Raw genomic sequence first — 288358 nt, 5'->3', positions numbered from 1 at the left:
AGAGCCATACACTCAGCAGCCAGTTCACGAGGTGAGTTTCCCTTCAGTAGGAACGGGTCTACGGCCACAATGCCGGCCCGTGTAATTATCAGTAGTTCTGGTCTTTAGTCTGATGCAGTAGATAGAGTGCTTGATGTCTTTGTGATTCAAGCATATTCGTGTATGTGTTCCGGACTTCGGTCCGATGCAGTATGCAGTATGTGTGATTATAATAGTTGTTATGTGTTATGCTATGTCATGATCAGTCAGTTCCGGACTTCGGTCCGATGCAGTTAGTTCCGGATTTCGGTCCGATGCAGTTAGTTCCGGACTTCGGTCCGATGCAGTTAGTTTCGGACTCTGGTCCGATGCAGGGGACAAGGTCCCAGTCAGTTCCGGACTTCGGTCTGATGCAGCTAGTTCCAGACCTCGATCTGATGCAGTGGGCAAGGCCCAGTATGTGCTTTATATGTATTGTATGGTATGTGGTAGTTTGGGGGAGCTCACTAAGCTTCGTGCTTACAGTTTCAGTTTTGGTTTCAGGTACTTCCGCATGTAGAGGGAAGAGCTCGGGATGATAGCATCACACACACCACAGCTTCAACTTTTATCCTGGGAGTTGATTTGGTTCTTGATTTTTATATGACATGGATATGATACAGTTTTCCGCACAATGTTTTATTATTATTTTGAGATACATCATGTATGGTTTATGATATGACACTCAGATTATGGTTTTTGGTTATGTTGAAAAACGAAATTTTTGGGTCGTATTTTTGGGTCGTTTCAAAGATGCGTCAAAACGCTTAGGTCAAAGAGGTAGCGGGCTTTTCTAATTTTTTCGGTTTTTCTTTTCCCGCTTGTAACTAAAGAACATGCGTTCATAAAAATTATAAAGCGACACCTCCAGAGGGCGCACATTTATGATACAGCGCCCTCCGCGTTTTTAATTTTTTTTCTTATGACAATAATTTAAGGTCGCGCAATAATGCGTGACCTAAATCGTTAAATTTTCTGAATAGATGACACGTTTTTAATGTCACTCTCGGTTCCGTAACATAAATTAATGAGTGTCATGGTTTGCGCGTCGTAAAAGACTATTTTTCTAGTAGTGCTTTTTGATGATTGGATCCATTTAGAAAACATGTTATATTTTATAAGAAACACGTAATGCATTATAAATTATTTTGTTTAACCTTTTTAAAGGTTTAAAAGAACTTTGACATACTATAAGTTTTGTTTTTCTAAAATTAACCAAAGACAATTTTAATATGTGAGTCACATTCGTAATCAAAAAATGTGGGTAATGTTGATCGTGCATACATTTAGGACCTCAACTGTAAAATGAAATATGAGAAATTCTACAAACGCTAACATTTGTGGTTGGATAAAATTAAGCAGTTTACATATTTTTCAGAAAACTTATTTGGTTATATTAGTTTATATCAAAAATAATTAACACATATGTAAGGGAAAAAAACACTTATGAGCGTTATACGTGCTTGGCTATTTTACTCACAAAAATCTTAGAAAGAATTTTTTTTTAAGTCAAAAAATATATAATGCTTATTGTTTTCTGGTATGTACCAAACAATGTTAAAAGTTATCTCCTTCTATTTTGGAAATAATACTTTTGAAATGCTTAATATCATCAATTTTTAACAAATATATTGTAGTTTTTATGGTATATATTTCTAAATTTGTTACGGTCGTTAAACTTTTTCGTAGTTTAAATAAAAATGCACATCATTTTCTTATAGTTTAAAACATCTAATCTGAATTTTCAATACATGGAGTTAGGGGTGACAAATCGTGTTATTGTTTCGTGTTTCTGTCTGACACGATATGACACAACAAAGTTTTATGTAACACGAACACGACACGACACGATGTCATGTTTTTTTTCAATTAACACGAAAACGAACGAATTAAAAAACGACACACACGACACGACACAAAAAATATAATATATACTAAAAACAAGTTTATTTAATGAATACTTTATCAAATACAACATGACAAACACGAAAAACATGATAACGAACTGCTAAATTGTGTTGAATTTTGAACACAAACACGACACGACATCGTGTTTTTTACAGTTAACACGAACACGAATTTCAGTTTCATCCCAATTTCGTTTCATGTCATGTATTTTTGTTATGTCGTATCATAAATTGTCAACCCTACCTAGAGTTTGTATTAGAAATTCAAACTTTGAATTTGAAACGTATTGTTTTATGTCATAAATATATTTTTAATATGGAAACCATGATTGAAAGTTTGTTTTCATTTTCAATAAAAAGCTGACAGCCACCCCTCTCAAGTGTAGGGCGTAGGTAATCAACTCATATTTATAATTTCACTTTAGTCTTTTATTTTTATTTTTGTCTTTCAAACTTTTCAAGTTTATATCACTACTGTTGTTACAACTTCAATAGTGACAATTTTAACTCCGTTTCTATGTTCTATACGTCAATAGTGACAATTGTTTTGGAATGTTTTGAGACTACCCCTATTGGGGCTTTTTTTCGAACGGGTTCGTAGGAAAAAAAAATATTAAAAAAAAAAAGTGGACAATCTTCGGTGATCCAGTTTGTTACTACGCCCTCAGCTCACTCTATATATAAAGAGTTTCAACTTTGTTAAAAGGAATCCTTTAGTTTTTATATAAAAAAACTAACTTTTGTTAATAAGTATACTTTATCTCTAATAAAAAATGAAATAAAATATATTAAAATACTTGATTTATTTTTCTCAACAAAATAAGACCAATATTAATATAGTTTTCTAAATATAAAATTTTAATATAAAATAGGTTGGGTTGGATTGATAATGGGGTAAATAATTATATTGGATTTGGTTGTATAGGCGAAGATAGATAAATTAATTATTTATAAAAAAATTAGGTTGTGTTTGATTGCTAATAGGGCTAGTCTTATGAATTATCTTATCTTTATTTGTGGCATAATTAAAAAATAATAATTAAATATAAAAAATAGTTATTGTACGCATTTATAACTTTATTTATATATATTTTTGGAAACGGCAAATAAATATATAATAATAATAATAATAATAATAATAATAATAATAATAAGCTACCACGATTAGCAAGTAGCAAATTCGTGGGGCAAAGGAGTACAAAGGTTAATTAAAACAAAAGATGATTAAAAGGAGAAATACACCAATCTACCCAACTACCACAACCAATGAGGTTTTTATATTTGTACCAAACATATGCCTCTGATATGATATTATCCACAACCAACAGATGAGTATGACATTGAGATGGATGTGATTAAGGAGCATAGATCAGATAGGTTGCGTAAGTCATCAGAACTTCTAATCTGTGCTTTCCATTGCCACAAGAAAGAATGATTAATTACTCTTTCATTGAAGAAGCAGCTTTAGATTTTTTCTAAATCATATAGTCTCGGGAACCTTTCCTGAAGGGTATAGTTGCCACACCATTTATCCTTCCAGAACAAAAAGTTAACATCAGAATTGGTACTTAATGAGAACAATGCATTTTGATCGATATTGAATTCTGAAAGACTCAAAATAGCCTTTTGAATATTGCACCATACACCCGAAATGGATTTTTTTTTGCAATGTATGTTATTGGTTTCCTTTTCAGATTGTGAATATTGTTAATACATTCTTTCCATAGATTACCTTTGTCTATCTTCAGTCGCCACCACCATTTAGTGAGAAGGTAAAGGTTTTGTGCCCTTAAGGACCGAACTCCAAGTCCACCTTTCTTTCTTGATGCGACTATTCTATCCCAGGAGACCCAGTGGATTTTGTGCTTTGTGTCGTCTCCACCCCATATAAATTTGCGCCTCATTTTTTCCAATTCATCAATGACACCACTAGGAGTTTTGAAAAGAGAAAAATAATACGTAGGGAGACTATTTAGAACCGATTTTATTAGTTTTAGTCGACCCCCAAAAGATAGGGCCTTTGCTTTCCATGTCGACAGTCTTGATTGGAATTTCTCAATAATTGGTTTCCAATGTCTTTTTAGTAGCATATTAGCACCAACTGGAACTCCGAGGTAGGAGAATGGGAATGAACCTTCTAAACCACCCAATACATGTGCTTGACTTTGAAGTTTAGAGGCGGATGTGCCAACACCGAACAATCTGGATTTGTGGAAATTAACCTTCAATCCAGAACTGATATGAAAGCATTTAAGTATTCGAGCCAAATTTTTTATGTCATTTTTATCCCACTCGCCAACAAAAATTGCATCATCTGCATAAAAAAGGTGAGAAATAGTAGGACCACTGTTGGGTAACTTGATCCCGTGGACCAATGATTTGTCTCTGGTGCTTTTAACAGCAACATTCAAGCCTTCCATGGCGATAATAAATAGGAAGGGAGATAACGGGTCGCCTTGTCTAACACCTTTTGTAATATCGAATTCGTCTGTGGGAGAACCGTTGACAAGAACTGAGGCTCTAGATGAAGATAAGAAACCATGAATCCATGTCCTCCATTAGTGACTGAATCCCATTTGTTCCATCACCGAGTCTAAAAACCGCAAATTAATAGAATCAAATGCTTTATCAAAATCCACCTTGAACAAGAACATTTTTTTCTTAACTTTTTTCACCCATGAGTGTATTTCATTGACTATTAACGGACCGTCAAGTATGTTCCTGCCTTCAATGTAGGTTGTTTGCACTTCATCCACCACACTTCCAACAACTGTTTCGAGCCGATAAGCCAGAATTTTGGAAATAATTTGTGACAACCCCATTTTCATGGCCAGAAAACACCGATTTTGTTTATGCTTTATAAAAATCAGAGTACCTCTTTTTATTAAAAATGTGCAGAATTTGTTCCCAATGAAACATGATAAATACGTTATCAGGGCCTTTCCGAAGAAAAGTATTTTTATTCATTTTAAAACATTTGGGATGTCATCGTCAATACAGAAACAAAAGCATAAACATAACTTACATTCATTATCACTAGCGATTTATATCTCCTTAATCTCTCAGTGTAATGTGACTTCCTAACAACATCTGTGATATAAATAAACTGAGTGGCTCAGGTTGGGAAACCTGGTGAGTACATAGGGTTTTCAACCCACAATAATATAATTATTATGGTTAATCATTAAACAGTTAACCCAATTACTCATCCTCATTATCTTCTTCACTCTTAAGGATCTACCCTAAGAATCAGCTATTTCTCATTCATTCATTCATTCCTAAGGATTATCCTAGGGAATAGGTATGAAGTCCATCGTTGTCAATGACACAGCTGTCAAGCACAGCTGCTAGTTCTATCACTTAGGCGCAACTGCCATAATTGTGACATTCTCTATGAGGCGCAGGTGTCAGTATTGTCCTTCGAGCATAACTGCTAGGGTTATTTCGTTTATTGACAGTATCGTTTTCGAGAGTCCACTCGCAATACATGTCAATAGGTTTCTAGATTACACCGGTGAACACATCGTTCACAACACCTATAGGTTGCGATCCTGCTAGTGTTCCAATGGACTGTCTAGAATAGTCCGTGGTTGTCATCCATACTCTGCTAGATGACGCGGCCAACATTTGGAAACAAGGCTTCTCACATCGTCCACCTCTCACCTTTAGCTCATGGTCTATATCATCTCTCAACTCATCATCCAACTCATATTTCATCTACCCATGTTTTACCCAACATATTATGTAGATATAAAAATACATATACAGTTTAAATCATATAAAACTTGCATAAAATCGTTCATCCAGCATAAATAGCAAGTATACAGATAATATGCACACATAACACGTAATTTATATAAAACACTTCATATCTATGTGTAACATGAAAGGGACCATACACTCACTTGAAAAGGTGGTGATTCCGAACTTAGACAGCGCTTCGCTTCTTAAAAATAATTTCATTCGACGAAACCTAGTATTATTACAACTAGAATTGAGTCTATTATTCGCCGAGACTAATTAATAGTCTAGCTATTATTACTATTATATAAGCGTTAAACAATACTTATATAACCCATAATAATAGCCCAAATACTTATTATAATTTCCTAATAACGTTACTATAATTAAATAAAATCTATATTAAAAATAGGATAGACGTAGCTCACTTACAACGGGTTTTATAGAAAGCTGGGTTTTGCTTGGAGCAGCATTCCCGTGCCGAAAATCTCTTCTTCTCGGAGCCGTCGAGCACTCCGGGGCTTCCGCTTCGTGCTAGGGAGGTTCCCTAGGCATTTCGGAGGGTTTCGGGGCTAGAGTGAGGTTCTAGAGAGAGAGTAAAGAGAAGAAAGAATGGGAAAGGTGTGAAGAAAATGATGGTGGGAGAGGTTCTATTTATAGGATGAAATATGGCTGAACTTGGTGCCACATGTCACCATCTGGTGGCAAAACTTGGGGAGAAAGCAATGACCAAGATTGTGCCACGTTACCCATTTTCGCACATCACACTTCCGACTTCTAAAATCCGTACATTTCACATAAAAGCTCCGTTTTTTACGCTCTTTATATCCACGCGTAGGTAAAAATAAGATCTACAACTTTTATTTTGACTTCGTCAGCTAATTCTCGACCGATCTTAAATTTAACAGTAGAAGGAAATTATACTGTTAAATGTCCGCGTAAAATTCATAACTTCTACATAAGGACTCCGTTTTTGTCTGTCTTTTTATCGTTGAATTCCTATTAATGAGATTTTAAACTCTCATTTAAGTCGCGTAGGCCAAAACCGCTCGAACTAAAATTCGAGTTTCGAGCCGTGCGATGCTAGGCCAAATCTTAGACAATTCATAACTTGCTCATACGAAGTGAGATTTGGACGTTCTTTTTTTGTATGTTCTCTGTTTAACGTATAATAAAATTTTTGTTTAGAAGACTAAGGCTAAAAATTCCTCTATCGTAAATTCACTATTTACGTCTCCCGGTGCTGTGCCGGTTTTGCCATAAAACTTCGACGGGCCATAACTTCTTCGTTATAACTCGGATTTCGGCGTTCTATATATGTACGGAACTCTTGATACGTATTCTACAACTTGGTTATACTAAATAATCTTTCATAAAAAACTCATTTTTTATGCTCATTGACTCTAAATCGACTAGCGCGGATATGCGGGCGTTACAATTATCTCCCCCTTAGGATGATTACGTCCCGGAATCATCAACGAAACAGGGCTTGTATAATGATTCCATACATTATCTCTTCATCCTAAGTAATAATCGTAACTTTGATGTTTCTTCGAACGAGTATCTAAATCTAAGACTTCATGACTGCAGGCCGTGCTCAATCTTGCACTTGTTCCCTATCTCACGTTAGACTCCAAATTATGACCTTCAAGTCACAATCTCGATCCTTACTGGAGACTACTTCTTCTTTTTAACAAACATATGATAAGTTATTTTATTACTACAATGGACCGACGTGTAATATTCTAATGACCTATCATCGTATGTTCCCACGCTTAGACTTAGGTCTCTTAGAGTCTTCCAGAACAGACTATACATTTCTTCATGCTCTAATCACATCTTAAAAGGTAGCATTTCTAGCTACAAAGCAATCGTCACGATACCTCTACAGATCACTTTGATTAATTCTTCCGGCTTAAGTCAGGTGCAACATCGAACTTGGTTCTCGGGACCACGTAACATACTCATCACAGTTAGACTCAATTTGGTATGACCACTAGAGTCAGAATAACAATCATCTTCTTAGTCATTACCGAAATGATGGTAACGACATATTTGAATAAAACGGTATCAATTACTAGCTTCTTGGTAACCTTGTGACTTTCCCTGATCCAAGCGTGAGTCATGTGCTTCCGGTAGTATAGGCCTCTACTACCATTCACACCTACTCATACTCGTCCCAAGTATTGTCTCGCAGCTTTCCAAGTTACTATCACAAAAACAATTTTAATACATAAAAATGTGTCCAATCAATCATAAAATTTTCCCTAGACTCTACTAGGATTTCTTCCATGTGTATTGTAACGACCGAAAAATACAACCAATTTTAAATTTTTCAAAAACATCTCGATTCCATTAAATCTTTACAAAAAGGTTTTCAATACAAAACATTTAACGTGTTCCCAGAATCACAATACTACAAAATCATGAGGAGCGGTACGATCACGCCTTCGCCTTGCCACGATCCCCAGAAGAACCTGAAAAAAACATAAAACCACAACTGTAAGCCCGAAAGCTTAGTGAGATATCCCCAAAATACCAACCACAAATACCATACACGCATAACATGCCATAACATATCCGATCACAGAACATTCATGCACTCCGGGTCTACTGTGTGACTGGTCCGCCGCACCGGCCTACAGTCCACCTGGTCCACCCTCTGAGTCTATCCACATACATCGAGTCTGCAGTGTGATTGGTCCACCCGCACTGGGCCTTCAATCCACCTGGTCCACTCTCTGAGTCTACAGTATGACTGGTCCGCCCGCACCGGGCCTTCAGTCTATCTGGTCCATTCTCCGAGCCTTCGGCACGTCTGGTCCGCCCTTTCGGGGCCTACAGCCTATCCGGACTGCTCGCTGGGCCTTCAGAACAACCGGTCCGCCCTGGGTATCTTGGCCTACAGCACATAGCAAGACCCGCCTCAACCCAACTCCAGTCCAAACAACCATGTGCACATATACATACAATCATACAACAATTCACAGTCAACAAGCAGATCAAACAAATCACATAACATATCATCATCCTAACCAGGATACCGACCTAATAGGTCACTAGCATAGCATCTCCCTAACTCTCAGGATACCGATCTCAATCAGGTCTCTAACATATACCATTCTAGCTCTTAGGATGCAAACATATCATAGCAACAACATAACAACAACTACCCGGATCTCAATCCGATAAGGGCCGGCCTTGGTGCCTTAGACCCTGTTGATATAGTGAGGATAACTCACCTCGAAACTACCGACTGAACAGATAACCCAAGCTGCTCCGATCACTGATACGATCTCCACCACTGGACAACCACCAATGCACTGAACTCAAAACAATAATCAATAATTACCAAAATTCCCCTGGAAACCACTGGTCAACCCTTGGTCAAAGACAAGGTCAAAGTCAACCCCTGACTGACTCTACTCGCCGAGTCAACCCGATGACTCGCCGAGTCCCCATACTCAGAACTTCCCTCAATCCGCGACCTAACTCGCCGAGTCACCCCGAGACTCGCCGAGTCCAACAACTCTGAGTCCACTCGCCCACAACTCACGGAGTCATCCCTTGACTCACCGATTCTCGACTCAACCAGAAAATATTAGAACTCTTCGACAAGACTCGCCGAGTCCAAGAACAGACTCGCCGAATCTAAGGCTATCTTCAACCTACTCGCCGAGTTGTTCATACAACTCGCCAAGTTCCAGGTCATCTTCATCTAACTCGCCGAGTTGTTCTTCCAACTCGTCGAGTTCCAGTTCATCTTCAAGCAACTTGTCGAGTACACCCATGTGACTCGCCGAGTACCACCGGTCTGAATCCATTCAGAAGCATTCCAGGCCATGCAATTGCTCCAAAACATAGATCTAGCCTCCTACAACTCATCCATCACGTAAAGTGGCAAACTTTACGTGAATCCAAAGAGATCTATGCATTTTGCACATTAGGGCTAAGGTTTGGGACATGATAGCTTCATCCAACACTCAACACAGGGACTTTCGTGCATTCCAACTCTTCTCCATTCCAGATCTGAGGTAGCAACCTCATATCTAAACTCTAAACTCCAACACATCCAAAAATATAATCTCTAATACCCCCAAAATGATGCATCAAGGAAATAGCAGCTCAAAGACGAGATATTACCTCAAAAGAACGCCCCAACTGCAATGAAACTTGAATCCAAGCAAAGCCCCTTGCTCCAAGCCTCTCCTTCTCTAAGATCTCTTCAACAACCACCTCTCCAATCTCCAATTTGCTCAACAATGGGGTTTCTCCACGATTTTAGGGTTTCAGGGACTCAAGGGGTGATAAAGAGGCTGGGAAGGAAACATAATGTTCTTTATATAGGGCTCAACCCCGAGAATTAGGGTTTTCTCCACTCAGCGCCTAGTCGCCGAGACCACCTCATTGACTCGCCGAGTCGGCTACTTAACACGCGACCAAATCACGACTCTACTCGCCGAGTCCATCCATGGACTCGCCGAGTCACTCTTTCCCAATTTACTCTTTTAGCCCTTCAACTCTACTCTTGATATTTCGGGATGTTACAATTCTCCCCCACTTAAATTAGGCTTCGTCCTCGAAGCCTACAACAATTCAATCCCAAAGATTCTCCCACGACGCGCCACCTGGCCTTAACCGGGCCAAGTCCCTCAAGGCATACCCATCGAAACTCAAACACACTTTCTCTTTCCTTACGGTGTCCTGACCACCGTCTCGAGCCGGGCACCGACTGTACCCTCTGATAATCACACTCAAAAACTGAGAATTACCCATGAAGCATCACTGCCCCAAATCCCAACAATCACTCGACCCATAAGGGCTAGAAAGCCATGAACCATCAGATCCCCGATCCGAATCCCACTCTATCCATTCCGTGACGACGGAAAGACCCATTCTCTATCTTAGAGCAACTCCCACGAGTTCTCCTCTTGCAATCACTTACACATGCTGAACTTTCTCCAGCACCCTCAGGTTGGGAAAACCTGTTACACTGATGATATCCTCCAACATCCCCCAGGATGAACCACTAATACATATCCAATACCCTGATCAGAATCACACTGAGAGTCCAAGACTCTCTCCCTGCATCCCTTCCGAGTCTCTTGGCTCTACATATGCGGAATTCCTCCGCAACCTCAGCAGACATCCCAAACCGGATGAGCTTCTATTCCACTGCCGCAAACACACTGCTCAAAAACCATACTCGAATTACTCTAATCATAACTCTGCTCTTCCGTTTTCACTTCCGTGAACTTGCACTCCCTCTCGGAGTTACACACCTCTCTCACTTACTTTTCCAAGGAATCCACTTGGCCATATTGTCACTCCAACAAGTGCCACGGTGCTCGCCCAACGCTACACCACCCTTTTTAGCATATCTGCTATCCATCCAACACACATACTCTGAATCTCATCGCAGGGACTCCCAAGCCCATGCACTATCTCCACTAATCAAGATCACTACCCGGGGCCAGACCTTCTAATGCAATCACACTGCAACATACACAATCCATATCCTCAAACTGATCCAACAATACCTGCAGAGTCTTCAGCATGACTGGACCGCCTCACCAGGCCTTTAGCCCATCTGGACCACTCTCAGAACCTTCAGCCAATCTGGACCGCTCTCAGTGCCTTCAGTTTGGCTGGACCGTTCTCCGAGCCTTCTGCCTGACTGGTACGCATATCGGCCTTCAGTCTATCCAGACCGCTCAACTAGCATTTAACATTCCGAGCTATCCCCCCGGAAGTCCTCCCATGCATACCGTTCTAGCCCTCAAGGGGTTCCGAACTCTAACTCCATCATACATACTCGATCCCGGCCTGCTCCCAGGCCCTCCACAATCAAATGCCCTAGGTCTGTATCCTGCCCCGCATGCCCGACACTTATTCCTATCAGCCTATACTCTGGGCTGACAAAACACTTGCTGAATCCCAGCAGCTAAGCACCCTCAAATACTCATCGATCTCCCGGAGAATTCTCCAATTCTCCCCCACTTGTAGCACTGAGTAACAACCATCGGTCGCCATCACCGACCTCTCAGAACAACTATGCACAAAGAAAACACTTACACGCGGACTGCTTCCCACAAGCATAAACAACCTTAACAAGATCTTGTTGGGTTTTGAGCAATCTAACATCTCCTAAGTGTGCATGCAACCCTAATAAACCTTGGATCCATGTTTGTCTAAATACATGCAAAATAATAATTTTCCAAGGTTTATAACCTATCTAACATGGCATGGGGAACAATTCAACATAAAAGAGTTAGAAGAGATTACATACCTTTTTGATGAGTTTGGTTCTAAGGAGTTTGAGGGCCAAGCACCAATAGTGTGAATGCCTCAAATGGAATCACAAAACATCACAAACTCTTGGAAAACTTTGAGAGAGTATACACACTTGTATAATTTTGGCCACACACAAGCTCACACACACTAGTTCACTAGTTGCCATTTCATGCTCCATAAGCATGCTTATATAGTGTACATGGTTAGGGTGAAACCCTAATAACCCATGTCTTTTCCTTTCCAAGGATCCATGGGTTAAAAGCTCCATGGATCATCCATGGACTTCCATATAAGCCTAGCCCATTAACAAATGAGTGTTAGCCCACACCATATAAACCCAATAGCCCATTATCTAATTAGTCTTCCTTTTCATCTCTAAATTAATTCATAATTAATTTAAGACTAAGACTAATTAAATAACATAACTTCATATTAATATATTATAACTTATAATATATTAATAAACATATGTGTATAACTCTCATAAAATTATCCATAAAAAGTTTGGATGAGATGCAACCCAAATGGACCATGCCGGTCGGGTCAAGTATATACCAAATAAGTTATGGACTTAGACACCTTATCCAACAGACTCCCACTTGGATAAGTCTAGTAACTCTATTTGCCTATATAACTTCAGGAACCAACCAGCAATCGTAGCTCTCGAAAACTCCGTCGAACTATGAAGCGCCATTTTAAGACAAGTGATCATATAATCCTCTGCTCTCATGATATCAGCCGGACAAAAACATGGAACTATGTCTTGCTTATTGTCTGGTAGTTGTTTCTCGATTTCCGATTTGTTTGACAAAGAACTTCGCTGAACACATCAGTTTAGTTCTGACCTGGCCCGGTACATGGGTCAACACAAAATCATCGAGGGGCCCATATATCGCTTCTATTTCTAGAAGGAACAAATAAACTTCGACTCATATGCTTGTTCTACTACTTGTTGAATTGTACACAAAGGCACGTTTTATAACATCAAGTTACTGATGCGTTTATGTGCAATCAATGCACAACCAACTCATAGGAAACAACTCATATCTCTAGGTTTGAAGATTTATATGATATTATCGTCTCACGATCACTCGAGATAAATTCCATGAAGTGATACAAGTGAGCGTGGGTTTATGCCAATACTCATAACTTATGAGTACTCATGAATGTTGCAGCAACCATTGCCATGTCTAAACACCTTTAGCCATCTACAAACCCAATTCATGACAATCTTGATTCATACCTACTTCCGACGTATGATCGATTGTGGAGGTTTGAATAAATTAATTATTCTGGAAGTCAAAACATGCAAAACTGAAACAATAGTAAATAATTGACAATGATAGTAACACTTTACTCATAAATAAATCACAAATTTTATTCATCATCAAACGTCGATTACATTTTACAAGTTTCAGGAAAAACTATCTAATCTGCAAAACTAATATCGTCCCTCAGCCCGATGCGCCTCGCATGCTGAAAATGCTTAACCCTCGTCAGTCCCTTCGTAAGGGGATCTGCAGGATTCTCATCCGACGATATCCTCATTGCCACGAGGAGTCCTTCTTCAATCTTGTGTCTTATGAAGTGATATTTTTTGTCAATGTGTCGGGATCTGCCATGATCTCTTGGTTCCTTGGCTAAGGCAACTGCACTATTGTTGTCACAGAAAATCTCCATAGGTTCCTTGATAGCTGGTACAACTCCAAGGTCTCCGATGAAGTTCTTTAGCCATATCGCCTCCTTCGCTGCTTCACTCGCTGCTATATACTCTGATTCACAAGTCGAATCAGCCACCGTCTCCTGCTTGGAACTCTTCCAAGAAATTGCCCCTCCATTTAAGGTAAAGATCCAGCCCGACTGAGAGCGGAAATTATCCCTATCAGTCTGAAAACTAGCATCACTATACCCTAATACTCTCAAGTCATCACTCCCACCAAGGGTAAGGATCCAATCCTTAGTCCTCCGCAGGTACTTGAGAATGTTCTTTACCGCGGTCCAATGAGCCTTGCCAGGGTTCCCCTGAAACCTGCTGACCATGCTCAAAGCAAATGCCACATCAGGGCGGGTACAAGTCATAGCATACATGATCGAGCCAACAGCGGAAGCATACGGTAGTTGGCTCATCTCAGCTATCTCTGCCTCTGTACTCGGACTTTGAGTCTTACTCAGTTTGGTATTGCTTTGGATCGGTAAATCTCCTTTCTTGGAATTCTCCATGTTAAACCTTTTCAACACCTTATCCAAGTAGATACTCTTACTAAGTCCAATTAGTCTTTTACTCCTTTCTCTTAATATCCTTATCCCTAGGATATAGGCAGCCTCCCCTAGGTCCTTCATAGCAAAGCACTTCCCAAGCCAGGACTTAACCTCCTGCAAGGTTGGGATGTCATTTCCTATAAGTAGTATGTCATCCACATACAGTACCAAGAAGCTAACTATACTCCCACTAGCTCTGACATACACGCAAGACTCATCTTCGCTTCTCGAGAAGCCAAACTCTTTTACCTTCTCATCAAAACAAAGATTCCAGCTACGAGATGCTTGTTTTAATCCATAAATGGATTTCTCAAGCTTGCATACTCTATTGGGGTACTCTGCACTGACAAAACCCTCTGGCTGATTCATGTACACATCCTCAACCAACTTTCCATTAAGGAAAGCAGTTTTGACATCCGTTTTCCATATTTCATAATCATGAAATGCTGCAATGGCTAGCATAACCCTAATAGACTTAATCTTTGCTACCGGCGAGAAGGTTTCATCATAATCAATACCTTGAGTTTGAGTAAAACCCTTCGCAACCAGTCGAGCCTTATAAGTATGCACTTTTCCTTCCATGTCGGTCTTCTTCTTGAAGATCCATTTGCACCTGACTGTTTTACGGCCTGGTACATTGTCAACCGAGTTCCAAACTTGATTGTCATACATGGACTGTATCTCGCTGTCCATAGCCTCCTTCCATTTAGCAGACTCCGGGCCTGCCATGGCTTCTTTAACACTGCTAGGTTCATCCAAATTTACCAGTGTACTATCACTGATAAACGTATCACCTTCCGTAGTAATATGAAAGCCATAATAAAACGAAGGTGTGTTCCTAACCCGTGTGGAACGCCTCGGAGGTACAGACATGTCAGCTTGCTCAACAGGAGTTTCCTCCTCAGGTTGATTGCTAGTGTCTGAGGTTCTTTCACCAATTGCTTCTTGAATTTCTTCAAGATCAATTTGCCTCCCACTGTCTCCTTGGCTTCTAAATTCTCTCTCACGAATGACCCCTCTTCTTGCAACAAAGACCACATTCTCACTTGGTCTGTAGAAGAGGTAACCGATGGATTTCTGTGGGTAGCCGATGAAAATACACCTTTCACTTCGGGGTTCGAGCTTATCATGAGTCTCACGTCTCATGAAAGCCTCGCAACCCCAAATCTTGATGTGGTCTAAATTGGGAACCTTCCCAGTCCACATCTCATGAGGTGTTTTGGTAACCTTCTTTGTAGGGACTAAATTAAGGATATGGGCGGCAGTCTCTAAGGCATACCCCCAAAAAGAAATTGGTAGCGAAACTCGACTCATCATAGAGCGAACCATGTCCAACAAGGTTCGATTACATCTCTCAGCTACACCATTCAGCTGTGGTGTCCTGGGAGGAGTCAATTGTGAGACAATCCCACACTCCTTAAGATAGTCAAGGAACTCGGTACTAAGATACTCACCACCTCGATCGGATCGAAGCATCTTAATGTTCCTGCCCAATTGATTTTCTACTTCCTGTTTGAATTCCTTAAAACTTTCAAAGGTTTCTGACTTATGTTTGATTAAGTAGACATACCCATATCTACTAAAATCATCAATAAAAGTCACATAATACCGATTAGCATCCCTTGTGGCGGTTTTGAATGGCCCACATACATCAGTATGTATCAGGTCCAACAAACCCTCACCCCTCTCACAAGTTCCAGTGAAGGGTGATTTTGTCATCTTTCCAAGTAGACAAGATTCACAACTATCATCCGATTTAAGGTCGAATGATTCCAAGACTCCACTCTTTTGGAGTTGGCCTATGCGTTTCTTGTTTACATGTCCAAGACGACAATGCCACAATGATGCTTTATCTAGGCTAGTAGAAGAATCAATATACAACACATTATTTCCTAAGTTGTCTACAATCGACACAGTTTCATACACACCATCACAAGGTAACGCTTTAAAATAAAACACATTATTATAGAAAGCATTACTACCACCACATTCATTATCAAACGAAAAGGTAAAACCTTGTTTGTACAAAGCATGAAAAGAAATAATATTCCTCGCCATTTCAGACGAGTACACACATTTATTCAAATCTAATTTTAACCCATTATTAAGCAACAAAGTATAAACTCCAATCTTGGAAACAGGTGAAGCCTTCCTATTCCCCATGATCAAGTTTATCTTCCCTTGCTCCACATCCTCACTTCTTCTTACGCCCTGCAAATCAGAACATATGTGAATACCACATCCTATATCAAGCACCCAAGAGTTAGAATATGTTGAGTAATTAGACAATATAGTGTAAATACATGCATGGGTGGGTTTCACTTTCCCATCCTTTAGATCCTGCAAGTACTTAGGGCAGTTTCGCTTCCAGTGTGCCTTTTCATGGCAATAAAAGCATTCAGCATCCTTGGGAATGGTAGAAGGAGTGACAGAACCGCTCTTGGTCTTCGATGAGGAGCCTTCAAGAGACTTTCCCTTGGTACCCTTCGAAGGGTGCTTCCTCTTTTTCCCTTTGCCTTGCCTGATAGCCAAAACAGGGGTAGATGTTGGAGTAGGAGTAGTAGAGGTAACAACCGCCTTGCCCTTAAGACCGGATTCAGCAGTCTTCAAGAGTCCTTGAAGCTTGCTGAGGGTAACTTCCTCCTTGTTCATATGATATTTCATACGAAAATGGTCATAACAAGAAGGTAAGGAGTGCAAAATGATGTCAATTGCCAACTCCTCAGGAATGTTCACATTCAGCTTCAGCAAATGGTCCACGTACCTTTGCATCTTTTGCATGTGAGCCGTGACGGAATCACCGTCCTTCATGCGGGTAGTTATTATGGAGGAGATTATTTCATACCGCTCCTGACGAGCACTCTGATGGTACCTTTCCATCAGGTCTTGGTGCATCTCAAAAGGGTAGTAATCTTCATATGACTTTTGGAGCTCGGCTGTCATCGTGGCCATCATGATACATACCACCTTAGTAGCATCTCTCTCATGTGTCCTGAATTCAGCGATCTCCTCAGGAGTAGCAGTAGACTCATCAAGTTCTTTTAACTCCTTATCGAGGACATATTCCTTGTCCTCATAACGAGTAACCGTCCTGATGTTCCTAATCCAATCCATGAAGTTGGAACCATCAAAGATGACCCTCCCACAAAGATTCATGAGAGAGAAAGAACCAGTTGGGTTAGAGCCTGAAGCATTAGTGTTGGAAGACATCTGAAAGAAGAAAGCAAGTTTAGATTAGATATATAGAATCCTTAATAAGACACCCAAATGTAATATTAAGGCTAGGACCCAATCACAATATATTATACTTAGAAGAGGGATGTCGTAATCTAAGTAATAATATATTTGAAAGGTAGTGAATGACGATTCACCAATTTCCACCATGAAAAACAAAATGTATTATTAGGTTTTAATTGGATTTGAAATTCCTAGATTCTTTTGAGATTCATTGAACTTTTCAATGGCATGCTTCAATCTCGATTGTGCCCTTCAAGTTTTGTGACTGGGATGCCGAGGATCACAAAACAAGATGTGAATAACCATGCTAATTCACTTGGTACCCTTAATATTATCACCTAATCAATGTGCCGGTTAACCACACACGCTCCATTGATCTATGACAAACATTAAGTCACCCTTCGTGATCCTTACTAGTCCAAGTTAGTGTGTCGGTTAACCACACACGCTCCACCAACGACTTGGTAAGGTACAAAGTGTGAATTCCATGGACTAGCACCATGTTCACATTTTTCCTAAAATAACTAAGATTGGGAATTAAAGAGGTTTAGTTACTTTATAATAATCATTATACTTTTAATGAGGATTTAAAGTCATTGTCCTACCCGTTCGGCTAACGACCCTCCACCAGTCAAGCAAGCGGTGGGTGAGAATGGACACCCATTAAGTCACCATTTTATAGGCAACAACCTTATACCCACCTTATAGACCAGCTTTGTGAATGAGGCCTACTAACGGTAGAACGACTTATTCTTATACATATATATATATATATACACATATATATATATATATATATATATATATATATATATATATATATATAATAATAATAATAATTAACCATTAATGTTATAAATAGTATAAGGGTTGAATTTTAACTATTAAAACTCTAAGGGTTGGAATTAAAGTTTATTAAAGTGTGTGAAACTTTACAAATTCCAAAACTTGAGGACAAGTTTTGTAACTATCCAAAACTTTTCATTTCATAACTTATGAATTAAAGGTTCATAAAAATGAAGACTCTTCACTTTCATGTAACTTATGTGTTTAAATGTGTGTGTTAAAGAAAGTGACCTTTGGATATCCATAACTTAAGGACAAATTATGGATTCCATTAAAACACATAAATGATCAAGAATTAATTCTAAACAATTCAGCAAATAATTCCTATCATCTTCTAAATTCATAAGAACATGAACATGATCATCAAAATTTCAAGAATTATATGAACACATAAAATCATGGAATTTTGATATATGCTATTGTAAATGGATTAGAGCAACCATTACACCAACTAAAATAAGTTTTAAAACACCAAAACAATTTAGGGTAATGTTTCTAGTCCATTTCCAGCAGCAAAAGTCGAAAATATGCACTCTGTCGATCCTACTCGTCGAGTGCATGAACCTACTCGGCGAGTAGGTTGAAGATACACATGGACTCGGCGAGTCCCCCCATGGACTCGGCGAGTTCATCAGGCAGACAACAAGTTTTTCGACTTTTTCAACTATTTTGCATCAAGTATCAAACAAGCAAGCCTAGTCTCTGATACCACTGTTGGGTTTTGAGCAATCTAACACTTCCTAAGTGTGCATGCAACCCTAATAAACCTTGGATCTATGTTTGTCTAAATACATGCAAAATAATAATTTTCCAAGGTTTATAACCTATCTAACATGGCATGGGGAACAATTCAATATAAAAGAGTTAGAAGAGATTACATACCTTTTTGATGAGTTTGGTTCTAAGGAGTTTGAGGGCCAAGCACCAATAGTGTGAATGCCTCAAATGGAATCACAAAACACCACAAACTCTTGGAAAACTTTGAGAGAGTATACACACTTGTATAATTTCGGCCACACACAAGCTCACACACGCTAGTTCACTAGTTGCCATTTCATGCTCCATAAGCATGCTTATATAGTGTGCATGGTTAGGGTGAAACCCTAATAACCCATGACCTTTCCTTTCCAAGGATCCATGGGTTAAAAGCTCCATGGATCATCCATGGACTTCCATCCAAGCCTAGCCCATTAATAAATGAGTGTTAGCCCACACCATATAAAATCAATAGCCCATAATCTAATTAGTCTTCTTCTTAATCTCTATATTAATTCATAATTAATTTAAGACTAAGACTAATTAAATAACATAACTTCATACTAATATATTATAACTTATAATATATTAATAAACATATGTGTATAACTCTCACAAAATTATCCATAAATAGTTTGGATGAGATGCAACCCAAATGGACCATGCCGGTCGGGTCAAGTATATACCAAATAAGTTTTGGACCTAGACACCTTATCCAACAGATCTCACATCAACACCGATCAACCTACTCAAAAGAAACTCAATCTGCATCTAACCACTCCTCAGAAAGCAGATGCTACCCGACCTGCAACCCAATGCCGGGTTTCCACTAATAACTCTCATGGATGATAGCCAACGAAATTCCCAAAACAATAACCCATAACCAAAACCACAACCTGCAAAATGAAGAATACCACATCGAAAACCACACAAAGATACCAGCACAAAACAATACACCACAATAATCACAAGATAACAAGACATCAAGAAAGAAACATACCTGCAGCTGCATCCGGCACTGTCCTGACCTCCTCTGCTACAAGCTGAAAAGCACAACCCTGAGCCCTTGGGGGCTCTGCTCCACCCTGACCTCCACCTGTGATCCTCAAAGTGGCCAGTGCTGGAGCCTGCACCGGTCCAGCAGCAAGCTGAGGACAGTTGACCCTCAAATGCCCAACCTGATGACAATGATAGCAAATCCTCAAATCCCGAACTGGCGCTGACTGCCGACAATCCCTCGCATAGTGCCCCTCCTTTCCGCACTTGCGGCATGCACCACCGGACCTACAAACCCCGGTGTGACCCCTCCCACACTTCCCACAAGTGTGGCTGCTCAGATCTCCCACTCTAACATTAACGGTCTTGGACCGTTTCGGCGCCGGCTGCGACTGCACCGGAGCCTGCCTCAGCTCACGCAACTGCAACTCAATCTCTAAGTCACGCCGCCTAGCGGCCTCCTGCAACTCCAACAATGTCCCGCACCTCTGCGTAGACACAAACTGCCTGATGTCCTCTTGAGCATGCTCAGATATCAAGACATCTGAGCCTGCTCTGAAGCGAACTCTGGGCAAAACATCGCCCTCTCAGTGAACATTCTGGTGATCTCAGTCACCGACTCCGAATCTTGCTTCAGCTCAAGGAACTCCTTAGCCAATCTCTATTGGGTTTTGAGCATTCTAACACTCCTAAGTGTACATGCAACCCTAAATACCTTGGATCTATGTTTTCTCTATTATACATGCAAATAAGAACTTCCAAGGTATTATCCTAATCTAGCATACAAAAACAATGAGTGTAACAAGATAGAATACATACCTCTTTGATGTAGAAAGTCTTCATGAAGCTTGAGTGCCTAGCCCCAATAGTGTGGAAGCCTCAAATGGAATCACAATTCACCAAAACACTTAGAATAACTTGAGAAAATTCTACACTTCATGAAATCGGCTAGCCCTTTTACTTCACACACTAGTGGCCGATTTTGGTCAAGAATAAGATGCTTATATAGTTAGGGTTACACCATGTAAACCCTAATTGACATGGCCTTTCATTTCCATGATCCATGGGTACAAATACACCATGGAGCATCCATGGACCATCCTATGGGTTTTAGCCCAACTTGATTATCCATGGAGCATTAGCCCACTATACAAGTATGGATGATTTACACAATCAACCCATATATTTAATTAGTCTTCTTTTGATCACTTAATTAATCCTAGATTAATTCTTGATGAATACTAATTAAATAATCTTATTATTCTTATTATTAATATACTAGAACTTATAATATATTAATAACCATAAGTGTCTTATTTCTCTCATTATAGTCTATCCAAGTGCATGATGCCATGCAACCCAAATGGACCATGCCGGGTCGGGTCAAGTCTTACCAATTATAGTTATGGAATTAGACATTAATCCAATAGTCTCCCACTTGGATAAGTCTAAAACTATTATTGCGTATGACTTCAGGAACCAACTGGCAATCGTAGCTCTCAAAAGCTTCTGTCGAACTCTGACCTTGTAGATGAACTCTGACCTTTGTCAATGACTTGTCCATTAGATAAGGGATCATATATTCCTCCATTCTAGATATCATATGGACTGAGACATGGATTATAATCATTCTCTCTGTCCATTTGTTGTTTCCCGATTTTCGATTTATGACGACTGACTAATTGAACAAATCAAATCAGTCCTGGCCCGGCCGAGCACTTCCATTTGTCATCATCAAATCGTCGAGGGGCCCACAGATATCGCTTTTATCCCGAAGGTAAAAGGAATGGATAAACTTCGACTCATATGGCTTGTTCTACTATTTGTTGAATCATACACAAAGGCACGTTTTATAGCACCGAGTTACCAAATGCGTTTTCATGCAATCAATGTACAACCAACTCATAGTAACAACTCATATCTCTAGGTTTGAAGAATATAAGATATTATCGTCTCATGATCACTCGTGATAAAATCCATGAAGTGATTCCAATGAGCGCGGGTTGAATCCAATACTCAGAACTTATGAGCATTCATGAGTGTTGTAGCCCTTTGTCCAACACCTTAAACCTCTACAAGCCAACCCATGACAGTCTTAATTCATATCTACTTCCAACATATGACCGACTGTGGATGGTTTGAATAACTTAGTCATTCCGGAAGAATAACCTAGTTTATTCGGGAAGTCAAAACATGTAAATTGAAACACAATAATAATTGAATCCAATATGGTATCAAAACCTATGAACATAAATAAAACACCTTTTATTTATCACCATATGATTACACATTATTCATTGTATACTGTTTCAACTATCAACTTTATTCTTGAATTTAAAACAACGGTTGTCCCATTCTCCAAGCATGTACACTATGTATTTTTTTATTTTATTAAAAGACTAGTCATGCCACACACCAAGTATGCATACTATGTTTGTCTATGATCTTTACTTTGTGAACTAGATCAATTGAACATAACTTCAATGATTCTCTTTTCACACTCCCAAATCCTTACTGCAAATGCAAGAATTCCAAATTCATGCCATTTACTGAAATTTGTTAGATTCTAAACTTATATGCATTGATCTTCTTGTAATGATTATGTAAAAAGTCATAAAGACATTGACAACAACTATTACAGAGTATTCCAAAGGAGATCAGCTCCTTGGAAACATCCTTCTTGCATTAAGTTACCTTAATCTTACACAAATTGAAAAATTTCTAACTTTGAAACATTTCCAGATTCCATTTTGACTATCACTTCTGACCAAGAGTTGCCTCCTTACAGACTATGTCAATATGGTCCTTCCAGAATTATCACTATACTTCCAACTGTCCTTGAGCAACCAATCTTTGGTAAACCTTATATTGTCCTCGACAATTTGTTTAATCCTTTTAGTCATATCCAGTTCTAAACCTTTTATCCTTCTGCCTAATTTGATTCTTCTTATTCGCCCTGCCATACATTGGAACCTTTTCCAATGTCTCAGAGTTACACTTAAGCTTGTAAGTATAATCATATTTACTGAGCTTTAGTAAACTATAGCGAATAGTCTTATCAATCTTTTGTGGTGGACTTGACCAGTGCATAAGAATGTGTACTCGATCCCTTAGTCCTTTACTTGACTCACACATCCATGTGAACAAGTAATTAGTCTTAATGTTTTTAATACTTGAAAGTTCTCATTCATCATGCTATACAACTTGCATGATTCCAAGTTCCGGTCCAATTGAAACTTGGGTGATGAGAATCTTTCCTTATTTGGTAAATCTTGACATTACCACAACTGAAAGAATCAAATTCATATTTCCACTCTTGCTCTTAATGGAATCATATAAGCAACAAAAATTTCCACAGATGCCATTGTAAGGATATTTTAAAATAAATAAAATCAAAATTTTTTTCTTTTATTTTAAAATTTTGCGGAAAAACTTATCCTCACAATCCATATGAAAACTTGTTGTTATCTATTCCTAAGCAATATCTCATAACTCCTAAGAAGTAGCTCAAGAATCTGATCTTCAAACTACGTGATAGAAATCCATCTACGCGATCAGATTCAGCATATTCTTTCTTTAAGTTTCTTCACTTTTCTTTGATTCTTAAAACATCACCATGTGACCCAGTCACATCATGTATCAAGAATCTCAGAATAGAAACTTAACAGAGTTAGATAGTTGACTTTACCTGAAGTAGAGTCAAACTTATTGACTTTAACATCCTTAGGTAAATTTGGCAGCTTCGCAACCAATGCCCCTTCCTTTGGCAATATAAACATATGGACCCTTTCATGATGGTACACAGGACTATCACAGACTTAGTTTTTCTCTTTACCATTTGGTCAACCGAGTTGACTATGGCCGATCCCTTTCCATTGGGAAGAGAATGCTTTTCTGGATTTCCTGTGTCACTATTGTCAATGTCCATAAAGTTTTAGGAAGTTGATCTTAGCAAATAGATAAGATCATTAAGGGTCTTGTCATAGTCTGTTTCATAGGCGTCCCAAAGGAACTCACTATGTGACTTAGAAAGTGATTGAACCACCAACTTTCTCAGGACTTTGACACCCAACTCTCCCGGCTTGTCAATATGTGACTACATCTCCAAGATGTGATCACACCTAGACCTTGCCTTGCCAATAGGGCTTGAGTGACCTTGAACTTGTGGGTTAGGGAGAATAATTGAAGGAGGTGAAAGAAGTATGATTTCCAAGGGACATCATCTTCATTTAGGAAAGCTTGTTTCAAGAGATTTGGGAAGATCATAAATGTCTAAACCAGACATTTTTTGGGAGATATTCAAGATAGTTGATTTTAAAGTCCTTAATATGACACCCAATATGAAATATTAAGGCTAGGACCCAACAAACTATTTTATAACTTAGAAGAGGGATGCCGTAATCCACGCTATAAAATATTTGAAGGTAGGTGAATGATGATTCACCAATTTCCACCAAGATAAACGAAATGTATTATTAGGTTTTAATTGGATTTGAAACTCCTAGATCTTTGAGATTCATTGAACTGTTCAAAGGCATGTTTCAATCTCGAGTGTGCCCTTCAGGTTTTGTGACTGGGATGCTGAGGATCACAAAACAAGGTGTGAAGTAACCATGCAAATTACTTGGTACCCTTAAGTGTTTACCCCTTAATCGATGTGCCGGTTAACCACACACGCTCCATCGATACTATGATAAACATTAAGTTACCCTTTGCCTACCTTGTTAAATACGCGTTAGTGTGCCGGTTAACCACACACACTCCACTAACCGACTTAAACAGAGTGCAAAGTGTAATTTCATGGATTAGCACCTTATTCAAATTTTTCCTAAGTAACTAAGATTGGGTATTATTAAGAGTTTAGTTACTTAGTATTTATCATTAATACTTTTAATGAAGGGAGAATTATAGTCCTGTCAAACCCGTTCGGCTAACGACCCTCCACCGGTCAAGCAAGCGGTGGGTGAGAGTGGGCACCCATTAAGTTGCCATTTTATAGGCAACAACCTTATACCCACCTTATAGACCGGCTTCGTGAATGAGGCGTACTAGCGGTAAGACTGACTTTACTCTTATACATATATATATTATTAACTTATAATATTATAAAGTATAAGGGTTGAATTTTAACTCTTTAAAATTCTAAGGGCTAACTTGGAATTAAAGTATTCATAAGTGAAAACTTTACAAATTCCAAAACTTGAGGGCAAGTTTTGAAACTATTCAAAACTAATTAATTCCATAACTTATGTGTTTAAAGTAGTTTTAATCCAAAACTCTTCAAGTTCCATAACTTGAGGACAAGTTATGGAAGACTTTAAACTAATAAAAGAATTAACAAGTTTATAAGTCCAAAACATCTTTGGGTAATGTTCCTAGTCCAATTCCAGCCAAAAAAGTCGAGTTTATGCTGTCTGGGGTTCCAACTCGTCGAGTGGATGAACCAACTCGGCGAGTTGGATGGAATTCATCACTTTTTAGGCATGGACTCGCCGAGTCTCCTGATGGACTCGCCGAGTCTAATGATCAGACAGCAAGAAATTCGATTTTTTAAGCAGTTTTGCAAGTATAACAAGAAAACAAGCCTAGGCTCTGATACCACTGTTGGGTTTTGAGCATTCTAACACTCCTAAGTGTACATGCAACCCTAAATACCTTGGATCTATGTTTTCTCTATTATACATGCAAATAACAACTTCCAAGGTATTATCCTAATCTAGCATACAAAAACAATGAGTGTATCAAGATAGAATACATACCTCTTTGATGTAGAAAGTCTTCATGAAGCTTGAGTGCCTAGCCCCAATAGTGTGGAAGCCTTAAATGGAATCACAATTCACCAAAACACTTAGAATAAATTGAGAGAATTATACACTTCATGAAATCGGCTAGCCCTTTTACTTCACACACTAGTGGCCGATTTTGGTCAAGAATAAGATGCTTATATAGGTAGGGTTACACCATGTAAACCCTAATTGACATGGCCTTTCATTTCCATGATCCATGGGTACAAATACACCATGGAGCATCCATGGACCATCCTATGGGTTTTAGCCCAACTTGATTATCCATGGAGCATTAGCCTACTATACAAGTATGGATGATTTACACAATCAACCCATATATTTAATTAGTCTTCTTTTGATCACTTAATTAATCCTAGATTAATTCTTGATCAATACTGATTAAATAATCTTATTATTCTTATTATTAATATACTAGAACTTATAATATATTAATAACCATAAGTGTCTTATTTCTCTCATTATAGTCTATCCAAGTGCATGATGCCATGCAACCCAAATGGACCATGTTGGGTCGGGTCAAGTCTTACCAATTATAGTTATGGACTTAGACATTAATCCAACAATCTCTCCCTCTCAACATGCGGAACATAAAGAGTGATGAACATCTCTCGGAACTGATCCCATGATACCGCAGCCCTCTGCGCATCTGAATATGACCCCGTGGTCAATCTCCACCAATCCTTCGCCTTGAGCCTCAACAGGTTCAGAGCACACCTCACCCTCTGATCGGCAGGGCATAAACACGTGAAGAAACACCCCTCCACGTCTGATAACCATCTCATAGTGACGATCGGGTCCTAAACTCCATCGAAAGTGGGAGGCTTCGTATTAGCGAAGTCCCGATACTGAAAACCCCGACATGCTCCTCCCCTACTGCCGCTACAGCCGCTGTAGCCGCTGTGGCAACCATCTCCGCGAGAGCTGCATAACGCTCATCAAAATACTCAACCATGGCGGTCTTGATCGACCCAAACAACTCCGACAACTCAGCCCGGAACAACTCAGCAATCTCATCACGCAGGATCTCACGAATCCTCGCATCCAACTCGCTCGTGCTCATCTGACCGATAACCTCGGGCGGCACCGATCTGCCCGGAACTCTCTCTCCAGCTCTCGATCCTGATCCAGATCCACTCTCATCATGCCTCGGAATCTCCATACTGAAAAAAAACACCACACAAAATCTCAGACTCTTTCCACCATCCTGGGATCCAACTCTCTCAACCTAACCCTAGAGATCATGGTTTCCCTGATATGTGTATGGGTCCTATGCTTTCAGTAGTACGGGCCCATACTACCTTCCACACCTACCCATATTTGTATGAAATACTACCACAACGCCCTAGAGAAACATGCATAACAACGCTCAACCCTCACCACTAGAGGAACACTGAAATTATCCCATAAGGAACCCTAGGCTATAGGCATCACAAATCAGGCAACATATCATGAAATCCTGAAGATCCCTAGCCTATCACTAGCATGCTATTCTATCAAAGCTCAAAAACAAATAACATGCATGGTATTTTGGGGTTACTTACTGGCTCTGACTGATCGTACCTCCGCGTCCTCCCTTACTCATTTTGAAAACCATTTTAAATACTCTTTTGAAAACTCTCCTCGATTTGAGACTGGAGTCACACGAATGTTCCTCCAATTCACTCAAACCAAGGCTTTGATACCAACTTGTAACGACCGAAAAATACAACCAATTTTATATTTTTCAAAAACATCTCGATTCCATTAAATCTTTACAAAAAGGTTTTCAATACAAAACATTTAACGTGTTCCCAAAATCACAATACTACAAAATCATGAGGAGCGGTACGATCACGCCTTCGCCTTGCCACGATCCCCTGAAGAACGTGAAAAAAACATAAAACCACAACTGTAAGCCCGAAAGCTTAGTGAGATATCCCCAAAATCCCAACCACAAATACCATACACGCATAACATGCCATAATATATCCGATCACAGCACAGCCATGCACTCCGGGTCTACTGTGTGACTGGTCCGCCGCACCGGCCTACAGTCCACCTGCTCCACCCTCTGAGTCTATCCACATACATCGAGTCTGCAGTGTGATTGGTCCGCCCGTACTGGGCCTTTAATCCACCTGGTCCACTCTCTGAGTCTACAGTATGACTGGTCCGCCCGCACCGGGCCTTCAGTCTATCTGGTCCACTCTTCGAGCCTTCGGCACGTCTGGTCCGCCCTTTCGGGGCCTACAGCCTATCCGGACCGCTCGCTGGGCCTTCGGAACAACCGGTCCGCCCTGTGTATCTTGGCCTACAGCACACAGCAGGACCTGCCTCAACCCAACTCCAGTCCAAACAACCATGTGCACATATACATACAATCATACAGCAATTCACAGTCAACAAGCAGATCAAACAGATCACATAACATATCATCATCCTAACCAGGATACCGACCTAACAGGTCACTAGCATAGCATCTCCCTAGCTCTCAGGATACCGATCTCAATCAGGTCTCTAACATATACCATCCTAGCTCTTAGGATGCAAACATATCATAGCAACAACATACCAACAACTACCCGGATCTCAATCCAATAAGGGCCGGCCTTGGTGCCTTAGACCCTGTTGATATAGTGAGGATAACTCACCTCGAAACTGCCGACTGAACAGATAACCCAAGCTGCTCCGATCACTGATACGATCTCCACCACTGGACAACCACCAATGCACTGAACTCAAAACAATAACCAACAATTACCAAAATGCCCCTGGAAACCACTGGTCAACCCTTGGTCAAAGACAAGGTCAAAGTCAACCCCTGACTGACTCTACTCGCCGAGTCAAGCTGATGACTCGCCGAGTCCGCATACTCAGAACTTCCCTCAATCCGCGACCTAACTCGCCGAGTCACCCCGAGACTCGCCGAGTCCAACAACTCTGAGTCCCCTCGCCCACAACTCACCGAGTCATCCCTTGACTCGCCGATTCTCGACCCAACCAGAAAATATTAGAACTCTTCGACAAGACTCGCCGAGTCCAAGAACAGACTCGCCGAGTCTAAGGCTATCTTCAACCTACTTGCCGAGTTGTTCATACAACTCGCCGAGTTCCAGGTCATCTTCATCCAACTCGTCGAGTTCCAGTTCATCTTTAAGCAACTCGTCGAGTATACCCATGTGACTCGCCGAGTACCACCGGTCTGAATCCATTCAGAAGCATTCCAGGCCATGCAATTGCTCCAAAACATAGATCTAGTCTCCTACAACTCATCCACCATGTAAAGTGGCAAACTTTACGTGAATCCAAAGAGATCTATGTATTTTGCACATTAGGGCTAAGGTTTGGGACAGGATAGCTTCATCCAACACTCAACACAGGGACTTTCATGCATTCCAACTCTTCTCCATTCCAGATCTGAGGTAGCAACCTCATATCTAACCTCTAAACTCCAACACATCCAAAAATATAATCTCTAATACCCCCAAAATGATGCATCAAGGAAATAGCAGCTCAAAGACGAGATATTACCTCAAAAGAACGCCCCAACTGCAATGAAACTTGAATCCAAGCAAAGCCCCTTGCTCCAAGCCTCTCCTTCTCTAAGATCTCTTCAACAACCACCTCTCCAAGCTCCAATTTGCTCAACAATGGGGTTTCTCCACGATTTTAGGGTTTCTGGGACTCAAGGGGTGATAAAGAGGCTGGGAAGGAAACATAATGTTCTTTATATAGGGCTCAACCCCGAGAATTAGGGTTTTCTCCACTCAGCGCCTACTCGCCGAGTCCACCTCATTGACTCGCCGAGTCGGCTACTTAACACGCCGCCTTGACCCATATATGTGTATAAAAATGAATAATAGTAGAAAATACATATAAAAATATGAATTATATACAAAATTTCCGCCTTAAGTCACGCCTTACAAACGACGTGACTCGCCAAGGCTCGGAAAAGCTTGAGGCTTGACATTGCCGCCAAGTCACGCCTTACGTTATTTAGAACCTTGGTTGATCATCAAACATTTAACCCACTTACCCATACCCGTTATCTTCTTTACTCTTAAGGATCTACCCTAAGAATCAGTTATTTCTCATTCATTCATTCCTAAGGATTATCCTAAGGAATAGGTATGAAGTCCATCGTTGTCAATGACATAGCTGTCAAGCACAGCTGCTAGTTCTATCACTTAGGCGCAGCTGGCATAATTGTGACATTCTCTATGAGGCGCAACTGCCAGTATTGTCCTTCGAGCACAGCTGCTAGGGTTATTTCCTTTATTGACAGTATCATTTTCGAGAGTACACTCGCAATACATGTTAATGGGTTTCTAGAGTACACCAGTGAACACATCGTTCACAACACCTACAGGTTGCGATCCTGCTAGTGTTCTAGTGGACTGTCTAGAATAGTTCGTGGTTGTCATCCATACTCTACTAGATGACGGGGCCAACATTTGGAAACAAGGCTTCTCACCTCGTCCACCTCTCACCTTTACCTCATGGTCTATATCATCTCTCAACTCATCATCCAACTCATATTTCATCTACCCATGTTTTACCCAACATATTATGTAGATATAAAAATACATAAACAGTTTAAATCATATAAAACTTGCATTAAAACGTTCATCCAGCATGAATAACAAGTATACAGATAATATGCACACATAACACGTAATTTATATAAAACACTTCATATCTATGTGTAACATGAAAGGGACCATGAACTCACTTGAAAATGTGGTGATTCCGAACTTAGACAGCGCTTTGCTTCTTAAAAATAATTTTTTTCGACGAAACCTAGTATTATTACAACTAGAGTTTAGTCTATTATTCGTTGAGACTAATTAATAGTCTTGTTATTATTACTATAATAGAAGCGTTAAATAATACTTATATAACCCATCATAATAGCCCAAATACTTATTATAAGTTTCTAATAACGTTACTATAATTAAATAAAAGCTATATTTAAAATAGCATAGACGTAGCTCACTTACAACGGGTTTTATAGAAAACTGGGCTTTACTTGGAGTAGTGTTCCCGAGCCAAAAATCTCTTCTTCTCGAAGCCGTCGAGCACTCCGAGGCTTCTGCCTCGTGCTACGGAGGTTCCCTAGGCATTTCAGAGGGTTTCAGGGTTAGAGAGAGGTTATAGAAAGAGAGTAAAGAGAAGAAAGAATGAGAAAGGTGTGAAGAAAATGATGGTGGGAAAGGTTCTATTTATAGGGTGAAATATGGCTGAACTTGGTGCCACATGTCACCATCTGGTGGCAAAACTTGGGGAGAAAGCAATGGCCAAGATTGTGCCACGTCACCCATTTTCGCACAACACACTTCCGAATTCTAAAATCCGTAACTTTCACATACAAGCTCCGTTTTTGACACTCTTTATATCCACGTGTAGGTAAAAATAAGATCTACAACTTTCATTATGACTCTGTCGGCTAATTCTTGACCGATCCTAAATTTAACAGTAAAAGGAGATTATACTGCTAAATGTCCGCATAAAATTCATAACTTCTACATACGGACTCCGTTTTCGTATGTCTTTTTATCGTTGAGTTCCTATTAATGAGATATTAAACTCTCATTTAGATCGTGTAGGCCAAAAACCGCTCGAACTAAAATTCGAGTTTCGAGCCGTGCACTGCTATGCCAAATATTAGAAAATTCACAACTTCCTCATACGAAGTCAGATTTGGGCGTTCTTTTTTTTGTATGTTCTCGGTTTAATGTATAATACAAATTTTGTTTAGATCACTAAGGCTAAAAATTCCTCTATCGTAAATTCACTATTTACGTCTCCCGATGTCGTGTCGGTTTTGCAGTAAAACTTCGACAGGCCATAACTTCTTTGTTATAACTCGGATTTCGGCGTTCTATATATGTACAAAACCCTTGAGACGTATTCTACAACTTGGTTAAGATTATTTATTCTAAATAATCGTTCATAAAAACTCATTTTTTACGCTCATTGACTATATATTGACTAGCCCAGATCTGCGGGCGTTACATAATTTTATATATACATCCAATGCGACTAATGGGCAGATAGTGTCCAAGATGTAATGGATCTTTGATCTTTGGAATGGGCCGATAGTCTCCATAATTTTATAAACGAGGAGTTGCATCCCCGGGCAATTCGGCCTTGAACTTCAAAATATCTCACAAATTGAATGATATACGTCTTGATGATGTCCCAATTATGTTTGATAGCCTTAAGTGTAAAACCATCGGGGCCAGGAGCTTTATCTCCTCCACAACTCCAAATTGCAGCTCTAATTTCTTCTTCTAAGATAAAAGAATCCAAAGCGTGGCATTGATTCGATGATATAGTTGTAAACAGATTGCTTATCAGTTTCGGCCTTACAGGCCATTTCTCGTGAAATTTAGCAGCAAAAAAACTATGGACCTCCTTTTTAATGGTTATCAGATCAGAAGACTAGGGGCCATTAATATTCAGACCATGTATCCTATTTTTTCTGTTTTTTCTTTTGATCGTACCATGAAAAAAGCGGGTATTCTCATCTCCATCCTGTACCCACCTAATCTTGGCCTTCTGTTGTAGATCTAATTTTGCAAATCTCTCCAGTTCACATATTTTTTGTTTGCAACCTCTTCTGATTAGGAGTTCCGATTCGGATAATGTTCTTGACTCATCCAACTGCTCTAGTTCCTCCATTCTTGCTTTTGCATTAGCCAATTCTTTCGATTCCTGTAAGGATTCTGTGAGTCTCCATTTACGGATTGCTTTTTTGACATAGTTTAGTCTGGATTTAAGAAACATGTTAGGAGTACCAAATCCCAAGGGTGGAGCCACCATAGGGCCAGCGTAGGCCTAGGCCCACCCTCAAAATTTTAATTTTTTATTTTTATTTTTTATTTTTTTTGCATTCAGAATTAAAATATTATTTGGTTGAAAGTTATTTAAAATATATTTGTAGTTCAATTGGTAAGACATTGTATCTCATTCCTAAACACTCAAGTTCAATTCTGTTCTATTACATTTTGGTTTTTTTAAAGTAACATTTTGACCCTTCATATTTAGAATTCAATTCTTTTAGTAAGTTAGTTTTCAAATTTTATATATTTCTCACTTCAAGTTTTATAAACTTGCGTAACTTCATTTTTAGATAATTTTATTTAGTTTTTAGTTTTTTTAGATTTAATTTTCTTATACATAAAAAAATTGTATTTTGAGGGCTATATTCACTTTTAATATAAAACCTTCAAAATCAATGGGCTCTTTCTCTCTCTCTCTCTCTCTCTCTCTCTCTCTCTTTCTCTCCTTCTCTCTCTCTCTCTCTCTCTCTCTATATATATATATATATATATATATATATATATATATATAGAGAGAGAGAGAGAGAGAGAAGGAGAGAAAGAGATATATATATATATATATATATATATATATATATATATATAAATTATTTTGTAAGGACCACCCTAATTTTTTTTGCCTCCGCCCCTGCCAAAGCCCACAAAGTTATACCATGCGTTTGAATATATATATATATATATATATATATATATATATATATATATATATATATATATATATATAGAGGTGTGTTCAATTGAGAAAATAAAAAAAAGTTGAGAATGGGGGAATCATTCTCAGCCACTCATTTATCTAAGAATAAAAAGACACGGTGGCAAACTTGTAAATATGTTAATAACCTTCAATGTCAAATATGTAACTATAGAGAATTCGATAACAGTTCGTTCATCCTCAAAATTTCTCCTCCAACCTTCAACAATCATCCAAATTTCTTCAACTAAACCATCATCAGTGTCATCTAATGTTAATCAATCATCAATATTCGTAGCTGGGAGGTTCGTCATTCAAGATACATTCGAAACCCAAATTCATCAATTTCATCAATTTGCTAATGTTTGGAACTGGAATTTCCTAGATTCGCAAACGAAATCAAATGGAATCGGAATTTCTTCGTTGTTCATGAAATTGGAATCGAAGTTCTGGACTCGCAGTCACGGTCGACATTGAAGGACTCAGAATCGGTACTCACAGGTTCCCAATCGGATTTTTGGAAATCAAAATCAAAATGAGAAATCGATCAGACATAGGTGTCGCATCTGAAGTCGAAATTGGAAGTATATGTTGATTTGGAATTGATAATTTGATGTTTTTAACATTTTTAAAATAGTTATCTTGTATGCACTCCAACTGTTTGATGAAATGCATAAACTAAATTACCACGTTATATTCATATATGAATATGTTTTCTCACTTGAATCTGTATATGATTATTAAAACAAAAAAACGAATATGCAAGTCTGCATGTTATTCATATGTGAATAACATATACTGTGTAATATTCATAAGTGAATATATAATCTAAAATTCACAAGTGAATATACTATGTATTATTCACATGTGATATACCATGTAATACTATGTAATATTCATATATGAAAATATTATCTAATATTCATAAGTGAATATACTATGTAATATTCACAAGTGAATATACTATGTAATATTCACAAGTGAATGAATCGTCAAATATTTAAACACAAATAGAACAGATCTAAACTTAAACACAAATAATTACAAATTATAAATTTTATTATAAACACTCACAAACATTTTCGAATTCAAAAAAAAATGTAAAAGCATATCAAATTTTGGGAATAAACACACCCACACTCATGAACACGAACATACATGTCTTATTTCACACTCAAATACCCAACGTATTCAAAAACTTTTAAGAAAAAACTCACACATATACACATTTAATCATATGAAAGAGAAATTAAGATTCAAAAGCTACTTTTGTACATCAAAAACATAAACACATATACAACTTTATAAGAAAAACATCAGATCAAGAAGATTTGGTCGGCATAGTTCATTTTCGGTGGCGACGTCTTAGGGTTTCAAAACAACACCACATTGAGGTGTGCGGAATGGAGAAGAAGAAAGCATGTCGGCGGTTAGTGGAAGTCAATGTTGGAGTCAAACAGAGACTGTGATGTTTTGAGTAAGTATTTTAGCTATGATGCTGCTTAGAAACGAAGACACGGAGTATGGCTCTAGGGTTTTGTAGTGTTCATTAGCGCTGTCGACCCTCGTGACCAAGCGTGGTGGTGGTGGACGTTGTGTAGATCCAGGCTTTAGGGTTTCTAGGAGCTGTCAACGATCGGTGGTGTTCAACGACATAGATATGGGGTTTGATGGTGTCAAAGAGAGTTGGTGGTGTTTAGTAACTGCGTCAGCGGCGGGTGGTTGTGGTGAAGGTTTTTCGCTTATGGTGTGTTGGCCGTGTCTTGCAGGAGGTGCACTTGGTGGCTCGCTGGTGGCGGTACTGGCTGAAGATGGTGGTGACGATAGAGGGAACCTCTTAGAGGTTGTAGAAAGTGTGGTGAAAGTCTTGTAGGGAGATAGACAGTAGGACATCAGACATTTTAGAGGTGGAGGATTAGTATGGGGTTGTGGGGCAGCTAATTGGGGTAGAATAAGTGTAGGATAAATTCACAGAGTGAAAGTTTAAGAGTGAAAGTTTATGTCTGACGATTATTTGGGTTTAAAAGATAGGTGGTACATTGTATATTTTACATATAGTATTGTATATATATATATATATATATATATATATATATATATATATATATATATATATATATATATTTGGGATAATGACTTAAAATGGTAATATATTTTTCGCTTTGTACACATTTGGTCACTGAGTTTTTTTTCATCCACATTTACCCCTTCAACTTGTTAAACTGTACACATTCATACCTTATGACCAGTTACTCTAGGTTTGTCTGGAAAAATGACTTAATAGGGTAATATATTTCTCATTTTGTACAAATTTAGTCCTTAATATTTTTGTACACGTTTAGTCCTTAATATTTTTTTGTTTCAAAATAAGTCATTTTTGTCTTTTTACTCATTCAGTACTTATGAATGATTTCATTATGTTTTTCTCATGACATCTTACGTGGGACAATCATTGATGAAGTGTGTGCGCCTGTTGATGTTTATGTGTAACGTCTCATTTTCACAACCAAAAAATTTCATTTTTAAATAAGACAAAAGTCCCTAATTATAAATCCATTATTAAGAAAAAATGTTTATTCCAAAATACATTTATCAAAAATTAGAGTAATATAAGAAACATGAAATCCTCAATACTGTTGATGAGTGTGTACAATCATGCCTTTGCCTTTCCACGATCAACGATAGAACCTGAAAACATAAACAACTGGGTAATCACAAAGTTTAGTGAATTTTCCCCAAAATACTCGATACAACAAACGTATTATCATGCATAACGAGCCCACACTCATCTGATTGGAATACAATGTCCCAATTAGTTATCAGACCGGAATGCCAACATGCAACAGGTCCAATCAGTTATCAGAATGGAATACCCAGGATTTGTCAGCATGCCGCTTAACCCAACCGCTCTTCTCGAGCCTCCGTGCCTACACCTTATAGCCGGCCCACACCATGTGTCTTGGCCTACAACATATAACAGGACCACCTCAACCTATCCCACCACCATATGGCTATGCCAAGTAAGATGTCGTCAGAAAAACCTTAAAATATTATTCATAACTACCAAAAACAAAAATGACTTATTTTGTAACTAAACAAATATTAAGGACTAAATGTGTATAAAAATATTAAGGACTAAATGTGCACAAAGTGAGATATATATTACCCTATTAAGTCATTTTTACCGGCTAACCAGGAGTAGCCGATCATAAGGACTAAATGTGTACATTTTAACAAGTTGAAGGGGGTAAATGTGAACAAAAATAAACGTCAGTGACTAAATATGTACAAATCAAAAAATACATTACCCTTTTAAGTCATTATCCCTATATTTTTTGATTGATCAATTTTATTTCACAAGGATCACCATTATTTTTTAATCACAACCATTTAAATAAAATCCAATGGATCAAAATCAAGCTCCTTGTTTTTAAGACTTTGGTCTTAAAAACTTTTGGACTTCTAATATATATACGTTATAAAGTAGTAATATATATATATATATATATATATATATATATATATATATATATATATATATAAGGGGGTGATTACAGAAGGAGAGATAAAGAAGAAGGAAGTGACAACATACCCTTAGAAATAACAAAAATCACATGCATTTTTCCACGCAAACACTAGGAAGTAATGATGCCCGCCCTAACCATAATGTACTCCGTAAAATCGTCAGCAACAACCTCAAAACCCCTCAACATCCTAACAACATTCTCTCTCTCCAAAAATAAGACTATCACAATATCAGATGAAGACTTGCAAGGACAAAACATACGACCAAACATTCTCACCATTAACCCAAAAAAGTGGTTCTGCCAATTCTGAGGGGAACCGTTTCGATCAATCACGTGAATCTGACTATACTTACTCACATAAAAGGTGTAGTTATCACCAGTAAATGAATCCGAAAGATGAAAAAAGTGACGATATCCAACATCAAAGTGCTTCAGATAAATTCCAAATTTACTAATAAAGGGGACGAGTAATAATAGAACATTCCACCAGAATCAGGATCCCATCATCAAGCTTAAACCTGTAATACTTCTCATAACATTACGACTGAGAAGGAGTAGGCAAGATACTAGCAGGAGACTCCATGACAATCTTTTGAAGAAAAAATTAATGGAAGAATAAAATGAGAAGAATGAGGAAAAAAGAGTAAAATGATGAAGATCTGAAGAAATGGGCAGGAAAACCCTAACAATGGGTGACTACAACCGATGTCACCCGAAAATTGCTCATGTTGTTCATGTTGTCAGTCAGTTTCTTACTACTCCTACCTCTGTTCATTATGGAGTTGTACTCCGTATTCTGAGATATATTTGTGGCACTTAGTTTCGGACCCTCTTGTCTCCCTCGATGTTTTTTCTTGAGTTGTGTGCCTATAGTGATGTTGATTGGAATGATGATCGTCATGATCATAAATACACCACTAGATTTTGTGTATTTCTTTGAGAGTCTCTCATTTTACGGAAGAACAAGAAACTAGACGTTGTCTCTAGATCTTCCACGGAGGCTAAGTATTGTGTTATGGTTGTGACTTCATGTGAGATTATCTAGTTACGGTGGCTTCTTGCAAGTATGGGGGTTCACATTTTTTCACCTACACCCGTTCAATATGAAAACAAAATTATAATACAAATTTCAAAGAATTATGTTTTCCATGAGCGGACGAAGCAAATTGAGATTGATTGTCACTTAACCAGTTATCACTTACAGCTTGGAACCATATCGCTTTCGTTTTTTAATCAACCTTGCAGCTTGCGAATATTTTTATGAAGGCTCTATCGGCATCTCAGTTTTATTTATTGTGTGACAAACTCTCAATGTTTATTGTTGTGGCATTGTCAGTTGAGGGGGTATGTTAGCATATATGTTGTTAGCCCACATGTTTATGGACTATTTAGGCTTTAGCCAATTAGGGTTTGGTCTTAGCTAGTATTTATTCTTCCATTTCTTCTTTGTAACCTTAACACTTTTCATTGAGAACCTTTTAATTTCTCTCTTTCAATAATCATATGGCAATTTTATCAGACATATATTCAGAGAGTTTCAGATCAACATGAAATTATTTTCATGATTGACCACCTGAAAGACGAAGGAGAAGCTGCAAAATAGACTCTTGTCAGATATTACAACAAGCCAGATTCCAAAAATCTGATACCTCATTCCCCTCAAATATATGTTCCTACCGATGAAGAAGAATTCCCTCTATCTCCCTAATCTTTTCCTTAACATCTTTAATGGAGTTGGAGCTTTCCACCTCCAGCATGCTAGTCTTCCATGTCATAATCTTAACATAAATCTACATATGATCACCTCCCAACCTCAAAAACAGATCCAATGTAGATTCTTTTTGGATTTTATAATAATTCAAAGTTTGATGTTCATCTTCGAGGTTTTTTCAGTAATGAACAAACGATGGTGATGCACTTGAATCCCCTATGTGTCTTGAATCATTGCCTTTAAATTATCAACATGTCGATGAGCTAAAACAGGGCATGATGGTCTTTCCTATTAAAGTTGTAACAAAAATTAGCATACAACCTCCTTGCAACCACCAAATCAGATCCAATGTAGATTCGTTTTGGATGTTATAATATCTTAAAGTTTTAGCATCTTGGATTCCCCATTGGGAAAAGATCATACTTTGCTCATGTCGCGAAATCCTGTTTGTATAATAAATCATTGACTTCACATTATAAATGGTGTAAGAGCTCTCTACCACTAAAACAATGGTCTTCCCAGTCTGAATAGTCTTAAAAGAAAATTTGCATATCACCTCCTCTCGAACTTCAAAAATGTGCAATGTTTATTATTCTTTTATGTTATGATCCTTCAAAGTTATGACATTTTTGATTTTTTTTCCCGGAAATAAACAAATGTTTTTGATGCCATGGAATCCCCTCTATGTCCTGAATTTTTTCCTTCACATTATCAATGAATTCTATGCTCTCCACCTCTAGCGTAATGATCTTCCATACCAAATTCTTCACAAAAATCCACATATCATCTCCAAAACTCAGACTCAGGTGGAACGTTAATTTAGAGTCTACTTGAATGTTATAATCTTCCATTGTTCTAGGATCCTCGAGATTCTCCCCAACAATGATCCAATGCTCATAACAAAAAACCTTACCTTTATCGATAAAAAAAACACCGCAATTGATGCCTAAAGTCGTCGCGAATACTTTTAGCGATGACATGTCGTCACTATTACCTGGTAGGTAATACTCAATTGCCGTCAAAATTAATGTCATATCTGATAGGTCTCATCGCTAAAAGCCTTAGGTGTCACTATTATCGTCGTCTATATTTATATTCCGGGCATCGGTTGAAGTTTTTTCCAGCAAGGCTTCATGAAGGCAAGTGTCGTCGCAATTGGTTCATGTCGTCGCTAAAAGTGTTGCCGCTAATGCTTTTTTTTATTTATTTATTAAAAAAGAACATTTTATATATGATATTAGTTTATATATTATAAAATGCAGATTTCATAAAAATATAGAAATAAATACATACCACATTACATAAAATATCAAATATACCACATTAAATAATTTATCTAATAAATCCAAAATAAACATCAAATATACCATCCATAAACTATATAATAAATCCAAAATAACATCATCCATAATATAAAACAAGAAATACTAAGTGTCTTTATCTGTTGGTTTTTGGAGAAAAATGTTAACATCCACATCCTACAAATTAAGTACATAAGTTAAAATATCAAACTAAAAAAACAAATTATTATTACTTAACAATTAAGTCGCAAACACATTAAGTCAATAACAATTTAACAACTTATCAAACCACTAAATGAATTAAGTCCTTAACTATTTAGCAAACTATAAAACCACCAAATCAATTAAGTCTTTAACAATTTAACAAACTACCAAACTACCAAATTCATAACAAATAAATTAATCACTTAACAAATAAGCAATGTATAAATGCATTAAGTTCTTAAAAATATTGCAAACCTACCAAATTATTTAATAGTTTAATAAGTACATGTGCTGGTTGTGGTGCTTGTGACTGTGACTGCCACTGCCACTAGGATGGAGCACTTGTACTAACTGCAGAAGGAGGTTTAGGCCCAATAACTCTCACATTCCCCTTTGAGCACCTTACACCTTCTCAAATATTGTGATTCAATCAATGGAGTCTGGATCACCACCAGAGTTGGTTATGTGTTGAGTTCGTAAAGCAACCTTACTAACTAAAATATTATGTATTTCATGAAGATTGTCAATATAATTTAAAGCTAACACAAAAAGACAATAATCTACTTCATTTTTATGTAATAAAAACTTATATATTGGTCTTTAACTAACGGATCAACAAATTCCCCTTGTTTATTCACATGCCCATGATGAAATACTTCAAGTCTATCCAAATTCTACTTAACATTACAATATATGTTATACTTGAATAAACATTAAAATATATGTTATAACTGAATAAACACTTTTGTAACTTATGTTCTTAAAACAAGCACTACCATAGTTGCACGTCCCTCCATGATTCATAACTACTTGCTTCTTTCAGCATTCTTTATTTTTACTAGATCGTTTTTAGCTTCTGTCAAAAAGTGGTCAGTAGCATCACTCCAATGCTACATATCCATACCATCAGGGGCTCGAGCCCTTGCTGCCTCCACATCCTCTTGAAAATCAATAAAACGAGTTGGTGCATGATGTTTGCGGCCTCTATAGCACGCACATATCGGATTATTTAGTGACGCACAATAAACTGAAGCCATGAGTCCTTTTGAAATCGCTCCACAATCAAACCATGTCTAAAAAATAGAGAAGTTAAAAATAAATTAAAATTAAACATATTAAATGTAACTTTATAAATAATTTACCTAAAGATACTGGAACATGCCATCCATTTCGGCTTCAGAAACTTCTTTCCATTCGTTCTTATCAAAAGTCATTTTGTGCCACATATACTTCCTAACCTCTCGAATGAAGCGTTTCTATACTTCCCAATTAGCAAGTAAGTATTTTTGTCAAATACTATATTAAAAGGCCGTTTGTCATTAGCTTCAAAAAACTTATACATTTTTTTACTGACATGCCTCTTCGTTTGGGAGTTCCATTATATAAAAAAGATATTAGTCAAGATAATTTTATGTATACATACAATATGCAATACAATGAATTAAAATAAATCTTGATTACCATCGATCTGTTGATCACCAAAACCTCCACAGAACGGATGTGCTGGCTTGTCACGACCGTTACCTCCATGGACCATCACAACATCCATGAGATGGAGCAATGCAAACAAAAAAATGACATCTTAAAAAATTATAACACAATATGGATATATATATATATATATATATATATATATATATATATATATATATATATGTATATATATATACATACATATAATATGATATGATTACAAAAAATACAAACCTTATTTTACTAAGTAAATCTTAATATTTTTTAATCATTCTCCCCCTCAGACACTTCAATGTCTGCTGACACATCACTATCATAATCAGAATCCTCCTCATCATAACCGGTCTCACAGTTAGACACATTATTGATGATACCCGTTGGTGGACCAACTTCAAAATTATCTTCAACTGATTGGGAATTTTGAAAGTACCGAAAAAATGTTGATTGAAAGAGTGAAACTAGAAGAAGCAATACTAAGAACGACATATGTTGAATCATTTTCAAAATTTTCAATGGGATCATGGTCGACATCATTAATTGGTAGATACCAAATTCTTCTATGATTAACGTTTTAAACAATCCACCATTGGTTGTTATTTTCGTTACTTCGAGAAGGTTCTCAGATGTAAAACATTGCTTGGCATGCATAGCAATTTTGAGTTGATCTTCGCTGCTCAATTTGCATTGTGGATCGATATTGGTGAAATTCTTATTAGATTTAACTCCTTTAGTATCGAACCATTTACAACGAAAAAGTATAGTGGCATAATTCCGATGAAACATCTAATAATACGGTCCAAAAATTTTGTTTTGAAACTTATTATAAAACCATAAATCATCCATAATCATAGAGAAAACCATGTATCATATATCTCAAAACATCATATCAAATACTGTGACAAAACCATATGATAAAAATATCAGAGTCTAAGCATCCCAGGCTGAAACTGTGGTGTGTGCCATGTGATCATCCCACGCCCTTCCCTTTGCTGGTGGAAGTACCTGAAACCAAAACTGAAAACTATAAGCACGAAGCTTAGCGAGTCTCCCCAAACCACAATATACAATACACATATAACATACAACTAAGAGATATACGGGCCCCGCCCACACTCCGCTTGCTGGGAGATATGGGCCCCGCCCACACTCCGCTGACCCTAAGAAACGGGCCCCACCCACACTCAGCTACTTAGAGATATGGGCCCCGCCCACAATCGACTACTATGAGATACGGGCCCCACCCAAACTTAACTGCTATGAGATACGGGCCTCGCCTACACTCAGTTACTAAACAAACATACAAGTATCACACAGACATCAAGTATAACTAAATCTATCAATCAGACATATATCATAATCAAACTAAGCTGTGAGATACGCGCCCCGCCCACACTCAGATACTATGAGATACGAGCCTCACCCACACCCAACTACTAACATATCATGCTACAGGCCGGCCTTGGTGCCTTAGACCCGTTCCTACCGAAGGAAACTCACCTCACAACACTTACTACTGAAAACTCGGGTGAAGAATCCTTGTCTGTTGCTCCAGTGACTCTCCGACTATAAATTTCATAATAACACTTAATCAAAATCTTATAACCCTTCATAGGGTAAAATAACCAGTTTACCCCTGGTTGTCACACCCCCGAACCAGACGGCGGAAACGTTCGGGAGCTGTCGTGACTCAATTGAATACCATGATATTGAATATATATGAAACGTAACAACATTCGTCACCATGCATTAATATAGTACAACCAATAAAGTTTACATGAAGTACATTGTTTAAACATTACATTCCCAAAAATAAATTGTTCGATTCGTTAATAAATAAACTACAAGCCATCACTGAGTACGATTTCCTTTGATTCACTGGTTCCCTGAGAATACAAGTATTTTGAAAAACGTCAACATGTGAAATGTTGGTGAGTTCATAAGCGGTATTTGAAAAACAATGTTTCGTATCGTTTGAAAACCACCAGAAAATCCGATATTTTCTGAAAAGAAAAGCTTTTGAAAACGTTTGTGAAGATCCATAGGTATGCTTGTTTGTTTCTATACTTGTAAAAATTGTTCATTAAACTTGTATACATTTCGAATCCGTATGTATTGAAAAACCCTAGGAAAACCCGATGTTTTCCTAATTCTTTGAATTCCATGAAGTTACATTGAAAACCATTGCAACGCGTGTAGTTGTCAATCCCAGGCGACGTTGGATTATTTTTGAGCATGATTAATTGCTACAAACACGTGTTACACAAACGACCAGTTTATAGCTTTACTAACGATCTCGTAGGCGTCGTTCGTACTAATCACGTTATCCAACCGCCCTGACTACGTGTAGTCCCACATCCGAAGAGAAAGAGGACACGAAGGCCTCGATGACTCCATTAACCGGTTGGGGATAAAAAAAAGTACGAGGGGTCCCAGACCCGCCTCGCATGAAATGTCGACTTTACTAGCAATACCAAAGGACCCTTGGGGACCAATAGTATACAAGCCATTGAAAGTCCTTTTACGTTGTGTTAGATCGGTAAAACCTAACACTTCGTAAGATAGAGGTCTTCGGGCCTTAAGATCAGGTCATTGGGCTAGCTAGGCCTAACAAACAAGATTTTACACTTTTGGGGCCCAAAGATGGTCCGTAGACATCTGTGCACACTCGCATGTATATTGAATTCCCAAACGTTACTTGTATGAATCGTAGTATCGTCGTGTTAGTAGTTTCGGATTTTTATTAGTTCGAGACCGAACCAATTCGTTTAACAACGACTTTTGGTATTGTTGTGTATTGTATTTCGTCGATAGTCGCGGTGCCATTATTTGATCAATTTGCGTGTATTGAATTAGCCTTGAAAGTTTTCTGTTTTCAGCCCCTCATTGTTTGTAAAATTTACTTTTTCATCCCTTTAATTTAATAACTTTCCGGTTTGGTCCTTAAATCATTTTTCTTGACATTTTAACACCAAAAATTATTGAAATTAATATTTTTCAGCATATTTTTCATTGAAAACAGTTTAAGTCCCTGAAAATGCAGTTTTCCCGGTTATAACCCTTCTTTTTCGCAACTTTGACAATTTTGGCCCAAATTGGAAATTTTTTGCAACTTTGGTCCTTTCTAAATTTAAAAAGCATTTTAAACCTTTGAAAAGGACTTGGAACACTAATAGTCCACTGTTTTACAGAAAAACACAGTTTTGGCCCTCCAAAACAGAAAATTTCGCATAATGGGCCTTATTGGGCCGAAAATGTCATTTTTAGCCCATTAAGCTTGAAATTTTTGTTTTTAATCCTCCAACAAGTATATTTTCAGAAAATACATTATGGAAACTGTTTTGACTTATCTCCCTCATCAGATTTCGAAATATTTCAATTTGGGCCCTTTAACTTTATATTTTTAGCATTTTATGTCCAAAAATTGAGTTTTTAGCCCAAAGAAAATGTTACTAAGCCATTTAGCTATTTTTCTTGGAACACTTTGTATGTAGAAATATACTTGATGCTAATATCATTTAACACAAGGTATATCTCGGTTTTGAGGGGTTTTATGGCTAGATCCAACATTATAACACACAAAAATACACATATAAGCATGGAAATCATACAAGGCATACAAAACACATATAGATCTACACTTTCACTTGTATTCCCCCCCCCCCCCCCCCACAAAACTCATAAAAATAGAAAATAGGGGGTATGAAGCTCACCTTGTTTGAAGCTTTCGGTTTTGGAGAGAAGATGGAAGAAAAATGAAGTGATTTTCGGCCTTAGCACCCCTTGATGAAGATCTCGGCCTTGAGGTGTTTCTAAGACACAAGTTCATGATTTCTCATGAGTTAAGAAGAGGATTTTGAATACAAGAAGAAGTCTAAAGTATGGATCCAAGCATTAACTTACCTAGCTAATGATTTTAGTGAAGGATTCTCCTTGGGAAGCTCTTGAATCTTCGAAATTTAGTGAAGAGAGTGGAGGGGTTTTTGGAGAGTGTTGCTAGATGAAAGTGATGAAAATGTGTATGTGTGTGTGTTGCTCACGGCCGAAACAAGGAGAGAGAGAGAGAGAGAGAGAGAGAGAGAGAGATAGACATGAAGTGATACATGCATGGAAATATGGGACATGTTGCATGGAGAACCCAAAGATAAAAATGAGGTGGCATGGGAAAGTCAAACCTTCCTCTTGGGCTTGTTTTGGGCTGAAAACATGGAAGGAAAAAGGAAAATTTTGGCTTTTTGCTCCTAAGCCCAATATTAGAGTTAGTTTGGGTGAGTTTTAACATAAAAGAATATAGTATGATTTTTCCATTTTTGTTGGACTAGTTTAGGTTATTCATGGATCAAAGCTTTTAATTCATTTCATTTTAGGCCCAACATGGCCCAAAATGTTGAAATAAATTAGTGTGGGTCCAATTAGAGCCCAATTAGGGTTCTAAGCCCATGATTGTCAAATTGAAAGCTTATTGGTCCATTTGGATCCAATAAGGAAGTTCTAGTCCAAGGTGGACCTAAATAAGAACTTCTAGAGTTTCCAATTGTTTGATGACTATTTGTAGTATTTGTATGATGTATTTGATTGAAGTATTTGATGTCATAATCATAGGTGTCACACATGTTCTTAAGTTTTTGATTCACATTAACTTGAGTGTATAGATTACATGACACAAAATTTCCAGTTGTGACATCATCCCCCCGTTAGAGGGAATTTCGTCCCGAAATTCTGTTTGAAAGCTAGATTTGAGAATGCTAGAATAGGTGAGGGTACTTTTGCTTCATTTGATCTTCGCATTCCCACGTGAATTCTGGCCCACGCTTTGCGTTCCACCGTACTTTCACGATCGGGATGCGACTCTGCTTAGTACGCTTCATCTCCCTGTCCATGATTTCGATTGGTTCTTCGACGAACAGGAGATTCTCATTGATTTCGATTTCGTCAAGAGGAATGACAAGGGTTTCATCTGATAGGCACTTCTTCAGGTTAGAGACATGAAACACGGGGTGTACACCGTTTAGCTCCGCGGGTAGTTGTAGTTTGTAGGCTACCGGACCTATTCGGGCGACGATTTCGAAAGGTCCAACGTATCGCGGGTTCAGCTTTCCCCGTTTTCCGAAGCATATAACCCCTTTCCAGGGTGAGACTTTCAACAGTACTCGATCACTGACCTGGAATTCTAAGGGCTTTCGCCGTTTGTCGGCGTAGCTCTTTTGTCGGTCACGCGATGCTTGTAATCGAGCTCTGATCTGGATGATCTTTTCTGTGGTTTCGCGAATGATCTCCGGTCCCGTTAGTGCCTTGTCCGACGTATGTGTTCTTGCCAGCTGGGTGTCACCTACTTCAGCCCAACATAACGGTGATCTACATTTACGCCCATACAGTGCTTCGAAAGGAGCCACCTTGATGCTTGAATGGTAACTGTTGTTATATGAGAACTCGATCAACGGTAGGTGGGTATCCCAAGACTTCCCAAAGTCTATCACACATGCACGAAGCATGTCTTCAAGCGTTTGAATGGTTCGTTCACTTTGACCGTCCGTTTGTGGGTGATACGCGGTGCTCATGTCGAGATGAGTTCCCATTGCCTTGTGGAGTGATTACCAAAAGCGCGATGTGAACCTATTGTCCCCATCCGAGATGATAGATTTTGGCACTCCATGGAGCCTCACGATTTCTCGTAGGTACAAACGCGTCAGTCTCTCCATCTTGTAGGATTCTTTGATTGGCAGGAAATGGGCAGATTTCGTCAGTCGGTCGATTATCACCCATATGGTGTCCAGTTCATCCGACGTCTTGGGTAGCTTGGTCACGAAATCCATAGAAATCCCCTCCCATTTCCACTCAGGGATTGGCAGTTGCTGTAACAATCCTGAAGGTTTCTGGTACTCCACCTTTACCTTGGCGCACATAAGGCACTTACTAACATAGGTCGCGATTTCCGCCTTCATGTTAGGCCACCAATAGTGTTGTTTAATGTCCAAATACATCTTGTCCGAACCGGGATGAATGGAGTATCGTGTCTTGTGGGCTTCCTTCATAACGGCCTCCCTAAATCCTCCGATTTTTGGGACCCAAATACGGTTCATGAAGTAGTATACCCCATTCTACCTTGCTTCTAGGTTCTTCTCCATCCCGCGCAATGCCTCGCTAGCTCTATTTTCCGTTTTCATAGCCTCCGACTGGACTGATGCAATTTGAGTGGCCAGATGAGATTGAATGGTTATCGAGAGAGTTTTCGTATGGCGATTAGAGTACTACTTCCGACTTAATGCATCAGCTACCACGTTGGCCTTGCCTGGGTGGTACTTGATCTCACATTCGTATTCGTTTAGTAATTCCACCCATCTTCGTTGTCTCATGTTCAGCTCCTTCTGATTCAAGATGTGCTGGAGGCTCTTGTGGTCCGTGAAGATGGTGCACTTTGAACCGTACAGGTAGTGCCTCCAAATTTTCAGAGCGAAGACCACGGCTCCCAGTTCTAGGTCATGGGTCGTGTAATTTACTTCGTGCGTCTTTAGTTGGCGGGACGCATATGCTATCACTCTTCCACGTTGCATGAGAACGCAACCTAAGCCCTGATTCGACGCGTCACAGTAGACCACAAAATCTTCCGTTCCTTCAGGTAGAGATAGTACATGAGCGCTACAGAGAGCTTGCTTCAAGGTTCGAAACGCAATCTCTTGTCTGTCTGTCCATTTGAATGGTACGCCCTTTTGTGTAAGTGAGGTAAGCGGCTTGGCGATCTTAGAGAAGTTTTGAATGAATCTCCTATAGTAGCCTGCTAGGCCTAAGAACTGACGAATTTCTGTGGGCGTGGTCGGAGTTGCCCATCCTTCCACAGCTTTGACCTTAGAGGGATCCACATGAATTCCGTCTTGGCTAACTACGTGGCCTAGGAAATTCACAATCCGGAGCCAGAACTCACACTTGGAGAGTTTGGCGTACAGTTTTTCCAATCGCAGAGTTTCTAGGACTTGTCAGAGATGTTGGCCATGCTCCTCTTTGCTTCGAGAATAGACGAGGATGTCATCGATAAACACAATGACGAAGTTGTCAAGGAACGGTCGACAGATTCGATTCATTAGGTCCATAAATGCGGCAGGTGCATTTGTTAGACCGAAGGGCATTACGACGAATTCATAATGTCCGTAGCGGGTTCGGAAAGCGGTTTTAGGAATATCCTCTTCCCGGACTTTGAGTTGGTGGTATCCGGACCGTAGATCTATTTTAGAAAAATAACTAGCTCCTTGGAGCTGGTCGAATAGATCATCGATTCGTGGAAGTGGGTAGCGGTTTTTAACAGTGAGTTTATTTAACTCTCTGTAATCGATGCACATTCTGAAAGATCCGTCCTTCTTTTTGACAAAGAGCACCGAAGCTCCCCATGGCGAGTAGCTAGGTCGGATAAATCCCTTGTCCAGAAGCTCACTGAGTTGGCTGGACAATTCCTGCATTTCAGCAGGAGCCAACTGATATGGTGATTTAGCGAGAGGAGTTGCTCCTGGAACGAGGTCGATTCGGAACTCAACCTGTCTCTCTGGGGGTACTCCTGGAAGATCTTCAGGAAACACGTCTGGAAAATCACACGCTACCGGAATATGTTGTATGTTAGTTTCTTCTTTGGTCTTGTCCACTATGTGAGCCAAGAACGCCAAGTTGTTCTTTCGCAGATGTTTTTGTGCCTTGATGCACGAGACGAGATGAAGATTCGTGTTGGGTTTGTCTCCATAAATTACTAGGGTTTCGTGATTTGGAAGACGAAGGCGAACGGCCTTCTCGTGGCACATAATCTCAGCATGGTGGGGGCTTAACCAATCCATGCCGATAATCACATCGAAACTCCTAATTGATACTGGCATTAGGTCTATTCGAAAGACGTGTTGGTTAAGGGTTAGGGTACATCCGATGTAGATCTCCCCAGTGGATTCGGTTTTCCCGTTGGCCATTTCCACCGTATAGGTTTCATTTAGCTTCTGGGGTTGTTGTTTTAATAAATGTTTAAACTTCTCGCTTACAAAACTTCGCTCCGCTCCGGTGTCAAATAAGATGCATGCATAAGTGTGGTTTAGGAGAAACGTACCGGTCACAACTGCGGGGTCCTGAACTGCATCACTCTGATCCATAGTCAGCATCCTTCCTGCTCCTCTGTTTCCTGAATTGTTGTTGTTAGGGCAATCTCGGCGGAAATGCCCCGTCCTTCCACACCCGAAGCAGGTGTGGCTAGGCCCTGCATTGTTGCCGCCGGCATTGGTGTTGTGGTTATTGCGGTGGTTGTTGTTGTGGTTGTTTCCCTGACTTTGGTTCTGAGGACGGTAAGCCCTGCAGAACCTTGCAGTGTGTCCCCTTCGGTTGCAACTGGTGCAATGGAATTCCCTGCATTCGCCGAGATGGTGGAAACCGCACTTATTGCATTTGGGAAGATTACCGGAATAGGGTCTTGAAGCATTTGAAGCAGCTGAGGCTGGAGCATGTGGTGTGGTTGGAACCGGTACAGTGACAGCGTTAACTGCCACTGTCTGCTGCTTTTTAGAGGTCTCGGGGCCCTGACGCCCCTGTCTCTTGTTGTTCCTCCCTTTCTTGCCATCACCCTCCTTTTTCTTCTCAGCCTCCACTGGCTTCTCGCCCTTCTTGTTGTTATGATCATACAACCTCTTCGCCAATCTCTTCGCACTGTCAAACGTTTCAGGGTTCGCAGCTATCACATTACCTTGAATGGGAGGTGTCAGTCCCCAGATGAATCGCTCAATCTTCTTTCCTTCTGATGTGATCATACCCGGGCACAGCAGAGATAGTTCGCTAAATCTCGATATGTAGGCATCGATGTTCGCATTCTGCATAGAGAGATTCCATAGCTCTTGCTCCATCTTCTGTATTTCGCCTCGGGGGCAGTACTCAGCCATTAACATTTCTTTCATTTCTGCCCATGGCATAGAGTTGGCTACAGGGAGCGTCATAGCTTCTATGTGTCCGTTCCACCAAGTGAGCGCTTGATCGACGATAGTGCAGGCTGCGAACTTCACCTTCATCTGCTCCGGGCATTCGCATATCTCGAATATCGACTCTACCTTCTCGATCCATCGCTTCAGAGTGATCATCCCTCCAGTGCCGTTGAAAGTTCGTGGTTTAGCGTTTGTGAAGTCCTTGTAGGTGCACGTTTTAGTGGGTCCTTGATTGGTCCCGTTGTTCGAACTTCCGGACCCTTGCCCGTTGCCTCCTCCGTTGTTCCCTCGGTGAAGTTGTGCCATAGCTGCCGTGACCGCAGCAGACACGGCTGCCTGGAAAGCAGTGGTGTCAACTTCGGGCGGGGTGGGTTCGGGATTTCCGCGAGTAGCTCGGCGAGGCATCTTTCTGTCATGAAACGGAAAGATGTTGAGTGTATGTGGTTTCTGTGAGGTTGTGATCCTACTAACTAGGTGTATGGTACGAACTTAGACATTGCTACCATCGGACATACAATCATAACGTCTCAACACATAACAACTTGTAATATCATAGCAAAACACACAAAAGTTCATTAATATTATCCGCATTTAATACAAGAAAATTTGCTCGTAAGAGCAGACATAAGTGATGCTATTTCGACAGCATAACGGCTCTATGAGTAGTGTAGTCACTTAAACATAGAGTCGGAGTACATAACATAGTTCCTAATGACCTACTATGATAAGTCTATCCCTAACCGCGATGAGCTGCGTCTGGAGGTGGTACCGAGGTCATATGCCGAAATGTTGCGCCATTAACTGCGCCATCTCTGCCATGTCTCCAATAACCTCATCCCTCTCATGCTCTGCTCGCACTACCCGAGCTTCCATAGCATACAGCTGTTGTCGCAGTGCGGCGATCTCAGCTTCGAGGGAACGGTTCTCTCTTGGGGGGTTCACTGGTGGAGCGGGGTGATCTGGTTGTGCCTCGTTCTCGCATGGCGGGACGGGGTCCTGGTCCCCGACCTGACCTTCTTCTTCGTCGTCGTCAATCTCTCCAAATTCGTAGTCAGTGTCTACGTATTCGTCGGGTCCGACGTCGTGTGCTTCCCCTGGATTCTCTCCAGGTTCATCCTCAAGCATCCCGTGAGCTACTAGGACCTGATGAAACTGGATACCCTGCTGCTCTTCCTCAGGCTCCTCCTCCTCTAGCCACCCGTTGTTTCCCTGATTAGGGAAATAGGGGTCTCCAGGGTGATGAAAACCAGCCATGCTGTCTGCGCAAGTATGTAATTATGCTAACATTATTCCTAGGGTGCTATGACTATTGTACAGACTAAGCAAACGTTCTCTTTTTGGTGATAAAGGTATAGTTTTTAGGTTCCCTAGCTATCCCGATCTCATCAAGACGTGTGTTAGTTTTACTTTGGAGAGAATGTAGTTGATCAGGCTACATTCACTCCTTGGTATCACTAAGAACAGTCCCGAATTAACCGAGATACCAGCATTATTGTGTTTGATTCGACGTTATGTTCTAATTCCTAATGCAAGCAAGCGTGTTTTATTTACTTGTTTTGTTCAGAGTTATGTTAGTCCCTCTTTTTGGTTTATAGTTGCATATCAATGTGTGGCTCGACATGCTAGTTCACTATAAACAAAGCTCTGATACCAACCTGTCACACCCCCGAACCAGACGGCAGAAACGTTCGGGAGCTGTCGTGACTCAATTGAATACCATGACATTGAATATATATGAAACGTAACAACATTCGTCACCATGCATTAATATAGTACAACCAGTAAAGTTTACATGAAGTACATTGTTTAAACATTACATTCCCAAAAATAAATTGTTCGATTCGTTAATAAATAAATTGCAAGCCATCACTGAGTACGATTTCCTTTGATTCACTGGTTCCCTGAGAATACAAGTATTTTGAAAAACGTCAACATGTGAAATGTTGGTGAGTTCATAAGCGGTATTAGAAAAACAATGCTTCGTATCGTTTGAAAACCACCAGAAAATCCGATATTTTCTGAAAAGAAAAGCTTTGAAAACGTTTGTGAAGATCCATAGGTATGTTTGTTTGTTTCTATACTTGTAAAAATTGTTCATTAAACTTGTATACATTTCGAATCTGTATGTATTGAAAAACCCTAGGAAAACCCGATGTTTTCCTAATTCTTTGAATTCCATGAAGTTACATTGAAAACCATTGCAACGCGTGTAGTTGTCAATCCCAGGCGACGTTGGATTATTTTTTAGCATGATTAATTGCTACAAACACGCGTTACACAAACGACCAATTTATAGCTTTACTGACGATCCCGTTGGCGTCGTTCGTACTAATCACGTTATCCAACCGCCCTTACTACGTGTAGTCCCACATCCGAAGAGAAAGAGGACACGAAGTCCTCGATGACTCCATTAACCGGTTGGGGATAAAAAAAAAGTACGTGGGGTCCCAGACCCGCCTCGCATGAAATGTCGACTTTACTAGCAATACCAAAGGACCCTTGGGGACCAATAGTATACAAGCCATTGAAAGTCCTTTTACGTTGTGTTAGATCAGTAACACCCAACACTTCGTAAGATAGAGGTCTTCGGGCCTTAAGATCAGGTCATTAGGCTAGCTAGGCCCAACAAACAAGATTTTACACTTTTGGGGCCCAAAGATGGTGCGTAGACGTCTGTGCACACTCGCATGTATATTGAATTCCCAAACGTTACTTGTATGAATCGTAGTATCGTCGTGTTAGTAGTTTCAGATTTTTATTGGTTCGAGACCGAACCAATTCGTTTAACAATGACTTTTGGTATTGTTGTGTATTGTATTTCGTCGATAGTCGCGGTGCCATTATTTGATCAATTTGCGTGTATAGAATTAGCCTTGAAAGTTTTCTGTTTTCAGCCCCTCATTGTTTGTAAAATTTACTTTTTCAACCCTTTAATTTAATAACTTTCCGGTTTGGTCCTTAAATCATTTTTCTTGACATTTTAACACCAAAAATTATTGAAATTAATATTTTTCAGCATATTTTTCATTGAAAACAGTTTAAGTCCCTGAAAATGCAGTTTTCTCGGTTATAACCCTTCTTTTTCGCAACTTTGACAATTTTGGCCCAAATTGGAAAATTTTTGCAACTTTGGTCCTTTTTAAATTTAAAAAGCATTTTAAACCTTTGAAAAGGACTTGGAACGCTAATAGTCCACTGTTTTACAGAAAAACACAGTTTTGGCCCTCCAAAACAGAAAATTTCGCATAATGGGCCTTATTGGGCCGAAAATGTCATTTTTAGCCCATTAAGCTTGAAATTTATGTTTTTAATCCTCCAACAAGTATATTTTCAGAAAATACATTATGGAAACTGTTTTGACTCATCTCCCCCATCAGATTTCGAAATATTTCAATTTGGGCCCTTTAACTTTATATTTTTAGCATTTAATGTCCAAAAATTGAGTTTTTAGCCCAAAGAAAATGTTACTAAGCCATTTAGCTACTTTTCTTGGAACACTTTGTATGTAGAAATATACTTGATGCTAATATCATTTAACACAAGGTATATCTCGGTTTTGAGGGGTTTTATGGCTAGATCCAACATTATAACACACAAAAACACACATATAAGCATGGAAATCATACAAGGCATACAAAACACATATAGATCTACACTTTCACTTGTATTCCCCCCCCCCCCCACAAAACTCATAAAAACAGAAAATAGGGGGTATGAAGCTCTCCTTGTTTGAAGCTTTCGGTTTTGGAGAGAAGATGGAAGAAAAATGAAGTGATTTTCGGCCTTAGCACCCCTTGATGAAGATCTCGGCCTTGAGGTGTTTCTAAGACACAAGTTCATGATTTCTCATGAGTTAAGAAGAGGATTTTGAATACAAGAAGAAGTCTAAAGTATGGATCCAAGCATTAACTTACCTAGCTAATGATTTTAGTGAAGGATTCTCCTTGGGAAGCTCTTGAATCTTCGAAATTTAGTGAAGAGAGTGGAGGGGTTTTTGGAGAGTGTTGCTAGATGAAAGTGATGAAAATGTGTATGTGTGTGTGTTGCTCACGGCCGAAAAAAGGAGAGAGAGAGATATAGACATGAAGTGATACATGCATGGAAATATGGGACATGTTGCATGGAGAACCCAAAGATAAAAATGAGGTGGCATGGGAAAGTCAAACCTTCCTCTTGGGCTTGTTTTGGGCTGAAAACATGGAAGGAAAAAGGAAAATTTGGGCTTTTTGCTCCTAAGCCCAATATTAGAGTTAGTTTGGGTGAGTTTTAACATAAAAGAATATAGTATGATTTTTCCATTTTTGTTGGACTAGTTTAGGTTATTCATGGATCAAAGCTTTTAATTCATTTCATTTTAGGCCCAACATGGCCCAAAATGTTGAAATAAATTAGTGTGGGTCCAATTAGAGCCCAATTAGGGTTCTAAGCCCATGATAGTCAAGTTGAAAGCTTATTGGTCCATTTGGATCCAATAAGGAAGTTCTAGTCCAAGGTGGACCTAAATAAGAACTTCTAGAGTTTCCAATTGTTTGATGACTATTTGTAGTATTTGTATGATGTATTTGATTGAAGTATTTGATGTCATAATCATAGGTGTCACACATGTTCTTAAGTTTTTGATTCACATTAACTTGAGTGTATAGATTACATGACACAAAATTTCTAGTTATGACACTGGTCAAAGGCAACATGTTGGTCAAAGTCAACCTTTTGGGTTGACCAACTCGCCGAGTCACCCTTTCAACTTGTCATGTTCTATAACTCAGAAATCCTAGAATCGCGACTTAACTTGCAGAGTCGCTCCACCGAATTGTCGAGTCCTATCGAGCTGCTAAGTCGCGACTTGGCTAATCCACTCGTCGAGTCCCTCTATAGACTCGTCGAGTACTACTGTAATCTGGAATCAGGACAAGACGAATCGTCTCGTTGAGTTCCCTTATGGACTCGACGAGTCCTTCTGTCTGTTTGGCCATCTTAATAGATTAAGTCCCTATCTTCTAGATCCAAGGTCCTTAGTTCGTTTGCCCATTGGAAAGGCCTTTTTAAGGGTAAAGTTTGCAACTTTACCTGTTTATGACTCTTCTTAAAGGGTTAAGACAAAACTCTAATTCCTTTAGGAGATGGATCTTGTCCAAAAAGCCTTAGAATCTCAAATCCACACATGCAAACCTAGATCTAGGGTTTTAACATTTGTTGGACACATAATGTCTCGAGCTTTCCTTCCATGCATAGTCTTTTAGGGCTAAAAAGGCCATGAACTTGCTTATAAGCTTGTATGCGGCTTCCATGGTCATAACGTTTGCACCTTTATGCCATGGAACCTTTCCTAGATCCTAGATTTGAGACATAAGTCACTTGGGACGTCCCAACCCCAATGACCAAGGTTCTTGAACCAAAACCTTCATAAAATGGAAACAAATAGATCTAAGAGAAGAATGATCAAGTTGAAAACTTGATTACCAGAAAATGTAGCAAATGGAGTGTAGTTCCTGGATATACTCCTTCCTCTTGAGTCTTGTATCTTCTACTTCTTCCATAAGCTTCAAAAGGCACAAATAACACTCAAAATGGAAAGAAATAACTCAAGATCACTTAAGGCGGATTAGGGTTTGGAGGTGACAGAGGCTGGGATGGAGGCCATATATGATGCTTAAATAGGGTGCAAACCCTAAAGATTAGGGTTTCATCCAGCCTGTCCTACTCGTCAAGTCAGGGATGAGACTCGTCGAGTAGCTCACTTAAAACTCGTGCGTATACTATCTTCTACTCGACGAGTCAAGCTACCAACTCGTCGAGTCCTTCTTTCAAAATAAATAATTAATTAAATGTGTACTAGGGAACCGGGCGTTACATATGAGGATAATGCAGTTCGATAATCTCTTCTAGCTAACCATAATGTTTCTGGTTATTCTCTCCCTGAGTTAAAACCCTCAATTTTTATGTTGATTGTTGGGCGTCACACATAAGTACCATAAACCTAACATTGTTCACTATGCAAGCGGTGTAAGTACAGGCATTCAAAGTGATATGTTCTTATTTATACACATTTTTGGGCAATATTTTAATACATTTTAAGTAATATTTTGGTTATTTGCAAACATATATGGTACTTATTGAATTAAATTGTATTATATTGCCAAAAGGAACACTCTTGAAGAATAGGGAGTGAAATTGACAAGAATTGGAACTTTGGATTATGGTAACTTAAAAGAAGAAATTTCTAGCGAAAAACCCAAGTCACAATGTGGCCATCAACATCACAACTTCGAGTGTGAATTCTAGAAGATAAGTGCGTGGGAAGTCAAAATCCTTGCCCGATAAGGATTTGTATCAAAATCACGACGTGAAACCCTTGTTCACGTCGTGAAGCAAAAACTTTCCAAAACTACAAATTATCATTCACTCTTATGATTTTGGGAGGATTTTGGAGAGTTTTCCAGAGGAGAATTATTCAGAGAAACCGATTTTAGAGTCCAGAAAGTGCACAAAACATCCTTTTGAAAGAGAATTACCTAGAGATAGAGAGATTGAAGAACACATCATCACATTGGTTTGGTATACTTTAATTACGTTAATTTTTATTGAGATTGTGTTTATGTTTCTAGCCAAGAGTAGCTGAATTTAGTTGCTTTCGTTTAGCTAGATGAAGCTTTAATTCTATGGTTTAGTTATCTAATTTATGGATTTTAATAGTTGGTTCTGTGCTTGTGTTTGATTATCATTACCTAGCATGTTAATATTTGTGACTTTGATTGCTTAAATTTAGGTTTTGTGTATCTTAGTGACCATTAAATTACATGATATTATTACCTAGTAGCTTAGTGTCTATTAAATTGCTAGAGCTCGGATCGATCAAATCTTAGATAAGTGATAAAAGTAACTAATTTAGTTATGTCGGAGAACATAAATTATGACAATGATTGTGTTTGTTTAGATAAATCTTACATAGCCCGTCTATAATTAATAACTAATTTTGTGTTTTGCTTATGTATGACCATATAAGTGTTGGATTAGTGTCTAAGGCTGTAACTATATTTGGTAAGTACTTGACCCGATTGTGCGTGGTCCTTTTGGGTTGCCTTCACCATAGCAACTTGATAGGGTGATTTAGAGAGAAGAGATATGATTATTAATGTATTATAAGAATAATATGTTAGAGAAATAATAATATTATTTGATTAATATAAGTCATAAATTAATTGGGAATTAATTTGGTGACTTAAAGAGATTAATTGAATAAATAGGTGTAAACTGTCAAATGTGTGAAAGTTGTATTTTGAGCTGATAACCCTTATGGATATGGGTTGGACGATTTTAGGGATGTGGATCACCTAGAAATCGTCCAAGGCCTTATCTAGGAGAGGATTTGGATTGCTTTGAGGATAAGTTATCCAATTAGGGTTTAAGGGTGAAACCTTAGGAGCTCACAGTATAAATAGACCCATAGGGTTGAGGAAATCGGCCATCATTGTGATTGGAGTAACCCTAGAGCCGATTTCCCTCTTCCTCATCTCTATCAAGTCATCTTCTTGCTAGTTGGTGTTTGTAAGCCATTAGAGGAGAGATATTTGTGACTCTAAGCTCCAAGAAGAAGAAAGGTTTCAAGCAAGTAACTCAAGGTATCATTCTAGATCTGTTTTGATTGTTAGTTTACATTAGATCTAGCCATGAAAGTCTTGGATATGTTGCATCTTCAATTAGTGAAACCTAGATCCAAGCTATAGGGTTGTATGTGCACATAGGGAAAGTTCTTATGTCCAAAACCCATCAACAAGGTAGTTCATGAATTGGTGAAAATATTAGTAAGTTTGGACTTGAACTGCTGATTACATAATAAATGGTGACCAAACTTAATAATCCATAATTAGTAGCTAACCATAGAGAAGAAGTGGATTCGAACTAAAGGGAAGTGTTTTTAGAATACTTATTAAAACTATTAGTTAATTCTTTAAGTTTGTCTGAACTTGTAAAATCATATAGAAAACCATTTTTAACTTTTTCTTATTTTAGGTTAATTTTTAATAATTATATTAGTTAATTAAATTTGTTCCATGCGTTCGACCCCAACTTACTTTACTATACTATAAACACTGACTAGTTACACTGCCTATAGGTGCAATAGTAGATAAGTAGTTAGGATATGAATTTAAAGTAGATAGGTATAGTCTGCACCACATCACACATGTGCACCAGTTGAAAGAGCCAATAACTCCTTGTTAAACTCTGAAGATTTTTGTTTTTTCATATCATGGACTTTGTGAAGGAACCATTTAGGGAATTTGATTTTTTCATCACTTTCAGGATGTAATGATTTGAATTCACTACATTGATGAAAAGATATATAGATTTAGTAAAAAAATGATGAATTAAGAACAGACAATGAATTAAAAGATAAGAACACTTGCACAATACTCTTATTGACTTCGACACAACTATCAAGTACAAACCATTGTAGATATTTTTCTCCTTTAGAATGAGCTTTTTCATTTTTCTTGCGCTAGCCGGTCGACATTTAAACTGAAACACCCATAATTTTGTTTCTTTTATGACAAAGTTCCCATTTATTTTGAGGCGATTGAATCGAGTCTCGACATCTTCAAGCTACATCTAACAAATTGATAATGCCTCTTCAATGACATAACCTTCAGCTATAGGAACTTCTAGCCTCGCCTCGTTTCTGACATAGTTTTTATAGTTTTTTCTTATACGTTTCGAAGGGATACATACATCTCATACATAGTGGGTTTCCACAAATAGTTTCATTAGGTAAATGCAAAACTAAATAAACCATAATTTCAAAAAACACAAAAGGCTACATCACTTCTAATTTGCGCAACATTTTAATAATGGCTGCTTTCACTTCTTTCATATCCTTTACCGATAGTGTTCTTGAGCAAAGTTTCTTAAAAAATATACAACGCTCTACTATTGATGTATAAGTACCTTTGACCAAATTCCCTATAGCTCCAATGGATATCAAACGTTACATAAGAATGTGATAACCATGAGTTTTCAGCCTAATAATGTTAGTATTGTTTTTATTCACTTTCTTACTAATGTTAGATCCAAATTCAGCTGACAGTTTCACATCTATTGTAAACTTATAAAAATGAATGCGGTTAGCTTTCGTGAACGAGTAAGATGGGTGGGGTTGAAGGAACTTCTTTCCACTCTTTGTTAACCATTGACTTTTTTGAATGTTCAGTTTGTCAAGTTCGCCCGAGCATTTGACGTGTCTTAAGACTTATCATTCATAAGAGAAGTACCCATAAGACTCTCACCCACATTTTTTTTGAATATGCAGAAGATCGAAGTTGTGCTTCAGCCCCAAAGAAGACCAATACTCAAGTTCAGAGAATATGTACTTTTTAGACCAATTCAACTTGAAAATCCTCATGATCTCTCTTAATACCAGCTTGTTGAGAAGCTACTTTACCTAGTAGACGAAACAATTGATGATCATGTTGTGCTTCTATTTCTTCCTCACTAAATTGTCTTGGATGGTCTCTTGTATTTTGTTGGCTGTTATAGTCCAAACTTTTTCTCCATTGATGGTCAGCATCTGAGAATGAGGATGACCAACATATACGAATTTATTTGATACACGGTATGAAGGGGTGTCTTCATTGCAAGTTAGACGAGCTTTATACCCTTATCCGGTCCAACCATATAAACTACTACGAGTTGGAAAGTCGTTTATTGTCCAAAACAACATCAATTTCATATTGAAGAATGTGCTAGTTGTTGCGTCTTTAGTACGTCAACCAAAACTCGACAACGCTTGAACTCATCTAATAACAACCTAAGGAACACATCCAAATCCTTCTTGTGTGCTTTGGGGTTGGGAATCAACAAGGTAAACATGAAGGAGGACTCTTTCATGCATAGCCATGATGGAAGATTGTAAGTGGTGAGTATGATGAGCAACGTGCTATGTGGATTACACATGTTACCAAACAAATTAAAACCATCAACAGCAAGCCCTAAGCGTACGTTTCGGGGTTCCCTTGAGACGTTAGGATACTTCATATCTAATTTTTGCCATGAAGTGCCATCAACGGGGTGAAGCATCATACCATCTTTGGATCGTACGATACTTTTCTAAATCTTATCTTTAGTTGTGTGTCTAGAACAATACAAATGTTTTCGTTTGTGGGTCACAAGAAAGTATTGTAACATATTATGAGCTACCTTCTTACATTTTGTATATTCATCAACCCGCCGAATCTCATTATAATCTGGAGACTTTTACAACAACATGTGTTCTTTCTAGAAAAGAAAGCAGTCATTTTTACATACATGTATCGACTCACAGCCCATGCGATCTTTTTAAGTGGCTTTTTTGCTTCATAATGTGACGGGGTAACCCTGTTTACTTGAGGCAATGCAATTTGAAACAACTCAAGTAGTTAATCAAATGAACTATAAGTCCATTTGTTGATCACCTTGATATGCATCAGCTTTGCTAAAAAGTAAAGGGATGAAAAACAACATCCATAATATAATTTTAATTGGACTTCCTCTAACAACTTTTGAAGTCCATCATCGACACCTCTACCCTCTACATATGGGTTCCATTTGTTGTAGTTGGTATTGTTTTCAAGCATACCATATAATAACAGCAATAACATCAACCATCTCATTACTACGTGGTATGTCTTCTACAACCGGATGAAGTGTACTTTCGCCGTGATACTTCTATATAATATAGTGTGGACTAAAACCATGTTGAAGTATATGGAATTTCATTATGGATAGTAGTATAAATTTATTGACATTATATTTGTTACATGGGTTTTTGATTTGACCTTTGTTATCGACGTGTGGTTTGTCCCTCTCGAGAAAAGATTCGAGTCCTTGTTGGAACACAGTAGAGTTATAGTTTTCAATAGTAGTTCACGTTTTATCAATAGATATGTTACAACTAAAACTTAAGTTAGGTTTTAGTGTTTACTTTATAAGAACTAAAATTAGGATTGAATATTTATAAGAATAGAGTAACCGCTCAATCGGATAGAGTAGTCACAAGGTTAGGCTTCTAAACCCACTTTCTGAATACTTTACCTCATATGTGAATGTGTATTACATGATTGACCGTTTAAGAAAAGTTTGATAGCATTTCCCTTTAGCTCCCAAGTATATATAGAAATATATACTCGAGGAGAAAAGAGAAAATGACAACCAAATCTTTATAAAACAATCAATCATGTAATATACATTAACATCCAAAATGAGATAAAGTATTTGAAAAGCAGTCCCAAAATGGGGACAATCCGAATTTAATTTCTAAATCAATTTCGGGTGTATATTTCTAAGCTCTTGATGATTTAAATGGAAGATAAATGAATACTTAAAATAAAAACCTACTTATTTTTATTATAACATTGTATTTTAAATAATTAAGTTATTAGATTATAACTTAGTAGATTTACCGTCTTTTGTTTTTCGTTTTTGTTTTGTATTGTAACATTGTACTTTAAATAATTGTATGACATATTTGTTATTTATATCATCTTCTTTTTTTTCCGATATTTTTATCATTTATATCAACTAATTTGTTTTTACGTTTCTATTACTACATTGTACCTTTTAATATTTATTTTTATTTATTGCATCTTAGTTAGTTTATTTTTTATTATAAAATTGTACTTTAAAAGTCATTGGAAATTATAACAACCAACTTTTTTTTTTCAATTATAACATTCTCCTTTGTAATTTTAAAGAATTGTAAATTTTAACATCCTATTTTTCAATTATAATTTAATTAAGTTATTAAATTATAAAATTGTAAATTATAGCATCTACCTCATAACAATGATAACATGCATTATACACACATATAAATAAATATACGCACACATACTCTACATTTCACATAGATTTTTTCACATATAGCATCCTACTTTTGCACATAAATTTTTTCACATTAGACATTTGCGAAATGAAATGTTACCTATTTTCATATAAATAAGTCGATGTATATTATCTTTTATATCCAATAATAAAACTAAGTATTTTATTATAATTAGTTTGTAAATCACTAAACATCAAAATCAAATTTGTAATTTCTAATTATCACATACATAATTACCACAAGAATATGAGTGGGTGGATGTACATACATTTTTACATACACATTCAACAATACATATTTTTTTACAAACACATTCAACAGTTTCATATATAAATTTAAAAATACATAAATTCTACATATATATTCAACAATAAATACAATGATTATCATGTCTATATGCATACAATACATATTCAGAAATGAAAAAGAAAACCAACTTTATGTTGGTTAGAAAAGAAGAGAAAAAGAAAAGGGAGGAGAAAACGAGAATGGCCGGTGGTAGCAGGACATAACCGGAGCTAGCAGTCGGCAAGGGAGGTTAATCAACGGTGGTTGTGATATGAGTGGGGGTGGAGAGCCGTGGCAGCGGCGAAAGTTATGGTGATCTTGCAAATCGCCACAAGAGAAAATAGGAGAGTTTTCGCAATGGGTATACGACAAAGGTTGAACAAAATGGTTAACCCTTTAGTGGCGTCACCTTTAGCCGTGACACCAGGACAATAGCGGAGACCACTTGTAGGGAAATAAACACACCTTTTCCGTCACTCTAAACCGTTGGATCCAAAAAATGTAGGGCTGAGATTGCATCCGGCGAGGGTCCAACGGATCGACCTCAATAACGACGATGACGACAGGGCGTTGCAATTGTCGTTGTCCTAGCCTATTGCTTCTTTTGTGGTTAAACCCTGACCGATGGATCATTCTACAATCATGCGGTCACGATACAGTTTTCTTGAGGGACACTCAGATTGTCGGTGGGAAAACATTATCGACGATACCTCCTACAACGTCAGTGACCTTTAGCGATGACAAAAGGCACATTTGCTCGATGTCATCACTAAAAGTGTCTGGTGTGGCTAAAAGTGTCGTCCCTATTGGCATTATTTCTTATTGTAGCTGTTCATGGCGTGGAATCTGCTCTATATCCTGAATCTTGGCCTTCACTTCACCAACGGTAAGGAAGTTTATAACTTCCAAAGGGTTGGTCTTGCCCATTGGCATTCTCACAAATATCTGCATCCCTCCACGGAGTCAATGGACGAGAGGGAGGGTGTATAAGTGTATTCCTTCTGGATATTGTACTCCGCCAACGATCTTCCATCTTCCAACTGCTTGCCGGCAAAAATGAGCCTCTGTTGATCTGGAGAGATGACTTCCTTGTCATGTATCTTAGTCTTCACATTGCCAATGGAACCGGAACTTTCAACATCCAAGGTAAATGTCTTGCCGGTGAGGGTTTTTACAAATATCTGCATGCAGCGGCGAAGTTTGTGGCGGAATAACGAGGGTTTTGACTTTTGATTGATGTCCCAGGGTTTGAGTCGAAGTAATGAAAATTGAGGAGATAAAAGGCTGTGATGGATTTAGAGGCGGGAGGGGCAGTTACTCCAGACTTTGCATATCTTAAAACAAAACTACAAGTTGGAGGACTGAAACCAAAACTACAAAACAAACAAATAATTTGGGCTGAAACCGAAACAACAAAAAAAAAACAATTAATTTTGACTATGTTTGAAAGAACGCATGTTTGATAATGTTGTTGAATGGTAACCTCTAAATAATGATAAAATACAAAATCAAATCGTATAAGTTCCATAGAGTATCGTCTTATTTAGGGGTAGTTTGATAACATATATATGAATGATTTTTATCATTAAATGATTCAGAGTCTCCCAATAAAAATATGATATTAGGTAAGATTGTTGAGCTAAAATATCAATTTAGCTTTCTGAACGATTTTATGCTGAATGAATTATTTGTGCCGAATGCATTATTTATGTTTGATAAAACATTTGAATGAATTTGCAGAATAGTTAATAAAAAAATCACAAAAGCAAACTGTCATAATAAAAACTAGAATTACATTATGAAAATCCATATCTTAGATGTGAAATATAAAAAGAAAGCTACATCAACAACATAACAATTAAATTCGACTATATCTGAAAGAACGTTACATCAACAACATAAAATCCATAACAAAAATTCGTTACATAAATTTCATAACATAAAATCAATATCATAAAATCCCATAAAATCCATAACAAAAATTCATAAGACTTGTACCGATTCTCACAACAATCCATACTTACGTAGAGCGTTCCTAATCATTGTCTGACAACACTTTGGATTATGACGAAACCACGCTTTCCTAATGTCCATGCTTTCCTTAAAAAGAAAATTAACGGTGTTATATCTTGGGTCTTTTGTGTCCGTTGAACTTTCTCCAAATAGTTCCATACTAGCATCCACATCATCAACAATAATATTATTCTCTAACAACCTTGAAACCTTAAAATTTTTTTCCACAATTTCTATGATCTTTGATTGGCAATTGGCATTGGATTAGCATTGAGTGTATCATCACCCTTTCGTTTTGTTGTCCATTTTTGAATGAGTAGACGACTTTTTACATGCAGTTGGGTTATGTCTTGTAGATTAAGAATCTCTTAGATATTGTGGTTTCTCTATTTCAAGGAAATTAATATCATCGTCTTAATTAAAAATTAAGCACAGACAATTCCAAATAATGATGGATCTTGCATCTCTTGGTCTTGGATTTGGTCCTTGTTTAGTTGGATTGGCTGTGTGTTACGGGTGTTAATGCTAGGATATTGATTGTTGGTGTGGCCTCGATTGGAAGTGAAGGCTATACATAGAAAAACAAAGAGCTTCGAGTCTTCTTAATTTCTTACTTCTTAGAGTCTTCTTAATTGCTTAAGCTAATGGTCCAAAGAACTATTAATCACAAAAAAATGTTAGGGTCAATCGTAATCTAGGGTGTGTCTTGGGAATACACTGTGAAATCGACGATATGGTGTATACTTAAGAAAGTCCACCAGAGCGATAAAGATAATTTAATGGTGTGTTGTTACGTAACAATACCTCTTGTAAGGAATGTATTTATAGTTTTATAGGGGAGATAATGTTTGTTTAATCGTATAATTAGCTTTATGATATTGTCATGATTTGGTTTTATAGGTAATCATGGGTGGCGTACGATCCTATATGGGGATTAGATGGGAAACCGTTAGCACTTCGGCTCTATCATAGCCCAACATAATCCTCATGCTTGTTTTGGGGAGCTGTTATTCGGTCTGGCTTTTTTGATAGTTTGATCGGGGTCGGTACTTCCCATCTTATGGCTCTGATAGGGTGACAAACTATTAGAAACCTATACATATATAATTACACACACACACACACACACACACATATATATATATATATATATATATATATATATATATATATATATATATATATATGAGCTTAGTGAATATGTGGCTGTTATGTACCTAACTTTATATATAGAACCCTCCAAACTATATAGTTTTGATCTATATATATCCAAACTAATCATGATATCTCGTTTACAATTCTTCATTAATCATGTGACTTACTAAACCGATCGAATTTAAGTTTTTTTTTTCTTTATTGTTTCTAAGAACTTAAAGCATTAAAAGTCATGACCTTCTAATCAACCTTACTAAATTTTAAATGAAAGCTAATAGAATAAAAGTTACAAGAAGAATATGCACTGACTTTATCAAGGTTTTCACAAATCATTTGATATAATTTTTCAATTGAAGGACAAAATGTTTGAGTTATATTTGTTAAAAGCGTTGATTTTTTACTTTTCCTATAATCTTCAATGATATTTTGCAATAAAAAGATATATCCGGGAGTATGGATTGGGTACAATTATTGATCCGGGAGTAGGAATCAGATCAGGAGGTTAGTTTTAGATCCGTGAGTATGGATCAAGTAGTTTTAGATCCGTGAGTATGGATCGATGAAGAGGATAGTTTTAGATCCATGAGTAGGGATCAGGTAAAGAGGAAAATTTTAGATACGAGAGTTTAGATCGTGTCATTGTGAGGATCGATGGGGTGGGTTAAGAGTTGCCTTTATATGGTGAAATTGTGCAAGTTTGAATGTTCTATATTTATAAATATATGATATAACATTGTGGGATGAAAACCCTATATGCTCACCAGGCTCTTAAGCCTGACCCACTCAGTTTTCTTTGTATCACATGTATTAATACGAAGACATATTTCACAGAGAGATTTAAAGGAGATATAAATCAATTGTGTAATTAAATGTAAGTTCTGTTTATGCTTATATGTCTGTATCGGAACATGACATCCCGAGGTTTTATTATTAAATGAAAAATACATTCCCTTTGAGAAATGTTTTGATAAGTTATTATCATGTCTTGTTTTGGGAACAAATTCCGCAACCGTTATCTTTAAAAGATTACTCTGATTTTATAAAACAAAGCATAAACAAAAATCGGTCTTTTCTGGCCGTGAAAATGGGGATGTCACAGTTGGTATCAGAGCATTAGTTTAAACGAACTAGGAATTTGTAGGACATTTCTAGTAGAAATTTCCTAGTATGAGTAGGTGTGAAAGGTAGTAGATGCATATACTACCGGAAGCACAGGACTCGCACTTGGATCAGGGAAAGTCACAAGGTTACCAAGAAGCTAGTAATTGATTTCGTTTTGTTCAAGTGTGTCATTACCCTTGTTTCGGTAGTGACTAGTAAGATGGTTGTTATTCCGACCCTAGTGGTCATATCCAAATTGAGTCCGACTACGAGGAGTTTGTTACGTGGTTCATGGAACCAAGTTAGATGTAACATCTGAATTAAGTCAGAAGGTTGAAGTTAATGCGATTGATAGTGTCGCGCTCGTTGTTAAAAGAAGTTTGTAGGTAGAAATGCTACATGCTGAAATGTGATTATATCACATTAGAATATGAAGGAAGGTATATTCCATTCTGGAATTTAACTTTATTAAAGACCGAGTCTAAGCGTCGCATCGTGCGATGAGAGGTCGATAGAGCACGACCCATCGGTTTGTTACAATAGATAAAGGAAAGTATTTATCTTGAGAAGAAGAAGGAGTCCACAATGAGGACTTATTTGGTAACTCGAGGGTTACGATTGAAAGTACAACATAGTACGATAGGCAGATGCAAGATTTGGCATCTTCTGCGGTCCAGAAAGCCATAGAGTTAAATGCTCTTTCGAGGAAACATAGAAGTTACGGTTATTACCTAGGATGAATAAATAACGTGTGGAATCATTATACAAGTTCTATTTTCGTTGATGATTCCGGGACGTAATCATCCTAAGGGGGAGATAATTGTAACGCCCGTAGATCAGGGCTAGTCAATTTAGAGACAATAGGCGTCAAAAATGAATTTTTGATGAAAGATTATTTAGAATGAATAATCTTAACTAAGTTATAGTATATGTTACAAGGTTTTCGTGCATATAAAGAACGCCGAAATCCGAGTTATAACGAAGAAGTTATGACCTGTCGAAGTTTCGCGACAGAACTGGCACGACACAGCGCGACGTAAAAAGTGAATTTACGTTAGAGCAATATTTAGCCTTAGCAATCTAAATGAAAGTCGTAGAATACGTTAAACCATGAGTGTGCATAAAAAGAACGTCCAAATCTGACTTTGTATGAGGAAGTTATGATTTTTCGAAGTTTCGACTTAGCGGTATGCAGCCCGAATACTCGATTTGAGACCGAGCGGTTTTTAGCCAAAACAATCTAAATGAGAATTGAAGATCTCATTAATTGTAGTAAAACGATAAAAAGATAGGCGAAAACGGACGTCGGATGAAGTTATGATTTTATAACGGAGTTTTCCTGTCCCGACCTACTAAAAATAAATAATAAAAATAAATTCAAAATTAGCCGATGGAGTCTAAACGAAAGTTGTAGATCGTAGTCTCACCTACGCGTGGATATAAAGAACGTCGAAAACGGAGTTCGTATGAGGAATATATGAATTTTTGAAGTTTATTAAATATTTTCGAAATTAAATTTAAATATAAATTTTCGATATTATCCAAGGGGGGAGTCACCGGGCTTATCCAGGTTATGCCCCGCGTAACTTAAGAGTACGTCCCGCATAAATCGTAGATCTAGACCCTATAAAATGGAGTCGAGTGCAGCCGATTCAATTGCTCATTTCTCTTCTTTCTCTCGCGTTTTTGCATTGTTTTTCGTGCAAGAATTATCTCGAAGCCCCGGTATCATTCCCGAGCCCCGAAGCAAGTCTCGAGGCCCCGAAGATCCCGAGAAGTGAAATTCCCGAGCCGAAGCTCTGTCCGCGAGAAGTTCAATTTTTGTGGAGATCTACCGAAGAATACTACATCTGCAAGTTGTAGTGCTGTCCAATCATTGTCTGATCAAGTGAGTGTATACTACCTTTCATAAACACGATAATAATACAAGTATGGTTCGAGTGTATTAAGTATATTGTTGTTTATATGTGTGAATGTGTGGTTACTTTCTTCTAACGCATAATTATGAAGTATTTTATACGAAATACGTGTTATGTGTATAATTTTTGTTGTTATGTGTGTGAATGTATATTCACTTTCTTCTATCTCATAGATCTGATTTATTCTCTATGAAATACGTGTTATGTGAGTGTGCCTCATCTGTTATATGGAATAGGTATTGAATGAGAATGTTATACAAGTTTTAAACTATGTATCAAAATATATATTTTTATCTAGTAATATGTTGGGTGGAACATGGGTAGATAGTTGATATGTGAGAAACAGATGAGAGGCCCCGATGTTGTTGTTGATCTAGTTATTCAGCGATTATGAATTAGAACAAGAGGTAAATTTTAGATCCGGGAGTATGGATCAGGTAAAGAGATAAAACTTGTTAGTAGTCCGGGAGTATGGATTAAGACTAAGTTAATTGTCCCTAGTCCGGGAGTATGGATTGGGCACAGTTATTGATCCGGGAGTATGGATCAGATCAGGGTTAGGGTATAGTTAATTGTACTTATTCCGGGAGTATGGATTGGGTACAATTATTGATCCGGGAGTATGGATCAGATCAGGAGGTTAGTTTTAGATCCGTGAGTATGGATCAAGTAGTTTTAGATCCGTGAGTATGGATCGGTGAAGAGGATAGTTTTAGATCCATGAGTAGGGATCAGGTAAAGAGGAAAATTTTAGATACGAGAGTTTAGATCGTGTCATTGTGAGGATCGATGGGGTGGGTTAAGAGTTGCCTTTATATGGTGAAATTGTGCAAGTTTGAATGTTCTATATTTATAAATATATGATATAACATTATGGGATGAAAACCCTATATGCTCACCAGGCTCCCAAGCCTGACCCACTCAGTTTTCTTTGTATCATAGGTATTAATACGAAGACATATTTCACAGAGAGATTTAAAGGAGATATAAATCAATTGTGTAATTAAATGTAAGTTCTATTTATGCTTATATGTCTGTATCGGAACATGACATCCCGAGATTTTATTATTAAATGAAAAATACATTCCCTTTGAGAAATGTTTTGATAAGTTATTATCATGTCTTGTTTTGGGAACAAATTCCGCAGCCGTTATCTTTAAAAGATTACTCTGATTTTATAAAACAAAGCATAAACAAAAATCGGTCTTTTCTGGCCGTGAAAATGGGGATGTCACAAATGGTCCCTATGGTTTACTTAAAATTGCCACTTTGGTCCAAAAAAGTTTGGACTAACACCAGAGGTCCAAAGTATTCATTTTGTTGCTTGTTTGGTCCAACCTGTTCTGATTTTTTTCAAAATGACGGATTTGCCAATGTTAATATGATTTTCTCTTTTTTCTTAATTGTTTTTTATTTTCAAATTTAAAAATAAAAAATAAAAAATAAAATTAAATCTCTCTCTCTCTCTCCATCTAAATGTTTCACCCTATGATACCATTTGAAGAACCCATACCTCCTCTAAACATGGGATCTGATTTTCTTCCCACTCCACCATCCTCTATCTATTATATCTCAAATCATCATTCCTACACCAACGTAATTGATTTTCTTTACACATCACCATCTCTAATTTGTTTCAAATGCCACTTTTATGAAACCCTAACACCGCCATCCTTCTCACCTGTCTCTGTCTCTTTTCAGGACATCAATATCATTGGAAACCCTAGCATTCTTTCGATTCATAGAAAGAGGAGAAGAGAAGAAATTATTTGCTTCTAATTCGAGTTTATTGATAGTTAACGAGGAACTGCTTCTGATTCGAGTTTGTTATTGTTGGGTTTGCAGGGCTTGATGAAGAAGTGTTCGAGTGGAGGTTTGGAAATGGCCACCATTATTAAAGCTTGAAAAAGAAGATTTGAAAAACACGAGGTATGTCGTTCAAAAGGTTGTTTTGAAGAACACGAGGGATGTCGATCATACCGGAGAAGACGAACTAAGAAAGGGGGTGATGACTCCGGTGGTCATTTTTCGACAGAACGAGTCGGATCGATTTCAACATTAATTTCTACATCTGGATCGATTTTTACATTTTGGTTCGGTTTTTGAATCAGCATCTAGATCGATTTCATGGATTTTTATCCATCTAGATCGATTCAAGAATCAAAATAAAATATATGCATTATAATCTTTCGATAATTCGGATTTTTAGGGTATTTTCTATTGAAGTGTTCTTGGGTAATTTTCCAGATTTCAGTTGATTTCATGTTTGGATGATATTATGTTAAAAAATCTTTTGACTGAATCAATGTGTTGAATGAATTTTATTTTTGATTTAAGATAAGTTTTAATAAAGAATGTTAATTGTGAAAGGTTGAACGGTTTTTTTAATGGCAATCAATGTTTTTAATTTGATTTTCAATGTTGTTTCTTTGAAGAAGATGCCTTGAGATTTTGAAATTGTACTGATTTCGATGATGGTGTAAAACATTAAAGAAAATATTTAGCCTAATTTTAAAATAAAATAAAATGTGTTCATAACTTGAGTTGCTGCAGGTGAAGGATGGGAAGAAGATGATGGAGTAGGTGGTTTTTTGTCTTATGTTTGTATGTGTGTGTGTGAGATAGAGAGAGAGAGATTTAATTTTATTTTTTATTCTTTTTAAAATCTGAAAATAAAAAAAAACAATTAAGAAAAAAGAGAAAATCAAATTAACAGGGGCAAAACCGTTATTTAGAAGAAAATCAGAACCGATTGGACCAAACAAGCAACAAAATGAAAACTTTGGACCTCTGGTGCTAGTCCAAACTTTTTTAGACCAAAGTGGCAATTTTGAGCAAACCACATGGATTATTTGTGCAGTTTTGTCATATATATATATATATATATATATATATATATATATATATATATATATATATACTAGGTTATAACCCGTGGGCAGCACGGGTTAGAAATTAAAACATATTTTTTAATTAAATTATAAGTTATTTATTTGAAATTTATATTGATAATAGATAATAAAATCTTTAATAATTAAAGTGTATATGTTTTGCAGTAATATAATAATGACATAACTATTAGTTGAAATTACGAGCCTTTTGTTATTTAAAATGCAGGTATTTTGTATTTGTGTATATGCAAAAAATTTATAAATTTATAAAATGAGATATAATAATAACTAAACCAAATATAGAAATTCATATAAAAATAAATTTGTAGAAAGTTTTTTACAGATCCTCTTTTTGGGAACACGATGTAAAAGAGAAAACTGAGAAGGGAACATAGCTGCGACAACGATGGAGGCCCTTGTGCAGAATCAAATAGGAAATCTTGGAAAGAGGATCAAGTTGCTGCTGTTACAGAACGAAAGCCGGTAAGTTTGGTCTAATATTGAACCGGTGATAGGCTTCTCAATACGCGTATTGAACAGGTAAAAATTAGGGCTTTTTTTTATGAAGATGAAATCTGCTCGAAGACAATAGGATAAATTTTTGCTTATTTAATCCTGAGGTAATAAGATCTCTTGATGTATGTGAAAAAATTTAAGATTCCGAATATATCTCTGAAAAATTTAAGATCCCGCTAATGTAATTCGAATTTCGTATTTCATAAAGAGGAAGATATGTTATATATTTTTGATTAATTTAGGTCAAGTTACTTAAGTTAGTTTCCTTATTCTTCTACCACCATCGATATTGTTGGTTTACAATTTTTGTTATCTTAAATACAGTTCACTATTGAGTTTTATTGTGAAAAAAATAGTTTGTAACCTAATTATGTCATTAACTGTTGAAATATTTACCCGATTTCACTTATTTCTACGAATTTGCACAAAAATCGACACTCTAATGCATACTATTCTTAGTAGTGAACGAATGTTTCATTGTTTGAAATTGATTGCGTCTTCTATCTATGCATTGCTAAATTATAATTTTAATTTTTATATGTTGTGCGAGTTGTAAAAGATATATAATTGTTTTTAACCATAAGAGCATCTTACTTTCATTTCTAACCTATTAATTTAGCATTTTATTGTGATTACAAGTTATCAACCCATATTCCACTTTATGGGCATAATTATCATTTAATCGTCCTCTTATTAGTCCAGGAGCATATAAGTACTTTAAATATAATCATATTTTAACATATCAGGGGCATAAAGGTAAACTTGCTAAAATTGCATAATGTTTATTTTATTAAATGTGTTTCCACATATGATTATATTTAAAGATGTTTCCATAATGACTGTAAATATAATCATATGTTAACACAACTGTGCTTTCCATTTTATTATTAAATGTATTTCCACATATGATTATATTTAAACATGTGTATCAGAATGACTATAAATATAGTTTTATGTTAACATATTTGTGCTTCCCTTTTATTATTAAATGTTTATTTTATGAAATGTATTTTCCACAGGGGCAAATCCCTCTATTATGTATATGTATTTTGTCATATACACCATTCTTTGAAAGATGTGTACCAGAATGATTGTTTTGCCCCTGCACGGGAAATTTACGTATATTGATATATTGTTTTTATTTTATCCTATTTTTCCTATTATTTAAGATCAACGAACATTAGCCAAACTTTTAAACTATATAGACACCAAAAAAGGGTGAAATTTGTCAAAATGACAAACATGAAAAAAATATATTTTTTGTTTTAATTGTTTCCTATTAGTGTATTGCTATTTTTATGTTTAAGTTGACAAATTAAGAAGAAAAAAAAAGTAAAACTGACCAAATTGGACAAAAAGGTCTTTTGGGTCAAAATTCAACTTAACGGTTTAGTAGGTATAATGCTAAAATGGGACTTATTTAAGAAAATCAAACTTTATGCTTGTGACCTTATTTTGTGATTATGGGTGATCGAAAGTAGAATACTGAATAACTTAATTTTATATAATTGTCTAAAAGGAAACCATTCTATTTAAAAAATGTTGTTCTTGGTAGTGATCTCATCCGGTCCAAATGGTGTCATTTTTTTTAACACAGGATTAATGAGGATTTATTATACAACATGTATTTTTTATAATGTCATTACTAATTTTTAGTAATTTGGGTTCAATTACATACTTACTCAATAAAGTCTTTGCTTATACGTAAAAGTTTTACTTTAATAATTTCTTGATGTTCAAAATTTCATAATAATTTCTGTTTTTTATTATTATTATATTTGCAGATCGTTTCATTCAAAGATATCAACTTTGTTGGTTACACATAGAAGAATTTTGGGATTGTTAATGACTAAAAAGTCCATGGAATGGGTATCTCTCTCTCTTTCATTCATGCGAAGTATTGTCTTGATAAAATAATATTCATAATACATCTTATAATTCATGTTATTAAAATGGACTCATATTTATTATTGCAGTTGAATTAAAAAAGAAAAGCAACAAACCAAAGAGACCAAAATCGATACACTCTGTAACAACAGTTTGTTGGACGAATGTGAGTTTATGATCTTGATGAGTTAACCTAAAAGCATCTATCTTCAGTGCTGCAAAGTCTGGACCTTTGATGTAAAATGCCATGCCTTCCTTTAATATATATTTGAATCGATATATGTTTCTTTTTGAAACTGTTGCTTGGATTTTGTTTCCCTAAAAATATTTAATACAACAATAAAAACTTTAGAAGTAATAAAAAATAACAAAATATGTGTAAGAAATATATCAAATTAAGTTTTGGAAGGTACTTTTTCATCCAATAAGATCATTTCAATTGACCAAATTTCAGTTTTTTTTGTAGAAACACATTTGATGCCAAAGGTTTATGACACGAAGCTTGAAGGTCAAGTCATCCCTGGTTACATCCAAATCAGGTATGAAGGTAAGATTTGCTGCTGCCATTGAACTGCAAAAAATAAAACTGTTAGAGAAAAAAAGTTTTGTTATAAAACTGTTAGAAAAGAATAATATGATGATAGAATATGATAATAACAAAATAACACAATAAATAATATTACATTGCTATTCGAACATGAAGTATGATGTAGACATGGTACACATGCATGAAAATAAATTGGACAATAGATATGGGGTTCACAGAAAATTCAAACAGGGATAGTTGGTAAGGATATCAATCAATGAAAAGAATCGGATTGAAGAAGAAGTTTTGATTAAAAGTTTTGATTGATTCTCTGTTTAGCAATACAACTTGTTTGCTTACATTTAAGAATCAGATTGAAGAAGAAGTAGAAGAATAAGGATATCAATCAATGAAAAGAACAATTATTATGATGCAGATATTTGGGACTATCCTTCTTGGCAGATTACTTAAAAGTTTTGATTGATTCTCTGTTTAGCAATACAGGTTGTTTGCTTACATGTAAGAATCGGATTGAAGAAGTAGAAGAAGAAAGATTTCAAATTAAAAAATCAAAAGAATGAACACTGATAATTGATGATGATATGCTAACCTGATGATTTTGGTTTTCTGTGACAGAAACTTCTGTGAATGAAAGTGCAGTTCTGTCGAATTCTGTGTAAAGGGTTAATATTAAGATGATGATATTACCGATAGTTGATGTATAAAATTTAGCCTATAAATCAGGAATCAGTATCAAATATTTTGAATTGATTCAAATTGATTCAAATTCCGGTAATTAAGGATGTTTAAGATATTTAGGATATATATTTTAGGATATAAATCAAATCAAATAAAATAACGAACTTTGCATTTTTAATTTTTGCATATTATGTTCCTATTTTTATGCATATAAACTCCAGCGATTTTTTTTTTTTAATTATGTTGATTTATGATGATGCTGATAATTATGCTGATATGTAGGGTTTTGAATGTGAACGAAATCTGTTGGGATTATATGGGCGGGAAATGAAGATGTAGAATTCTAGAGTAATGACACGTGGCAACCTGTTGTGCTAATAGTTGGACAAGTGGCATTTAGTATAGTGTTTTATTAAGTAGAGAGATATATATATATATCACTACTAGAAAACATACTTTTAATGACACGCGAACTATGATATGCATTAGATTTATTACACAAAAAGTCGGTGTCGTAAAAAAAGTCATTTCTTATGAAATTCAAAGGATTTACGATAGCGCTCCCTAAAATTTGATGCCATTATATATATATATATATATATATATATATATATATATATATATATATATATATATATATACTTCTTATTACATAGAAGGAAAAGGAAAATCCCTAGTTTTTTTAAAACCCCACCATCTTCTCCTACATTCTTTTCCATCTATTCTCTATATCCCTTCTTTCGTCTCTGCCCCTCACCCAGCTCCACCTTCTCTAACCCTTACAACCTCTTCTAGCCTCACACGATAGCGATGCATATGCACTATCGACTAACGCTTCATCTACCATCATTGCTCCAATTATGAGAGCCCTAGGAATTAACAAAGACAAGGAAGACTATAGATTAATCAGTTTACACCCATCATAAGTTTAAGGGTCTAAGAAATCAAACGACGTACATAAAACACTATTTGCTAATAGGTTGACATCGTTACTCATTTTGAGACTTAATCACTAGGATGTTATAGCACGTCTCACTCTGCTAAAATTAATAAAGTTTGGATTCGAAATTCAGAAATTTCTTAGTGTTTTCTAATAATAAGTTGTTTGTTCATTCGACATTAATTTTTTTGTGACAAGCTATATATGAATACTGTCAAAGTATAAATCAACTGATTGTACAAAATGACTTGCATCACAACTACAAAACTTAATTAAAGAATGAAGAGATATGTAAAGTTCTGGTAAACCAAATGGCAACCTCACTTTATTGCAACCAATGTACCCTCAAGGTAATTTACCATCCATTTATTGTAATCAAGTTCATTAAATAATTTTTCTCATTATCTTCCAAGATATTAATCCTTGTTAAGGTGGACGGTTTGGGTACCATGCTTATGGAAGGCCAGGTATCGGTTGTTTATTTATTTATTTATTTATTTATTTATTTATTTATTTCTCTTCATCTATTTTATTAGTATAATTTGATTTTTATGCATTTTTTTAGGAAATGCAATATAATTGTGTCCATTGAATATCCTTTTGACCAAGATAACTTGGAACACTATGCCAACATGAAAGCAAAATACGGTGAAGAAGCACAAATTATGGGAGATAATCATTTTATCAACAATCCAACTGTTAGATAAAAGATAGTTTTAGTGCCAAATTTAACTAATTTTCTTTCATCAATTGTCAAGAGGTAATTTCGTAAATTGTAAACGTTTATATTCTTTTTCTATTATATACTTTTGAGGTCTAGCTTACATAGATTCTGTTTATATATGATTTTTTTATAGTGAAAAACTTATTCTATGAAATTGATGGTTTTGTCACACAAACAAACACACACACACACACACACACATATATATATATATATATATATATATATATATATATATATATATAGATAGATAGATAGGGTTAAGATTAAATGTGAATGATATATATTGTGTGAGTGTATGACAAGTTTTGGACCATTAGATTTAGATGTGTATATGGCTAAGATTATACGGTATACCATAATTACAATGGAACACAACACACATAAATATTTCTTTTTAATAAGAAATTAAAAAAAATTATTATAAAGACATAATTTATATTTTGATTAATTCTCAATAAGGAATATATTAAATGAATTTTTGTAACCGATTGCAACCACATTTAATTTATGTGAAAAAAAAAAGTTTAATATTTTCCGTGCGTTCTTTAAAAACATGACATAATATATTCTGCATATTTAAATTCTTTAAGAATAACTTCATCATTTAGCATGATTAAATTTTTTAATACCATCAATTGGAGTATATTCTTTTAGAATGAGTGCTACCTTCGTTCTTGTATTTCAATTTTGTTTATTATTGTTTGTGTATTCTTTAAGAATATGGTATATTACAACATATATTATCAAAAATAATAGTTTGAATAAAAAAGTCTGTAACATGATTAATTTGTTATAATTGAAGAATTCTTTGAGAATTTCAATAATTCTTAAAGAGTACAAGGCCTAAAATTCTTTCTGTTTCAACTTTTTTGGATCGATATCCATTAACAGTGCCCACAACTAATATTCTTTAAGAATACTATTAACATTCTAGAAAAAAAAAACTGCAAATGGTTTGAAGAATAATTTAACATAGTCTATACAATCAAAAACAGTAGTTAATATATAACAAAAAAAAGTAATTAGTATTCTTGCATGCTTGTAACCGAAACCATGATTTAAGGAAAATATACGACTTCATTTTTTGGTTAGTCAATAATTATATTTAAACTTCCAAAATTACCTTTTACTTGTTTAATTAATTATTTATTGTTTTTCTAAATTCTCATTGGTTCACACATTCACACAATAATTAAGGTTTATATATGAACCTAACTCTCTCTCTCTCTCTCTCTCTCTCTATATATATATATATATATATATATATATATATATATATATATAATGAAATATTAATTATCATTTTATTTGAAAATTAGTAAATCTATAAAAGATATTTTTCTAAAACCCTTCAAATTATAACACGCAAATTGTATGTAAAAAGGAGCATTTTTTAGAAGTGTAATATATATATATATATATATATATATATATATATATATATATATATATATATATATATATATATATATATATATATATATATATATATATATATATATATATATGAAATACTAATTATCATTAAATTAGTAAATCTATAAAAGATATTTTTTCTAAAACCCTTCACATTATGACACGCAAATTGTATGTAAAAAAAGCATTTTCTAGTAGTGTAATATATATATATATATATATATATATATATATATATATATATATATATATCTTGTCAATATCTTTTGAGAAGATAATAAAAATAACGACAAAATGAAATGTTAAAAAATCTCAATGTGAATGTACTAAGTGGTAGATATCGTAACAAGGTTTTCAAAAATATAAAGAACAAATAAATTCGAGTTATAACGAAGAAATTATGACCAATCGAAGATCCGCAACAAAACCTGTAAAACACTGTTAAGCATAAAACCCGAAATTTCAATAAAATACTTTTTAGCCTTAGGTATCTAAATGAAAGTCGTAGATATCATTAAACCGTAAACGTACATAAAAAGCACGTCAAAATCTGACTTCGTGTGAGAAAGTTATGATTTTTCTAATTTCGGATACAACGGTAGACAACTAAAAACTCGAAATAGAGATCGAACGACTTTTAGCCGACACAACCTAAACGAGAATCGAAAATCTCGGCAATAGTAGTACAACGGTAAAAAGACAGACAAAAACGGACGTCAGATGAAGAAATTATGAATTTTTAACGGACTTTTCCTATCCCGGCCTGTTAAAAATGTAATATTAAAAATAAAAGTCAAAATTAGCCGACAAAATCTAAACGAGAGTTGTAGAGTATATTCTCACCTACGCGTAGATATAAAGAACGTCAAAATTGGAACTTGTATGCGAGAGATATGAATTTCCAAAGTTCCGGACACGAAACCCCACACTGTCAGAAACTCACGACGTGAGCCAGAAGCTCACGACGTGAGCTAGTGACTGATGGGTGCCAGAGTCAGGCTATCATACGTTAAGTCTACGTAAGGGGGTAAGATCAAACTCACAACATGCGCCACTCCATGCTCACGATGTGAGTTCCAAAAACGCACCCTATATAAAGGATACGAGGGCTCCAGGTTTTGGTTGCTAGTTCAATACTTTCTCTCCCAAATTTCATACTTCTACAATCTCGGGAGTACCTCGACGCCCCGGTTTCATATCCAAGCTCTGACGGAAGTTCCCCGAGATTTACGAGAAATTGACTTCTTTCCGGTCGAAGTGTTGCCCGAGCAAAGTATCGTTTTCATCAAATCATCACTTCTACTTCATACCCCTATTACTATACTTTCAAATACTTTTAAATGCTTTTAAACACTTTTAGGGGGGGGGGGGGGGACAAGTAAACACACGGTTAAACTCGTCTGAAAAACATCAATCTTTTGCTATACTTTTCATACTATTGTGATAACTATCATATGAAGTTGTTAACATGCAAAACATCACACATTACAACTTTACCCTCATGGGATGCAATATGTTTTATAAATAGAAATATGTTTTATTTATATGTCTTCATACTACGTCATACCAAGGGTAACCATTTCAACTATAACATTATGTTTATACAAGAAAATACAACTAATTGTTATGCCTTTGTCAACACTGTAGAAAGGGTAATCATTCATATACATTTTTAGAATACGTGACTTAGTTGAGAATATGTGAGCTATTCATCTTCATCGTACCTATCAAGGTATACAAGAAAGCCCTGTTTTATAATCAGAGTCTCCGTTCGGAGAACGTGATAAGTGTGTATAGATCTATACGAGACTGATGATTCCGCACCCTGATTGTTAGCTACAGTCCGCGGGGTGACAAATATCATAACATTTCGACGCCTGAAGAACGTCGCTACAGCCAAATCCATCATAGTACGGTTATGAAAACTCACAGGATAGACAATTATTACGGTATTATGTTTTTACAGGAAAAGTAATATTACAATTATTTTTATGTGAGAATACAAACTTCTTATAGTTTTGTTACTAATAAAACTATACATCATTATTTTAAGTATGGCATATTTACTTACAAGTTACAGTCTTGGGAATTTAAGACTGCTCCTCACTTTTAAGAAAATATAGTTTTTTCCTAGTTAGATACATTCCTTTCATACAAACAATGATTCATAACTCCTTTTTATAAGAAAATATCGGATTTTCTGGAAAACAAACGTAAACTTTCGAATGACATACATTTACACAAATATCTACTTATGAACTCACTAACTTAACTAGTTGACACTTTTTCTTTGAAATAACTTGTTTTCTCAGGGAATTGGTAAACACCAAATTAGAAATTACTTTTGGGGACTAATGCTCTGGCGTTAGTAACATCTTTTGGAGCATTATATTGTATTCGACTTTTGAAACATGTAATACAACAATCATGTAAAATTTTCAAATATATATTATGGTGGTGTGTACTTTCTTTACTATTCAACTGTTGTGATACTATACATGACGTTCTCCACCCGCGAATGTTTCCTCCGTTCAGGTTTAGGGGTGTGACAGATTGGTATCAGAGCATTCTTTATAATGAACTAAGTATATCAAAACCATTTTTGATATACAACTATAAACAGAACTGGGCAAAAACACTCTGATTAAGAGATATACTTTTAAAAATATAGTTTTATTAAAAGTATACATGCATACATTACATAACAGTACCAATATCACAAGGGAAACAATATAGAAGTATTATAGATGAGTTGTGCACTACAGGTATGCCTTGGAATATGTAATCGGGATTGGGATGAATATAGCCTGATCAACTATATTTTTATGAGAGTCGACTAACATATGTTAGGGAATAGTTGCAGTGGAAGACAAGTCTAAAACTTACCAAACATATAAACTTTAGAATCAAACATAACATTTAGAATACTATAGGAGTATTTGTAAATGCAATAGTTGGTAAGGATATCAATCAATGAAAAGAATCGGATTGAAGAAGAAGTTTTGATTAAAAGTTTTGATTGATTCTCTGTTTAGCAATACAACTTGTTTGCTTACATTTAAGAATCAGATTGAAGAAGAAGTAGAAGAATAAGGATATCAATCAATGAAAAGAACAATTATTATGATGCAGATATTTGGGACTATCCTTCTTGGCAGATTACTTAAAAGTTTTGATTGATTCTCTGTTTAGCAATACAGGTTGTTTGCTTACATGTAAGAATCGGATTGAAGAAGTAGAAGAAGAAAGATTTCAAATTAAAAAATCAAAAGAATGAACACTGATAATTGATGATGATATGCTAACCTGATGATTTTGGTTTTCTGTGACAGAAACTTCTGTGAATGAAAGTGCAGTTCTGTCGAATTCTGTGTAAAGGGTTAATATTAAGATGATGATATTACCGATAGTTGATGTATAAAATTTAGCCTATAAATCAGGAATCAGTATCAAATATTTTGAATTGATTCAAATTGATTCAAATTCCGGTAATTAAGGATGTTTAAGATATTTAGGATATATATTTTAGGATATAAATCAAATCAAATAAAATAACGAACTTTGCATTTTTAATTTTTGCATATTATGTTCCTATTTTTATGCATATAAACTCCAGCGATTTTTTTTTTAATTATGTTGATTTATGATGATGCTGATAATTATGCTGATATGTAGGGTTTTGAATGTGAACGAAATCTGTTGGGATTATATGGGCGGGAAATGAAGATGTAGAATTCTAGAGTAATGACACGTGGCAACCTGTTGTGCTAATAGTTGGACAAGTGGCATTTAGTATAGTGTTTTATTAAGTAGAGATATATATATATATATATATATCACTACTAGAAAACATACTTTTAATGACACGCGAACTATGATATGCATTAGATTTATTACACAAAAAGTCGGTGTCGTAAAAAAAGTCATTTCTTATGAAATTCAAAGGATTTACGATAGCGCTCCCTAAAATTTGATGCCATTATATATATATATATATATATATATATATATATATATATATATATATATATATATATATATATATATATATATATATACTTCTTATTACATAGAAGGAAAAGGAAAATCCCTAGTTTTTTTAAAACCCCACCATCTTCTCCTACATTCTTTTCCATCTATTCTCTATATCCCTTCTTTCGTCTCTGCCCCTCACCCAGCTCCACCTTCTCTAACCCTTACAACCTCTTCTAGCCTCACACGATAGCGATGCATATGCACTATCGACTAACGCTTCATCTACCATCATTGCTCCAATTATGAGAGCCCTAGGAATTAACAAAGACAAGGAAGACTATAGATTAATCAGTTTACACCCATCATAAGTTTAAGGGTCTAAGAAATCAAACGACGTACATAAAACACTATTTGCTAATAGGTTGACATCGTTACTCATTTTGAGACTTAATCACTAGGATGTTATAGCACGTCTCACTCTGCTAAAATTAATAAAGTTTGGATTCGAAATTCAGAAATTTCTTAGTGTTTTCTAATAATAAGTTGTTTGTTCATTCGACATTAATTTTTTTGTGACAAGCTATATATGAATACTGTCAAAGTATAAATCAACTGATTGTACAAAATGACTTGCATCACAACTACAAAACTTAATTAAAGAATGAAGAGATATGTAAAGTTCTGGTAAACCAAATGGCAACCTCACTTTATTGCAACCAATGTACCCTTAAGGTAATTTACCATCCATTTATTGTAATCAAGTTCATTAAATAATTTTTCTCATTATCTTCCAAGATATTAATCCTTGTTAAGGTGGACGGTTTGGGTACCATGCTTATGGAAGGCCAGGTATCGGTTGTTTATTTATTTATTTATTTATTTATTTATTTATTTCTCTTCATCTATTTTATTAGTATAATTTGATTTTTATGCATTTTTTTAGGAAATGCAATATAATTGTGTCCATTGAATATCCTTTTGACCAAGATAACTTGGAACACTATGCCAACATGAAAGCAAAATACGGTGAAGAAGCACAAATTATGGGAGATAATCATTTTATCAACAATCCAACTGTTAGATAAAAGATAGTTTTAGTGCCAAATTTAACTAATTTTCTTTCATCAATTGTCAAGAGGTAATTTCGTAAATTGTAAACGTTTATATTCTTTTTCTATTATATACTTTTGAGGTCTAGCTTACATAGATTCTGTTTATATATGATTTTTTTATAGTGAAAAACTTATTCTATGAAATTGATGGTTTTGTCACACAAACAAACACACACACACACACACACTATATATATATATATATATATATATATATATATATATATATATATATATAGATAGATAGGGTTAGGATTAAATGTGAATGATATATATTGTGTGAGTGTATGACAAGTTTTGGACCATTAGATTTAGATGTGTATATGGCTAAGATTATACGGTATACCATAATTACAATGGAACACAACACACATAAATATTTCTTTTTAATAAGAAATTAAAAAAAATTATTATAAAGACATAATTTATATTTTGATTAATTCTCAATAAGGAATATATTAAATGAATTTTTGTAACCGATTGCAACCACATTTAATTTATGTGAAAAAAAAAAGTTTAATATTTTCCGTGCGTTCTTTAAAAACATGACATAATATATTCTGCATATTTAAATTCTTTAAGAATAACTTCATCATTTAGCATGATTAAATTTTTTAATACCATCAATTGGAGTATATTCTTTTAGAATGAGTGCTACCTTCGTTCTTGTATTTCAATTTTGTTTATTATTGTTTGTGTATTCTTTAAGAATATGGTATATTACAACATATATTATCAAAAATAATAGTTTGAATAAAAAAGTCTGTAACATGATTAATTTGTTATAATTGAAGAATTCTTTGAGAATTTCAATAATTCTTAAAGAGTACAAGGCCTAAAATTCTTTCTGTTTCAACTTTTTTGGATCGATATCCATTAACAGTGCCCACAACTAATATTCTTTAAGAATACTATTAACATTCTAGAAAAAAAAAACTGCAAATGGTTTGAAGAATAATTTAACATAGTCTATACAATCAAAAACAATAGTTAATATATAACAAAAAAAAGTAATTAGTATTCTTGCATGCTTGTAACCGAAACCATGATTTAAGGAAAATATACGACTTCATTTTTTGGTTAGTCAATAATTATATTTAAACTTCCAAAATTACCTTTTACTTGTTTAATTAATTATTTATTGTTTTTCTAAATTCTCATTGGTTCACACATTCACACAATAATTAAGGTTTATATATGAACCTAACTCTCTCTCTCTCTCTCTCTCTCTATATATATATATATATATATATATATATATAATGAAATATTAATTATCATTTTATTTGAAAATTAGTAAATCTATAAAAGATATTTTTCTAAAACCCTTCAAATTATAACACGCAAATTGTATGTAAAAAGGAGCATTTTTTAGAAGTGTAATATATATATATATATATATATATATATATATATATATATATATATATATATATATATATATGAAATACTAATTATCATTAAATTAGTAAATCTATAAAAGATATTTTTTCTAAAACCCTTCACATTATGACACGCAAATTGTATGTAAAAAAAGCATTTTCTAGTAGTGTAATATATATATATATATATATATATATATATATATATATATATATATATATATATATATATATATATATCTTGTCAATATCTTTTGAGAAGATAATAAAAATAACGACAAAATGAAATGTTAAAAAATCTCAATGTGAATGTACTAAGTGGTAGATATCGTAACAAGGTTTTCAAAAATATAAAGAACAAATAAATTCGAGTTATAACGAAGAAATTATGACCAATCGAAGATCCGCAACAAAACCTGTAAAACACTGTTAAGCATAAAACCCGAAATTTCAATAAAATACTTTTTAGCATTAGGTATCTAAATGAAAGTCGTAGATATCATTAAACCGTAAACGTACATAAAAAGCACGTCAAAATCTGACTTCGTGTGAGAAAGTTATGATTTTTCTAATTTCGGATACAACGGTAGACAACTAAAAACTCGAAATAGAGATCGAACGACTTTTAGCCGACACAACCTAAACGAGAATCGAAAATCTCGGCAATAGTAGTACAACGGTAAAAAGACAGACAAAAACGGACGTCAGATGAAGAAATTATGAATTTTTAACGGACTTTTCCTATCCCGGCCTGTTAAAAATGTAATATTAAAAATAAAAGTCAAAATTAGCCGACAAAATCTAAACGAGAGTTGTAGAGTATATTCTCACCTACGCGTAGATATAAAGAACGTCAAAATTGGAACTTGTATGCGAGAGATATGAATTTCCAAAGTTCCGGACACGAAACCCCACACTGTCAGAAACTCACGACGTGAGCCAGAAGCTCACGACGTGAGCTAGTGACTGATGGGTGCCAGAGTCAGGCTATCATACGTTAAGTCTACGTAAGGGGGTAAGATCAAACTCACAACATGCGCCACTCCATGCTCACGATGTGAGTTCCAAAAACGCACCCTATATAAAGGATACGAGGGCTCCAGGTTTTGGTTGCTAGTTCAATACTTTCTCTCCCAAATTTCATACTTCTACAATCTCGGGAGTACCTCGACGCCCCGGTTTCATATCCAAGCTCTGACGGAAGTTCCCCGAGATTTACGAGAAATTGACTTCTTTCCGGTCGAAGTGTTGCCCGAGCAAAGTATCGTTTTCATCAAATCATCACTTCTACTTCATACCCCTATTACTATACTTTCAAATACTTTTAAATGCTTTTAAACACTTTTAGGGGGGGGGGGACAAGTAAACACACGGTTAAACTCGTCTGAAAAACATCAATCTTTTGCTATACTTTTCATACTATTGTGATAACTATCATATGAAGTTGTTAACATGCAAAACATCACACATTACAACTTTACCCTCATGGGATGCAATATGTTTTATAAATAGAAATATGTTTTATTTATATGTCTTCATACTACGTCATACCAAGGGTAACCATTTCAACTATAACATTATGTTTATACAAGAAAATACAACTAATTGTTATGCCTTTGTCAACACTGTAGAAAGGGTAATCATTCATATACATTTTTAGAATACGTGACTTAGTTGAGAATATGTGAGCTATTCATCTTCATCGTACCTATCAAGGTATACAAGAAAGCCCTGTTTTATAATCAGAGTCTCCGTTCGGAGAACGTGATAAGTGTGTATAGATCTATACGAGACTGATGATTCCGCACCCTGATTGTTAGCTACAGTCCGCGGGGTGACAAATATCATAACATTTCGACGCCTGAAGAACGTCGCTACAGCCAAATCCATCATAGTACGGTTATGAAAACTCACAGGATAGACAATTATTACGGTATTATGTTTTTACAGGAAAAGTAATATTACAATTATTTTTATGTGAGAATACAAACTTCTTATAGTTTTGTTACTAATAAAACTATACATCATTATTTTAAGTATGGCATATTTACTTACAAGTTACAGTCTTGGGAATTTAAGACTGCTCCTCACTTTTAAGAAAATATAGTTTTTTCCTAGTTAGATACATTCCTTTCATACAAACAATGATTCATAACTCCTTTTTATAAGAAAATATCGGATTTTCTGGAAAACAAACGTAAACTTTCGAATGACATACATTTACACAAATATCTACTTATGAACTCACTAACTTAACTAGTTGACACTTTTTCTTTGAAATAACTTGTTTTCTCAGGGAATTGGTAAACACCAAGTTAGAAATTACTTTTGGGGACTAATGCTCTGGCGTTAGTAACATCTTTTGGAGCATCATATTGTATTCGACTTTTGAAACATGTAATACAACAATCATGTAAAATTTTCAAATATATATTATGGTGGTGTGTACTTTCTTTACTATTCAACTGTTGTGATACTATACATGACGTTCTCCACCCGCGAATGTTTCCTCCGTTCAGGTTTAGGGGTGTGACAGATTGGTATCAGAGCATTCTTTATAATGAACTAAGTATATCAAAACCATTTTTGATATACAACTATAAACAGAACTGGGCAAAAACACTCTGATTAAGAGATATACTTTTAAAAATATAGTTTTATTAAAAGTATACATGCATACATTACATAACAGTACCAATATCACAAGGGAAACAATATAGAAGTATTATAGATGAGTTGTGCACTACAGGTATGCCTTGGAATATGTAATCGGGATTGGGATGAATATAGCCTGATCAACTATATTTTTATGAGAGTCGACTAACATATGTTAGGGAATAGTTGCAGTGGAAGACAAGTCTAAAACTTACCAAACATATAAACTTTAGAATCAAACATAACATTTAGAATACTATAGGAGTATTTGTAAATGCAATAGTTTAACCTTGATGTTCAAATCTATATGCTTTAGTTTTTAGACAATTCTCATATCCCTATTCTCGCACAGACGCTATGGCCAGATTCCATCTACCAGGGGACCCCTACTACCCGAACCAAGGCAATGGAGGATGGATTGAGGATGATCCGGAAGAGAATCTAGAAGAAATTATGGACGAAGAAGAAGAGGAACCAATCGAGGAAGAAGAAGATTCAGAAGGGACTGATACAGAACTTGAAGTGTACAATCCCCCACTTGTCGTCCGACCTCCTGCAATCAGGAGAGGTTTTCAAGGACCGACACCAATGTGAGGAAATCTCATACATCATTGCAGCCAACAACAAGGAGTGCGCCCTCCATATGGAATGTGTAGAGACTTTTACAATGTTAGTATCGGAGGTTCGGCCGACAGAACACTCCCGGTCATCATGGATAAGATAGCTCGCCAAACCGAACAAGCGAGAATTTCAATATACCGGATCTGGGAAGTCAATGTAACATCACAAGTCAACATGGCAGACATTCTTCACCTGGATGGATTATATGATGAAACCCAAACCTACACCGGGGCACTCCAGGGCCAAATGGATGCAGCCCTTGCCTAAATAAGAGAAATGAGGGAGCTTCAAGCCATCCTTGAAAGGCGACTAATGGGGGCCAAACACTCGGAAGCAGAGTCTAGCTCTAAGCATTGTATGTGTCGCAAGTAGTACTTGTACTACTACCAAATTTTGATCTAGACTAGGACCACGACTAAATGTCTTACTTTTATTAACTTTCTGTACTGTAGACCTGTAGATGAGGTCAAATTTTCCCAACATTTCGATGTATCCACGATATATATATATATATATATATATATATATATATATATATATATATATATATATATATATATATAAGTATTTGCATTGCGTGTTAATTTCCTTGGATACCACTCAAATTCATAGGTTTATCTGTTATTATATAAACTACTATTATGAATCAAACACAAGTTCATTTTTAAGTCGAATCTTAACATATGAAGAATTCTAAATAACCAAATTTTTATCACTCGACTTTCAAATCATCAGATACTTATTATCTTTCATTGTTAATTATTTGGCAACAAGATGCCTCCTCGCAGATGTACATGCCGCGCCAACAATGCAACACCTACGCCACCGCCACCACCTCTACAATATGATCCCGTCATGGTACATATTGCTATCACTGCAGCAGTAGCTGCTGCTCTTACATAAATAAACACTAACGGCGCTGGCGGAACTGGAAGCAGTACTAACCACTTGAATCATGGCACTGACCATGGTCATATCAGGGAATGCACATACAAAGAATTTTCAAATGTGAAGCCAAAGACTTTCAACGGAGTAGGAGGAGTCATTACACTTATGAAATGGTTCGAGAAGACCGAAACGGTCTTCGAGATCTGCACATGCCCGGAAACAAGCAAAGTTAAGTTCGCTGCTTGCACTTTCTCTGATCGAGCTCTCACCTGGTGGAAAGGCCATGTGAAAGCCGTATCTCTCCCAGTTGATAATTCCATGAGCTGGGAAGATCTCAAAATCTTGATGCTGGAAGAATACTGCCCGAGGGGCGAAATCCAAAAGTTAGAGCAGGAGTTATGGAACCTAAGGATGACTGGATTAGAACTAGCCACTTACACGACCAGGTTCAGTGATTGTCAGCCTTGTGCCTGTGTATGGTAAACCCGTAACCAAAGAAGGTGTAGAGGTACATTTGGGGATTGTCACCCTAGATCCAAGGGCATGTCCTGACTTTTAACCCAATCACGTTTGACAGCGCGAAGCGCTTGGCTCAACGATTGATTGATCATGGTGTTAAACAGGGTACTATTACCGCTGCTTCTGAGCCACCGAAGGAGGTAGAGGACCGAAGGAAACCCTGAAACAAGAGAAAGGGGCAGGCCATGCAAGAGAAACCCAAGAGGCAACAGTTAGTGACAGCTCACACTATAAATGTCCCTACCACCCCCACACCAACAAAGTCGTACATCGGCAAGCTGCCGAAGTGCAATAAGTGCAACTTTCATCACCATGCACCCTGCCGTCAAATGCATTGCACTAAGTGCAACAGGAAGGGACACACTGTCTGCTTCTACAAGGAACCAACCCAACCGGCCGCTCCAGCTGCAAATGTCGGAGTAGGCCGTACTTGTTATGAGTGTGGAGCAACGGGGCACTTCCTAAGGGACTGTCCGAAAGCAAACAATGGGAATGCTCGTGGAAGAGGCCGAGTATTCGCAATGGGCCAAGAGGAAGCTGTTGCCGATCCCACGGTGGTTACGGGTACGTTTCTCCTTGATAACTCGTATGCATGCATCCTATTTGATAGTGGAGCGGAGAGGAGTTTCGTGAGCCATAATTTTAAAAAGCTACTCAAACAAACACCCCAATCATTAAGCGAAACATTCATAGTAGAAATGGCTAACGGAAATACAAAAGGCGCTAAAGAATTATACTTAAACTATGCCCTCGCACTAAACAATAATTCTTTTCCAATCAACCTCATGCTGATTTCAATAAAAAGTTTCAACGTCATCATAGGCATGGATTGGCTGAGTTCTCATCGTACGGACATTTTATCTTACGAAAAGGTCGTTCGCCTTAATATGCCAAATGGCGAAACCCTCGTTATTTATGGTGATAAACCCAGTAAAAATCTTCATATCATCTCTTGTGTCAAAGCTCAAAAATATTTACGCAAGGAATGCCATGCATTCTTGGCACACGTCGTGGATGTAAAGCGAAGAGTAGAAGACATCAGAAGCGTGCCTGACGTCTGTGATTTTCCCGATGTCATTCCCGAATATCTTCTAGGAGTACCTCTTGCAAGACAAGTTGAATTCAGAATCGACTTAGTTCCTAGAGCCACCCTTGTAGCCAAAGCACCATATTGTTTAGCCCTAGCAGAGATGCAAAAATTATCCAGTCAACTTAACGAACTGCCCAACAAAGGATTCATCAAATCAAGCTTCTTACCTTGGGGAGCCCCAGTGCTGTTCGTGAAGATGAAATACGAATCGTTCAGAATGTGCATCGACTACCGAGAGCTAAACAAAATCACCATTAAGAACCGATATCCCTTGCCACGAATAGACGATATGGTCGATCAACTCCAAGGGGAAAATTACATTTCAAAGATCGATCTAAGATCGGGATATCACCTACTGCGAGTCCTGAAAAGTGATATTCCTAAGAAGGCTTATATGACAACCCGGAATTTCTATCTTGTTACAAACCATTCACTTCAATCAAAGTCAGACTCGTTTCTGCTAACTTTTAGCACTGTTTAGAGTCTGTTTGAGCATTCTGAGCTTAGTACATCAAAGGAATGAGTATTTGGAAGTGTCAGTTTAAGCTCTAAACTATCTAGCAACCATAAACCTCCTCAAAAAGGAGTTTACGGTCGAGACCTTGAGTTTACGGTCATGGTGACCGTAAACTCCATGCTATATATATGACCCTTAGTCATTTTTTAATCACTTTTACCATTTCAAGCTAAAGAACTCATTGTCTCTCAAGTACCATCTGACTTTTCTCTTAGATCTTCAAGATAGTAGGTGTTTATTCCTTTGATTTGTTGATATCCTTCTATGTCTAGTGATTGTACATCATTTCATCCATGGAATCTCTTCATTTGGATAGATCTTCAAGTGTTCTTCATTTCTTCAAGAACACCAAGAACACTTAGTTGTTTTGGGTCGAAAACACCCTCCTTTTTCCTTCAAATTGTAAGTTCCTACCTCCTATACTTGTTATCTAGTTAGGATTCTTGATTTAGGCCTTGAAATCATCATTTATCCAAGAACAAAAGGTGTTTATGGTCTAGTGCATCTTCTTAGACTGTAAACCCCATGACCGCGAACCCATAGGACCATGAACTCAATGGACCGTAATCTCATTGAACCGTGAACACATAGGACCGTGAACCACTTTGACCGTAAACTCACTTAGTCATGCCATTTGGACCGTAAACTCTTTTGGATGGCCATACCCCTAAGTGTGCAATCATATGTGATTGTATCCATTCAATCTAAGAGTTTCCTAGTCTATTAGGGTGTTATCCCTTATAATCAGTTGTTTATACACTAATCAAATACACATACATGTCATTATATGTTGATTAGGATCTTTGTGTGCTCAAGGTTTCACCTGACATTCTACATCCTTTTTCCAAACAAAATTCCGTACCACTCACTACAGGTGAGTTCATACCCCTTAATCTATCTTTTAAATGATTTTAAATGATTTTATGGGGGGATACAAGTTGAAACATTATAGTTATTATATCAATCACATGTGATTAATAACTATCAAACAAATGGATTTGCTATACTTTTAGCTGTTTTATCAAACAATCTACTTCAAAATGTTTATCAAACTCTTTTACATGTTAAAATCTTTATCAAACTTGTTCTTACATGCCAAACCTTTTCTTTAAACTCTTTTAAACTTATATATTGTCAAAACCATGTCTAATGCATGTATAGTTATATAAGTAAGGTTGGAAGGACTTAAGACTGATAACACACTTTATTTCCTGTTCCTTGTTTGGTTGTGGGCTTAGAGTACCCTGTTGTTTGTCCGAGTGTCGTTTGATCCCTAGTTATATATTGTGTATATATGTATAGACATAAAATCTTTTATCTCAGTTAAATACACTCAGTTATACAAAAAAATCTACTAGTAAACTATAATAGGTATAGTTTAGGAAGACACTACTCAATACTTCTAGCACAATGAAACATACAAAGAGTCAGTTCATACATGAGTCAATACATACTATTATGAGAAACTAAGAGAACATACTATTATGAGAAACTAAGAGAACATACTATTATGAGAAACTAAAAGAACATACTATTATGAGAAACTAAGAGAACATACTATAATGAGAAACAATACATACTATACACTATACAAGAGAACATACTATGATGAGAAACAAAGAGAACACACTACATACTAGACAGAGAGAACATACATTACACTAGTACATACAATACATATACAAGAATACTATAACATAAATGTGAACCATTATTTCGAGGCATGGCATCACTGCCATGGCTCGTTTTGTATCCAGAGTCTCCTAGAGGGAGAGCATGAATTTGTGTATAGATCTATACTAGATTGACTATCCTACACCTTGTTGTTCGCTACAGTGGGACTTGCCAATCTACGGGTGCCAAATGTCATTTCTTCCAACGTCTTTCATCGTCGTGTTATTAGGCGATAGTTTGGTGCAATCATATCACATTATACCTTAAATAACAATTGGTTTAAGGTAGTTGGTACAACAATAGTTACTATAATACAACACTAAAAATACTTTATTATTTCCCCATTGCATTCACATTGTGATCTTCTCACATAAACGGTAATGTAAAACTATATTTTTGGTTAATGATAGTCACACTTGGGAAAATACACACTCTTACAAGAAACAAACATACAGAACATTTGATTCCTTGGTAGAAGGCTACATTTAGTAGAAAATATAGGATTCTCTAGGAGATACAAAATTTTACTACAAGCACCTACAAACTTATACATCAAACAGTTACAAACATCTTCATACAAACAATGACACTAAAATGCTTATGAACTCACCAGCTTTAAAGCTGATAAACTCTTTCAAAATAACTTATATTATCAGCTCATCAGTAGACAGGTACCTATGCCAGGTTTTTGAGAAGATGGAGCTCGTTCAAGACTCATCTCTTATTTTGATTTACATTTTTGGTGTCTTATAAACTTCACAGAATACACTTGTATTAAATTATATTATTAATGCTATGGATGATGTCGTTGCTTATTTACTATTATGCCTTGTTGTGATACTGTACATGACGTCCTCCGCCCCCGACGTTTCCGCCGTTCCGGTTTTGGGGTGTGTCTTATAAACTTCACAGAATACACTTGTATTAAATTATATTATTAATGCTTATTTACTATTATCGGGTATGTCGTTTGTTCCTGGACAAATTTGTGATCATATTCATAGATGACATACTCATTTATTCAAGGAGTAAAGAAGAACAAGGTTAGCACCTGAGACATGTCTTGGAGATACTACGAGTAGAGAAACTTTACGCAACGTTCTCGAAGTGCGAGTTTTGGATTAGGAAAGTGGAGTTCCTAGGTCACGTGGTCAGTGCAAAGGGAATCCACGTTGACCCTTCCAAAATCAAGGCAATAAAAAATTGGTCAGCACCGAAGTTCTTGACCGAAATTCGCCAATTTCTAGGCCTTGCAGGCTATTACCGCAAATTCATACAAAACTTCTCCAGCATTGCAAAAGGGTGTAGCCTTCGACTGGGGAGAAAAGCAAGATGATGGATTTCAAACTCTGAAGCAACCCCTATGCAACACACCTATTTTTTCTCTTCCGGAGGGGACAACAGACTTAGTAGTATATTGCGATCCATCCAGCACAGTCTGGGTTGTGTGCTAATGCAACGAGGAAACGTTATTACATACGCCTCGCGATAGCTAAAAACACACGAAGTCAACTACACCATGGATGATCCAGAGCTTGGAGCAGCAATAATCGCTCTGAAGAATTGGAGGCACTACTTATATGGTACAGAGTGCACCATCTTCACAGATCACAAGAGCCTTTAACACATATTCGACCCGAAGGAGCTAGATATGAGGCAACGACGTTGGTTCGAACTACTCAGTGACTACGAATGTGAAGTTTGTTATCATCCGAGAAATGCCAATGTAGTGGCGGATGCCCTAAGTCGAAAGGAGTACTCTGGTCGAAGAGCGAAAGCGCTAACCATGACAATCCATTCACACCTGTCAACGCAAATCAAGGAAGCCCAATTGGAATCCTTGAAACCCGAAACGTAACAGGTGATGCACTTAGAGGGATGGACAAAAACTTTGAAATCAAAAGTGACGGAGCGAAAGCGATAACCAATGCACCCGCCGTGTTCATGGACTTAATGAATCAGGTATGTCGTTCCTTCTTGGACAAATTTGTGATAGTATTCATAGATGACATACTCATTTATTCAACGAGTAAAGGACAACATGGTCAGCACCTGAGACAAGTCTTAGAGACACTACGAGCAAAGAAAGTTTACGCAACGTTCGCAAAGTGCGAGTTTTGGATTAGGAAAGTGGACTTCCTTGGTCACGTGGTCAGCGTAGAGGGAATCCACATCGACCTTTCCAAAATAAAGGAAATCAAAAATTGGTCTGCACCAAAGTTCTTGACCGAAATTCGCCAATTTCTAGGCGTTGCTGGCTATTACCGCAGATTCATACCGAACTTCTCTAGCATTGCAAAACCCCTTACCACACTGACTCAAAGGAACTAGGGAGAAAAGCAAGATGCTGCATTTCAAACTCTGAAGCAAGCCCTATGCAAAACACACCAATTTTGTCTCTTCCAGAGGGGACAACAGACTTTGTAGTATACTGCGATGCATCCAAGCACGGTCTGGGTTGTGTGCTTATACAACGAGGAAAGGTTATTACTTACGCCTCGTGACAACTAAAAACACACGAAGTCAAATACACCATGCAAGATCTAGAGCTTGGAGCAGTAGTATTTGCTCTGAAGATTTGGAGGCACTACCTATACGGTAGAAAGTGCACCATCTTCATAGACCATAAGAGCCTTCAACACATATTGGACCTGAAGGAGCTAGATATGAGGCAACGACGTTGGGTTGAATTACTCAATGACTACGAATGTGAAGTTGATTATCATCCAGGAAAAGCCAATGTAGTAGCGGATGCCCTAAGTCGAAAGGAGTACTCTAGTCGAAGACCGAAAGTGCTAACCATGACAATGTTGGATTAGTGTCTAAGTCCATAACTATTTTGGTATGTACTTGACCCGATGGTGCATGGTCCTTTTGGGTTGCCTTCACCAAAGCAACTTGATTGGAGAAATAAATAGAGAGAAAGGTTAGTATGATTTATTAATATGTTATAAGAATAATATATTAAAGGAGAAATCATATTTGTTTAATTAATATTGGTCAATAATTAATTAAGAATTAATTTTGTGATCAAATGTAATTAATTAAACTAGAGGGGCTGAATTGTAATTATGTGATAGTTGTAAAATAGGGCATTGGTTATCCTTGTTAAAGGATGGACGAATTCAAGGATAAGGATATCCTTAAAATCGTCCAAGGTCCAAGAGATAGGGATTTTCAAGGCTTATCTTATGGTTGCTTGATGGGCAAGTAACTAGATAAGGATAAGGACTGAAACCCTAATCCCAACCCTATATAAAGACCCCTAAGGCCTTAAGATTTCGTGCACTTGATCCCTAGATCATCTAAGGACGAATTTCTACCTCTCTCCTCTCTCTTTATACCTTCTCCACTTGCTTATGGTGTTTGTGAGCCATTAGAGGAGTGACACTTGTGACTCTAAGCCTTCCAAAGTCAATTCAAGGAGGAATTGGGATTGTTATTGCTACATAACAATCAAGGTAATATCATAGACCTAATTATATGTTAATATCGATTTCCTTATGCTAGAATTAGGGTTTATAGTCTTGGATTCAAAGCATGTACAATAGAGAAACCTAGATCCAAGCATTAGGGTTTGTATGAGCACATAGGATGTCTTATGACCAAAACCCATCAGTGGTATCAGAGCCTTGATTGGTTTCTATTGTATTGATGCTTGATGTAACTGAAAAAAACATGTTTTGGCCTCATTGTTCGACCTGACTCGGCGAGTCAGCCCTACTCTGCGAGTTCCAGAGGGTGACTCGGCGAGTCGGTGCGTCAGACAGAGGTATATCTGGGATTTCTTGTTGTTTTTGCTTTGGGATAGTTACCTTATCATATTAGATCAATATAAATCCGATTTTATGATATATTTGACTATATTCTTGATCTAATTGAAGATATTTATCAATTAATAAGATAATTGTTTCCTTATGTGATAATTGATTAATTATTTTGACTTAATTGGTAAATTGTTTTGCAAGAAATCATTAAATAAATCAAATATGGATAATTATGTAATTAAATGTTAATTTAGATTATTTGTTATTTGATCCTTGTGCTTTGATAAGTTTCATACTTTCCCCTTTAGGTTTTATAGTTTAAATTTGAACCCAAAGGTTTTGTTGTTTTGAAATTTAAATAGTTGAAACCCTAATGTTTTGAAAAAGGTTTCAAAACTTGCCCTGAAGTTTTGGAATTTAAATTTTGATTAAATGGTTTAATTTTGATGTATATTTAAATTCTAAACCCTAATGTGTTGAAATGTTTCAAAACATGCCCTCGAGTCTTGGAATTTAAAAGTTGATTAAAAGTTTAATTAGGAATGTTAAATTCTAAATCTCTAGTATAGTTTTGAAAAAGTTCAAATCACACCCTTATGGTTTTATTAATTAATTAAGGTGTATAATTAAAAGAGGTTTAATAAATCCATAAAGTTTTTGGTTTAAAATTTAATTGAATTAAAAGTATAATTGTTAAATTTGACTACCTAATATTTTAAAAGTGTAAAATACACCCTATACTATATATATAACATTAAAAGTCTAACATTATATATGTATGTGTAAAAGTCAGTCTTACCGTTAGTAGGCCTCATTCACGAAGCTGGTCTATAAGGGGTGTTTAAGGAAATTGCCTATAAAATGGCGATTGAATGGGTATCCACTCTTACCCACCGCACTCTTGACTAGTGGAGGGTCGTTAGCCGAACGGGTAGGATAGGACGAAACCTTCCATTATAAGTATAATTATTAAAGTAACTAAACGTTTTCATAAAATTCCCAATCTTAGTTACTTAGGCAAAAGTGAATTGATGCAATTCCATGAAATTACACTTTGTGCCCTTGCGAAGACGTTAGTGGAGCGTGTGTGGTTTACCGGCACATCGAATAGGTGACTGTAACATGTGAGGGCACCATGTAAGTTTGCATGGTTATTCACAACCGCTTTGTGATCCTCGGCATCCCAGTCACAAACAAGAGGGGCATATCGAGATTTAAACATGCCATTGAAAGTTCAATGAATCTCAAAGGATCTAGGAGTTTTCATAGATTTAAAACTTAAATTTCTTTTTCGTTTTTCGTGGTGGAAATTAGTGAATCGTCATTCACTTACCTTCAAATATTGTGCAATTAGGGTTACGACATCCCTCTCCCAAGTTGTAGAATATTGTGTTAGGTCCTAGCCTTAGTATCTCATTTGGGTGATTTACTAAGGACTCAATCAATCAACTAACTTGAATTTGTTTTTCTCCCGTTTTGTAGATGTCAAAGTTCGACAACTATGGTCTACCCAAATCCCGTGGAATAAGCTTTCCACATGAAGATGGTATTCCACGATTCAATCGAGGAACAAGAAATCATGCTTCACTTCCTCCTCCTCCTCTTATTGTTCTCCCCAACCCACAAGATCGAAGAATTGAAAGGTTCAATATCACTAAAGCCCTATTGGAAATGAAACATGAAGATGGTAAACCCGTGTGTGCCCACGTTCTAGGAATGAAATCACACATTGATAGGTTGATAATGTTGGGTGTGTCATTCCCATATGAGTTGGCTGTGAATTGCGTTTTGCAGTCACTTCCTGAATCATATAATGAGTTATGATGAATCATGACGACAACCTCATTGACCTAACTTACATGCTCATTGCTGCTGAATCAGAAATGATTTGGCGAAGCAATGGAGCGTATTTGTTGGAAAAGTCAACTGACCATGCTTCCGAGGATGTTCTAGGAGAACCGGTCTGCGTTTGCTGCCAAAAGAAAGGGCGTTGGATACAAGTCTGCCCAAAGAGCCTGAAGAGTCTAGAAGATGGGAGAGTCAAAGAGTATGGCTGCACTTCAGGTAAAATCCACTATCTAACTCCATTAAGTTCCTATTCATTAATTCTTAATGCATAATGTAATAAGATTGCATTTGAATGTTTTATAGGATCGGTGAAAAGAAAGGAAGCTTGGTGAAAGAGCAAGATGAATCTAATCACAAGGAATGGATCTTGATCGCATTGACTTGAAGATTAGATTTTGAGCTTAGATAGTTATGATAGAGTTGTTAGAAAATTTTCTTTTGAAATACATAGTTTTCAATGGATTTTGCATTGTAAGGACAAATGTTTTCCGCTGCTTTTATAAATAAAATAAATTTTCGTTTGACTTATTTATTTATTTGTTTATTTCCTTGCAATGAAATCGTTATGAAAATTGGTGTTTGCATATTTCTACAACAAATGGATATGATTCTTATTTATGGTGTTTATGGAAAAGTCGAAAATTTACCAAATAGGGAGAGTTTCTCATCGCCCAAGTTCCAATTGGACAGAAATTTGGAATCATGCAATTTGGTTGCGCGATGAATGAGAAATTTCATATTTGGAAATTAGACTAATTCATTGACAAAGTGTCAAGTGAAGGACTTGGAGATCGTATACACAAAGTTGCGTGTTGATCAAGTCCACTATAAGAGTAACAGAGATATTCGTCATGATTTACTAAAGGTTTAGTAAATATGATTATACTTACAAGATTAAGTGTAATTCTGAATTGATTAAAGGGTTTAGATCAATAGCAGAACGAATAAGAAGAATCAAGTAGGCAGAAAGATACAAGTTTCTGCATTCTAAGAAGATGGGAGAGTACCTTTTATGCTTTATGATAGGTCTTAATGATTAAGAACCATATCTCAATTGATCCTCTAAGTGAGTCTTAGTACAATTGTATGTTTAAGAAGAGGAATCAAGGATTGAAGAAATGGTTAAATCAATAAGTCAATCATACTTCGTTCCAATAACAAGTCTTAAAGTTAAGATTGTGACATCGAGTGAAAAAGTAAGGTTTATAACATTCATCAAATGTGGAAAGTTGTGATGTCTTGGATAAGACAAAGACAAATTATGACCAATTTATGAAGTATTTTGATATGAGCTACACGAACTCTTGGATATTTGTTTGTCAAGAAATGGTTATTGACAAGAGAATCTTATATGTCAAGGAGTAAGTGGGAGTCTTAATGGTCTTGAAAGGTTTCAAGAACAAATCAAATAAACCTTATCGATCATCACTAGCACACGAGTTGAGGTTTACAACCTATCGTGTTGACATTATTTTGTTTCTGTGCCAATCCAATCGAGTTAATTATGCATGTGAGTTCTATGAGTTCTCATTTTGAACGCATAAAAGGCAAAGCACCTTAATGAATGAAAGGTACATTGATAGGAAATGGTGAGCTGCTTAACTACTTGGAAGACATGGTGGGCAGCTGTGCTACCATAAGGCAATAAATCAAGATTAAGAAAGTTCGGTCCATATGAGTTTGAATTTGTCGTAAAATTTAGTTTTAACAAATTCACATGGATAGGAACACATACACTGTTTAAATCTAAGTGTCATAAGATTTCCTCCTTCATGAAAATGATTGTGAGGAAATGCTTTCACTAAGAGAGATTTTAAGAAGATAGTGATTGTAAAATTGCATTCTCGAATTCGATTATGGTTACGGTATCCCTTTCCATAATTTGAATTGTGAGGTTTGACAATTAGTCTTAAGTGTTTAGACACACATATGAACTATCGAAGGCAAAGGTGTATAAGTTCAAGAAGCCTTGATAAAAGATTATCGAAGCACTAAGTATGAGAAACATGAACTTAAGAAATTCAATAAGCATTGTTTTTCTGGAAGTTAAGATGTTTATGAATACATGTCGAAGCTAGTGGGAGCATAAGTGTTATGTTTTATAATAATCATCATGATAGTGGGAGCATAAATGTTATGATTGTATGATTATTAAGGCACGTATTGCAAGTTGGCAATATTAATTATAGAAAACAAGAGTTATACCTTGCAAAGTAGTAAGGGTTATAAAGTTGTTTTGCTATAATTAAGGGAGAGAATATTATGCTTCATTTCAAATCTAAAGGCTTAGGTTGAGAAATGTTAATAAATTTATTCAAAGGTACATAGTGTGTTCTTAAATTTTCGATTATGATTACGGCATTCCTCTTCACAATTCGAATTTTGAGAGCATAGCAAATAAAACATTATGCGTCGTGTCCCATACGCTTCGAGTATAGGATCGATTGCAAATGCTTTAATATTTGACCATTCTAAAATTTTCCAAATGTCGAGCGCATTTAGAGGGAAAAGGGACTAGAATTGGTTTTGACTAAAATAATTAAACAACTATCAAAGGACAATCCAAAGTTCGACGAGGATTGGTCGCTTGTGAGTAGTTGGAAGCATGGTATTGGATGGACCATATCGACATTATTACGAATAGATAAGATTCTATTAAGAATAAGTTGTCATATGGAAAATATGGAAGCGTATCCATATTGGGAATTGAATATTGAAAAAATCTATGTCTATATTAGAAACTTTTATGCAAAAGGATGTTCAAAGGAAAGTTCTTTGAGTGAGAGACATCATATCTAAGGAATTTTATTGCAACAACCTCCGATAGAGGACTTTGTAATTTCATTGGCAATAGTCTTTGTGACTTTAGTGCAGTGATATTACAAATGGATCATTGCATAAAATGTTAGAATCTAGCATACTCTATAAGTGGCAAGAATTTGATATTCTTACACTTATGAAAAGGATTTAGAGTTGTGAGATGAGAATGATTGGAAGTGTGTTCAATTTGATCTATTTCACAAAGTAAGAACCATAGGTAAACATTATGTGCATGCTAGGAGCATGGGACAAGTGTTGTAATTCAAGTAAGAAGTTGATTAACCGAAACGACAAATAATGAGTAATCAATATGGTGATAAATAAAAGGTGTTTTATTTGTGCTCAAAGGGTTAAGGCCGTATGGGATTAGTATTATTCTTGTGTTTCACATTTGCATGTTTTGACTTCCAGAATAATTGAGTTTATTAAGAGTAATTGAATTATTTAAACGGGCCACAGTCGTTCATATGTTGGAAGTAGATATGAATGAAGACTATCATGAATTGGTGTGTGGATTGTCTAAAAGAGTATTAGACATAAGCAAATGTTTGCTGCAACGTTCATGAGTGCTTATGAATATGAATTTGAGCATTGGATTAAACCCACACTCACTTGGATCACTCCATGAATTGCATCACGAGTGATTGGTGAGACGATAACATCTTATATTCTTGAAACCGAGATGTGTGAGTTGTATCTTGCAAATTGGTTGCACATTGATAATATGTAAACGCACTAGTAACTTGGTGTTATAAAACATATTATTGTGTGTGATTCTGTTAGTAAGTGCAAGCAAGCATTGTATCAAAGTTTATCCGTTCCTTTTATCCAAAGAAGGATAAAAGCGATATCTTTGGGCCCCTCGATGGTTTAGTGATGACAAACGTAAATGCTCGGCCGGGCTAGGGCTAATTTGATTTGTTCAATTAGTCAGTCGTCATAAATCGGAATCGAGATATAGTACAAAGAGAATGATTTGAAATCATATCTCATATGATATCTAGAATGGAGGAATATATGATCCCTTATCTGAGGACACACATATCTGATATGATCAGAGTTGACAGCGGCTTTGGAAAGCTACGATTGCAGATTAGGATCTGAAGTCATATGCAGAATAGTTATTAGACTTATCCAAGTGGGAGACTGTTGGATTAGTGTCTAAGTCCATAACTATTTTAGTAAGTGCAAGCAAGCATTGTATCAAAGTTTATCCGTTCCTTTTATCCAAAGAAGGATAAAAGCGATATCTTTGGGCCCCTCAATGGTTTAGTGATGACAAACGTAAATGCTCGGCCGGGCTAGGGCTAATTTGATTTGTTCAATTAGTCAGTCGTCATAAATCGGAATCGAGATATAGTACAAAGAGAATGATTTGAAATCATATCTCATATGATATCTAGAATGGAGGAATATATGATCCCTTATCTGAGGACACACATATCTGATATGATCAGAGTTGACAGCGGCTTTGGAAAGCTACGATTGCAGATTAGGATCTGAAGTCATATGCAGAAAAGTTATTAGACTTATCCAAGTGGGAGACTGTTGGATTAGTGTCTAAGTCCATAACTATTTTGGTATGTACTTGACCCGATGGTGCATGGTCCTTTTGGGTTGCCTTCACCAAAGCAACTTGATTGGAGAAATAAATAGAGAGAGAGAGGTTAGTATGATTTATTAATATGTTATAAGAATAATATATTAAAGGAGAAATCATATTTGTTTAATTAATACTGGTCAATAATTAATTAAGAATTAATTTTGTGATCAAATGTAATTGATTAAACTAGAGGGGCTGAATTGTAATTATGTGATAGTTGCAAAATAGGGCAATGATTATCCTTGTTAAAGGATGGACGAATTCAAGGATAAGGATATCCTTAAAATCGTCCAAGGTCCAAGAGATAGGGATTTTCAAGGCTTATCTTATGGTTGCTTGATGGGCAAGTAACTAGATAAGGATAAGGACTGAAACCCTAATCCCAACCCTATATAAAGACCCCTAAGGCCTTAGGATTTTGTGCACTTGATCCCTAGAGCATCTAAGGACGAATTTTCTACCTCTCTCCACTCTCTTTATACCTTCTCCACTTGCTTATGGTGTTTGTGAGCCATTAGAGGAGTGACACTTGTGACTCTAAGCATTCCAAAGTCAATTCAAGGAGGAATTGGGATTGTTATTGCTACATAACAATCAAGGTAATATCATAAACCTAATTATATGTTAATATCGATTTCCTTATGCTAGAATTAGGGTTTATAGTCTTGGATTCAAAGCATGTACAATAGAGAAACCTAAATCCAAGCATTAGGGTTTGTATGAGCACATAGGATGTCTTATGACCAAAACCCATCAGACAATCCATTCACACCTATCAATGCAAATCAAGGAAGCCCAGCTGGAAGCCTTGAAACCCGAAAACGTAACTGGTGAAGCCCTTAGAGGGATGGACAAAATTTTGAAATCAAAAGTGACGGAGTGAAAGCGCTAACCAATGCACCCTCCGTGTTCATGGACTTAATGAATCGGGTATGTCGTTCGTTCTTGGACAAATTTGTGATCGTATTCATAGACGACATACTAATTTATTCAAGGAGTGAAGAAGAACATGGTCAGCACCTGAGGCAAGTCTTGGAGACACTACGAGCAGAGAAAATTTATGCAACGTTCTCGAAGTGTGAGTTTTGGATTAGGAAAGTGGACTTCCTAGGTCACGTGGTCAGTGTAGAGGGAATCGACGTTGACCTTTCCAAAATCAAGGCAATCAAAAATTGGTCAGCACCGAAGTTCTAGACCGAAATTCGCCAATTTCTAGGCCTTGCTGGCTATTACCGCAGATTCATACAGAACTTCTCCAACATTGCAAAACCCCTTACCACCCTGACTCAAAAGGGTGTAACCTTCAACTGGGGAGAAAAGCAAGATGCTGCATTTCAAACTCTAAAGCAAGCCGTATGCAACACACCTATTTTGTCACTTCCAGAGGGGACAACAGACTTCATAGTATATTGTGATGCATCCAGCATGGTCTGGGTTGTGTGGTAATACAACGAGGAAAGGATATTACAATGCAAGGAGGAAAGGATATTACTTACACCTCGTGTCAGTTAAAAACACATGAAGTCAACTACACCATGCATGATCTAGAGCTTGGAGCAACAGTATTCGCTCTGAAGATATGGAGGCACTACCTATACGATACAAAGTGCACCATCTTCACAGAAAACAAGAGCCTTCAACACATATTTGACCCGAAGGAGCTAGATATGAGGCAACGACGTTGGGTCGAACTACTCAATCACTATGAATGTGAAGTTCGTTATCATCCCGGAAAAGGGAATGTAGTGGTGGATGCCCTAAGTCGAAATGAGTACTATGGTCGAAGAGCGAAAGCTCTAACCATGAAAATCCATTCACACATGTCAACGCAAATCAAGGAAGCCCAACTGGAATCCTTGAAACCCGAAAACGTAGCAGGTGAAGCAGTTAGAGGGATGGACAAAAACTTTGAAATCAAAACTGACGGAGCGAAAGCGCTAACCAATGTACCCGCCGTGTTCATGGACTTAATGAATCAGGTATGTCGTTCGTTCTTGGACAAATTTGTGATCGTATTCGTAGATGACATACTCATTTATTTAAGGAGTAAAGAAGAACATGTGGTCAGCGCAGAGGGAATCCACATTGACCCTTCCAAAATCAAGGCAATCAAAAATTGGTCGGCACCGAAGTTCTTGACCGAAATTCGCCAATTTCTAGGCCTTGCTGGCTATTACCGCAGATTCATAAAAACTTCTCCAGCATTGCAAAACCCCTTACCACCCTGACTCAAAAGGGTGTAGCCTTCGACTGGGGAGAAAAGCAAGATGCTGCATTTCAAACTCTGAAGCAAGCCCTATGCAACACACATATTTTGTCTCTTCCAGAGGGGACAACAAACTTAGTAGTATATTGTGATGCATCCAGCACGGTCTGGGTTGTGTGCTAATGCAACGAGGAAAGGTTGTTACTTACGCCTCGCGACAGCTAAAAACACACGAAGTCAACTACACCATGCATGCTTGGAGCATCAATAATCGCTCTGAAGAATTGGAGGCACTACTTATACGGTACAAAGTGCACCATCTTCACAGACCACAAGATCCTTTAACACATATTCGACCCGAAGGAGCTAGAGATGAGGCAATGACGTTGGGTCAAAATACTCAATGACTACGAATGTGAAGTTCGTTATCATCTGGGAAAAGCCAATGTAGTGGCGGATGCCCTAAGTCGAAAGGAGTACTCTGGTCGAAGAGCGAAAGCTCTAACCATGAAAATCCATTCACACATATCAATGCAAATCAAGGAAGCCCAACTGGAATCCTTGAAACCCAAAAACGTAACATGTGAAGCACTTAGAGGGATGAACATAAACTTTGAAATCAAAAGTGACGGATCGAAAGCGCTAACCAATGCACCCGTCGTGTTCATGGACTTAATGAATCGGGTATGTCGTTTGTTCTTGGACAAATTTGTGATCGTATTCATAGATGACATACTAATTTATTCAAGGAGTCAAGAAGAACATGGTCAGCACCTGAGACAAGTCTTGGAGACACTACGAGCAGAGAAACTTTACGCAATGTTCTCAAAGTGCGAGTTTTGGATTAGGAAAGTGGACTTCCTTGGTGACGTGGTCTGCATAGAGGGAATCCACGTTGACCTTTCCAAAATAAATGCGTTCAAAAATTAGTCAGCACCAAAGTTCTTGACCGAAATTCGCCAATTTCTAGGCGTTGCTGGCTATTACCGTAGATTCATACCGAACTTCTCCAGCATTGCAAAACCCCTTACCGACTCAAAAGAACTGGGGAGAAAAGCAAGATGCTGCATTTCACACTCTGAAGCAAGCCCTATGCAAAACACACCAATGTTGTCTCTTCCAAAGGGGACAATAGACTTCGTAGTATATTGTGATGCATCGAAGCACGGTCTGGGTTGTGTGCTCATGCAACAAGGAAAGGTTATTACTTACGCCTCGCGATAACTAAAAACACAAGAAATCAACTACACAATGCATGATCTAGAGCTTGGAGAAGTAGTATTCGCTTTGAAGATTTGGAGGCACTACCTATATGGTACAAAGTGCACCATTTTCACAGACCATAAGAGCCTTCAACACATATTCGACCTGAAGGAGCTAGATATGAGGCAACGACGTTTTGTCGAACTACTAAATGATTATGAATGTGAAGTTCATTATCATCCGGGAAAAGCCAATGTAGTAGCGAATGCCCTAAGTCGAAAGGAGTACTCTGGTTGAAGAGCGAAAGAGCTAATCATGACAATCCATTCACACCTGTCAACACAAATCAAGGAAGCCCAACTGGAAGCCTTGAAACCCGAAAACATAACAGGTGAAGCACTTAGTGGGATGGAAAAAAACTTTGAAATCAAAAGTGACGGAGCGAAAGCGCTAACTAATGGACCCGCCGTGTTCATGGACTTAATGAATCGGGTATGTCGTTCGTTCTTGGACAAATTTGTGATCGTATTCATAGACGACATACTAGTTTATTCAAGGAGTGAAGAAGAACATGGTCAGCACCTGAGACAAGTTTTGGAGACACTACGAGTAGAGAAACTTTACGCAACATTATCAAAGTGTGAGTTTTGGATTAGGAAAGTGGACTTCCTAGGACACGTGGTCAGCGCAGAGGGAATCCACGTTGACCCTTCCAAAATAAAGGCAATCAAAAATTGGTCAGCACCGAAGTTCTTGACCGAAATTCGCCAATTTCTAGGCCTTGTTGGCTATTACCGCAGATTCATACCAAACTTCTCCAACATTGCGAAACCCCTTACCACCCTAACTCAAAAGGGTGTAGCCTTCAACTGGGGAGAAAAGCAAGATGCTACATTTCAAACTCTGAAGCAAGCCCAATGCAACACACCTATTTTATCTCTTCCAGAGGGGACAACAGACTTCGTAGTATATTGTGATGCATCCAAGCACGGTCTAGATTGTGTGCTAATACAACGAGGAAAGGTTATTACTTACGCCTTGTGACAGCTAAAAACACACAAAGTCAACAACACCATGCATGATCTAGAGCTTGGAGCAGTAGTATTCGCTCTGAAGATTTGGAGGCACTACCTATACTGTAAGGTCCAAAAACGGATCTTACCATAGATCAAAAGCAAACACAATCACAGAAGGCAAATAGAAAACAAAGGGAAATAACAAACCAAGCTTGCATACGTTTTATAGCTATAAACGTTTGATACAACTCGGTGGGATGAGGTATGTTTGATCTTGAGTATACTTATTTCTCTTTTAGGAAATAACAAACCAAGCTTGCATACGTTTTATATCTATAAGCTTGCAAATTTTAAAATTCATAATATATAAGTATAACCCCAAATACATAGAGGTACACGAAATACTTTTACAATTTGGAATTCAAGTTTATTGTACGATAGGAGACGGTTTACGTACATCTAATATGCAGATGACTACACCATGTCTTTTAGACCAAAAGAGAGCCTTCCATGACTGTGATGGCTTTACCTCGAATAAGTACTCTTTGATTCTTCTTATCTAGATGTATATCTAAAATGCCACTTCTAGGTGAAGCCTGATGAGTAGAAAATAAACAGACAAACAAGTGTAAGAGAATAGAATAGGTAGTCAATAGTCATGAAAAATAACAATTTATGGTCACATATCATTGAAGAGAGAGAAAGAGAGATACTTGATATGCAAGAAAATCAAATTTCCCCAACTTGTCGCTCCAATAGGCTGCTAGGGCACAATGTGCACTTCCGCAAATAGGATCCTAAAAGAAAAATAAGTATACTCAAGATCAAACAATTATGCTACTACTAACAACATAAACATGATGAAAGAAAAGAAATTCAATATAATTACCTCATCAATTCCATATTTAGGGCAGAAAAAGCGAGTATAAAAGTATACTCAAGATCAAACATACCTCATCAATTCCATCTTCAAAGATATCTTCAGCAACCAGTATTTGAAAATTGTTGAGATGATGAATATCCCATTTCCGAAATTGCAACAGGTCTCTTCGATCATAGAGTCTAATGCACCCATTTTTAAGCTTAACGACTGCACCAGAGGTGATCTCGTCAAAGACCCAACACTCCAACGAACCAAGAGATCTGTCCTGATAAACTTGAAGCACCGGAAATTGTTTAACCTGCTTGGTCGCATGCCACATCACCACTTGCAATGGTTTATCGGTTGTGCGATCAATAACATCTGGATGTTCGAAAATCACAGATTCAGCAGTTGGCATAGAAGGAAACCCTCTTTTGACTTGTTCCTCAAGAAGATGCTTGAATTGATTTACTTGCGGATTGTCTGTTAGATTGGTAAAGGGAGGTCGAGAAAACTCCGTCAAATCAATCCTTGTAAATGAACTAAACTCATGGCTATCTCTGTATAACTCAGAGTTACCACTCTTTCGCACCACAATCCACATTTTGAGAGGATCATGAAATCCCCATGAGGCAATTCCTGATTGATTCCCAAAAGTATCTCGGAAACGAACCACTTCAAGATCTGTCACTGTGATTAGGGTTTCTCTTGAACAGTAGTTGCCCTTTCTTCACTGCTTCCTCCTGAGCATGACGTATGGTTTCTTTTACATTGGGAGCCTGAGGAGGCTCATCATCAGCATGACTAGCAACACTAGATGATTGACCAATAGGCAAATCAACTGGAAAGGCTTGCACATGAAGATTAATCTTGTGTTCTTCAGCGGATGTTTGGTATTTGTCCCCAAAATCTTCCTCAAGCTTCTTTTTAAGTGAAAAATAGCTTGAAGTCAGCAAATTGAAATGATCTTGTAGATCAGAGATCTGCTTGGACTTCACCTTTTTATCCTTTGTAAGTTTGGCCACTTGCACCCCAAGACTAGATTTATCAGACTGTAGCTCAAAGAATTGAATACTGAGCTTTGAATTTTCAGCACGAAGTTCCAACACTTGAATGTCTAGCTCAATATTCTTTTGGCTCAGGACTGATATTTCTCTTTGAAGACCAGAAAGAGTTAGTTTATTGCCTCTAGAACCACCTTCTCCAAAAGAAACACCCTTGCCTCGAGGATTTGGTGTCAAAAATTGTTCTTCAGCCATGTGCAAAGCCAACCTCTCGGATGCATCATCACGATTATACCTTGGAGTTGAAAAACCAGGTGGAGTAGAGGGACCACCAACATAAAACACAGGGCTTGAACTTGTAACAAACATCTTAGTTGTCATAAGGATGGTAGTAGCAGCAGTAACAGGTGGTGTTGGGAGGCCACTAACTAGACTCGCTACCAGCTCAGATTGCCTCAAATCTCTTCTCTGCCTTTTTGACGGGGGTTGGTCAGACTGTGTAGTAAAAACACTCACAAGAGGCTCGGTGGTAGGAGAAATAGATACAGGAGGGGAACATCCTATAACCATCTCCATAGGAATTGACACATTAGCCATTTGCCCTGAAGTTGGAGTTTCAGTCTCAAAAGTTTCATTTGTCTTCCTTGTCTCAGTTGTCGCAGGAACAACATCATCGACATTGTTGAAAATGGTGTCAAGATTCTCGAGTGACACCACGTTAGCACTGCTAGCCAAAGAAGCAGTAATATCATCATGATCAAAACCTGTGAGGTCAAGATCACTAAAGGAATCATTCTTGTCTTCCCCAACATTCTCTCCCAAATCTTCATTCGTTCCCGCATCATCTTGAGTATGAATTAACACTTTATCATGATCTGAAGCTACTTGAGCATCAGGAGTTGGTGTATCTTCTTTCTCAGTGTCCTCATCCTCAGAGACATCAATAACAAGATTGTCAGGAGACGACTTTTCAGCAGACGTCGACTCAGAAGAAGTTTGCTTAGATGAACCATATGATTCTGTAGGCTCATCTAACTTCGTGAACTTCCCGAATTTCTCAAGAGGATATAATCCCTGAAAGACAACTTTACCTCTTCGATTCTGCTTGATGAGTCCCACCGTATGAGGACCCAAAGACTTCATGTCTAGTGTTTCTCCCTCCTTTCTCACCTCTGGAAATTGAGTATTGATAAACAACTATACAAAACGAGGATACAACAAGAACGTATCTCGTGTCGAGGCTCTAATGTTGATAACAAACTCCTCCAGGATGAATTTCGAGAAATTGTATCTCACACCTGCAACAAGAGAGACGAGAGCACCAGTTGTTCGTTGTGAAATTTTATCCGCTCCTGATCTTCTACCCGAGATATAACTAACGAACACATGAGCCAGAAACCTCCAATACGGATGCAGAAGCTTTTTTAGAGTCAGGGGCGAAGTTCCTTCATAGCTCATTCTTCTAAGAATTCGCTGAGTATCGTCAATCCCAATTTCCGTAGGGAAATTAGGTTGATCATCGATAAGCAGCGCATTTCGGATGAAACCTTCGTTGATCGCAATCTCACGTCCTTGAACTTTGGCTTTCACTCTGAAGTGACCATCATCATCCATGTTTGTTCTAGCGGCCGCCCAAAATTCTCTAATCAGGTTCTGATACATGACCGGGTTTACTGTGATGCCTGATGCCAAACAAAATTCCCGCAATCGGCGAATCATCGAGCATAAGTCTGAGTGACTAGCCGGAGGATGGGCAAGTGTGACAACCCGAAATTTCCATTTTGTACGAACATTATCTATTCAATAGAAGCTAGTCCAGTTTCAATAAATTTCAGACTTTTCCGAATAAGTTTGTGTACATTAGGGTTTATGTTTAAGGAGATATCAGGAGAGTGGATGCTCATGGGTTTGTGAAACTTGAGCATTTCAACACTTCATAATGTTAGAGTCCAATTCCGGAATAAAAATATTTTCTGCCAAAATATTTCAGGACTATAAATAGATTCCTGAACTAAATTCATTCATTATTCACATTTCCAACTAGAGAAAAGCCATTTTCTCTCTCACGGATCTTCGGGTTTTCATCCCAAATCGTGAGTACACTTCTCTAGTTGTGTTATAATGATTTTTTTTATGCTTATTAACATAGATTCTATGTCAAATATATATGATTCGGGCGTTTACCGCCCAAGAACATTCTTGGGGAGTAAACTCCAAAATGAAGCTTAAAGGCCATCTAGTCCCATTTCCTTGTTAGGTAACTAGTTTAGGAGAATATGTATGATCATTTAAGACTAGAAAACAACCAAAAACACCAAGCTTTAGGTGTTTACGGCCCAAGAGTTTGTTGGACCGTGAACACCAAATTGAAGGGCTTAAATGTGCCCTAATCACTCCTAAAGGCTTTAGACTTTAACCCTCAACTACTTCTAGATAATATGGGGACATTAACACATCAAAAACACCCCTTAAAGGGAGTTTACGGCCAAGAGAATATTCATAGGCCGTAAACACCAAATAAGGGCACCAAAGTGTGCCTAGGGTCCTCCATAGCCTTAAACAAATGCCTAGAAATTATCCTACTTGTGTTTGGGACTTGAAAGAATTAAAACACCCATCCCATGAGAGTTTACGGCCGTAAACTCTAAGGGATATGGTCTTGTGGCCGTAAACTCCTCAAAGGAGTATTATCTATGCCCTAAACTACCCAAAGGATTAAACCACCAAGCTAGGCTTATTCTAGAAATCATTTAGCACTTTAAAACACCTATTACCACTAAGATTGGAGTTCACGACCGTAAACTCAAGGGTTTACGACCGTAAACTCCTTGTGTGGGGTTTATTGGGTAGTAAACTCTTATATAAGACACTTTGATACATTAAACCCCTTTAGCCTTGTCCCATAGCAACGTAGATGCAACCATTAGGACCTATACCCCTTATACAAAGTGTTTACATTTTCCTGAGTGTCCCAACTTATTTCATTAAGTTATTATTTGGCTAATTAGTTATATAGATGCTCATTATATGATAACTAGGCTCGTGCGTGTGAACAAGTCTCCATTTGCCACCTAGCACGGTATCCGACACTACAATCCAATCCACTCACCACAAGTGAGTTCATACCCCTTTAATTAACCTTTGAAATACTTTTAAATGTTTTAAATACTTTTATGGGGGGGGGGGAATACAAGTTAAATACTTATAGTTATTGTATCAATCACATGTGATTGCATCAATCACATGTGATTAATAACTAGAAAACCAATGGTTTTATCACTGTTCAAACTGTTTTACATCAAAATGTTTTACAAACTCTTTTACTTATCAAATGCTTTTATTAAACTTCGTTTTACTTCTTATAAATTGCATGCCCATATATGTATAGATATATAAGTAATGTTTAAAGGGCTTAGGAAGTTCATCCGCCCTATTTCTTTTTTCTCGATTTGGATGTGGTCTGGTGGGATTTCGGGTAACCATCCGAAGGTCGTTTCAATATTAATTATATATCAAATGTACATATATAGACATAAAAGTACTCCTTCATTCATACTTATCAGTACATCATCAGTAAGTTACCATCGGGGTAACACAGGATCATACTACTACAATTTCTAGATCAATGAGTCAGTTCATTCATGAGTCAATACTTATTACTACGAGTACATATACAACTATACTAGACAGAGAATATATACAACTATACTAGAGGAAGAACATATACAACTATACTAGAACAGTTCATTACATTACATATACAAGAATACGTTAACAATTGTGATCCACTGTATCGGAGCATGCCTTAAATGTCATGGCCCGAGTTGTAGCCAAAATTCTCTTGGAGGGAGAGCGTGAGTTTGCGTATAGATCTATACTGGATTGACTATCCTACACCTTGCTGCTAGCTACAGCCGGACCTGCAGGTCTGCGGGTGCCAAACATCATTCCGTTATTACGACCATTCGTATGTCGTTGTTACCAGTCGATAGTATGGTGCAATTTATCACATAATACCTTAATATAAATCCGGTTTAAGGTAGTTAGTACAGCAGTAGTTCCTATAATACAATACTACAGTACTACAATGATTTACCCATTACATATTTTTAGTGATTATTTCACTTAAACATTAATGTACAAACTATATTTTGTTAAATGATAGTTACACTTGGGAAATTACACACTTTTACAACAAATGAGCATACAAAACAGTTAAGCCTTGGTAGAAGGCTACTTTAATAGAAAATATAGGTTTTTCTGAGAGATTCAAACTTTTACAAACACTTACAAACATTTACTTACCTTTTACAAACTTACACTTGAGACATGTTCAAACGTTTTTGGTAGCACACATCGACACTAAATTACTTATGAACTCACCAGCTTAATGCTGATAAACTCTTTCAAAATAACTTGTATTCTCAGGTCATCAGTAGACAGGTACTGATGCCAACTTTTGAGAAGATGGAGCGCATCCAAGACTCATCTTATTATTTTGATTTACATTATTTTTGGTGTCTATAACTGTACAGAACACGCTTGTATTAAAATTATATATTTAATGCAATGGATGATGTTGTTTGCTTATTTACATTTACTGTGTTGTGATACTTTACATGACGTCCTCCGCCTTAGAACGTTTCTGCCGTTCTTGGTTTTGGGGTGTGACAGCAAGCACAATAGCGAGATTGTGCATATCTGCAAACTTCAAATTTGCCATTTTCTGCACTCAAGCACAAACTGTAAGAAAAATGATGTACAAAATAAACATTAAAAATTAAACTTTTATTTTGACCCAAAAAATATTTTATTTAAAAATGATCAAAACAAAATTTACTTGAAAAACTGGGTTTACGGTCGAGATTAAGCCAAAAACCACACGATTTAATTTATTTGTCCAACGACAGTAAACCGATTGTTCTTGGGCCGTAAACTCGAAGTTCACAGCCTAAGAACCAGAGTTTACGGCCGGCGAACACTATACCGAAAAACATTACAAAACCACGCAAACATAGCTAATTGATAAACGATAATTCAACAAATGCATATGAATGTGTGATTATTAAATAAATTACACCGATTTATGGCCTAGACGGAGTTTACGGCCCAAGCTTACGACCGTAAGCTCCGTCGGAACTGTTTCTTCGATTTTCGATCAAATCACACGGTGAAAGATGCAATAAAATACATATTCGTGATCTAGAACTTATTACCTATGTGATTGTTGAAGCGGTTTTGAAAAACTCGACCGAAATTTTTTTGAAGGTTGAGAGAGTTTGAGAATGGATTTGCGGCCGGAATCTCGTGAATGAGGAGATTCCGGCAGTAAACTCTTTATTTACCACATTTACCTTTTTACCTGATAACTACCCAGTATTTGCCAAATTCCAACACAATTAAATTTAAAAAAAAAAAAAAACTTTTGAGGATTATTTTAAAAAATTTCGTACAAAATAAAAAATAATAAAAATAAAAATTTTTAAAACCTAGAAAAATTTAATTGTGGAAAATTAAAATGAAAAGAAAAAGGAACTAAAACAATAAAAATAATAAAATTAAAAATAAAAATAAAATAGAATAAAATTAAATTAAATTAAATTAAAAATAAAAATCAAATTAAAATAATTTGACAAAAAAACTTTAACCACTATAACTCATTTTGTGATACTGGGATCAAAGTTGTTGGACAGTCTTATTCCACTTGTCGGTACCTTTATCTTCACATCTTCGTCTGATCGATCGCCAGTATTGTGCTCCACTTAAACACGAAAAATTTGTGATAATTTTGGACAATTTACCAATGACATGATACATGCATATATCTAACTGTAACTTTATTATCATGATTGACCCTAATTCTTAAATAAATTTTTCTTAAGACCATTTAACTGATTATAACCAGGGATATTGGTGTGCACCTAAATCGAGAAGCGTGATCTACAAACAATCTGTATTTATTCAATTTTAAGTGTACTAGAACGTGTTTCCCGCTTCCTGATATGCCCCAGCCATCAAGAACTTCCAGAGTACTCCTTACATCGGGTGAGTAGACAATAATTCAGAGAGAGGATAGATTCAGAATTCTATTGCTTATTGTTTCAGAGGGGTTGAGAAGTAGAAGGTTGCATATGTTGTGTACCAGGTCGGATTAGAAGTCACGCAAAGGAGACAACATATGGCTAACAGATAAGAGGAATTTCATATATATAACATGTAGAGAAATAGAGTTGCATATGTTGTGTACTAGATCGGATTTAAAGTCACGCAAAGGGACAACATATGACTAACAGACAGAAAGAAAGAAAACGATATTCTACAGAACTAATTTATCGGAATTTACCAGTCGCCCCATCCAACCGGAATTAAGGACATAATCCGCACATCGAGGAAAAGTGAATCCACAGTTCTAGATATGGGTTATTTAATGTGACCGATAGATTCTCATGTATATCTCCCTGCTCAACCTATCCGAGCGTCGTGACATCAGGTTAAACGGATCTAGCTAGGTCAAAGTTTGTCAAGTCCTTAAATTCATTAGATTCAACTTTCCCTAGTCAAGTCCATTTAAAAATTTTCGTGCCTAACAGCGCATTGAGCACAGAGCGTAGACAATTCAACTTAGGTACGTTACGCCGATTTATGTGACAACCCAAAAATTTCCACTTTATCAGAAGCCAAGTCTGTTTCTGCTAACTTTCAAATTTTTGGGACAGGTTTGAGCAACTCAGGATTTAGACTTAAGGAGATATCGGGAGAGAGGTTGCACTTGGGTTTTGTGCAACTCTGTTATTCCAAAACTCTATGATATTAGAGTTCTTTCCGGGAATAAAATATTTTCTGCCAAAAATCCCAGGACTATATATAGAATTTTGAACCAAATTATTCATTAGTTACAATTCCAACTAGAGAAAAGCCAAATTCTCTCTCAAGGATCTTCAGACTTTTGTTCCGGAAAGTGAGTACTTCTATCTATTGTTGTTTTAAAGCTTTATATCTGCTTAATACACTAGAAATCATAGGAAAACACCAAGATCTGTGAGTTTACCGCCCAAGAACACCTTGGGGAGTAAACTCCATTTTAAGGGCCAAAGTGTGCCCAATGACCCCTAGACCTTGGAAACCAAACATGGGACAAAACTTGACATGTTTAGGCATCAAAATCAATTAAAATCAAGGACCAAAAGTGAGTTCACGGCCAAGGAAGTTCTTGGGACGTGAACTCCATTTTAGGGTGCCAAGATGCCCTAAATGCCTTCCATAACCCAAGAGACAAGCATAGAACTTTACCTACATGTGTTTAGGACTCAAAAAAATCATAATATCATCTCCCACAAGTGTTTACGGCCGCAAACACATGACCAAATGGTCCATGGGCCGTAAACTCAAAATAGAGGTGTTTTGCTGCCACAAACACTTCCAAGGGCTTATGCATGAATTTAGAATGCTTCTTTATGACCTTTAGGACCCTCATAAACATATTTGTCCATGAGTTGATGGTAGTAAACTCATTTGGGCCGTGAACACCTCAAAAACTCCAAAGAAGGTGGCATTTCTCGCCCTAAGCTAGAGCTAATGTCCCTAAATAATTCCCTAGACTTCAAACTAGCAATAACCCATGAGTAACCATGAGTTTACGGATGTAAACTCCCTTAGGCCGTGAACTCATGGTAGTAAACTCATATAAGTGCCTTTATACCCTCCTAGGTTGAATCACATGTGATTCCAACACTTGGTTAAGGTGTTTCCTAGTCCCGGAAGGTGTTTCCAAGTCCCGGAAGGTGTTTCCTTTCATATAGTTGTTTATAAACACTATATTCATGTCATTATGTGTCCTTAAATATCATTTAGGACTTATTGTGTCTCGGAACTTCATTCGTGGAACTTCTCATTCGTACGCGCATACCCATTTGAATCACCCACATCAGGTGTGTTCATACCCCGTAATGAATCTTTTAACTATTTTAATTATTTTAAGGGGGGCAATACAAGTTGAACACAATGATAATTGTGTAATTATTTGTTGTTAAACATTCTTTCAAAATGTTACTTATGTTATTTATAAGTTGTTAAAACATTTCAAAACTCTTCTAAAGGTTATGTTACTTTATAGTTATACAAAACTCCGTTTTAAAGTATAAGCATAACTTTGTAGATAAATGAGTCTTTTCAGTAACAGTCCAGTTAGAGCATCAGTAAACTATTATAGGTATAGTTTAGGAGAATACTATTCATTACTTCTAGTACAATGAAGCACACAAAGAGTCAATATCAGAACAGAACAGAATAGAATAGAACAGAATAGTACAGAACATAACATAACATAACTAAAAAGTTAATTTGCTATAACATGACAACACGCAGACAGGATCTAACTTTAATGTGAATTACACAGCTTGCATGGATTTGCTCGGGCCGCGTTTGGTTCCCTCAATCTCCATATATGAGAGCGGGTTAGTAGGGGTTCTAGCTTTCACATTATGTCCGTAATAAAACACACATATGTTTTTAGGTTGATAGTACCTCCGTATGTCATTATAAACGACATCAGGGTACTCATTTCTCCCATTACTTTCATAAAGTGTCAGTAACACTTGAAGGTTAATCTATTCTCTATTCAAGATAGGTTATAAAATAGGGAGAATGTACTTTTCAGTTGACAAAGGAACAGTAGAGTCTTGGTAGAAGACTGCTTTCATAACAGTAGAGTCTTGGTAGAAGACTGCTTTCAAAACAGTCGAGTCTTGGTAGAAGACTACTTTTAAAAAGTTAGGACCATGATGCTAACTTTATGATTCCTTAATGTATCCACTATAGGATACATATATGCTAAGTAGATTCCGACAGCTAATAGAATGTGTGTTCTTCGTTGTACGTCCTGTTCCCGTTGGATGTGGGTTTACACCGAGGTCACCCAATCTATTATCTACCTGAATCTATATATATTTATGCTTAGTATACATTAAGTCATCATAAGGGTACCAGGTATGGATCAGGTTATAGGACACATAGTCAATGCACAGTTTTTCTAGTACAAAACTTTCGTTTCAAAGTCAGTACTTTTGGATATACAAAACTAGTGATTTCCCAGTTAAGGGGTTAATCCATTTTATTAAGCCAGTACAATTTTGAAGACTTTAAGTGAGTTAACTCTATAATACCTTAGTTTATACACCATGTTTATATACAAGACTAATATCCGACATCTAATAGGATGTGTGTTCTTCGCTGTACGTCCTGTTCCCGTTGGATGTGGGTTTACACCAAGGTCACCCAATCTACTATCTACCCGATACCAAATTATTTATAGCAGTATAAACAAAGCTATTATAAAAGTAATCACCATAGTCAATATTTTATTATAAGAAATATATGTTTTCTTAAAAGTAACTCTCCATTAGACATAAAGGAACCATTACAAATAACTCCATGAGTAACAAGTGAATGCCCCAAGGTTATATACGATAACGATCTAATAATCAATGGAATATGTGCTATCCGCTTTACTTACTGTACCCCATCGGGTTGTAGGTTGAGGGCAGATGCGCATAATCGATTGTTGGATTACTCCAAGTATATATAACATGTACCCACTTATTACGCATAGAAAGGCTTGTAGTGTCATTTTACTCAACTCCCATTTTAAGTAGGAAATATATGATTTTCTAGAGGAACAGGCAAACTTTACAAAACAACACCTTACAACTTACAGTACTTTACATATACATTTTCAACCACATTTTTACAGCTTACTCACATCACTAAAATCTTATGAACTCACCAGCTTAATTGCTGATCAACTCTTTCAAATAACTTTTATTTTCAGGAGACTATTAGAAAGGTGCTCGTGCTGGGGATTTAGAAGATGAAGCATTTCAGCTTCAAGTCTTATTTTGTTATTTGTGTATGAATTCTATGTTTTGTGAACACACTTTGTAAACACTTTCTTTCTAAATGAAATGGTTGTTCATTACTTGCTTACCATATACATATCTTGTGATACTTGACATGACGTCCTCCACCCCGAACGTTTTCGCCGTTCCGGTTTTGGGGTGTGACAGATTGGTATCAGAGCATTGTTTATAGTGAACTAAGTATATCAACCGATAAAAGATATACATCTATAAATACGATGGGGCTTAAGTGCTCTGGATAATGATATATTTTAGATTATAACTTCATGTTATAAAAGTATACCTACTTGCTCATACATGTACATAATAGAACTAGGATCACGAGGAGAACAGAACTAAAAGTATTAAAGGTTGGGCACTGTCGTCAACCCGAACAGTTATGTAATCATAGCTAGGATCAATATAGCCTGATCAACTATATTCATTCGAGATGTGACCAACATGTGTTTGGGAATGATGTGGTGTTGCAACAGGGTTAAAACTTACCAGAACACCAGTCAAGAGAACGCCAGAACAAGTACAGTTAGAGTTAGAGTACTATGGGAGTATTCTATGATACGATAAGACGATAACGATTTTAGATTATACCAAGTACATTACGTTAGGATACTATAGGAGTATTTTAGTCCAGATACATAACTTATGTGATAACTTAAAAGACCCTTGCAGATAAGCCTATAATCTTACAGAGTATATTCATAAAGTTTTATATATAATCAAGATCTTATAGACATAGAATCTGTGATCGACGCTTCGCTATCCATTCCTTTTAAGGAAGTAGTGTTGAGGTGGGATCAATTGTTTGAAGGTCTATTTGATCTTCAATTATATACAATACCAACTGGTATACCTAGTATAATTATAGGAAGATTCCGTATGGATCACACCATAAAGTTACCTTAAAGCTCATAGGTTCTTTATTGACTTTCATTCTCGCACGACAAGCCCAGATAAACGTAACCACTTCCTCATAGTAGACAACAGAAGAGTTCAGGAGGAACAAGGACAAGTCCATGAGAAGTTTTCAAGGAAAGATCAGCCGAAGTAACCAAAACGTCTTATGCGTCACACTAATAAATATTAATTAGGTTAATTTATCGAGTGAGTGGAAACACTGCTCACTTTCCATGTGTTAGAATTATTTTCATACATGCAACTGGTAACAGTTATTCAGGAAACAGATATTCATTTGAGGATAGTTATTTCAAATTGATAGAGTTTATTAGGTATAGACTCATTTATGAATTGTTCCTAGAACCCTGTGGAAGTCAGGACCCGATACATCCAGAACTAGGATAACCTTGTCTTTTCAGCTTTCGGCTTGTGTCCGTTGCTATAGACTTATTCCGCCGTTCTGGTTTTGGGGTGTGACAATTTAGATTGCCCGTTATCACCTTCTAATTTCATTTCCCATCACAACATCTACAAATGAAACTTTTAGCAATATTATTTATATATATATTTTTTTATTTTCTGGGTTTTTTATTGTTTTTGGATATTTTGATTATTTCTCCCCCTAAATTTGTGCATGGGTAAGAATAAAAACAAAAAAAATAAAAAAATCTAATAAAACACAATCCGCAAATTTAATCTATCCTAAGAAACAGGAAACCAAGCAGAAATAAAAATAAAATAGAATAAAATAAAAATAAAATAAAAAAAATTGAGTTGAAGAAAAAAATAAAAAATAAAAAACTTAATCCTCAAAGCGTATCATTTTCAGAAAACCTACAAGCACATCAAATCGAGCTTTGTTAAAAGGCTTTGTGAATAAGTCAGCCACATTATTATCAGTGTGGACCTGCTTCAGCCGGATTAGTGATCGTTCATAACAGTCTCTGATAAATGAATTTTAATGTCGATGTGCTTGGTTTTAGAGTGTTGGACTGGGTTTTTGGCAATTTGAATGGCAACTTCGTTATCACAATAGATGGGGGTTTCAAAATAATTCAAACCATAATCCAGCAATTGATGTTGGATCCAGATAACCTGAGAGCAGATAGCTGACGCAGCAACGTATTCCGCCTCTGTTGTGGAAGTCGAGACAATGGGTTGCTTCTTGCATTGCCACGAAACTAGCCTGTCACCAAGGTACTGACATCCTCCTGAGGTTGATTTCCTATCAAGCTCACAGGCTCCATAATTACTGTCAGTAAAAGCATAAAGATCAAATTCAGAATTCTTCAGATACCAAAGACCCAATTTAGGGCTTCCTTTGATATACCGAAAAATTCTTTTGACAGCAATAAGATGTGAAACTTTCGGATTAGCCTGATAGCATGCGCATTGACACACTGCAAACATGATATCCGGTCAGCTTGCAGTAAGATACATCAACGATCCGATCATCGATCGATAGAGAGTCTGGTCTACGGATTCGCCTTCAGGATCTGGAGTCAGAAGAGGTCGTTCAGCCATTGGTGTTGCGGCAGACTTAGCATCGCGAAACTTGAACTTCTCAATAATATCCTCCACATACTTGGCTTGATGTAGCAGGATTCCGGTTGAATTATGTTTAACCTTAAGCCCAAAAAACATAGTCATTTCTCCCAGCGAACTCATTTCGAACCATTTCTTCATTACACCTTCAAATTCTTTGCAGAGTTGTGGACTGGTTGATCCGAAGATGATATCGTCGACGTAGATTTGCACAAGAATTTGATCATCTCCAACATGCTTGATAAACAAAGTCTGATCAATGGTACCACGTGAATAACCATGCTCGAGCAAGTGCTTCATAAGAGTCACATACCACGCTCTAGGAGCTTGATGTAACCCATACAACGCCTTATCCAGCTTGTAGACATGATTAGGAAATTTCGAATCAACAAACCCAGGGGGTTGATCAACATAAATTTCTTCCTTTACCTTGCCATACAAGAAGGCGGTCTTAACGTCCATTTGATAAACAGTAAAGTTCATGTAGGAGGCATATGCCAGGAAGATACGAATAGCCTCCAGATGAGCTACTGGAGCATAGACTACTGTGTAATCAAGACCCTCAACTTGTCGAAACCCACGAACCACTAATCGAGCTTTATTTCTCACAATAACCCCTGAATCATCCTGCTTATTGCAAGAAACCCATCGTGTGTCAAGAGACTTCTTGCCCTTTGGCAGCTCCACTAACTTCCAAACACTGATTTTTTCAAATTGGTGCAATTCCTCATGCATTGCATCCACCCAGCTAGGTTCATTTAGAGCCATTTCAACATTCTTGGGCTCTATTTGAGAAATAAAGCAAGAGTAAAGACAAGCATTAACGTCTCCACTCTGACTTCTGGTTTTAACACCATCACCTAGCTGACCAATGACGTTGTCGATCGGATGATCGCGTTGAATCCTTGAAGGTATTTCTTGGTTGATGTCATTGAGAGAGACATGAAGAGTGTGAATATTGATACCACCTTCATTTGCTGATTGAGCCGCTCCAGATGGCTCTGCTACAAACTCATTTGAGATAAGCTCAGGAAAGAGTAGTTCCATAAAAGTTGAAGAGACAGCGAAAGCATCATCAGGGAATAACTCTTTCTCTATTGAAATATGAGGTGTAGTTTCATTGGACTTTCATGTTGCATAGACGACTCCCCTTGAGGCATAGAAGTGGACTCCCCCTCAGGTGTAGCAGAAGACTCCCCGTCAGATGAAGCAAAAGGCTCCCCCTCAGGTGTAGCAGAAAACTCCCCTTCAGATGAAACCAGAAGGCTCCCCCCTCAGATGAAGCAATAGGCTCCCCCTCAGGTGTAACATAATAGGCAGTGTTTATCGCCTCGGCCCAAAAGAAATTTGGTAGTTTTGAATCACACAGCATGGTTCTTGCGGCGTCTTTTAACGTTATGTTCCTTCTTTCAGCAACACCATTTTGTTGGGGTGTATGAGCAGAACTAAATTGATGCAGTATACCCTTTTCTGCGCAAAAATGATCGAGAACATAATTCTTAAACTCCGTTCCGTTGTCAGTACGAAGCGCCTTCACCCGATTGTTAGTTTGGTTTTCAATTAATACAATGAACTTCTTCATCAAATCAACAACTCCAGATTTGTTGGGTAGAATGAAAACCCACATAAACGGAGGGATGTCATCAATCACAACCAGACAATAAGAATTTCTGTTGATGCTGAGGACATTTACTGGACCAAACAAATCCATATGTAGCAATTGAAGCACCTGGCTAATTGAGTTGACTTGTTTTGGCAGGTGCGGCTTTCTATGGTGCTTTCCTTGAGCACATGACACACATTTTTCAAACGTAATGAAGTCCTTGATAGGCAATCCATGGACCATCTCATTCTTCGCAATACGATTCAAGTTCTTTGCGTTAGCATGGCCTAATCTTTTGTGCCACATCATTGCAGATTGTTCGGAGATCTTGGAGAATAGACACGTAACTTGTTCTGGAAGATTGCTATTCATATCAATGATATAGGCATTCCCATCCCTTTTAGATTTTACAAGAATCCACTCGTCTAGGATGAAAAATCCTGGCTTGAGAATCATGCATTCCTTGTCAGTGAAATGCGTAGAATAGCCCTTGTCACATATCTGAGAAACGCTTAACAGACTATGCTTCAACTCGGGAGCAAAATTAACGTTTTCGAAACATAAAAATCCATTTGGGAAAGTTCCTCTTTAAGTGATTTTACCACCTTCTCCACCCACAAAAGAGATATAGCCCCCATTAAATGATTGAATGTTGTGCAGTTGGGCGATTTCTCCCGTAATATGCCGGGAGCAGCCGTTGTCGACGAACCAGGTTCTGACGACATTTCCCCACGACTGTCCCTGCAAAATGTGTGGGTTTAATTAGATTTGGGTACCCAGGTCATGACCTTCCTGGGTGATCCCGATGCCTTTTCAGATTTATCACATTTAGATTTTTCAGAGGACACAAATGATGTATTGGGAGCAGGTTTGAGCAACCATTTATAATTAGGTTTTCTAAATGTCCCGGTTGATTTAGAAATGGAATGTTTATCAGTCTGCTTAAAACCTGTGAGACTTCAACTAGTGTTGGTTGAAGACCCACTGTGGCTTCTTGATGAGTCTGACCTTGGCTTGGTTGTGCTCGTTTTTGGCAAACTGCCTGGGACTAGGTGATGAAAAACCTTTTTATGACTTTGAAAGACAGCCCGTTTTCTATTCCGTTCAGCTGCCCAATCATCATTTCGAGAACGACTTCTAGAGGACTTTCTATTTAAACACCTTCCTCTGAATTCGTTCTCTCCTCTTGGAAGATTAAAATTCACAAACATACGATTTTGACAATTTCTAGCGATATGACCACCAGTACCATAATTAAAACAAATCTGCTTGTTATTGTTATAACTTGTACTACATTGATCATATTTGCTTTCCCTATGAACACCCTTTCTTCTCTTACAAGAACAAGAAACATTATTAGGTTGTAAGGCAAGTGGCGGTGTGTTAGATGGGGAGGGTTGTGAGACTAGTGGTGTTTCAACATTTTTATCACCAACATTAAAATTGCAAACCACATTGTTCAAAACTGTATCAGTCATTCGAAAATCATTCAAAACAGTATTTGAAAAAACAAGGTATCAGGAGAAATAAAAACAGTAAAAGGAGAATCAAAAAATCACAAAAACCATTGTCACTTAAAATATTTGAAAAAACATTGTCTTTATTTAAAACTAAAGCTTCAGGTTTAGACTCGATTTTATTTTTAGAAACATATCATTCAACTACGTGCTTTGACTGATTCAAGGATTGATCTACAGGAGAAGTAGAAATGTTAGTACTTTCAACATTAATAAATCCTCCCGAAATAAAACCAGATGGCTTGCCATAAACCATAAATGATTCATTGGCAATCTCTTCTTTGGACAAAGGCTTGGACACATATGAATGATTGAAGGGAGGGGGCACATGGTTATACCCTAGAACTTTTGATTGATTCTTTCTAAACTACATTCTTTGGCCTATCATATTTGCAACCACCTCATTTGAAAAATCATATTTTCTAACATCAAGTTTGGCGGTTTCAAATTTTCCTTTCAAAGATTCAACTTCAGCCACTAGCTTAGCGTTTTGTTTGACTACATAATCATAGTTTTCACATTTATTACTGTAGTCTTCCTGAAGTCTCCTAAATTCCTTAATTTTTTATTCCAATTGAGCTTTGAGAGGTTTTTGTCCTTTTTTAAGTTGGTACCCTTCATATCCAAGGTCTTCTACGTCCCTTATTAATTTTTCATTAAGTTCACGAAGAATCCTCAGATTCTCTACTTCACTGTCTAATGTCTCAATTTTGTCATGCAGAGTTTTAACATAGTCCATACAGGCTTGAGAGCATGATGGAAGACTTACCTTGGCTGAATTAGGTTCATGAGAAGAGGATACCATCAATGCAAACTGCAGCTCCTTCATCTCATTTTCGGCTAGCACAATCTCTGCTGGGGCATCATCACTAACTTGTGCCAGGTGGGCAGCTTCACGTCCAGATAAGTTCAGGGCTTGCATCTAATCCTCCCAATCAAATGACTGAGCGACCATAGCCTTCTCGTTGTTTATTTGATTTCCATTACGATTGTTTCCAACTGTAACCACTGTCCTATCATTATTGAGTCTTTTGTCTTGCTGTGGACAATCACGAGCAAAATGCCCTGGCTCGTGGCAGTTGAAGCATCATAGATTTCCTTTGCTGAACCCAACCTTTTTGTCAGCATTCATCCCCCAGTTATTCTTTCCAGTTTTCTTGGTAAATTTCTTTGCCCTAAAAACTGCCATGGCAATTTGCCAAGTAATGTCCATCTCCTCAACGTCTTCAGGGTGAATCTGATCAAGATCGGCAAATGACAGTTGAGGTGGAAGATCCCCGGACACAAGCACATTGTAGCAATTGACTAGTCCAGAAGCAAGAGCAAAGTTCTCATCTCCCTCCTTTCCTCTTGAAGAAGATGCTCCAGTTGAGGATGAAACTGCTTGAGCAGCCACATATGATTTTTTCTGCGAGAGGGGCATGGCTGAAGCAGAGAAAGACAATGGAGTTTGAGTCTGAGCTTGCGAAGGAGGCATATTAAAAGATGAACCTGCAAAGGGATGAGAAACAGAAAAGGATGAAAGAGCATTGTTAGAAGAAATGCCAAGATTCGCAGCTGAATACGAGTTCACATGGTTAATTTCCCTGTGCTTGTCATCAATATCACATGACTTGATGACAGCCATCACTTCAGCGAGAGAGAGGCGGCTCTGAGATCCTTATTTTTCTTAATGACCGCTACATTCATGTCGCAAGATTTTGGGAGAGCATTCAGTAGCTTCTTGTTCACTTCAGACTTTGTGTAGAAAACTCCAGCCACAGTCATTTCTGTATTAAGAGTTGTGAACTGCTGTAGCTGTGATTCAAGGGTCTCTCCGGGAACATAATTAAACATATTAAAACGTTGTCGCATCATATCCTGGCGACTCTCTCGCATATCTTCATTCCCTTCATACACCTCAATCAGGGCCTCCACAAGGCTTTAGTCGAGGTATACTCTCTGAACCCCTGAGCAATATCTGGTGACAAGGCCATAGTCAAAATAGCCAACGCCTTTTCCTGCTCCTCCACACTTTCAAAGTCTTCATCAGTATAATTCTCTATTTTCTTATCAACCACTTGCCCCGCAACTGAAGTGGTTACTCTGACTGGAGTCTTGATGACACATTTCAGCAACTTGAAATATTTCATTTTTATGTACTTCTCTATTCTATACTTCCACTCAGGAAACCCATCAGCAGACATGAGCCTAGGAATTCGCGTGGTGGTACCCATGACAGGATGAAGCTCTTGAAAATGGTTTTGATTTTGAGATTCCATTTTGAGTTAATTAAAATTAATTAAGATTCAAAAAGTAGAATAAAATAGAATTTACTTCTGAAAACACGATTTACTGCAAAAAATAATTTACTGCCGTAAGGAGTTTACGGCCGTAAACTAGGAGTTTGCGGAATAGAATTTACTGCTGAAAAAGGAGGTTTACTACCGGAAGGAGTTTGCGGCCGTAAACTACGAGTTTGCGGTCGTAAGCTTCCTTTTTTTCGGTTAATATTTTTCAGTTCAATTGTTAACAAAAATTCTCGAAATTAATTTAATTCACTGTCCAGGGTTCTTTGCGATTTACGAATGTGGTCTTCAAAATTAACAAACTTGCACCAAAAATCGGTTCACTGCCAAAGAACTACGATTCACGGTTAAAGAACTTGATTGGTTTGCGGCCGTGTATCGGAGTCTACGGCCGTAAGCTTGGACCAGAAACACCAAATACTTCGGATTCCTGATGACACAATAAACCCTTTTGCAGAGAAATACGAACTAGCACCAATAAATGACTGTAGAATTCCTTTGACGCCGGTTTAGCTCTGATACCACTTGTATGGTCCAAAAACGAATCTTACCAGAGATCAAAAGCAAACACAATCACACAAAGCAAAAAAGAAAACGCAGGGAAATAACAAACCAAGCTTGCATTCGTTTTATAGTTATAAACGTCTGATACAACTCGGTGGGAACTGTGAACACAAAAGGCATCAACAACCAAAATTGTCTGACAAACCCACTATATATACACCTCAAGACCGTGAACAGTTTACGGCCGTAAACTCTTTTACAACCATAAACTGTAGTTAAGGCTAATTACCAACACGTCCCTATCATTAAACTGCAAAACCTAGACAAAGCCACAAAACTAAGCCCTTCATATACGGTACAAAGTGCACCATCTTCACAGACCACAAGAGGCTTCAACACATATTCGACCTGAAGGAGCTAGATATGAGGCAACGACGTTGGGTCGAACTACTCAATGACTACGAATGTGAAGTTCATTATCATCCATGAAAAGCCAATGTAGTAGCGGATTCCCTAAGTCGAAAGGAGTACTCTGGTCAAAGAGCGAAAGCGCTAACCATGACAATCCATTCACACCTGTCAACGCAAATCAAGGAAGCCCAACTGGAAGCCTTGAAACCTGAAAACGTAATAAGTGAATCACTTAGAGGGATGGAAAAAAACTTTGAAATCAAAACTGACGGAGCGAGAGCGCTAACCAATGCAACCGCCGTGTTCATGGACTTAATGAATCGGGTATGTCGTTCGTTCTTCGACAAATTTGTGATCATATTCATAGACGACATACTCATTTATTCAAGGAGTAAAGAAGAACATGGTCAGCACCTGAGACAAGTCTTGGAGACACTACGAGCAGAGAAACTTTATGCAACGTTCTCGAAGTGCGAGTTTTGGATTAGGAAAGTGGACTTCCTAGGTCACATTGTTAGCGCAGAGGGAATCCATGTTGACCCTTCCAAAATAAAGGCAATGAAAAATTGCTCAGCGCCGAAGTTCTTGACCGAAATTCGCCAATTTCTAGGCCTTGCTGGCTATTACCTCAGATTCATACATAACTTCTCCAGCATTGCAAAACCCCTTACCACCCCGACTCAAAAGGGTGTAGCCTTTAACTGGGGAGAAAAGCAAGATGCTACATTTCAAACTCTGAAGCAAGCCCTACGCAACACACCTATTTTGTCTCTTCCAGAGGGGACAACAGACTTCTTTGTATATTGTGATGCATCCAAGCATGGTCTGGGTTGTGTGCTAATGCAACGAGGAAAGGTTATTACTTACGCCTCGCGACAACTAAAAACACACAAAGTCAACTACACCATGCATGATCTAGAGCTTGGAGCAATAGTATTCGCTCTAAAGATTTGAAGGCACTACCTGTACGGTACAAAGTGCACCATCTTCACAGACCACAAGAGCCTTCAACATATATTTGACTTGAAGGAGCTAAATATGAGGCAACGACGTTGGGTCGAACTACTCAATGACTACGAATGTGAAGTTCGTTATCATCCGGGATAAGCCAATGTAGTGGCGGATGCCCTAAGTCGAAAGGAGTACTCTGGTCGAAGAGCGAAAGTGCTAACCATGATAATCCATTCACACCTGTCAACACAAATAAAGGAAGCCCATCTGGAAGCCTTGAAACCCGAAAACGTAACAGGTGAAGCACTTACAGGGATGGACAAAAACTTTGAAATCAAAAGTGACGGAGTTCGTTATCTCATGAATCGAATCTGGACACCAAAGTTGGGTGGACTTAGAGAAGCGGTTATGAACGAAGCTCACAAGACTCGATACTCCATACACCCAGCTTCAGATAATATGTATCTGGATCTCAAACAACTCTATTGGTAGCCAAATATTAAAGCAGAGATTGTTGCCTACGTTGGCAAGTGCTTAACTTGTGCCAAGATCAAGGTAGAACATCAAAAACCCTCAGGTCTACTCCAGCAGCCTGAAATACCTGAGTGGAAGTGGGAGCAAATTTCCATGGATTTCATAACCAAAGTACCTAAGATGCAAGGTGGTCACGATACCATTTAGGTGATCATCGATAGGTTAACCAAGTCTGCCCACTTCTTGCCAATCAAGGAGACCGATAAGATGGAAAGACTAACAAGAACTTACATCCGAGAAATCATGCGACTTCATAGAGTGCCAACATCTATTATCTTGGATAGAGACAACCGATTCACTTCACAATTCTGGCAATCACTACAGAAAGCCTTGGGAACTAGGCTAGATATGAGTACAACGTATCACCCACAAACTGACGGACAGAGTGAGAGAACTATCTAAACCGTTGAAGACATGTTACGGACTTGTGTAATATACTTTGATAAAGCATGGGACATCCACTTACCATTAGTCGAGTTCTTTTATAATAACGGTTATCACACTAGCATCAAGATTGGTCCATTTGAATCCCTCTACAGCCGCAAGTGCATATCACATATATGATGGGCGGAAGTGGGTGACACACAGTTGGCGAGAGGCCTAGTCCCTGATAACACTTTCACTAGTCTGGAAATCATTAGAGAGACGACTAAGAAGATCGTTCAAATCCATAAACGACTAAAATCCTCACGAGACAGGAAAAAGAGCTACATCGACAAGAGACGAAAACCGTTAGAATTTTAGGTTGGTGAGCGTGTCCTACTAAAGGTCTCACCCTGGAAGGACATGATACGCTTTAGGAAGCGTGGAAAACTAAACCCAAGGTACATTGGACCTTTCGAAGTTACTGCAAGGATTGGTCCAGTAGCTTATAAACTCCATCTACCACTCGAACTTAACAACGTACATCATGTGTTTCACTCGTCTAATATGAAAAACTGTCTATCTGATGAAACTCTCGTAATTCAACTCGAGGAGATCGAATTGAATGAAAATTATAACTTTGTGGAAGAACCCGTTGAGGTCATGGATAGGGAAATTGATAATTTAAAAACTAACTTGAAGATCGATTAGATCTATAAAACAGGTAAAGAAATAAACAAGTAAACAGCAAGAACACAATAATGGATCAAACAATGTCGAATGATTAATAAAACAATCCTCAAAAGAGCTCGATAAAGAACTACAACTGTAGAGGATTAGGGTTTACAAGAACGATAAAGAAATCTGTAAAGCTATCGATCGATCTCTCAAAACCTTAACCTAACATGCATGCAAGCACATTATTATATAGTAAACCCTACAAGCTCACGGTTGGACAGGCCCAAACCGGAGTGCAAAACTTGGACTATAAACCGAGCCCAATGATGCAATACAAAATAAAGCTACGCTACCCAACAATCTCCCCCTTTGCGTCAGTTGGAGCGAGATCATTACTTCTTGCTTTTTCCAGCAACAGTAGGAACCTTCTTCTTTACAGTTTGAAACAGCCGAGAAATAAGGGCAAGTATCGTTTGTCTGAATCGGATGTACCACTGAATCATATCGTTGAAGTATTTGATATCATCCGCTGTATTCTCTTTACACCGATGGATGATCCCCAGCACATGCTCAAGACAAGCAGTGGTATAAAGATGTTTATCCGCTAAGGCAAAGAGACATTTTTGTCCTTCAGCCCTAGTGAACATGACCGAATTTCGCCTTGGGTCAATCTTTCCCATCTTCATCTGGTTCAAATTACTGGCCGATCCAACAGGAGAGATCTTGGGATTCTTCTTGAAGACATTGGCAATCTCCTGATCTATCAGGGCTACCTCCATGATATAGCACACCAACATCCTTTTGAGATGGTCTATGATCGGACCATATTCAGCTTCATTCGTCAAGAGGATGTTGTGCAGAACGATCCAGTCATGGGGGTTGAGGTTCGGTAGATCTACTAAAGATATGAGATGTTCGGTTTTTGCAGACCCTCTAATCACCCTAAACCGAACATTGATGAATCTCCCTTCAGTGTAAGGCTTCAGAACCCGAATGTTGACGATCTTCTGTGCGCTCCAGGTTTGATACTGTGGTTGAGCGGCCTTCAGATAGAACACGATCAATTCCCGATCAACCTCCAGATGAGGATGTGGGACTTTGGCAACGTTGGTGAAGGCGTGGAAGATAAACGCCTTTCGGGTTAAGGGCATGTCGAACTGTGAGTCGACAGAGTTGTACCAGTCAAAGGAGATCACCGGTTCGAGCCATAGGATGCTCGGAGTATCGATTGCCTCCTTAATCATTCTCTCTCGATTCCAAGCAGGGAAAAGAGTCTTCCTGCTCTCGAGGAGATTGCGGGCTTCTTTTTGTTTGCGTTCAGCTTCTTCAGCTTCTCACGCCACACGAACATTGTCATTATCAACATTGCGACTATTTTTGCGTTTCAGCAAGTCGGCAATGGTTTCTTGATCATCTTCCTCTTCTTCCTCAGCTATCTTCTTTCCTTTATCCTTCACACCCGAACCCGAAGTTTGACCAATATGAGGAGGTTCGGTTGTGTGAGCAGCTTTTGAGGAAGGAGCTGGTTTCGATCCGGACTTCACTTCTCCCCCTTGTTTCGGAGTGGACACGAAACTAGGTAGCCCTTCTATTTTACTGAGCAGGTCCAGGGCAGGAGCAAGTTTTTCTGCAAGGGTTCGCCTCACAGAGTGGTTCAGGATCGGATCATGTGCTTCCAGGATGTTGGATATTGCAGAGTGTACATCCGAAACACACGTCTTGATGACCTCCCGTTCGGATCGAAGAGCATCAATTTGTTGCTGAGAGTTGGAAAGCTGAGCGCTCTTGACCTTGAGGGCGGTGGTTTTGCTTGCAAGAACGTCCATCAACGAGTTTTCTGCGGCGAGATCCTCTTGGAGTTTAGAGAGGCGCTCGTCGATGGAGGCACGAAGAGCCGAGTTGTCGTCATTGATTGATTGGCGAAGGGTAGCAAACAACTTCAACTCCATGGAGACGAACGTGGCCAACTGTTGAACAATTGGTTCCAACGTTGTCTTTGTGGCATCAGCACTCTCCTGTAAGGACTTTAACAGGGAAGAGGCGTCAGAGAATAGTTTATCGACTTTTTCGGTCGCTGCCTCACATGCTTTCGTCGAGGCATTTATGGCGGCAATGGCAGAAGCGACTGAATCTTGCTGACCCCTGGAGAAGGCATCAACAATCTTCTGAAGAGCAGCTTTAGAAAGAGATGATTGAGAATTGGAGGAGGAAGCAATGAGCAAGTCAACCTTCTCATGCAACTCCTTGAGGTGCTTCTTTGTAACTGGAGCATCCTCATCATCGTCGCTTTGCACCTGAAACGGACTAAAATACACCGAATCAAACTGCATGTTCTCCCCGCCAAGGAATGGATTATCTCCGTCAGAGGCATGACCGGGAGATGGGGTGGGGGTGAAGCTGGTGGTGTTGTGGTATGAGTGGGTTCAGGTTGAGTTTGATGTGAGGTAGGTTCGGGTTGTTTTTTAGTGTGGGTAGGTTCGAGTTGTTTTTGAGTGTGGGTAGGTTCGGGTGGTTGTTGGGTTTCGGTTGTGTTTCTGGGTTCGGTTACTGGTGGTGGTTCGGTTGCATCGGTATGAACCCCCGTATCAGATACGTTGGTTGTAACCTTTGCAGTGGATGTTGTAGTTGTATCAGGGAAAATGGGTGGTGGTATACTGAAAGAGGTTTTAGGAATGTTGGTAGTGGGGTTTATGGTGGGAATGGAAGTGGGAATTGTTTGAATGGGAGAGGGAATGGGTGAGTTATGGATTTCCATGTCAGGGGTAGGTGATCTGGGTGGGGTATTACCTCTTGGAGGGGTGTCGCCTCTTTGAGAGCCGTCCGAATCCGAACTCTCACCCTCCGACTCACTGGAAGAGGAAGCAATTATCAGCTTTCACTTCGGTTGAGTTTTGCGCCTCTTCTGCTGCGGGGACTGAGCAACTTTAGGAGCCTTCCTCTTTTTGGGAGAAGGGCCTTTAGCCCCTTTCGCCACTTGCTTCCCTTTTTCTGCCTTTTTGCCTCTTGAAACAGGCTTATCAACATCGTGAATGGACTTGAGCATCTCCTACGTGAGATTCCTCGGACCAGACTGCTTGAATTCCTTGTAAGTCCGGATGATCCTGCTGTCACCTGGAACATCACCGTACATGGTCTCCGGGATGGAACCAATGAAAGAGAATTTCGATGCATCTGAGACGATGATCTTCGTGGTATGGAATGTACCAATCGAAGACATCGATGCACCAGCAACGGTGGGGACATCGTGCTTATCCATCGCCCACTTAGTAATGATTGTCCAAAACCGGACATACGACACCTCAGAATGTCGTGAAGAGGAGGATAAACTCTGGATGAGTTGTTGCCAGAGAACCAACCCATAGTCGACGTTGACGCCGTTGTAAACTCCGTACATGATGGAGAGGAAGAGTCGACTGGAGCCGTCTGAACCTGAGCTCCTTTCTAAGAGACCCTTGAAGAGTACAGTGAACATGCCGTTCCACTGTGGTGGCAAACACGACTTTTTAAACTTTGCGATGGAGGTGAGCGCCTCCGTGTACCCCATGTTATAGAACATCTTGAAGAGATGGCCCAACGGAATTGTCTCCGGATTAACCCTAGAAGGGTCAACAGCAAACCCTAGCAATGAGCCAAATCGTTGCCTGGAAATCGAGGCTTTGTGATCAGAAACCTCGAAGAAGATTCTATCGACTGCTTTATCATAATGTGCAGTCGCATAGATTTGCGATAAAAGTTCCATGGGCACTGATTCCACCCGTGAAAGTGCAGGTGCGATTGGGGAATACTTCAGGCACTCGATGATCGGGAACATGTAGGCGTCGTACGCCTGAGGGGTTAAATCGATCACCAAACACTGTTGAGGGCGAATGGGAAGGATGTGGGAAGTAGCGTGAACAGACGATGATTCTGCCATTGTTGAAGTTGGGAAGAAGATGATGAACAGTAAGGGATTCAGGGAATTTTTGCTCTCTTGGAAATTTGGACGCAGTAAAGAGGTAAATGGGAGAGGAGTTCGCCTTTTATAGTGGTTTGCAGGAGAGAGAAAAATCTGTTCAAATCTTCTATCGAAATATGAAAGGTTTTCCCCAGAATTTGACTGATGCGTGATAGTTAAGGTAAGCGATGATCACGCATGAGAGAGAGTGTCAGATTCCTTGGAACGCGCCGCTCAACAAGCGCCGTTTCTGAAGAAACCGTTTCAAATTCACACGCGCCTGTCTGTGCCAAAGAGGAACCGTTTCAAAATTGCACACGCGTCCACGATGTCAGTTAAGGAGTGGACGTTTCAAAATCACATGCGTTCCCTTTTTACCGTCGTTTGAAATTCAATCCATTAGACTCCCGCCTGAGTCAGCAACCCTTCATCTTATCCTTGTAACGGCATCTTTTGAATAATACGCCCACGTGGATGAATTTCGACCACGTCTTTATTATTAATCACCGATCCAATGAAAAAGCCTGTAATTATTAGAACCAGAATTTTGGAAAATCAAAGATTTTCGTGCTAAGGGTGTAAAAAGAAAAGAAATAAAGAAAATCTTTTTAGGAATAAATGTGATGTCAATAATGACACGAAACAAATGATCCCGGGCACGAATCTCTTCCTTCAAAGTCAAGAGAGACCTTAAAGTGTTAGTGTGGTTTCCCGTTGAATAACGATCAAACACTTATTAAGAAGTGTTGAAAGGCTTCTTTTAATTAGGCTTTGTAGGGTGGTTTTAGCTTTGATTCAACAATCCTAATCTTGAAATAAGATAGAAAGTGAACAAAGTACTTGTGAGACTGGTGTAGTCTATTGAACAAGTAGGCATGAAATAATTTTAAAGTAACTGGTAAATATAAAATCTCAACAAAAAATTAAAACTGGATCCCAAGGGAAGAAATGTTATGGTGTTTAACAATTTCATAGGAATCACACAAAAGAAAAACTTGAGATTTCATGAGGATACGTCCGTCAATTCATTAGTGAAAACTTGATCAAATTAATTGTTCACCGTCAATTCAGATTTGGTATTGAATTTTGAGTTTCACTCAACTCGTAGTGGCACGAAACTAAGATCATAAACATAGTTTTTAAGTAACCATAAACCTCAGTGGTAATTTCTAAGAGTCTCAAGGGTTACATTGATGAAACGAATGTAATGGAGATGGTGTAAGAAAGAAAAGTACCTCTGCTATAAAAGTAGGACCAAGCAGAAAACTCTTATCTCATGTGAGAAGAGAGTTAGGTAGCTCTTGATTAGAATAAATGTGATAGCCTAATCGGGAAGACAAGGTTTGTTTATACCAAGTCATTAAGGTTGTTATTCAGAATCTGATGAGACTTTGGGCACATACAGCAGCATGCTTCTAGGGACACTTAACGAATCCATCCAAAATTCCCCATAAACGAACGAACACACAAATAAAATGAAAGACCAAAAAGAAAATAAAGAACATAATATTTTTGGAGTTTTTGATATATATATAAAAAGATAAAAATAAGATAGTAAAAAAAATAAGACTCAGAAAGAAATTAAAAGGAGTTAAAAAACTTTGGAAAAATTTGGAACCGAACCCGAGCGTTCGGTTGGTTTCGGTTTTGAAAAATTTTGGAAAACCGAACACGAGCGTTCGGTTGGTTTCGGTTTTGAAAAATTTTGGAAAATCGAACCCGAACCTTCGGTAGGTTTCGGTTTTGAAAAATTTTGGAAAACCGAACCCGAACCTTCGGTAGGTTTCGATTTTGAAAAATTTTTAGAAACCAAGGAATTTAGACTTTCAAATAGGAAATACTTTAGACGAATAGATAAACAATTTTATACATGAAATTTACAACCAAGAAAACTACCTTTGAAATGATGAGCGAGTGTAGATGATTCAACCGAACCCGAACGTTCGGTCAATTTCGCTTCTTACGTTTGAGATCGAGAGGTAGTTTGTGGTACTGATTCTGATTCCATCATACCTAGCCCTTGTAAAATTCTATTGAATGATGCTTTAGGAAGAGCTTTGGTAAACACATCAGCCAGTTGATCAGTGGTTCTAACAAAGTGTACTTCAACGTTTCCATCTGCCACATGATCTTTGATGAAGTGATACCTCAGTGCTATGTGTTTGGTTTTGGAGTGTTGCATTGGGTTATGACAGATCCTAATTGCACTTTCAGAGTCGCAATATAGTGGGATCTTTTTCATATTGAGTCCATAGTCTCTGAGTTGACTCTGGATCCAAATCACTTGAGAGGTACAGGATGCAGTTGCAATATATTCTGCTTCAGCTGTAGACAAAGACACACACGTTTGTTTCTTCGATTGCCAGCTAACCAACTTCCCGTCAAGGAATTGGCAGCCTCCAGTGGTGCTTTTCCTGTCTAATCCACATCCTCCAAGGTCTTCATCTGAGTAGGCTTGAACGAAGAAGCCTGAATTGGATGGATACCATATCGTAGAACTGTAGAGGATTAGGGTTTACAAGAACGATAAAGAAATCTGTAAAGCTATCGATCGATCTCTCAAAACCTTAACCTAACATGCATGCAAGCACATTATTATATAGTAAACCCTACAAGCTCACGGTTGGATAGGCCTAAACCGGAGTGCAAAACTTGGACTATAAACCGAGCCCAATGACGCAATACAAAATAAAGCTACGCTACCCAACAGAAATCAAACGAACAAAGCAGAGTCGCATACCATTAGTGAAGGTTCGTTGGAATGCTAAGCGGGGACCTAAATTCACTTGGGAGCGAGAAGATCAGATGCAACAGAAGTACCGACATCTTTTCCCTAGTCCATAGACACTTACTTTGTGAATAATTTCGAGACAAAATTCCGTCTACCGGGGGGACGATGTAACAACCCGATATTTCAAGTCAATGTAATGACCTAAAGTCAAGTATTGTAACCTATTTTGAGATGATAATAAAGATAGCAACAAAATGAAATGTTCAAAAATCTCAATGTGAATGTACTAAGTGGTAGATATCGTAACAAGGTTTTCAAAAATATAAAGAACACTAAAATCCGAGTTATAACGAAAAAGTAATGACCAATCGAAGATCCCCAACAAAACCTATAGAACACTGTTAAGCATAAAACACAAAATTTCAATAAATTACTTTTTAGCCTTAGGTATCTAAATGAAAGTCGTAGATATCATTAAACCGTAAACGTACATAAAAAGCACGTCCAAAACTGACTTCGTATGAGGAAGTTATGATATTTCTAAGTTTCGGATACAGCGCTAGACAACTAAAAACTCGAAATAGAGATCGAGCGACTTTTAGCCGACACAACCTAAAAGAGAATTGAAGATCTCGGCAATAGTATTACAATAGTAAAATGACAGACAAAAACGGACGTCGGATGAAGAAGTTATCAATTTTCAAAGGACTTTTCCTGTCCCGGCCTGTTCAAAATGTAATATTAAAAATTAAAGTCAAAATTAGCCGACGAAGTCTAAACGAGAGTTGTAGAGTATATTATCACCTATGCGTATATATAAAGAATGTCAAAATCGGAACTTGTATGTGAGAGATATGAATTTCCGAAGTTCGGGACTCACGACGTGAGCCAGAATCTAACGACGTGAGCTAGTGACTGATGGGTGCCAGAGTCGCGTTATCATATGTCAAGTCTACGTAAGGGGATAAGATCGAACTCACGACATGAGCCACTCCATGCTCACGACGTGAGCTCCAAAAATGCACCGTATATAAAGGATGCGAGGGCTTCGGGTTTTGGTTGGTAGTTCACTACTTTCTCTCCAAAGTTTCGTACTTCTACCCTCTTGGGACTACCCCGACGCCCCGATTTCATCTGCAGGCTCTGACGGAAGTTCGAAGCCCCGAGATTTCTGAGAAATCGACTTCTTTCTGGTCGAAGTGCTACCTGAGCAAAGTATCATTTTCATCAAATCGTCACTTCTAGCATGTGAGTTCATACCCCTATTACTACACTTTTAAATACTTTTAAATGATTTTAAACACATTTAAGGGGGAGGGGGGATTACAAGTAAACACATGGTTAAACTCGTGTGAAAAACATCAATCTTTTGCGATACTTTTCATACTATTGTTATAACTATCATATGAAGTTGTTAACATTCAAAACATCACACATCACAACTTTACCCTCATGGGATACAATATGTTATAAATAGAAATATGTTTTATTTATATGTCTGCATACTACATCATACCAAGGGTAACCATTTCAACTATAACATTATGTTTATACAAGAAAATACAACTCATTATTATGCCTTTGTCAACACTATAGAAAGGATAATCATTTCAGAGATCATTCATATACATTTTTAGAATACGTGACTTAATTGAGAATATGCGAGTCATTCTTCTTCATCGTACCTATCAAGGTATAAAAGAAAGCCCTATTTTATAACCAGAGTCTCCGTCCGGAGAACGTGATAAGTGTGTATAGATCTATACGGGACTGATGATTCCGCACCCTGACTATTAGCTACAGTCCACAGGGTGACAAATATCATAACATTTCAACGCCTGATGAACGTCGGTACATGCAAATTCATCATAGTATGGTTATGAAAACTCACTGGATAGACATTTATTATGGTATTATGTTTTTTCAGGAAAAGTAATATTACAGTTATTTTTACGTGAAAATACAAAGTTCTTATAGTTTTGTTTACTAATAAAACTATACATCAGTATTTTAAGTATGACATATTTACTTACAAGTTACAGTCTTGGGCATTTAAGACTACTCCTAATTTTTAGGAAAATATAGGTTTTTCCTGGTTCGATACATTCCTTTCATAAAAATAATGATTTATAACTCCTTTTATAAGAAAATATCGGATTTTCTGGAAAACAAACGTAAACTTTCGAATGGCATACATTTATACAAATATCTACTTATGAACTCACAAACTTAATTGTTGATACTTTTTCTTTGAAATAACCTATATTCTCAGGGAATCGCTAAACACCAGGTTAGCAACTACTTTTGGGGACTAATGCTCTAGCGTTAGTAACATCTTTTGGAGCATCATATTGTATTCGACTTTTGAAACATGTAATACAACAATCATGTAAACTTTTAAAATATACATTATGGTGGTGGGTACTTTCTTTACTACTTAGTTGTTGTGATACTTTACATGACATCCTCCGCTCCCGAACGTTTCCGTAGTTCAGGTTTGGGGGTGTGACATCTTTTGAAAACCCAAAATTTTGTGAGAATTCAAGAAACTTTTTTGTTGTAGATTCTTTAAAAAAAGATTATTTACTCTAAAAGAGGTATATATAAAAACTTATGTTTAAACAATTTTCAAAAAAGAAATGTGTATACATGAAATGTGCATGTATCCACATTTCATATATATATATATATATATATATATATATATATATATATATATATATATGCATGTTTTAGAGGTGAGTAAACACTTATTTTTTCGAAAAAAATTAACAACAAAAGGGTTCTCGGGTTTTTAGGATTATATGTGTTCTCAAAAGATCTTAAACATATACGCGTGTGTCAACAAAAAATATTTTAAAATGAAAAATTAATGGAAAATTTTGATTTATTATAAATATTATTTTCATCATTTTTTATCTAAATAAAATCTAAATCTAAATAAAATCATCATGAAAAAATTCTGGTTGTAATATATGCCCATGACGCTAAATTAACGAAACTCAATAAAACAATCAAAATAAAATAAAATTATCGAACCAATTTCATACCCATAACCACAGTACCGGGAAATGTCTCCAACAAATCACCTAATGCATATCAATTTCCATCTTTATTCAATTGTTCATTTTGTTATTCTGCTACGTTAATATTAGATGCTAGTATCCAGTCTGTTTATCATGTCAAATATCCAATATGATCATTTATCAATCATAGTTTTCAATCATATTGCTAATGGTTAAACCCTATAGTCTATTACTCCATAGCCTATTAAACTCAACTGTTTATTACTCTTTTATTAATTAGCTAATCGTAACTATTTCGTACACCAAGTTCCTTAGTAACTCTAGTGACTAGTTGTAACAAAAATACAATTCATGGATACCATACAACATCTATAGGTTTTGTCCATGGAACTTGCAATATACAGATTTTTCCAAGTATTACATGCATATACATCCACAGGTGTTTCTGCAATACTTGCATATATTCACAAGTTTCAATGTAGAAATTGCATACGCCATAAGTCTTTGAATATTATCTTCATAGATATAACATCCGGATTTCTCAGGTATCATTCTTTAAAATTCTTTTATGCATAAGTTGATCGAATTTCGGAATTTATGCCCAACGCTTTCTGTCGGATTGTCACACCCCCGAACCTGGACGACGGAAACGTCCGGGGCAGATGATTTCGTGTATAGTATCATAACAATTGAATATGAATGAAACATAGCAACCAAACATCATACATTGAAGATACACGCTTACATAGTTTACATATTGAATTTGTTCATCAGTTACACAAAAGTAAGAAAGTAAAATTTCTTGATGTTGCACAACTTGACCTCATAGTCGAGCTTATTACCTGCTACTGGAATTACTGAGAATACAAGTCGTTTTGAAAAGTGTCAACTAAAAAGTTTGTGAGTTCGTAAGCAGTTTTGAATAAAAATGCTTTTTGTACTTGTTTAGAATACTTTTCATAGTGGTTTCAGAAATCTGATATTTTCTAAAAAGAAACGGTTTGAAATATTTGTGTCTGATCTTATATTAATGCATGTGTGTTAATGTTTGCGAAAATAGAAAGAGAATGATTCCAGACAACCCGATGTTGTCTGCGATAGATAATGCTGGAACTCAACCCCCATGGTTGAGTATTGGTGCGTATAGATTGTCGTTTTATCAAAAAGAAGGTTTCCCTTTTTATCCAAAAAGAAAATAGAATGGTTTCCCGTAAATCTTACAACGTTAATTCCTCTAAGTGATTCGTTATAACCATACATGATAGTGACTAATTCGCCTGTCATGGCATTTTCCAAACGTCAGTTTTGATCAAGATTTTGTCACCCTAAACTGGCCTAGTCCAACTGTAGCGAGCAGCTCAGGTGTGGCGGAGTCACCGCCGTATAGATCTATACAAAAGCTCTCACTCTCCCTCCAGGAGACTCTGATTATAACTAAAGGCTACTTCCATACACTGAGTGGTGTCAACCGACAAGTCTCAGTAAATCCTTAATCGAAATTTACATGGAAAAGAAAGAAGAACACATATAAAACTCATTCCCAGGCCCAATGAACCATGTAAGTCAACCACTAAGGCATCGCTAAGCATTTAAGTCATTTGAAGGCCCGGTATGAATGACATTATATAACAAGGGCCCAAAATATATGTAAAAGGACCACTAAGGCTCATTTCACATGTAAGGTATTTACAGGCCGAAATAGCACGCAAATAGAATCCATGGTCTGTCGCACATGTTACTGGGCCAATGAGGCCCAATAAACATTTAAATAGTATTCAGGACCTATCAAATATATTAATGAGTTACTAAGGCCCAATAAATATGAAAATAACCTAATTAGCATGTTTGTTATTATATTGCTAGTTTTAGCTTGATTACTTACTAAATTGATATAAAAGCCCACTTTTTGTAAAAATGACGTTCTTGGCCCAATAAGTCACAAATTTTCAATTAAGGCCTAAATTTAGTAAAAGCAACACTTTAGTCCCCTGTTTGTTCAAAACTTGTATTTATGGCTAGTTTTTGGTAAAGATAGCATTTTAACCCATTTTTATCAAAAATATCATTTTTGGCTTGATTTTTGTGAAAATACACATTTTTCTGGTTTTTGAGTTTTTTGACCCGGTTGTTGGAAAATTTGTGGAAAAATCATTGTAAGTCGAAATTTGGATTCGTAAATTCTGGAAGTTTGGAAATTTTGTCTACTTTGTTCACAATTTTTATCAAAAATTTTAATGGCCTCAAACAAGTGTGAAATTGTTCACCTTTGCAGGTTGGTCCGAAATTATTTAAAATATGATAAGGCAGTTTTGTAAAATTCACCAAAAATTGTAGAAAAATCGTATGAAAACTGTGAGAGTAGTCATTTTAAAGATATAAACCTGAAATTTTTGCATGTAAAACAATTTTGAAAAATATTATCATTAAGTTGATCAAAACAATCCGAGATTAAACCAAAACTTTTCAGTCAATGGTTGATTTATGAGTTTAGTTTATAGATCTTTGAATACAACACTCATTTTTGCTATTTTAAGTGTATAAATCCCAGATCTACAAGTTTAGATGTAATATATGTGATAACACATACGTTTCTCAAGGTTCTCATGTAGATCCAAGTGATAAACTTAATATTCTTAACATATTTTTAGATTTAGGATGTGAATAATACATAATCAGCAAATAAGTCATGAGAAACACACATATTCATGCATATACACATAGATCTACACATTTTACTTGTATTCTCCCCAAAAAATCATGTAAAAACCAAAAACAAAGGGGCTATGAACTCACCTTGGGGGTTTTTGAGATGTAGATGAAAACGAAGAAGAATCTTTGAACCTAGCTTGAGTTCTTTAAGAGAATCTCGAAATGGTGGTGGATCTAAGAGTTTTACACACAAAAAAGTGTGTAAATGGAATGTTTTAGCATAAACATGAAGTATAACTCTTGAGTTAGACAAGAACTTACCAAGTTATGGATCTTGAAGAAGACTTCTTAAAGAACATAAACACACACCAACGAATTTAAAGAAAGAAGATGGGAGAATTTTCTTGAGTTCTTGAGAGGGAAATTGATAAAATGTACTTGGATATGAGCTATTGATCTTTGCTTGTTTCTACAAGTAGGTCTAGTAAATCCTTGATTTGGGATATGAGCTATTGATCCTTGAGGATGGGTTCATTTGATCCTTAGTAGTCATTGGTCCTTTGGACACTTATCCTTTCCTATTTATGAGTTGGATAGGTGTTCTATGAGGTTCAAGTCTTGGTTTGATAACTTCATACTTAGTAGGTTGTTCCATCGATCGGATACCTTCGGTGTTTATGTTGGTGCTAAGTGGTCTTGGCGGTCTGGCTACGAGGATAGTTCCATGAGTTGAGTGAATCTCCGAACTCAACGTGGCATGTAGGTGATATTTAGGACATTGGAGACATCTTAGGGGGGTTATAAATCTCTAAGTTACCCTCGGTGTCCTTTTCTCCTTGTTTCTTATCCCTACTATGGGCTTGGAGAGAGCGTGGTATTTCTTGCACGGGTACCTAAGGGTCTAGATGCCCGAGATAATTTGAGTATTGTCATTTCAAGTTGTAGGGGTCTCATTAATCGATTGGTTAAGGTGAAGAGTCTCGTTGGTACATAAACTTCATATGGTGAGGATCAAGTTAGCCCATGTCAATTGACACCATTGGGCTTTTTATTGTAATAGGTGCTAGAGTGATCTGAAAGGGATAATTGTTTGAAATGATAGTGTGTTCTATGTACATATTTGTAATGTTATCCATTTCGTTCTTGGTATTACTACAGTGGTTGTCTCGGTCTAAATTTTTAGGTGCCCTAGCAATACGAGTGCCTTGGTATAAACGATGTGATTTCATAGTCAGATTCTATTAGACCTCTCTATGATGGTTTGATATAGCTTAGTCATACGTAATTCAATATTCAAAAGGTTGTAGACTGAGTAGTTATGCCCTAAATCTACAGTCAGCCATGGAATAAGAATTAAGGCGAGTCCACACACTCTAATTTTGTAGAATCTTAATTACACACGACCTTACATTTACACTAAGTTATCGTAACTTTCGCAAGGATCTTTAGTTTTCCTACGAAGGGTATGATTAGTTCGGATGAGGGAGTACTTTATGATTATGAATTTTAATTGGCAAAAATTTTGTGAAAATGCGATGCTTAATTTTTGTTGTTTTGGAACGTACCAGTAATTCCAGTAGGGTTCCTTGTTGCTTCATCATGCCCTGTTGTTAAACTCCTCCTGGTCCTTCGTCAATCTTCTATGTTGGACAATTCTTCTTGAAGTGTCCCATCTCACCGCATGCGTGGAAAACTAGACTTACTTCTGGGTTGAGGGTTGGAGTGACGCACGGGGTCGGGGCCATACAGTAGCAGGAGGTATGCCCCTTCTTATTGCACCTACTGCAATGCAATTCCTGGCAGACTCCATGATGATGGTAGCGACACTTGCTGCATAGTCGGAGGTTTCCATGATATGGTTTTCTTGGTGCTGGGGTAGAGGGGCTAGTGGGGTTAGGGGCTGCTACAACTTGTTGCCTTTTGGTAGGCCCTTGAGTCGATCTACTTCCTTTCTTGTTCCCCTGCTTTCGCTTCATGACCTTAGGTTTGGAGTTTGGGTGTCTGGGTAAGTTGTCCCTTGTTGGTTTCCTTGGTTGATACTACGGTTGGAGTTATCGGCACCATTTCCATTTTCATTTGGATTGTTGGCGTTGAGTTGTGCCACGACAACTGTCACGGCAACTGTTACAGCGACTTGGAAGGTTGCGGGGTCCATCTGCAGAATTGGTGTTTCACTGGCTAGCTGCTTGTTTCCATGGGAATACATGATTCTGTTGCGTGATGAGAAACTGGTTTGTGAGTAACTATGGTTATATCTAGTCGTATCACATCTATGATTATAGATATGAACTTATGCATGTACACATATGAATCATATGTTTTGTTGTACGATTCTCGTCTTTTCGACCTACATCCCTATGATGTATTAATGGTAGTATGTAAAAATAAGTATTGTACAAATGTTAAGATACCCTAATAGATTATAGATATCAGATCCTTAAGTTGGCTCAGGTTACATGAGTTGTTGTAGGGCGTACCTCTCTTGATTTACTACTACTAGTTGTGACGAATTATATGGTAGACCTAGGACTTAATGTGATGACTTTCATATGCCTAAATAGCGTAAATGTGTCCAACCATTTCGCTCATTTCACAAGTGACCTCTTCTGCTCTCTTCTCTGCTAAGGCTACCTTAGCCTCAACTTCCATGAGCTGTTGCCATAGGGTGGTGACCTCCTCTTCTAAGGAGTGGAGATGATTGGTAAGGTCTTCCTGTTCTGCGTGTTGGTTCGGTATTGCTTGCTAGGGGTAAGGCTCATTAAGGATCTCTCCGGTGCCTTTATCCATGTCTGACTCCTCATCAGAATCCTCTCCCCCACAGTCCATCTCTTGGTATTCTTCAAGACCCATTTCTGGGTTCTCCCTTTGCACTTCCTTTGGTTCTCCCTCGATCTGTTCGTTGGCTATTATCGTAGGTTAGTAGGGGTCTTCGGGGTGAAGCTCAGTCATGTTGTCTTCACGGGAGTGGATGTATGAGGTACATGTAAAAGGTTTAAGTGTGGAGGTCATATGGTATTCTAAAATGCTACTATATTATTACATGTTTGATCCTAGGGCTTGTTGATGTACGAAATCGATATGTTTTTAGACTTGTTGTTATTGTTTAGTATCAGAAAATACTCTTATAGTATTTTAAACCTTAGGTTTGGCTCTAATGCTCCTTTACATGTAAGGTCAGTAAGTTTTAGACTCGTTGCAACGCTACCCTCACTCCCAAGCACATATTAGTCGTATCTTGAATAAATACAGTTGATCAGGCACTATTTATTCCAGATATGATTACATAACTTCCCTGGTTTGACTGTAGTGTTCAACATCTAAATACTTTTGTTTTGTTCTTATTAAGATACGATTCTAGCAAGAATGTATACTTTTAGAAGATACTTATATTCTTAAGGTATACATTTAGTCATAGCGCTTTTAGTTCCATTGTATTTATAGTCGTATATCTTGTATGGTTATACATACTAGTTCACTATAAACAATGCTCTGATACCAACCTGTCACATCCCTGAACCTGGACGGCAGAAACGTCGGGGGGCGGATGAGGTCGTGTATAGTATCATAACAATTGAATATGAATGAAACATAGCAACCAAACATCATAAATTGAAGATACACGCTTACATAGTTTACATATTGAAGTTGTTCGTCAGTTACACAAATGTAAGAAACTAAAATTTCTTGAAGTTGCACCACTTGACCTCATAGTCGAGCTTATTATCTGCTACTGGAATTCCTGAGAATACAAGTCGTTTTGAAAAGCGTCAACTAAAAAGTCGGTGAGTTCATAAGGAATTTTGAATAAAAATGGTTTTGTACTTGTTTAGAATAGTTTTCATAGTGTTTTCAAAAATCCGATATTTTCTAAAAAGAAACGGTTTGAAATATTTGTGTCCGATCTTATATTAATGCATGTGTGTTAATGTTTGCGAAAATAGAAAGAGAATGATTCCAGACAACCCGATGTTGTCTGCAATAGATAATGCTGGAATCTCAACCCCCGTGGTTGAGTACCGATGCGTATTGATTTTCGTTTAACAAAAAAGAAGGTTTCTCGTTATATCCAAAAAGAAAAAAGAATGGTTTCCCGTAAATCTTATAATGTTAATTCCTCTAAGTGAGTAGTTATAACCACACATGATAGTGACTAATTCGCCGGTCTTGGCATTTTCCAAATGCCGGTTTTGATCAAGATTTTGTCACCCTAGACTGGCCTAGTCTAACTGTAGCGAGCAACTCAGGTGTGGGGGAGTCACCCTCGTATAGATCTATACACAAACACTCGCTTTCCCTCCAGGAGACTCTGATTATAACTACAGGCTACTGCCATACACTTAGTGGTGTCAACCGACAGGTCTCACTAGACCCTTAATCCAAAATTTACACGGAAAAGAAAGAAGAACACATATAAAACTCATTCACAGGCTCAATGAGCCATGTAAGTGAACCACTAAGGCATCGCTAAACTTGTAAGTCATTTGAAGGCCCGATAGGAATGAGATTATATAACATGGGCCCATAATACATGTAAAATGACCACTAAGGCCCATTTCGCATGTAATGTATTTATAGGCCCAAATAGCACGCAAATAGAATCTAAGGTCCGTCGAACATGTTACTGGGTCAATGAGGCCCAATAAACAAATAAATAGTATTCAGGACGTATCAAACATATACATGAGTAAGGCTCAATGAATATGAAAATAACCTAATTAGCCCGTTTGTTATTATATTGCTAGTTTTAGCTTGATTACTTACTAAATTGATATAAAAGCCCACTTTTTGTAAAAATGACGTTCTTGACCTAATAAGTCACAAATTTTCAATTAAGGCCTAATTTTTGTAAAAGTAACACTTTAGTCCCCCTTTTGTTGAAAACTTGTATTTATGGCTAGTTTTTGGTAAAGATAGCATTTTTAACCTATTTTTATCAAAAATATCATTTTTGGTTTGATTTTTGTGAAAATACAAAATTTTCTAGTTTTTGACTTTTTTGACCCGATTGTTGGAAAAATTATGGAAAAATCATCGTAAGTCAAAGTTTGGATCCGTAAATTCTGGGAGTTTGGAAATTTTGTCTACTTTGTTCACAATTCTTCTCAAAAATTTTATTGGCCTCAAACACATGTGAAATTGTTCACCTTCAGAGGCTGGTCCGAAATTATTTAAAATATGATACGCCGTTTTGTAAAATTCACCAAAAATTGTAGAAGAATCGTGTGAAAACTATGAGAGTAGTCATTTTAAAGGTATAAAACAGAAATTTTTGCATGTAAAACAGTTTTGGAAAATATTATCATTAAGTTGATCAAAACAATCCGAGATTGAACCAAAACTTTTCTATCAAGGGCTGATTTATGAGTTTAGTTTATAGGTCTTTGAACACAACACTCATTTTTGCTATTTTAAGTGTATAAATCCCAGATCTACAAGTTTACATGTAATATATGTGATAACACATACTTTTCTCAAGGTTCTCATGTAGATCGAAGTGATAAACTTAATATTCTTAACATATTTTTAGATTTAGGAAGTGAATAATACATAATCAACAAATAAGTCATGAGAAACACACATATTCATGCATATACACATAGATCTACACATTTTACTTGTATTCTCCCCAAAAAATCATGTAAAAACCGAAAACAAAGGGCATATGAACTCAGCTTGGGGGTTTTTGAGATGTGGATGAAAAAGAAGAACAATCTTTGAACCTAGCTTGAGTTCTTTAAGAGAATCTCGAAATGGTGGTCGATCTAAGAGTTTTACACACAAAAAAAGTGTATAAATGGAATGGTTTAGCATAAACATGAACTAAAACTCTTGAGTTAGACAAGAACTTACCATGTTATGGATCTTGAAGAAGACTTCTTGAAGAACATACACACATACACCAACAAATTTAAAGAAAGAAGATGGGAAATATGATAGAATGAACTTCGATAGTGATGAAAGTGAAGTGAGAATGTTGGTGGTGTATGATTAGCCAAGTTTTAAAGAGATAGGAAGGGAGAGAGATTTGTATGGATGTATGTTGGACAATTACTTAAGCCTAGATACATGGTGGGTAAGAGTTTGGAGACATGGGGGGTAAAGTTGTGGTGGCATGCATAGAAAATTCACCATTTTCTCTTTTTTTTTTATAATGGGCTAACCTTGTTTGGAGAGGCATTTGGCCCAAGGTTGACCCAAAAGATCAAACCCGATTTTTGGTTGGCCCAATAGGGACTTTCGGCCCATAGAGACTAAGCGAAGAAGTTATTAGCCCATTAGGGCCCAATAAAGAAATCTTGGTCCAATAAAGGTTTTGGGTTGAGGATTTTTGGGCTAAGGCCCAAAGATGATTGGAGTTGGCTTATTGGATCGAGTTTTTGGGCTTATACAAGGAGATTATATTGTTTAGGAATTCACATCTTAACCTAATTTTTCTAGTTGTGACACGGATACTCCCCTATACCGACGTAGATGAAGGAATGATGGACGAGGGTTTTATGACCTACGTTGAGCACTGGTTAGGCTACATTGAGCATAGCGACGCTGGACCAAAACCCTAAACCTAGGGTTGTGTGCCTTATTTAAAGGTTGTAACTCCTTGGGATCCTCCTAATAATCAGCCTCCATCCTCCTCATCATCCACCTTGAAACCCTATCCACCTTTTGTGAGTTTCGAGCTATTGGAGTGAATTGTATGTTCTGTTGAAGGAAGATGTGCTTTGTGGAACCATTTGGAAGCCCTAAGTTATGTAGATCCAGAATTTGCAACCCATCCTCCATCTTCATAAGGTATAAAGTTTCCATCTTGATGTTTTGTTTGTGTTAGATCTAGTTTTGTCATAGATTCTATGCGTTTTGCCCCTATAATCTTAGTCCACGTAAGTATCAGCTTGGACATTTTCATCTATCCATGTAGGTGTTCTTGAGCATAATATGACTTTATGGGCTTAGGGTTTGGTCTTGTTCTCTCTCTAGCAATGTAAATGGATAAGTTCATAGACATTAAGGGGCTACATCACGCATAACATAAAAATGGCCTGATTTCTCGTCTAGATCCCTACGCTTAGCGTAGAGCAGCAAGCTACGCCAAGCATATGTCAATTGAGGGTTGACCGTTGACTTTTTGACTAGTTTGACTTTTGGTCAACTATGATGGGATTAGTCTTGGAAAGGAAAAATTGTCTTTTTCCCCAAAGGGGAGTAGTTATGAACCAAGAATCATTGTGAGTTATTTATTACCTTGATAGTTAAATAGGATTTTTATTTATGTGTATGATTAGCATAAGGAGACTCGATATCACTAGTTTTTTTGATCTTTATGTGCTGAAATGTAGATTATTGTGACTTAAGAGGTGACTTTTCTCACTATATTATATAGGAAACTAGGTGTTGTATGTTCTAGTTGTATTTTTTACTCTTGTTGTTATGTTTGCATGAAAGTCCACGGGGAAGGTCATGGAAACTGCAAGGGTGTTGAAAAACTACATCTTGGTTGTAGCATTCACTTGGGATGAAAGAGTTTCGTTGGCTGAAATACATCGTTTATAGGTGATTATAAGACTATGATGTAGCCCATAAAATATCACGTGGGATGAAGTAGGCTCGTTGGATGAACTAGGTCCTATTACATGTTTATGGGTATGTATGGTATGTGGTATTTCATGGAACTCACTAAATTTTGTGTTTACGGTTTAAGTTTAAAATGTTTTAGGTAATTCCAACACTAAGGGAAAGGAGCCAACTTGATGGCATTGCATCCACCGGTTATTTTTTGCAGTATGAGATTTTGGGATTCATTTTGATATTTTTAGGGGAACAATATACTTATATTTTAGATTATTTGACTTGTGATGTTTATGGATGGGTTTCATTACTAAAAAGTCGAAAAAAATTCTTGGTGTTTATTAGATGTTACACTTTGGTATTAGAGCCTTGGTTTGGGGGATCTAGGAACACTTCATATTATGTATGAAGTCAAACTAAGGAATAATAAAATATTTTAAAAGAAAATGATTTTTCAAAAGTGTTTTTATAAAGAAAAGGGTGTAATGCATGCAATCAGCCAAACTAAAGTAAGTAATTCCCAAAATACCCATACATGAATGTTATATTTTAGTATGCTACTATATGAACTACATGCTAGTTTAGGGCTAAGGATCTACTGAGGTTGCATGATAGAATGATTCGTATAAGAGATGGTTTTATATGCTTGTTAAGTGATTAGGTGCTTTAGACTTTGTGCTGATACAAGAAATTATTTCATGAATGTACTAAGGTTGTAAATGGTTAAGACTAGATAGACCTAGAATGATTGATCCAACCTTATTTCTTGTTCTTGTTCGAAAAAGGCCTTATGGTAGAGACAGTTATTCGAACGTCTATTCTATTTTGATTATGTACGACTTGCATTTATTGGATGATCGTTAGTGTTCGGAGAGACTTTTGTGACACATTTAGAGAGAAGAATCCTAGGAGAGTTTAGGAAGTACGTTAGTATGATTTTGTTTGCTATTTAGCAATGTATCCATGTGTGAGTAGTTATAAAGGATTGAACTATGAGATCTTGGACACCTCTTGAGAAAAGTATAGATAGTTATGGAATGTAGTGTTAGGGCTTAAGATTCTGAACGCTATTCAGAATCCCGAATCTTAAATGAATCTAAGGATCCCGAAACATACACCAGGATCCTGATGATGATGATTATTATTTCCTAACAAATATTAAAGGCTACATTTCTTGTTTATGATTTAATCGTATAGAAATACTGAACTAACGGCTCCTAAAGTACGAATAATCATTTTATTCAGAAACAACATGTGAACACTCATTCAAGAGGATCACGAAAACATCACTCTTTTAGTTATTTGGATTAGACTATAAATACACATGTATTCTACACACTACACACACACCTAGAGCTACTGAAACATTCGTGCTTGTATTGTTTTCATCGTTTATGTAAACGTCGTTCTAATCAACAAAATAAAACAAGGCAGATGATCATAATCTCCTCCCAAGGTTTTATGCCGAAGATCATATAATGGATCATGGGCTTTCCTTGTAAACCACTATTGTCATTTTGATCTCAATTTGATTCTCATAATAGCTACGACACCACAACCTCTCATACAACTTGGTTGATTCTCGTTTGATTGAATTTTCACCAAAACAATTTGGCGCTCACTGTAGGCGCTGTGGTGTTCATAATTCTCGAAAATCATGTCTACACAACCAATCACATATTCTTCCTCTATCCATCCTATTTCTTCGAAAAGTCTTCCACCTCCTTCGAGTGGACCCTCTGGTCAAACGAAAACTTTTGATGCATCGAAGAAGAATGCTTCTCGAATCACTAGCCATGAAAATCTAAGATCCCTAGGATCCCAAGATTCCCCTTCCTTGATCTCAAACAATGAACTCTTTTCCATGATGAAAATGTTGATGCAGTAGGTGGCTCAAAAATAGGAATAAAACATAATGTTGTTGAAGGAGGTGGAAGGATAAGGGCAGATATATCTAAACCCCAGGATTTGACACCCTTAATCTTCCAGCCCAGGATTCTGAATCTCGACAACACAGGATCCTTAGGGAAAGTCTGGAAACTACAATTCCAACATCCGAACATGCGAACTCCTGTGATCCAGGATCTTGACGAAACTTTCAATACCTCTAGTAACATAAATATCGATAACTTCCTTAAAATTAGAACTTATAATACTAACTCTGTGAATCTTGATGCATGAACATCAACAACTAAGAAAGATTATCTTGAGCGTACCAGGGCTGGTCAAACCTATATAAGAATTATCCCTGACCAGTCACAAGATCTCAAGATTTATCCCCTCATTATCCGACACTGAAGTTCCATAGCACTTCCATAGCATGATGGAACCACAAATCCTAATGAACACATAGCATAATATATAGAGATAATGGAAATCATTCCCATTCCATCACACTTAAAGGACGCCTATTTATGCAAGGGTGTTGGATCGAATCTTACAATATCAGCTTGGAAATCGATTCTCAATGTTCGTCCTTATTCTATTATCTATTTTGCTCACTTAGTTAATCTTTTCAATACATAGTTTTCTTGTAGTAGGATATTCGAAAGGATCATTAAAGATCTTTATCAAGTGGTCCAAGATCCTAAATTATCCCTTAGGGACTTTGTAAGCAGGTTACAACTTCTTCGATCCTCAGACGAGGACTTCCCATATCGAAAAACTAATACTTGCACTAGTTACAACTTCTACCAAATTAAGACATTATTTTGAAACTCATACCATATGTGTAAAGACTAACTATCATATCAAGAATTTTTGGAGAAAAACAAAGATGTCGTGAAGAATATCCAAGTGGTTAGTAAAGCTCAATATCTATGAAATCATATACAAGCCAAAATCCTCAAGAAAATCACAAGACCTATCATATTTTGTGGCAAACTTTAGTGATGATCTACAACTAAAGTAGAATTAGAATCTCAACAACTTATAGAAGAAGGGAATATGGGAAAGTGGACACTCTTTATAGATAGAGCATCCAAATTCAGAGGAACGGATTAGGGATCATACTAAAACCACCACACGAGGACATCCTAGCCTAGGTCGTTAGCTGTGAATTCAATACAACCAATAATGAAGCAAAATATGAAGCACTAATCATGGGAATATAACTAGCCAACGATCTTCAAATCAAGGATCTTCAGGTATACATCGATTCATTGTTAATAAATAACCATTTTAACGAATTCTATGCATTAAAAGGTGAAAGAATAGTATGATACCTTCAAATACTTTGAACCTTAGCCTCATAATTTGAAAACTTTAGCTTAATCCAAGTTCCTAGAGAAGATAATACCGAAGAAGAATCACTAGCCAACCTAGGATCTTCTCTTAGGATCCCTAAATTCCACATAATGATCCTGAAAATAGAAGAACCAAACAAGAAACTAGAAGACATCACTAACCATGAGTGAACAACTAGCATTACGCCAAACAAAGATTCCTTCCTACATGTTCTTAGACCAAACATTCCGGATCCACAACAACATCCACGACCCTCGACCCAACCTATCATAGAATACCTCCAAAGTTTTATGATCTCGAAAGAAGAAAAATGTGATAGATTATTCAAAACAAGGGTCTCATGCTTTGGGATGATCCAAGGAGTACTGTACAAGAAATCCTTGGCCAACCCATATCTAAGGTGCCTATAGTATCATGATGATATGGAATTCTTGAAAGAAATACACGAAGGGGATTGTGGAAACCATATTGGGGGCATATCCTTATAGGATACTATTAGCTGACCATGAAGACAGATTCCTTCCTACATGTTCAACAATTTAATGCTTTGTCAAAGAAAGAGCAACTGTTTTGGTCAAAAATTACACAAGTACTAATCAACCAAATTGAATGAGAGTCTATGATGTTCAGATTGTGTAATAACAAGTATTAAAAGAAAAATGACACAATGGTTTACAAGGAAAGCCCTTGATCCTTGCTAGGATCTCCGACATAAAACCTTAGGAGGTGATAGTGATCACTTGCCTTGATGATTTTATTGATATAAAATAAATATTATAGTGAGTTCTTAGTAAGAATGAGTACAGAAATTCGTAAAGTAAGATTAGACCAGTGAAAAGTGTGTTGTGTGCAGATTACAAGTGTTAATTTATAGTTTAATCTAGCCAACAAGATGTCCAATATTTTTGGGATCCTGTATGACCAGCTTCTTGAATGTTATTTGACCATGTATTCCGGATCTTTAGCATAATTGAGATGATTCTTCGCTGAGAATGGGTCTTCCCTTGACTACTTCTGCACACGTGTTAGTTATAGACAAAATATGACCATTATAAATATCAATAAAAATAATAACAGTAATTAGACGGGATCTTCATGTGGCTGAGGATCCTAGATATTTGAGGGTCCAAGAAATTGTAAGGATCCTGGCCCTAACAATTGCCCACAAGTTATTCCTGAAAATATCGGGGTTAGTTCTCTAAATATTAAAGGAATAACATAAAGTAAATAGTTAAAAAGAGTTTGAATTTATTCTGTAAGGGATAAGTCTTAACTTTATCGAGATAATAGAGAAATGGTTAAATGTCACAACCAGAAATTTTTGTGCCTTGTAAATTACAACAATTAAGCCAAATTATGAATCAAAGACACAAGAGCATGTATGATGCATACTCCATGACAATAAAATTTCAAACAAACATCCCATGCAAGTAATTCAAGTAGTCAATAAGCAATTGGAAACCCTAAAAGTCCTTGTTTAAGTCCATTTTGGACTAGGACTTCCTTATTGGGCCCAATGGACTAATAAGCTTCCAATATGACCATCTTGGGTTTAGAACTCTTAAATGGGCTCTAATTGGACCCACTTCCATTTATTTCAATATTTTGGGCCATATTGGGCCTAGAATAAAATAAATTAATTATAAGAACCATTTTGGGCCATAATTAACCTAATTTAGCCCTAATAGGTCATAAAAATCACATTTATATTTTTTTTAGGACCAAAAACCATCTAACTTAACTATAATGTGGGCTTAGGGACAAAAAGCCCAAAAATCTCCTCTTTCCCTCTCCATTCTCGGGCCAAGCCCAAAGGAATGAGGAGTTGGCTTTGTGTGTGCCACCTCACAATTATTCAAGGGGTTTCCATGCAAGAGGACCCATACATCCATGCATTTCACATACTCCCATGCAAGCCCTATCTTCTTCTCCCTCTCTCTCTTGCTCTCGGCCGAGTCCAAGCACACACACACATTTCACTCTCCATTCTCTCAAGAAAATCTTTCATTTCTCCTCCATAATTTCGAGATCTAAGAAGAGCTCAAGGGCTTCTTCCATAAAAATCATCATCTAAGGTAAGAAATTTCTTAGATCCTTAAGCTAGCTACTTCATTTCATTCAAAAATAACCTCTTAATTCATTCAAACTCATGATCTATCACCTAAGAAGCATCCAAGTTCGAAATCCTCCATGGAAGGTTACTAAGGCCGAATTTCTTTTCATTTTTCCTTCCAAAACCGAAACCACACCCAAGGTGAGCTTCATACCCCCTATTTTTCTGTTTTTATAAGTTTTTGTGGGGGAGAATACAAGCAAATGTGTACATCTATGATTTCATGTATGCCTTGTGTGATTTTATGCGTGTATGTACGATTTTATGTGTTATGTGATGAATATGTTAGCTAAAAATACCTAAAAACCGAGATCTACAACATGAGGAATGAAATAAACATAGCTTATACCATTTTACACTAATCAAGTCAATAAAAATAATTTATTTGGTTAGGATGAACATTTTTGGACATAAAACCCATTTTGGGCTCAAATTGTTAAAAATACAAAAGCTAAGGGCCCAAATCGAGAAATGATAATTTCTGGAGATTGGAAAGAGTCCAAACAGTTTCTAATAAAATTTTCCTGAAAATCAACACTTTTGAGGGGCTTAAAATGTAAATTTTGAACATAATGGGCTAAAAATGGGCTTTTCGGCCCAATAAGCCCCAAATTGCGAAAATTCTGAAATAGAGGGGCTGAAACTGCAAATTTCTGTAAAACAGGGGATTACTAGTGTAATAAAACTAATTCAAGGGTCAAAAATGTTTTCAAAGTCAAAAGGGACCAAAAACGCAAAAATTTTCCATTTTGGGCCAAAATTGTAGAGTTGCGAAAATAAGGGTTTCAACCGAGAAAATTTCACTTTTGAGGGACTTAAGCTGTTTATCATGTAAATCTGGGCCGAAAATGTCTTTTCAACAGGTTTTGATACTAAAGTGTCAAGAAAAATGGTTTAAGGACTAAAATGGAAATTCCTTTATATAAAGGGTTAAAAGTGTAAATTTTATCCAAGAAGGGGCATAAAAAGGAAAACTCTAATGTTTAAAACAATAAATCCCTTAAGATAAAATATGAGTACCACGGCTACCGGCGAAACATAATAGCAAATACACTTTCAACACCAACATCGTTACCAAACGAATTGATTCGGTCTCGAATCAATAACGAATCAAAAATCAATAAACAATAGTACTTCAATACACACGCGAAAATTTACGAGAAGTCAATATTCAATCTTTGGGCTTGAAAGTTTCAAATCGTGCTTGTTGGGCCTAGCTAGCCCAATGACATGATCTTTAGGCCCGAAGGGAACGCGCTTACATGTTATTGGGTCCTCTATGACCTAATTCCGTGTAAAAGGACTTATAATAGCTTTATTGTGCTGTTGGGCCCCAAGGGCCCATTAGTAACGCTAGCAAAGTCGAGAAGTCAAATGCGAGTCGGGCCAAGTGCCTTTCACATTCACGATAGCCTTGAACGACTTATGGAAATAACGGGGGCTTCGTACCCTCCTTTCTCCTCGGTGGTGGGGCTATGAGAAGTCAGGGTGGTTGGATTAAGTGAGTAGTACGGACGACGCCCAAGGGATCGTTTGTATTTGGTAGTTGTAAACTAGTCATTTTCATTAATGCGTGATTATAACGACTCACAACCCATAATTAATCCAATGTCACCTGGAATTATCGAAAACAAACGTCGTAACGGTATAACAATAAATAAGACACGTAATTTGATGTATTAGGAAAACATCGCGTTTTCCTAGGGAATTCAACACTTTCACCTATGTGATGTATAAAAAGTCTAACAATTATTCATGTTTACAGAAATCAACAAGCATACTTACGGGTCTTCACACTTTTTCTTATATACAATACTCTTTTCAGAAAATATCGGATTTTCTGGTGGTTTTCAAAATTATACAAATCATTTCTTTTCAAACATTACTTATGAACTCACCAACATTTCATATGTTGACGTTTTTCCAAAATACTTGTATTCTCAGGTAACAGGTAAATCGAAGAAAATGTATCCAGTGATGTCATGATGTTTTGTTTAATTAGTATCGAACGGTTTATGTTTTGGAAATGTAATGTTTTAAAACAATGTACTGAATGTAAACAATATCGGTTGTAATATTTCAATGCATGGTGATGAATGATGTTATGATTCTTGTATAATCATTGTGATGGTACTCAATTAAGTCACAATAGCCCTCGGACGTTTCCGCCGTCTGGTTCAGGGGTGTGGCAAATTTGTATCGGAGCTCTGTTTATAGTGAACTAGCACACATTGATATGCAACTATAAACCAAAAGAGGGACTAACACAACTCTGAACAAAACAAGTAAAACATAACAATAAAACACCCTTGCTTGTATTAGGAAAAAGAACCTAACACCGAACCAAACAAGATAATGCTAGTATCTCGATTAATCCAGGACTGTTCTTAGTTGTATCAAGGAGCGGATGTAGCCTAATCAACTACGTTCCCTCCAAGGTATCACTATCACACGTCCTGAGGAGATCGTGATAGCTAGGGAACCTAAAACCATACCCCTTTATCACCAAAAAGAGAACCTATGTTTAGTCTATATCATAGTTGTAGAGTCATAAGAGTAACGATAATTCATACCTTCCCCCAGTCTTCATGGAAGGAGAGCAGCAGGGTATCCAGTTTAATCAAGTCCGAGTGGCTCACGGGATGCTTGAAGATGAACCCGAAGGGAATCAAGAGGGAGCACACGGCGTCGGACCTGACGAATACACGGACACCGACTATGAGTTCGAGGAGACTGATGAGGATATAGAGGAAGGACAAGACTCGGACGAAGATCACGTCACGTCATTTGTTAGCGAGGCGCAGCAGGACCACCCCGCCCCACCAGTGATCCCCGCAAGGGAGAATCGCTCCCCCGAAGCTGAGATTCCCACCCTGCGGCAACAGTTGTTCGCCATGGAAGCACGTGCAGTGCGAGCTGAGCAAGAGAGGGATGAGGTCATTAGAGACATGGCGGAGATGGCTTAGTTGTTGGCTCAACACTTCGGCATATGATTTCACCCCCCCCCCCTCTTAGGATACTCCGTGGAGTACTAGGAATAGCAATATCAGTCTTTAGCACTATGTCATCAGGAGCTATGCAATGTACCCCGACTCTATGTTTAAGTGACTACACTACTCATAGAGCCGTTATGCTGTCGAACTAATATCACTTATGTATGCTCTTTCGAGCAAAATTTTCATGTATCAAATGCGGATAATATTAGTGAACTTTTATGTGTTTTATTATGACATTATAACTTGCTATGTGTTGCAAATCCATGATTGTATGCTAATTTGTAGAAGTACTTAAGTTCGTACCATGCACCTAGTCGGTAGGATCACAACCTCACAGAAACCACACACACCCAACATCTTTCTGTTTCATGACAGAAAGATGCCTCGCCGACCTACTCGTAGAAACCCTGGACCAACCCCACCCGAAGTTGACTCCACTGCATTCCAGGCAGCCGTATCTGCTGCGGTCACCACAGCAATGGCACAAATTCACCAAGGGAACAACGGAGGAGGCAACGGACAAGGGGTCGGGAGTTTGAACAACAGAATGAAACAAGGACCCACCAAAACATGTACCTACAAGGACTTCACAAACACCAAACCACGAACATTTAACGGCACTGGAGGAGTGATCATCCTGAAACAATGGATCGAAAAGGTGGAATAGGTGTTCGAGATATGTGATTGCCCTGAAGAGATGAAGGTGAAGTTTGTTGCATGCACTTTTGTCGACCAAGCACTCACTTGGTGGAACTGACACGTGGAAGCCATGACACTCCCCGTAGCCAATTCCATGCCATGGATAGAAATGAAAGAAATGTTGATGGTCGAATACTGCCCTCATGGTGAAATTCAGAAAATGGAGCAAGAGTTGTGGAACCTCACTGTCCGGAATGCTGATATAGATGCCTATATATCAAGGTTTAGCGAACTATCTCTGTTATGTCCTGGCATGATCACCTCAAAAGGAAAGAAGATCGAGCGATTCATCTGGGGACTAACCTCTCCGATCCAAGGAAATGTGATAGCTGCAAATCTCGAAACTTTCGACAACGCCAAGAGATTGGCCAAGAAGCTGTATGACCACAACAACAAGAAAGGTGAGAAGCCAGCGGAGGCGGAAGCCAATAAGGAATGTGATGGCAAGAAGGGGAAGAACAACAAGAGACAGGGGCGTCAAGGATCTGAGACTTCCAAGAAGCAGCAAACAGTGACAGTTAATGTTGCCACTGCACAAGTTCCGGCCACACCACATGCTCCAGCCTCAGCTGCTCCAAATGCTCCTAGACCTTATTCCGGTAATCTTCCCAAGTGCAACAAGTGTGGTTTCCATCACAATGGAGAATGCAAGGAGCTGCAGTTCACCAGTTGCAATCGGAAGGGGCACACGGCAAGGTATTGCAGGACTTACCCTCCCTAGAATCAACAATAGGGAAACAACAACAACAACAACCGCAACAACAACAACATCAACATCGGCGGTAACAATGCAGGACTAGCCACACCTGCTATGGGTGTGGGAGGACTGGGCATTTCCGTCGAGATTGCCCTAACAACAACAATCCCAGAAATGGAGGAACAGGAAGGATACTGACCATGGGTCAGGGGGAGGCGATTCAGGATCCTGCTGTTGTTACCGGTACGTTTCCCCTAAACCACACTTATGCATGCATCTTATTTGACACCGGAGCAGAGCGAAGTTTTGTGAGCAATAAATTTTAACATTTGTTAAAACAACAACCCCAGAAGCTCAATGAAACCTTTACGGTGGAAATGGCCAATGGGGAAACCGAATCCACTGGGGAAATCTACACCGGATGTACCCTAACCTTAAATCAACACGTCTTTCGAATAGACTTAATGCCTGTTTCCATTAGGAGTTTCGATGTGATTATTGGCATGGACTGGTTAAGCCCCCACCATGCTGAAATTATGTGTCACGAGAAGGCCGTTCACCTTCACCTTCCCAATCACGAAACCCTAGTTATTTACGGAAACAAACCTAGCACGAACATTCGTCTCATCTCGTGCATCCAGGCACAGAAGCATCTACGAAAGAACGATTTGACGTTCCTGGCTCACATAGTGGATAAAACCAAGGAGGAGGTTAACATTCAAGACATTCCAGTAGCACGTGAATTCCCAGACGTGTTTCCTGAAGATCTTCCTGGAGTACCCCCAGAGAGACAAGTTGAGTTCCGAATTGACCTCGTTCCAGGAGCAACTCCTCTCGCTAAATCGCCTTACCGGCTAGCTCCTGCTGAAATGCAAGAATTGTCCAGCCAACTCGGCGAACTCCTGGGCAAGGGATTCATCCGACCCAGCTACTCGCCATGGGGAGCTCCGGTCCTCTTTGTCAAAAAGAAGGACATATCTTTTAGAATGTGCATCGATTACAGGGAGTTAAATAAACTCACCGTCAAAAATCGATATCCACTCCCACGAATCGACAATCTATTTGACCAGCTCCAAGGAGCTAGTTACTTCTCTAAGATACATCTAGGGTCCGGGTACCATCAACTCAAGGTCCGGGAAGAGGATATTCCTAAAACTGCTTTCCGAACTCGTTACGGACATTATGAATTTGTCGTAATGCCCTTCGGTCTAACAAATGCCCCTGCCGCATTTATGGACCTGATGAACCGAATCTGTCGACCATTCCTCGACAACTTTGACATCGACTTCATTGATGATATTCTCGTCTATTCCCGAAGCGAGGAAGAGCATGGCCAACATCTCCGACAAATCCTAGAAACCCTGCGAACGGAAAAGCTATACGCAAAACTCTCCAAGTGTGAGTTCTGGCTCCGTAGCGTGAACTTCCTAGGTCATGTTGTTAGTCAAGAAGGAATGCATGTGGATCCTTCTAAGTTCAAAGCCATTGAAGGATGGGTAGTCCCGACAATACCCACAGAAAGTCGTCAATTCTTAGGCCTAGCAGGCTACTATAGGAGGTTCATTCAAAACTTCTCTAAGATCGCCAAGCCACTTACCTCGCTTACACAAAAAGGCATACCATTCAAATGAACGGACAAACAAGAAGTTGCATTCCGAACCCTGAAGCAAGCCCCCTGCAGTGCCCCGGTACTATCTCTACCAGAGGGAACGAAAGATTTCGTGGTCTACTGTGACGCGTCGAATCAGGGTTTAGGTTGCGTTCTCATGCAACGTGGAAGAGTGATAGCTTACGCATCCCACCAACTAAAGATACACGAAGTGAATTATCCGACCCATGACCTAGAATTGGGAGCCGTGGTCTTTGCTCTGAAGATTTAGAGGCATTACCTTTATGGCACAAAGTGCACCATCTTCACAGACCACAAGAGTGTCCAACACATCTTGAATCAGAAAGAGCTAAATATGAGGCAACGAAGATGGGTTGAATTATTAAATGATTACGAGTGTGAAATCAAGTATCACCCGGGCAAGGACAACGTGGTAGCTGATGCATTGATCCGGAAGGAGTACTCTAATCGTCGTGCAAAAACTCTCTCAATAACTATCCAATCTCACCTAACCACTCAGATCGGGGTAGCGCAGTCAGATGCCATGAAGACGGAAAACAAAGCAAGTAAAGCATTACGCGGAATGGAGAAGAATCTAGAGGTAAGAGAGGACGGATTATAATATTTCATGAACCGTATTTGGGTCCCTAAACTCGAAGGATTTAGGGAGGTGGTCATGAATGAAGCCTACAAGACGCGATACTCCATCCATCCCGGTTCGGACAAGATGTATTTGGATATTAAACAACATTATTGGTGGCCTAACATGAAGGCAGAAATTGCCACCTATGTCGGTAAGTGCCTTACTTGTGCCAAAGTAAAAGTGGAGTACCAGAAGCCCCCGGGGTTATTACAGCAACCTGTGATCCCTGAGTGGAAATGGGAAGGGATTTCTATGGATTTTGTGACCAAGCTACCCCAGACGTCGGATGGATTAGACACCATATGGGTAATAGTTGATCGACTGACGAAATCCGCTCATTTCTTGCCAATAAAAGAATCCTACAAGATGGAGAGACTGACACGATTATACCATCGAGAAATCGTGAGACTTGATGGAGTACCAGTGTCTATTATCTCGGATAGAGACAATAGATTCACTTCACGTTTTTGGCAATCACTTCAGAAAGCACTTGGAACCCATCTCGACATGAGCACCGCTTATCACCCACAAACGGACGGTCAAAGCGAACGAACCATTCAGACGCTCGAAGACATGCTTCACGCATGTGTGATAGACTTTGGTAAGTCTTGGGATACCCACTTACCGTTAGTTGAATTCTCGTATAACAACAGTTACCATTCGAGCATCAAAGTCGCTCCTTTCGAAGCTCTATATGGACGTAAGTGTAGATCACCGTTGTGTTGGGCTGAGGTGGGCGACACCCAGCTAGCAATGAAACTGGCATCGGACAAGGCGTTAACGGGACCGGAGATCATTCGTGAAACCACGGAAAAGATAGTTCAAATCAGAGCTCGATTACAAGCATCGCACAACAGACAAAAGAGCTATGCTGATAAACGGCGAAAGCCCTTAGAGTTTCAGGTCGGGGATCGAGTGCTGTTAAAAGTTTCGCCTTGGAAAGGGGTCATTCGTTTCGGAAAACGGGGAAAGCTGAACCCACGATACATTGGACCCTTCGAGATCGTTGCCCGAATATGTCCAGTGGCGTACAAACTGCAGCTACCCGCGGAGCATAGCAGTGTACACCTCGTGTTTCATGTCTCCAATCTTAAGAAGTGCCTATCAGATGAAACACTCGTCATTCCCCTTGATGAGATTGAAATCAACGAGAATCTCTTGTTCGTCGAAGAACCGGTTGAAATCATCGACAGGGAGGTGAGGCGTACTAAGCAAAGTCGCATCCCGATCGTCAAAGTACGGTGGAACGCGAAGCGTGGGCCAGAATTCACATGGGAATGCAAAGATCAAATGAAGCAAAAGTACCCTCACCTATTCTAGCATTCTCAAATCTGGATTTCAAAAGAATTTCGGGACGAAATTCCCTCTAACAGGGGGATGATGTCACAACCAGAAATTTTTGTGCCTTGTAAATTACAACAATTAAGCCAAATTATGAATCAAAGACACAAGAGCATGTATGATGCATACTCCATGACAATAAAATTTCAAACAAACATCCCATGCAAGCAATTCAAGTAGTAAATAAGCAATTGGAAACCCTAAAAGTCCTTGTTTAAGTCCATTTTGGACTAGGACTTCGTTATTGGGCCCAATGGACCAATAAGCTTCCAATATGACCATCTTGGGTTTAGAACTCTTAAATGGGCTCTAATTGGACCCACTTCCATTTATTTCAATATTTTGGTCCATATTGGGCCTAGAATAAAATAAATTAATTATAAGAACCATTTTGGGCCATAATTAACCTAATTTAGCCCTAATAGGTCATAAAAATCACATTTATATTTTTTTTAGGACCAAAAACCATCTAACTTAACTATAATGTGGGCTTAGGGACAAAAAGCCCAAAAATCTCCTCTTTCCCTCTCCATTCTCGGGCCAAGCCCAAAGGAATGAGGAGTTGGCTTTGTGTGTGCCACCTCACAATTATTCAAGGGGTTTCCATGCAAGAGGACCCATACATCCATGCATTTCACATACTCCCATGCAAGCCCTATCTTCTTCTCCCTCTCTCTCTTGCTCTCGGCCGAGTCCAAGCACACACACACACATTTCACTCTCCATTCTCTCAAGAAACTCTCTCATTTCTCCTCCATAATTTCGAGATCTAAGAAGAGTTCAAGGGCTTCTTCCATAAAAATCATCATCTAAGGTAAGAAATTTCTTAGATCCTTAAGCTAGCTACTTCATTTCATCCAAAAATAACCTCTTAATTCATTCAAACTCATGATCTAGCACCTAAGAAGCATCCAAGTTCGAAATCTTCCAAGGAAGGTTGCTAAGGCCGAATTTCTTCTCATTTTTCCTTGCAAAACCGAAACCACACCCAAGGTGAGCTTCATACCCCCTATTTTTCTGTTTTTATAAGTTTTTGTGGGGGAGAATACAAGCAAATGTGTAGATCTATGATTTCATGTATGCCTTGTGTGATTTTATGCTTGTATGTATGATTTTATGTGTTATGTGATGAATGTGTTAGCTAAAAATACCTAAAAACCGAGATCTACAACATGAGGAATGAAATAAACATAGCTTATACCATTTTACACTAATCAAGTCAATAAAAATAATTTATTTGGTTAGGATGAACATTTTTGGACATAAAACCCATTTTTGGGCTCAAATTGTTAAAAATACAAAAGCTAAGGGCCCAAATCGAGAAATGATAATTTCTGGAGGTTGGAAAGAGTCCAAACAGTTTCTAATAAAATTTTCCTGAAAATCAACACTTTTGAGGGACTTAAAATGTAAATTTTGAACATAATGGGCTAAAAATGGGCTTTTCGGCCCAATAAGCCCCAAATTGCGAAAATTCTGAAATAGAGGGGCTGAAACTGCAAATTTCTGTAAAACAGGGGATTACTAGTGTAATAAAACTAATTCAAGGGTCAAAAATGTTTTCAAAGTCAAAAGGGACCAAAAACGCAAAAAATTTCCATTTTGGGCCAAAATTGTAGAGTTGCGAAAATAAGGGTTTCAACCGAGAAAATTTCACTTTTGAGGGACTTAAGCTGTTTATCATGTAAATCTGGGCCGAAAATGTCTTTTCAACAGGTTTTGATACTAAAGTGTCAAGAAAAATGGTTTAAGGACTAAAATGGAAATTCCTTTATATAAAGGGTTAAAAGTGTAAATTTTATCCAAGAAGGGGCATAAAAAGGAAAACTCTAATGTTTAAAACAATAAATCCCTTAAGATAAAATATGAGTACCACGGCTACCGGCGAAACATAATAGCAAATACACTTTCAACACCAACATCGTTACCAAACGAATTGATTCGGTCTCGAATCAATAACGAATCAAAAATCAATAAACAATAGTACTTCAATACACACGCGAAAATTTACGAGAAGTCAATATTCAATCTTTGGGCTTGAAAGTTTCAAATCGTGCTTGTTGGGCCTAGCTAGCCCAATGACATGATCTTTAGGCCCGAAGGGAACGCGCTTACATGTTATTGGGTCCTCTATGACATAATTCCGTGTAAAAGGACTTATAATAGCTTTATTGTGTTGTTGGGCCCCAAGGGCCCATTGGTAATGCTAGCAAAGTCGAGAAGTCAAATGCGAGTCGGGCCAAGTGCCTTTCACATTCACGATAACCTTGAACGACTTATGGAAATAACGGGGGCTTCGTACCCTCCTTTCTCCTCGGTGGTGGGGCTATGAGAAGTCAGGGTGGTTGGATTAAGTGAGTAGTACGGACGACGCCCAAGGGATCGTTTGTATTTGGTAGTTGTAAACTAGTCATTTTCATTAATGCGTGATTATAACGACTCACAACCCATAATTAATCCAATGTCACCTGGAATTATCGAAAACAAACGTCATAACGGTATAACAATAAATAAGACACGTAATTTGATGTATTAGAAAACATCGCGTTTTCCTAGGGAATTCAACACTTTCACCTATGTGATGTATACAAAGTCTAACAATTATTCACGTTTACAGAAATCAACAAGCATACTTACGGATCTTCACACTTTTTCTTATATACAATACTCTTTTCAGAAAATATCGGATTTTCTGGTGGTTTTCAAAATTATACAAATCATTTCTTTTCAGACATTACTTATGAACTCACCAACATTTCATATGTTGACGTTTTTCCAAAATACTTGTATTCTCAGGTAACAGGTAAATCGAAGAAAATGTATCCAGTGATGTCATGATGTTTTGTTTAATTAGTATCGAACGGTTTATGTTTTGGAAATGTAATGTTTTAAAACAATGCACTGAATGTAAACAATATCGGTTGTAATATTTCAATGCATGGTGATGAATGATGTTATGATTCATGTATAATCATTGTGATTGTATTCAATTAAGTCACAATAGCCCTCGGACGTTTCTGCCGTCTGGTTCGGGGGTGTGACATTAAATCATCTCCGTCATCTTTTCCTAGCTATAAATGAGGGCTTTCGGTAACTGCTCTTTTTACGTTTCGAAGTCGCCACTATCTCGTTGTGAAGGTAATCCTTTTTTCCTTTGATTCGTTCTTCCGTTTTTTTGATTCATAGCTAAAAAGATTAGTCGTTCTTGAGATGACATTGTAATTGCTTCCTAGAAGGATTTTAATGATCATGGATTCTTAACATATGACAAGGTTTGTTCCTTTGACAATGAAGACACGAAATCGTTGAAAGCTATCGGGGCTTTTCCTTCTGACGTGGTTTTTCGTCCTTTCGAGGCTACCATTCAACCTGATTTTATGTCTCCAATGTGGGTTTGTTTTCCTGATTGTCCATTCACTCTAGGTTTAACTTATCCTTTTACTGGTATTGTTCGTGATTTCTTTTTGTGTACTTAAATCTCCTATATGCAAACTATGTTTGTAGTTTGGAGGATCTTCTTTTGGATTAATCGCCTGAATCGGTCCAAATATTTGGACATTGGATTAACCGAGTTGGCCTTTATCTATGATCTTTCTTCTTTTGGTTCTTCTCGTTTCTTGTTTAGATTTAAGACATATAAACCGCACCTCATTTTGAAATCTAAACAAAACGATGGTGCTTGGAAAGAAAAAATTTTCTTTGTGAGGCATGATTCAATTTCTATGGGGGATTCCCGACCAAGATCATGGATTAAAAAGGGTAAGAAAAAAAATTTAGATATCAAGGATCCTGAAATTTACTTCCAATCTTCAATAGGGTTGCACCACTACTACTTCTATGGCAACTGGTAACATTATTTTTCTTGGATATGTCTTTTCATAGGATCCTGACTTGATAGGGATCTCTAGCAGGTTCTAAGACTACCCAATCCAAGTCACGTTTTGGTTTGGCAGATGTTGAAGATGATATGACCAGTGTTTCAATCAAAGCTAAACAGGGAAAATGTGCCATTTTCCTTCCTCTCAAGAGATCTCATATAGATCTTACAGTTAAGGCTTCAGGATCCCGAAAATGAAAAACTTCTGAGTCTATATATTTCGGCTTAGAGAACCTCAACATCGAGTATGGTCTTGGGAAGCTGTCTTTGTTTCCTCAAGATGTAAGAATATGCACTATTCATATTAATCTATCATACTTGTTATTTTTCATGTTGATGTTTATGTTTCTTCCAGGTCTACGCTCATGTTTCTCATGTTACTAATGACCACAGGATCGGTGTTAATAAAACCAAGTTTGATCTAAATGAGCAGGAGAAGACATGGATGGTCTCCAAAGGGTGGAGTTGTTAAGCAAGTAGAAAGTCGACAAGGAAGAAGAGCATCTGGCAGATCTCGAGGAGGTGATTGATGATGCCAAGATGAGCACTGCAATAGCCATTCTGTAGGCCAAGAGGAAGCTGGCTGAGGATCTTGAAAATGCAAGTTACTTGGACGTGGAGGGATGGAGTGAGGCGTTGGCCAAGCTGATTGATAAGCATGTTGTCACCAATCAGGATCCTGTGTTGATGTTGACCGGAGGAGGGGAGAAGGAGGTCATGGCCGATGATGAGCAGACTAAGGTCTTGGCCTGCAAAAACTTGGTCTGAGTAGTTTTTGCTTTTGTTAGCAATGTAAGACAATTAACCTCTTTGGTTGTGTTGATATGTAACTCTTTTTTCTTTTAGATGATATGGTAGCATTTTCCTTTTACATCTCTCTTGTGGTTTTCTGCATGGTCGATTGTCTTCGAGTTTCTCTTTAAACTTCAAGAGCCTTTGAATTCTAGAATTTACTGAGGATAAATTCCAACTTAGGATAGAACTTTGGTCCGATGTTGGGAATGAGGGCTATTATCAATGAAGGTTGATGAGGATCTTTAAGGGCGGTGATCCTTACCATCAGAGATCCTACAAAATAAAGATCTTGGAACATGTAAGGGAAATTTCTCCTTAGGATAATCCAGTTTGGATTATAGACTTAGACAAAATAGATAACACGTTAATGTTATATTATGGGGATGATCCCTATTAAAGATACAATTCATTGGGTAAGTAACATGAAAATGTTACAATTTGACCGTGTTCTCTGGGGAACATTCCCAACGTGTGACAATATAAAAATGTTATAGACCTTATGTAATTTTTGGCGAAAAATCCCAATATTTGATAACATAAGAATGTTATATACCATAGGTAGTCACTGGGGTAAAATCCCAATAACATGAAAATGTTATATTCCTAGAGTAATCACTGGGTTAGGATCCCGATTTCTGGATAACATGAAAATGTTATAAACCTTAGTGATCTCAACTTGTGCTCGAAGATAAGAAGGTTTCCAAGCCACTGAATCGTGAAATGATCCCCTTACCCACATCCCACAGTTAGATATCATGCGTCCAAGCGAGGTGTATAAACCTTATTTCATGTGAAAGAGGTAGTTAGCTCTTTAAACCTTAGAAGGGATTAAGTACCCTTAGGCGTGGGAGAGATGATTAGTCTCTAGCTTGTGTACATGATAGTTTGTTGATTATATTGTTAAATATAATGGAGTTTACCAAGTATTAGGATCTTTATGTGTCAAGATCCTTGTGATTCAGGGTGTTCGAACTTGAGGATCCAAACATTCCTGGATCTTCGATTGTGAGGATCCCAGTGTTTCAGGATCTTTGATTGAGGATCCCGATGTTTCAGGATCTTCACTTTTGATGATCCTTAACTATATGTTGTTCTGCATAGCAAATGTTAGCTAAGGTTGGGCGTTAGTCTAGCTAACGCCCATATGATGCTTAAGTTAGTAATGTATTCGAGGAGAGAATCAATAATAATAAAAGTTTTAAGGTAAAGAACATGTGTACCTTGGTTTTGTTGTGGATCATTCGATCCTACTTACATGTTGTATGCTCTGAGGTGCATGGCATTCCAAGAACTTGGTAGAACGTCTCCTTCAAGTTTTGCTAGCCAGTATGCTCCTTTTCCTTCTTCAACATCTATAGGGTATGGTCCTTCCCATTTGCGAGCCAATTTTCCTACACTAGGATCCTTGGTGTTTTGGAATGTTTTCCTTATTACCAAGTCTCCTATTTGAAATCTTCTGACCCTTGCATTCTTATTGTAAGCCTTGGTGATTCTTTTCTGATGAGTAGCAATGCGTATTTTGCTAATAAATTTGGATCCATTGTCACAAATGATTTCAACCAGGATCCCGAACCTGGTCAAGATATTACGTTTAATAAATGATACTACCTGTTTGTCTCTTACCTGGACGGAAGTTTCAGCTTCGATCCATTTGGAGAAGTAATCAGTCATCACCAACATGAAGACTTTTCCTCCTAGGGCTATTGGAAATTTTCCTACAATATCCATCCCCCATTCCGTAAATGGCCATGGGGAGATAATTGGATGTAGAGGTTCTGCTGGTTGATGTAGGATGTTGTTGTGTCTTTTGAAAGCATCACACTTTTGAGCATGTAGAAAGGAGTCTTTCTTCATGGTTGGGCAATAGTATCATGTTCTTAGTATTTTGGAGCATAAGGATCTGCACCCGGTGTGATTGCCACAATCTCCTTTATGTATATCCTTTAATACCTCTACAGCTTCAGGATCTTACAAGCATCTTAGGTTTTGGCCTACCATGGTTTTTTTTTTGTAAAGTTTACCTTGGATTAAGACAAATCTCGAGACTCTCGTCTTGAATGTTGTTTCACTTTTTTCTCATGTCGAGATTCTGCTATTTTGGAGATACTCCACAGTGGGTTAGGTCCATGGTCGCATACTTCTTTTAGGATCCTGTTCTTCAGGATCCTATTGAAGAAGGATCCTAGGGTAAGGATCTTTAATAGCTGTTATGCTTGTTGGATGCTTAGGATCTTTTGATTTTTCGGATAGGGATTCTATGGCTGGGGTTATTCTATGAGTTATAGGAATCTTTGTCTCTACTGGGATCCTAAGGGAGGTTCCTAAATTGGCTAATGCATCTGCTTCTGTGTTTTCCTCCCTGGGAACTTGGGTTAGGCTAAAGTTTTTGAAATCAAAAGCTAATTTTTTGAGGATCTCTAGGTGTAATGCTAATTTCTCATCTTTCACTGCATAAGACTCATTGTAGTGATTGGTTAGTAATAAAGAATCAACAAATACCTTAAGATCCTTATCTAATTGTAGTCCCATGATGATTGCTTCGTATTCTGCTTCATTGTTGGTAGCATTGAATTCACAACTAACTACATGGGGTATGATGTTCGCCTGTGGCAACTTTAGTATGATCCCTAGGCCTGTTCATTTCTGATTTGAAGCTCCATCTGTGAACAACATCCATCTTCCCAATTGTTCATCTTCTAGATGTCACTTTGCTTCCATGTCTACTTCGTTTTGTAGATCATCACTAAAGTCAGCCACAAAATCTGATAGTCCTTGTGATTTTATGGCGGATCTTGGTTCATATCTGATGTCAAATGTGGTTAAATTCACCGACCATTTTGCCATCCTTCCTGACATTTCTGGTTTTCTCATAACATTCTTGATAGGATAGTTAGTTTTTACATGTATAGTGTGTATTTCGAAGTAGTGACTTAATTTGGTAGAAGCAATTACTAAGACAAGAACTAATGTTTCGAGGTGAGAGTACATGGTTTCAGGATCCAAGAGACTTTTACTTACATAGTAGATTGGATGTTGATCCTCGTTAAGATCCTTGACCAGAACGACACTTACCGCGTTTGAGGATACCGAGAGGTAGAGAATAAGTGGTTCTCCATCTATAGGTTTTACGAATAGCGGGGCGGATCTTATATATTTTTTTAGTTCCTGGAAGGCTTTCTCGGGTTCCTCCATCCACTCAAATTTCTTGTTCTTTTTGAAGATATCGTAAAAGGGCTTGCACCTTTTTGAGGATTTTGAAATGAACATGTTGAGTGCTGCTACTCTTCTGGTTAGCCTTTGGATGTCCTTTGTTGAAGATGGGGATCTTAGTTCGATGATTGCTTTTATTTGTTCTGGTCTTGCTCTATCCCTATCTTGGTTACCATGTATCCAGGGAACTTGCCTGATTTCATTCCAAAGTGACATTTGAGTGGGTTCAGCTTCATATTGTACTCGTCAAACGCTTCCTTCAGGTCTCTAAGGTGATCTTCGGCTTTCATTAACTTCACTACCATGTTGTCAATATAAACTTCCATGGTGTCCCCCAACTTGTCTTTCAACATCCGATTCACCAATCTTTGATATGTCGCACCTATATTTTTAAGACCAAAAGGCATTGTGGTGTAACAATATATACATGTTAGTGTTATGAGTGAAGTATCTTCTTGGTCTGATGGTTCCATTTGGATTGTTGGAATCCTACTGAAGCATCCATGAAGATCAGGAGTTCATGGCTAGTCGTCGCATCTATCATAGAGTCAATATGTGGTAGGGGGAAACGGACCTTAGGAAAAGCCTTGTTAAGATCCTTGTAATCTACACACACCCTCCATTTGCCATTTTTCTTTTGTATGACAACCACATTAGCTAGCTATCTTGGGAACTTTACTTCCTTGATCATCCTTGTTTTGAGAAGCTTCTCTACTTCCTCTTGGATGATTTGATTCCTTGCAGGTGCACACTTCCTTCTCTTTTGGTGTATTGGTTTGAAATAAGGATCAATATTACGTTTATGAGTAATAATACTCTTGTCTATACTTGTCATATCTTCATGTTTCCATGTGAATGTCTTGCTTCTGGTTCTTAAGAAATTTAAGAGATCCTGCTCGATCTGCTCATGCATTGAGTATCCTATGAGGACTTTTGCTTCGGGATCCTCAATGCCCAGGAGGACTTTCTTTACGTCTTGTTCCTTTGTCTCTAGAACATGTCGTGCCCCTACCTTAATTGATATGCTTGTTAGGGTTTGGTCATAGATTTCATAGAGGTTTTTTTTTATCATTCTTTTGATTCTTGTTGATCTCCCATGATCTTCACAGTCCCCAAAGGAGTGGTCTACTTTACACATTGATGGTATGTTGATCGAACCGATTTCATCTCGTGGATCCATGGTCTACCTAGTATCGCATTATAAGAAGATGGGGTGTCAATAACACATAAATTTTGTATGAAGTTTACCCCTTCTATGTATATCGGTAGCTTTATTTATCCTACTGTGTGTTTTGTTTCCCTGCTAAATCCTATAACGACTGACGATCTTCTGACTGTCTCTGATTAATGGATGTTCATTCTCTTCAGTGCGTCTAGGAGTAAAGATATTGACCAAGGATCCTCCGTCAACGAGGATCCTTCTGACGAAATGGTTAGCCATGTACAATGTTATCACGAGTCGGTCATGGTGGGGATCCTGAAATCCTTCCATGTCAGTCTCGTCGAATGTGATTTCTTTTTCACTACTGACTATGGTATTCTTTCGTGGTATATCCTCATTTTCTATTTTGGAGACCTTGTCGTTTCTTTTAGCCTGAGAATAAGAGGTATCACGGATGTTAGATCCACCTGACATAATTTTAATTATCTTACCGTCAAAGGGCGGAGATCCTGTGATCATCTTGGCTATTCTCATTGTATTTTTTTTTTCTTTTTCTCCCAACGATATATTTGAGGTGTCCTATTTAAGGAGGTAGTTGATTTCTTTTCGTAGGGGTATGCAGTCGTCCGTTATGTGGCCAAAGTCTTCATGGTAAGCTCACCATTTAGACTTGTCTTTCCAAGCGGTGGATTTGTTGTCTCTCTTTGTCCATCTTGCTTTATCTTCAAGATCCTACATAGCATGAATTACACCTGAAACCTCAACAGAAAAACAATAGTCAGTGATTTAAGGAAGCTCTTCTTCTTCTCCTGCATCTTGAACGACATTAACCCTGTGATGATCCGGGTTGGAATAGGGCTTTGATTTTTAGGATCTCTGAGTTAAGGATTCGACCTTCCTATTGGGGTTCTCATATTGATCTGAAGGGTTTCTTCTCTTCTGGATCTCTCTATCCTCTTTGAGCCTTATGAATATCAATGCCCGACACCTGACTTTGTCCAGTCTTTTGCATGGGGTCATCACAAGGTCTTCATAGAAGGGTGAATCCTTTCTTAAACCCATTTTAAAGGCTTCCACAACGGTGGCTATGTCAATATTGGGGATACTCAGAGCTTCCCTGCCAAATCTGTTAACAAAGTCCCTAAGTTTCTCCTTAGGATCCTGAACAACCCGGTAGAGACCACTAGTGATCTTCTCCATGGTTCTGCTACAAGAAAACTAGTATTAAAGATATTAACTAAGTGTGCATATGAAGTATAGAATATGAGGGAACGTTTAGCAGCCATTTAAGGGCTAATCTCGTAAGGGTCGAAGCAAAGCCTTTGCATAGGCAAGCTTCCTTCAAGTGCCATGGGATGGGAATGATCTCCATCCTTTCTTTGTATTAGGCTATATGTTCTTTAGGATATGTAGTTCCATTGTATAGCTTCATTCTGGGTACACTGGTGATCATCTATCTTAATTACTGTAGTTCTCTAGCCAGGTTCAGGTTTATTCCTGCATCAACGTTAGTATAGTTTGTATTAATTGTATTGATGTTCAAGAAATTACTAAAATCAATGTTTTTAGGAGTGTTGAAAGGCTCATTGAGATCATTGAGCATGGACGCTCGGTTGTCCATAGTTTCCCCTAGGATGACGCCATAGTGGTAGGAATCGTATCCTTCTGGCGATTTTATAAGGATCTTGCATTATTGAAGTCGAGGATCCTTAGTTGCTCAACTGTGAGTGTAGTTTCTTGAGATTTCTGAAATTCCGCCCTCATCCTCTCCACTTCTTTGAGTAGTGATCTATTCTCCTCTTGCTATTGGGTCACATGTTGCGTCATTTTCATCATCATAGCGAAAAGTTCTACAATAGTGACTGAGGCAGTTGGATCTTGGAGCCCTGAGGATCCCAAACTTCCTAGGTTTGTGATTGATGGGGTACTTTTCTTTGAAGTGTCAGGCGTTTTCCTCTGAGTGGGGGGTCCACTCGGAGGCGTTTATAGGTTTTTGGTTGGAATGGAAGGAGCAGAGGATGAAGAGAGGGTCGGTTGTGTAGACATGATTTTTTTTTGAGGATTTTGAACACCACGACCCTATGGTGGGGGCCAAATTGGTTTGGTTAAAAATTATACAAGTACTAATCAACCAAATTGAATGAGAGGCTATGATGTTCAGATTGTGTAATAGCAAGTAGTAAAAGAAAAGTGACACAATGGTTTACAAGGAAATCCCTTGATCCTTGCTAGGATCTCCGACATAAAACTTTGGGAGGTGATAATGATCACCTGCCTTGATAATTTTATTGATATAAAATAAATATTGTAGTGTGTTCTTAGTAAGAATAAGTATAGAAATTCGTAGAGTGAGCTTAGACTAGAGAACATTGTGTTGTGTGCAGACTACAAGTGTCAATTTATAGTCTAATCCAGCCACCAAGATGTCCTATACTTTCGGGATGTTAGAACCTATAGGTGAACCTCTAGCAATCCTAAGTCTAAGTGATAATCCAGAAGTCAGCATGAGTTCCGAAGTGAAGAGTAGTCCGGAAGATGTTCGGACTTGGAGAGAAGAAGATGAAAAGTTTAGGAGTGAAGACATTCTAGAATGGACATTATGTACGGAATGTGTGTTGATCCGGAAAAACTGTTTTGTCTCTTTATGTATTAATTAGTTTTGTCTCTTTGCATGATTAGACATTTCATAGGACTTAGTATGTTTGTCACCTTGGACAATCAGAATGTAAGAATTATTCTTTTTATCTGGTCCTATGTATGTTAATTTTTTGTACCATGTTTCAATCACTACTATTTAAATGAGCTTTCAATGCAATGTTAAGAGACATATTATTCACCCACTTTTGGTATTTACTAAGTTATTTCAACTCTCTTTCAAACATTCTTCTTGTTCTTCATTTATTATCTTTACTTTGATCATTTATTCTCATTCCTCATTCCTCATTTATTACTTGATTATTTGTTGAATATATGTTAACTTAGACTTGAATGGTCGATCCAGGCTAAACTAGAACATTTATTAGCAAGTAGACATTGATCTTACGCATTCACTCAAGGTTTGAGTTTTCAAACCTTGTCCATGCGCATCAAATCTATTTTGTTCTCTCGATTGGTATCAGAGCTTGAGTGGTTTTCCTTTGAATCCATAAGATCAGATTATAGTTGGTTTGAAATTACCTTTGTATTTCAACCATTTCTGTGTTAAGGATAAAAGATCTTCTATATACCACATTCGCTTGAAGATATCTTAGCTTCAATGGCTGCTTCTAATCCTCAGCAAATGATTTCAGTGCACATCGCAAATAGTGTGGGTGGCCCTACACGTGCCCCATTACTAGTTGTGGAATAATATGATCACTGGAAAGTTAGAATGGAAATATTTTTACTGGCCAAATATAAAGGTGATGAAATTTGGAGATCCGTCAAAGAAGGTCCTCATGTTCCTGTAAGACCAATTGTTAGAGATGCTTCTGCTCAGCTTATGGGTCAAGATGAAGCTCGTCCAGCTCCTCTAACTGTAGATGATATTAAGAAGTTGCATGTTGATTAAGTTTCTTTCTCAGCAATGGTGTTTGGTGTTCCTCCTTCACTCTTTGAGCACATTAAGTTGTGCAAATCAGCCAAAGAGATTTGGGACACTCTTTAGGACCTGATTGAAGGTTCGGAAAATATGAAAGATAAGTGTCTCACCTCCGTTGTCAATGACATCGATACCTTCACTAACACTCTTGGTGAATCAGTGGCCTCAGGCTCCAATCGTTACATAATCGTGGTCAACAACAAGACTACTCATGGGATTATCCGAACTCCTTTGGAGTACAATCTCAAATTCATAATAGTCTCGGCAAAGGATGGGGAAATGTGAAATCTTGTCTTCATAGTAATGGTTCTTTGAAAAAGTTAAAGCTCTATCAACTTTTTGATGAACTTCAAGGACACGATTCTAATGTTTCTCAAACCTTAAGAGAACTCTCTAGAGGCCCTCTTGCTCTTGTCAGTTCTTTCGAATCAACCATTCCGATCTTTTCTACTTTAGACCCTTTCAAACCCATTGTCCCATTTGTACAATCCTTCACACCCATCTTACCCAGACAAAACTATCATGTTGATGATTCCGAAGCCATGGACTCTGAAATCCGTTTCCAATAGGAGTTTGATCTACTCTCCATGAAATACAAATGTCCTTTCAGTCCCTCTTACAAACCATACCAAAACCGATTCCATGCTCCCCACCAAAACAATCCTCAACCATGTTCAGCTCCAGAACCTAAACCAACTTTGGAAAATCCTCCCGCATAAAAATCAAACATCATTAAGGAAAACTCTACTCTGGAACCTTCTCAATATTCTAAATCGGAGAAACCAAAAATTGTGTGTCATAAATGTGGACATGCAAACCACTTTGCTAAATATTGTCTGGCTGATGCTCCACAGAAACCAAAGATCAAGGATTCTGCTTACTACGTCCGAAAAGCTCAAGAGATGGCTGAAAGTGAAAAAGCCTTTGTAACAACGATATCAAGAGATGTTGAAGGATATTGGTCATCCGGAGATGATGATGACATGGTAACTGGAAGAAATATGTGTTTGATGGCAAGAAAAACTATTGAATGTGATGAAGGGTATTGGTCATCTGGGTCAGAAGATGAAGATGATGTTGCTGAACGTCACTATTGCTACATGGCCACCAACGATCCACCTGGTCGAAGCATCGTTCAGTAGGTAAAATCTATGATTTCTGATAATAATTTTGATTTTTCTCTCTGTGAACCATATCTTACCCAGATTCAAATAGATATGAGCACCATCTATAAAGCCTATGAGTCTGCCATAGAAGCGAGTGAGAAGAAAGAGTGTGAATTAAATCGTCTTTGGTTACGTTTTGAGGATAAAAAATTGAAAATCGAGTCTTTAAAGCGTGAACTTGTAATGTCAAACGATGAATATATCATTTTAAAAGACAAATGTGAAATCACTTATTCTGAACGAAATGTCTTGATTTCGGATAACAAACGTCTCAATGCTAAGATAGATGCTTTGCTTAATTCTATACACATGCTTGAAGTGAACGAACGAATGACACATAATTTTCATAATCCATGGTCTAAAGCACCTGGTCTCGGAAGTGAGTTTCCGAAACCAATTTCTCATCCCTTGAAGGAATTTCAAAATTTGACATTCATGGGAGAGGTTCCGAACATCAAACATTCAGACACCCCAATTCCTCCCTTGTCATCTCTTCATGAGACCACAAACCATTTTGAGTCCTCAATTCCTGAGGTCTAACCAATTGTTGTCAAGTGTCCCAATTCCATGCCTTTTCTGCCTCTGATAAACCTGGACCTGAATCAGACCACGAAATTTCATCACAGTGTTTCAAATTGCATAGATTATGCTCCGAGGCTTAATCATCCAAACACTTGTGTTGTTGAAGAAATCATTCCGATGACAACTGAAAATGTTACCTCTGAGTTTGGATGGGCATCCTTAGATGATAAAGTTGAAAATTCAAGCGGTGTCTCCTCTGATTCTTGTGAATTGGATTCCTTAGTCGTCTCAAAAATAAAATTGGTCCGCATTAACCCTGAGTTTAGTAATCCATCTGTAGGACAAACTTTAAAATCCTCGTCTCACCCTAAGAGAAAACCTATACTAAATAGGAAGGATAAGCTCGAAATGCACATAAAAAGGAATTTAATACTAGACTAAATTCGAGGTTCCTTGAAAACTCCAAAAAGAGTGTATCTTGGAATTCTCATTCATCAACCCATAATCAAAACTCCTTCACTCCCACTATGATCCTCAAAAGACCTTCTGAATCTCTCACTACAGTAGAACCCAAGAAAGTTGTCACAACTAGCATTTTTGCTAGGAAATTCTACTCTCATGTAATCATTCAGCTAGTGTAATAACTTGAACCCTAAGAGAATATCATACTCTATGCTCATTCAAATATACCTCATGTGTTCAACTAAGGGCTGAAAACCCTAAGCATCCCAGTTTAAGTCCATTATGGACTAGGATTTCTTTTATTGGGCCTAACAGACCAATAAGCTTCCAGTTTGAATATTTTAGGCTTAGTACCCTTAAATGGGCTCTAATTGGACCCACCTTCATGAAACATAACATTTTGGACCATAATGGGCCTAAAATAAATTTGTTTACCTTTAATGGGCCTTATTGGACCATAAAAACTCCAATTAACCCTAACGGACCATAAAACCCATTCTTTTTATACTATTTGGGACATGAACCACCGTAAAGGCCCAATGGGCCAAAAACCTCTTTATGGGCTTTATAATTTCAAGTAAGGACCTAGATAAGGACCAAACTCTTCCATAATTGCCCCATTTCGGCCCAAGTGTAAAAACAAGAAAAAAAAAAAAAATATATATATATATATATATATATATATATATATATATATATATATATATATATATTAACAATGAAGATTAAACTAAACAAAACATAACACTTCAATATTATATGGAGGATAACCAAGCTAAATACATCACATAAGACAAGACAAGTCCCATGTATCCATGCACACTCTTCTCACCCTCTCTTCTTCTACTTATGGTCGAGAGCTAACACACACACACACACACACTTTTCCAAATTCTCTCCAAACACTCTCAAGATCATCCTCCTTCCTCCAAGGATCTCAAAATTTTGCTTGTGTTTTAAGGATCTTCATCAAGTATTTTCAATCTTTGGTAAGTTGTTATCAAACAGAAACATCTCCTTTCATTTTAACATGAAAAACTCCTGCTTACATAGCTTTATTCCATGATCACACTCTTGGAAACATCTTAAGCACGAAATTTACTTAAGGAGCTTGCTAGAGCCAAAAATACACCAACTTCTTCCATTTCTTCAAAACCAAAACATCAAAGCATAGGTGAGTTCATACCCCCTTGTTTTCGGTTTTCATATGATTTTTGGGGGAGAATGCAAGTAAAATGTGTGGATCTATGTGTTATATGCATGTCTTGTGTGATTTCTTAGTTTATTTTGTGAAAATGTGTTAGATATTAACAAATCTCGACATCTTAAGTAACATTAAGCTGTTGTTTATTTTTTCGAAGCGAAAGTTCATGAAGTCTGCGGACCACCTCTGCAATCCTCTGTAGCAGAAGAGGTGGAACAAATGGCTGCAGCCTATAATAAGAAGCATGTTTGTTTTTTAACATCTGCAGACTGCTGCAGTAAACTGAAATTTAAATAAACTAATTTTATAAACTGAAAATAGTTCTCAACACCGAAATTTAATAATTCTAGTTTTAAAACATTGAAATAATAATAAAAAGAACATGTAAAAAACAAAAATATAAAACTTTTTTTTTAAAAAAAAAACTTTAAAAAATGTAAAAGAAGCTAATAGTTTTATTCTAGAAAAAAAAAACTAATTTTAAAAAACATTAAAAAAGAAAATAATAAAAAAAATTAAGAAAGTATTGCAAACAGTGTCTACAAAGTTCGTAAAAAAGTACACACGTTAAAAAAGATGCAACTGAAATTGAAAATATTATTAATAAAATGGTAAAAAAAATTAAAAAAATCATGTTAAAAAAATTGTGGAAATTATAAAAATAAATTGTGTCACATACGTAAATAAAAATTTAAGAAAATCAAAGTTTTAAAAAAAAAAAGTTATACAAAAATTCTTAAAAAAACACTTAGAAAAAATGAAAGCTGAAGAGGTTAGAAGAGCCAAGTCAAGTGATGTGCCACGCAGCCCACGCGCAGAGGTTTTGTAGTCTGAAGTCTTCCAAAAAACAAACTGTTGCGCCGCGCAACAATAAGTGGTTTGAAGAGGTTTTTATAGAAAAACAAACAGCACCTAAGTAAAGATATATGAATTAAGACACTATATACATTATATTATCATGTTAAAGGTGTGTATATACTAAAATATAAAAATTTAAAGCAAAAACCTAGTTAAGCGTCAAAATTGTCAAGAAAACAAAAGATAAGGGCAAAAAGTGACATTTATGTTTTTATAGGGATCAAACAAGTCCTACTTGTATAAAAATGGATATTTATGATAAACATGCTTTCCAAAGGGCCAAAATGTAAATTTTAGCTTAATGGGCCAAATATTTGGGCCTCACGGTTTTGGGCCCAAATTTGCGAAAAAATGGAAGTTTTTGGATTAAAAATATTATTTGACCAAATTTTGAGTCATAAATGTAAATAAACCAAATTTAGGGGTGAAAATAATATTTATTTCTTAATGGGACCAAAAATGTAACTTTTATCAAAATTGGGCCGCAAGTCTCATTTTTACAAACAAGGGGCTGAAAATGTAATTTTCTGAAAACTGGGGCATAAATGTCAAAATATAAGTTTTTGGATTAAATACGTGAATTTCTAAACATTTGTGACAAAATTACAATTTTTTATAAATTATGGACTAAAGTGTTACTTTTACAAAACTTTGGGCCTTAATTGAAAATTTGAGGCTCACTGGCCAAGAACGTCTTTTTTACAAAAAGAGGACTTTATATATTCAATTTGGTAAACCTCAAACTAAAACAAACAACGAAATAATAACAAATGGACAAAATACATCGATAACAATTTTATTGCGCCTAATATTCACATTACATGTTGAATGGGCCTTAAGAGCCCATTCAAGTGTATTTTGAGCCCAATATTTTCCATGACATGTTTATTGGGCCTTGCGACCCATTTACATGTTAATTTGGGCCTACGCTATGGGTCATATGTTTGTTGGGCCTTGGTGGTCCACTTACATGCCTATTAGGCCTAAATTACCCTATTACATTTTATTGAGCCTTTGTGGTCCACTTACATGCTAATTGGGCTTGGACTGATATTCACATGTTAGTAGAGTGTAGCTATACCTTTACATAATTAGTTAACTTCGTGTACTTATATACATACCTTTGGATTTGAAAACTTATAACATTCACGTAAACATTAAACATGGTATGATAAGTTGAGAATCTAGTGAGACATGTCGGTTGGCACCTCTGAGTGTACAATTGTAGCCTGTAGTTATAACTAGAGTTTCCTGGAGGGAGAGCAAGAGTTTGTGTATAGATCTAGACGGGGTGACCCCCACGCCTTAGTTGTTCTCTACAACTAGACTTGGCCAGTCTAGGGCGACAAACCTTACGTATATCAAAACCGGCGCCTTAAAACGCCAAGACAGGCGAATTACTCATTATCAAGCATGGTTGTAATGGCTCACTTAGACACTAACTTCATCAAAGATTTTGGTATATTTATAAAAATCTAGACGATACTAAAAACATACATACATCGATACTCGGTCTTCGGAATTTATGATTACAATACTTTTATATGAAGAAAATTTCGGATTTTCTGGGATAAATACATTTATACATTACCTTCTACATACAACATAAAATACAGGGTTTTTATCTGGATTACATATTTGTTTATTTATACATTCCAAAAGCAGCAACCACACATGCATTAATACTTGATTTGACACATTATTTTCAAACAACATTACAGAAAATATCAGCTTTTCTGGTGTTTTACGAACCATACACAACTTTTCAAACAAACATGCTTATGAACTCACCAACATTATATATGTTGACGTTTTCAAAATAACTTGTATTTTCAGGTACTCATTAAGCAGAAGAATCAACAAGAATATTGGATTTTGTTTTGTGTACTGTTAAACATCTCACATTAAATGTTTTGGTAATGTAATTTAAAAGATTGTACTTGATCTAAACAATGGCAGTTGTTTTATATTATGCATGGTGATGATGATGTTATGTTTCATTTTTATTCACTGTAATGATATTTCAAGATGAAGTCACGCACAAGCCCATTACGTTTCCGCCGTCTGGTTCGGGGGTATGACAGTTTGCTATCAGAGCATTGTTTATAGTGAACTGGCATATCTAACCATACAAGATATGCAACTATAAATACAATGGGACTAAACTAAACTGAACATAATAATTAAAATGCATACTTATGTGTGCATTTTAAAGTAATAACACAACTAGAACAGTAAAAGTCTTCAAAGGATTTGAACATCGCTATTAAACCCAGGCAGTTATGTAGTTGTATTGGGGGTGAATGTAGCCTTATCAACTACATTCATTCAAAATACGACCAACATGTGTTCAGGAGTAATCCTGATGGACAATGAATCAAAAACTTACCATTTAATTATCCAAAGAGCTTATAGAACCAAACCTAAAAAAATTAAAATAATATAGGAGTATTTGGTGTGCTATTTGTTTCTAGTATTTATACCCCTTCGTGCAATACACTATGGACGGGCATCATTAGTCAGGAGACCCCTGTCTCCCTAGTCAGGGGACTACAGGGTGGCTTAAACCAGAAGAAAACTCAAAGGAAGAACCAGAGGAGGAACATCAAGTAGAACTTATAGATGAACCTGTTAAGCCAGTAGTGAACCTTGAAGAGGAAGAGCTCGAGGGCGATGATGATCATGACTCGGATGCAAAGTCTGAGGTCATCAATCCTCCATACATAGCCAAAGTACCGACTTACCGTATGGGACCCAATGGCCCTACACCCCCATGGGCACACGATAACTGGAGATGGAGTCACCAGCAGGAGATACGACCACACTACGGTAGGAACCAAGGTTTCTTCGATCTTAGTCATAGATGACCAGCTGACTGTGCCCTCCCAGTCATGGTCCGGCGCACCAGAGATATTGATAACCAAGCTAAAGATACCTCAGAATAAATGGACCAAATGTGAACTGTTGTCGAGAGAGATGAGAGACAAACACAGGAAGAAATTAGAGACTTCCAAGTGAGATAGTCAGTTTGGGAGACACAACTACGAGACACCAAGCGACAAGTAGCTCATCTCCAAGGTGGATCCACTTCATCAGCACCACCACCAGACACTTTCCGCCATGATTAGGAACATCTCCCCCTACTATCCGAGATGACTCTCTTTCATGAACTAAGATGGTACTTACCAATGAAACAATTATGTGATATCTTTATTTCATGTTATTTCATAAATTCAATTATATGCATAACCAAAGCCTGGAAACCGCTAGTTACTCAAGGATCTCAAAATCCAAAATAATCTATAAACTCTATAGACAAACTTAAAATTCGTGCAAAAACTGCGATTACCCACTACTGTAAATACATCATAGGGATGTAGATGGAAAAAATCAGAATCATACGACAAGACGCGAAATTTATAAAGTACAACCAGGAATGACGATCGTTACTTACGATCTAGCTTATCATCATACAACAGGAAAATGTCATCCCACAGAAATAACAAGCACACCCGCGAGACACTGCTCCTGCAGATGGACTCTGCTACATTCCAAGCTGCTGTAATAGCGACAGTAACTGCTCCTATGGCACAACTCAATGCAAACAACACTAATAGAGGTGGAAATAGCATCGACAACTCCAGCCGAAGGAACGAGCATAGAAACTAACAAGTGACAACTTATCAAGGCACTCCAAACCCCAAGCTTCAGACCAGTAAGCGAAAGTCTGGAAGTAAGAGAAAGGGACAGCAAACTCAATGGTTCTCGAAGAAGCAACATATTGTTGTTGTCCATGCGACCATGACACCTACTACATCAACACTAGCGAGATCATATGCTAGAAGCCTCCGAAAATGCAACCAATGCAATTTCCATCATAAGGGAGCCTGCCAGGAGCCGTATTATAATAGATGCAACCGAAAGAGTCATACCGCCAAATATTGTAGAACATATCCACAACATAATCAACAACCAAACAACAACAACAACAATCGTAACGATAGTAACAACATCAATGTTGGGGTCAGTCACACCTGTTATGAATGTGGAGGAACCAGCCATTTCCGACGTAATTGACCCAAGGCTAACAATCAAGGGGCAGGAGGATTACGAAGGATCCTAACCGTAGGTCAAGACGAAGCAATTCAAGACCCGACGGTTGTTATTGGTACATTCCCACTTAAAAACCCTTTCTCTTGCATCTCACTTGTCACACCCCAAAACCAAGAACGGCAGAAACGTTCCGGGGTGGAGGACGTCATGTGAAGTATCATAATAGTGTAAAGTAGTAAACAAGCAACAACATCATCCATTGCATTAAAAGTAAAGTTTTAATAAATGTGTGTTCTTTCATAATGTACAACAATAAAATGAATATTCAAAATAAGGCGAGTCTTGTTTGTGCTCCATCTTCTCAAAAACCTGGCCATCGCACCTGTTTAACTGATGACCTGAGAATACAAGTTATTTTGAAAGCGAGTATCAGCTTTAAATCTGGTGAATTCATAAGTATTTAAGTGTCATTGACTTGCTTTGAAAAGCTGTTCTAAAATTCATGTAAACCTTTAAATGTAAATGTTGATATAAGTATGAAAAGCCCTAGAAAATCCCTTATTTTCTATTAGTTTGAGATGTAGTCTTCTACCAAGACCCGAATGTTTTATTATGATAATGTAGTCTTCTACCAAGACCCAAATGTTTTGTTATGATAATGTAGTCTTCTACCAAGACCCGAATATTTTGTTATGACAATGTAGTCTTCTAGCAAGACCCGAATGTTTTATTATGATAATGTAGTCTTCTACCAAGACCCGAATGTTTTGTTATGACAATGTAGTCTTCTACCAAGACCCGAATGTTTTGTTATGATAATGTAGTCTTCTACCAAGACCCAAATGTTTTGTTATGATAATGTAGTCTTCCACCAAGACCCGAATGTTTTGTTTGTAAAATGATAGTTTTTCCTTCTTTTTGACTACTACAAACAGTAATTATTCTAACTCATCGTTTATGTGAATATATCACAAAATAAAGTAAATAGGAAAAATATAACCATGTAAGTGTTATCCCTGGTTACCAGGACTAACACGCCATCGCAATAAGCGACATGTATAACCTAATGAACCTCCGAAGATGGTCCAATTCTACTCTGTAGCAGCAACATGTTGGAGGAAGGGTTAGTCCCGTAGCCGACTCCTAATATAAGCGTTAACCTAATGATCATCCGAAGATTTTCATCTCATCCTCTGTTGCAACAGTAGGATGGAGGAATGGTTAGTTCCGATATCGATCCACTTATTATAAGTAATAACCTTAGACATCCGTAGATGTTCATCACCCAGTGTTGCTAACAGCTGGGTTCCGGAATGGTTAGTCCCGTCTAGACATCCCATCGAACAGGGATAGGCAGGAAAATTTACACAGAAGGTATGAATAAATCTTCCTAACATAAGTGATAACCTTAGACATTCGTAGATGTTCATCACCCAGTGTTTCTAACAGCTGGGTTCCAGAATCGTTAGTCCCGTCTAGACATCCCATCGAACAGGGATAGGCAGGAAAATTTACACAGAAGGTACGAATAAATCTTTCTAATAACTCTAGGTACAAGTATCCAGGTAAGTGAATACAGGATAATGTATCTAAGTAATAGTACTCATGTATGGTATTCATGTAAGCGTATTCAGATAAATGTATCTATGTAAACGTACTCATGTATCATGTAATCCTAGGTAAATGTACTCATGTATCGTGTAAGCATATGTAAGTGTACTGGTATAGACTCATGAATGAACTGACTCATGTGTGATTCCTTGTAATAGGAATAATGTTTGATATCTTCTAACTATCCCTATGATAGTTAACTGAAAGGTAATTGGTTGTTCAAGTAGGTTTATACACTCTTGCTACCCAAGAGTATTGGACACTAAATGAAGGGTGCAAACTATAATCTCTAACATATATATGAACATATGAGTATAAGTATAGTTTGGTTCAAGAAGGTAAAAATGGTTTTGTACGACATCTAAGACTTTTGAACAATAATTAACAATGACTTGGTGTCACTTTAATAACATTTCAAAAGCAATACATTTGATAACAAAGTATTTTTAAGATTTAAAACCATTTCATGCATCACATTTTGTAGTATGTGAAATCTATTGATTTAAAACACAGTTATAAAATACATATAAATGATTTAATAACATGTTGTTTTCTACTTGTATTCCCCCCCCCCCCCATTAAAGCATTTAAAATCGTTTAAAACGTTGATTAGGGGTATGAACTCACCTGTAGATGGTGATTTGGATGAACTGAACGGTGTAGGATTGTTAGGTGTCAAGTGAGGACTTGCACACGCACTACGATCCTAATGAACATATAATCACACATATATGCACTCAATTAGTCTTAAATTACTAATTGATAATGTCAAGACATCCTAGAACAAAATAAACACTTTATATAAGTGTAATAAGCCCTAAGGATTGCATCTAGCTATTGTGGGACAAGGCACTTGGGTTTAGGGTTCCAAAGGACCCCATATATGAGTTTACTCTCCATATATTCTCACACATGGACTTTACGGTTGTAAACTCTTGAGTTTACGGCTGTAAACTCCAAGACTCAATGTCTTTGGTTGTTTTAAGGTGTTAAATAATCCCTAGAATTATTCCAACTTGGTGGTTAAGTTCTTGGAAGGGTTTAAGGCATAGAAACACTCCTTTGAGGAGTTTACGTCCCTAAGGCCATTTCCCTTAGAGTTTGCGGCCGTAAACTCTTAAGGAAAGGTGTTTTTGATGCTTTCAAGTCTCTTGTACATGTGGTATAGGTCTTAGACTTTTATCCCAAGCATATGAAGGCCTTTGACACACTTTGGTGCCCTTTAATCATTTTTACGGCCCAAGAACCATGTGATGGCCGTAAACTCACTTTGGAAGGTGTTTTTGATGGTTTAATGTCCTTGATTTATGTAGGAGTAACCCTTGGTAATTGTCCAAGACTTTAGGAGTGCCAAAAGCACTCTTTGGTCCATGATTTTGGAGTTCACGGTCCAAGATCTTCTTGGGCCGTGAACACCTAAACTTGGGTGATTCTTTGTTGTTTTCTTGTCCCTAATACACTTCTATACAAGTCTAAGGTAGTAGCATATCACGGGGGAAAGTCTAGGCTTTGTTTCGGGAGTTTACCGCCCAAGAACACGTTGGGGAGTAAACTCCTAAATCTAGTGATTTAGCTATGTAATCTACGTTATGAACACATTTTAAGCTATATAACACTACTAGAGAGAGGTACTCATGATTTGGGATAAAAACCCGAAGATCTGTGAGAGAGAAAATGGCTTTTCTCTAGTTGGAAATGCGAATAATGAATGAATTTGGTTCAGAATTCTATTTATAGTCCTGAGATATTTTTGGTAGAAAACATTTTTATTCCTGAAATGATTTCTAATATAACAGAGTGTTGGAATAACAGTGTTGCACAAAACCCTAGTGCATCCACTCTCCTGATATTTCCTGAAGTGTAAACCCTGAAGAACTCAAACTTATACTAAAAACTCTGAAAATCAACTGTGACTGATATAACTTCTATTGAAGTGATATTGTTTGTTCAGAATGGAAATTTCGGGTTGTCACATCATCCCCCTATTAAAGGGAATTTCGTCCCGAAATTAGAATTCAGGCAAGGAAGTATGTACGAATGATCGAGTCGTTATGTGAACTTCCTAATCGATTGGTTCTCGCACTCCTAAGTGAAATCGGGTTCTCGGTTGGTATCCAAACGAACCTTCACTAACGGGCGACGGCGTTGCTTTGTCCGCTTGACCTCTCGGTCGAGGGTCACTACGGTTCTAATACGAAGGCGAGGATCTCGACGAGTAGACTTACAAGAGTCCTAATGGAAAATTATGGTTTCACGATCGAGACGCGAATAGTAGAATGTATATACTGAGTTCACGGAGTGGGTCTAGTCGGTGAGATACAGGACCGATTCTTGGTAAGAATCTCGGAGGTCCCAACTACATTGGATTTAGCTTCCCATGTTTTATGAAGCGTATTAAGCCGTTCCCAGAGTGAGGTTTCCTAAAGAATTTGGTCTCTCACTTGGAATTCCAAAGGTTCTTTCTATTGCTTAACTTCCCAGTCAAGGGCCGCCTCTTGTTGGGTCAAAGTCGAAAGGGTTTCTGAAATTTGTGAGGGGTTCTGGTTGGACTATGATAGTAGGTCTGTAAGACCTAGTATTTGGCGAATTTTCCCATCGGTGACTACGGTGCCGACAAATCCCCAACGTTTTTGGAAAATTTGACAGAGTACTCAAGAATTTCCACATCACTAATAGTGTGTCTCAGGAAATTTGACTCTTAAATCCAAAACTCTTGTTCAGAGAACATTGCGAAAAGTATCTCCGAGGGTAATGTTTCTGTGAGTTCTTTCTTACTATGAGGGTAGATAAGTAAGTCATTACATGGAGAGATGACGAACTGATCCCAGTAAGAAAAGCGTACTCCACTCATTTAGCTTATGAATACTATAGGCGTATGGGTCCTATCCGAGGGGTATCACTACGGACTCGCAGTGTCTGCATCGAGTTCGGAAGCTAGTCTTTAGGACACTCTTCCCTATCATTCGAACTGGTGATAATCGGATCTCATGTCCATTTCTAAAAGTAATACTTTCCATGTGGTTGCTCAATCAGTTCGTCTATGCGAGGCAGAGACAACAATTTCTAAAGGAAATCTTAATGAAGTCTTCGGTCATCGAGGTACATAAGATGCACTCCGTCGACTTCTGGTAATAATAAGACCGGAGCTCTCAAGGGTGAGAAGCCTGGTCTTCTAATTCTATTGTTGAGTAGTTCGTTGTGTTGTCCGGGCTGTTCTTGTATCTTCCGTAGGTGTTTAGACTGAAGGCGATCTGGTTATAAGAGTCATACCGGGTTCTAAGTTTGTTCCTATGCCAATGCAATTACTCGTAGTCCTGGACAGTCTCCGTCCTGAAGTTCATATTAGAATTCATACGTGATTCAATGATCACAATTTCGTGTATACGAGTCGTATATAATTAAGATTGAAAAGGTAGTCGAATAACTGATTCTTCCTTAATCTCACATCCCATCGAGGGAAAAGAAGTTAAAGTGGAATCATCAATTCTAAACATGTAGAACATTGATTATATATCACTCTCATGTATACATTCTTCAGTGATAGATCAACCGTATGAATCCTGGAATTGAACTTGACGTACTGCACGAGTAATACTGTGGGGATTCCTTCGGAAAGGAAAAGAACTATAAGGTACTCCTTGTATGAGTACTTCGGTGTTCTTATATCACGGCTTCGCTAAAAGACGATTTCTGAGAAAGAGATGTACTTATGAAGCTGGTATTGCGAGGATCAAATTTACTTGAGTCGTATGATAAAGTCGGAAACATATGGAAACTAAAGACATTAGATTTTGATCATAAGGTGTTACAGACAAAACACCACAGTGCAACCATTAACAGAGTTACAAGACTTTTTAGAGTAACTATAGGAATACTGCTACGAACAAAGTATACTACAAAAGACAAGTATACACAGCACGAGAGTCCCTTAACGGACAGAATCTCGCAAAAGATAAGACTCTCGTTGCACTAGTTTTAAACATGTTTTTGAACATACAAAATACTGACGATTTGGAGGGAACCTATACTAAATTAGGGTCCTTAACTGCCTCTTCCCATTCTGAGGTCAAACTCCTCCGGATTCATTGTTGCCCTTCCCTGCTGGACAGTCCCTCTTGAAGTGTCCCATGATGCCACATAGATGGCATATCTGAGAGGTTTGGACATTGGTGGTTGAAGAAATGTGTTGGATCTGGATCCTACAGTAACTGGCAGTATGTCCATTCCTGTTGCACTTATAACAGTGTAACGGTCGACAACTACCCAGATGATAAAAGCTACACTCATAGCATTTCGGTAGGTTTCCGGCATATTGTCTAGCTGGTGTAGGGACAATTGGGACACTAGAAGGAATGGTAGTAGGAGTTGCAGATGCCGTAGCTATGAAGGTCGTTATCAGTGGTTGTTTCTTATTCGCCCTTCGAAGCGATTTGTTCTTCCTTTTGGCCCAAAACTTCCGGCTGTTACTCTTGGTCTCGGCACTCGGGGTATCGTGGTAGTTTGTTGCTCGTTGCGGTTGTTGATTGCTACTTGGATTGGAATGGTTGCTAACAATCCCGCTAACACTTGCGTTGTTAGCGTTCAGATGGGTCAGAATAGCTGACACGGCAGCCGAGACTGCAGCTTGAAAGGTAGCTGCATCAATCTGAAGAGTTGGTGTTTGGTTGATGGGCTGATCGTTTTTCTTGGGAGACATGATTCTGTTACACCGAAAGAAAATGAATTTGTGAGCGAGAATGGTTGAACCTAGACGTAGTTCGATCGCTCATGAAAAGAATAGAAGTATGTTCTCTAAAGTTCGACCTACATCCCTATGATGCAGTCCTAGCAAGGATCGGAAGTAAGTTTGTACAATGTCTCAAGATGTTTGTCGTTCGAGCCGAGGTATTGTTTTTTGGTGAATAACATGATCCAACCATTACCAGACACTTGGAGATGTCTCCGGAGTTAATATATATATATATATATATATATATATATATATATATATATATATATATATATATATATATATATATCTTAACAATGAAGATTAAACTAAACAAAACATAACACTTCAATATTATATGGAGGATAACCAAGCTAAATACATCACATAAGACAAGACAAGTCCCATGTATCCATGCACACTCTTCTCACCCTCTCTTCTTCTACTCATGACTGAGAGTTAACACACTTTTCCAAATTCTCTCCAAACACTCTCAAGATCATCCTCCTTCCTCCAAGGATCTCAAAATTTTGCTTGTGTTTTAAGGATCTTCATCATGTAATTTCAATCTTTGATAAGTTGTTATCAAACACAAACATCTCCTTTCATTTTAACAGGAAAAACTCCTTCTTACATAGCTTTATTCCATGATCACACTCTTGGAAACTTCTTAAGCACGAAATTTACTTAAGGAGCTTGCTAGAGCCAAATATCACACCAACTTCTTCCGTTTCTTCTTCAAAACTAAAACATCAAAGCAAAGGTGAGTTCATACCTCCTTGTTTTCAGTTTTCATATGATTTTTAGGGGAGAATTCAAGTAAAATGTGTGGATCTATGTGTTATATGCATGTCTTGTGTGATTTCTTAGTTTATTTTGTGAAAATGTGTTAGATCTTAACAAATCTCGACATCTTAAGTAACATTAAGTAAAGATCTATGAACTAAGACACTATATACATTATTTTATCAAGCTAAAAGTGTTTATATACTAACATATAAAAATATAAAGCAAAAACCTTGTTAAGGGTCAAAATTGTCAAGAAAACAAAAGATAAGGGCAAAAAGTGACATTTATGTGTTTATAGGGATCAAACAGGTCCCACTTGTATAAAAATGGATTTTTATGATAAACATGCTTTCCAAAGGGCCAAAAATGTAAATTTTAGCTTAATGGGCCAAATATTTCGGCCTCGGGGTTTTGGGCCCAAATTTGCGAAAAAATGGAAGTTTTGGGATTAAAAATGTTATTTGACCAAAGTTTGAGTCATAAATGTGAATAAACCAAATTTAGGGGTGAAAATAACATTTATTTCTAAATTGGACTAAAAATGTAACTTTTATCAAAATTGGGCCGAAAGCGTCAATTTTACAAACAACGGGTTGAAAATGAATTTTTTTGCAAAACTGGGCCATAAATGTCTAAATATATGTTTTTGGATTAAATCCATGAATTTCTAAACATTTGGGACAAAATTACAATTTTTTATAAATTATGGACTAAAGTGTTATTTTTACAAAACTTTGGGACTTAATAGAAAATTTGAGGTTTATTGGCCAAGAACTCGTTTTTTTAAAAATAGGACTTTTTATATTCAATTCGGTAAACCTCGAACTAAAACAAACAACGAAATAATAAGAAATGGACGAAATACTTGGATAACAATTTTATTGGGCCTAATATTCACGTTACATGGTCAATGGGCCTTAAGGTCCCATTCAAGTGTATATTGAGCCCAATATTTTCTATGACATGTTTATTGGGCCTTGCGACCCATTTACATGTTAATTTGGGCCTGCTCTATGGGTCACATGTTTGTTGGGCCTTGGTGGTCCACTTACATGCCTATTGGGCCTAAATTACCCTATTACATGTTGTTGGGCCTTTGAGGTCCACTTAAATGCTAATTGGGCTTGGACTGAAATTCACATGTTAGTAGAGTGTAGCTATACCTTTACATAATTAGTTAACTTCGTGTACTTGTATACATACCTTTGGATTTGAAAACATACAACATCCACGTAAACATTAAACATGGTATGAAAAGTTGAGAATCTAGTGAGACATGTCGGTTGGCACCTCTGAGTGTACAATCGTAGCCTGTAGTTATAACCAGAGTTTCCTAGAGGGAGAGCAGGAGTTTATGTATAGATCTATACGGGGTGACCCCCACGCCTTAGTTGTTCGCTATAGCTAGACTAGGCCAATCTAGGGCGACAAACCTTACCAACATCAAAACCGGCGCCTTAAAACGCCAAGACAGGCGAATTAGTCATTATCAAGCATGGTAGTAACGGCTCACTTAGAGACCAACTTCATCAAAGATTTTGGTATATTTATACAAATCTAGACGATACTAAAAACATACATACATCGATACTCGGTCTTGGGATTTTATGATTACGATACTTTTATATGCAGTAAATATCGGATTTTCTGTGAGAAATACATTTATACATTACCTTCTACTTACAACACAAAATACAAGGTTTCTATCCGGATTACATTTTTGTTTATTTATACATTCCAAAAGCAGCAAACACACATGCATTAATACTTAATTTGACACATTATTTTAAAACCACTTTACAGAAAATATCGGTTTTTCTGGTGTTTTACGAACCATACATAACTTTTCAATCAAACATGCTTATGAACTCACCAACATTATATATGTTGACATTTTCAAAATAACTTATATTCTCAGGGACTTGTTAAGAATAAGAATCAACAAGAATATGGGATTTTGTTTTGTGTACTGTTAAACATCTTACATTAAGTGTTTTGGTCATGTAATTTAAAAGATTGTACTTGATGTAAACAATGGCAGTTGTATTATATTATGCATTTTGATGATGATGTTTTTTATTTGTATTCACTGTAATGATATTTCAAGATGAAGTCACGCACAAGCCCCAAGACATTTCTGCCGTCTGGTTCGGGGGTGCGTTAGAAGTAGTCAGTTCTACTCAGCCTAAATCTCATGTGAATGCCATGACTGACCAAAACACTTATCCTCAGACTGTTTCATCTGTTTTTATTGGTAAATTTGATGGCACAATTTTTAAACCTAATCTTTCGAAAACCAATGTGTCACCAAGCGAATCCACAACTACAAAGAAAACAAATTTTTCAAAATCTTTCGAGAAAAATCTTGTGTGGAACGCTAAATCTCTCATTGATGAAACAACAATTCCGGAGGTTACAACTGCTTCCAATGCTCCGGAAGTCAAAGGTTCGAAGAAGACTATTCGCAACCTTCAAGTCATTGAATATTACTACTAGATAGATGAAAAGACATTAACCTTTTGTCTGTTTCCAAAGAACTCAAAATGTACCACCAGGAAACACAAAGTTGTTCCTAAGTCACAATCAAATTCCAAAGCCCGTGCCTATGTCCCAAAGTCCAATTCGGAGTCTAAAACCTCCATCACTCACTAATTTTGCAGGCGCTTTGTGCTTTAGAGCAAGAAACAATATGGTATATTGATAGTTCTTGCTCCATGCACATGACGGGGAAAAAAGACTTTCTGCGAGATCTAAAGCTTTTTGTAAACGCTGGTTACGTGACATATGGCAACAACTCCAACTCCCAAATTCGTGGTTACAAAATTCTCACCAATGGAAACTTCTCTATCTCAAATGTGGCATATGTAGTTGATCTGAAACATAATTTGATAAGTGTATCTCAGCTCACTAATTCAAATCGACGTGTGGAATTTTGCAAAAAGTACAACTTTGTAATGACTGATGACTGGATAGAGTGTTTAATCAAGTCGCTTTGCAACAAGAACATGTACCCGCTTGACATCAACTTGATTATTGGCAAATCGCAACTCTGACTCCTCTCCAAAGCTGCTCCTGATGTCAGTTGGTTATGGCACCGAAGGCTCGCTCATCTGAACTTTCGGTACATGAATGATCTTGTATCTGGCGAAATGGTGAGAGGTTTACCTCTTATCAAATTTGAAAATGATCATATGTATGCTGCTTGTGACTGTGGTAAGAAATCGAAGAAGGGTCACCCTGTTATCATCGAAAAATCCATTTCGGAACCATTGGAGCTTCTACACATTGATCTTTGTGGAGCATCCACTGTAGAAAGTCTTCATCATAAGAAATACATTCTTGTGATTGTTGATGACTTTACAAGTTTCACTTGGGTCTTCTTCCTAAGGCTGAAATCCAAAACAACCTCCGAGCTCATCAATTTTATCAAAGGAATATAAGTTCTTATCAAACTCCCAGTTAGGAGAATACGAAGCGACAATGGATCGGAATTCACTAATTCCACTATTGAGAAATTCTTCACAAAGAAGGGAATTCACCACAACTTCTCAACTCCTTATACTCCACAACAGAACGGTGTAGTTGAAATACACAATAGAACTCTCGTTGAAGCTGCTCGATCCATGCTAAACTTCGTAAATCTACCACTCTACCTCTGGGATGAAGCCGTATCAACTACCTGTTTCACTCAAAATCGGAATATCATCAATCGACGCCTCAACATGACACCGTATGAAGCAATGAATGGTCGGAAGCCAACAATCTCGTTTCTTAATGTTTTCGGATGCAGATGCTTCATCAAGAACAACTGTGATCAACTTACCAAGTTCCAACCTAAAGCTGATGAAGCCATCTTCCTTGGTTACTCTTCAAAATCAAAAGATTATAGAGTTCTTAACCGGAGAACTCGTTTTCTGGAAGAAAGCTTTGATGTTACTTTCGATGACAGCTTCGTTCGGAATTCTGGCCCAACCCATATTACAACTCACATTATGGTGTTCGATGCTCCACCACCAGGATGTCCGAACCCGCAAACAATTCTTGATGTTGATTTTGAAACTCTCTTTGGACCTTTCGAAACATCGCTTGATTCAGAATCTTGAACAAGCCCAATCCCCACTCTTATCTCTCCTTCTCAATCTCCTATCTCACAAAACGTCTCTAATCCGATACCAAGCCTCCCTCCATTTGATTCCGAACCGTTTCAACCTTCTCAGGTTAAGGGGAGAATGCTCATCCCTCTCTTTAATCAAATATGGGTAGCTTCCAACATGCAACTGCTGATTTCGATGACTCTAATCCTATCAACATTGATGATAATGAAAAATTCTTTGAGTTCCCTTCTGAGGATGATGTCAACCTCTCCAGTTCAGAAGTTCAGGGGGAGCATCATCCTCATATTCAAACCATTCATGGGAGCTAATCAATCCCAATGTTGATATCAGATCGACTGCTGCACAAGAACTCCCAACGTTACACATCTGGACAAAGGACTATCCTCCGAACCAAGTAATCGGATACCCTAATGCTGGTGTAAAGACTCGTTCTGCTACAAGTACCTAAAATGAGTGCTATTTCTCGGCATTTATGTCACAACTAGCCTTTTTGACTAGGAAATTTTGTACTCTTGTAAACATCATCTATTGTGACACATGTAATTCTTATCCGATATCATGCACTATGCTCAATCATTGACAACCAACTTAATAAAGATTCACAAGTAAAGTTCAAAACTCTATACAAAACATTGAAAACCCTAAGAATCCCGATTCAAGTTTATGAGGGACTAGGATTTTCCAATTGGGCCTAATGGACCAATAAGCATTCAATTTGACTATTTTGGGCCTAGAAACCCTAATTGGGTTCAAAATGGACCCACATTCATAAAACTTAACATATTGGGCTACGGGGACCTAAAATGGTTCATGCTAACCCTAATGGGCCAAGTTGGGCCACAAAAACTCCAATAGCCCTAATAGGCCATAAACCCCATTTCTTTGGTTCTAATGGGTCATGAACCATCCTAAGGGCCCAATGAGCCGAAAACATATTATTAGGCCTATGAAATTCGATCAAAGCCAAGGATTTGAGCCCAAAACTATTTCACCTTCATCTTATCAAGCCCATTTTCGCCCCCCCCTCCCCCCCCCCCCCCCCACACACACACACACACATATATATATATATATATATATATATATATATATATATATATATATATATGCTTATTTGATAAAATAAAAAAAAGTGAAAAGAAATGGAAGGAGAATGGATTAGGCTGGTGACAACACATAATTACTTAACATATATCTAGAAATCACATACATCTATGAAGCTTATTATCCTCCATGCAAAAATCACTCCTCCCCTCTCTTCATAATACTCTCGGTCGAGAGCATACCTAAACACACACACACATACTTTCAAACTCTCTCAAATATACTCTCAAGAACGTCTTCCCATTCCTCTCAAATTTTTTGAGATCATGAGCATTTCCAAGAAGGTTTTTCACTAAGATTATCATCTTGGGTAAGTTCTTATTTAGATCTACGGGTTAACTTCTTGAATTCATCAAAAATCTCTTCTTAACCCACATTATTTCATGATCCATACTCTAGAACTTCATAGAACTTGAGATCAACTCAAGGGAAGCTTTCTTGGACCGAAACCTCACTCTTTTCTTCTTCAAACCGAGAATAACAAGCAAGGTGAGTTCATACGCCTTGATTTTCGGTTTTACTATGTTTTGTGGGGAGGATACAAGTTGAAATGTGATAGATCTATGTATTTGTGCATGCTTATGTATGTTTTCTTGACTTAAATTGTGATTATGTGATGAAACATTAAAGATATCGAAAACTCTAACCATATATTGTGATATTTGGAATCCAAAACACTTTACACAACTTACTATGAAGATAAATGTGTTAAAAATGTGAAGATTCATAAGAAACTAGGCAAAATCTTAAAAAAAGGACCACTTTTGACAAATAACCAAACAGATAAGTCTTCCATGGCATTTTCGGTTTTTACAAGGGTCACAAGAGTCAAATTACTTTACAAATGGGTCATCATGATATTTTTCACTTTAAAAGGGTCAAAAGTGTAACTTTTCACATAATGGGCCACCTTATGGGCCTTACAGCTTTTTGGGGCTTAAAATGTAAATTTTTTTGTCTTTGTGGACTAAAATGTCATTTTATACAAATTGGAGCCAAGAATGTAAATATATGGATATAGGAGCTGAAAATGCCACTTTCCTCGAATTTGGGTCAAAATTTGTTATTTTTATAAAAGTTGGGCCGAAATTGTCATTTTTATCAAAAGTGGGATGAAAATGTAATTTTTGTAGAAATGGGTTGAAAACAACAAAATTTATATATTTGGGCCAAAAATGCTCATTTAGATGTATTTGGGTCAAAAATGTTAAATTAGATTTAATTGGGCCGAAATTGTAATATTTATGAATTTTAGGTCGAAAATAAAATTTTAACCAAAATGGGCCATAAATGGTCATTATATATGTATTAAGCCCATAAATTGAAGACTTTTAGTCTCAAGGGATCTAAGGCGTCAAATATTCAAAAAATGTGACTAAAATATATGTTTTCGGTCTTGTGGGCCAAAAGGTTCACTATTACAAAAATTAGATATTTTTGGTTGTTTTCGTAATACCTCGAACTAAAATAAACAACGAAATAATAACGAATGGAAAAAATACATCGATAACATGTTTATTGGGCCTAATATTTTCCATGACATGTTTATTGGGCCTAGCGGCCCATTTACATGTTAATTTGGGCCTACAGTTCAGAAGTTCAGGGGGAGCATCATCCTCATATTTAAACCATTCATGGGAGCTAATCAATCCCAATGTTGATATCAGATCGACTGCTGCACAAGAACTCCCAACGTTACACATCTGGACAAAGGACTATCCTCCGAACCAAGTAATCGGATACCCTAATGCTGGTGTAAAGACTCGTTCTGCTACAAGTACCTAAAATGAGTGCTATTTCTCGGCATTTATGTCACAACTAGCCTTTTTGACTAGGAAATTTTGTACTCTTGTAAACATCATCTATTGTGACACATGTAATTCTTATTCGATATCATGCACTATGCTCAATCATTGACAACCAACTTAATAAAGATTCACAAGTAAAGTTCAAAACTCTATACAAAACATTGAAAACCCTAAGAATCCCGATTCAAGTTTATGAGGGACTAGGATTTTCCAACTGGGCCTAATGGACCAATAAGCATTCAATTTGACTATTTTGGGCCTAGAAACCCTAATTGGGTTCAAAATGGACCCACATTCATAAAACTTAACATATTGGGCTACGGGGACCTAAAATGGTTCATGCTAACCCTAATGGGCCAAGTTGGGCCACAAAAACTCCAATAGCCCTAATAGGCCATAAACCCCATTTCTTTGGTTCTAATGGGTCATGAACCATCCTAAGGGCCCAATGAGCCGAAAACATATTATTAGGCCTATGAAATTCGATCAAAGCCAAGGATTTGAGCCCAAAACTATTTCACCTTCATCTTATCAAGCCCATTTTCGCCCCCCCCCCCCTTCCCCCCCCCCCCCCCACACACACACACACACACATATATATATATATATATATATATGCTTATTTGATAAAATAAAAAAAAGTGAAAAGAAATGGAAGGAGAATGGATTAGGCTGGTGACAACACATAATTACTTAACATATATCTAGAAATCACATACATCTATGAAGCTTATTATCCTCCATGCAAAAATCACTCCTCCCCTCTCTTCATAATACTCTCGGTCGAGAGCATACCTAAACACACACACACATACTTTCAAACTCTCTCAAATATACTCTCAAGAACGTCTTCCCATTCCTCTCAAATTTTTTGAAATCATGAGCATTTCCAAGAAGGTTTTTCACTAAGATTATCATCTTGGGTAAGTTCTTATTTAGATCTATGGGTTAACTTCTTGAATTCATCAAAAATCTCTTCTTAACCCACATTATTTCATGATCCATACTCTAGAACTTCATAGAACTTGAGATCAACTCAAGGGAAGCTCTCTTGGACCGAAACCTCACTCTTTTCTTCTTCAAACCGAGAATAACAAGCAAGGTGAGTTCATACGCCTTGATTTTCGGTTTTACTATGTTTTGTGGGGAGGATACAAGTTGAAATGTGATAGATCTATGTATTTGTGCATGCTTATGTATGTTTTCTTGACTTAAATTGTGATTATGTGATGAAACATTAAAGATATCAAAAACTCTAACCATATATTGTGATATTTGGAATCCAAAACACTTTACACAACTTACTATGAAGATAAATGTGTTAAAAATGTGAAGATTCATAAGAAACTAGGCAAAATCTTAAAAAAAGGACCACTTTTGACAAATAACCAAACAGATAAGTCTTCCATGGCATTTTCGGTTTTTACAAGGGTCACAAGAGTCAAATTACTTTACAAATGGGTCATCATGATATTTTTCACTTTAAAAGGGTCAAAAGTGTAACTTTTCACATAATGGGCCACCTTATGGGCCTTACAGCTTTTTGGGGCTTAAAATGTAAATTTTTTTGTCTTTGTGGACTAAAATGTCATTTTATACAAATTGGAGCCAAGAATGTAAATATATGGATATAGGAGCTGAAAATGCCACTTTCCTCGAATTTGGGTCAAAATTTGTTATTTTTATAAAAGTTGGGCCGAAATTGTCATTTTTATCAAAAGTGGGATGAAAATGTAATTTTTGTAGAAATGGGTTGAAAACAACAAAATTTATATATTTGGGCCAAAAATGCTCATTTAGATGTATTTGGGTCAAAAATGTTAAATTAGATTTAATTGGGCCGAAATTGTAATATTTATGAATTTTGGGTCGAAAATAAAATTTTAACCAAAATGGGCCATAAATGGTCATTATATATGTATTAAGCCAATAAATTGAAGACTTTTAGTCTCAAGGGATCTAAGGCGTCAAATATTCAAAAAATGTGACTAAAATATATGTTTTCGGTCTTGTGGGCCAAAAGTTTCACTATTACAAAAATTAGATATTTTTGGTTGTTTTCGTAATACCTCGAACTAAAATAAACAACGAAATAATAACGAATGGAAAAAATACATCGATAACATGTTTATTGGGCCTAATATTTTCCATGACATGTTTATTGGGCCTAGCGGCCCATTTACATGTTAATTTGGGCCTACACCATGGATGACATGTTTATTGAGCCTTAGTGGTCTATTTAGATGCATATTGGGCCTAAGTTACCCTTTTACATGTTTATTGGGCCTTAGTGGCCCATTTACATGCTAATTGGGCTGGGACGAAAAATCACATGCTTAGTGGATCTTAACTATCCCTCTACATATCCATTGAACCTCATATATTCATATACATAGTTTTGGGATTTGAAAACTTAAAACATACACGTAAACATTATACTTGGTGAAATACATTACTCATGAACAAGTTGAGAATCTAGTGAGACTTGTCGGTTGACACCTTTGAGTGTATGATCATAACCTATAGTTATAACCAAAGTCTCCTGGAGGGAGAGCAGGAGTTTGTGTATAGATCTATATGGGGTGACCCCCCATGCCTTAGCTTTTCACTACAACTAGACTAGGCCAATCTAGGGCGACAAACCTTACCTACATCAAAACTGGCGCCTGAAAACGCCAAGACCGACAAATTAGTCATTATCAAGCATGATTGTAACGACTCATTTAGAGATTAACTCCATCAAAGATTTCGGTATATTTATACCAATCTTGATGATACTAAAAACATACATACATCGATACTCGGTCTTAGGATTTTATGATTACGATACTTTTATAAGTAGAAAATATCGGATTTTCTGGCATAAATACATTTATACATTACCTTCTACGTACAACAGAAATTACAAGATCTTTATCTGGATTACATTTTTGTTTATCTATACATTCCAAAACCAGCAAACACACATGCATTAATACTTGATTTTGACACATTACTTTCAAACTACTAACATAAAATATCAGATTTTCTGGTGTTTTACGAACTATTCAAAACTTTTCATTCAAACAAGCTTATGAACTCACCAACCTTATATATGTTAACGTTTTCAAAATGACTTGTATTCTCAGGAAATCGTTAAGTGGAAGGTTAGCAGAGAATGGGAAATTTATTGTATTTTGTTGTCATCATACTTTTAACGCTTTGGCCATGTAACTTAAAATATTTTAGTTGATGTAAACAATGGCATTTGTATTATTTTATGCATGGTAATGATGATGTTATGTTTTATTTATATTCATTGTGATGATATTTCAAGATGAAGTCACGCACAAGCCCCCGGTCGTTTCCGTTATCTGGTTTGGGGGTGTGACAGATTGGTATCAGAGCATTGTTTATAGTGAACCAGCATATCTAATCGTACATGATATGCAACTATAAATACAATGGGACTAAACTACTCTGAACATAATAATTAAAATACATACATATGTTTGCATTTTAGAGTAATAACACAAAAAGAATAGTAAAAGTCTTTTGGAGGATTTGAACATCGCTATTAAACTCGGGTAGTTATGTAGTCATATTGCGGTGAATGTAGCATGATCAACTATATTCATTCAAAATACGACCAACATGTGTTCAGGAGTAATCGTGATGATCAATGAATCAAAAACTTACCATCTAGTTATCCAAAGAGCTTATAGAACCAAACCTAAACAAAAAATTAAAATAATATAGGAATATTTGGTGTGCTATTTGTATATAGTATTCATCCACTTTCGTACAGACACTGTGGTCGGGTATCATTAGCCAGGAGACCCTTATTTCCCTAATCAAGGGAATGCAGGGCGGCTTGACCCAAAGGAAGACTCAAAGGAAGAACCAGAGGAGGGACATGAAGTAGAACTTGAAGATGGACCCACTGAGCCTGTGGTGGACCTCGAAGAAGAAGAGCTCGAGGGCAATGACGATCATGACTCGGATGTAGAGTATGAGGATATCAATCCTCCATACATGGCCAAACTACCAGATTATCGTAAGGGCCCCGATGGCCACATGCCCCCATGGGCACACAATATTTGGAGATGGAGTCTCCAGTAGGGGATACGACCACCCTACGGTATGAACCGAGGTACTTCGATCTTAGTCATAGAGGACCAACTAACCAGGCCCTCCCAGGCATGGTCCGGTGCAACCGAGACATTGGCAACCGAGCTCAGGACACCCCCAATCAAATGGACCAAATGTGGACTACTGCAGAAAGAGCTGAGAGACAAACATAGTGAGTGAACAGGCAATCACAAGCAAGACAGTTAGTTTGGGAGGCATGACTACGAGACACCAAGTGACAAGTAGCTCGTCTCCGGGGTGCATCCGCTTCATCAGCACCACCACCATACCCTTTCCGCCACAATTAGGATTAGATTCCCCCCCCCCTTCACTACTATCCGTTATGACTCTCTTTCGTGTACTAAGATGGCATTCACTAATGAAACAACTATTTCTTCTTATTTCGTGTTATTTCATAAATTCACTGGTATGCACAACCGAACCCCCGGAACTGCTAGATACTTAAGGATATCGAAACCAAAACAACATATATACTCTAAGGATAAATGTAATATTCACGCCAAATCTACGATTTCCTAATACCATCAATGCATCATAGGGATGAAGATTGAAACATCGTGAATCATACGGCAAAACAGGAAGTTATAGAGTACAACCAGAAATGACCATCGTTACTAATGATCTTGCATGTAGCAAAAAATATCATCCCACAGAAATACCAAGCACACCCGTGAGGCATCAATCCTGCAGATGGACTCTGCTACATTCCAAGCAGTTGTAACAGCAGCCGTAACCGCTGCTATGGCACAACTCAACGCAAACAACACTAACAGATGTGTAAATACCGTCGACAACTCCAGTCGTAGATACGAGCATGGAAACCGCTGAGTGACAGCTTATCAAGGCACTCCAAAACACAAGCTTAAGAGTAGGAAGTGAGAGTCTGGGAGTAAGAGAAAGGGACAACCAACTCAAGGGTCCTCGAAGAAGCAACGTGTTGTTGCTGTCCATACGACCATGACACCTACTACATAAACACCAGTGAGTGCAAATGTTGGAAGCCTTACAAAATGTAACAAGTGCAATTTCCATCATAAGGAAGTCTGCCAGAATTCGTATTGTAATAGACGCAACTGAATGGGTGACACCACCAAATATTGTAGAACTTATCAACAACAGAATCTACAGCCAAACAACAACAACAATCACAACAACTGTAACAACAACACTAATGATGGGGCTAGTCACACCTGCTATGGGTGTGGAGGAACCGGTCACTTCAGGAGCAATTTCCCTAAGGCTAACAATCAGGGAGCAGAAGGATCAGGAAGGGTCCTGACCTTGGGTCAAGGCGAAGCATTGCAAGACACAACGGTTGTTACTGGTACGTTCCCACTTAGTAACTCTTTCGCTTACATCTTATTCGATAATGGAGCTGAGCGAAGCTTTGTTAGTAACATATTCAAACACTTACTAAAACAACAATCCCAGAAGCTAAACGAAGCCTTCACGGTAGAGATGGATAATGGGTAAACCGAATCAACCAAATATATTTATATAGGGTGCACCTTAACACTAAAACAACGATTCATTCGAATTAGATTTGATACCAGTAAATATTAGGAGTTCTGATGTGATAATCGGCATGTATTGGTTAAGCCCCCACCATGTTGATATTATGTGTCGCGAGAAGGTCGTTCGCCTTCACCCCCCGATCACGAAACCCTAATAATCCATGGTGATTACCCTAGCACCAATCTTCGTCTCATTTCGTGCATCAAGGCACAGAAGTGCCTGCACAAGAAGAACTATGCATTCCTCGCTCATGTGCTGATGAAGCCAAGGAAGAAGTAAACGTTAAAGACATCCCAGTGGCATGTGAATTTCCTGGTCTACTTCCTGGAGACCTCCGAGGAATACCCCCAAAAAGGTAGATCTAATTCCGAATTGACCTAATACCAGGAGCCACATTAATTGCCAATTCACCCTACAGGATAGCTCCCGCCAAAATGCAGGAGTTATCTAGCCAACTAAGCGATTTGAGAAGCAAAGGATTCATCTGATCAAGCGTCTCACCCTTGGGAGCTCCGGTCTAGTTTGTCTAGAAGAAGGACGAATCCTTTAGGATGTGCATCAATTATAGGAAACTGAATAAGCTCACAGTCAAAAACTGATACCCACTCCCTCGGATTAGCAATCTATTGACCAACTTCAAGGAGCTAGTTATTTCTCTAAAATAGATCTAATAACTGGTTCTCATCAACTTCGAGTCTAAGAAGAGGACATTCCAAAAATTGCTTTCCGAACTCGATACAGTCATCACAAATTCGTTGTTATGCCCTTTTGGTCTGACGAATGCCCCCATGGTATTCATGGACCCCATAGACAGAGTTTTCCACTCATTCCTAGTCAACTTTTTGATTATTTTCATCGATAACATACTCGTCTGCTCACGAAACAAGAACAAACATTGTCAACACCTACGACCGGCTTTGGAGGCATCAAAGCCGGATAATATCGCAAAGAAAGCACTGCGTAGACTGGATAAAACTCTCAAAGTCAAAAAGAAGAAGTTTATTTTTACAAGAGTTGGATTGGGCACTATCTGGGTGATAGTCGATAGGTTAACAAAACCTGCTCATTTCCCGCCAATAAAAGAATCGTACAAGATGGAAAGATTAACACGGAACTATATCAAAGAGACCGTGAGACTCCAGGGAGTGCCAGTGTCTATAATTTCAGATCTAGATAGTAGATTTACCTCACGATTTTTGGTAGTCACTCCAGAAGGCAATGGGAACGCACCTAGACATGAGCACTGCTTACTAACCTCAAACCGATGGCCAAATCGAACGAACCATCCAAACACTCGAAGACATGCTCCGAGCTTGTCTGATTGATTTCAGAAAGTCATGGGGTACCCAAATGCCCTTAATTAAATTCTCATACAGTAACAGCTACCACACAAGTATCAAGGTTGCTCCATTTGAGGTCTTAAATGGTCGCAAATGCACATCGCGTCTATACTGGGCTAAGGTAGGTAACACCCAACTGGCAAAAGGGCAATCACCATGCAACACACTTACAGGACCATAAATCATTCGATAGACTACAAAAAAGAAAATCCCAATATGGGAGCTCGACTTCAAGCATCATGAGACCGACAAAAGAGATATGCTGACAAACGGCGAAAGCCTCTGGAATTCCAAGTTGGAGATTGGATACGACTAAAGGTTTCTCCATGGAAAGGGATGATCCGTTTTGGGAAATAGGGAAAACTGAAACCGCGATACATCGGACCGTTCGAGATTCTGGCCCGAATTGGTCTGATCGCTCATAAGTTGCAGCTACCTTCATAGCTTAGCAACATACATCCCATGTTCCACGTCTCGAATCTGAAAAAGTGCTTATCAGATGAAACTCTCGTCATTCATTTGCAAGAGATCGAGATAAACGAGAATCTCCTGTTCGTCTAAGAACCAGTTGAGTCATTGGATAGGGAGGTGAAGCGTACGAAGCAGAGTCACATTCAGATTGTGAAGGTTTTTTGGAACGCTAAGCGTGGTCCAAAATTCACATGGGAACCCGAAGACCAGATGAACCAGAAGTACCCTCACCTATTCTCTCATTCGTGAACCAATCTTTCGAAAGAATCTCGGGACGAAATTCCATCTAACGGGGGATGATGTCACAAGTAGCCTTTTTGATTAGGAAACTCGGTACTCTTAAACATTATCTATTGTGACACATGTAATTCTTATTCGATATCATGCACTATGCTCAATCAATGACAACCAACTTAATCAAGATTCACAAGTAAAGTTCAAAACTATATACAAAACGTTTCGAGTAGTCAACTAAGGGTTGAAAACCCTAAGGGGGTGTTTGGTACAGGGAAATAAGTGTAGGGAAAAGGAATTGATTCCTTTTCCTTTGTTTGGTTAATAAAAATAATAGGGAATTGAGAAATAAATCAATTCATTTTCCATCAAATCCATTCTCTGTTTTTAATAGGGAAAATAGAGAAAAGACGTGATAGAGAATCAAAAAAAAAAAAGTGGAGAAATCAAATTGCCCTCGATTCAAACCTCATTGCTTGCAATCGTTCAAGATTTTTCAAAGATTTCATGCAATCGGCCCACGTAAGTGATCAAAACATATCTTTTTTGCCCTACATATGCGATACAGAGGATCAAAGTCGTCGGCAGTACATAGGATCGAAGTCGTTGTTGTTCCATTCACGCTACATAGGATCGAAGTCACGAGTGCTCCATTCACGCATTATTTGTGGCATTTTCTTTGGCAATTTTGGCACTATCATCTTCCAATTCAAGGTGTGATTGTTAATCTTCATATCAATTCTTCCAATTAAAGAATTTTGTTTGTTGAATTGTCTTGAAATCTTGCCAAGATCGACTTTTTAAACATGTTTTAGTACTATTGTAGATTTCTTTTTTTTAGATTGTTACCCTACATTGATCGATTCATTAAACATGTTTTACAGTGGAACTTGTTTTCCTATTGCAGTTTTTTTTTTTTTAATTTTTACCCTACTTTGAACCACCATAAAAGCTTCATACAAGCTCGGAATGCTGCGATTTTTTTTTCAAACTGTACTCCTCTGTCTTGTCTACGTTTTAGAATCAAAAAACAGCTTAATTGGTTAAGTTTTGGTTGGGTTATACAGCCACAAACAGGAGCTGTTATAATTGCTGCATAATATTTCAGCACTTTTTATATATTTTGTCCAACTTTGAACCATCATAAAAGTTTCATACAAGCTCAGAATGATGCAATTTTTTTTCAAACTGTACTCATTCGTCTTCTCTACATTTTAGAATCAAAAAACAGCTTAATTGGTTAAATTTTGGTTGAGTTGTACAGCCACAAACAGGAGCTGTTATAATTGCTGCATAATAATTCAGCACTTTTTATATATTTTGTCCAACTTTGAACCATCATAAAAGCTTCATACAAGCTCGGAATGATGCAATTTTTTTTTTCAAACTGTACTCCTTCGTCTTGTCTACATTTTAGAATCAAAAAACAGCTTAATTGGTTAAGTTTTGGTTGAGTTATACAGACACAAACAGGAGCTGTTATAATTGCTGCATAATAATTCAGCACTTTTTATATATTTTGTCCAACTTTGAACCATCATAAAAGCTTCATACAAGCTTGGAATGATGCAATTTTTTTTTCAAACTGTACTCCTGCGTCTTGTCGACATTTTAGAATCAAAAAACAGCTTAATTGGTTAAGTTTTGGTTGAGTTATACAACCACAAACAGGAGCTGTTATAATTGCTGTATAATATTTTAGCACTTTTTATATATTTTGTCCAACTTTGAACCATCATAAAAGCTTCATACAAGCTCGGAATGATGCAATTTTTTTTTCAAGCTGTACTCCTTCGTCTTGTCTACATTTTAGAATCAAAAAACAACTTAATCGGTTAAGTTTTGGTTGAATTACACAGCCACAAATAGGAGTTGTTATGCATAATATTTGAGTACTTTTTATAAATTTTGTCAAACTTTGAACCATCATAAAAGCTTCATACAAGTTAATTTTTTTGTAGACATGGCAGGGAGAAACAAACACACATGGACTACTGAAGAGGATGCAAAGTTAATTGAAGCATTGTTGGAGTTACATGTATCCGGAAAGTATGGTGGTGCTGACAAGGGATTCAAACCCGGTTATTTGAAGGCAGTGCAACAATTACTAGATATAGGTCTTCCTAACTCGGGTTTGAAAGCAGAGCCTCATATTAAATCAAGGATGAAGACATGGAAAAATCATTTCAACATCGTGCACGACATGGTATATGGAACAAACACGAGTGGATTCGGCTGGGATACAAATAAATGTTGTGTTACTGCTGATGCTGAAGTTTGGGATGAGTACATAAAGGTACTATAATGATTATGTTTGTAGTATTTTTAGCGTCATTAAAACTTATTGTAAATGAATAGTAACCAAGTAATTTTGTGCCATATTTGTAGAGTCATAAAGGTGTTGCATGTTTTCGCGATAAACGATTTCCCCAATTTGATAACCTATGTAAAATCTTCGGGAAGGATAGAGCTACTGGTCATGGAGCTACTGATCTTGGTGAAGATATGATTGAGACACAAAGAAACTCACATGTTGATGTGGAAGGGTTGGAAGAGATTATTGAAGAGACGCAACAAACTGTTCATGTCAATAGTAAACGTAAAAGACCTCCAACGGATGACACGGAAAGCTCTTATAAGGAAGCAGCGAAAGAAATGAAAGAGACTTTCAAGGAGGTTGGTGAAAAACTTAATGAAACAATATACAATATAGGAAGGCAAGAAAATAAGGAAGCATGTGATTTGATAGATAAAGTTATCAAAGATATAAAACGCATGCCAAATATCAATGTAAAACAACGAATTAAAGCGATTGACATGTTTAGCAAAGATCAATTTCATGCCCGTGCGTTTTTTAAGATGACAGAAGAAGAAAAGATTTGTTATATGGAAATGATTGGGGATGGCTCAATATCATGATTAGGTTATTTTAAGTGATGTTTTTTTTTTAGTTTTTACGAATATTGAATTTGACTCTTTGCACATTTTGTATTAGATATAGTTACGTTTTTTTAGTTTTTAGGAATATTGAATTATACTTTTTTTATATATCCTACATTGGACATAGTTTTTGAATAGTATGATTTGCATGTTTTTTTAAAATCTATTTGTAAGTTATTTTTCTATATTGGAAATATGTTTTCCAATACAAGATGTATAAAAAATAATATTAATTGATTAGAAAATAAATTATATAGTAACAATTAATATTAAAATTAAAAAATTAAAAAAACATAAAAGATGTATATTTTGACTAATTAAGATGTACATCATAATACATTTTTATAAAAAATATTGTTTGAAAATTAATAAACAAGGTAAAAAAAACTCATTTCCATTTCATTGATTAATACAACCAAACAAGAGAAATGATTCTCAAAAACATTTCTCTAATGAATTCTCAGTTCTACCAAACAGGGGAGTCAATTCTCTTTCTCCAGCTTTATTCTCTTTCTCTGCATTTCCATTCTCTACACCAATTCCACTTATCTGTACCAAATGCACCCTAAATTCCTTTTACAACCAAATGAAGAGATATAGTTCAGAAGTTGGGATCAGCAAGAAGACAGTACACAATGAAGATACATTGTCTTCATGATCGACCACTTACAGTTACACACAGGAGAAGCTTCAGTGTATCCTCCGCCTCAAAATGATGATCTGCCGGGGTCCGTTCATCTTCTAGCTTCCTCCCTAAATATGTAAGTCTCTGTTGATTAATTGGAATGCCCTCTTTTTCCTTAATCTTTGCCTTCACATTTTTAATGGTGTCTGATAATTCCACATCCAGCCTGATGGTCTTCCATGTCATAATCTGAACAAAAATATTCATATCACATACTTCCAACCTCAAAACTAGATCCAATGTAGATTTCTCTTGGATGTTATAATCAGCCAAAGTTCTACCATCCTCATCCAGCTTCTTTGCAGCAATGAACAATCGCTGGTGATGCCGAGGAATCCCCTCTTTTTCCTAAATTTGATCCTTCAAGTTATCAATGCTCCCATAGTACCCCCACCTTAGCTTCATGGTTTTGCATGTGAAGGTCTTAACCAATATCCAGTTAAAACCTCCTACCAGCCTCAAATACATATCCAATGTAGACTCGTTTTGGATGTTATAATCCCTCAAAGTTTTATCATCCTGGAGTCCCTTGCAATCAAAGATCAAACGCTGGTAATCCACTGAAATCCCCTCTATCTCCAGAATCTTTACCTTCACACTATAAATAGTCTCTGAGCTCTCCACCGCCAACGTGATGGTCTTCCCGTCTTGAAATTTAACAAAAATCTTCATATCACATTGTCCCGATCGAACAAGGTACACTGTAGATTCCTTTTTGATGTTATAATCTCTCAAAGTTCTACCATCCTCGAAGTTCATTCACACCATGAATGGTATCCGAGCTCTTTACAACCAGTGTGATCGTCTTCCCTGTCAAAGTCTTCACAAAACTCAGCATATCATCTCCAAACTGTTGGCTCAGGTGCAATATAGATTCTTTTTGGATATTATAATCAGCCAAAGTTCTAGGACCCTCAAGGTTCTCCCCAGCAATGATCAACCGTTGTTGATGCAGTGGAATCCCCTCTATACCCTGAATCTTGGCCTTCACTTCACCAATGGTATCAAAGTTTTTAACTTTTAAAGCGATGGTCTTGCCCATTAGCGTTCTGACAAATATCATCATCCCGAGATGCAGCGTAGATTCCTTCTGAACTTTATAATGAGCAAGATCCCAACCATATTCTAGATGTTTTCCGTCAAAGATAAGCGTCTGCTGATCGGGAGGGATGCCTTCCTTTTCCTGAATCTTGTCTTTGACGTCGTAGATGGAAGTCGAACTCTCCACCTCCAACGTAATGGTCTTGCCCGTCAGGGTTTTCACGAAGAACTGCATACCGCCACGAAGAATGAAGATGAGGAGAGAGGGTTTCTAGTGACCCAACATTTGACTCTCGGATTCTATTCGCTCCGTATCCTCTTTTGTCGCTTTCAAATTTCCATAAAAAATAGTTAATTTTAAAAAAATGACAAAATTGCAAATATGGTCCATGTGGTTGGCAAATTTATGTGATTTTTGTCCAAAACAAAAACGTTTGTGCACTACTGGTCCAAAATTGGATCTTTCTACCGTTTTTGGTCCTTATGGTTGGCATTATTGTGTGGCTTTGGTCCATACCTTACCTGAAATGACAAAAATGTCCTTAATTAATTCTTTTTTTAAATTTCTTTCTATTAATTTCTTATTATCTCAATTAAAAACCAAGATAAAATACTAATTACCCACCCCACCCCTCCTAATTTCTTTTTAATATTTGGAACCACCACCATATCGTCACCACCACCAACGAACCGCCCTCCTCCTCATCGGGACACCACCGTTCTCCTTTGGCACCCAATATAATACCTTTATAGGAACCTCTTTAAACCACCCTTATACCGCTACCAACATCCACCTACATCAGTATGACCACCTACACCACACTAGCCGAACAACCCCCTACAGCCACCACTTATTTTAAACATTTTATTCCAGCCATCTGTATCATCACGACCAAGATGAACCCTAATGTAAAGATGATGATTTATTCAAGTATATGGTGTCTAGGTTTGTGTACCCTTGATTTCGCAAATGCATGGATGAATTGACAACGTGGAAATGTTTCCTAGTCCATACCCTTCCCTTTCCAATATCTAGAAATCGAAATAAAAATAGAAATCATATCATCTGTCAAAATCGGAGGAAGGGAGAAGTATGGAGGGACTGTAGGTGGGTCAATCAACGTTTGGATGAACACAATTTTCGAATGGAGAACCAGATGAACGATGATGGTTTTTTATAGCAATATAGTTGGTGGTAGTTGATGATAGTTATCGGCCCCCTCTGCACCACTGGCGTTCATCTCCATTAACTTTGTTTATGCATAGATCTGGTAGTGGTAACAACATAAGAAACAGAAAAGAGAGATGGAGAACTTCTCAATCCAAATTTGTATCTCGATTTGGATGAACTCCGGTGGGTGGCGATGTTGAAGGTTGACGGCGAGAATGGAGGTTGTAGAAGACCAGATTTGTAGCAGAGAAGTGTTGGCGGTGGTGAACCGGATACCGCCCATCGAGCATGTTTTTCAGGCGATTATAGTAACCGACTACGAAAGGGGAGGTGGCAGCATCTGGCGGCGGGTGGCTATAGTGACTTCCTGATGTAGAGGCTGAAAACAAATTGCCAAAATCACTTTTAGGTTTAAGTGGTGGTGGGGGGTTTTTAAAAATAGATAATAAAAAAAATGGAAAAACAAACTATAAGGGCATAATGGTCTTTTTAAGTAGATAGGGACCAAAAACGATAGAAAGATTCAATTTTGGACCAGTGGTGCACCGATGTTTCGTTTTGGACCAAAAACACATAAATTTGCCAACCACAGGGACCATTTTTGCAATTTTGTCAAAAAAAATTTATATTTTGTGTTTTTTTTTTAATTCATATCTATTTTTTTCATGTAACATACTATATATATATATATATATATATATATATATATATATATATATATATATATATATATATATATATATATATAATTTTTTCATTTTTTTTTCAAAAAAAAACCCTTAACCTTCTTAATGTTTCGAAATACATCTTCGACTTTTTTAGATTTTTCTAAAAAAAACTCTAATATTTCACCAAAAAAAATGCCATATTGAAAAAAATAAAAAAATACAAGGTTTTTTCATGAAAAAAAAATGATGTTTAATCCTTCCGAAGTTCATAATAATTACGTATATATCATTTTTTTTTTCTGAAACGACAAAAATAATATAGTTCTAACTACCACCTATGTCACAAGTGAGACCTGAAGTTATGACCTCTCAAATGAGAGGATCGCTCATTACCGCCAGATCAAATGCCTATTTGTACTTATATATCATTTTTAACCTATTAAAATCATATTTATATCCAATCTTATAATTTAATGAGGTATTAATAAATTTAATACAAAAAATATATATTTAAATATCAAAATAAAAGGTGACTGTACTAAATCACCTTTTCCAAATTATTAATAAATAGAACTAAGTAGATTTAATTAGCATTAAACCTAATTAATATGGCAAAACCTCAAACACATGAATTCTAAACTCAAAAACGTGAAATCTCTAAGACTTTCATCACGTTTTCTTCTTCTTCAAGCTGTGAGAATGTCTGCCTTCATTTCTTCGAATATCGTTGCTAGAACCATCGTATTTCTTCACAACAGATAAATATTATTCTTCCTTCGATTAATTTTGGTTTTGATTAACTTTTTGCATCGATTAATTTTTGGTTCTGCATTCAATTATGTTTGGTTTTCAATAGACAGTTTATTATCCTCATCTTTGATGGATAATGAGGTTGATGCACCAAGATGGGACATAAGTACTCACACGCCCATAATTAAGTAAGTTTTTATCAACAATGGAATGATACTTTATGTTTCCCTTCGATTTTATTAACCGTTTATTTTCATTGTGGTTATCAGACAAATAATATCGGAATTTAAGTTTAAATTGAAATATGAAGGCTTCTTTCGGTTAGCTAGGAACTCCTGTAGGCAAGTGTATTCCTTTGGATCTACAAAATGTCTCTATATAGACACATTTTCATATAACTTAAATCATCTAGTTGAAGAGGTGAAAAAACACTATCCAAGCGATATCTTTTTGTCAATAGTAGTTGTTGACAAATACGCAAAAGAGCAATGCTTTATTGAACTTGATAGCGATAAGAGTTTCATGGTGATGCTAAACATGTATAATGAGGATAAAGAAGTAACAATTTATGTATCGTCCTCGAGATTCTTTCCAACAATGAACAAACGCTGGTGAATCAGTGGAATTCCCTCAATTTCGTGAATCTTTGCATTCACATCGTCAATGGGCTCCGAGCTATCTATAGTCAGCATGATTGGATTCTTGGATGCCATGATCCCTCAAACTTGTACAATCTTCAAGGTTCTTTCCAGAAAACATCAAATGCTGGTAGTGTCGTGGAATCTTCTCTTTCTCATGAATCATTCGTTTCATATTACTAATGGTCAGACTTCCACCCTTGGACACCACTAGCTGATGGTCTTCCCTGTTGAAGTCTTAAGAAAAATCTTCATACCACCTCCTCACTCTCTCGAAATCAGGTGCAATACAGATTCATTCTGGACGTTACAATCTGCCAAAGTTGTATACCCCTCAGGTTGATTTTGTCTAAAGACCAGACACTGTTGATAATTTGGAAACCCAGTTATGTCCTGAATCCTTTCCATCACATATTTCACATTCCCAATGGTCTCCGAGTTCTCAACCACCAGCGTGTAGGTATGCCCTAACAAACTTTTCACAAAAATCTGCATGTCTCCTTCCAACCTTAAACCCAGGTGCAATGTAGATTCTTTTTGTATGTTCTAATCCGCTAAAGTTCTAGTACCCTCAAGGTTCTTCTCAGCAATGGTCAAAAGTTGATGTTGCGGTAGAATCCACTCTATGTACGCCATCTTCTAGCTACTTTCGAGCAAAGATAAGCTTCTGCTGACGGCAGTAATCCCTTCCTTGTCATGTATCGTTGACTTGGCATTGACAATCGTGTCTGAACTATGGACCTCCAAGGAAATGGTCTTGCCAGTGAGCGTTTTGGTGAAGAGTGTGGCTTCTAGACGGCTAGGGTTTTTCCGTCATGGCCTGAGGACGAAGAACGAGGAGAGAAAGCTAGAAAGGGCCTGTTGGCGGAGATATCAATATCTTTCTTTGTCATTTCCGATGATTTTCTAAAAGGAAGAAACTGCATCAAAATGAAAATGTATTGCATAAAAAAGTTATTGAATATTTTAATAATACAATAATAATTTTATGTGAATATTTTCTTTTATCTAAAAATATTTTACAAAAAAGTAAAAAGTGCATCATCGGTTCATATTATTTGTTATTATTATTTTGTTTAGTAAAAAAGTTTTTATAGAAAAATACAAAAATGGTCCATTTGTTATGTATCTTTTTTAACAAAGTCTATTTTTTTTAATTAGCATATGTACCACCCTACGGTTTATTTTTGTCACGTAATTAGTCCCCATGTCGAATGCCATCTTGTCCTGTTAGATCGAATCATGTGTGACGCACATTACGGCAAAATCGTTATTTTGGGTTTGTTATTGTCGCTAGTCATATGTACGATCATGATGATTATTTTCATTAATCGTCCTCAAAATTAACTTTCGTTTCTTATTCCAAGAGTACGGTGATCGGGGTTCGGTTTGAAACCGTGATACTGATCGCGGTTTTACGATTTATATTTTTCTTAACGGTTTGGCTTGCGGTTTTGATCTTTTCAAACTGTAGTTAACGATTTCGCTTACGGTTTTTAAGATTTCAAACCGTGTTAAAACCGGATCGGACCGTAAGATTTATATATATATATATATATATATATATATATATATATATATATATATATATATATATATATATATGTGTGTGTGTGTAATTATATATATATATATATATATATATATATATATGTGTGTGTGTGTTGTATTATATATTATTTTTTATATATATGACAACCACAAAGTTAGATGTGGGATTTGGTGTTTGAATTAGAAAATGTCATGGTAACTAAAGTAGACTTTGTCTTATGAATTGTGCATGCTAAAAATTTAAGGGTTGGAATGTAGGAGTGATTGAAACTGTTACACTTGTCTTTACTACTTTTTGAAATTGTACAAATGAATGTTCATTCTATTTAATGTTTATTGAAATGAAGTGAAAAGTTACGTTGTAAACTCATCTTTAATTATGGAAGTCTTTATCTTTACAATTCATTTCATGAATTTTACATTAGTCCACATTTGCATTTTGTTATAGCGTATAGTTCATGGTTTAATTAATTTTTTTTTGTATGGTCTGTCCTTTATACATATAAGATGCTTATTTTATCTTTTTTAATACTTCGTGCCATGTATTCCGAGCTTCTGACTATAGCTCCGCTTGCATCGACAATATCGACTGAGAGGTACTTTTCTTCTCATGGTTTTATATTGAATTTTTGGTGTGATGTTTTAATATTGACTTTTTTGGACAACAAAGGCTTATGAAATTGATGACATTTTGGAAGTGGATAACATTGTGGAAGTGAGCTTGCTGATAATGGAAAAAATACTTGCTGTTTTTATTTACTGTTTGTGTGTATTAGTCTAATATTTGATGTAATGGAACAATATTTGCTGCTTTTTATTTACTGTTTCGACAGTTTTTTGGCTGCTTTGACAGCTTTAATATTACAGTTTTTTTTAACAATATTTGACAGAATTTTTGCTGTTTTGACAGCTTCAATATTGCAGTTTTTTAACTAAATTTGGCAGAATTTTTGCTGTTTTGACAGCTTCAATATTGCAGTTTTTTAACTAAATTTGGCAGAATTTTTGCTGTTTTGACAGCTTCAATATTGCAATTTTTTTTAACAATATTTGGCAGAAGTTTGTTTGTTTTAACATATTGTAGTTTTTTTAACAATCTAATGGACTCGATTAAAATGAGCCTAAAAAGCCTAAACCGTGAAACCAAACCGGAGTCAAACCGTTAGTAACAGTTTGGTTTTGTTCGGTTTTAATTTTTGAACGGTTCGGTTTTGGTTTTCTCTTGACAAAAACCGTAACTAATGGTTTGGTTTCGGTTTAACCTAAAAACCGAATAAACCGAACCATAAACACCCCTATCCAATAGTACAACATATGCCTACAAAATCATTTTATTCCTCCCAAATCTTCTTAGATTGAAAAACCTAGTAACAAAGGTTGTGAGGAAGTTCATCATGGTAGTAACAATGTGAAGTGTCAATTCTAGTGATGATGATGAAGACATGAATGCGATTTACGGTATGTGATTATTCCATAGTTCACTGAATATGGTTTTTGTGTTATATTAACCAATTCTTCATATTTTTTTTAGATGGGAATCATACTATGTTTTCATTACATATAAATCACGTAGGTGAATAGCATGCTACATCGGAAGACAATATGCCAATGGTACAAATTTTTATGTATATTTTTTCAATGGAATCACACTTGGAAGCTCGTTGGTTTAATTACCTTCTTGTCACAAAGCTCATTGATTTACCTTCCAGTCACAGACCCATTAGATTAAAATGGGTATTCAATGTTAAAAAAGATGATTCAGAATAATTGTCGAGTATAAGGCTTGTTTCATTGCAAGGGGTTTTGTGTAAAAACAAGATATTTGATATGGATCTGGAAAAACAAGTACCACAACCCGCAACCCGACCCAATAGAATTAAAAGAAGACCCGCCAGATATAAGGATTGAAGACCTGGTCAACAATGGCTCTATTATTGTTGAAGAAGTATCTCATGCATGCATCATTTTAGGAGAAATAAGTGGGAAACCACTCTAGCAGTCAATTGCACGCTTACATGTTTTCCTTTTTCTTTGCTACTTTATGCATTATGTTTGTTCTGTTTGCTATTTAAGTTGTAACTTGCATTGGAATGAGATATCAGAAAATAGCCCCAATCTTGTCTCTTGTCTCTGCAACTATTCTCTTCTCTGGAGCTTAACCCACTCAACGTGTTGTATGAATATTACTTTAGCGGGTTAACGGAGTTAAAAGATACACCATTTAGACATAAGGATCGCCTTTCTAAATGGTGAGATAATATCACATCCCGAAGGCTTTGTTTTCAAAGTAATCTAACATAAAGTTTACAAGCTTTCTAAAGCGCTTTATGTGTTATGTCATTAAAGTTTTCGAGCTTTTTAAAGCTCATTATGTGTTACGTCTGAAGGCATGGAATATTTTCTTGGACAAAATTAAACTTGAAGAGTATTGGGTTCCAAAGTTGTTCGTATGATCAAGCCGACACTCATTCGGGTATTAAAGAACTTTCTTTATCGAATTTCATTCGAGTATCAAAGAACTTGCTTCATTTCTATCAAGATGATCTTATTGATACATGCTCTAATTGATTTGTCCATTCTCCACACATTCCCGAATGAAATGAAACTACATATTAATGTGGTTTTCTGAATATTGATCTTGTGAGGATGTCGTCGACCATAAAAGCACAAGTGACATGGTTTTCTATCTTGGGTGAAGCATTATCATGTGGGAATCGTAAAAACAAAAGATTGTAGCATAATCAACTTACGAAGTGGAATTCATGGCTGCTACAGTGGCGGCTTGCCAAAAAATTTATTTGGCGAAATAAACGAGTATAAAGGAGAGCCAATAAAACTTTTTGTTGATAAAAAACTGGCAATCCAATTGATGAAGTTTTTTTATTCCACTGGCTACACAAACACAATAATACTAAATTTTATTTCATTCGGGAATGTGCGGAGAATGGACAAATCATTGTTGAATTTATATCCTCGAAAGAGCAAAAGGCAGACATACGTAGACATACTTACTAAGAAGTTGGCGGGAGAAAACTTTACCAACATGTGCAAAAGCTTCAAGTGATTAATCTGGATCCGGATCCATTTAAAAGGGGGAATGTGGAATATTAACCGAGTATTCCTAAATTAAAATAGGTGGAAATTTTATATAGTCTTGGAGTATCCACAATTAGGGTTTAATAAGAGTTGAATAGATTGAATAGATGGTTAATGGAGTGTGAATGATGACATGGAGAAGAGTTGAATGAGAGAGTTGTATAATCATTGAGTGGTTCAATGGATTTGATGTTTTCTTTTTCAATTAAATTTCAAACCAAATGTAAGAATCCATTAAACTCTGTAGAGTTTAATGGAGTATGAATGTTAAAGAGTACAGTTGAATAAAAACTAAAATATTGATGTGGCGGTGATATGGCAATCCATTGAACTTCATAGAGTTCAATGGATTATGGATACCCTTTGTTTGAGTCAAATATGTAGTTTCCTTTGCTTGTCTCTTGGAGCAAGTCATATAGTGTTATTTAAATAAATGAAGAAACCTTGTCTTTGGTTCACATATTTCTCATCTATCTCTTTCTTTTTTCTGATCTCGACAAGCCAAGTTGATATAAATAATTTTCTCAAACTCATATATATTGTCACTCCACCGTATCGATCCAATTATTTAACAACTACATTCTCGTTTCTTATGTTCTTGGTTGATTATTTTTCGTATGTTCGGCACACCATTTTCTTAAGCATCGGACGACGATCCTTTGGTCAGTTGTTGGAACAAACGACATAACTTGAAGAAAGATTGGATGTCATAAGATCTATAAGACCAACATAATCATAAAAAATTAAATAATCCTAGACTTCTCTTAATATAAAAAGCCTAGACGAAGAACTTGTTAAAACTCTTCTTATACTTCCTTTCTTGTGAATGAATCACCAATGGGGATGGATGTCAACACTTTCTTATGCTTCAATTCTTGTAAATGTAACTCGAATGGAAGGGCTGCATGTGCTATCACAGAAGCATGAAATAAAAGGATTGTCATGGGTGTGATAGTGGGGTTGGAAGGTTTTGAAATCTTAGACGTATTCTTTGTCGATGATCTGAATTGTTTGGGGGAATATTGGTCCCTCGAACATTCTACAAATATTGTTCAACTTCTTACATGTTTTATCTTGTGTCAGAGTAATCTGTTTGAGGTGGAGTTAAAGTTAGGGAGGTGGATAATATGACTAATGTTCGTAACAGAAAACCTACAAACCTTTCATGTCACTATCTGTCTTCCTAATTATAGCTTGACCAAGCAAGAAGGTTGATTAAAAGTTATACAAAAAAATTCTAAATAAAGTTATCAAATTGGAAGGTAAGGATTTTTCGAATGGCGGAGATCTACCTTAATAAATAAGTTCATGGAAGCTTGGCTACTTACTATGTTGGAAAGGATGTTGTGTAATTTCTTCTAAAGAGGTAGTGTTAGGGAAACTGGTTGATGTGTGTCAAATGGTATATGGTTTACCTTGTGTTCCAATATTTAATAAAGGAAAGAAAAAAAAGATATGGTTCAAAAATCAGAAGGCCAAGTCACACAAAAATCTTAGTCAAACATCTATGAAGAGATAGGGTTCAGAAATTGGGATCAACATGAAGACAGTACACAATGAAGATACATTGTCTTCTTGATCGACCACTTACAGTTACACACAGGAGAAGCTTCAGCGTATCCTCCGCCTCAATATGATGATCTGCCAGAGCCCGTTCATCTTCTAGCTTCCTCCCTAAATATGTAAGTCTCTGCTGATTAATTGGAATGCCCTCTTTTTCCTTAATCTTTGCCTTCACATCTTGAATGGTGTCTGATAATTCCACATACTTCCAACCTCAAAACCAGATCCAATGTAGATTTCTCTTGGATGTTATAATCAGCCAAAGTTCTACCATCCTCATTAAGCTTCTTTGCAGCAATGAACAATCGCTGGTGATGCCGTGGAATCCCCTCTTTTTCCTGAATCTGTGCCTTCAAATCATCAATGCTCCCAAACAATCCCCATCTTAGCTTCATGGTTTTGCCTGTGAAAGACTTAACCAATATCTTCATATAACATTGTCTGGATCGAACAAGGTGCACGGTAGATTCCTTTTTGATGTTATAATCTCTCAAAGTTCTACCATCCTCCTCGAAGTTCTTTCCAGGAACTATTAAACGGTATTGAGACAATGGAGTCCCATCTATGTCTCCAATCTTTTCTTTCACATCACGAACGGTATCCGAGCTCCTTACAACCACAGTGATCGTCTTCCCTGTCAAAGTCTTCACAAAAATCCGCATATCATCTCCAAATTGTTGACTCAGGTGCAATATAGATTCTTTTTGGAGGTTATAATCAGCCAACGTTCTAGGACCCTCGAGGTTCTCCCCAGCAATGATCAACCGTTGTTGATGCAGTGGAATCCCTTCTATATCCTGAATCTTGGCCTTCACTTCACCAATGGTATCGCAGCCTTTAACATTTAAAGCGATGGACTTGCCCATTGGGGTACTGACAAAGATCTGCATTCCGAGATGCAGCATAGATTCCTCGTGAACATTATAATCAGCAAGAGTTTTACCGTCATATACTAGATGTTTTGCCGGCAAAGATAAGTGTCTGCTGATCGGGAGGGATCCTTTCCTTGTACTGAATCTTGTCTTTGATGTTGTAGATTCTATCCGAACTCTCAACCTCCAACTTAATGGTCTTGCCGGTGAGGGTTTTCACGAAGATCTTCATACCGCTGCGAAGAATGAAGTTGAGAAGAGTGGGTTGTGACTTGTGAGAGATGAATTTAAGTGGAGATACGTGGGGTTATTTTTTAATTTGGATTCGGATTTTGTTTGATCGCTCCATATCCTTCTTTGTCGCTGATTAGAGGGTGTTTGGGGTATTCTTGAGAGAGCAAAAGAATTTTTGGGAAAAGATAACAGACAAAAGATGTTTGGGAAAAGCTCCTTAAAATCTCCTTTTGGATCTTTTAAAGAAGGAAAACTGACTTTTTGGATCTTTTAAAGAAGGAAACCTGGTTTTTTGGAACTTTTCCCAAAAGTTCTTTTGCCCTCTGAAAAGATACCCCAAACACCCCCTTATACTAATCAAAAAAATAGATATACATATGTTATATATAGTTTAGTCCATAACGATTCTTTTAGTATTTTCATCATTATATCATTATTATATAACATAATAAGTACTATAATATCTAACTAGTAATTATTATTTTATATTTTTAAAATATTGTATATTACAAACATTTGTTACAATGAAAGGGATCATATTTTTGATGTTTCCAACTCTATAAGTTATATTTTACTAGCTTATAACCCGTCAAAATCCACATATAACAATGAATCGATAGGTTAAGTTTAAAATAATATCACTTTTTAATATTTTAAGTGTATTAATGCAGAGTTGTTAATATTTCAAGTGTATTAAAACCGACCAATTGAATGTAGATATACCTAAAAGTTCTAAAGTTTGTTTGAGCTTACAATTTATATTATATTATGTTATTACAATTTATATTATATTATGGTATAATGCTATCAAATTGTAATATGACATCATTTTTAGACTTAGGTATATTTTATTAAGAAAAACATTATGTGAGCTTTAAGTGTATATTGTTTTTTATTAAAGCAATAACATTATTAATTACTATTGTTATGAAACAAAAGTATATATATAACCAATATCATAAGTGATATTTATCATCCACAAAAAATCGATTTAAAGTAGTTGACTAAAAGATTACAAGTTTGAACTGGATGTGATTGCTCCCAATGCATCTTACATTATTTGACATGATTTTATAAAGAAAAATAATAAATGTATATATGTATATAGCATTAGCTCATAAAAATATACACGTAGTAGTCCTCTCTTTTCATATTCTTTTTGAGTTTTTCATTACTGATTTTTGATGGACCTTTGGGAATAATAGGTGCTTCAATGCTCCAAAAGATAAGCTCCTGCCAAATGAGTAAAACTACATAGTTTAAATATCAAAAATAGTAAAATCGAGCAAGGAGTTTAGAATTTAAAATTTTAAATGCTCAACATAGCAACATAATTCCAAAAAAGTTATTCAAATAGTTAAAACTCAGATTATTAATAAGAAAAAGAGTAACTATGAATGAACAAATATCACAACTTATCAACCTTTCTCTCACGAAACGAAAAAAAATGCTAAAAAGATAAACAAACAAGAAAACAAAATCGACTTGTAATGAAAATCAAACATAGAAACAGAAACATATTTGACTTTGTTCGCAAAAGAACACTTCATAAAAACAACTAAACTGCCACCATATGGACTTTGGAAAATCAAACATAAAAACGAGAAGAACACATACCTACATAAATAAGCATGTCCAAGATTTCTAGTCAATGAGTGTTGATCTTCTTCATAAAAACAAATAAACTTAAACTTTGGAAAACTGTTATCGAGTTATCTAACCAGAGTTTGCCAAAAGAGGTAGATTTCACATAAAACACTAAAGAATTAATGTCAAGGTCCAACCTGCCACCATATGGACTTAAAGATTCTTAAAAACATCTAAAATTTAACCTTTCTGTAATGAAATTAAGAACAATTGGCCTTAACATAACCAAGTTTGATAACCAAGAAGTTAACCTGCACCAAGAAATACATCAAATCTTCCAACTATTGCAACATTTGAAACTAAAATCAGGGATCATGGAAAAACGAAGAGTGAAAGATATCATTTAATCAAGCGATTTAAGATATTTCCACTTTATACTTATCAACATTTCCCAATAGCATTTAATATACGGATAGATTAGAACGATCAAGTAGCATTTGAAGTGTTATTTAAGAAATATGAGAAACTAATGGTGCGTTTAGTTGCAGAAAAATGGGTCGTTTTCCGGAAAAATGAACTAAATCTTTCAATAAAAAATGAAAAATGAACTAAACGCGTTTTCAAAAAATGAACTAAACGCGTTTTCTAATTTTTTAATGAAAGATTTTGAAAACGCATTTTCTAAATCTTTCAATAAAAAATGAAAACGGAAAACGAAAACCGAAAAGGGAAAACAAAAAACAGAAAATGAAAATTATTTTTCCGTAACTAAACGCAACCTAAACTTCTATCATTTTTCTATCAAGTTTTATAGCCATATTTTGAATATGCAATCACACGTTATTGTGATAGAACTCCAGTCAAATCCATGGCCACAGTTTACTTTCCTTTTAATGTATGTCTGTCATACATCAAACAACCACTAAACAAAATAAGGCCTCTAAATAATTATATGTGTTCATTTTTAGTTTCCAAAAAGGAGTGCATTGCGAAGACATATGATATATCTTGGTAAACAAATAGAAGCATGTCTATGAAGTAATGAAGACAAAGAAAATGTGCCTCTTTAACCATTATCATCAGCCTTGAGGTCTGAAAGAACAATCATAGACTGATTCTTAAGAGTAACATTTCCTCGAACACCTGGTGGACAGACTTTGCAAAGCAGATTTTGCAGGGTTCAATCTCTATCATGACCTCCATGATAGGCGATTAAGACGAAATGGGAGATAGATAGGAGCACGATATATATGAAATTATGTAGGGAGAAAGGTAGGTATGGGTCTATTCAGAAACAACATATATTAAGTAGTACGGTAGTTATGGTGGATTTTTAGGTAATCTGCAAATTGAGGCGATGATTTAGGAGTCGATAAGTTGTATATGAAGAGGAGTGTGTTGAAATTTACGGGATCTGGATTTAAATTTTGAATTTTATTTTAGGCTAGAGAGGAGGAACCGTAAACGTGATGCTGAATTTGAGTGGGAAAAAAAAGCAGAAAGTGAATATTAAGAAGCCACGTGGCAAATTGAGGTCTAAAAAATGAAAAATGGAAAATAGAGGAGTCTTTTATTAGAATTGAGGATTAGGATAGATTCGTGTACTATACAGTTGACAAACTAAAATAATATTGATAATAAATAGTAATTGACATTGCTAATTTTATTTTTAAAAAACCTACTGAGTTTTGACATTCGGACCTATTACCAATGTTTTAAAAACCGGTTTTTTAGTTGAACCGGTATGGTGACCGGTTTCTGGTTCAACCGCCGAGTGAACCGGTTTCTATATTTTTCATGTTTTTTTCTATTTTCCTTCACATAAATACATATAAAAATTATGAATTTGATGTTTACAAGTTCAAACATTAAAAGTACACATAAAAATAAATTGTAGATGAATCCAAATACATTAAAATAACACATAACTATAAATTTTAATGTTTTACATCAATCCATATAGGTCAAAAAGAAAATAAAGTATGATACCGAAATGAAATATAGTTTTTGATGAATACAAAAACATCAAAAGAATTTATAACATTTACCGTATGTTTTTATTTAGAGAAACTAAATAGATTTGAAAAAAATTACCAAAGTTTATTATGTAAATGGTTCTTTTTCAAATAAAAAGTAGGATGCTATTATAAATAACTAAATGAAAGCCCCTTGCTTTCTAGTTTATTTAGCATTTTACTTTCATTTTATTCGATTACAACATTATATATATATATATATATATATATATATATATATATATATATATATATATATATATATATATATATATATATAAATAAAATGTGACACTATTTCTTGCAATCAAAGTAAAAAAAAAAACATAATATTTGGAAAGATGATATAATAAACAATTAAAGGGAAGTACTTTGTTACTTCTTGTTTTTTATATCATTTTACTTTATTTTTTTATTACAACATTGTATTTTTTGAACAAACCAAAAGTATGTTGCTATTTCTTGCAATTTGCTGGAAATAAAAAACAAATTGTAAATAAATAAAAATAAAACAGAATATTTGAAATATGCTATAGAACATAAAAAACAGAAAATGAAACTAGATTGCTATTATTAAAAAAGAAAATGAAAAAGGAATATTTGAGAATGTGCTAAAATAAATAATTAAATGGAAGTACTTTGATATTCGTTATTATAAAACTAATTCTAATAAGTTGTTAATTAAAAACACAAAAAGAATGACATTAAAATTGAAATTAAAATTAGAATACTCAAAAACATAAGTTTTCTCCTGTTGAATGAAACTTAAATAGACGAAGAAGAAAAGCTCAATCTCTTTTTGTTTGACATTTTCCATAGCGTGCTATGGTGCTACCCACTTTTAAATATTTATTGTCCTTTTTTATAGATAATACCAATTCCCATAAGAGAGGAGATATTTTGGCAGTTCTAAAAGAGCATACATCAAGGGAGACGAACCACAAGAGAGGCAATAAAATGCAAGATCCCTGTCCCTATCATTATACAACCAAATATAACCATATGGCAATCATAAAAAAACTACAAAATCAAATGGACATGAAAAAACTAATGATTAATGGATAAATCCAAATCAGATCATGGAAAATCAAGTTTATAATAAGTTGCAAGTTGAGAAAAACAAATAATCTGTGTATTTAAGAATAATTTATAGCCAATGTCGTTATATGTAATCAAATGTTGAGATGATGGTAACAAAAAATCCCTAAATATCTTATTCCACCTATACAAAGTCGTAATTGTTACACAAAATAATTAAAGTAGATAATACACTATTTTAAGATAGGAGGAGCAATGAAAATACTGTTTATAAAGTTTAATAAAAAAAATTCAATTTTTACTTTTTGATAATTTAAAACAATGTAATTTGAAGAAATCGTCGAGCCGTGTTTCAAGAGGTTCAACCTGACGAAATCATCCACAATTTAACAAAAGAGTAAATAATTACCATTTATTAAGTGAGAAATATATCGTTGCAAATGGTGGAAACAAATTGCATAAGTGTTGAAATGCAAAACAAACGCCATTGTTTTCATATTAGACACGTAATAAGCTAAAACATCATAGAAAAAAAGATTTTCACAAAAGGCTTTCCATGTTAACGAAGGAGTAGGGTGCATGGACGACGGAGCAAGATGCATATATAAAGGAACATAATGTTAATAACATAGCAAAAACGGAACTTGTAAAATCTCGTTTGAGAGCGATAGTTGTGACTAAAAGTTGTGAACCCATGAATCAGTGAATCGAACCTGTGAAACCAAAAAACATAATTGAGGGTCTTAAAAAAACACATCCTAGAGCGGGAAGCTTAGGTGACGGGTCCTTAGAGAGAAGCAGTGTATGAAGTCTTGAAAACACAACACCCAATTAAATGTTTTTTAATTGGGGAAAGAAAACATATTGCAAACCTTTAAAGTTAAACTCTTGAGTATTCTACCATTTTTATCCCTACAAGTTGAGTGTAACTAAACCTCAAGAACAATTCACATTCCTCATGCCAATTAAACCCCAAAAAATCATTCAAAAACCAAAGTCGGTGTAAATGAAAGATCTAGTATGTCATATTAAAGTGATATTGTTAAATAACATATGATACTAATGGCTGACACTAACAACAACTTGATACAATTGACTATTTATTAGAAATTGATTTTAATAATATTCAATAAAACTCTTATAATTAAATTGAAAAATATTTATTTCATGGAAATATTAATTTTCATTAGCTAGTAACATTTTATTTCATATAGTATGAATTAATAAGTCATGTATAACATTTTGGACCATAAGGACTTTTTGTCTTTTACCAAAAAGTTAAGGTTTTTATTTTATAAAAAAGTTTATAAAATTTACCAAGTTTGACTTCTTTTTATTATAAAAAACGTGGGCATGCTTCTATGATGGAAGTCATGGGTTTTTGCATATAATAACGAAAAAGAAGGCATGCCTTAAAAGCATGGGGAGACAAATATGCTTAATGGGACAAGCTTGTCTAAAGTGTAAGTATCTAATTGTTAATACCTTCATTTTTTGCATATAGATAAGGGGATTGCTTATGGCTTGTTGATTCATTCTTATGCTTGATGAAATGATTGAAATCTCTCTTATCTCTCTCACTCTTCTCTTGAAAAGTGTTAGAAGGTTAGAAATTACTTGTATTAATTATCTTGAAATTCGTACTTTGGTTATGAACTTCAAGCTTAAGGGTTTAAGAGTTTTGGACTAGCATCTACATCAAGGTGAGTTATTGTTGGTGTCTCAAAGGTTCCACATTCTTAATCAACTTCCAAGCCTACCTAGAGGACCCAAAGAACTACAAAGGTTGTTATTTATTCATCCTTCATTTGGTTGTTTAATATTTTTATAACTTGCAAAAAGATCCTTGGTGGGTATAAAATGTTTATGTTATTTCAAAAGTAAAGTTTTTCGTTGCCATATTTTTCTAGTTTTGTGAAACTTTTTTGAACTAAAGCCCAACAATTGGTATCAGAGCTACCTTGCAAGTTTGGTTAGATTTTTTGATTTTTGGAAATATTAGTTTTTGGAGAATATGGATAATTTATTTTTGTATAAAAATAAGTTCATATATATTTTCTATGACAACTTTATAATTGTTTTTTTATGTGACAAAAGTTTCATGCATCTTTTGTCGTATAAAGTTGTCTTAGGAAAACAAAGGGTGTTTTATGTATATGTTGATGTATATGATGTGCATAAACTAGGTAAGGACCAATGTGTTGTTATATTGTTGTGTTGGTTATTTTTGTTATAAAATGGTTGTAATAATTTATTTATTCATATGGTATGTAATAATTAAATAGATTAGCTTTTCTTGGTTATTTTTGTAAAGTAATAGATTAGTTTTTGAAATAATTTATTTGTACAAATATGTAACAAGAAATGAAGTTGGAACCATTCTTTGAAGACAAAAGAGCAATTTTCGAGTCTAAAATGTGTGCAGCATTTTCAGTGACATTTTTTGAAAAAGTGTCGCTAATGCTGTTTACAAAAGGCAGTTGGACTTTTAGCGACACTTGTTAAATTTAGCCTTCAAGAAGTTTTTCCTATCTTTTGCAAGCAATGGGTGTTTACTCAAGTGGGAGCTTCTACAACAACATTACAAGAATTTTTCTGGTCCCCTTGAATCTAGGATCGACCCAATCTTAGATAAGTAATTGAAGTAAATAAATTTAGCTATGCTAGAAAACATAAATTATGAGCACAATTATGTTTGTTAAATAAACCTTACATAGCCCAGCTCATAATCCACTACTGATTTTGTGTTTGATTGTGTGTGACCATACATAGTTTTATATGAATTAGTGAAACATTAGTAAATTTGGACTTTATTTACTAATAATATAAATTTTGGTAACCAACTTTAATAATCCATAATTAGTAGCTAACCATAGAAGATAAGTGGATTTGAACCAAACAGAAGTGTTTTTAGTAATTGATTGAATTTCTTAGTTAAGTGATTAAGTTTATCTGAACTTGCAAAATAAGATAAAAACCCAATTAACTTTTTATTGTTTTTGATTAATTTTTAGTAGTTAAATTAATTAATTAAATCTGTTCCATGTGTTCGATACCCGACTGTTAGTGGTATATTATTTACAAAAAGGTAGAATGTCTTAAGTCGTGATAGTTAATTAGATAGTTGGTAAAACTAGTAGGTATAATAAATTATGCAGATCAATATATTCGCGAGTTCGTTGCTCGCCATGGAGTTCTGGTCTCTATTGTTTCAGATCGTGATGTTCGATTCACCTCCAGTTTTTGGCAGAAGCTCCATGATGAACTGGGCACGAGGTTACATTTCAGCACAACTTATCAACTGCAGACCGACGGTCAGAATGTTCGGATGATACGGACCCTCGAGGATATGTTGTGGTCCCGTGTCATTAACTTTGGTGGGAGTTGGGACTCCTACCTACCTTTTGCGTAGTTCTCCTACAACAACAGTTTTAACTCCAGCATTGGTGCTCCGCCTTTTGAGCTCTTGTATCGATGGAGATGTCGTACTTTAGTTTATTGGGGTGAGGTTGGTCATAAGGTTATGGGACAGACCGAGGTGGTACTTCAGACGACGGAGATGATTCAGCAAATCAGACAGAGATTGCAGACTGCTCAGAGTCGGCAGAATAGCTATGCCAACCAACGCCAATCCAAGTTGGAGTTTCAGGTCGGCGATATGGTGTTATTGAAAGTCTCACCTCGAAAAGGTGTGATTCGATTCAGGAAGAGGGGGAAATTCGATCCCCGATATATTGGGCCATATCAGATTATTTATGGGGTTGGCAAGGTAGCCTACAAATTGGATCTTTCTGAGGTGCTCAGTCAGATTCACAACATTTTCCATGATTCGCAGTTGCGAAAGTGCATGTTGGATGAGGATGTTGTGGTTTCCTTGGATGATATTCAGCTTGATGAGAGATTGAACTATGTTGAGAGGCCAATAGCTATTCTGGAAAGGAATGTAAAGGTTTTGCTTAACAAGAATGTACCTTTGGTGAAGGTACGGTGGCAGCACCAGAGGGGCTCCGATTGGACCTGGGAGCTGGAGGCTGAGATGCGGGAGCATTATCATGATTTGTTCATTGCAGCAGACTTCAAAGATTATGTCTAGTTCAAGTGGTGAATAGTTGTAACATCTCGAGATTCAAGTACTTCTAAATTCATCCCTATGGTTTTATCATTTGACATTTTAGTCCCTAACTCCATGAGAATAAGCCTTGAAGCCTTGTGGCAATTTGATAATTTAATCAAGATGAGTACGTTGAGTGTACATGAAGATACACTAAGTGTAATAGGGCATGCCCTAGTACGTTGGGCGTACACTTATGTATGCAGGGCATACTCTTGTCAGGAGAAAACCTTAATTTTTAGGGTTTGGGTGGTATATAAGCGTCATTATTGCTCATTTCACCCCACCTTTTCAGCCTTCATACCCTTTGAGTCGTCTTTGGCAAACCCTAACCCTTAGTGAGTGTGTTTTGAGCTAAAGAATGGGTTGTTGGTGTGTTCAATGAAGGATTTGCATCAAGGAACTTGGAAGCTTGAAGCAAGATTTTGATTTGGAAGTTTTGCCCTTTTCTCCATCATTCCAAGGTATAAAGTTCATACCATGAGGGCTTGTTTGCTAGATCTTTTTTATTTGGTGTTTTTATGCTTCTTTTTGGTCCCAAATGCTCTGTCTTGAGCATGGCATGTTCTAGATGTTTTGAGCTGTCCTTTCAAATCCTTGTAGGGGTACTTAGGCATAAAAATGAGGTCCTAGTGCTTAGAAGTGTCTCATGCATCTTGAGGAGTGTCTTAATCAATTAACACCAAGTATTAAGGACTTTTTGGACATGTAAAGTCATAAAGTTGGAGACTTTATGACTTTAGGGTGCATTTGGACCATAGATCTAAAGTTTGGGCTTAAGTTCTTAAGTCATTAAGCACTTAATGAAGTTATGGATTTTACGAGAGTGCGCCCCACATAGGTGGGAGTACGCCCTGCGTACTCGGTCAGCCACCCCGTAACTTGATCAATGTGTTGTCTTGTGTACGCTAAGCGTACTTATGGGAATGCCTTGCCTACTTACATAGGTCAGCCCATGTTGAGTTAACTCAGTTGGGTTGACCATGTTTGAGTTTTTAGGGTTTTTTAGATTTTGTTGGGATTTTCATGGAATTCGTTACTTAGTGGATGTAGGCTTTGAGTAGAGCGTTGAGATTCGGAGTCGGGACTTATCAATTCAATTCAGCTTGTGAGATAATTTTTCCTCACTGTACTTGTGGGTCTAAGGCACCAATGCCAGCCCTTGGATTGATATCTTGTTATGCATGTTTTATATAGTTGAGATCTGTCAGATCGGGATCCTTATAGATAGATGATGTTCGGGATCCTTATAGATAGATGATGTTATGCTATACTGATCTGTTAGATCAGTATCCTGGTAAATAGGATGATTCTATGCCTAATGATATGTAAGATCTATTTATTTATTTGTTGGTTGGTTAATGGTATGCTTATCTGTATTATTTGCACATGTTTGGTCGGTGGTTGAGACTTCACTGCTTTGTGCGTAAGCCAACAGGTCGAGGCATTCTAATCTGATGGTTAAGGGCCTAGGGTATTTCATCTCGATGATGATTGGACCAATAGTATGTTGGCATTCTAACCCAACGGTTGATGGGCATGGGGTATTCCAACCCGATGGTTGATTGGACACCATAGTATGTTGGCATTCCAACCCGATGGTTGAAGGGTCTGGGGTATTCCAACCCGATGATTCATTGGAAACATAGTATGTTGTTATTGTATATGTGTAACGACCATAAAATTTGAGACAAATTAAAACATTTTAATTTATTCAAAAACCACTAAGTTCATACATTTGTTTTCAAAATAGCTTAAACATCAGAGTATCCACCAGACCCATATCACATAAATCATAAAACATGAGGACCGGTACGATCACGTCTTCGCCTTGCCACAATCTCCTCAAGTACCTGAAACAAAACACTAAACCGTAAGCCCGAAAGCTTAGTAAGTTACCCCCAAAATACCAACCACATATAACCATACTCATATCATATCACAATACAGAATAGCCATGCACATCGGGTCTACTATGTGACTGGTCCGCTGCACCGGGCCTTCAGTCCACCTAGTCCACCCTCCGAGTGTAGCCATGTACATCGAGTCTACAGTGTGATTGGTCTGCCCGCACCGAACCTTCAATCCACCTGGTCCACTCTCTGATTCTACAGTATGACTGGTCCGCCCGCACCGGCCCTTCAGTCGGGCTGGTCCACTCTCCGAGCCTCGGCACGTTTGGTCTGCCCTCTTGGGGCCTACAGCCTATCCGGATGGCTCGATAGGCCTTCGGAATATCCGGTCCGCCCTAGGTATGTTGGCCTACAGCACAGAGCAGGACCGCCTTAACCCAACCCCAGTTAAACAACCAAGTGCACATAAAACAGTTAATCACATAACAATCCTTAACCAGACAGACAATCAAACAGATCACATAGCATATCACATCCTAACCAGGATTCCGACCTAACCGGTTACTAGCATAAGATTACCCTATATACCAGGATATCGACCTTAACCAGGTCACTAACATAATACCATCCTAAATACCAGGATGTAGATCTAGCAAATAAATAACATAGCAAACCATACCCGGATTCCCATCCGATAAAGGGTCGGCCTTGGTGCCATTGACCCTGTCTATAAAATGAGGATAACTCACCTCACAACTATCGACTGAAAAGATAAGACCAAGCTGCTCCGACCACCGACACGATCTTCACCACAGAACACTACCAAAGAAACAATTCCATAAATACCAATATTAGCAAAATACCCTTGGAAGTCAAACTGGTCAACTCTTGGTCAAAGTCAAAGTCAAAGTCAACCTTCCTGGTTGGCTCTACTCACGGAGTCACCCCATCAACTCGTCGATTTCCCTCACCCAGAAAATTCTCATAACACACTTAACTCGCCGAGTCGCCCCAAGACTCGCCGAATCTAACGATCTCTAAGTCCCATCCTGTCCAACTCACTGAGTCACCAACCGACTCACTAATCCAAGGCTTTAACTAAAAGAGGTTGGGGTTCTACGATCTGACTCGCTAAGTCCAAGAACAAACTCGTCGAGTCCAAGGAAATCTTCAACGGACTCGCCGAGTTGTTCTTGCAACTCGTCGAGTTCCTGCCCATTTTTCATACAACTCGCCGAGTCCACCCGTGTGACTCGCCGAGTCGCTTCAGTTCTTAATCCATACAGTGGCTTTCTAAGCCATGCAGCGGCTCCATATTGTAGATCCAAGCTTCTAGGGTATGTTTATCACGTAAAATTGCAAACTTTATGTGCATGCAAGGGTCTAGGGGTTCTAAATGACCAATCTAAGTTTCTAATGGAGCTTTACACCTTAGGAGAGTATCATCCTTGCAAGAGCTGGAAAATTTATGGGTTTAGGCCTTAAAAGAGGTTCAGATCTGAAGTTTCAGCTTCAGATCTAGCTTCCATAACAAAATCCCTTAACCAATGAGAGCCCTAGGCCCCTTATATGAATGATTCTAGAAGAAAAAGGTTAAGGTAACAACTTCTTACCTCCCAAAATGTGCCCAAGCTGGAGTGCATTCTGGATCCACACGAAATCCTTGATTCTAGCCTCTTGATCTACAAGTCTCCTTCACAAAGTTCACTTCTCAAAGCTCCAAACACTTCTCCAAGCTCAAACTCACGGATATTAGGCTTCCTGGAACTCTTTGGGGGATTTGGGGTTGGGGTGAAGGACATAAGGTCCTTTAAATAAGGGGGAAAAACCCCGAAGATCAGGTTTTTCTCATTCCAGCACCAACTCGTCGAGTCCAGCTTCCGACTCGGCGAGTTGGTCACTTAATTCACGACCTAAACCCGCTCTGACTCGACGAGTAAGTGTACCTACTCGTCGAGTCCTTCTTCGAAATTACACCTTAAACCTTTAAATCACACTTCTGAAATTCGGGATGTTACAATTCTCCCCCACTTAAATTAGGCTTCGTCCTCGAAGCATGCGGCAACACAAACTCCTGAACGATACTCCCACAATGCATCCCCTGATCTCAACCGACCCATATTACTTCAACACTGCTATCGAATCCCTAAAATCCATCTATTCCTTTGCAGGGTCCTGATAACCGCTTAAAGCCGACCATCAGCTTCTCTTTTCTGATGAAAACACTCATCAACTAGGTGCCACCTGAAGACACTACCTTACTTCTGCCTTACGCATTCCTTTGCCACCTGCAAAAATTGGATACCATTCCAAACCACTGAGTCTTGACCCAGTATCATCCTGCTATCTCTTGCCCATCTGGCGCCACTTCTCTTAACTTACACCGATGGAAACTCATCCCGTCTCCTCCCTGGATCAAATCCCTTACCGTTTTGAGATAATGGAACACTTCACAGCTTCTGAGCAACCCTCCTGAACACCCAACTATAACGTTCATACACATCGTACCTGGAACAATCAGCATCGGGCTGGAAAACCAGGCACGCCTATGATGGTCCATCCATTCCTAGGATGAAACACCACTACACACATAACTCATGACCATAACCATAATTCGGGATCCAAGGATTCACCCGTGCATCACTTCCGATCTCCCCTGACTTCGCATCAGTGCTAACCGTCCCTCAACTTCAACGGGCATCCAACCCGTATGTGCTTCCACACCTTCGGTACGATCCCAATGCTCATCAACAATACTGAAGCACTTTCGATTATCCATTTACTCTACTGCCTTCCCTTCTGAGGACCTACACTCCTTCCGGAGCTACATGCCTTCCTTTCCAGGAAGCCTACTCAACGATCCTAACCACGCCAATAAGTGTCACTGGGCTAAACTCCACTCAACACTATCCATGTAGAGCAACTGCTATTCTCGAACTCCCATATACTCCGAATTCGGTCACATAACTAACAAGGCCTACGCACGGCCTCCGGTCAACTCTATTATCATGATCAATACTTGGGGCCAGACCATATCGATTACTATTGTATGGCGACATATTCACTCATCCTTTGCATACAGATCCACTAACACATACAGAGTCTTCAGCATAACTGGACCGCCTTACCAGGCCTTCAGCCTATCTGGACCCCTCTCGGAACCTTCCGCATGTCTAGACCGCCCTTCTGGGCCTGCGGCCTGTCTGGACCATCCCCCGAGCCTTCGGCCTGACTAGTACGCCTTCCGACCTTCAATCTATCCAGACCGCTTAAAACTGTCGTACGTCGCCCTGAACCATCCTTCCCGGGAATCTCTCCCATGCAATCTGTTCTAGGCCTCTTGGGGTTCCGAACTCCAGTTCCGATCCCAGAATCCTTTCCATGGCCTAAACCCAGGCCTCACATCGACCAACCACCTTTCCTGAAACCATGGTCTGTTCCCTACCCCACTTGTCTATCACTTGTTCCAATCATGCCACACCCTCGGCTAATGATACTGATAAATCTAAGCAACTAACCATCCCTAAATACTTGCTGCTTTACCGGAGATTTTTCCAATTTCCCCACTTAGTGTACCAACTACTAACTTCCACTGACAACCGGCATAGCTCGATCGAACTCACTTGATAAAGTCATCCCTTCTCCAGGAACTAAAACCTTTCGGGTTGAGCAATCTCCACAGAACATTCTCCCGATATTGTATATCCCGAACTTCAAGGAAGTTCGAATCTCAACTGAACATTTCTCACATCGCAGTTGCTATTCCTAGCAACGAGATCATATATCCTATCTTCTAATCACCTATCCTCTTGGGTGCTAACTGACCACAACCCCTAACTACTAAGATTCTCAATCATACCATGAATCGTGCACAAAAGGCGAACAGATTTACAATACCACATAATTAACAAGACAACAAGATATCAAATGGAAACATACCCGTAGCTGCATCCGGCTCTGCCCCGACCTCCTCTGCTATAAGCTGGAAAGCGCATCCCTGAGTCCTCGGAGGCTCTGCTCCACCCTGACCTCCACCCGTAATCCTCAATGTGGCCGGTGCTGGAGCCTGCACCGGTCTCGCAACCAGCTGTGGACAGTTGACCCTCAAGTGTCCAACCTGGTGACAATGATAACAGATCCTCATATCCCGAGCCAGGACCGACTGACGATAATCCCTCACATAATGCCCCTCTCTCCCACACTTGTGACACGCACCACCGGACCTACAAACTTCGGCATGACCCTTCCACACTTCTCACGAGTATGGCTGCTCTGACCTCAAACCCTAGAGTCAATGGTTTTCGACCGTTTTGGCGCTGGCTGCGACTGCACCGGGGCCTGCCTCTGCTCTCCAACTACAACTCCATCTCTAACTCCCGCCGCCTGGCCGCCCCCTGCATCTCTAACAAGGTACCACACCTCTGCGTGGACACAAACTGCATGATGTCCCTCTTGAGCATACTCATATATCGGGACATTTAAGCCTGCTCTGAAGCAAACTCCGGGCAAAACATCGCCCTCTCCGTGAACATCCTGGTGATCTCCGTCACCGACTCTGAATCCTGCTTCAGCTCAAGAAACTCCTGAGCCAACCTCTCTCTCTCTCTCTCTCAACTTGCAGAACATAACGAGTACTGAACATCTCCCGAAACTGATCCCATGAAATCGCAGCCCGCTACGCATCAGAATAAGATCCCGTAGTCAACCTCCACCAATCCTTTGCCCCGAGCCCCAACAGGTTCATAGCACACCTCACCCTCTGGTCCGCAGAGCATGAACATGTGAAGAAACAACCCTCCACGTATGACAACCATCTCATTGCACCGATCGGATCCTGAACTCCATCGAAAGTAGGGGGCTTCGTATTATCGAAGTGCCAATACTGAAAACCTCGACCGGATCCTCCCCTACCGCTGTTACAGCCGTTGTAGCTGGTGCGGCAGCTGCCTCCGCAAGAGCTGCATAGCGCTCATCAAAGTACTCAACCATGGCGGTCTTGATCGACCCGAACATCTCTGGCATCTCATCTCGGAACATAGCAGCGACCTCGTCATGCAGGATATCACGAATCCTGGCATCCAACTCGTCCGTACTCATCTGACCAATGACCTCGGGTGGTACTGGTCTATCCTGACCACTCTCTCCTGCTCCCGATCCTGAACCGGATCCTGCCTCGTAACGTCTCGTAATCTCCATACTAAAAATACACCACAAGATATTAGGTATTTCTCATAATAACCCCGAGTACTAGCTCCCAACAAAACCCTAGAGGTTGTGACTTCCTTGATACGCGTAGGGGTCCTGTGCTTTCAGTAGTACGGGCCCATAATACCTTCCACACCTACCCATATTTGTATCAAGTATTGCCACAACACCCTATCAATAACATATAATGAACACTCGATTCCCACTCCTAAAGGAGTACCACTATCTCATAACCGATCTACTGGTCTCACGCAACCCACCCATCCATGAAACTTCCACCAACCCTGTAGCACTAGTGTATGCTAGCCATACATAATGCTGGACCCCATAGACTTTCGAATATCCAATCCAACCCTAAGCTCCCAATCAAACAAGAACAGACACATAAGGCCAAATCAAACATTCTCAGGCTATAAGATCTTTATTATATATGGTCGTGATGCATACACTAAATAACTACAGTAATGATGTCAAATTCATTCAAAGGAAACCCTAGGCTAACAGACATCATATAATCAGGCAATTCTATCATGCAATACTTGAAGATCCCTAGCCTAGTACTAGCATGCTGTTCTAACAATCACATAATTACATAACAGTATGGTATTTTGGGGTCTACTTACTGGCTCCGGCTGATCGTATGCTTCGCATCCTCTTTTACTTATTTCGAAAACCATTTTAAAAACTTACTTTCCAAAAATCTCCTTGATTTGAGACTAGATTCACACGAGTGTTCCTCGAATTCACTCAAACCAAGGCTCTGATACCATTTGTAACATCCCCCTCTGGAACGTATCACAATATTGTCTGCTTTGGGCTACTCGGCACGAGGACTTCCTAGGGGGTCACCCATCCTGGTACTACTCCTGCCCGAGCACGCTTAACTGCAGAGTTCTTATGGGATTTGTTGCCCTCACGACTTTAAAATGCGTTGTGATAGGTAATGTGTCCACACCCCTTATAAGGAATGCTTAGTTCTCCTTCCTAGCTGATGTGGGATTAGGTCTAACCCACCTTCAGCCCCCATTATAGGGTTCGACGTCCCTGTCGAACACATCGAATCGTGACCTAGCTCTGATACCAACTTGTAATGACCATAAAATTTGAGCCAAATTAAAACATTTTAATTCATTCAAAAACCATTAAGTTCGTACATTTGTTTTCAAAATAGTTTAAACATCAGAGTATCCCCCAGAACCATATCACATAAATCACAAAACATGAGGAGCGGTACGATCACGCCTTCGCATTGCCACGATCTCCTGAAGTACCTGAAACAAAACACTGAATTGTAAGCCCGAAAGCTTAGTGAGTTACCCCCAAAATACCAACCACATATAACCATACTCATATCATATCACAATACAGAACAACCATGCACATCGGGTCTACTATGTGACTGGTCCGCCGCACCGGGCCTTCAGTCCACCTGGTCCACCCTCCGAGTCTAGCCATGTACATTGAGTCTACAGTGTGATTGGTCCGCCCGCACCAGGCCTTCAATCCACCTGGTCCACTCTCTAAGTCTACAGTATGACTGGTCCGCCCGCAATGGGCCTTCAATTGGCCTGGTCCATTCTCCGAGCCTTGGCACGTCTGGTCCGCCCTCTTGGGGCCTACAGCCTATCCGGACCGCTCGCTGGGCCTTCGTAATATCTGTTCCGCCCTAGGTATGTTGGCCTACAGCACAGAGCAGGACCGCCTTAACCCAACCCCAGTCAAACAACCAAGTGCACATAAAACAGTTAATCACATAACAATCCTTAACCAGACAGACAATCAAACAGATCACATATCATATCACATCCTAACTAGGATTCTGACCTAACCGGTTACTAGCATAAGATTACCCTATATACCGGGATACCGACCTTAACCAGGTCACTAACATAATACCATCCTAAATACCAGGATGCAGATCTAGCAAATCAATAACATAGCAAACAATACCTGGATTTTCATCCGATAAAGGGCCGGCCTTGGTGCCGTAGACCCTATCGATATAATGAGGATAACTCACCTCACAACTGTCGACTGAAAAGATAAGACCAAGTTGCTCCGACCACCGACACGATATTCACCACAGAACACTACCAAAGAACCAATTCCATAAATACCAATATTACCAAAATACCCTTGGAAGTCAAACTGGTCAACTCTTGGTCAAAGTCAAAGTCAAAGTCAACCTTCTAGGTTAACTTTACTTGTCGAGTTCCCTCACCCAGAAATTTCTCATAACACACTTAACTCGCCGAGTCGCCCCAAGACAAGCCGAGTCCAATGATCTCTGAGTCCCATCCAGTCTAACTCATCGAGTCACCAACCGACTCACTAATCCAAGGCTCTAACCAAAAGAGGTTGGGGTTCTGCGATCTTACTCGCTGAGTCTAAGAACAGACTCGCCGAGTCCAAGGCAATCTTCAACGAACTCGCCGAGTTGTTCTTCCAACTCGTCGAGTTCCTGCCCATTTTTCATACAACTCGCCAAGTCGCTTCAGTTCTTAATCCATATAGTGGCTTTCTAAGCCATGCAGCGGCTCCATATTGTAGATCCAAGCTTCTAGGGCATTTTATCACGTAAAGTTACAAACTTTATGTGCATGCAAGGCTCTAGGGGGGTCTAAATGACCAATCTAAGTTTCTAATGGAGCTTTACACCTTAGGAGAGTCTCATCCTTGCAAGAGCTAGAAACTTTATGGGCTTAGGACTCAAAAGAGGATTAGATCTGAAGTTTCAGCTTTAGATCTAGCTTCCATAACAAAATCCCTTAACGAAGGAAAGCCCTAGCCCCACATATGAATGATTCTAGAAGAAAAAGGTTAAGGTAATAGCTTCTTACCTCCCAAAACGTGCCCAAGCTGGAGTGGATTCTAGATCCACTTGAAATCCTTGATGCTAGCCTCTTGATCTACAAGTCTCCTTCACAAAGTTCACTTATCAAAGCTCCAAACACTTCTCCAAGCTCAAACTCATGGATATTAAGCTTCCTGGAACTCTTTGGGGGATTAGGGGTCGGGGTGAAGGACATAAGGTCCTTTAAATAAGGGGGGAAAACCCCAAAGATTAGGGTTTTCTCATTCCAGCACCAACTTGTCGAGTCCAGCTTCCGGCTCGGCGAGTTGGTCACTTAATTCGCGACCTAAACCCACTCTGACTCGGCGAGTAAGCGTACCTACTCGTCGAGTCCTTCTTCGAAATTACACCTTAAACCTTTAAATCACACTTCTGAAATTCGGGATGTTAAAATATGTGTTATTTATTTTTGTGTTGGTACTTTGGGGGAACTCACTAGGCTTTGGTCTTATATTTTGGGTTATGTTTCAGGTACCTCAGATGATCGTGGGAAGGCAAATGCTTGATCTTGCACCTCCTCATGTTGTGTTTTGTGATTTAAGGAAAACTCTGATGCTAAACATGTTTTGAAAACAACAATGTAAACAATTATGATTTTTCGTTGGTTTGAAGAAGTTCAACATTTTATGAAATTTTATGGATGTTATATATCTTTTATAGAATTTATTCATTTAAATACCCTAGAATCGATTCCTGGTTCTTCCCCCTTCCGATAGCTTCCGTCATCCTACCACCACCCTCGTCCGATGACCGATCGTCGTTGCTCTCTTCCGGAAAGGAGGTTCTTCCACATAGCTTTCAACATACCCACCTTCATGTTCCCATTCACTCCTCTATATCTGTCACCTCTACCATCCTATTATTGGGTTAAGAAATAAAATCACCATCCCAATCTCACTCCAACTTATAATCCTGCAAACTGTATTCGGTAAAGGCGGAGATTTGTTGGGCGATGAACCAATGGCTCATCCCACTCTAGCTTCATTTACCACCACTGGTTCATCCCACTCTGTTGTCATCGCACTAACATGAAAATGAAGTTATTTCGATTATTTGTGTCAAGGTAATCCATTACTAATAAAATTCGCAACCCTAATTTCTTAATGTGAGATGAATTATTGATTATTGCTCATAGCCTTCATAATCTCTTTCTCTATTCTAATAAAAGAATATGTTTAATCTCCTATTGACAAATATCATACAATTAGAGCTCCTCATTAATGTTATATATCACCTATTATGCCACTTGTCAACTTATTAATTATCCATTTCAAATTTCAAAATTTATATTTCCACTCAAATTACATTAAATTAATAATTGATTATCAATTTCTAATTTCAAATTAAATTTCTCACTCTAATTAAATTAAATTAAATTAATAATTGGATTTAAATTTCAAATTTTCTCACTCTAATTATATTAAATTAATAACATTAGATTGAAAAATAAGATAAAATTAATACATATTATAAGGTGATATAACTTCACTTATTTATTTAAATCAACGATTATAATTTTATATAACTAAAAAATATCTCTTAAGTAATAATTTATTTAAAATAATTGATTAATAGTTTTAATTTTTTAATAAAATTGAATTAATTTTATAACCTTGGTTCTCATGGGTTATAAACTAGTTTAGACTTATATAGAAGTGAGATCATGAGATTAGAGGTCAGTCGCAGTGGGTGCTCTGTAATTTAAAGTTCTCTGAAGGTCAGTCATCTGTGGTCTGTTTGTTCGGGAGAAATAAAAGCACAAGCTCTCTAATTTCACAGACTTCTCAACTTGATGTTGCAAGGTGTCCTAGATGTGGATTATACAAGGTTCAAGGTTATTCATGCTATATTTTTCATGTACTATTGTATTATAAATCATCAATAATTTGTCTTACTCTTAGTGTCTCTAGCTCTACTAAAATACTATATTCAGCAACGTGGTTTGGTTCAAGTGCTTAGTAACAACTTGTAATTTCATTGTGTTGTATCCATGAACTGACCCTAGTTTCATGCTCTAGCTTCATGCTAGATTTCTTTCTGTCTTTATATAATATCAGACATTAAGAAAGGAAAGAAAAGGTTGTGTTTTGATTTATTTATTTTATTTTTATTCGAATGACTATCCTACTCTAATTTCATATAACTGGTATACACTACACAAGTATTGACATAACTGATGAAGATCATCTTATAATTATCTTAGTTTAGTACGCCTAATTATAAAAGATTCTTATATCCCTTTTTCTCGCATAGATATCATGGCTGGATTCCATCACGGCGACCCGTACTTCCCAAATGAAGACAACGCAGGATGGCTCGAAGCAGAGGTTTGCAATTTGTTGCTCCTGTCTTCTCTACACCAGAAAAGACATCTGCATACATAAACATGGCACCATGTCTGTTGGCAGCAATAACATTGATTAATGGTCGATGTTTAACATTGGACCAACCATCCGACACAATTGAAACCCCTGTGTATACCATGTATCCTTCACTGAAGTGAGCCCCTTTTCCATATCTCTTGCACACTCGTCAAGCAAAACGGTTCGAGCCTTATCATATGATGGAGCCTTGTAACCAACAGGTTCCTATTTAAGACTGTGATCATCTCTTGAAACTGAGGATTACGTAGAACATTGAAAGGAATGTCATTAGCAAATAACGCTCTCATAAACTTCATATCAACCATGTTTCTTTCCATCACACCAAAAGAATATTTGAGTGGTTTCTTTCCATTAGAACTCTGTTTTTTATTAATTACAAAGTTCTTCAAAGCTTTAGAAACACCTTTTGATTCAACAACATTTACTTTAACAAACTTTAATATTTAACCCGATTCTTAAGTATAGCAGGACACCTTTTAATTTCTGGTGCTTTACCTATTACAGAACCAAAAAAATGTACATATATTCGTGTATATATAAGAGCTGATAAACATCTGGTGGCAGTGCTTACAAACCCATTTCTTTGAACCCCCAACATTTTTACTTCCTGATACACCAACTATGTCGACTTCGTGCAACAGGGGCTTCTCATCCTTCGAAGCCTGAACATTTTGAGGAACTTCAACTGTCACTGTATTGCTTAGAACTCCCTCTTCATTATCAGAATTAGTCAAGGTAACATCAACTCTCTCTGGAACGAGATTATTTTTACCAAATGCCATATTTGCAACAAAGAAGCTGAGAAGAAATAAGGAACATAAAAAATGAGTAGAGGACTAGAATTTTGAAGATGTGGAAATGATGAATGATCGTGAATGTGAAATAGGGTGATAAAAAAAGGACCGATTAATTGTTTTTGGGTTCCCCATATGTAATCATTCTTCTTTTTTTGTTTAGCCATTTGGGTTCCCGATTCTACAATGAAAGTAAACGATTCACCTGACGATGCAATTTTTATTAAATCTGCTTTTCCCATAATTGTATTCCAGAAATTCATGGGTCGTCGATTGCAATCGATTGAAATCGTCGCTGGCAGTCGATTGAAATTGCGTTCCACAGTGATATATGGGACAAAGTTATAAGACCATCTTTAAGATTTTCCCTCACAAAATGACAATCAAGTTCTATGTATGTAGTTCTTTCATGGAATACAAGATTCTTGGATATATAAATTGCAGCCATGCTATCATATTCTAAAGGAATTGGATCAATATCAGAGACTTCAAACTCTTTTAACAATCTGCTAAGCCATGTAAGTTTAGAGCACACTCTTTTCATTGGCCTATATTCTGCTTCTGTAGAAGATAAAGACATAGCTGCTTGCTTTTTTGATTTCCAAGATATGGGATTACCACCCATTGTGATAAAGAAGACACTCACAGAAGGCACTCTTTTCATTGACCTGTATTCTTCTAGTTGCTGGACATGCAACCCAGTCAACATCACAGAAGGCTTCAACTTTAAAATCTTGTTTTAATATCTTTTATAGGCAGCTGCTAATCATACCTCATCACACTTCTCTGAATTTCTTTGTCGCCTTGCTACAGATCCATGTTTGGACCATTTTGTTTTTGATGCTGGTTTGTTGATTTCTTGAGCCATATTGTGTTTGATGACTCTTTTTCTATGGTGGTATAGTTGGATGGATTGTTCAAGTCTCATACAATTTTCATTTGATGTATTTAAATTCGAAGCCCTCTTCAACGTTGGTCTATGCCTTTACTATTTTGCCCCTGGGGTTTGTATTTTCCCATTATGCGTTAGTTTGTTGATCTTCTTTGGGTTACTTGGTTTATAGCTTTTGAATTACAAATACTCCTTCAGGTGGCTGTTACGTGGTGTTTTGGGCTTTGTGGCTTTGTTGAGATGCTTTCCTTAAGCTTTGTTTGAAGGTAGACAGAAAGTTAATTTACTGATCAGAAAGAAAGAAGGAGATGGAGGGTTTTGCCTCTATGGAGTGGAGATGGATGTTTTTGTCTATATGGAATGTATTCTGTACTACATATATCATATATGAAATAATAAATTGTTATATTTATTTTTCTGTTAGACAATAAATTTGTAATTAAGGTTAACTTACGATATATTAGAAAATCATTTGTGATATATTTGTGTATGTGTTTTGTTATATATTTAGTTGCTAATGCGATCTTTATTTATATTGATTTTTACCAATTGCTTCAAGAGGGACAAAAAAATACAAAAAAAGAGGGACAAAAAAATACAAAAAAATTGGTGTGGGGAATTATATTCGCTTGTTCAAATGAAAAGATAATTACTTAAAAGGGTAATGTATTTTTCGATTTGTATACATTTGGTCATTGAGTTTTTTTTCGTTCATATATATCCCTTCAACTTGTTAAATTGTACAAATTCAGTCTTTATGACCGACTATTTCAGGTTAGCCAGTAAAAATGACTTAATAGGGTAATATATTTCTCACTTTCTACACATTTAGTCATTAATATTTTTGTATACATTTAGTCCTTAATATTATTTATTTATTTATTTATTTATTGTTGCAACTTTCATTTCCATTAAAAAAGAATATAATTTTACTTACGATTTTTATATCGATACGTTGGGGCGGATTTAGCGTAGTCCCGGTATTGCATCGGCAACACCTGTTTTTTCTGTCCGCGGTGGAAAAAATTTTGATTTTTTTTTCGTTTATACCTATTTTTCATTTATCAAAAACATCTATTTCATCTCGGCAATACCTACTATGTATTCTTGGGTCTGCCCCTGTCCATACATTTTTTTATGAATGAATATATGGATGGTTTTTTTTTTTTTTTTTTTTTTTTTTTTTTTTTTTTTATAAAATCGTAAGTAACAATATCTTATATTTTAACGGGAGTAATCTTAATGAAAAATTAACACGTGGATATAAAGATCGTTAAAATCTGATATCATATGAAAAAGTTACAACGTTTAGAATACAAAATCTAAGTCAAATCACAAGACCTACGTAACCAAGCATTCGACATCACATTGGACATAAGCATCAACAACCTTAAACACTTCATCAATGATTATCCCACATCAGATGTCGTGAGAAAAACCTAAAGAAATCATTCATAAGTACTAAATGGGTACAAAAAAAGACTTATTGTAAAAACAAAATAATGTTAAGGACTAAATATGTACAAAAATATTAAGGACTAAATGTGTACAAAATGAAAAATATATTACCCTTTTAAGTCATTTTTCCCGGCTAATTAATCTGAAATAATCGGTCATAAGGACGGAATGTGTACAATTTAACAAGTTGAAGGGGTAATGTGGACAAAAAAAAACTTAGTGACCAAATATGTACAAATCGAAAAATATATTACCCTTTTAAGTCATTATCCTTATAAGAAAAGGCCTTCTTTTTTAGTATTTGCCCCTTGGATATTTCTCTTTAAACAAAGCATTATAAATATATAAATAAAATAAATAAATATAGCTTAACTATTAAAGAAATTAGAAAAATTAAAGAAAGCATGTTGTCGTTAATATTTTGGATGAAGTGCTATCAAAGATTGTTGCTATAGTAACAAGGTAAAATAATTATAGAGTATTTTTCTACACACCAGCCTATAAAAATATAGGTTTTTTCAACTTTCAAAAACTATTTAATTTTCTCTATCTTTTCCTCTTTTTCTGTCATTTTCTCTCTCTTGCCATTTTTTCTCTCACCACTTATATTTATATCAAGTTTTTTTATATATTCCTGACATTAATTAAAATGTAATAAAAGATTATAAATATTTTTTGTTTGTCTAAATATTAAATGAGATTTTCTAATATGTGTCCTAAAGGTACATATAAGAAGTATTAATTATAAAAATATTATCATAATTAAATTTAAAATACATTTATTATGGTGATTATTAATGCATTTCACATTTAATTATAGTAATATTTCTTATAATTAATGTAATTTACATTTAATTATGGAGAGAGAAATTAAATATCTTCCTACTATTTGTTTCTATAAATCCTCCTACCCAATTAAATGATGACATGTGTAACATTTAATGATATTTTAATATACAAATATGACACATCTCATTATTTAATTGAATAGGAGGATTTGTAGCAACAAAAGTAGGAAATGTTTAATTTCTCTTTATGGCAATATTTGTCGTTAACTAATGTTTCTTATATGTGTCCTTAGGACACATATTAGAAAATCTCATATTAAATTAATTTGTGTTATATCGTTGAGACTAGGTTACGATCCGTGAAAACAACAGATGAAATATTTATAAACATTAAATTATTAATAATTTAAAATTGATCGTTAAATGTGAATCAACCAACATATGTTTGTTATCCTAATTTAAAAACAATATTGAAATACTTGCAAAAATTACTAGTAAAAGGGAATACAATGGTGTTAGTTAAAAATACAAGGCATTTATATAAATATTTATTACATTAATCAATTAAACGATTTATGTATTATACTGCATATGTTGATTTAAGAAGAAAATCATTGGCAACGAAGGACGTCTCAGGATATAAAATCAAAATCAAAATTCCATTTGAACAGAGGAGGAGGGTAAGAATAAGTAGACTGTCTGATATCGTATGAGCTAATCTTGAATATTCATTTTAATTTGTTAATTCTTCTCTAAATATAAAAATGCAATGAATATATACTTAGGTGATAATATTAACGGCAATTGAGTAATAATGAATGCATACACACGAAAATATAACTCTTATTTATATATATTAAAATTGTCCACCCTTACCTTAGGAACAGGAAAGTTCCTAAGGGGTTGACAATTTTAGTCCACAACTTTCCATATTTTCAATAGTAAGTAATTTTTGACACTAGACTTTATCGTATTGCCAATTTAGTCCCTTAAACAATTCTTGACCAGAATACTGTTTCTCGGTTACCACAGGGTTACACATTTTACTTCCCGATCCTTCCACCGTCTTCCTTTTATCTCCCACCGCTTCTTTATCTCGATCCTTCCACATGGTTTCTCATTTTTTTCTGTGACGCCCTCCATCACATAATCGTCTGCTTCGCCACAGTGTCACCACCATCAAAGAACGACCACCCCCACTACCCTAAACTACGCCGTCCAACACTACCATCCCCCTTTCCTCCTCTCCGATCCACACTCCCTACGCTCCTTCATTTCTAGGGTTTTCGTCGTTGTCATAGGGATGGTGAGATGTAAAACCTACTGATTCCCAGTCGTCGCCGTTTTCCATGATTTGGTGGTTTGGCGCTATGAGCAACATCTCAAAATTTGGAACTAAATCGACCCCACAAGGGTTCTCGCTACCCCTCTCAAGGAGCAGTATGTCAAATTTAGGTTGCAAGTTCCCGACGACGACGATTCTACTAATTCAAAGGGGAGGCGGCCAAGAAGCTGATGAACAAGAACAAATACTCTTCAATGTTACCTTCAACTTCTAATCTCTTTTATTTTTTCTCTTCTTTACAAAAAGGTAACATCCTAATTTCTCTTTACACTACCCAAATTCATCAGTCATATTCACCCAACGTTGTTTCTGGACTTCAGTCCACTCAATTGAAGGAAACATAGTTGATTTCTGACAAAAATGAAGTCAACCCATGTGAGAATTCCAAGTTTTGTGAAACATGTCAGATAAGTTACACCACTTACAACCTGGGACTTCTCAATCCCTACATTTGACTTCGCTTATCTAATAAGTCCAAATTTCAGATTTTTTTGAGCGGCTGCGTATGTACGAATGAACGCTTATAGGTGTATGTGTGTTTGGAGGATCCTTTGATTCTTTCATAACTGGAAATGGCAAAAGGATTTGCAGTTATTTGACATGTGCTTTGTGTACAAGAAAATAAGCTAATCATTATCATTTCTTTTTGTTTTTTGGTCAGGATACAAAAAAAGCTATGCGTGCTCTGGATTTTAGGTGGTAGTTTCAGCCTTTCAGGTCAGTCCATTTTTGTGTACAACTGATTTATGTAGCCGTTTTTTGGAAAAGTTTCATTTTTGAAGGTAATATAGGTTATAGCCTCTCTGTTTGCTATACTTCTGTAGAGGATTTGAAATCTTTTTGCTTTATATATGTTCTCCATGATGCACTTACTACAGTTGGTGTAGAATGTAATCCCCAGGTAATACTACAAACATATGGAAATATTGATCACTTTAACTGGGGACCAATAATCTTTATTGCATTACAACAATCTAATTACCGTATTGTGTAATTCTAATGTGTTAGGATAAAGTGTTTTTTTAATCCCATGCAAGTCTCTTTCTTTAAACATTTTTTGACTGCGTCTTTATCTTTCGTTTTTTAACCATACCATTCGATTATGATCTAAACGTTTTCTTCAAATTCTACATCCTTATTTTTATTTATTTATTGCAGTTTCCCTGGTAAAGCACATGGGGTGAGAATTCCTGTCAAAGCTCCATTAGTAGAAGTTGCTATTGCCAATGGAGTTACCAAGGTTTGTTTGGTTGTTTATTATTTCTTTTTTAAAATGTCGATTTATAAGAATAAAATAATGATCTCATGGATATTTTAGGAAACTGGTGATGACGAGGACAATGACCTGGATCTCTTTGGTGACGAGACGGATGAGGAAAAGAAGGCAGTTGAAGCACATGATCAAGCAAAAGCATCAACAAAGAAAAAAGAATGCGAGTTTCCTTTTCTTTGTCATTGTCAAACCCCTGTTATGCCTTCATCACTAAATTTCAAACCAGTCTTGAATTTTGTAGCTTATTTCAAAACCCTTCATTATAAATGTTTTATTTTCTCTTTAATGTAATCAAGTGTATGTTATTCAACATTTTTTTTCAAAAGATCTATTTCTTTCTTCATATTTGTGGCTCTATATGTCTGTAATAACTTATATTACCTTCTTATGTACCATAAGTTGTGTTATGGTTAAATGGGGAATGCAGAATGCAACCTGGTTTGGTTTTGTTTCAGCTTTGTACCTGTATTTTCTTCATTTGTTCATGGATGATGAGTTAACTTTAAAGATCACAGGACTATTTTGAATTTGGATTTTGTTTATTGTTCAGGATATTGGGTGCGATTGAGAAAAACGAGTAATTTGAGGACTTCACAGGTTTCTTTAAACTCTGATATTTGGGTATTTTCTCAGAAAACGTGGATCTATGCATTAAGATATATATCAACTACTAAATATTTTCCTACTTTCAGATCTATCTATGAGATGTGGTTGCTTTTTGTGTGGACTTCTTTGATTACGATATAGGAATTAAATGTCTACATCCCTTGGATCATTTCCACAACACAACAATGAAGTAATAGAGTAAATCAATTTTTATGGAAAGTGTTGTATTTATATGTGTTAGGCGTGTCAAACCCAAAAAATAAAGGGGTACGATATACTCCAAAATAATCTCACTATATTGCACTAAAAGGTAGTACAAGGCAAGCATGGTCGATCCACAGAGACACGGAATAATTAGTCTATACCTCTTTGCACAAGGTACTATAGTCACCAACAGTAACAAGGGGGTTTTAGAGTGCAATGACTAAACAAACAAATTAAAAACACACGCAATCAGCTAAATCAGTGAATTAGATTCAGATTTTTTGTAAGGACTCCAACTTCATGACAACTTAGCAATGTGACTCAAAGATGACACAATATTCGTTTGATTCTATCTAAGTTGGTACTTGAAAGTGCTAAAAATCTCTAACACTTCCCATTCACCATATTAATTAACCAAAACAAGCTCTTTAATTAACCCTAACCTTATTAACCTAATCTAAACGAGCTCTTAGAATTAGATTATAAGATTGCATGAAACTTTATGTGAATGCTCCCAACAACACCCAATACTCCTCATAAGCTCGGAAGTGTAGAAGTGTATGAATAAGATTTACACTAAATTCATTCAATAGAGGTCAATTTAATACTTGTTACTTAGTTCAATTCACAAAACAGTTACGAATTTTGCAAAATGAATAACTTGAACGACCTAACCCTAATTCAAATGGCCAATAAGAATCACAATTGGAATCAAACATTCGATTGAAGCAAAATCAAATTCATTAGATAGAAATTAAGAACAAACATCATGTCATATGATTGAATTCACTATCAAGAAGTCAAAACATGAAATTGGAGAAACTAGGGTTCTAGCCACACATGGCTAGAACAAGATCACAAGAATAAAACATGGAATTAAAGAGCAATTACAACTTACAAATACTAGAAATAATGTTTCCAAATGATTGCTAATCAAACCCTTGCAAAAAACTTTGAAAATCCTCCTCCAAATGTGCTTTGATATGTTGTGTCCCCCCCAAAATGACCCAATTTCCCGTAATATGAAAGATAGGAAAAACTGCCAAAAGTTGGTTTCTGGGTCGAACACGGCCCATGTTGGACATAGAGTAAAACTGACACGGCCCGTGTTCAGCATGGTCAACAACTCCCATTTTGGTCAACATATCCCGTGTTGGACATAGAGTAAAACTGACACGGCCCGTGTTCAGCATGGTCAACAACTCCCATTTTGGTCAACACGGCCCGTGTTGAATTTTCAGTGTAAATCCAACACGGCCCGTGTACCCCTCTGACTCCGAATCCAAACTTGATTTTTCCAACTTTTTCGTTCTTCGCCCGATCATCCCGAAATCTTCACCAATGCTTCCCGACACTTCCCAAAGCGCGTTCCAACCTCCGGTTTACCTGAAAAAGACATGAAAATGTGCAAATAAGGTTGTTCTAGAGACTAACATGAAATATGATGAAATGCAAGACAAATGAAGGACAATTATGCTAAATAGATGCATGAAATGGGACTAAAAGGTGTGCAAAAAGGTGCACAAATTGCACCTAACAAATCTCCCTAATCTTATACCTTTCTTGTCCCCAAGAAAGAACAAGAATCAAACAAAACAAGACGATTTCTAGATGGCAAAAAGAAACATAGAGCAAAAAGGGACAGAAGGATCCTAAAGGCTAGGAATGAATGCATGCAATGAAAACCATGAGAAAGAAACATATGTACAAAGGATACTTAAGGACGAAAATGAACCAAAGAAAAAAAATTAAGAACACAAGTATTTTTTTTTATTTTTTTTCATAAATATGGACATATACGATCAGACCTTACATCAGTGGGGCTCCAATCATCATTACCTCAGCGACCATCCTGCTACCTTCCACATATCACAAACTCCCAAAGTGAGGAAGACCCTAAACGTTGTAACCCAATAATCCAACCATAGTTTTATTTAAACTTCATACCTTAATTAGCTTTATGGGCGAAAATAACATTGTCCGGATCTCATGTCCTTAAGACTAGATGGCCAAGAATCGGAATCGACGCATCCTTAAGAACCCGTCATGGCGAATCAGCTTTCGCTGAAATAGTGAGCCCACCCGAAGGGGCCTAACTCCTATGCTTTCACTTTTTCGAGAGCCACAAGTATCATATCACACAGTTCTTCATTCGCCAAACTTGACTTTGAGGCGGCTTTTGATTTTGATTGAACTTGGATTTGTATCTTCATTTTGAACTTTGAATTCTTCAATCAACTTTTGAATTTCTGAAATTTTTTTCATTTTGGCACTTGAAATTCTGATTGGGTACTGAATGTGACAGTTTTACCCTTTCTTATTTCTTGACTATGTGGATCTGATACTTAAGCTCTCTGTTACAGCGAGGGTAACGCGTGTCAACAAATAGGTCTGTGTTTTGTGGGTTCAGAGTTGCCGATAAAGATTCTGTTTAAACATTCAGAAGCAAATCATCCTAAAGCTGTTATGACCGCCCACAAAAACGTTTTATTATTTCATTTTTTTTATTATCTAAGGATGGGGTCTCGAATTACGGTGTTTGGGTCCCCTAGTTATGATAGCTGATTTTACACTTCCGGCAACTATCCGGTCACTTCAGTATTTTTTTCTCATTTGAGCTCTCGATTTCCCACTTCATGGAGCTATTGTATGTAAAGAGTGTCATCATCTCGTATAAAGTTTTTTTTTTCTAACAATGTATGAAAATGATGGAAAGAAAAATATTTTTGGGTTTTATAAATGCAGAATGCAAGGAAAATGAAAATAAGAAATGAGTTTTTTTTTTTTAAAACAATGCATGCATGAATATGAAATATGAAAATCCACCTAGTGTACAACTCTACCCCTTCCCAAGCTTAAAGATAAGCATTGTCCCCGATGCTTGGAGAGGGCAGAACACCCTGTTACGGAGGAGGAGACGGGTGGTGGGGGATGGTAGTCGGGTTGAGTAAGAGTCTAAAACAGTCACAAGTGCACACATATTGAATTTTAAAGCAAAATATGAACGATTAAAGATATGGAAAGAATTTACAGGATCGTTCTTGGAGCCTTGCAGTTGGTAGTGAGAACCTCCTCTTCAACCTTCCCCAAGCTATCTGTGAAATATTTTTGGAGCCCAAGATTCATTTTCTAGGTATAAAAACATGTTGCAACACATTTGGAACATTTAAAACTATAAACTTCAATAAAACGAAAATGTTTTGAAGGAAAAGACAAAAATACCCCCGGGTTGCCTCCCGGTTAGCCGCCCTTGTTTTAAGTCGTTGGCTCGACTTGGCCCCGAAATATGCTTCATTCTAAGTATGTGGGGCTCTCCAACTTAGTAAACTTTTCGCAACCTCCATCAATGGAACACTTATCTTGTACTTGACTTTCTTTTTTCGTGGGAACCATGTTGGACTTAGACCCTTAATGACACCAATCGTCCACCCGACCCATTTCATGTACTTGTCCAGTAAGGTAATCAAATCTTCTTTCTTTGATAGGGTTGTTGAGTTGACAACCGATTGTGTCTCTTCCTTCTCGGGATATATATCCTTTGAAGGTTCCGACAGATTTATAACCCTTCCAAAACTAGTGCAACTAGAGTCTTACCTTTTGCGAGATCCTGTCTGTATAGGGATGCTCGTGCTGCGTATACTTGTCTTTTGTAGTATACCTTATTCGCAGCAATAGCCTTGTAGTAAATCTAAAGTATTGTAACTCTGTTCATGGTTGCACGGTTGTGTTTTGTCTGTAAACGTCTTATGTTCAAATCTAATGTCTTTAAGTTTCCGTATGATTCCGACATTATCATACAACTAGATTCAATTTGATCCGCACCATACCAGCTTCTTAAGTACATCTCTTTACCAGTAAACGTCTTATTAGCGAAACCGTCATATCAGAACACCGAAGTACTCATGCCTGGAGTACCTCATAGTTCTTCTCTTTTCCGAAGAAATCCCCTAAGTACCACTCATGCAGTACGTCAAGTTCAATCCAAGGATCCATACGGTTGAGCTATCACTGAGGAATGTATACATAAGAATGATATATAATCAAGGTTCTATAGGTTTAGAATTGATGATTCTACTTTAACTTCTTTTTCCTCGATGGGATGTGAGCTTAAAGAAGAATCAGTTATTCGACTACCTTTTCAATCTTAATTATATATGACTCGTATACACGAGATTGTGATTGTGAAACCATGTATGAATTCTAATATGAACTTCAGGACGGAGAACTGCCCAAGTCTACGAGTAATCGCATCATCATGTGAACAAACTTAGAACCCATTATGACTCCTGTAAACAGATCACCCTATAATCTAAACACCTACGGAGATACAAGAACAGCCTGGACAACTTAGCAAACCACACAATAATAGAATAAGAAGACTAGGCTTCTCACCCTAGAGAACTCCGGTTATATTCTTCCAGAGATCGATGGATTGCATCGTATGTACCTCGGCTATCGAGGACTTTGTCAAGATTTTCTAGTAGAAATCGTTATCTCTGCCTCGCATAGATGAAATGGTTGAGCAAACGCAAGGAAAGAATTTCTTTTAGAAATAGACCTGAGATCTGAATATCACCAGTTTGAGTGTGAGGGAAGGATGTCTGGAAGACTATCTTCCGAACTCGATGCAGACACTTCGAGTCCGTAGTGATACCCTTCAGATAGGACCAATACGCCCATAGTATTCATTAGCTAAATGAGTAGGGTACGTCTTTCTTACTTGGATCAGTTCGTCATTCTCCATGTAACGACTTACTTATCTACCCTCGTAGTAAGAAGGAACCCGCAGAAACATTACCCTCAGAGATACTTTTCGCAAAGTTCTCTGAACACGAGTTTGGAATTGAAGAGTCAAAATTTCCTAAGACACACTATTAGTGATATGGAAATTCTTGAGTACTCTGTCAATTTATCAAAGCCGTTGAGAAGTTGTCGACATCAGGGACGCCGACAAGAATTCGCCAAATTCTAGGTCTTACAGACCTACTGTCATAGTTCATCCAGAACTCCTCGCAAATCACAGAAACCGGTACGACTTTGACCCAACAAGGGGTGGCCCTTGACAGGGAAGATAAGCAAGAGAAAGAACCTTTGGAATTCCAAGTGAGAGACCAAATTCCTTAGGGAATCTCACTCTGGGAATGGCTTAATACGCTTTGTAAAGCGTGGAAAGCTAAATCCAAGATAGATGGGACCTCCGAGATTCTTACCAGAATCGGTCTAGTACCTCACAAACTAGACCTACTCCGCGAACTCAGTAATGTACATTTTACCCTTCGCGTCTCGATCGTAAAACCATACCTTTCCGTTAGGACTCTTGTAAGTCCACTCGTCGAGATCCTCGCCTTCGTATTAGAACCGTAGTGACCCTCGACCGAGAGGTCAAGCAGACGAAGCAACGCCATCGCCCGTTAGTGAAGGTTCGTTGGGATACCAACCGAGGACCCGATCTCACTTAGAAGAGCGAGAACCAATCGATTAGGAAGTTTCCACCTCACGAATCGATCATTCATACCTACTTCCTTACCTAAATCCTAATTTCTGGACGAAATTCCCTTTAATAGGGGGATGATGTGACAACCCGAAATTTCCATTCTATACAAACCATATCCAGCCAATAGAAGTAGAACAGTTACAGAGAATTTCCAGACTTTTGGGTATAAGTTTGAGTATTTCAGGATTTACACTTAAGGAGATATCAGGAGAGTGGATGCACTAGGGTTTTGTGCAACACTGTTATTCCAAAACTCTAGGATATTAGGGTTCAATTCCAGAATAAAAATATTTTCTGCCAAAAATCCCAGGAGTATATATAGGATTCTGAGCCATATTATTTCATTAGTTCCATTTCCAACTAGAGAAAAGCCAAATTCTCTCTCACGGATCTTCGGGTTTTCATCCCAAATCGTGAGTACTTCTATCTGGTTGTAATATATAGCTTAGATTGTGCCTAATAACATCAAAATCGGATCAAAACCCCAAGATTTGAGAGTTTACCGCCTAAGAACACTTGGAGAGTAAACTCTTTTATAAGGGCCAAAGTGTGCCCAATGTCCCTCCAAACCTTGGAAATGAACCTTGAGACTACCCATAGCTGGTTTAGACATCCAAAACATTAAGAATCAAGGGTTGAAAGTGAGTTCACGGCCAAGGATGTTCTTGGGCCGTGAACTCCATTTTAAGGTGTCAAAATGCCCCAAATGTCTTCCTTAAGCCAAGAGACTAGCATAGCACTTTACCCTAATGTGTTTAGGACTAGCAAACACCTTTAGAACACCAAGAGTAAGGTGTTCACGGCCCAAGAAGTTCCAGGGCCGTGAACTCCATACAATAGGGCCAAATAGTGCTATAAACTCTTATAAAGCCTTATACACTAGCCTAGTTTAGTTCCTAGTTAAATTAGGGAGTTGTAAACACCAAAACCACCCTCCCAAGGGAGATTACGGCCGTAATCTCCAAAGGATGTGGTCCCTGGGCCGTGAACATTGAGCAAGGCCATTTTATGGCCTTAAACCCACCCAAACACTTGTTTAAGCCTAGAAGCACTTCACCACTTAAGTTGTAATAGCTTTGAGCTTCATTTAGTGCCCCAATAGAGAGTTTACGGCCAGGAGTTTACTCCCCTGGGCTGTAAACTCCAACACACATGGTCTTTAGACCATAAACTCCCGTATGAGGTCTTGCACTCTCTTGTTGCAACCCGATAGCCTCCTAGCACTTGACCAAAGTGTTTTCCGCACACTAGGATATTTAAACATGGTTAATTAGTGTTTTAAATCACTAATTATTTATATACATATGTCTTCATATGTAATTAGGATCATTGTGTGGGTCTAAAGACTTCACTTGACACCTAGCCGTCCTACCTCTTCAGTTCATCCGTACCACCCACAACAGGTGAGTTCATACCCCTTAATCAATGTTTTAATGGTTTTATGGGGGGGGGGGGGGATACAAGTAGAATCATGCTAGTTATTATATCAATCACTTGTGATTAATAAGCAGCATTTAAATGATTGGCTACTCATTAGCTGTTTTACCAAATAGTTTCCTTCAAATGTTTATCGTAAACACTTATTATGTTTAAAACTCCTTATTAAACTGTACATTTTACTCTGTATGTTCCATTCAAACTCATTTACAATTGTGTTTCAAACAAAGGTTTCCTTATACTTAAACTGTTTTATCAAACCCAAGCTTTCAAACCGTTTTATAGATTAACATCAAGTCGATTTTTTCTTAGATAATAAAACTTATTTTATGCTTTTATATTATCAATTGCATGCCTATATATGTATAGTTATATAAGAAATGTTTAAAAGACTTAGGAAGGCTATCCACCCTATTTCCTTTTCGCGCTTGAGATGTGGTCTCGTGGGACATCGGGTATCCATTCGAAGGTTGTTTAAATATTAGTTATATATCATATGTACATATATAGTCTTAAAGGTCCTTCCAGTTCATCCAATTCCCTTGGGTAGCAAGGGTATACATCTATGTTCATACGTACCAGTTAAATTACTAGTAAGCTACCATATGGGTAGTTTAGGAAGATACTAGAACTATTACTAGAATGCGATATCATATAATGAGTCAGTTCATTCATGAGTCAATACTTGCTAGATAGAGAGAACATAAATTACAACTAGTACTCACAGTACATTACTATACCTACTAGATAGAGAGAGAACACACACATTACAGCTAGCACACGTAGAACGATTAACAATACATTACATATACGATTATACTAGGAAGAGAACATATACGATTATACTAGGAAGAGAACATATAAAAACAATACTAGAACAAGTAACAATACATTACATATACATGAATACGTTAACAATTGTGATCCACTGTATCGGAGCATGCCTTTAATGTCATGGCCCGAGTTGTAGCCAGAGTCTCTTGGAGGGAGAGCGTGAGTTTGCGTATAGATCTATACTGGATTGACTATGCTACACCTTGCTGCTAGCTACAGCTGGACCTGCAGGTCCGCGGGTGCCAAACGTCATACCTTTTTACGACGTACATTTGTCGTTGTTTACCTAGTCGATAGTATGGTACAATTAATCACATGATGCATTAATATAAATCCGGTTTAAGGTAGTTAGTACAGCAGTAGTTCCTATAATACAACACTACAGTACTACATTAATTTCCACTTTACATATATTTAGTGATCATTTCACTTAAACATTAAATGTACAAACTATGTTTTGTTAATGATAGTTACACTTGGGAAAATTACACACTTTTACATGAAACGAACATTTAGAACAGTTAAGTCTTGGTAGAAGACTACATTTAGAACAGTTAGGTCTTGGTAGAAGACACCCTTACATAATAGTAGGAATCATAGGGATTTCTAGGGTTTTTCAAACGTTTATAGTTGTTTTACAAAACATTTTTATACTTACCGTTCATATACATTTCTAGTACTTACAATTCATATACATACAAATACTTACATACAAATTAAGACACTAAAATACTTATGATCTCACCAGCTTTAAAGCTGATACTCGCTTTCAAAATACTTGTATCCTTAGGTCAACGATAGACAGGTACCGATGCAAGGTTTAGAGAAGATGAAGCTCGTTCAAGACTTATCTTTCATTTTGTTTATAATTTAGTGTCTATTATAATTTGGCAGAACACTTGTATTAGAATTATATTATTAATGCAATGGATGATGTTGTTGCTTGTTTACTACTTTTCATTGTTGTGATATTGTACATGACGTCCTCCGCCCCAGAACGTTTCTGCCGTTCTTGGTTTTGGGGTGTGACAGTTTTTGGCTCTAGTGTTTGGTCTACTAGCGAAAGGATTTTCTCATTGGTAATTGGTGGCTCAGCCTCTCTTTCATCAACCTCCAACACATCCTCTACAACTTCCATGTCAACCTTCTCAATTTCTACTTCTTCCTCGATAACCTTTTCCACTTCTACTTCTTCCTCCTCTTCCCCATCTTCAAATTGCAATCTTGGGTCATCAAAAGATTTCCCATCGTTCAAGGTGATGGCAAAAACAGTATGACTTGGGTCCTTTTCGGTCTGCGATGGTAATTTTCCTTGAGTTTCCAATATACTCACAGATTGCGTAAGTTGTGCAATTTGTTGCTCTAAGCTTTTGAGGCTAGCTTTGGTTGTTTCTTGGAAGATCTAGGTAGTGGTGGCAATGCTTTTGACAATGTCTTCCAAGGACATGCTCGACGTTTCAGGATGCTGGGGAGGTGGAGAATATAGTTGTTGGAACTGTGGTGTTAGTTGATATTGGTCATTTCCCCAAGCTTGGTATGGGTTTTGGCATTGGTTGTTTCCCCAAGCTTGGTTGTGTTCCCACCATTGATCATGTTGAGGTTGATCATAACTCCATTGGTTTGGCCAGTAGTAGCTCCCCATTTCTTGCACTTCTTCCCATTCTCCTTGTAGGTATGGACACATATCGGAATGATGTCCATTTTGAGTGCAAAAATCGCAAGGAATAGGTATGGGTTGCGTACTTTGGTCATTTCCAATCATCTTAACTAACTGAGCTAGCTCAGAAAGTTGGTCTTCTATGTAAGGAGTATTCATTTCTGAGCGACATTTTGTTCTGATTTTTTTCTATTTTTTTTTGTTTTTTTATAGAGATGTACCTGCTCACAAAAATCTAGTTGTTGGAACTGTGGTGTTAGTTGATATTGGTCATTTCCCCAAGCTTGGTATGGGTTTTGGCATTGGTTGTTTCCCCAAGCTTGGTTGTGTTCCCACCATTGATCATGTTGAGGTTGATCATAACTCCATTGGTTTGGCCAGTAGTAGCTCCCCATTTCTTGCACTTCTTCCCATTCTCCTTGTAGGTATGGACACATATCGGAATGATGTCCATTTTGAGTGCAAAAATCGCAAGGAATAGGTATGGGTTGCGTACTTTGGTCATTTCCAATCATCTTAACTAACTGAGCTAGCTCAGAAAGTTGGTCTTCTATGTAAGGAGTATTCATTTCTGAGCGACATTTTGTTCTGTTTTTTTTCTATTTTTTTTTGTTTTTTTATAGAGATGTACCTGCTCACAAAAATCTAGGCATAAACAATTAGTAACAACGTGTCCCCGCCAACGACGCCAATTTGTTAGGCGTATCAAACCCAACAAATAAAGGGGTACGATATACTCCAAAATAATCCCATTATATTGCACTAAAAGGTAGTACAAGGCAAGCAGGGTTGATCTACAAAGACACGTGATAATTAGTCTATACCTCTTTGCACAAGGTACTATAGTCACCAACAGTAACAAGGGGGGTTTTAGAGTGCAATGACTAAACAAACAAATAAAAAACACACACAATCAGCTAAATGAGTGAATTAGATTCAGATTTTTTGTAAGGACTCTAACTTCATGTATGACAACTTAGCAATGTGACTCAAAGATGACATAATATTCGTTCGATTCTATCTAAGTTGGTACTTGAAAGTGCTAAAAATCTCTAACACTTCCCATTCACCATATTAATTAACCAAAACAAGCTCTTTAATTAACCCTAACCTTATTAACCTAATCTAAACAAGCTCTTAGAATTAGATTATAAGATTGCATGAAGCTTTATGTGAATGTTCCCAACAACACCCAATACTCCTCATAAGCTCGAAAGTGTAGAAGTGTATGAATAAGATTTACATTAAATTCATTCAATAGAGGTCAATTTAATGCTTGTTACTTAGTTCAATTCACAAAACAATTACGGATTTTGCAAAATGAATAACTTGAACGACCTAACCCTAATTCAAATGGCCAATAAGAATCACAATTGGAATCAAACATTCGATTGAAGCAAAATCAAATTCATTAGATAGAAATTAAGAACAAACATCATGTCATATGATTGAAGTCACTACCAAGAAGTCAAAACATGAAATTGGAGAAACTAGGGTTCTAGCCACACATGGCTAGAACAAGATCACAAGAATAAAAGATGGAATTAAAGAGCAATTACAACTTACAAATACTAGAAATAATGTTTCCAAATGATTGCTAATCCAACCCTTGCAAAAACCTTTGAAAATCCTCCTCCAAATGTGTTCTGATATGTTGTGTCCCCCCAAAATGACCCAATTTCCCGTAATATGAAAGATAGGAAAAACTGCCAAAAGTTGGTTTTTGGGTCGAACACGGCCCGTGTTGGACATAGAGTAAAACTGACACGGCCCGTGTTCAGCATGGTCAACAGCTCCCATTTTGGTCAACACGGCCCGTGTTGAATTTTCAGTGTAAATCCAACACGGCTCGTGTACCCCTCTGACTCCGAATCCAAACTTGATTTTTCCAACTTTTTCGTTCTTCGTCCGATCATCCCGAAATCTTCACCAATGCTTCCCGAAACTTCCCAAAGCGCGTTCCAACCTCCGGTTTACCTGAAAAAGACATGAAAAATGTACAAATAAGGTTGTTCTAGAGACTAACATGAAATATGATGAAATGCAAGACAAATGAAGGACAATTATGCTAAATAAATGCATGAAATAGGACTAAAAGGTGTGCAAAAAGGTGCACAAATTGCACCTAACAATATGATTGAATTTATGCAAAGAAATAGTGAGATGCTTTAATAATTACGTAGAGGTAATTCCTCGACAGAATATGTTGTCCTCATGATTATTACATTTATTTTTTACATCAATAGGCAGATGGATCTTCAACAATAGAAAGGGCGGGAATGCCCGATATTGGAGAACAATATGGTGAAGGACAAGGTCACTAAGAGACATAATTTCCTTCATTGTGCCAGGTGAGAAAAGAAACTAAGTTTTCTCTCTTCAATTTTTTGATGTTAAAATTCTGGAAGTTCCATTTTATGTAAATTTATTGTTTTAATACGAAATTTTATTAATAATTTTTTTATTCAGATCAAATGCTTTGAATAAAAAAAATCGAATGATAACCACGCCAATTTTACAGTACTTATGATATGACCTTCCTACATTTTTATTACGGGTTGGAAAAGAAAGAAAATGACATAGCAACACGCATACTGAGATAGGATTTTAGAATTTGGAAATGATCAAACACTGGATGAGTTATTATTGTTATTATTGACTTATTGGGTCAACTGGCTACTTTTTCTTACTAATGCATTGTACTTTAAACCAAGTTATTATAACAAATAAAGCAACTAAAGTATGTTGCTATTTCTTGCAGGCTGCAACAACTATTGCTAAATCTGATATGGCTAAATCTGATATTGCTAACTCTTGAACTAACCGATTTCCACATCCATGCGCTAAGTACAACAAGAAAATACCAAGGGACTCTTCAATAGATACACGACGTGATTTATTTAACCCATAATGTGCAACAAGATCCCTACATAACAAGTTGAAAACCGGGACTTCTAATCTGAAAATTTCATAACATCGACTCTCATGATCGTTGAATATTTCATTGATAAGCATGCTTCTTGTGCGCGAAGATAAACGGCGACGTCTACGCACATATTTCAATTTCTGAGTCAATAGTAACCCTTTGACAGCAAGCCCACATAAAAGAAGTGTTTGAATCTCTTCATTTTCTTCAATTTCATCACATAAGTCATCACTGTCATATGATGTGTCACTTTCACAGACACTGGCCATGAATATAACCTGTTACTAACAAAAAGGAAACAAGGTTGAGATTGAATTTTACAACATACTAGATAAAATCATGGCAACATCATTGAAAAGAAAACAAGAGCAAAATCATGGGACAAGGGCAAAATTGACCACAAAACAAACACGAAACGACATTACATAAAACAAACACAAAACAACCGTTTAAATTTAACATAATAGTTGAAAGGATAGGTCTAACACATGACAACCATTTAAAGTCTACCTAATAGATAAAATCATAGAAAAGGAAACAAAACATAATCATGGGGAAAGGGCAAAATTGACCACAAAAGTAGAGTATGTCTAACACATGACATAAAAGGATAGGTCTAACATATGACATAAAAGTAGAGTATGTATTCAACTACTTCTCTTTCTCTATAAGCCTCTTGAGAAACTCCATCTTTGTTTCATTAGTCTTTGGAACCATAAAATTCTGACGAGTTGGCTTCTTTAAAAAGACCTCTAATGCTTCTAAATATCGTATTGAGCCTTCTTCAAAAACCGGGAAAGTAGAGACAATTGCCATGCATTCTTCTGTAATGGGGTGACTATGTGGTTTGTCTTGAGGGTTGAGTGCTCCTTGTTAACAAAACATCAAAAACAGTATCCAGTTTCTCTTCATATGACGAGTTTCCTTCACTTTTTCCTTCCTTTTTTTCCTTCATTTTTTCCTTCAAATTTTCTTTTCTTGTCACGCCTGGGAGTTAGCTTCTTTCCCCTCCTTTTCATACTAGAACTATAAAATGTGAGAAAAGGATCAACATCATCAAATAAGCGGACTTCGTCAATATCCTCTTTTCCATCCGTAATATCCACAAACTGTACATCATCCGGAGTGCTACCGTCGCCAAATTTGCAAAGTACCTTAGCCTTGTCTCCAACATCTACACTATCCCGAAATAAAGCCTTGTAATATGTTTGATATACATCCAAATTCTTATCATTAAACTTAGCATACTCTTTATCTTCCTATATGTACAAAATGAGAATGTCATGAAAAACACAATACAAGTAATATATTGTTAGATAAAATTTTTAATTATTACCTTTATTTTCTCATCCCACCATTCCTTTGATGCTGAGATTGTATTTTTCACGGGATCAGTTGAAATTCCCGTTTCTAGTCTTGTTAAACAATCATAATATTTGAACTCTTTCCGCATAATGTCCCATTTGTTTTTCATTTGATTTCTGTCCAATTCTTTACCCGTTCGTTACAAAAGCCTCTTACATATATTTTGGCACGCGAGCTGTTTGAAATAAGTACCCAGTCTATTCCCGTTTTTTAGCTCGGTCACACATTCCTCAAGAAATATCTTGAATGTATGAGGATCTCAATGAAACCTATTTGTAACTTTCACTCTGGGTGTATCAATATCCATATCATGAACATTGACAGTATCCATTACCTATATTAAAACATGATAATGAATGAAGAAACTTCTTAAATTTCAACCTAATGTTGAATCAAAATAGGCAGAGGAATTAATGAATACAAATAAGAATCACAACCATCAATAATAGCAAATAACAACAACAATAATTGATGAAGAAAATCATGAATAATCACAAGGGCACGTTATAATCAAGCATCACAGGGCAGTGGCAGTTTCTTAACAGGTAGGAGCAAAAAAAAAAAGAAGAAACAATATCACAGGTATGCAGCAAATAACAAGAACAATCAAGAATGAAGAAAGAAAGAATAATCCATGGTTCATCGTCTGTGTATGCATCACCGAACAAAAAAAAGAAACGCAAACAGGTTGTCGTAGAGAACGATATTAGACGAGAAAAAAAAGAAGAAGAAGCAAAGCAGTAAACCTGTCGTCGATGACTTCTAGGGCCGATGGCTAGTGGAGAAGAGGGAATAGTGATCGACAACAACAATATTGTGAAGTAATTGATCGATTGAAGGGTTTATGGGTTTATGAAGGAATACATGCTATGAAAGCAGGATCCTATAAAGCACATTTGACTAAAATGACTTCAAGCATTTTATAGCATGTTACTCTAATGCACTATATACTTTATATCATCGCATTTTCACAGCAATGTACATTCTTTTTTGTTAAATATAACATCATATGTTTATTTGTTGTTTTTCCACAACATTGTACTTTCATTTTTTTGGTCAAATATAGAATCATACTTTCATTTTATATTTTGTTAAATATGGCATCATACTTGATTTTCTTCTTTTTTTTGACAAACATTAATATGACTGTTTCTGATTGTGTATGGATGTTACTGTATGTGTTTGTGAAAACCGCATCCTACTATGTGAGTGTGACTATGTTTGTGATGTATTGATGTTACTGTATGTGTTGTTTGTGATGTATGGATGTTAATGTATGTGTTTGTGAAAACATCATCCTACTATGTGAGTGTGACTATGTTTGTGATTGTTAATATGCTTTAGGACCAACTTATTATGTCATGTTATTGAAAAGTGGTTTGTAATGTGTGAATGTTACTATGTATGATTGTTTGTGTGATTGTTATTATGTTATTATAGTTGTAGAATGTTACTAGATGGCAAGACGGTATCGGCACCAAGGCCTACTTTTATGAGTTGTAAATGTTATAGGGAACAACATTACATAGATCTTAATAATATTACTTTTAAGGAATATCATATGTGTTTATTTTTTGTAATATTTATGTGTGTCATTTTTAAAAACAAATAACTTTGATTAAGATGATAAGATATTATGAGATAATAGGTTTTTAAAGAGTAAATTACACGAATGGTCCCTATGGTTTGGGGTAATTTGTGCGCTTGGTCCCTAATTTATTTTTTTAACTTGTAAGGTCCTTACTGTTTGTTTTTGTTGCGCATTTGGTCCTTACTGTTTGTTTTTGTTTTGTGTTTGGTCCCTGTCTTACCTAAAAAGACTATTATTTAAATAGGGAAAAATGGTAAGATAGGTAAGGTAAGGTGAAGAGGGTGGGGTTGAGGGTGTGTTTATTTAATTAAATTAAAAAATCGAAGGCAAAATAGTCTTTTTAGGTAAGAACGGGACCAACTGTGTAACAAAAACAAACAATAGGGACCTTTCGAATTAAAAAATAAGTTAGAGACCAAATGCGCAAATTACCCTAAACCATAGGGACCATTTAATGTATTTTACTCTTTTTTAAAGATAATAATGTCATTATACAATTAATAAACATTTTTTTATAAAAGAATTAAAGTTGAGATATAAAACTCAATCCTTTGTCAAAATCAAACAAGAAAGAGGCTGAAAAACAAGCACATATTTCGCACGCCTTATTCATTCATTGATGATGATTATTCTTATTCGAATATTAAACTTTCTATTTGGCTGTTTTTACCTTTTTTTTTTATTTGACATCATCACGATAACATTACATAAATGGTCCATGTGCAGGCAATATATTACAGATTTGGTCCTTGTGCATAAAAAGATTACATATTTGGTCCTAGTGGTAGAAAGAGATTACATAATTGATCCATGTGGCAGAAAAATGATTACATAATTGGTCTCTATGACAAAAAAATATTATGTCATTGTATGATGTGGCCGAAAAATAAAAACAACAGTGGGGATTTACTTATTTTTGATTTTTTTTGTACCTATATTGTTATTATGGTTAAAATTTAAAGTACATAACATATTTTGGTTAGATTACAAAGGTGTTGTTTTTTTTTTCTTTTAGTTCCATGTGGACAACTTGAGGATGTTTATTTATTAATTTATTTATTTGACTAAATGACTTTACTATACTTAATCTCGTCTACACCATATAGTCGATTATTTTTCATTTAATGTGGACAAAATTGACGTAATAATAATGTACTTACATTCATTTAGCTGTAATAGCAACATACTTAGAAATTTGTAATGTGTACCAGCAAGTTACTTTTGTTAGCTATAATAACATTATACTTACTATTATCCGAATTCGTTTCTATGCAAAAAAATCTTACATAATTTGTCCATTTTTAGAAAAAGGATTACAAAATTGGTCCATGCACTACTAGAAAAGGATGGATTTCCTATGGATATTTCCGAGGAAAATGAATTTCTCGGTATTACCTACCAATTACCGAGGAAATGCTTAGGAATAACCATAAACGCGTTTTCCTTGGAAATCCCTCGGAAGTTCCTACATTTTTCCTAGGATATTTATAAATACCCAACTTTCCTCGGTATTTCCTTAGTAATATTTTTTTTAACAATTTTTTTTTTGTAACAACAAAAAATATCGAGAATACACTCATTGTTCCTACATTTTTCTCATGTAAGTTGTACTAACTACACTTTCCTCGGTATTCCCTCGGTATTTCCTATGCTTTTCCTAGGATCTTTATCAATACCCAACTTTCCTTGGTATTTCCTTAGTAATATTTTTTAACATTTTTTTCTCCTTGTAACAAAATAAATCATATCGAGTTTAGTAGAGAATACAGTCATTGTCCCTACATTTTTCGTATGAATGCCGTACTTACTACAATTTCCTCGTTATTCCCTTAGTATTTCTGAGGCATTTCCTAGGAACTAGCATACAAATGATCAATTTATATAGACACTTATGTTACTTAAACAAATTAAACCATGACTGTTACTAGACTTAAATAATTTATATAGACACTTGTGTTACGTATGTATGTACACCACCATAACACATTACTCAAAGCATTTGTTTATTATTATATATTCTATATATTGTATGTGCATATATGTATGTTTACGTATGTGTATAATACATATTTTGGTAAGATAAAAGTATTTCATGTATAACAAAGTTCCACAAAATATGGAACAAAAAACACAACGTTTGAACCTATAAAAATGAAAAAAACGTGTTTGCTTTCTAGGAAATCCCTTGGAATTTCATATGCATTTCCTAGAAATTTGTGACGAATAATGTCTTTCCTAGGAAATCCATCGGAACCTCACAAAATTTTCCTAGGGATTTCCTAGAAACGCAGTCCATTTTCTAATATTAAAAGTTGAAACATCTATTTTTTCGTTCAATATTGTGCACAACATCATTATACATGAAATGATTTTAGTTTACCAAGTTATGCATGATATATACATAAGTAAATGTGCGCACCACCATAACACCTTACTCGAAACATTTGTTTATGATTATATATTCTATATAGTGTATGTGTACATATTTATGTTTATGTATGTGCATAATTCATATGTTGGTAAGATAAAAGTATTTCATGTATAACAAAGTTTCACAAAGTATGGAACGCATAAAAAATAATAAGAATGAAAAAATGAGTTTGATTCCTAGTAAATCCCTTGGAACTTCCTATGCATTTCCCTTAGATTTGTGACGACTAATGTATTTCCTCGGAAATCCATCGGAAATTCCCACATATTTCCTATGGATTTCCTAGGAACATAATCCATTTTTTAATATTAAAATACGAAACATTTATTTTTTTTCATTCAATATTTTGTACAACTTCATTATATATGAATTGTTTTTAGTTTACCAAGTTATGCGATGATATATACTTACGTAAGTGTGCACACCACCATAACACATTACTCAAAACAATTGTTTATCATTATAAATTTTATATAGTGTATGTTTACATATTAATGTTTATGTATATGCATAATACATATATTGGTAAGATAAAAGTATTTCATGTAAAACAAAGTTGCACAAAATATGGAATGAATAAAAAATAACATCTGAACCTATAAGAATGAAAACTTTTGTTTGATTCCTAGGAAATCCCTTGGAACTTCCTATGCATTTCCCATAAATTTGTGACGACTAATCTATTTTCTCGGAAATCCATCAGAAGTTCCCTTATTTTTCTTAGAGATTTCCTAGGAACAAAATCCATTTTCTAATTTTAAAATATGAAACATTTATTTTTTCGTTCAATATTTTTTACAGTTGCATTATACATGAACTGTTTTTAGTTTACGAAGTTATGCATGATTTATACATACGTAAGTCTGTACCCCACAATAACATATTACTCAAAACATTTGTTTACAATTACACATTCAATATAGTGTATGTGTATATATTTATGTTTATGTATGTGCAGAATACATATTTTGGTAAGATAAAAGTATTTCATATATAACAAAGTTGCACAAAGTATGGAACGAATAAAAAATAATATGAATGAAAAAATGACTTTGATTCCTAGGAAATCCTTTGGAACTCCCTATGCATTTCCTACAAATTTGTGACGAATGAGGCATTTCCTCGGAAATCCATCGGAAGTTCCCATAAATTTCCTAGAGATTTCCTAGGAAAAGAATCCATTTTCAAATATTAAAATATGAAACACTGATTTTTTTCGTTCAATATTTTGTACAACATCATTATACATGAATTGGTTTTAGTTTACCAAGTTATGCATAATATATACATACGTAAGTGCACACACCAACATAACATAATACTTAAAACATAACATTATACATTTTATATAGTGTATGGGCACAAGTATGGGCACCTCCAAATCTAAAGACAATATAAAGGCAAGGCAAGACATTGAGGTTCTTTGTGACCGACCTATATTAAACCCCTATTATGATAACAATGGAAAGATGACCAAAGATAGGGGAAATTACACTTGGAAAGAAGTAACGTTAAAAAAGTTTGTGCATGGTTAAAAAAGCTCAAATTTCCAGACGGGTATGCTTCAAACATAGGGAATTGTGTAAACATCAAAGATTACAGTTTTTATGGTTTCAAAAGCCATGACTGTCACGTGTTTATGCAACAGTTGCTTCCACTTGCTATAAGAGGGTTTGTTCCAAAAGATATATACGAGGCAATAACAAAGTTGTGCACATTCTTTCGGGTCTTATGCTCGAAAACGTTGCATCTAGATGACTTAAATAACATGAAGCACACTATTGTTCAAACCATTTGCAAGTTGGAGCAAATATTCCCTCCTGGTTTCTTTGATTCCATGGAGCACCTGGTCATACATCTAGCTGATGAAGCTATTCTTGGTGATCCAGTGCAATATAGATGGATGTACCAATACGAAAGGTAATAAAACATTTTGCTATCATATAGATCAAACGTTTTTCAAAATTATGTTTAGTATCCTTAACATATTCTCGGTAATCTCTAAATACAGGAAACTTGGTTTGATAAAAAGAAGAATTAGAAACAAAGCAAGGGTTGAGGGTTCAATCGTCAGGGAACATCTAATGAATGAAATCGCTACCTATTGTTCTTTATACTTTTCTCAGACGATTGAGACACGTCATAATCGAGAGCCTCGTAATTTTGCACCACAACATCCTAGCTCTTCGATTGGAGACTCCCAAATAAGCGTGTTTGTCTTTCCATCGAGAAGGTTATATGAAAAAGGTGGAAAAAAAAGACTTCTAACTCCTCAAGAACTTGATAAAGCGCATACCTATATTCTACTAAATTGTGAGGAAATCACCCCATACGTCATCGCGTTCGATGAAGTGGCACCACAAATGTATCCGGATGAACCAATTTTGTGTCTAAGAGATAAATACTTTGCCAAATGGTTTAAAAATCGTGTAAGTAAAACTAATTAAATCATAATGCTTAAAATTTACAAATAGTTAACGAATACAATACGTGTGTGTTAATATAGGTAATGATAGACTCACATGAAGGAAACCATAACGGTAAACGTTTGGAAATCTTATCAAGGAAACCATCGCGGAACGCTAAATCTCAGAATGGGTACTTTGTAAATGGTTATAAGTTCCATACGCAGGAATATGGTAAGGGACATGTGACTAATAATTATGGAGTATGTGTGAGAGGGGAGACGTACAACGCCGAGGAGTCTGACTACTACGGCTTAGTGGACGAGATACTAGAGCTTGAGTATCGTGGTAACGGGCCTTCAACTGTTGTAATGTTTAAATGTCTTTGGTTTGATAGCAACCGTGGTGTAGTAGTTAACAAAAATAAGCTTGTTGATGTTAAACACAAGTCCTGACTTCAAACTGACAACCCGTTTATCTTGGCATTACAAGCAGAACAAGTGTTCTATATACCATACCCTTGTGTGAATAATGAAACAAAAGATATATGGGCGGTTGTTAAGACAAAACCAAGAGGGGTATATGAAGGAATCAAACCTGAAGCTAAAGTTGCGGACGATGAAAACATAGAAGCAGATGGATTATTTCAGATCGATGAACGGTTTGAGTTACCGAATGACGTAACTAGTGAGCGCCTATGCCTAGTAACACACACAAATCCAACCGGTGAGGATGAAGAATTTGAAGTTGAAGAATATACAAGCGATGAAGCAGATGAAATGGATTTTTCTGACCACGATTCAGACAAAAATGAACTTGATTGTTAGGAACATTGTTTGTTATTTTCCAATTTAAATTATGTGAGATTTATCATATACCAATATTCACTTTAAATTATATGAGATTTATCATATTTGTATCTAACCGTTCTTGTTTAATCAAATGCAGGATACACACATTATGTCGGGTAGTCGTGGAAGGCAACCTCGATCACATCACTCTGCTGCTTGTGGTCGTGACAATACTGGTAGTCGACGACATGACTCTGCTCATGGTGGTGGTGACAGTACTGGTGGTCAACTACACGACTCTGCCCATGGCCACGACAATACTGGTAGTCGACCTCAGGACTCCAGTCCTAATGACCGACAACGACAGGGATGTACACGACTTACACCGTTGAGTGTTCATGATGCTGAGAACTTAGGTCATAGATACGCTGGGAGTACTAGTGATGTTGGTATATCTGATCAAATGGACGATACGCAGAGGATAATTAAACGTCGTCATGTACATGAGGCCCATAATTCTGGCATCGACCCTGACAATGATTCTGAAGAAGAAGATGATGATGATACGCAACGCGACTCAAATGTCGCAGATACACCTCATAGATATGGCGATACTAGGCTGTATCTTGAGAAGTTCGGAAAAAAGTATGTCATTTTAATAGTTAAATTTATGTTGCTGACTGATATTATAAAAATACTAATTTTGTTATATTTCATTGTTGTAGGTTTGCATCCTATCAGGTACATCATCAGATCAGACTTATATTTGATCAATTTTTGGATGGAGCATGGCCCACATTTACTAAGCTTCCGCCTACAGTATTTCAGCAAATGTTTCGTGCTTTTGGGGTAATATCAATTAATAATTTGCATACCTTAAGTTGATTTGTTTTATGTTTGCACTTTTAGCTTTAGTTTCTTTTTTTAACAGAAATACTATCGGTGGGATTCGGTAAATGATGGAATGATCGAGAGTGGATTTAGAAGTGTGGTGCAAGATCGTTATTCAGACATAATGAGTGAATATCGACATGAATATGTAAATAGAGATCGAGCGGCCGGTCACAACATCCTGAACACAAATAATGACTTTGCAATCATGCGTGATTTTGAGCCTATTAGTTTCAATGAGGACGTATGGAAGGATTTGTGTAAAGTAAGCTAATTAATATATTATTATTTTTTTGTTATTTTTTTTTGCCTTTTATATATTATCTTACATATTCTTTTTATAGTATTGGGACACAGATGCTTGGAGAAAGAAGTCGGTGGCCGGGAGAGCCAACCGTATGAGCAGTGACGACACCGGTACAGTTTCGAGATATACAGGGGGATCCAGGGGTTATGATCAGTATCGACTTGAATTGGTAATTATGCGAATCAATATTCATATAATTCAGTAATTGGTTTTACTTAATCATAGATTACACTAATTATACTATGTGTTTTATGTAGCAAAAGGAATTGAAGCGTATCCCTACATTTCTGGAACTTTTTCTTATTACCCACCTTACTGTAGAAGCCAAGAAAAAATTCAAGACTAAAGATTATGATACAATTCAAGAGTTAGAGTTTTGTACACCTACTGCTAGAGCAATATGTGTAATTTATCTTTTCCTTTATAGATAATTAGTGCTTCAATTTGAAATAGTACAATAATAACAATCGTTTTGTTTTGATAAATTGTAGAAGAGATACACTAGTGCCATGGTTGAAAAGTACGGGGAGGACCTAACTCAACATCCAGATGGTGATGTTGACTTGTGGGTGCAAGCACAAGAAAGGAGAGGCAAGTGCAGACGTATTTACGGGGTAGGAAGTTCAGATCTACATTTCGTTGTCATGGGGACATCATCCAACGGGAACAAACCGACCTCTTCTGAGTACCAGCAGTCACAATAGCGGGTATTTTTATTTGACATAAAAAAATGCAAAGTAGATAAAATATGTTGTTATTATAGATAAAAAATCAAGTTTGTTGCTATTATGGATAAAATAAAGTTGTTGCTGTTATTTAAAAAACATAGAAGTATATGGTCTTTGATAATAAATAACAATTATAGTATGTTGGTATTATGAAAAAAGGTGAAATGCTATAATTGATAGAAAATAAAAGTATGTTGCTATTGTATATAAAAATGATAATATGTTGCTATTGTGAATAAGAAAATTTAAGTTCATTCCATTTATAAGTGAAATATATGTTGGTATAACAGATATCAATGTTAATATATACTTTGTTTTTACTATTTTTTATGTTACTAATGTATGTATGTTTCTTTTAACATTTTTTTAGGTCCAGGAATTGGAAGAAGCTCATGTCGAATTGGTCCGACAAAATGGTGAAATGGCCAAAAGACAAGCACAAATGGAAAAACAAATGACGGAAATGGTCGAGTTCATGAGACGATATGACACTAATAACCGTCCCGACAATCCATCCAATCCATCGAATGCTCCTTAGGTTATTTGTTGTAAACGTTTGTACGGTTTTAAGACTTCTATATTATCTTTTTGGTTTACACGATTGTTGAAACTTATGTTCTAAAGTGTAAACGTTTGTATGACTTTTAGATATATGGAATGAACTAAGTTTTTTTGTATTAGTTCTTTTTTTGCATTTTAGGCTAAATTTTTTGGTTTTTTTGTTTTTTTATTTTTTTACAGCTGCATTGTTCCTAGGAAATTCCTAGGAACTTCTGTCACGAACAAGTGTCACAAAAAGCTGTCAAGAAAGTTTCCTAAAAGGTTCCACAAAAAAAAAATTTCCTCGGAGATCCCTCAAAAATAATCCTTGGAAATTCGTCGGAAATGAACTTCCTTGGAAATTCCTCAAAAATAAATTTCCTCAGAAATTCATCGTAAATTAACTTCCACGGAAATCCGTCGGAAATAATCTTCCTTAGAAATTACTCGGAAATGATCTTCCTAGGAAATTCCTCGGAAACAAAATTCCTAGGAAAACCCTCAGTACTTACGACAAAACCATTTCCTAGGTAATGAGTCAGAAAGTTCCTCGAAAATCCCTTACAAAACATTTCCTAGGAGGGTTTTACCGACACATAGGATTTTCTCGGCATTTCCTCGGAAACGCCGTTTTCCTAGGAATTTCTGAGGAAAATGTCCCTCGGAAATAGCGCTTTTTTTAGTAGTGATGTTGGAAAATATTACTTATATTTTTAACAATAATGGCAACGTACTTTTTTCTTGAAACTAATAATAACATCATACTTATCTTTTTAAACATAAAATAGCAATTTACATTTTTTTAATCCAATAATTTTACTGATTATTGTCAAATATATAAATTGAATTATGTTAAAAAAGAAACCATTTCTAACAATGTACTTTCGTTTGATTATTTGAAATAGTAAAGTATGGATTTTTGCAATGTACCTTTTTTTTTTCTTTTATCTACATGCAAATAGGCGTTTTAACCATAATGAGAAATACTATTGTCATTCAGTTCAATTTTGTATAATTTACATTTTATGTTTATTTAATTTGATAAATATATATTGCAAATGTTATATTTCAATTAAAAAACTCTATAAAATATAACAATATACTTGAAAATAGGACATTATAATAAACAACACATCACCAAATGTAAGTATTTTTAAGTAAGAAAGACCTTTTGTTAGTTATCTAAATATATTTACTAAATATGTTAGAAACTACATTCACTTGGTAAAAAAAATAAAATCAATCCATTTTTCTTTTTTAAATCCGTCAACTCGACCAACGGGTGGGTATAACACTAGTTGATAGAAGATGATAAAGGGTGTGGGGTAGTTCCCACCCATTAATATTTAAAAAATAGTAAAATTAATTATAAAAGATAATCAAAAATCAAAAAGGATAGTTCTGTCTATTCACTTGTGTCACAGAAAAAAGTCGCAACAAAAGGAATTACGTACAAAATACATAATTTTATGAGTGTCATATTATTAAACTCTTTATTAATATTATATGTCATACATTAAATTAATAATTAATTCTCGATTTTAAATTTTAAAATTTGAATTTTCTCATTCTAATTATATTAAATTAATAAATTAAAATAAAAAAATTAAATTAAATTAATACAGATTGTAAACTGATATAATTTCACGTATTTAATTAAATCAACGATTATAACATTATATAAGTAAAAAAATATCTCGTAACTAATAATTTATTTAAAATAAATGATTAATAATTTTGATATTTTAATATAAAAATTTAATTAATTTTATCAAGGTGATTCACAGATGTTATAAACTAGTTTATTTTAATTAAATACCATCAAAAACATCAAAATTATTAATTCTGATATTTAAATATTATCGTTTCTCTGTTTTTTAGGTTGGCACTTGAAAATGACAAAGGATATTGAGAAGGTAAAAATCTAAAAGTCAAAATTATTGATTCCATAGCCGACTATAATATCCAATACGAGTCCACTCTTTACTGCAGATCTTCATCAAGACCTTCACCGGCAAAACCCCTTAACTCGGAGGTCGAAACTTTGGATATACCATCGACAACATCAAAGCCATGATTTTTTCTGTATAAGATATAACTCCTGATCTGTCGGCAAGAAGTTGGAAGATAACAGAGCCATCTCAGACTACAATATCCAGAAGGAATCTACCCTTCGTCTCCTCCTCCATCTTCGTCGCAGGATGCGGATCTTTGCCAGAATGCCAATGGGGAAGACGATAGCTATGGAAGTTGAAAGCTTTGATACCATAGGTAAAGTGAAGGCCAAGATTCAGGATATCGAGGGGATTCCACCGCATCATCAGCTTTTGATCATTGCTGGGAAGAACCTCGAGGGTCCTAGAACTTTGGAAGAATACGACATGCCATTAGTTTTTACATTGCACCTGAGTCTGAAGTTTGAAGATGATATGCGGATTTTTGTAAAGACTTTGACAGGGAAGACCATCACGCTGGTGGTGGGGAACTCGGAAACCATTTGTAACGTGAAGGAAAAAATTCAGGCCGTTGAGGGGTTTCCATGGCATCAACAGCGTTTGTTCATTGCTGGAAAGAAGCTTGAGAATGACAAAACTTTGAGGGATCATAACATCGAAAAAGAATCTACATTGGACCTTATTCTTGGTCGTGGGTGGGGAGGAGATGTTTTTCAGATTTTTGTTGAGACTTTGAATGGGAAGATCATTGGGCTGATGGTGGAGAGCTTGGAGACAGTTAATAACTTGAAGGCAAAGATTTGGGTCATTGAGCGGATTCCATTTCAACACCAATTGTTACTTTATGATGGAAGGCATCTAGCGGATGGTAAAACTTTGGGTGATTATAACATCCAGAATGAATCTACAGTGCACGTGATGCAGAAGATGTATGGAGGTTGTTATCATGTTTTTGTTAAGACTTTGACAGGCAAAACCATCAAGGCTTCTCCAGGAGCTACAGGGACCATTGATGATTTGAAGGCAAAGATTCATGACATTGAAGGGATTCGACCACATCATCAACGTTTGGTTACTTCTGCAAAGATCCTTAAGGATTTTAGAACTTTGGCGGATTATAATATCCAACAAGAATCTACATTGGATCTGGTTCTGAGGCTTGGACGAGGTGATATGCTGATTTATGTTGTGATTAATTTGAAAACGAACTGGAAGATCATCATGCTGGAGGTGGAAATCTCGGAGACCATTGATGATGTGAAGGAAAAGATTGAGGAGAAAGAGGGCATTGCCGCTGATCAAACAAGACTGATGTTTGAAGGGAAGGAACTAGATAATGGGCTGCAGACTCTGGGTGATTATAATATTCAGCAGGAGTCTACTCTCGACCTTTTTGAACAATCATGAAAATAATGCATCTTCACGTGTACTGTAATTTTTTTAAACCTGAACTCTGAATTTATATGTTCATGTATATTTAATGATTTACGTACACATGGTAAACCGGGAACTTTTTTTCTTTTTGTGATAGATATGTTCATGTCTTATCTTTTGTTAATGCTCATGAGTAGTTGTAGTCATGGAACTATCATGAACCCTTGCTGTGATTTAAGTTAATTGGAACAAAGTTATAATGCTTTACTGCGATTTGTTCGCCTATTTCATCTTATCCGGCTTTATGTTATCATTATGGTATATTAGTTTTAGTTTTTTCTTTAGTTTATTGTTCTTCGGTAACATAGGTTGTGTTGTAAAATGTGAAGAAGAATGGAACTCAATGTTACATGTCATTTAGAAAAATAGTCAAACACCACTTGCTCCATTAAATTCCTCAATTAAATGTTAATTTCATATGAGTTTGGTACTTTTTAACCAGTAACTAAGATCTCCGGTAAACAAAAATAGCAGCATGTTTTCATTTACTTATGTACGTTTATTTTTTCAAGTACAACAAAAATAGTAACCAAGAAATACATCAAATTGAGTTAAACAATTCTTTGAGACCCGGTGTATCACTTAATCATGATAACATCTCATGTGATGAAAGCTAATTATTTATTTATTTATTTATTTTATTTATTTATTTTTTTATCTTGCTAGTATTATTCTAAGAAGGATGTGCCTATTGAGAATTTTGATCGTAGTTTCTTATACATTTGTTAATCGATTTTCTAGTGTAGATTCATAGAACATTCTTGTGAAGCTCAAATAAATAATAGTTTATTATTATTATTAGGGTAAATTACATGAATAATTCGTGTGGTTTGGGGTAAATTGCTTCCTTAATCCCTAACTTTTATTTTAACTCGCACGGTCCCTATTATGTATTTTCGTTACACGTTTAGTCCTTATACGACTTAAAATGTCCAAAATACCTTAAAATATTTTTTTTCTGAATTTTATTAGCAAGATGTATTTTAAAAAATGTATGAGTTCCACCACCTTATCACTACCCATTTGATCTAACCTACATTTCTCACCATTCTTTCCTATCGTGATCATTTTGTCTCTTGTTCCCTTCTCTCTCACTGGAAAACTTCATCGTCGGAAATTGCCATCATCGGAAAACGCCTCACCTTAACGTACTTTCGCTAACACCACCCTTCACCGAAGAAGTCGTAATCTACGATCCACTGGATTCTTCTTGAACTAGCGCTACTAACATCGACCCTCCTCTCGTCCCTTCACACATCATCCATCCTACCCTCGATCTCACATTCCTGAGTTTCCAGAGAATGGTTCATGAGTTTTCTGGCGATTTCACGATTTCATCCACAATCGACAGATACCGAAAGACTATCGATTTCAATTTATATGGGAGAAAATTATTACAGGTTTTGATTTCATCCACCGTTGTGATCGGAAATTAAATTGTAGAATATGATTCGTTTTTTTGTAAACGATTTAGATTTTGATTTCAGGTATCAATGTTCATTAGCTGGTTAATGGTGCTTCCTCTTAGTGTATACATATTGTATTATTGTAGCCCATTTGTGTTATATAGTTAGCCCATGTATTTGGTGTAGGCCAATACTTTGTATTTGTATACACATATTCTTGAATTAATGAAGATTACATTCATGGTAAAATCAATCTCTATTATGGTATCAAACTAAAGCAAAGAAATCTATATTTTCATTTTTTCCCTTCTTCTTCTCAATCCTACTCTCACCAAACCCTCCTCTCTTCTACAATCCTCTCCACTATCTCCCTTATTCTCATTTACAATTGTTGGTGAACCATTAATCCATCCAACCAAAAACTGTATGGTGTTCTCAACATCAAGACATATGTTACAATGATTCTTGAATTAATAATCTATTGATGTGTGTGTACAGTCCTTCCTTCGCCTTCCTACAATCTGATAAAGTACCTAAAAACATTTAATCCACAACCTTAAGCACAAAACTTTGTGAGTTCCAAAAATATCACATACAACACAATACATCTAAGCATATATAACAACTATGGTTTATCAGCAACCCTGAATCATCAACGACTCAAATAGTGCATATTAGGGTTATCAGAAACCTTGAGTCATCAGTGACTCAAGCACAACAATTTGGGTTATTAGCAACACCGAGTCATCAGCGACTCACAAACAATAATTTGGGTTATCAGCAACCTCGAGTCATTAACGACTCACATCTATCATATGATATAAGTAATACAATGAGAATACCCACCTGAACACAGGCTAAAAGATCAACACTCAGTGACTCGCCAAACAACTACACGGACCTCCTTAAAAAAGTCAAACCTCATAATACTACTTGAAACCCTAAGTTTTACTACATTGTCAAAACTCAATGGTCAACGGTTAACCATCACTGACCACCGTGCCATGGCCAAAATCTCTTGACGACATCGTGGTCACTAAATGAAAAAATAGATGCGGGACTTGCAATCCACCGCACCATAGACACCTCCTCACCGTCCCACGATAAACGTCCATAACAACTTAATCCATTAAGTTCTTAACTCTTAAGTCTAGAGCTCCAAAGCTCTGATCTAGATCCAAATGATGTCTTAATGTATAAAGATTACAACTTTATCTATTTAAACAACCCAAATCAACTAGATCTAAAACACTAATTTCTTAAAAGTCCAAAATCCCACTTTCTTCATGTATGGAGTAAAGAGATCCCTTGCATGCACTCTAAACTTCATCAACACAACATATATGAAGTTGAACACCACCCAGAGATCATGGAGTGGTCCAAACTCTATAGATAAAACCATCCAAGGGACCACAACATCAAGTAAAGCACTAAAACTTCAATTACTTCAAGATGAATAGGTAAAAACTAATAAAGCTTGAGTATTTAAGACATACCAAGGTCTAAAAGATTGATGAGGGTTGAACTCTTCAGTTGCAAAGCTTCGAAGATCAATGTTGAAAGAATACATCACTGTAAGGCCACAAAACACCAAAAAGGATGAGAGTAGAGAGGAGAGGCTCCAAGTTGTGAAAGGGAGGCTAGGGTTTGCTCCCGAGGAGCTTTTGATGTGGTGGAGGCTGAAAAATGACCTAAAACATGAAACAATGCCTTTAAATACAAAGAAAAACCTAATTTTTATGGGTTTGGGATACACAACTCACCATACCATTGTAATCTTCTTACCACACCGTGGTGACCAGTTTTTACTTATTCCATTGTGACTTTAAACAATCATCACTTCTTCTTTTCAAATTCGTTTTCAATTATCTTTATATGCATGCGAAGATATTAAAAAGCCCCATTATTTTATATAATTAATTTTGACTTAATGAATACCGAAGTTAATTCATTGATATATACATGAAAAGATTTCAAAAAATCACTTTTTCCCATTCTACCCTTTGTCTCCAAAGAACAATTTAAGGGCTTAAATCGCTTAACCAACTTTATGAACATCCAATAAGGTCTAAACTTGATTCACTTGAAGCCCAAGACCTTTAATCGATCAAATTATGGTCCAATATCTCTAAATTACAAACATCCTAAAACTGGATGTTATAATTCTTTCCCACTTAATCTGGATTTTGTCCTCGAAATCCGACTCGATTAGGATTTCTGAAAACAACACCAACACAATCTATATTCTTCCTCCAACCATTTCATAAAATCAAAGCATCCATAAAGAAAATTCAATAAACCACTCGGAACCCAACTAAATCCAACAAACAACCCAATCACTTGAAAAGACTAAACTGCAACAACTACATCTCTCTCCCTGTAACTCCTGGTTTCTGGTACACTTTTATTTATAAATTATTCATTTTAATAGAGCTACTCGATGAGTTGGAAGCCCCAGACTCGTCGAGTAGAAACGATTATTGGATGCGGATTTTCAGTTATCTACTCGACAAGTCGAGAGCCCTCGACTCGGCGAGTAGGGTTGCTAGAGTGAAACCCTAATTTCGGGGTTTTGCACCCTAATTAAGCATCTTAATCCCCACCTTTTGGCCTTATTGATGGGTTTTAGTATACTACAACATCCTATGATGCACATACAACCCTAAATGCTTTGGATCTATTTTTCTCTAATTATACATGCAATATTGTTTCCAAACTATTAAGCCTACAACTAGCATACAGATTACATAATCAACATAAAAGTGAGCTATAGAATTACCTATTTTTTGTAGCTTGTAGAACTTCTTGAGTTTTGCCTTTAAGAACTTAGTTCCCCAAGTGTTGCACCTCAAATGGAATCACAACACACCTAGGACAAAGGATGACTTTTGAGAGAGTTTCTTCCACTTAAATCGGCTATAGTGACTCCAAGAACACTAGTGTGTAATTTTGGATACTAAGGGACTTCTTATATAGTGTGGCATGATTAGGGTTACACCATGTAAACCCTAATGGGCATGACTTTCCATATTCCTTAGGCTCCATGGGTTTAAACCTCCATGGATTGTCACATGGGTTTTGCCCAACCTTAGGAATCGTGGATCATTGGCCTACACCATAAGAATGAATGATTTACCAAATAAACCCCTTATATTTAATTAGTCTCTTTTGATCACAAAATTAATTCCAAACTAATTCTTGATCAATACGAATTAAATAATATGATTTCATATTAATATATTATAACTTATAATATATTAATAAACCATAAATAACCTCTTCTCAAAATTCCATCTTATCAAATTGTCCTGGTGATATGAAACCCAAATGGATCATGCTACCCTCGGGTCAAGTACATACCAATTATAGTGCTTAGAAACCTAATCCAACAGTCTCCCACTTGGATAAGTCTGATAACTATTATTGCAAGTACGACTCCACAACCCGACTAGTAATCATATCTCTTAAAAGCCGCTATCGAACTTTGACCTAGTCAATGACGCGTCCATTAGATTAGGGATCATATATTCCTCCATTCTAGATATCATATGGTCTGAGACATGGATTTTAATCATTCTCTCTGTCCATCAGTTGTTTCCCGATTTCCGATTTATGACGACTGACTAATTGAACAAATCAAATAAGTCCAGGCTTGTCCAAGAACTTAGGGTTGTCATCACTAAATCATCGAGGGGCCCACATATATCGCTTTTATCCACATAGGGTAAAGGGAACAGTTAAACTTCGACCCAAATGCTTGCTTGTACTTACCCATCAAATTACACACAACAATATGTTTTATAGCACCAAGTTACTGGTACGTTTACATACGTCAATGTGCAACCGACTTGCAACTACAACTCAGATGTCTCCGTTTCAAGAATCTAATATATTATCGTCTCACAATCACTCGTGAAAAAAATCCATGAAGTGATTCAGATGAGTGTGGGTTGAATCCAATACTCGAATCTTATTCTAAGAGTACTCATGAACACTGTAGCTATGTCTAAAACACCTAGACAAACTACAGACCCATTCACGACAATCTTGCCTCAATACCTACTTCCAAAGTATGATCGATTGTGGATGGTTTGAATAACCTAGTTATTCAGGAAGTCAAAACATGCAAAGTCAAACACAAGAATAATACTAATCCTATATGGCCCTAAAACATTTGAGTGCCATATTGATTACTCATTATTCATTGTATAATGTTTCGATTTATCAACTTAATACTTGAATTAAAACAATAGTTATGCCATGATCCAAGCATGCACACTATCTTTGTCTATGGTCCTGGCTTTGTGAAATAGATCAATTGAAAAACATTTCAACGATGCTCATTTCATAATTCCAAATATTTATCATAAATGTAAGAATATCAAATTCTTTCCAATTAGTATAATATGTTAGATTCTGAACTTATATGCAATGATCCTCTTGTAATGAATACGCACAAAAGTCAAAGAGACTTGGTAACAGAGATGACAAAGTATTCCAATGGAGAACAATTCCATGGAAACGAAGTCTCAAATTGAAAGTACATTCCTTTGAACATCCTTCTTGCATAAAAGTTTCCTAATCTTGCATAGATTTAAAGAATAACTTCCTCTTATGGAAACATTTCCATATTCCCATTTTGACTATCACTTCTGAACAAGAGTTACCTCTTCTCAGAGTATGTCAATATGATCCATCCGTTTTTATACTTCCAACTACAAGCGACCAATCCTTGGCGAACCTTAGATTGTCCTTAATAGTTGTTAACCACTTTAGTCATATCCGGTTCTAGTCCTTTTTCCATCTTAATGCCCTAGGTATTTGGAAAATTTAGAACGCAAGAATATTATAACGTATGCAATCGATCCTATACCTGAAGCATTCATAATGCCTAACATGGAAGACCCCGAGGGGTTCTCGAGGCAGTCAGATATAAGACCATGTGGGGGTTCTCATGGCTTTCTAGGCTAAGACCATGTGGGGGTTCCCATGACAGTGGGCTAAGACCACGTGAGGGTTCCAGTGGCACTCGGTGTAAGACCTTGGAGGGTTTACAGGGCATCCTTATATGTTTGTATGTTTAGCTCATATGTTTGTATGTATAGTTTGCATTATGTCTTGTTTGGTAGGAAGACCTTGTGGGAGTTCCCAAGGCAGGAAGACTATATGGGGGTTCCCATGGCAAATAAGACAACGTGGGGGTTCCTGTGGCACTAGGTGTAAGACCCTGGAGGGTTTTCTATGGCTTCCTTATATGATTATATGCAGGGCTTATGTGGTAGAGATAGTTTTTACAGCTAATATGATATGTGTTATGTGGATTGTATGTGGGGTATGCTCTGGGGGACTGACTAAGATTTGTGCTTACGGTATACAATTTTGGTTTCAGGTATCATCGATTTGGAAAAGAAGACCTCGGATTAATCGCAATGCACACACCTATGATTTCTACAAAGAATGGTTTTGGGATGAACTTTGATAAATGTTTTACTTAAAGATGATTTGAAATGTTTGAAATAAATGGTATCAATGTTTTACCTATATTAAAAATGAAATTTTTACCCTTGATTTTTGGGTCGTTACATTACCCTAAAGTCCAATCATTCACTTGACCCAAAACATCAACACTCAGATGTCCTAAAGAGGACCTAAGCATCCAAGTCCAAAAAGGTGGCCCAAACTTGAAGCCTAAAATCGTAAAGCCCACAGACTGAGTACACGTGGCGTACCCAACTACATGCTAAGCGTACTCGCATTGAGGCTTGTACGTTGCACGTACTGACTTCTATGCCCAACATACTCCCCTGTTAAGCCATTATCCCCATTAAGCTCTTAATTATTTAAGATAAACCGCTAAAATGTAGATCTGACTTCCTTGAGTTGGAATAAGACGTAAAGTTGCTAACTTTATGTTCATGCATGACTAAACGAAGGTATTAAGCTTAGAAATGACTTAATGCATGCATGAAGACTAATACCCCATAAAGTTGGCACATTTATGCCTACGAAGCCTCTAACAAGTCCATATCTAAAGAAATGATCCCTTCAAATCGTCCGAAACAAACAATTTATACAAAAGGAACCAAAAGTGTGACAAATCAATCCATAAAGAAAACTAGACATTAACAAGTCATTGTTTGAACTTGATACCTTAGGAAGCTTGCAAATTCATGAAGGGTTCTGGATCTCAAGTCTCCCACCTAACTATGACCTTTACTCTCTTCTAGGTTCTTCAAAGATGGACCAAATCAGCACAAATTTCTATTCAAGAGCTCAAAACGCAGAAATTGAGGCTAAAGGGACATTTAGGGTTTTCTGGAGGCTTAGGGACAAGAAATTAGGCCAACCAGAAGGATTAAGGATGAATATATAGGGTGCAACACCTGTCACACCCCAAAACCATGAACAACAGAAACGTTCTGGGGCGGAGGACGTCATGTACAGTATCACAACAATGAATAGTAGTAAACAAGCAACAACATCATCCATTACATTAATAATCTAATTTTAATACAAGTGTTCTGATATGTCTAATAGACACTAAAGTATTAATCAAAATGAAAGATGAGTCTTTAACGAACTCCATCTTCTCTAAACCTTTCATCAGTACCTGTCTATTGTTGACCTGAGGATACAAGTTATTTTGAAAGGGATTATCAGCTTTAAAGCAGGTGAGATCATAAGTATTTTAGTATCTTAATTTGTAAGAATGTATTTGTACGTATATGAAATGTAAGTATTTGTACGTATATGAAATGTAAGTATTTGTACGTACATGAAATGTAAGTATGAAAACGTTTTGAACATCCTTGAAAGCCCTATGCTTCCTACTGAAAGTAGCCTTCTACCAAGGATCTAGTATCTGTGTGTGTCTCTTGTAAGAGTGTGTATTTTCCCAAATCTGACTATAGTATTTGTAATAAGTGACTACTTTTGTACTATTTTGCCTTATTTGAGGGATAAGGCATAATGTGATGGCTAGATCCCAGGCTACTCGCTCCCCTATCAAAGAGATTTTGGGACCCATACACGACCCCTGCATGTTTGCAAGCCGCGAACATCCACATTACTATGATCATGTATACCTAATATAACTATCACAATGCGTTGTGATTCATTGGTATAGTTAGATCCTGAAATCGTTCCAAGCTATAACACCTAGTTATGTCTGTCCTATTATCATATATGTAAACGCACTCATGTAAGCGTATCTATGTAAACGTACTCATGTAAGCGTATCAATGTAAACGTACTCATGTAAGCGTAATCATGTAAATGTATCTATATAGTAGTATAGTAATGTATTGTAATGTTCTACGTGTGCTAGCTGTAATGTGTGTTCTCTCTCTATCTAGTATGTATAGTAATGTACTGTGTGTACTAGATGTAATGTGTGTTCTCTCTCTATCTAGCAAGTATTGACTCATGAATGAACTGACTCGTGGTATGAATCCGCTTTCTAGTAATCGTATTAGTATCTTCCTAAACTACCCATATGGTAGCTTACTAGTAATGTAACTGGTACGTATGAACATGGAAGTATACCCTTGCTACCCAAGGGTATTGAACTGACTGGAAGAACCTTTATGACTATATATGTACACATGATATATAACTAATATTTAAACGACCTTCGGACGGATACCCGATACCCTACCAGACCACATCCCAAAGGGAAAAAGGAAATAAAGCGGGTTAGCCTTCCTAAGTCCTTTAAACATTACTTATATAACTATACATATCTAGGCTTGCAATTAACAATATAAAAGTATAAAAGAAGTTTTGTAAAGCCTTTGAAAAGTTTTATAACTAGGAAAATATGACTTGATGTCAGTTTGTAAAACGATTTCAAAATAGTTTGTTTGATGAGAACAATTTAAAGTATAAGGAAAACCTTTGTTTTGAAACACAGCTGTAACAGGGTTTGAAAGGAAACATTTACTATGTAAGGTAGGTTAACAAAGAGTTTTAAACGGGTAAACATGTTTTGTAAAACCAATTGAAGTAATCTGTTTGGTAAAACCTCTAAAAGAGTAGTAAATCCTTTTGTATGCTACTTATTAATCACATTTGATTGATATAATAACTAGCATGATTCAACTTGTATCCCCCCATAAAAGCATTTAAAAACATTTAAACCATTGATTAAGGGGTATGAACTCACCTGTAGCAAGTGGTTGGGATGAACGGACTGTATAGGATGTTAGGTGTCAAGTGAAGGCTTGCACAAACTCTATGATCCTAGATAACATATAATATCACATATATGTAACCAATTAGTCTTTAAACAATTTACTAACAAGGCTAAGACATCCTAAGTCATATTAAACACTTTATATAAGTGTTACCAGTGCTAAGGATTGCATCTAAGTGTTGTAGGACAAGGCTATTGGGTTTTAGGGTTCAAGGGAACCCCTAATATGAGTTTACTCCCTAAAGACCATAACCCCTTGAGTTTATGGTCGTAAACCCTTGAGTTTACGGCCGTAAGCTCACAACCTTTTGACCATTTGTTGGTTTGAAGTCTTCTAAGCCATTCCAAGCATTCCTACTTCATGTTTAAGCCTTAGGAAATGTTTTGTGTCATCAATACACTCTTAAATGGAGTTTACGGCCCATGGACCATTTCTCCATGAGTTTGCTGCCGTAAACTCCTATGGAACATGGTTTTATGATGTTTTCAAGTCCTAAACACTTAAAGGTAAAAGTCTAGGCTTGATTCAAGGCATAAGGAAGGAATATGGGTCATTTATACTCACTTTGGGGTGTTTACGGTTTTGGGAGATCCCCAAACCATAAACACATATAAATGAGAGATTTTGGTGCTTCTTATGTGCTAAACACATCAAGGAAGGATTTAGACATGTATCTAAGGCTTGTGAAGGACTAAGGCACCATAAGGCACCCTAAGGCACCCTTATTTGGGGTTTACGGTCCAAGAACATTCTTGGACCGTAAACACCTTGATCTTGGTGTTCTTGGGGCTATTTCTAGATGCATAGAGGTGTAAAAAAGCTTGTAAGACTCTAGGATAGAAGCACTTACAAGTTAGAAGCTCGAAAAGGTCCAAAAGGCCAAGAACACAAGTGTGTGTTCTTGGTGTAAATTGAAGATTGACCCTTTTGGAATGATTTCACGGTTAGAAGTGTGTTAAAACTCTAGATTAAGTCATACAACAACTTAAGAAAGCTAGAAACACTTACTAGATCGAAGATCTCGAAAAACTTTTGGATGATACTTGAGAGAGAAATGGGACTTGGATCTTGAGATTGTGAAAAAGTTTAAATAATGACCAATCGTCATATATATATATATATATATATATATATATATATATATATATATATATATATATATATATACCCCCAAATTCAGGGTTTGTGGTTGAAAATATTATTCTGCCTATAAACTCAAATTTGCTTGGAGTTTTGGACTAACAATGTTGCACAATAAATATTAGGGCGTCCTCTCTCCTGATATCACCCGAAGTGTAAATCCTACAATACTCAAACTTCTTCCAAAAAGTTTGAAACCTAACAGCAACTGTTCTGACTTGAATCGAAGGGTTGTAATGAATAGAAATTTCGGGTTGTCATATCATCCCCTCCTTAGAAGGAATTTCGTCCCGAAATTAGAATTTAGGTAAGGAAGTAGGCATGAATAATCGAGCCAAGAAGTGGGGATACTTCCTAAATGATTGATTCTCGCACTCCCAAGTGAATTTGGGTCCCTGGTTGGCATCTCAGCGAACCTTCACTTAAAAGGAAACGACTATGAATCGTTCGCATGACCTCTCGGTTCATGGTCACTATGGTTCTTCCACGCCAGTGAGGCTCTTGTGGGACTCGATCTCTTCGAGTGGGATTTCAAGAGTCTCGTCGGATTGATACTTTTTACAAGTTCGAGACGTGAAGGGTAGAATGTACATTACTAAGCTCGTGGAGTAGGTTTAGTTTGTGAGATACAGGACCGATTCTAGTAAGAATCTCTGAGGTCCTAACTATCTTGGATTTAGCTCTCCACGCTTTCCGAAGCTTATCAAGCCAATCCCAGAGTGAGACTTCCTAAAGAATTTGGTCTCTCACTTGGAATTCCAAGGTTTCTTTTCCTTGCTTATCTTCCCAGTCAGGAGCCACCCCTTGCTGGGTCAAAGTCATAAGGGTTTCTGTA

The 288358-nt window shown here is 36.9% G+C and overlaps 2 protein-coding genes, 3 long non-coding RNA genes and 2 pseudogenes across 11 annotated transcripts; 4 read left to right on the top strand and 3 right to left on the bottom strand.

Moving 5' to 3' along the window:
- Positions 1-62860: 62860 nt before the first annotated feature.
- On the bottom strand, positions 62861-211281 carry LOC145053195 (polyubiquitin-like; annotated as a pseudogene).
- LOC145053199 (uncharacterized) lies at positions 72085-75768 on the top strand. 3 transcript variants are annotated; one of them, XR_013684381.1, is made up of 4 exons: positions 72085-72283; positions 74044-74128; positions 74613-74685; positions 75654-75768. It is a non-coding gene; the product is annotated as an uncharacterized LOC145053199 (long non-coding RNA). The 3 variants fall into 3 exon arrangements; XR_013684379.1 differs by having other exon boundaries at positions 74613-74693; positions 75654-75766; XR_013684380.1 differs by lacking the exon at positions 75654-75768 and adding an exon at positions 75309-75570 and having other exon boundaries at positions 74613-74693.
- LOC145053198 (uncharacterized) lies at positions 107838-108282 on the bottom strand. The gene is made up of 3 exons (XR_013684378.1): positions 108240-108282; positions 108064-108147; positions 107838-107946 (listed from the first exon to the last, which is right to left on the bottom strand). It is a non-coding gene; the product is annotated as an uncharacterized LOC145053198 (long non-coding RNA).
- Positions 208344-209299, top strand: LOC145053188 (uncharacterized). The gene is made up of 2 exons (XM_079001189.1): positions 208344-208676; positions 208769-209299. The coding sequence occupies exons 1-2, from the start codon at positions 208344-208346 to the stop codon at positions 209297-209299; spliced, it is 864 nt and encodes a 287-aa protein (XP_078857315.1).
- Positions 211282-212363: 1082 nt separating the features above from the next.
- On the bottom strand, positions 212364-221593 carry LOC145049917 (polyubiquitin-like; annotated as a pseudogene).
- A 26033-nt stretch (positions 221594-247626) lies between these two features.
- On the top strand, positions 247627-249893 carry LOC145053192 (uncharacterized). Of its 5 annotated transcripts, none has more exons than XR_013684376.1 (5): positions 247634-248630; positions 249072-249153; positions 249232-249346; positions 249737-249807; positions 249879-249893. It is a non-coding gene; the product is annotated as an uncharacterized LOC145053192 (long non-coding RNA). The 5 variants fall into 5 exon arrangements; XR_013684377.1 differs by having other exon boundaries at positions 247636-248630; positions 249737-249783; XR_013684374.1 differs by lacking the exons at positions 249737-249807; positions 249879-249893 and having other exon boundaries at positions 247627-248159; positions 248234-248630; positions 249232-249529.
- Positions 249894-275380: 25487 nt separating this feature from the next.
- LOC145053191 (polyubiquitin-like) lies at positions 275381-276944 on the top strand. The gene has a single exon (XM_079001191.1). It carries the CDS (start codon positions 275595-275597, stop codon positions 276753-276755), a length of 1161 nt encoding a protein of 386 aa, XP_078857317.1. The 5' UTR covers positions 275381-275594; the 3' UTR covers positions 276756-276944.
- Positions 276945-288358: the final 11414 nt, after the last annotated feature.

The sequence above is a fragment of the Lactuca serriola genome, chromosome 5 (assembly GCF_051521515.1).
Source record: "Lactuca serriola cultivar US96UC23 chromosome 5, Lser_US96UC23_V15, whole genome shotgun sequence".
Taxonomy (NCBI): Eukaryota; Viridiplantae; Streptophyta; class Magnoliopsida; order Asterales; family Asteraceae; genus Lactuca; species Lactuca serriola.
Note: the sequence above shows the minus strand (reverse complement) of the source record. Positions and strands in the feature narration are given on the sequence as shown.

Excerpts from the sequence above, each read along its gene's own strand:
- LOC145053188 (XM_079001189.1), top strand. The coding sequence starts at position 208,344 with ATGGCAGGGAGAAACAAACACACATGGACTACTGAAGAGGATGCAAAG. Across the intron at positions 208,677-208,768 it reads TTTGGGATGAGTACATAAAG|AGTCATAAAGGTGTTGCATG; the intron begins GTACTATAATGA and ends CCATATTTGTAG.
- LOC145053191 (XM_079001191.1), top strand. The coding sequence starts at position 275,595 with ATGCGGATCTTTGCCAGAATGCCAATGGGGAAGACGATAGCTATGGAA.